We start from the raw sequence: 235,689 nt of genomic DNA on the forward strand, positions 1-235,689 counted from the left end.
GCATTATTTCTGTTTAAAACATCATATCTTTCATAAGAAATTTGACATTACATAACAGGATAGCATTTACAGAAAAGACAAATCAAAATATTTGACAATGTGGACGGTCAAACATACATTAAGATTTCATAAAACTAAATATAAGTAGGCGGTACACACTCTAAAATCAAACTGATATGAAGTGATTCCCAGTACAGAGGTATACTGATTCTCGTGTTCAAATTCGATGAGGTCGGTAATCTCTTGACTCGTCACTACTTCCCGCAGCATACTTAATATATGTTATTCAAAAGATACAAAGGAATTCTAGATTATAGAAAGGCATACTTAAACATTGTCCAATAAAAAATAGGGCAGTTATGTAGAAAATTATTCAAAATTGAAATAATAAACCACTAGTTTTTCTGTTGTTTTTTTTTTTGTCAGTCAATTTGATACAATCACAACCCTTAAATGCTATGCATATCCATAGAGTAGACATTTACAAAATTCCTTTGTCAATTTAATTAAGAAATGACTGTAATATGTTTTCTGTCTCTGAAGAAATAACATCAAAAATGTGGTGAACACTGATTAAACCGCGTAGTGTGTTATTTTTAAAGCGGGACGAACGATACGAGAGGGAATGTCAAACTCATAAATCGAAAATATACTGACAACACCATGGCAACAAATAAACTGACAACATTAAAGTGTGCACCACATTTTTTATGTTATTCCGAATAGACAGAAAACATATTACAGTCATTCCTTATAATTTATTTCTAAATTTCATCTTAAGACGAGTTACATCATGAAAAAACGTTAATGACATCACGGGTCACATGACATAATTATGTTTATGAGTTGATAGATAGACAAAACAATGTCAGCTAATCAAAAGACGCTCACATTCAAAATCAAATTATTCCAGAATACTTTTTTTTAATCGAAATACAAATGTTTCTGGACTTATATACCAAATTATTATTAATCAGTCATGTTCGCCGATATGTTTGAATCTTTTGTAATACATGTTTCTTGATTATTTTCCGACCATCATACTGTGTCGAAAGACAGAAGAAATGGGAATACATTCAGATAAGGACATTTCAAAATTAAACTGCTCTAACACTTATTTAGCAATAATGTCAAAACCGATTTCAATTTCTTTGTAATATAACAACCCCTTTCCCCGACCCCCTTACAAAATCAACAAAAAAAACAATCATATATTTATCATCAGCACGATATTTATATCCCACCCCTAATACACCTATGGAGGTAATATAAGTTAAGCTTTAACATAACCCTGATTGAGCTGGAAATATAATTGATGACCCATTTACATGTACATGTACCAGTTATGTCTTATGTTTTTCTTGCATCTTTGGGGGAGTCTCTGTAGTGGACACACACACTTGAAAAGTGGCATCCAAATCTTATAAACGTACATTGATACCCAAAATATTGACACCCAAAACATTGATACCCAAAATATTGAAACCCAAAACATTGATACCCAAAATATTGAAACCCAAAACATTGATAACCAAAATATTGAAACCCAAAACATTGATACCCAAAATATTGATACCCAAAACATTGATACCCATAATATTGATACCCAAAATATTGATACCCAAAAATTTTAAAACGCCAAAACATTGAAACCCAAAACATTGATATCCAACACGTTGAATCCCAAACTTTATAACCCAACACATCAATACCCAAAATATTGATACCCAAAACATTACATGCATTATCACCCAAAACATTGATACCCAAACATTGTAACCCAAAAACATACATTTTGTATAAATGAAAGGATTTTCACTGTGTGAAAACTAAAATCATGAAGTTTCTAATTTGTCGTAAAGTTTTGTTATTGTATTTCCTCTAGTTTCTGTTGATAGATGCATGTGAAGTTATTATAATTTGAGTTCATTTGGATTGATGGATATGAACACACTATTGTAATAAAGTGTGTATACTCTTTAAAAAAAACGTATCTATATATTGAAGGTGAATATCTAAATTACTAGACTAGCAATCGTTTTCGGTGATTAATTATTCCACTGACAATCATACCACGTCAGCATAATTATACACTTTGCTAATTAGTATATTGGAGTAGCGAGAAACATTATAACAATAAGTCCTACCGATTTAATGCATGATTCCAAATTTAACTTTTTTTCAAATCCTAAAATTATTTTTTATATATATTCCCCTCTTCGATAAATATCTATACATGTTGTGATAAAACGATAGGCTAATGTTATGTCACTTTATGAAATGCTCCTCAGTCGGTTTCATTTGATGAAACAATTCATACCTGAATTAGAAAATTCTTCAAAGGATCTGAACGGATGGTAGAATATATATAGTAATTAGATATGCAACGAATTATATAGTGTGACCATCTCATTTAGAAAAACATAAAAGACAAAAAAATAATTCAAGGTTGCTTTATTTTTAACCATGTATGGATTACCCCTCTTTCGTCGACTTAACATGTTTAATAATATATAATTATCAAATTTCAATATATTTCCGTTATCATAAGATACTTTTAGTTTGTGTACTTGAAAAGGCATCCATGTATACGATTACAGTATACAATTTAAATCTATTATCGGATTTTTAATGTGACATTGTCAACATGATTTGTGCTACTATTTTAAAATAAATACCAAAGACTCCTAAAGAATAGCCGAGCCTCAATTAACCTCCTTCCTTCAAGTTGGATGGGTTTTTATTGCTAAATGTTAATTTCTGACACAATAGTGTTTTGTTGACCGTTGTGTGTCTCTTCGTGTTTATCTTATTTTTTGCCATTAAGTTAATTGTCTTACTATGTATCTCCGATTTGATTTTACCTTGGTGTCTATTTCTGACTTTTTATATACATTTGGGATTATGTTTTTGAAGAATACATGTATATATCCGATACATGTTACAAATGTAATAAAAATAAATTATAGATCAGATCATCTTGGGTTCAGTTAAACATCGCCTATCGGACCGCGTCTGCTTTAAAGATGAAATATTTTAACACTTAAATTACCCGGGAACTGTATTGTTATAACAACATCTACATCTACAATTGTAACAAAATCACTACACGGAAATAATCATTTCATTCAATTCAAAGAAGGCTTTAAAAAAGAACATAACAAATTAATCAATTAAGTAGTTTCTGCAAAGTGGAAAGATAAAAAAGGCTTCAAATCAATGAATTTACAAAATTAAGCTTTCAATTCTTAAATAAAACTCCAGAATGTTCTATATGTATATGTTACAGGCATTTTCTAAATTTAGGCATTTTGTAAAATGACTGAAATTTTTAGGCATTTTCTAAAATGCCTGGATGATTTAGGCATTTTACAAATAGACTATTTTTTTCAGGCATTTTATAAAATGCCTGAAAAAATTGTAAGGCATTTTGTAAAATGCCTAAAAGACTAAAACTGAATGGAATGTACTCAAAATTTAAAGATTAGAAATGTCAAATAGATAATTTTATTATTTCATTAAATATTGCATAACATTTAAACAGTAAAAGTTTTATAATTGTAATTAGATCATTTACATTAACATTGAAGATGACAATTATTTGTTGCTACATGTAATGTTTGGATGACAGCGACTGTTACACATTTCTCCTGACTTTTTGCAAAGACAACGTTTAGTGTTACATCTAGTCCTACCACTAGTGCTACAGCCACACTTTGTGTAACCTTGACCATCACACAAAGAAACTTTACTGACAGCTTTTCTAAAAGATATTTCATTATAATGATTTACACATTGAATAGCAATAAAGTTACTGTCACATGTGTCAGATAATTCAAACTGATTCCTGGTGTAAAGTCCACGTAGTATTCCATCTTTAATTGCAAGTTTATAACCATGCTCTTCCTTTCCAGTAACAACAGCCATAAGGTTACGCGGGTCTCCTTTCCCTCGCTCCACATGGGGAATTGCAACTAATACATTTGCTCCTGTTTCCTGAGTTTCGGATAGATTCAATGCTGCATTAAGCTGGCTTACCTCGTCAAGTTCGTTTGGCTTATCAGAGCTTAACTGATTTGGCTTGTCATTACTTATCTCATCTGGCTTATCAGAGCTTGAAAATTCTGAATCAGATCTTCCTCAGTCTGTAAAGAACCATGAATCTCTTGAGGTAGTGATGATGACGATAGTCCTATCTTAGTATCGCAGCCAAACCTTGCCTTGTATGGTGATCTGTTAATACCAGAATGATGACTGTTGTTTTTTTCAAACTGAACAAATTTCAACCCTATATTCCACTTTTTACTGTTGTTCTCTCTCATCCAAATAACCAGCATGTCTTTGATATCTGCATTTCCTCTTTCGACACTACTTTGTGATTGAGGATGTTAATTTGTAATTTTTCAATAGTGGCTTAAAAGAATAATTTAGTAGCAGAAAAAAAGAAAGAAAACAAAAAGTCTCAATGTTTTGTCAATGAACTGGTGCATGCTAAATTTCCAGTGGCAAATATTTCATTCATATTTAATAGGCCTATGAGGCAACCTAATGAGAGTTGTCTCATTGGCAATCATACCACATCTTCTTATTTATAATAAATGTTATTAGAAGTTTTCATATGTGATCATGTACTTTTTTTACTTTTTTAAGTTATAGCTCAACAGAAGAAATGCACCTACCTTTGCATATGATAATAATCAGAAGAATGTCCTTTTAATCTAATTTTGTTCAAAATAGTTTCATATTTTTCTCTGTTCCATATAATACTTTTCTGATTAGAATCAGAATTTTCAATAAATTGGTTTGTAAATCTTTTGTTCTGGTGTAAGAACAACATACCCTTCTGCCATGATGAAAAGTAGATCATCAATGAAATACAAAGTGAGTACTTACGCAAAGTTGTTGCTCTATAGAGTTTCTAATTATAGACACTAAAACTAGTAGACATAAAAACTTAACCTGCAGGCTACATTTTTAAAGAATAATCTTAAATTTATTTAAATCAACATTTTTTTGTAGCTTTACAATATATTTTTATCATCTAATTCATGTATTGCATATTTACACAATTTGCCTAAAACAGACCAGGCATTTTGTGAAATTTTCATTAAAAATTTCAGGCATTTTACAAAATGACTAGGTTTTTTTAGGCATTTTACAAAATGCCTGTCAACTATAGGCATTTTAGAAAATGCCTAAAAATTCAGTCATTTTACAAAATGCCTAAATTTAGAAAATGCCTGTAACATATACACAAGATTGTTGAAAATATTAGAAGATGAGAATCATTTTTTACTCTATTGTGATTATAACAAAACTCTAAGAAATGCCCTTTTCAACACAGTCATATGAGCTGGAAATAATAACTTTAATAATTTAGTCTACATATAATGGGCATTTTAAAATGACATGAAGATGAAGTTCATCTTCAATACTAGAGTTACAACACACGTCATCTCGTAAACTTCTTTTCTTTCATACTTTCCAGTTTCTATTTTTTTAGTGGAGCTAACCCACATATAAATTTTGCAAAAACACTTTTGTTTTTAATTGACAGCATATTTTTAACAAATTACAGTTGGCAAACAGTATATTTCTAAGCCCATCTCGCTCAGTTGAATAGAAATTCCAATTGTAACTGTTCTGTCGTAGAAATGTCATTATCATGTTATTGTTTGTACGTATCATTATATCAAAATGTGTCAGTCCCAGCCAAGATTCACTGAACAACCACAAAATGTTTACAGATGATAAAAATTGTACACAAAAAGTCATGGATCTGTATTAACGTTATGTAGGATGAAGGTAATTAAGTGTTCACAAGGATTCAAGTATGAATTCAATTCTTAAATAAAACTCCAGAATGTTCTATATGTACACACAATATTGTTGAAAATATTAGAAGATGAGAAACATTTTTTACTCTATTGTGATTATAACAAAACTCTAAGAAATGCCCTTTTCAACACAGTCATATGAGCTGGAAATAATAACTTTAATAATTTAGTCTACATATAATGGGCATTTTAAAATGACATGAAGATGAAGTTCATCTTCAATACTAGAGTTACAACACACGTCATCTCGTAAACTTCTTTTCTTTCATACTTTCCAGTTTCTATTTTTTTAGTGGAGCTAACCCACATATAAATTTTGCAAAAACACTTTTGTTTTTAATTGACAGCATATTTTTAACAAATTACAGTTGGCAAACAGTATATTTCTAAGCCCATCTCGCTCAGTTGAATAGAAATTCCAATTGTAACTGTTCTGTCGTAGAAATGTCATTATCATGTTATTGTTTGTACGTATCATTATATCAAAATGTGTCAGTCCCAGCCAAGATTCACTGAACAACCACAAAATGTTTACAGATGATAAAAATTGTACACAAAAAGTCATGGATCTGTATTAACGTTATGTAGGATGAAGGTAATTAAGTGTTCACAAGGATTCAAGTATGAATTCAATTCTTAAATAAAACTCCAGAATGTTCTATATGTACACACAATATTGTTGAAAATATTAGAAGATGAGAAACATTTTTTACTCTATTGTGATTATAACAAAACTCTAAGAAATGCCCTTTTCAACACAGTCATATGAGCTGAAAATAATAACTTTAATAATTTAGTCTACATATAATGGGCATTTCAAAATGACATGAAGATGAAGTTCATCTTCAATACTAGAGTTACAACACACGTCATCTCGTAAACTTCTTTTCTTTCATACTTTCCAGTTTCTATTTTTTTAGTGGAGCTAACCCACATATAAATTTTGCAAAAAACACTTTTGTTTTTAATTGACAGCATATTTTTAACAAATTACAGTTGGCAAACAGTATATTTCTAAGCCCATCTCGCTCAGTTGAATAGAAATTCCAATTGTAACTGTTCTGTCGTAGAAATGTCATTATCATGTTATTGTTTGTACGTATCATTATATCAAAATGTGTCAGTCCCAGCCAAGATTCACTGAACAACCACAAAATGTTTACAGATGATAAAAATTGTACACAAAAAGTCATGGATCTGTATTAACGTTATGTAGGATGAAGGTAATTAAGTGTTCACAAGGATTCAAGTATGAATTCAATTCTTAAATAAAACTCCAGAATGTTCTATATGTACACACAATATTGTTGAAAATATTAGAAGATGAGAAACATTTTTTACTCTATTGTGATTATAACAAAACTCTAAGAAATGCCCTTTTCAACACAGTCATATGAGCTGAAAATAATAACTTTAATAATTTAGTCTACATATAATGGGCATTTCAAAATGACATGAAGATGAAGTTCATCTTCAATACTAGAGTTACAACACACGTCATCTCGTAAACTTCTTTTCTTTCATACTTTCCAGTTTCTATTTTTTTAGTGGAGCTAACCCACATATAAATTTTGCAAAAACACTTTTGTTTTTAATTGACAGCATATTTTTAACAAATTACAGATGGCAAACAGTATATTTCTAAGCCCATCTCGCTCAGTTGAATAGAAATTCCAATTGTAACTGTTCTGTCGTAGAAATGTCATTATGATTATCATGTTATTGTTTGTACGTATCATTATATCAAAATGTGTCAGTCCCAGCCAAGATTCACTGAACAACCACAAAATGTTTACAGATGATAAAAATTGTACACAAAAAGTCATGGATCTGTATTAACGTTATGTAGGATGAAGGTAATTAAGTGTTCACAAGGATTCAAGTATGAATTCAATTCTTAAATAAAACTCCAGAATGTTCTATATGTACACACAATATTGTTGAAAATATTAGAAGATGAGAAACATTTTTTACTCTATTGTGATTATATCAAAACTCTAAGAAATGCCCTTTTCAACACAGTCATATGAGCTGAAAATAATAACTTTAATAATTTAACTGAGAAACAAAAATCATTATTTACTAAATGCATCAACGCCTTTACAAACAAATAAGTTAGAACCCAGCTTGTTTGTTGTTATACATTTTGATGCTGTTTTTATTCTCAGACTGTATGTTTGATATGTATGCATACATAGAATATGTATATTGTGTTAATACATGTTGGTCACAAACTTTAAAATTTCTACGACGATACAATATTTGATTTGTTGATGTTTCTTTTTCTCTGATATTTTAGGGTATATTTTTATGAGATTGTGTTGACATATTTACAAGGTTAGGAAACTAACTGTGTTGTCCAGATCGGTAAATACCGTTTATAAATACTAGCTTCGCTCGAATCCCCATATGGAATTTACTGACCCCATATATACCGTATTAGGTCACTAGCACGCTATGTAACGAATTTATCTTACCGACTATCTGAACGAGTGATATTTAGACTAGTGACCTATCAAAATGAGTAACTCTTCAATACTGTTAGCATTAAGAAACTATATACTTCCATTGATCCCACAAAAACAGATACCAACAATAACAACTTGTTAGGTTTAAATGTGTTTATGAATTTGTTACAATCTTAATCATCAATTTCTTCGTCTGTTGAAACTTTTAGGATTTTTTCTCAGTACCGTTTTGTTTTTATAAAGGGACGTAACACCACTACTAACCGTGTATGAAATAAGCCCCGCCTCCCTACTACCTTATATGGTATATACAGGGACGTTACACCACTACTAACCGTGTATGAGTTAAGCCCCACCTCCCTACTAGCCTAATATGAAAAAATATTAAGAAGATTAATGAGAGATTTTTAAGACATAATATATTTACTTATTTACATTTAAAATTTACGGTGTCCACCTGCATGTACTAAATGAAAATAAAACATTTTTTTCTTTGAGAACTAGGAAATAAAATTCCGTTTCTTTTCAATAAAATATTGTTTGTGTTTTTGGCAACTGTAGCAGCAACATTGCCGTTATTAAATGAAAATATAAAATTTTCGCTATCTGATAATTATAGGTTAAAATGTTCATTAAAATGTATAATACTTGTCTTAAATCTACATATAATGGGCATTTCAAAATGACATGAAGATGAAGTTCATCTTCAATACTAGAGTTACAACACACGTCATCTCGTAAACTTCTTTTCTTTCATACTTTCCAGTTCTATTTTTTTTAGTGGAGCTAACCCACATATAAATTTTGCAAAAACACTTTTGTGTTTAATTGACAGCATATTTTTAACAAATTACAGTTGGCCAACAGTATGTTTCTAAGACCATTTCGCTCAGTTGAATAGAAATTCCAAGTGTAACTGTTCTGTCGTAGAAATGTCATTATCATGTTATTGTTTGTACGTATCATTATATCAAAATGTGTCAGTCCCAGCCAAGATTCACTGAATAACCACAAAATGTTTACAGATGATAAGAATTGTACACAAAAAGTCATGAATCTGTATTAACGTTATGTACGATGAAGGTAATTAAGTGTTCACAAGGATTCAAGTATGAATGTAAATTCTATTTAAAGTCGGAACATATAATATATATACACTTTAACAGTGAGAAATATAAGCTTTGATGAGCTCAATAACCGACTATCATATAAAAACCGCAATGTATGAACATTACACGATTAGAGATGAACGTTTGACAAATGCACTTTATCTGATGTACACAGTTATACACGATTGACGAACGCACGATACACGGTTAAGAACGAATGATTGATGAATGCACGATACACGCACGATACACGGTTAAGAATCATTATGAATGATTGATGAGCGCACGATACACGATTAAGAATTAACGATGCACGCACGTTCCACGGAAAATACACGGAACGATGAATGATGAGCGCATGATTGGTACACGCACGATGCACGCACACAACCCGCACGATACACGATGAACGCACGGAATAATGGTCAGTTTGAATTTTAGAAGGTCTGTACACGGTCTCCACGAGGGCGCTTTTAACCAATCACATTCCTAGAAATGTATAGGAGGTAAGATAATGGCTAATACTCGACACTTTGAATTTGTATATGCCATTACTTTATTGTTTTACAGTCTTCAAACAGAACTTTTATGATATTTTCCCCTGTTATATGAAATTTATTATTCCTTATTTATTTACACGTGATTATTAATTGTTGTCAATTGCCAATTAAATGTATGTCAACATGGTCAACGACTTTAAAACCTATTTGTTCAAAGAACAGGCCAGGTTGCTATTTAATTTCTTGACATCTATTCTTCAGTAGTAATTATAATTAATTAGTAAGATATTTAAGGAATGGCTGTTATATTGTTTTTCTGCGGATGGAGATATATCATAAAATGTGTTGCACTAGGAATAACCAGTGCAGTAGGTTATGTAACAGTTTGCATTATTTTGGAGGTTATTTTCGAAGAGACAGAAACACACTATTAGTCATTCCTTATAATAAATCCGAAATTCCACTTCGTGTGCATCAATAGTGTCGATCGTTGTGTCGCCCATAAATATATAAACATTTAGATTATAAGTATGTAGACGAACTGGAATAAGTCTACGACAAATGGGACACAGTCATCCATGTTAACATGTAACACATATACATGTATACAATAATTAAATAATGACTGGATCCTTCAAACTTACCAAAAGTTACTTTTTTATTACTTTCTGAAAAGAATGAAACATATTTCATTCATCCTACAAATAGACAAACATATAGGAAAACAAGGTACATGTTATTCCATCATTCTTTTAACGTTGCTGATATTTTATGAGGATTGCGCATGTTTTCATATATAGGATTCATTCTAATGAAAACTACATGTAGAGCCTAATTCTGTATTGAAGTACATTCCTATAGGCATATTTCTTAAAACATAATTATCTCTATAGTAGTACATGTACTAAGAGTAAAACGTAATGTTTAAAGAAAACTATTCCAGAAAGGATAAGTTATGAACAGATGCCAGTTCAGGGCACATTCAGAAACAATATGTTTAAATTTCGACAAACTTTTTTTTATCGATATGGTCATAACCGTCTTTTTTAGTTGAGCAAATGACATGAATTTTACATCAACATTTGTTCAACTAGTAGGTAAAAGATTTGAGAGGGAAATTTTGTACTATTACCATGGTTAGTAACGGAGAGACAAATCATGCCATTTTAACATGACATCTGAAAATCTGCCTTATGTTTGCTTCAAATATACTTCTATGACATGCAACATTTGACCAAACTAATTACCTGTATATGATTGATGAGTATATATACCTCTTAAAAGTTGTATTTTTAACGGAAGGAATGTAACTCAATAGAAACGACATTTTGTTTTCCTTATAAAAACTGCCTAAAATATAAGATACCGTCTTTTGTCTGTTTTGTATATGGGTCTCTAGTTGCCATGGTGATAATTGAGATACCCTAGCCTGACTAATATAATTTGTTTTACCTTAATCTTTGAACGCCACTGCAGATAATCCCTGTAACGATCTTTATTTCCCGGAGATGTTCTTTTCCATAAGAGAAATGCAACAATTGTGTAAGTCACAGCTAAAATCACTAGTGGTATAATATAAGTAAATAACAAAATAAAAATAGTATACACTCTTCTCGAATACGGCGAAGACCAGACCTCGTCACATTTCAATAATCCGGAATTCATTTGAGTAGTCCTTGCTACAATAAGTTGAACCGACCCGAAACAGACGGAACTTACCCAAATAGCAATCATCACATACTTGTATCGTTGAAGCGTAAACCGATGATGAAGAGGGTACATAACAACCAAGAATCGGTCGATTCCGATCGCCATATTTGTAAAAACACTTGCCGCCACAGACATCATTTGAACAAATAGAACTACCGGGCATAATTCCTTTAAAAATATCCATGTACCGAAAACAGCATCGGCAAATGTAAAGGGCATGCAAAACAGAGCCATCATAAGATCAGCTGTAGCTAAGTTAATCAGAAAAGGCCGCAAATCCGTCCGGGACCGGTTTCCATTTTTAAAAACTATGATGACGAATATATTCCCTATTATTGACAAAAGAGTTGTAAGCGAGTATAACATTATCAGTGCGGTCAAAGCGTCGATGTCAAGTTTTGGATTTGATATCCGACTAGAAAGACTGGTTGAATTTTTAGTTGAGTTTTCATCCATTTTGGTTTGGATACCTAATAATAAACTTGCATATATATAGTATTTATTAATTTACATTTTGCGTGTAACTGGAATATCAAAGTGATCCATTGCCATCGTTAGCGAACTTTTAAATGCATTATTTGCTTCAAGCATTATTTACTTTGTTCTCAGAAGTGCTGAAACTACACGTATTATTAAACAAAATATAAAGTATTCCCATGACACGTACAATCGCGACAAATATAAAGACTAAAATCCTACTCTGAACTTCTAAACATTTTAAGAAATCTGCATTTATAGGAATAGATTATTCACTTTGTTACCAGAAACCATTTGATTTACATATATAAACGCAATTGTATTTGAGATACTTAACTGATTGATATGATAGCTTGTTTCATCATGTTCATGTATATTTAAATAGACTATTATAGACAATGTCACCATGCATGATGACGAATACGTATGGGAATTTATTGGATAAAATCTCGGTACTTTATTACGGTATCCATTGAAAAAGTACGAAAACCAATTAAATAAACTCAGTATTATCATAAAACATTCGATAGAAGATAATTAGTAGCAGTAGGAACCACAGAGTGGTCAATTAAACGATAAAATCTTCCTGACATCGGATGGGACTTGACGTGGCCATAATAGTTACATTATAGCACTTTCTTTTACCGGAATTGTCTCCGTTTTCTGCCAATTGCATTTGTTTGTCGTGCAAAAGGTTTTGTTCTTCTGTACAATGGTTTTTATTCTCAGAACACATAAAGTGAAAGTACTGATTAGTTTGCTTAATTTCCAGTAGCAAATATTTCATGAATATTTAGGGGGAAAATAGTACCTTGGGCAATATTGAAATAATAATTAATGTCATCAAAGAGAATTGATAGCGATGAAGGTGAAACTGAAATCATCTCTATGAAATAGAGGATGATAGTGTGTACAGTAATAGCTGCACCTTTTAAAACGTCGTTATAAAGGTTATTCATTAGGGAACGACCATTTAACTTCCAGGGGGGGGGGGGGGGGGGGAGGGCTTATGTTTTTTATTCTAAAAAAATTTATCTGATCCCCAATTTGATGAAAAAAATTATTCTGGTCAAGCAGATGACCAAAAAAAATATTCTGAATGCTAATTCACCCCATACCTTATAGTGTTAAATTTTGAAGAAAAAAAATAATCTGATTGATCACGTCAAAATACTAAATAAATTTGTTCGCGCGAATTTTTTTTTTATAAAAATAAGGATCGATTAAAGGTAAAAATTGTATATACATGTACACTGTACATAACAGACTGACATAAGCTCAAAACATTATATTTTTAAAATGGACAAAACTTTAATTACTGTGTTAAAAGTGTCCAATTATAGATTAAAAATAATTAATGTGATATGGACTATTTATGTCAATAACGATAACACGCTGGATTAAAATATTGTTAAAATTAGAAATCTTGTCAAGGACCCGAGTTATTGGTTTCTATTAGTAAATGCTGTTATGTATGTCTAAAATAGAATGCAGGGGTCATATAGTTTATATATTAACTAACCAACAATATGCCTAAGTCTCATATGGTATTCAGCTATTTAAAATAATTGTTTCCATTATTGACCCTCTTGTTTTAATTTTAGTATAACTGATTGCACAATATCGCATCTGTTCCGATACAAATATTTTTTTTTCTTTTCTTTTCGAGGGGGTGGGGTGGGGTGGATGGGGGAGGGGTTGGGGTTGAAAAGGCTTACTGTCTGAGTCTACCCCTTTTTCGTTTTGACAAGAAGAACAACTTGTTTTTCGTGGACTTGAGAAAAGTGCCGTCCTTAAAAAAAAAGGACAAGATTAATAATAGAAAAAAGGACAAGATTAATGATAGAATTATTCAAAGTCATTTGAAGGTTACATTGGACAAAATAAAATACATGTATGTAAATATAGTTTCCAAAAGGGAAAAAAGGTACATGTACTGTATGATGAATTAGATGAATGAAAACTCAATTAAAATAAAAAATCAATCAGTAGAACGAAGTACATTGTATGTAAATTATTTACCAGTATCCATCTAAAATTATTGATAGAAATATCTCAATTAACATTGATAATTGGAAATATATTTTTAAGGGATTTATGAAATTTCCACTGAATTCGTAAGCAACTGAAGTATAACATGTACATGTCTATCCTAACTCACAGATATATAGTAATGGCCTTCAGTGTAATATATTAGATACAGCACATCGTACAAACGTTTTTTTTTCTTACGCTCTAATGAAGTGATGCATAAAAAGATTAACTCGATAAAGTACTTTTGTAGGTTTGAAAGAAAGAGATTTAAAATATTTTTTCATTCTATTTTGTTTCTTATTGGCCAATTCGGAAATGGAGTCGCATTAGGTTAAGGTCAATGTTTTGGAAGTTCAGTTTCTCTTTTACAAAATGGATCTTACAAATTTTGTAATTACCCGGCATTTTATACAAATTAATATTTGACAAAAAGTTACTATGTGTATTTAATTTCAAATTGATATTTCAGATAGACAAACGAACGGACGGCCGCATACATCGGGAAAAAAAATGTCGCTCTATTATCATAAGCGGTGTTTACAAATCTGCTAGACTAGAAGAGGGCGCCATAGAATGCATCCTCTTGGAATTTGGACTGTACACTCCGTTTTTTTTTTACTTTGTGTGTTGCTGGTTATGAATTATCAAAATGTTGATAACGCGTTATCCGTTTTAAAATTGTTTTGATTTTTAAAAGAATATGTTTAGTCACACTTTTGTTTTATCTAGTTATTGGTGTCAAAGTGTGATTCCCATTAGAGTGTGAACAGTTCTACGACACGAGACTTATTTCTGACAAGGACATCCATATTTCGCTAAGGAATATCAAATAAATTCATTTAAAATGAATTCGTAGGAAGTGTATTTAAGTACAATCAACATATTTATATAAACACTTGACTTGTGCACCTAAATTAAACAGACATCATGGAGAACGGCGTTTATACGTGTCTTTATTAAGAGTGAGAGATGTTTTTTTTATATGAAACACAGCTTTAATTTTTATACATTTGCTTTACGTAGAGACTGATTTTTCTGTAAATAATAAATAGTAATGCAATGCTTGAGACATCAACAGATTAGAACAACACAGAAAGAAACATAATACATCCTGTATATGAAAGGAAATGTACAATTACATAAAGCGACATGATTTTTCTGAACTCTAGTATTGAAGCTGTCTAGACAGAATTGTCATTCCTTGTCTTGTGTTGTGATTCAAACGAAAAGTTTTCAAGATTCATTAATCTTCATTGGGCTGAAACAAAATCAACTTTTCATATCAATATTACGGTTTCATGTCTAGCTTCGATAACATGACAAAAGAAAACAAAAGATCTCGACACAAGTTGTTTGTACAATTTTTCTGTAAGTGTTAGTGTTAATGTAATGACGTTTTAATGGATTGAAGTGTTAATTGTGCTCTGTTTTATTAATGCTTTCGTTCACACATGCTAATGGCTCTTGTCTGGCTGTTTTATTATGTTTATCATCATAAAATAAGGTGATATTTATGATTTTCAAAATTATAAGTGTCTTAGCTTTTAATTATACAAAAAAGCATTGTAAAAAAATATTTTGCTCATCATTGGCCCTTCAGTTAAAAAGATATCTTTATCTTGAAAACATTATCTGTTAATGAGTTTGCGTGTTAATGAATTGACGTGTTCGACATTTTAAATTTACAAAATATTGATTGATTGGTGTTAAACACAACTGTCATTAATCTTGTGCTATTTCGTGGCGGTCAGTTTTTATTGGTGGATGAATACAGAGTGCCCGGAGAAAACCACATACCTTCGGTAGGAGAACTGACAATCCTAGTCAATTAAGATTGGAGTCGAGTGGACCTGCCACGTGCTGGATTTAAACGTTTTGACAGTCTAGTGATACAGTAGTTGGACTACTTAGACCACTCGGCCACCGAGATGCCATATTTATATGATATTATAATTATATTGATAAAGAAATTAAAAACAATCTGGTTCAACAGTTCTCACTTGACTTGATTTTTCTTCTTTTTTATTGTGTGTTATTTTAGTTGATGAAATAACCAGTGTCACACCAGATGCGCAATTTGAAAATTAACATCTCTTTAGTTATGCTCGAGACATATGGATGTTTGAAAATCCAACCTTATTCAAATGATGATAGCCTGAAAATCCAAAGAGGACCAAAACGTAAAGCAAAATTTATATTGAGGGGACCTAAAGGTAAAGCCAAATTCAGACTAAACTTAACATGACACCATTTTTTAACATGAATTTATTCTTTTTAAGAAAATGTTTGTACGAAACTAGACGCTAGTATATAATGTTTGTTTTTTTCTTTTGAAACAATTAACGATTGAGCCTAAGAACTGAAGTCCTAATTGTCCCCTACAAATCCTAGTTTTTTTTTTGTATTTTCAAGATATACAATGTCTGAATATTTAGTGTTCATAGAAATAAGAAGATGTGGTATGATATGAAGTGAGAAAAGTTTCCACTAAAGAAAAAAATGACCTTGAAATTAACAACTACAGGTCACCGTACGACCATCAATGATGAGTAAAACCCATACTGCATAGTCAGTTGTAAAAGACCCTGAAATGAGAAACGTAAAACCATTCAAACAATTCAAACTAATGGCCTGATTTGTGTACAAAATAATGAACCAAAAACAAATATGATATACAGCAACAAACGACAACCACTGAATTACAGGCTCCTGACTTGGGACAGGCACATAAAGAGGCGGGGTAGAACTAATTTGGAGACGTAAACCTGGGACAGTGGTGTAACAGTACAACAAAAGAATAAACTAAAAAATCAATTGAAAAGAGCTTATCTCATCAGATCGATACAAAGCAGAATTGCATCTACCAAAAAACACAGACCGGACGTGGCAGGATACTTATACATCCCCACAACAACAACAAAACAAAACAAAAAAAACCAACATCAACACTAAGTACAGATCCGTGTGTTATTGCAGTTACTTACAGCTAGTTCTAATCCAATAACAAAAAATAATAAAACATGCATCTTAGGCTGAAATTTTAATCTGTACATATTCAACATCCAATGTATGTAGTGTAAAGACTTCATTAACAGTCAGAGAAAAACACGACCTTGTACAATGCCAATATACAAGTATCGGCAGATTATAGAGTCACGAATGTGCATATGTATATAACAATTATGTTTAGTTTGATTCTAATTTACTGATAACATAAATCAATATTAATACCAATATAAACAATATTCAAAGATCGAAAGGTGATGAAATGGTAACCTTTTTAATAAGTTTATTTAAAGGATCAATAAGTTTACCCGGAATGTATCCTAATATCCGGTCTCGGTAAACAACATCTCTGTAAAAATTAGGATGTGCTATCTCGTTTGAATAACGTTTTCTACAGGTTCAACCAAACTTCCAAACCAAATATTTGTATCTATGGAAGAGTTTAGTAAAGGTTTCAAGTAATTTGTGGTAACGAAATCCCTGACTTAATAATTTACTAGTAATATATAAAATACTTTCATTGAAATCCAAAACGTCACAACAGACAAGGGCATAGCGAACGAGTTGTGATATGTAAACACAGCAGGATAACGCCAAAGGATCATCACCTTAAAAAAGGAAAATTAGCAATAGGGAACGAAACATCAAACCATTTGTCGTAATTTTTGTGTAGAGTTTATAAATAAATCTAGGAAAGAACAGTTATTAACTTGTAAGTTGTCAGTTTTTTTCTGTTTTGTTTTTCGTTTATTGTTTTGTATAGTTTGTTCTTATGTTGTGACAATACACCACTGTCCCAGGTTAGGGGGAGGGTTTGGCGTTAACAAACTAGTCTAACCCCACCACATTCTGTATGTGCCTTTCCCAAATCAGGAGCCTGTAATTGTTCAGTGGTTGTCGTGTGTTACTGTGTTACATGTTTGTTTTTCGGACATTGTTGGAAAAATATTATGCTTTTAGTGTTCTCGTTTGAATTGTTTTACATTTGTAATTTTGGGGACTTTTATAGCCGACTATGCGGTATGGGGTTTGTTCATTGTTGAAGGCCGTATGGTGACCTATAGTTGTTAATTTCTGTGTCATTTGGTTTCTTGTGGAGAGTTGTCTTATTGGCGACCATACACCATCTTCTTTTTTGTATTAACGTTTATATTTGATTTATTAGTTCATTTGGGTAAATTCCGGTTGTATATTTAGAAAATTCTTGATTATTTAACGAAAAATGTCATCAAGATAACGGTAAGTGTTGTTGAATTTATCAATTACATGCAATTTAGACGGAACTGAGTTTGGTTATGAACTATTATTCACAACAGTACAAGAACAAGCCTGCTATCAAAAGGGCGCAAAAGTGTTTTTTTATTTATTTAAATTTAATCCTACAATAAAGCGGGCGCAAAAAAAAACACAACATTTGTGACAGATTGTTTCTGCTGAGGTTAGATTTTACTGTTTAATATAATGATATTTTGTTTTATCTTTATTGCATAAGAGTCTAGCAATAAAAACACAAAACTACATACATGTACAGCAGTACGACAAATCAACATTAAATACTAACACACAATTTTAATGTAAGATGACATTTTCTTTATTACATTAGTGTGAATATTATGAACCAGTTCGACAAAAGTCTGACGTCCTCAGTTCCAAAGACTATACAAGACCTCAACATGACAAACAAGTTCAAGGGGAGGCAAAGGCGTAATATAAACTCCTAATTGCAATACAAGTTGTGGGGGAGGGGGCAATCAATCTATATAATTTATTATGTGACTCCATCTCTTGAAATTGTGGCATGCTGTCTCTTCAGCCAAAAAATATAAACGTGAAACATGTAATACATTACCATCACCAAAAAGAGGAAATGATATTTATCATCTGGGACTCTACATTTCTTACATTATAGTGTTATGTACTTCGAATTATTTCCTCGTGGAGTGTTTCGAGCTTTTAGATTAAATTTCCTGTCGCAAAACAACAATATATTACAAAAATAAGTAAATTACAGCATTAATAAACTAGTATTAAACATGTTAATTTTGATTAAGATCAATATCACATAACATTTTCCAATACAAGTATATAAAAATCCACATATATGTTAACACCGTTTCATAAATCACTCGTGTGTGTAAATTGATCACATTATTGTTATAAACAGGATTTTAATCAAACATTTTCTATCAATAAATTAATAAATAAGTAATATCATGGCGAATAAGGTTTTAGCTGCCATTAGATATAATATTTATACATGTAATAGTTTTTCGTTATGTTTCCCATCTGACAGGGTAATAACGATTTCTCTCTGTATGAATCAAATTATGTCATTTAAATCACACTTGCAATATTGCCACATGTGCATATAACTAAAATCAAATAAATTATTAGTTGAGAGAAGTCTAGGCGTACATGTAATATAATCATTGTTTCGTAGCGATAATGGCATTAGTTCCGTCCGCATGAAGCAGGGTCTACTAAATTTGATTTCCCACAAAGAAGAAGTTATTATAGACTGTTTTGCATGATGAATTTACTCGAGATTGTTGTTTTATATTATTCGTGAGGTATTATCCGATAAAGCCAATATTAAAGGGTCACATACACAATAATAGTATAAAATGAAATTAAATTTCGGATAGTGACTTGATTCGTCTGTATGTTTGAAAAAAAATAACTTTGGTCTAGACTTGATACTGTCATCAACTGGCTTATAGGAGGATGAAACAATTTATCAAATTATATAGTTACATTTGTATAACATGATTCATCCACAGGCGTGACAATAACCTAGTATGTGTAAGATTCAGTCAGAACAACATGTCGAAATATTTTCACTGCTTGTATACACAAGGGGTAATTTTGAATTATGCTTACAGTACCTGTACGAACAATTGTCTATTACGGAAGACCTATGTTAACATCTGTAGAAGTTTAGAAATTTTTGAGTTGTTAGGTTATTGTCCTATTGACATTCCATATTGTAACCTATAATATATTAGGTTGTTGTCCTGTTTCATTCCATATTCTATCATCAGGCCTGGGGGTAATGGTAATTTGTAATTGTAATGCATTGTAATATTACATCTTTTTGATGTAATGCAAAGTAATTTGTAATGTACATTTTCTGCATTACAATTACATGTAATGTAATGATTACTTTAGTTAAAAAATCAATGTAATGCCTCCATTACTGTTTATAATTTAAAATAAAATATTAACAAAAACCAAAAGAAAGTTTTGAATAAAATTATTGTCAGAGTTAATTATTGTATTAAATCATTATAGATAGTTTGCCCTTAAAACTTTTCTTCAAGGATCCATAACTAAATCCCCTTGGCCAACTAAACCTTAATCCAGCAAATGAAAACAAGTGAGGTGTTTTTAGTAAAAATGTTATTCTTAATTTGCATTTTCTTGTCATTGTTGAATAAGATTTTGCAAGGACAAAATGGAAAATATTATATTAGACCAATTTGATTTACCACCTGACACTGATGGAACATTTAAGGTAAAATGCAGACATTGTCTAGCCTTGATATCTGGAAGTTTGAAAATTGCATCAAACTATGGTTAGAAATATTAAACTTCTTTAATTGGCAAAGGAGGGGGGGGGGATGAAAAATATCAAGTCTTGATCTTGGTTTCTGATATTTGTATAAAATGATATTTGGAATGTTTAAAATTCTAAAATTATTAACAAAATTAGATAGATGAATGGAAAAAATATAAAGATGAAATTTTCATAATCCTATACACACCTTACATGTATATCAATGAAAGATTGAATATGTCCATCAACATTTTTACACCATACTGTGGTTTGAGTCTTGTCTGTTAATTCACCTAATTAATATCAAAATGTTTTTATTGCAATTCTCAACTAATGTTTGTCCTCACAGAGCCTTTATGCATTTAACTAGATAATCCTAAAGTTTAATTACAATTTATTACAATCCTTTTGAAATCAGTGTATGATGTCTTAATGATTAAATGATCAATGTTAGAAACAAAATTACATGATAATTTATTTATTGTTCAGAGAAAACACAGAGAAGTGCTAGAAATTAAAGAAACCCAACAGAAAACATTATCAGCTAAAGTAACAAAATTTTACCAACCCACATCCAACAACAAATACCATACTAATGATGTGAAGCAGAACATGTCAACTGATGCGCTAATAATGTTTATTGCCGGTGATATTTTACCATTGTTAATTGCGGACAGTTAACACTTTTAAATTAGGCATTTTGTTGAGAAATTAGAGCCAAAATACAAAGTGCCAAGCAGAAAACATCTATCAACAAAAGTCTTAAATGAAAAGGCCAGTGAAGTCCAGAATAATTTGAAGTGAAAAATCAGCTGAAAGTGTAAATTTGACAATTGACCTTTGGTCAAACAGCAGACAGGCAAATGAGAGCATTTATCGGGATAACAGGATATTTCATTCAAGACTGGACTATGGAACGCCGGAACTGTCTCATAGTATAAATATTTAATGTGTTTTGTCGTTTTGCCTTTACGTCCAGTCATTTCTTCTTTATGTTATATGCAGATGCCTTTATTTCCTGACACTGCCCGCATCTGTGTGTTATGTCAAATGAATTAATTGTTTAGTTAAACAATTGTATGATATGTCATTGTTAAACTTTGTTGTGTGCAACATGCATTACATTATGCTGTTACTAATATATATTCTGTTAATACCTCAAAACTTTATAATCCACCGCCTTTACATACTTTCATATTTTCTCTATGTTGTGTCTATTCTTCCTATAAGTAAGTCAGGTAAACATTTCGTCCTGTCACAAATGTAATTGTTATTCTGAATGTTCCTAACTTTTTTGTTTTGATACATCTTTGTTCTATGAAAAACTCATGATGCTATAGACTAACGGCTTGATGTTGTGTTTATAGATATGTATCTCCAGTGAAAAACATAATACATAATGGTATAGTTCATATGCGTTTTGCCGAACAATATATACTTTCTATTATCATTCATTACGTCATGTGCAAATGCCTTTTACATTATGTTTTAGCACCTAATACATTGCAAACACATATATATATATATAACGTTATGTGCAAACAACTTATACGTTTTGTGCAGACATCGTTTACGTTATGTGCAAACACCTATTTCGTTATGTGCCAATGCCTATTACATTTTGTGCAAACACCTATCACATTATTTATAAAACCTTTTTCATTATGTGCAAACACCTATTATGTTATGTGCAAATACCTATTACATTATGTGCAAACACATATTACGTTATGTGCAAACACCTTTTACATTATGTCCAAACATCTATTTCGTTATGTGCAAACATCAATTACGTTATGTGCAAACACCTATTACATTCTGGTAAACGTTTTTATGGCACAGATTAAAACAAAACGCATCAATGATATGCATTTTGAAAATTAAGAAAATTACAAGTTTCAGCTTTAAAGCTGTGGACTGCTTCGCTGTATCTGAATTGAAGGTAATATGTGTGCATCGGATTGTTGAATAGTATTGGAAATGTGGAATTATTATATATGATTGATGTGAAAATACTACATAAATGTTTCGTTTTCAGGGGAAATTATGTTGTTCTACTTTCATACTTTAAGAGTGTGAGTTATACACCAATGCTTTTAATTATTTTTAACTTTACTTGTTGTAAATTACATCATTTACAAAATACAGACACGACTCTAGTTTTCAAGAAGTGCAACCGAAAGATACACTACAATATAAAAAAGAACATGTGGTATAAATGCCAATGTGACAACTCTTCACAACAAACCACATGACGCATAAATTAAAAACGATAGGTGTACGACCTTCACCAAAGAACAAAGCCCGTTCCGCACAGTAAGCTATTAAAAGGCCCCAAAATGACAAAGGTTTAACAATTCAAACTAAAAAACTAGCAGTCTTATTTATGTACCAAAATTAAAATTAAACAAATAAGTAAAACAACAACAAACGATTACCACTGAATTACGGGCTCCCGACTTGGGACAGGTACTCACAGCATGTGGCGGGGTGTAACATTTTAATGGGAGCCGAACCCTCTTCTTAACATGGGACAGTGGTGTAACAGTACAACATAAGAACAAAATATAAAAATTAGTCGAAAAAGGCTCAACTCACGAGTTGGATGAACTTGCACGTCCCCACATAAAAAAAACACACACAAAGTACAGATCTGAAAGTAGTCGCAATTACAAAACGCTAGTTCAAAGTTCCGATTGTTTCTCCCGACTTCAACCTCGAACTAGAAATAACGGGTGTCAAAATGATTTGTGATTATTCGCCCATTAGGCTATTCTAGCGAGAAACGTGAACCAGTTTAATGCTATAAATGCAATGAAGTCTCCCACGATTCATGTAGCAGCTAAGGAATCCTGCAAAATGTTTTAGATTTTATTTTCGTTCATTTTCCATTACAGTCGTGTATATTGTTTTGAATAGCCTTCCTAAGATTTACTTTTTCCTCCGTCCCTGACAAGTCCTGCTGAGACGGGTATATGTCCTGAGGAGGTGGGGATGTCAGGTGGCTCGTCCCTTTCATCTGAAATTTTGTTTAAACTAACAAGGATTTTGGAAAAAGAGGTAGGCCATTTTCTCGTGATTTATTTTTCGTTTGATTAGCTAAATTGCCCGATAGATGTTATTATAGAACATGCAAATATGTCACATGATTATCTATTTTCAAACCTCGAACAGGTACTGCTACAATAATCAAGGCCAAGACTATTGTTTGTTTTTTGTTTACCAAAACCAATATTTATTGTTTGTTAACGCCCCTGAGGAGCATTGAAATATGAAATATCAACTAGTCATAGATATTCAAAATTAGTTTTGTATTAAAAAAGCGCGTAAATTTTAATAGATGATTTGTAGCGTACATGTGTTTAAGTTAAAGCTAACAAAATATTAACAAGAATGTGTCCATAGTACACCGATGCCCCACTCGCACTATCATTTTCTATGTTCAATGAACCGTGAAATTGAAGTAAAATCTGTAATTTGGCATTAACATTAGAAAGATCATATCATAGGGATCATGTGAACTAAGTTTAAAATTGGTCGAACTTCAACTTCATTGAGTCTGTCTGCTGCTACTTGTTGTGCTTCTCCCAATTTTCTCCATCCAAATTCTGTTCTTTTCTTAGCTACCATTCGTCTCCAAGTTTCTTATGGTCTTTCCTCGTGGCGTCCATGTCAAGGCTATTCTACCATTATTCCGTAGGTCCACCTCAGGATGTGACCTATCCAACTCCATCTCCTATTCTTAATGGTTTAAGTTATGCTGCACTTGTTGGCTTTTTGTAGCAGTTCTGCGTTGGATATCATAGTTGGCCAAAATATCTTAAAGATTCTACGCAAGTTCCTGGTGTTAAAGGTGTTAAGTCTATCTCCATCTCTCTTGCTTATCTTCTAACATTCTGCCCCATATAGCAACACTGATATTACATTGCTTTTATAAATTTTCATTTTGGTGTTTCTACTGTATTGGTTTGATGTCCATGTTTTTCTAAGCTTATAGTATGCTGCTCTAGCTTTTTTAATTCTATTCCTTATGTCGGCTGTTGCATTGTCGTTGGTATCTATGACCGATCCAGGGTATGTAAAGCTGTCTACCATCTCTATTTCATTGTTGTCCAATGTGATAGGCTGGATGTTGTTTGCCTTTACACACATTATTTTACTTTTTCTCTTGTTTATTTCTATGCCAGTTGTTTTAGCTATCTTTTGTATATCATCTGTTTTAGCTTGCAGTTGTGTTCTTGTTGCTGACAGGAGAGCAATATCATCTGCAAAATCAAGGTCTTCTAATACCTGTAGTCTTCCCCAGTTGATACCACGCTTTTTCTGTGTTGTTTGCTTCATTGTCCAATCCATAACCAGTAAGAAAAGGAAACCAGACATTACACACCCTTGCCTGACTCCTGATTTAATGTGGAACCATTCCGAATGTTTACCCTCATGTTCGACTACACAACTGAAGTGATCATACGATGCTTGTACCATCCTGATTATTTTACCTGGATTCCATAGTTTGCCATGATCTTTTTTAAGGTTTCTCGACGGATAGTGTCAAATGCCCTTCAGAAGTCGATGACGTTGATAAGTAGGGAGCTGTTCCATTCAACGCATTGTTCGATAATATTTCTAAGGATGAATATTTGGTTGAAACAGCCTCGACCTCTTCGGAACCCAGCTTGTTCTTTACGTAGTATGTTGTCAATAGCATCTCTATTTCTGTTGATGATGATTCTGCAGAGGACCTTCCCAGGTACAGATAGTAAGGTTATTCCTCTCACACTCTTCTTTATTTCCTTATTTTGAGAGTTTAATTATAATTCCCTTTTGCCAGTCTGTTGGTATTTCTTCCCTGTTCCAAATCTTTGTAAATAAATGTCAAAAGACTTTTGCTATTGTGCCTACATCAGTTTTCAATAGTTCAGCTTGTATGTTGTCAATGCCTGGAGCCTCCTAACCATTACTGAGTGCCCTTGTACTATTTATTATCTCTTCTATGGTGGGTGGTTCAATATTCATATCGACAACATTTGAAGGCTGAATATCGGCTAGTACTGGTGGATCTTTCGCATTTAAAATCTCTTCGAAGTGTTCTTTCCATCTCTCTAACAGTTCCTTCTCGCTGGTTATTACATCCCAGCAAACACAAAAACATCCTTAAAATGTTATTAAAATGTTGTGTCTAATGTCATGAAAATATCACGAAAAAATGTGAGAAAAACATGAATTGTATGGCTGAATATATATCGTTAAAACGTGTTCTAAAATATTTTCTAAAATATTTGCACAATATTGTGATTATTAAAATGTTATCAAGAAATATCATGATCATGTGAAAACCAATGGCGTATAAAACATTTTGATAATCTTTTAAAAAATATTTTCTAAAAATATTTCTGAACGTTTGAAAAACATCATGAACATCAAATAACATTATAAAAAATGTTTTTGGGATGTTTTCTATTAAGTGAGACTGTGCCTAAAAAATGTTTTAAAAATGTTTTCAAAATGTTTTAAGAAAATGTTTTTGGTTGATATCTTGATCATATCAGTATTAAAATTTCTGTACTTTTGAATGAGTTTCCTGCTTTTTTAAGCAACAAATCAATAGTTTAATTGATATACAGTGATTCATTCATTATACATACAAGAAAACATCGGTTGTTTTGCTAAACGTATGAAATTTCACAATTCAAAGTTTGACACATCCAAAATGGCAGACAAAGCTCGTCATGGTCAAGCCACTTACCAAATATGAAGTCATTCTGTTCAGCAGCATTTCTTATAAAAGTAATGAAAAATTTGAGAACATTCAACATTTTGAAAAAAATATATAAGCAAACGTGAAACAGGTGTCAGATACAAAAATGGTCCCACTTCACAGTTCATCACTATCAAGCAGCTCATCAAATATGAACTAATTTTAGCAGTTTTGGGAAATCCGACAAATTTAGGTGGACAGACGACAGACAGTGCAAGACAGCTTACATTCCTACCTCAATGGTATAATGTTTAGTTATTCACTCCCAACTCAACAAAAGAAACTAAGCAAAATGACAAGGATACATAAATTAATACAGTACTACTTGTAATTACTGACATGCCAGTTCCAGACCTCAATTAAACTGATTGGAAAATTATGTCTTCATAATATGAATGCTTACTTTTATTATCATATTGCATTAGTTTGATTGGCAAAAAAATGATGGTTATCTTTGAATGCTGTCTCTCGCTCTCACCCACTAACAGTCACTGTTATTTTTTCCACTGAATCTTTTCCCGTGTGGCCCTTACCAGATTCCACTCTTAGCTATGACAGTTTCGGACCGTCAGAGCTGTGAATACCACGACGATTGAGGAGGGTGTCGATATATGGGAAACATTTGTATTCTTTCCTTCGGTGTCCTTTAACTGTAATCAAAATTAGTTTAGAAGTACAATAGACCAATTTCATTATGAACTAAAACTTTTTTAAGTCAATATATAATTAGTTCTAATGCAATTATGTTATGTCAATGGTTATTAGATACAAGAAGATGTGGTATGAGTGCCAATGAGACAACTCTCCATCCAAGTCACAATTTATAAACGTAAACCATTATAGATCAAAGTACGGTCTCCAACACGGAGCCTTGGCTCACACCGAACAGCAAGCTATAAAGGGCCCCAAAAATTACTAGTGTAAAACCATTCAAACGGGAAAACCAACGGTCTAATCTATATAAAAACGAGAAATGAGAAACACTTATCAACCACATCAAGAAACGACAACGATTGGACATCAGATTCCTGACTTAGGACAGGTGCAAACAATTGCAGCGGGTTTACACGTTTTAATGGTACCAAATAAATGGATGACAATAAAGGTACAATTCTACATCTCCCTGCTAGTCCAGCGGCTACAAGAATATTTCAGACGAATCGTGCACATCTTGCTACAAGCATGAAATTTGGCATAGATCTTTCTCAACTATTACTCTTTAAATTCAGATAGGGAGGCATTTTAGAAATGTCTCACTTCCGGTAAAATCCAAAATGGCGGACATCATACTTAAATCGGCCCAATATCGAAGGCTAGTATGTGAAAAGGCATAATAATGATGCTACTGTAGTAATAGTTTGTACAAACCTTCGTTATGTACTACTTTTGGATAAATTGTACAGATAAGATGTGTTCGAAACCCCTAGTTCCGGTAAAATTCATTATGGCATTGTATAAAAATAAGCTTATTTTTTAGGGAGGGTAGTTGAAATGTGTTTAAACGTATTGCTGCTATCATTATATTGTACAGGAACCTTTCGTTGGTGCTTTTCACGGATAAAATTTAAAGGAAATAGTCTTTAAAACCCCTACTTCCGGTAATGTCAAATATGGCGGACATAGAAATATAAACTTTTTATTTAAATACATATTTTTCAAAATGTACAATCAAAACAAAATCACTTATTCTCTTTTATTTTTGGAATATTTTAATACCAAGTTAACACTTCCGGTTAAAAAAACAATATGGCGTAAATTTCAAAGATGTGTCCTCAATCCATCTCTATATCCTCGATGTAGAGTTTTGGATAGATTGATTAAAACAAAATAAAGTCGCTAAAGTACTAAACCCTTTTTAAAATTACTACTATTCGGCCACAAACACATGTTTTAGACACAATCAGCGCCACAAGCACACACAAGCAGTGCACGGAAGACCCGATTTTCCAAATTTACAATGACCGCGGCATCCTTTCTTACATCCTTTATGTACAAGCTCCTCACAAGATGATGAGACATCAGAAAAAGTTTTTTTTAAAGGGTTCACATTGATCCTACTTGTTCCTTCGCCATCCATTAGGGCTTAGACTGGGTAGAATGAGAACCAATTCCAAGCTCGTCCCCCAAAAAAATCCGCCTTTAGTATATTGCACGTTTCATCAAAAACGAGATGATTTTCAGCGTCCCAATTGTGAACTTTCCATTTCTATGTAGCAACATACCAGCAGCACCTGCATACAGAGTATATTTATCCCAACTGATATGATATTTCCGAGCTTGTATTTCCTATCATGATTTCCTACGTCGTAACTACTATCCCCTTCCCTTTTCATGAATGAGACCTATTAGACTATTTACCGGGTGTGTATTAACATGAGCAACACGACGGGTGCCAAATACGGAGCAGGATCTGCTTACCCTTCCGGAGCACCTGAGATCACCCCCAGTTTTTTGTGGTGTTCGTGTTGCTGTGTCTTTAGTTTTCTATGTTGTTTTTGTGTACTTTTATTTGTCTGTTTATCTTTTTCATTTTTAGCCATGTCGTTGACAGTTTTGTTTGACTGTTCCTCTGGTATCTTTCGCCACTCTTTAACATGCAGACTAGACCAAGTTGAGGGAATAGCCTCGATTAGCATTTCCTTTTCTGCAAATAATTATTTTCTTGCTTCATTACCCCATCTAATAAGTTTGTGCGATCTTACAGTAAAAGTACGATGATTTAGGCTGATCAATCATATTTCTTAATGTTAGAGTCACATCAATGTCACCGACGCAGCCTTTTTTCCTTTTCAACCAAAAGAGAACCGTATAACAAGCGGTAAAGCCATAGATGACAGGAAGTGTGTGTGATCACTCATTTTTTTTTATTGCATTTGAAAGGTCATGGATAGACATTTATCTAAAGCGTTTTGCCCTCCCAAACACAAGCCATAGTTCGTATACCCCTATATCACGGAACATTAATTACAGCATCATCGATATCGTTAACGACTGTTCGAATCAGGACTCGTTTTAATCCATGTTTCACTGCATCAGACACATGCACCATGATTATAGTGTCAGCCTCTTAATGTGAACATGGTGCTAAACTTGAAACATCATCATGTGGTGGATAAGATAGAACATTCTAGGCATTTGTTGCTGATGCATCTGATGCAAATGAGTCATGCTTCGAATACTATAGTCGATACTGATGTTGCTGTCATTGCTGTTTCGCTATTCCGTGACTTAGGGGCAGACGAAATTTGGCTTGCGTTTGGGAGTTGGTAAAACTTTTGATATGTATCTATCCATAACCGTTCAAATGCACTGTAAAGTCCTATAATCTATAAAATATATCAAAAGTAGCACATAACAAAGGTGTGTACCGAATATAATGATAGTAGCCTTCGATATTGGGCTGATTTAAGTATATAATGTCCGCCATATTAAATTTTTCCGGAAGTGGTGCATTTTTTCAAATGCCTCCCTATCTGAAATCAAAGAGTTATACTGGATGAAGCTTGTAGCAGGATGTGCACAATTTGTCAGGAGGCCGCCGTACTATGCAGTCTGTAACTAATACTTAGTATCAGGGTAGCCGACATTTTGAAAACCGGTATGTCTTGACATGTAATTTCTCAAATAATAAGAAAAACCACTCACATTTTTGCAAGTTTTAATACATTTTGAAGCGGACATAAGGCAGAAAACGCCCGGTGTTTACGTTTGAAGCTGAACGCATACATATAACGTCACTTATTTTAGGCGCCGAAGAAGATAACATTATATCACTGAATTATCGTTAATTAATATTTTACACTTAAATTATGACTCCAATTGAATGATTTGCTTATTTTGCATTAGAATAGAGATAACTGTATTTATTTGAAGGTTTGTGGACGTCGCCCGGTAAACTTAATTTGCGACAGTAAAAATGCCGATAGGCGTTCAGTAAGCTTCAAATACAATCCAGTTATCTGTGAAATGTTTGGCGTGTTCTTTTTTTTTTTTTAATAATTAACGAGATTAGATAAAGGATGCCTCGCAGCAAAATCTTTTCTTATATGATTATGATGTTTTGAAAAACGTTGAACCAAGGAATGTATATATATGAAACTTCTTTGTTCGCATTTTTATTACGATATGTATAAGTAACAAAAATTACTCCATTTGATTATCGAAAACATTGACTGCTAGTTTTTGGTGCTGACCTTTTCATCTTGTGACTTTGATAAACAATCAGCAAAGAATCATAGAGAGAACTACATGCATGTAGACAAATACAAAACACAAATATATTACTAAATACACTAGTGTAAGATAATCTTTACTACATTGAACTTGTATGAATACCATCTGAGACATAATTTACTGTCAGTATACCCTCCCAGGTATTATGCACCTGTCTAACGGGGGTCTGACGACCTCAGTTCTAAAGACTGAATTAAGAAAACTGTGGCAAACAATGTGTATAAATTAACTAGATTAATCTAGACTTGCAATGAAGGCATGTTGTCTACAAAATAAGTTAACACATTAACATCACTATAAAAAAGGAAATGAAATTCATCATCTGGGACTCTACATTTCTTATATAATAGTGTGATGTAATTCGAATTATTTCCTCGGTGAGTGTTACATGCTAATAAATTAAAATTAAATGTCGCAAAATAACAATATATCACAAAAGAGGTAAATTATAGCTTTTATGAACTAGTATTAGACAATATATTTTAATTTAATATCGATGTTATATAACAGAACCAACATCTAACATTCCAGATTCACGTAAATGTGGTTTCACAAATCACTCCTTTGTGTAAATTGATCCATTTAAAATGAATAAATAAGCAATATGATGGTTAATACCATTTTATCTGCTAATAGAGTAAACTGTTATGCATGTGATTGTTGTGCGTAAAGTTACCAATCTGACAACGAAATAATTATTTTTCACTGGATTGATCAAATTACAACATATACATCACACTTGTAGGAAACGCAGTTCTACCACTACGGCATGCAACTGAAATACATATAAATTATCTGTTATTCAAAGCAAAAAATACCCACCAGACATCTAGGCGTAATAAAATCATGGTTTCCTAGCATTAAAGGCGTTAATTCACAAATTTAACGGAGATTTATAGAATTGCTTTTTACACATTATAAATTATATATAGACGATTTTGCATGGTGCATTATTTCGAGGTGTCTGTGAAATATTATGCATGAGCATTATCTGATTAAACCAATATATACGGATATTGATGGTTTATTAAAAAAGTAATTGCATAAAACTATCCTGAAAATTCAGATAAGGACCTACTAGTTATTTTTATGAAAGTGCTTTTAAATATCCTTTTTCACTCTACTGATCGAGATTTAAAGCAGCATCCTGTCCACCATAACCTATGGTTTTAGTGCTTTCTAAGCATAATTTGATCCTGTCAGTCATATCCTTAACAGGGTTATATTAAGGAAAATAATCATTTCACACCAAACCAAATACTCCAGATTCCTGAAGCAAAGTTAGTATGTACTGCCCAATTTAGCAAACGAACATTAAAAGCGGTAAAAACAATCATTGCAAAACTAGAGATTTCTTGTAATACGTAAGCTTCATTGAATTCGTCTATGTATTTGAAGAATAATTTTGGTCTAGACCTTATATTATAATCTAATGTCTTATGTGAGGATAAAACAGTATAGTAAAGTATATAGTAATTACATGATTCATCTACATACGATCAGTGACAATATAATATTTCCAAGAACCAGTCGTAACGATAAAACGAAATGTTTTCACTACATGTTCCACAAGAGGTAATTTAGACCTTTGGTATATGTACTAACAATTGACTATTGCTTAAGGCTTATGTTAACATCGGTAGAAGTTAAGGAATTTGTGTGCTGTTGGTTGTTGTCATGTTGACATTGCATTTCCCGTTTGTATCTTTGTCTTTTTTAATAAGGATTACAAACATTTATTGGACAAATAAAAGTTTTCATATTTCACAAACGAGGGGACATATATTGTGGCTAGAAGGCTACTTTCGTAGAATACAAATACGTAAATAAATATATGAAAAATAATAGTCTGTTTTCAAGTTCTGTTTTATGAATGAGTTACGCTGGTTGACGTTATTGAGCAATCAGCTCTTACAGTGACGTAACACCAGAAGCGTTATAACATTGTAAACGTACGGTGCAAAATACGAAATTAAAATGTGAAAGTCGTATATTATATTCTAAACACACAACATGAACAACGTGTTGATTTTTTTTTAGTAAATTTAGAATTCGACACTAGAATTTTACCCGAAATAAGTATCTAATATAAACACGACAATATAAGATTAAGTCAACGTCAGACCAAAATTGTATACATGAAATCCAAGTCACCTTTGAGACGAATCTCATTCTGCAATCATTAGGTAATGCTTAATTCTAATTAAAACCAATTGAACGAGATTGTAAGTGTAAATACGAATTAAGTCCTCAGATGACCCCGATGAGGTTTTTGAGTTTGGTTAATTTGCCCACCTTGAATGTAGTGATTTCATATTTGACGCAAGAATTTTAAATGAGGTAACTGTGAAATGTGCTCGAACAACAGTTGTTTGGTGAAAATCAAAAAAGTTTATTTTTTCAAACTTTTAATTTTATAATGAAGAACTATTTTAAGTTTATCAGATATGTCTTTACTGAGAGTTGGTGGCTATTTCGACAGCTGCATCATTTTAATGGAACTTTATCGTTCTACTTTTAACACCAGGAAAAAATCTACGATTGCCAAAACATGTCAATATTGAACTGAAACACAGAGACATCTTATCAGGAAACCATCTCAAAACTAACAAAGTGTTGATTATTTTCGTTAGCTTGGAGGGATAGTTCTTGCTTTAAAACTAATGACCCTATGGGAGAACCGAACGTTTTTGGTGCTCATCACTTTTTTTTTCTGTTTAGTTTTTGTTTTGTTTTCTTTTGTCTGTTTTTTTTTCTTTTTCTTTTTTCTTTCAGTTATGGTGCTGTATGTTTGCTTTCACTTATAGATTTTAATTGGACCATCGGTACTTAGTATCTTCGTCTCTGTATAACAACAATTTTGTACTCTTATCTACTTACAAAATGCAATGTAACTCCTTCACATCTCTGTTAAGTTACTTATTAAATTATATATAACTATAAATACTACAATATGAAATGTGTTTTATATTTCTTTCCTACAAAACAGTTAATTTAAATCAATGATATATTATTTAGAACAGTAACCATTGTTAACGGTTTAAGCTGAACTGCTCCAGATGTGCATTTCGACAAACGATTATATAATCGGGCCTATGAATTATTTCGTGTAAACTAAATTTTCATTTAAAAAAACGAAACAAGAAGGTATCAAATAGATAAAAAGACAACACCATCACCAACGAAAAAGAGACAAAAAGTAAATAAAGTCGAACAAAATACTTCATACCTAAATAAAGACCATAAAACTCGAACCCAATCAAAATACTGTGACGAAAGCCATGTGCACTAGCTATATATAGAAGGTAATATTTCTACTTATGTAAATAAACTCATCATAGATACCAGGAAAAAAAAATTGTATATACGCCAGACGCGCGTTTCGTCTACAAAAGAACCTAAGACTCATCAGTGACGCTCGAATCCGAAAAAAGTTAAAAAGGCCAAATAAAGTACGAAGTTGAAGAGCATTGAACCAACTCATTGCGTTGCTGATGTTTAGAAGTAACAGTATTCTAACAATTGCACCTTACATTTTTAACATGAGAGTGAAGGTTATTAAAGATAACTGGTTTATATATTTATTTCAGGAACGATGCAACTCACTCCAAATATTTTTGAAAAGCTGATCCTCATCATTTTGACTTGTAATGTTAAAATTTTAAAGTAACAAAACTGAAGAACAAAATACTATGTCTTAATTCATATACGAACAATACATATATTCATCTTTTAATTTAGTAATTTGATATGTAAAGTTACTTTATTTGAACAACTGTTCTGGTTAACTAAGGGCAAACATAGTTAACAACTTTGAAAACTCATTAATCGATTGAGAATAACAAAGGTACTAATGAAAATAACACACAAGGACTGGGGGACTACATGAACTGTAAATTACCAATCAAACGACTTATCTTGTATAGTGTACCTAAAGTTCTACGATCGGTAAAACATGTCACCATTGAGTTGAAACACATACACATCTTATAAGTCAACCAATTCGCGATACTAATTTCAAAACTTACATAGTGTTGATATGAGTCAATGTTTTAACTCTTAGCTCAGTTGGAGAAGTTCCTGCTTCAAAACTGATTACCATTCGTGAGAACCAGAATTCTTCCCCGGTTTTTGACCAGTATGTGTGGTGCTCAAACACTTTTTTTCTGTTTAGTGTTTTTGTGAACTGTCGCTTGTCTGTTATTTTTTTTTCTTATAGTCATACTACTTAAGCTTTGTTTTCGACTTTAGTGTTTGATAACCCTTCGGTATTTTCTAGGTTTTTAAACAACATTTTGTACTCTTATCTTCTTATATACTGTATTTTAACTCCTTCCAATCCCTGTAAAATTACTTATTAAATAATAATTATAAATACTACAATAATTTGTATTGGCATTTTTCATATTTTACATTTCTTTTCAACAAACCCAATGAAAAAAATTAAGAGCATTAACGGTGCATATTGTATTGCACCAGATGTGCATTTCGACAAACGCTTACATAATAGTATCTACGCATTATTTCGTGTAAAAATTACAAAATTGTTTAAAAAAGAAATAAAAGGCGAAGATACCACTTGGGTAGTAGAAAATGAATATACAACATCGACATAAAAAAATGGACAACAAGCAAATAACAACAGACAAAATACTACCTAGAAAAAACAAAAGACCATAACACATGAACTCCTCCAAAATACGTTGGCTGAAGCCAAATGCTCTGAGGGGTCACTAGTTCTACTGATGTTACCCGCACATGTTTTCAATGAATTGTCTTCTTACAATGGCGGAATAATTGTTTTTTTTCTTCCAAATATATAACAAATTACAAAATTATCGAAAATATTTTTTACAGGTTATTCGAACATACAAGTGATAGTTATTTTAAAAGATAGTTTTCAAAATTATACTTACTTCTCGAATAATATAAAACACACGAAATAGTCTTGAAACTCTGGTTCTCGTTGTGTTGACTATGTTTAACGTGATATTCTTGGTTTTATCTTCTCAGGATGAACTATTTTATCAAATGCAATGTATTTTGTTTATATGCCGATCCAAATTCAAGGTAAAGAAACAAATAACATAGTAAAGTATCCTTTTTCGCACATTAAATATATCTTTCGTAGTTGCACACGTAAAATTATTCTATTCAGCTAAAGACAAATATACTTTGCAAAAATTCAAATCTCAGTTATACATGTTATACATGCTCTTCAACTTCGTTATTTATTTGGCCTTTTAAACAATTTTTTATTCGAGCGTCACTGATGAGTCTTTTGTAAATTCTCTAGCTTAACTCACTTCTGGTAAAACGATAATTACATTTTGACAATAAATTAACGGAATTTCATACAGTGATAACGAATGCATCATACTGTCATATCTGCTTCGGCATTACTGAATGTGTTTTAGCAAACCAACTGAACTTATGATGAAGACATATTGGACTTGTTATCATGGCCGAAGTAACAACAGTAGGTATGTTAACTGTGAGGAATATTTCTACCAATCTAAGATCATTCACAGTTATCGATATCTACGTCATCAACAGTCTACAATAAACATAACCTTGTGTCATGCAATACTATGAATACCAATCATGATGCATGACCGTTGGTTTGCATAACGCGTACGGTATAGGAAAGACATGTAACACGACAGGTGCATCATGTGCAGCGGGATATGCTTGCCCTTCTAGAGCATCTGCGTTTTTGGTGGGGTTTGTGTTGCTTAGTCTTTAGTTTTTTATGTTGTTTTCTGTTACTGTTATTTGTCTGTTTGTCTGTTTGTCTTTTCTTTTTAGCCATGACATTGTCTGTTTATTTTCGACTAATCAATTTGAAAACCGATTTAGGCAATTTTCAAATATCTATATTTCAGTGTTAAATTGAACAATTTTGAATGGTTATTTTTAGAAAAAAAAGTTTCTTTAGAGGATCGATACATGTACATACGTTCATCTAAATGTAGGGGGCTCTATAAACAACATGACCAAAAACAGGTTTTGAATAAGTTTTCTATAGTCAAATATCCTTTCAAAATGTTGTATCCATGAAAAAATTTAGCACAGATTTACATTATTTGTAGTAAGGAAATCCCGGACTTTATAATTTACAAGTGGTACACAGATTTTGTTCATTGAAAGATTTATAGTCACTTCAGACATGAGCAATGCACGATTTGAAAAGTATATAAACCGTAAGATTGGACCAACGATTCTAAGTTCATACTATTGTTCTTACAAGTTTGTTAACACATCGGTATTTACATAACAACATTTGGCATATACGGATTTTGTGAAGAACATCTCTGCCAGTTCGTGTTGCTTAGTCTTTAGTTTTCTATGATGTATCTTGTGTACTATTATTTTTCTGTTTGTCTTTTTCTTTTTTATCCATGGCGTTGTCAGTTTATTTTCGATCTATGAGTTTGAATGTCCCTCTGTGCCTTTCGCCCCACTTTTGTATGTTTTACTCTTTCTGAATAATGTTTCCTAAATGGACGACCAAATTAGATATGCTAAAAGACGGACGCCTGACGACGGGCTAATAACAAATGAATAATGTTGACAAAAACATTCTGAATAATTAGCTAAAAAGACATTTGGGCGATAATTCATATACAAACGAACTATGTGGCTTAAAGTAAATAGGATAACGATCAATTCGAGGGTTTTACATTTTTGTTGAAAAGAAATTCAATTGATTTAATGTTTAAATTTTTATATTTGGACTTCCGTGTTATTGTTAAAATGTTTTTGATTCTTGTCGGATAAAATAAAATTAACATTTCATTAGAAGAAGAAAGAAAGTATTTCAAATTGCAACACACGGTATTTGAGTCCAGCAATCTACTTTTTACACCTCCAAAACGAATGATGTAATACCTTATAAGTGGGAGAAAATGTCAATCTGTTACACAGACTACCTAGTATATAATTACTTGGTTGTCGGCATTGTGGTGCATTTCTATTCAATGGTTTTAAATCAACATATACCAAAATCCTGGTAAGAATACTCAACTTGTTAATATTTACTTATTCTAGGTCAATACAGTCATTTTGGTAAAAAGTATCACGGCCTTAGCTTGATTCAACGCTAGTGTGTTTTTCGTGCATTTTATTAAGTAAGATAAGTATTGGTCATTTCTGATAGAATTGATCGCAAATGAGAGTTTTTCTCACTAAGGCTTAGAACTAATCATCAGACTGAGTGTTCTATGTTGTCTTCTTTTTCTCTGAGTTTTTCCTACTTTCTAGGAGCATCTGTGTAAACCCGAGACAGAATTCAGCTAATGATAAGACATTTAAACTCCTATGGAAGAAGAACTAATAAATTTATAAAAACATATTAACTTAATGCACCAGTGCGTAAGTTTGAGAAACACGAACCCAAGTTGTGTGTCCCCATAAACATGTCAAGTAGTCTTCAAGTCGCGGTCGTGTGGGTTTCCTATTATACATATATATATATAAGTACGTCTAAACAAGTGACAACTCTGTGACAGATCCATCCACTGTTTCATCCGTGAAGGTGATACACGGATGAAAACACATATTACATTTATAATTACTCTAAATTTCAGCACAACAATATTAAATCTGATAATTTGCGGAAACAAATTGTTGTTCTTCCCTCGACGGGATTCGAATTTATGCTATTGAGATATCGAGACAACACCGCCTACACTGTGTTCAGTGCTCTCGACCATCTAGACTGAAAAAACATTCAGTTTTTAATTAACTAGTGTTACCTTTCCCCGTCAGTAGAATCTAGAGTTATAACACAGTACATGACAAATTAGGTATAAAGATGGAATATTGATTGCAGAGTAGCTAAATTATCTATCGTAATGGATCGTAAAATGCAGTCAGAGAAATAATCAAGTTAAATATGTTAATGAGTAAGACGTGGCTTTGCATGATTTGTACCGAATAAGACTATTTACCAGATTCGTAATAACATGAGCAACACGACGGTAGCCGGATCTGCTTACCCTTCCGGAGCACCTGAGATCACTCACAGTTTTTGGTGGGGTTCGTGTTGCTCAGTCTTTAGTTTTCTATATTGTATCTTGTATTCTATTATTTGTCTGTTTGTCTTTTTCTTTGTTATCCATTGCTTTGTCGGTTTATTTTTGATTTATGACTTTGACTGTCTTTCTGGTATCTTTCGCCCCTCTTTTGTAACATTAATTGGCGATGACCCATGTCAAAGGTTTAACTGTTTTGAATTAAATATGTCAAATAAATATTAGATCTATGGCAAAACGTCTCTTTTTTTATAAAATAAAGGCATGAATCAGATTTTGTTAGTAGGATTAAATTCTATGCTTCATTGCATGTAAATGAATTGTTGCCGTGATACATTCATCAAGATTTAAAGACTAGTGAGCAATGTGTGTGATATTGAAGTGTCATACTTATTAAATAATGTTTGGATAAGAATTTTGTTTTTGGAATTCCTAAGGTTTCTGCCTTTCCCAACAGCATGCCAATGATCGATTAATAGATGGGCTTTAGATATTATAAGCATGCTTAGTTCATAGAGATATACATTTTAAAAGTGGAGGAAATGAAACGCCCGAAAACGTAGCGTCATTTTTCGTAATATTTATTTTGACACAAGTATCTACCAATTTATAAATATTGCCTCTTTGATAATAAATTACCTTTTTACTTTTTGTAGCTCTCCTCAAGCTCTTGCGTTTATTTGCTTAAACATGACCTATATTTGTTAATGTCTGTGTCATTTTGGTCTTTTGTGGATAGTTGTCTCATTGGCAATCATACCACATCTTCTTTTTTATATAAAGTGTTTTGAACCATATTTAATATAGGGTTTTGTTTACAATTTGGCTTGTTAAAGGGTAAGTCCCTACTCTCTTATTTCCCGAATTTTGTTTTCAGTGATAAATCGTTGTGTTAACATTTTATTTAAGTTTCTTATGACATTTTATGGTTATTGATTTCATTGTTTACTAGGCTCAGGAGACGGAGCTAGACAGAAGAATAACAACTTTTGAGATAGAAGTTAGATCACAGGTCTAAGCTCATCTCATTGTTTGCTTTTCCTATGACTAACGACCAACTGAAGACTGCATTAACTAAATTAACTAAAAACTCATAACAGACGTTACCTCGATCACCTGTAGATCAACAGAAAGATCACCATCCATGTAACAATTATATGTTAATGAATGGTCATTTGATATCCTTGGAAAGGAAAGGGAAATGTATTAGCTAAATTAATATCATCTAGATAGTACCATCAGCCTTTTGTGTACTTCTATTGATTTTTTATTCTATGTGAATGTTAAGTATACTTTAATTTCAGATTTACACCATGAAAACAAGTGTTGCTTTTGTAATTTTACTCGTTTGTCTTTCTGGTAAGTCTTGATATGGCTCGTGTTTTTTTAATATAAATTAGATATACAAAAAAAGAAGATGTGGTATGATAGTTATGAGACAACTCTCCACAAGAGACCAAAATGACACAGAAATTAACAACTATAGGTTACCATACGGCCTTCAACAATAAGCAAAGCCCATACCGCATAGTCAGCTACAAAAGACCCGAAATGACAATATAAAACAATTCAAACGAGAAAATTAACGGCCTTATTCATGTCCAAAAAATGAACGAAAAACAAATATGTAACACATAAACAAACGACAACCACTGAATTACAGGATCCTTACATGGGACAGGCACATACATACAGAATTTGGCGGGGTTAAACATGTCAACGGGATCCCAATCCTCCCCTAACATGGGACAGTGGTATAACAGTACACCATTAGAACGAACTATATAAATGTGTTGAAAAAGGCTCAACTCATCAGATGGACAAAAATACAATTGGACGTGGCCGGGTACTTGTACATCCTAACAACAAAAAGGCACTAGGTACATATCTGAGAGCACTTGCAGTTAACTGACAGCTAATTCAAAGCCACTTACAACAAATAAAAAAATCATGCATCTAAGACTAAATTATCAATCCGTACAGATCCAACATCCGATGGATTTGGTGTAAAGACGTCATAAACAGTCAGAGAAAAACATGACTTTGTGCAATGCCAAGATACAGGTATCGACAGATTATAGATCCATGAATGTGTATATGTATAAAACATACTAGTGATATTTAGTTTGCTTTTAATTTATTGATAACAAAATCAATATTTATACCAATAAAAACAATATTCAATGATCTTATTACAGTGTTGAATTGGTAACCTTTTAGAATAAGTTTTATTAAAGGATCGATAAGTTTACCAGGATCGTTTCTAAATTTCCGGGCACAGTTAACAACATTTCCGTAAAAATTAGGATGTGCTATCCCGTTTGAAATAAGTTTTCTACAGGTACAACCAAACTTCAAAACCAAACCTTTATATCTATGGAAAAATTTAGTGAAGGTTTGAAGTAATTTATAGTAACAAAATCCCTGGCTTAATAATTTACCAGTTATACATATAGTAATATTACGTTCGTTAAAATCAAAAATGTCACAATAGACACGGGCATAGCGAACGAGCTGTGAAATATAAACACCTTAAGATGGTAGCAAAGGAACACCACCATCTAAAAATGGATAATTAACAATAGGGAACGAAAAATCGTCCCTTTTGTCGTAAATTTTATTTATTCAAAGTAAGTTCCTTTGGGTAAATTTCAGCAGTATATTGAGAAAATTCTTGATTATTTAACGAAAAAATATCACCAAGATAACTGTAAGTGTTGTTGAATTTATCAATTAAACGCAATTTGGACGAGTCTTTACTGAGTTTGGTCATACACTATGATTCATAACAGTACAAAAACAAGGTCTGTTATTAAAGGGGCGCAATTAGTGCCCATAGGGATACCTACAACCTGTCGATAAACTTTGTTGCCGAAACGTACATAAATATTATCAAGGAGAAAATTAACAGCTTCAATCATCTCATCACACCTCCAGTAAGTATATCTATATATAGGAAGATGTGGTGTGAGTGCCAATGAGACAACTCTCCATACAAATAACAATTTAAAAAGTAAACCATTATAGGTTAAAGTACGGCTTTCAACACAGAGCCTTGCATATTTACCTTTCTCATTAGAGAAGAAGGCTTTAAATGAGTTGCAGCAAATATATTTGCATTCAGATTTACCAAACAATCATTTAATTAAATAAGAAAACTTTTGTTTGATAAGTGTCGAAGTGTATTGTAAAGAGTAGACAAATCCAAACTGTCAACAGAATCAAAAGGACCATCAAAAGCACGTAATTTATCTAAAACATCCAAAGAATGTTTTACACTCCAAAAATAGTCAATTCCACTATGTTCATATATCTTATTACAATAGTTTATGATAAGCTCTTTGATAGTAGTTAGGGAACTTGTTAAAAGCACTGAAAGATTAGTTGTAGAACACTTTGCATTCAGATTTACCAAACAATCATTTAATTAAATAGGAAAACTTTTGTTTGATAAGATAAGTGTGGAAGTGTATTGTAAAGAGTAGACAAATCCAAACTGTCAACAGAATCAAAAGGACCATCAAAAGCACGTAATTTATCTAAAACATCAAAAGAATGTTTTACACTCCAAAAATAGTCAATTCCACTATGTGTATATATTTTATTACAATAGTTTATGATAAGCTCTTTGATAGTAGTTAGGGAAATTGTTAAAATCACTGAAAGATTAGTTGTAGAGGTAGAGGCCGAGATGAAACGATATTTAAAAGTTTTTTTGTGTAGTTTAGGTAACCAATACATAGTAGGGACCTTCAAATGTTCAGAAGAAGCTTTAAGCTTTGATGTGGTTATGATATGTTACTATATGACTCTCTGTGGAGTGCATGGACTTGAATGTAGATGAATTTAAAATTTCATTCTTAAGAACGTCTGTGTAGTATTTACGGCATACCACCACCACATTGTTGGCTGCTTTGTCGGCCGGTACAAACACAAACCACTTTGAAAGTATCTGAAGTTTTTTTCTTATTCTGGATATAGGCGTATTATGTACTTTATTGTTTACTGATAAATTATTTTCAAAATGTGATATTCATTATCTACAACATTCATACATTTATTTAAATAAGAATCAAGAGATTTTTTATCCGATTTTCCCCGTTTACACCAATTCTTACAAAACGAGGAAAGAGCATCTTTTAATGACTTGACGACATTCTTTCCAATCTAGTTAAGATTGAGGACGATATTTTGTTTTTTTTCAAAAAGTTTTCAACCTCACTTTCCTGGACGATATTGAGGTCCCCTATAATAACATTGCCACAGGAAACATATCTAAACTTGGATTATTCACAGTTTCAAGTTAAAGGAGTATTATTTTCTACTTTGAAGTCTGATGTTACCGACGTATAATTAAAAATTAAACTTCTGCTGTTTTTTTTGTATGTGTATGAAATTATAGGTGGTTATATGTTATCAAAATAGGCAGATATGAAGTTTTGAACGGTAGAGTCATTAAATATACTAGATAAGTTGATAAAATCAATACCTCTGCTAATATATTTAATTTTCAGAAAATGACGTTTATGGTCTTTAGGTTTGTCGATACGTGGAATCAGCCTTTGGTAGCAAAAAACTGTAATTATACGCGAATATTCATACAGTGGGCTGAAGAGAGAGATGGTGTCACAATATTTGAAAATATTGAATTCTTAGGTTTTCGGAAGCGGTATATATGTTCCTGTGTTCGTTTGAAAAAAACTCCCGTCCTGTTTGTCCTACATACTGTATACCACACTTTGGCTTTATTTATGTAACCAGATAAATGAGGCTTTGGGTTTTTCATTTAATGTCACAGGAAAAGGAAAGCGAAAAAGCTCTCCCGTTCACTGTTGACCTTACAGTATTATCAGAAGATAATCTAGACCAGGTTTGTCATTTTCTGTCATTGCACGGAAATATTTGTGGATATCTACGTGCATTTTAATTGAATAATCTGGCTGCAGCAGCATTACCACCTTTAACAGAATTATAAAAAGTTCTAAATTTAGATGGGGAATTTCGATTGACGGCGGTTGAATTAATATGTTTAAGTCACTAAGAAAATGCTTTAAATTTTACATGATACATGCATAGCAGATGAAATTAACACTTTAAAAATTATGTGCGTCTTAAAAGCTCTCCTAGATTAACCAGCATCAAGAGTGCTAAAACCTGAACACTCGAAAGTCAGATCAATACGAAAAATTGTCAGGGGCCACATGAACAATAATAAAATACAACAAATGCAAAGATCTGTAGGATTTAGAACCATAATCTCACATGAATTTCTTAAGTTATAATGTAAAAGATCCTGTGGGGACTGAATCACTAAGTATAGATCTGATAAGACCATCATATCTAGCAGTTCAAAATCAGTTGTCGTGAGCCGGTTCTATAGTAACGGACAATAACACCTGATAAAGGAATGTACTGGCCAATTGTTTCACTAAAAAACAGATTTTCACTAATAGCGTCAGCAGTGATGTATTTGTGATGTTATAAATGTAGTCGAATTTCATTTAAACTTGATTTATGGTTTTCTGAAGTATATATACTGGCGCCATCCCTCGCTCACCACATTTTTTGCTGAAATATACTTTATATACTATGTTTTGTCCTTTATAACAATAAATTTAATGGGTGAGGAGTGGCGCAACACATACCAAACACTTATGAGTCAGTAATTTCGATAAAGTTCTTGTTGTAAAAAAAATACCTACAAAACATTAAATCAGAAAACCAGGGAAAAAGGAACTCATAAATGTTTGTTTTCTTTCTGATTGTTATTTTATTATGGTAATCACCTAATTTTAAAGTTCTCGTTCCAAAAACTTCCGTGAAAGTTGAACTAAGTTATTGGTGTCAAAAACTAAAACAGTCTTACAATATGTATCATAACTTAAATCATGACGACACCGACGTCACGACTACGCCGTCAACTAACTATTAGATAGTCGTTAAACCACTCTTGCTATTCGTTATTACATAGATCTGCTTTTTAATTTATCCCTAGTACATTCTTGATAGTAATTCTATAGTATTGAAATCTTTCCGTTTTGTTTCCAATGAAAACCTTGAGTTCTCATTTTATAATTTAAGGAATGATGATAAATCTAACAGAAGGAGGAATTAAGATAACATGTAAATGGGGAGGATGTCCGAGTAGCAAACTTTGTAACTTATGTTGTGATCACTTGAAAAAGGGATGTACTGGTGGGAAATGTGTTAAGAGAAAGAAATGGCCTCGGTGGAGAGTGAAATGTCAATGCAATTGTCCAAAACCATGGTATGTAAAAACTTTTAAATAGATATAAGATGTGGTATGAGTGCCAAATGAGACAACTCTCCATCCAAGTTACAACATATAAACGTAAACCATTATAGGTCAAATCACGGTCTTCATCGCGGAGCCTTTGAGATGAGCATGTTGCATAGACATATGTATAACATATATAACATTGTTGGGCTGATTTTAAGAGTAATTATGATTATAATTTGTGTCTTTATTCGTGTATCAAAAGATCTGTCGTTGTCACTTGTTTAGATGTACTTATATAAAGGTTATACGTCAATGAGACATCGACCAAACATCACAACATCCAGAAAAACATATGCAGATGTCGACACAACACAAATTACAAAAAAAAAATATTGAAATGGAAAAATATACATATTTCTATACAATATGCTCATCATTTATAATTATTCGTCACAAATTCAAGAAGTTGGGAATAAATATAATAAGAGAATTAATAATCTGCTTTTTACACTATACACATCGTTTTTTTTTCTGCAATGTGATTATAAAATGAGTAGGTTAAATTTTCACTGTGTAAAATGTTTGCTGAATGCTTAAATACAGCGAATAATTAAGTGTATTGTACCGTTCAAAATGTAAACAACGTGCAATTGAATTTTTCAAAGTCTGTTTGATTTCATGTGAAAGGCTAAAAAAATAAGTTAAATTATGTTTTTACCTGTATAGGAATGATTTTGTTGTGAATCGAATCATTCGATGCAATGGGTCACCTTTATTTCATTTTAAATGTTGACATTGTTTTTCTTTTATTGGCCGAACGCGATTTATATATGCGTAACCAATATATATAGCTAAGAGGTTAAGTAGCAGGTCACATGAATACGGATTCAATGAGGTCAACTTATTCACTTGCAAGGGAATAATCCACCAGTGATGTTTCTTTGCCAATTTCAACAAAAATTAACCAATTTGGCTGTTATAAACGAATTATTATTTCATCATTTCACTTTTATTATTGATTGAGCCAAACAAAATTATATTCTAATATGGTTCATGTTGTTTTATATCTCGTAGCAATTGCCCATTTAATTGACTGACAGGTATTCGATTGCAAAAAAAATATGAGTTCTTCAAACGACAACACAATATTCAGTGAATTTATTTGGAAATATAAAATACATACATTGAGGTATGGTAAAAATTATAGGATTTGATCGTTACAGATATAACATTTGTTAACCCGCCAATGGTTGATGGCGTGCTATATATGAATAGTTTTTTTAATTATTATATAAACAAAAACCTTGATTATATAAACACTCAACAATCAACAGTATAATGTTCGAAACTTTCAAATAACGATAGATTTGGGAATATGCAGTGAAATTTACAGGTGGTAAATTATTTTGCGTTTCTTTGTTTGACACGAACAAAAGAAAAATTAAACAAATGCTAAGTATACTCGATATATAGTATTATCTAGATTAAATTTTATAAAATTATCAATAAAAACAAATGTTGAAGTTTCTGACCTTGATCCTAATAATGAAAAAAACTTCGAATCATTCGTATATACTTGACATGGGCGCTTTGTATTTTCAATATTGTAATTATGTGCCGCTATGTAACCAAATGTACATTTTTAAATGATGAATACTTTCTTTTGTAGATACAAAATGTTAAATGGCACTTTTGTATAGGAATTTCAACTGTTACATATATCAACAGAAAATATTTATTTAGTGAATAAAGATTGTTGTTTGACCTCTTTGTTTCATTGAGCAATCAAAACGGATGTTGTTCTCTTTCTTCACTAATACTCGATGTAATGGAAGTGTAGATGAAATTATTATGTAATGAAATATAAAAGTACAGCTTTTGATTTACACATTTTATCTAAAATTATAATAAAGGCTGGACTGAGTTGATACGTTTTTCCTATAATTCTGTGAAGATCCACTTGGTATTGTTTTAATCAATTTTCGAACGTTTTACGTTCAATGCTCTTCAACTTTTTACTTGTTTGGCTTTCTAACTTTTTTTATCAGACCGTCACTGATGAGTCTTTTTGTAAACGATACGCTCGTCTGGCGTATTAAAATTATAAGCCTGGTACCTTCGATGTCTATTTACACCACTTGGTCGAGGACACTTCTATTTGGCACAACTTTTGGAATTTTCGATCCTCAATGCTCTTCAACTTTGTACTTGTTTGGCTTTATAAATATTTTGATATTCATGAGCGTCACTGATGAGTCTCATGTAGACGAAATGCGCGTCTGGCGTACTGAATTATAATTCTGGTACCTTTGATAACTATTTACACCACTGGGTCGATGCCACTGCTGGTGGACGTTTCGTCCCCGAGGGTATCACCAGCCCAGTAGTCAACACTTCGGTGTTGACATGAATATCAATAATGTGGTAATTTTTATAAAGTTCCTGTTTACAAACCGTTGAATTTTTCGAAAAACTAAGGATTTTCGAACCACAAGCATAGATTACCTTAGCCGTATTTGGCACAACTTTTTGGAATTTTGGATCCTCAATGCTCTTCAACTTTGTACTTGTTTGGCTTTATAAATATTTTGATATGAGCGTCACTGATGAGTCTTATGTAGACGAAACGCGCGTATGGCGTACTAAATTATAATCCTGATACATTTGATAACTAGTGACGTTTCGTCCCCGTTGGTATCACCAGCCCAGTAGTCAGCTCTTCAGTGTTGAGATGAATATCAATTATATGGTCATTTTTGTATTTTAACTGTTTTCAAAAGAATGAACTATTCGAAATACAAAATTCATTTCCCATCAAATTAAGGAATAGTACTTTACCAAATGACAAATGTAAAACAATTTAATCCCATCATTATACATGTTAAAGAAAACCTACAAAGTCGTTGCATAAAACAGAATTACAATGTCCGATAACTTGATTGATTCATCTGCATGTACATGATGTATGTATATAAAGAAATGTTTTGGTCTAGATAAACAAATGTGAGATGATGTTTACTAAATTACACAGTATGTTTATAATCTGGGACATATCATATTGTTAGCATGTTATTCCACTGTACGGTATCAGAAACCTGTCTAAAAACTGTCTGATAAAGTCTCCAATATGATAACTAAGTTCGGGGGAGGGGGCAAATAATGAGAACTATGTTTTAACAGATGCTTGTCTCTTATATGAGTGAGAGAATCTGCACGTAATGATAAAGTAATATCACAATAAAATAAAAAATGATGATCATCTTCGCAGAATCTTCATTTCTTTCATACAATAGTGGTATTCAATTCAGGTTGTTTCTTCGGAGATTTTCGGGCTTTTATTTTAAAATTTACTTTGCCAGTAACAATGTATTACATAAATATGTGAATAACAGATTTTATAAACAAGTATTTAACATTATATTTTGAATTAGATCAACATTACATAATAGCTCATATTTAACAACCTATATATATACGTAAACGCCATTTTATTAGAGTTTTCTTACAAATTGACGAAAGGAACGTATACTTGACGTATCATACGTATGACTCGTTTTGTGGATCCTTTATTTTGACATAATCACATAATCGTCATGAAACTTCGATGGCATTTCACCCTTAATGTTAGCCTACTAAGGACTGTTACTTTACATGCAACGACACTTATTAAATTAGATTTTGCGTGATATATAGGATTTCGGGACGTACGATAGGTAAAAATATAATAACACCAAGTGAAAGGAGATAACTCTACAAAATATACTAAATATAGGGACTACAGAAAAAAACATACTCCTAAAACAAACAAAAAGGCGTCCAATCCACCTCCCCCCAAAATGTTCAAAAAAAATATACAATATCGCATTATTTTACCAAAGAAAATACCAAAGCAAATACATAGTCCGATTCCCTGAGAAAAAAATTAAAAAAACCAAACAAACCCAAATACTTCATTAATTCAATACTTGTAACGCCCAAAATAATAAAATGGAAAAAAAGTTGACCCTCGTACTATTTCGTATATACTGGTGCTCATTTAATCATATCACCATATTTACCGGATTTGTATTCACATAAGCAACACGACGGGTGCCACATGTGGAGCAGGATCTGCTTACCCTTCCGGAGCACCTGAGATCACCCCTATTTTTTGGTGGGGTTCGTGTTGTTTGTTCTTTAGTTTTCTATGTTGTGTCATGTGTACTATTATTTTTCTGTTTGTCTTTTTCATTTTTAGCCATGGCGTTGTCAGTTTGTTTTAGATTTATGAGTTTGACTGTCCCTTTGGTATCTTTCGTCCCTCTTTTAATAACTTGTGAATTATCGCCTCTCCCCTAGTAATATTCAGTGTCAACTTGTAATGTGTCCATGCACCGGAGTTAGTCTTTTTTATGGAACCGTTTTGACTGTCTCTTTGGTATCTTTTGTCCCTCTTTTATAGCGTATGATTGTGTGTTCATACTGAATATTCATGAAATATTAGCCACTGGACGGCTAAACAGAAGTAATTGAAGTATTAGTTTCACATTTGTTTTCTGCGATTACAAGATTCACATTACTGTTCGTCATTTACTATAACATTATGTAAAAAGAAAATTATCACAAAATCTGTTTTCCTACATTTATTTCACATTGCTATTTCGAAACATTGTAGCATCCTTGTTATGCAAATGTCGTTGATCCATATAGAAAATTTGCTGAAACGGTACTCATAAAAAAACCTTGTCGTTAAACGATTAACCCACTACATAATGCCATTAAAATATTAATCGTGAAAATGTATGTAATCGTGGTTTGCGTAGATAACGTAATGCACCTAAGTGTATTGACACTATTTTTCTTTATTTTCTGATATTAAATGCGTGTATTATTTGCGATATGCTTATTTCATTGTATTTTTGAAAGATAAATTTGATTTTGAAATGAATGCTGTGTTACCGGATAAAGCAAAGACTATTCGAACTGTTATTGAGGAAATGTAATACGTGCTTCCTTTTTTGTTCGTTCGTACCTTTCGTCAATTTGTAAGAAAGCTCTTTCAAATAACTCATGTGTGTAAATTGGTCACATTTTAGTTATAAACAGAATTTTAATTAAAAAATTAATCAATGAGTTAATAAATAAGCATTATTATGGTGAATAACATATCATATTCTATCCAGTATGTAGCAGCTTTACCTGACCATATCGGAAAATAGGTATTAAGCCAGATCTTATCACATACTTGTGATTTGGTTAAAACCGGTTTTGATCAAACTATACGAAGAAATGTCGAAATGTTCAGGACTTAATTAAATCCGTATTTCTGTAGGATGGTGCAAGCATACGATTTTTATTGCGTCTTACGCTTTGAGAAGCGAATAATCTTCAACTACTTCATTCCAATATTGTGTAAAAACGTTAGTTTTGAGCTATGAAAGTCAAGTGGCTCGAGCATTTTTCTGAGGAAGTTTTAAAAAATTGCAAAGAAATATTTTTACAGTGGGTTAGCTTTCATTAGTCTTAACTATTTATAGATTAACAACTGTTGGTTATATTTATAATTTAGAATCAGCATTGAAGGTGGAGGACGATTGGACAGATAATTAATTATATTGATGTGCCATTTGTATGCAAGAGTGACATTCCGTTGTATTATGTGCCAATTCGAAAAAGTTATGCGAGTATTCTCTCCCCTAAACAGGTTCATTATTTTATAATTAAGTTTAGGTTTCTGGTATAATTTTGAATAATTACAAAATGTATCAATTCAATAAATTTCAGTTTTTGTTATTGGTGTATCAAAATCATTGATGTACGAATATAATTTCATAAATTTGAAACCTTTAAAATAATTACATACCAATATAAAGAACCGTTCATCATTTTTGAAAAAGACTATGAACGAAAGTCGAATTATTTATCTTCCCTTGATGATAGATTGATTGGGAAATGAACCAGCCTAATCTAATAGTAATCACAGAGAGGGACCAGCAAGCAATTTTTAATTGTACTATATTCAACGTTAAAACAATTTTCCACTATAAACGAAGGCTGCTTACTTGTATATTCTGATAACGATGGGATCTTCGTTTCTGTACTTTTTAATTGTCTCGGTATACAACTTTTTTCTATTCTTGATTTGTTTTGCCCATTATTCCCGCATTTTAATCTATTTTTTTGAGAATCACATTATTCTTTAATTCTTTATATGTTTTGCCTGTTTTCTCTATTCTATATTTGTTTGGTTTATTTTTCTTTTTCTATACTATATATTTTCATATTTTCTCTATTGTTTTTGTTTTGTTTTTGTCTATTTTCTCTACACACTATTTTTTTTAAATCTTTATTTTCTATTCTCCATGCTGTTAACCCAGACTTTCACATAGTTCCGTAAATCGTCATCAATTACCCAATAAAGTATTTATCGTTCTTGACAGGATGAATGACGCATTGATTTAGTATATCTTGAATGCACTTCATATACTCACTGACAAATCTGACAGTTGAAAAAAAACGGAAATTTTGTATTTAATTTAATATGAAGACATGGTATATTTTTACCACATATCTAAAAACGACCACTGAACTAGGATGACATTTTGAATACACTGCATCGAACAAATTAACAATGCATGTCGTACTGTATACATAAAGTCACGATGACCCAGTTGTGAGACATTTTAAACAACAACCAAACAAAAAGCCTGAAATAACAAAAGTTTTGTTAAGAATAAATTATGTAACAAAAAAGGAGTTTTTGGAAAGAACCTGGATTTTAAATGAATACTATACTTTTTGTAACGAAACAACACACTTATTTTGTCTAATGCTTACATTTCCATTATTAATATTACTGGATAAAACAATTAAATGGGGTTTTTGTTGCTTATTTTTTAGTTGTCTATGTTGTGTTGTCTGTTTGTATTTTTCATTTTTAGCCATAGCGTTGTCAGTTTATTTTCGATGTATGAGTTTGCCTGTCCTTCTGGTATCTTTCGCCCCTCTTTTTCAACATGCCCTTGATTTGATTGCAATCTTGTTATAAAATATAATGTTTATATGAAGTGTTATTAACATTGATACATGTACATAAAATGACACTCATGAGAATCGGAAACTTAAAACTTAACACTTCCCGTTTTCCATAAAGGTTATCTATGTTCAGCTGTAAATATTCAGTTTATGATTTCGTTTATATGATGCATTAAAACACAGACTAAGACGTGTAAGAGTGCATTTCTTTCTAAACCAAAGTTTCGTAAACGTTGTGTGTCGTTTGTAACATATTATTGAACGTAACAAAAGTAGAATGCATCATTTAATCAGTGATTATTAAATCTGTTTGAAATGCATGTACATGTTGTTGGTATTTAAACTTATTACGCGTGAAAATTGCATCTGTAGAAGATGTTACATTAATGCATATTTTAATTTATTGTCCGTTCATCGTCTTCATTATATGAATGTATGAAGATAGTGATGATAACGCCTATTTATTTGATTTGAACATCGGTATACTACTGTTGCCTTTTTTTATTGAAATGAAAGACAGGACGACAATACATAAATTTGAGTAATTGACACATTGTTTTGAGTTTTAACAATCATGAAAATATCTCTTTTAAGTGGGAAAAATATTTTCAGAAACTTATTTAAATGTTCAAGCTAGAATAAAATGCAGCGTTTGTACTTTCAAAAAACGAACTACAAACTGTAGATCCATTTTATGCAAACTTTGAAGACGTTTGTTAGAAACAAATGATCTAAACGTTTTTGCGCTGAAACGTTTGTATCGTGTGTGTTAAAATGAAATACACTCTAAATTCCGTATCTGATTTAAAAAGAGATTTCACATACTATTTGCTGTGGAAATAAGATATGCATGTAAATGTTTTGCCTTTTATATTAATAAGTTGATACGCAATAGTAAGAACTTTGAATTATGAACTTCATCGATACATGATGTACTGTTAAATTTTCAATAATTTCAGACAAAACCAACACGTAATTGCTTTCCAATTATCAACACTCATAGTCTTGCATCTAATCATTGTTTTATTAGAGCAGAGTATTGTTGATTTATCCCAAAAATAATAAACGTTTGAATGTTATGTGATAAAACTTTTTCTACCAGTAACCCACTAAACTTCCTTTTCTTACACTTCTGATGGACAGTAATTAAAGCTTCAGGTTTAAAATATATGGACCATTCAAACCGCAACATTTGAAAGTAATGAATAGATTGATGCTTTATTGAAAAGAAAAAAAAATGAACATACGAAATATCAAAAACCCATCTAAGATTGTTTTGATTGAAAGATTTCATTTTTTCTTATAATTTATTTACTTATCAAATACCGAGGGAAAATTGAGCCATTCCTTTGTATCTATTTTGTTTCCTCAAATTGTCGACTTTAATATTGAAAGAATCAACTTTCATCTTGGAATTGTCATTTTTAATCTTGGAATCAGTTTGGTAAAAAATACTGTTTATTCAACATGTTCAATGCGTTCTACCTCTTATAATAATCCCGACTATAAAAGAGACAACAAGTTGTTTTGTTCGGTGCTTTGTAACCTTTTTAACCTTCATCTGTAATAAAAATTTGCTCTGTCCTAAAATTTTCGAAATCATATATAAAACAATACATGATAGATCATTGAGTACACTATATGATACATATTTATTTCCGATCATCGTCCATTGCGGAACTGAAATTTTATACCATCCAAAAATTATGAATTCTCATTAATGATACAGACTCAATAATGATTCCTAAACCAATCACAAACTCTGGTCAATTCAGTAGGTTCATCATGCAAACGTCACTAGCTTTGTTTATACATTCAGTACGTCATGTTGAACATTACATTAATAATTGCAATCAATTTATTTGATCTTATTGTGTAAACTGATTTTTGTAAACAATTACAGGTCATGATCACAGTAATTGAACAATTCCATACCGTAAAGTTAGTTTCAAAGGACATGACTTTACAAAAGATGATATACAATGTAGTTCAAAAAACCAAAACCAATGAATTTGTGCATAACACAATAAATAATATTAAGGTCAACGATGTTTTAAATTGTTTTGTTATACTTTATATTGTCAATTTTCGGAAAAACATTAACGGAAATAATATGACACAAATATATATGTATGATACAAGTATTTGTTATCAATGAGAGAATGAAATATTTCCTTGTGAAGTTACACATATTATGATAGGAATGTTATTTAGCTAATAGTTTATCAACAATGGCTAAAACATCAACTTTAACATGTATTTTCATTTTCTACATCACGTTCGGTGAGCATTATATTGGTTGAATGATTTCACATTAAAAAGCAAAGATGTATTTATACTCATAAGCAATGTAATATTTGATATAAACTATAGAAGACCAGCGAAAAATAAACATTTGAAAATAAGGATAATTAAAATTCATGATAATAGTTATTTTAGAGAAAAGCACATGGATTGCATATTTTAAGTTGTCAAATTACTCACGGGACCAGTGAGCAGTGGATAATTTATAATAAAAATTCAAAGGCAGTAGTTATATAATGATGTATAATTTCTTTTTTCTCTTCAAAAAAGATACATTGATAAATAGCATAAGTATGATGACTCAAACAAGTGACGTTGTCTACAATTTCATAATCATCTAGTACCTTGACCAAACACTATACCGTGATATAGACCGGGGACAGACGAATTGATTAGCAGAGGAACAGAGGAACAAACAAATTACCTATGCTCCTTTACTATTGTAGACGGGACATACACAAATGTGCAGCACTTATATAATTAGTACATAAAAATATATATGTCATAACATCTTATTTACACACTGTTCCACATCACTTCTCATTTTTATCACAATTGATATTGAGATTGGATTAAACAAAATGTTTAACAATTATTTTGAAGGATATGCTATATTTTCAAATAAGGATTGCTTCTGTTTATTAATTGATATCAATATTTATTAGATTATAAGTTCTATTTTGTTCCAGATTTAGCAAAAGTACAACACATAGATTCACAGATATTTTTGAAAACCAAATGGATGACTCATTTAGGTAAATATGATAACACATTTTCTGTAACATGACATCTGGACTTTAATACACATACAATTTATAGTTCAACAAGATACGGTATATAATGTTATATTTGTTTTATTTCTTGAAATTATTTGTTCTTTCTGTGTTGTAAATATTATTCACAATGAATGTACCGATCCATACGTGGAGAATATTCTCAAAGAGAAAACAAGTTTTGACCATCCAAACGTTCCCTTCTAGATGTGTTCTTGGTTATTTTGATGTTAGTTCTTGTCTCATTGAAATGTACATGCACATTGTAGTCTCTTTTCCTTTTAATGATATTTATTCTAATGTTATTGATAAAAGAAAATTCAACACAATAGGAATGAATTTACAAGATAGAATGGAAAATAATTTGATTTATCAGTATACAATAAACTTACCTAAAGAAACCCAAATGTAGTGTTACCCAATTGTTTGATCTAGTAAACCTGCATTGCTATGAACTTCGCTTGAAAGAATTTCTTTTTCTTCTTTCCTTAAGAAATGTATGAGATGAATAATTGTATTCGTCTTTAATAAAAAAAAAAAAAAAAAAAAAAAAAATTCTTTTAATTACTTACAAAAAATATTCCTTTTTTTTTTTTTTTAACTTTCAATAGAATCAAAATTGCTATGAACTTCGCTTGAAAGAATTTCTTCTTCTTGTTTCTTTTAGAAATGCTTGGGATGACCTATTGCATTCGTCTTTAATCAAAAACAACCCATTCTTTTAATTACTAACAAAAAATATTCATTTTTTTTTAATTTTCAAAAGAATCAAAATATTTTTCCGTTTGCCTTGAATAACAAATTATTTTTTGACGATATTGGAAAGCAATAAATGTATTAGAAACCATGCACTGGAAAAAGATGCTGGTCCTCAAATATGTATTTATTTTCAACGTGTAATGATCCAAAAGTGCAATTTAGGTCAAAGGAGTAATGTGTTAGTCGTCAGATAACTAAAACATGTAAAACAAGAACATCTTTTTTTGTAAATACCCGAGCTAAATCAGGAATACGACAATTGTTCTCCACTCGTTTGTTGCTTTTCATCTTTTTTCTTGCTATACTATTAATGACTTTTCGTTTTGAATTCTCCCTGAAGTTCGGTATTTTTGGTTATTTTACTCTATACTATTTACATTATACATACTTTAATATTCAAATTATAATCTAGGTTGTTTCAAAGTAAATGGATTGGGAGATTCGAAAAACGTCGAAATGACAAATATGACCAACAATCAACCTAAAATATGTTCAAGACAGTGTAGAAATTGGAATTTCTTCGCGCTACTGGCAAGTATTTTAAATAGAAATATTTACATTCCGAATATCATCGAACAAACACTGCTGCACCATAGTGTATAAGTTTTATATGACTTTTAATCCCTGTAGTGAAGAGCACCAGATTGTTTACATTTGCATCAGTAATGACCTGCATCTGTTAAAGTGTACAATGGTGTAAGAACGATTAGACCATATCATATACACTATTAAATAAAAGGATGCGATATCATTACAAACGAGACAAATTTCTAGCAGAAACCAAAGGACACAAATTCAATTCTCAATTTGTATATTTAGGTCAATATGTTAATAATAATTTAATACGATATCTATAGATTAGTTCATGGTTCAAAATTACTTTCAAATAAGTTTTCAACTGGTTACATGTAATAGAATTGTTCATTCGAATAAGATAATAAAATACGACAATGCAGTTGATCGTAATTAACATCAGTATACACATACAGAAAGTTGTAAATTCGAACTGATGAAAACAAAGCACGTTCTTTGCGAAGTACATAACTGTTTGTATTTGATCCTACGATGTGAAAAATCAATCTGTGTATCGCGCGTCTGGGGTTTATACAAAATTTAGTCCTGGTACATGTATCTATGATGAGTTTATTGTCAATGACATACAGATGAATAATTCATTCCAACCTATAGAATTACATACTTCCTTGGAATTTGGAAGAAACGTTCTTCAACATTTTGCATTAAAATAGTAAACAAAGTGTATTTGTTGTTTAGAATTCCAGATGTTTCTGTTTTAATGACGAAAAATATAGGGACTTGGAGGAAAGCAAGTCTAACAAATGTCAAAGAAGATGTCCTGACTACACAGACATAATGTACTGTGGTTCCACTGATATGTATTATGTCAATATATATAGGCATGAACAAGGTAAATGCATAGAAGAAGTAAGCATCAAGTAAAATAGTTGTAAGTTCTGGTGTTCCTCTGATGTTGCTGTATACAGTTTAACGTTAATTTTTGCATCATTTATTTGAATAATCAGTGATTTGTACATGTACTGAAGACAGCTAGAAGAAAAATATTTTATACATCCCCCACAACAATACAAATACAGATTACAAGTCTAAGAGTATTCACATTTACTTAAAGCTAGTTCAAAGACGATTAAAGCAAATAAATAAATCATATGCACACTATTTGTTAAATCTTACTACAGCTAACTGTTAAAGCGTTGACACAAGGTTAAACCAGCAAGTTTATTCTTATTTAGCTTCAATCAGAATATAAATAAGAAGATGTGGTATAAATGTCAATGAGATAACTCTTCACAACAGACCAAATGAAAAAATATATCAATAACTGTAGGTCACCGTACGGCCTTCAACAAAGAGCAAAGTGCAAATTTCATAGTCAGCTATATAAGGCCACGAAATGGTTCACATATATACAGTATGTTTAAGTCACCAGTGAGGATTCCGTCGACTAATTTTCTACGTTTGAAACACAGATTTACCTCCCAATGTGAAAGATCAGAACTTTGAATGTCTAACTGTCAGTAGACACATAATGCATAAGGACATCAAACAAATGCCATGTAACAAGGCTGTCTCTTTCATATGCAGCGGACGAGGTATGTATCAATATATATTTACCACAATTCAAACAATTTGCAACACAAGTTACATGTACATCCGTTGATCTAAAGTGATATTGCTTTGTGAATTTTTTTAATTACATATTTCAATATTTAAAGTAATATTAAAATCAACTACATGTATCAAGCATGAGGAAAATGTTTGTCGTATACGCGAGAGAAAAAAAAACATGAAATCCATCATCATTTCAGAGTATACTTTATAAAAATAAGTAGATGTGGTATGATCGCAACAAGTATCAATCAAAATTCAAGTGACAAACATTCTTACTCGTGTCAATCAACATCTACAAAAGAAAACAAATATGATTGTGTATTTGTTCTATCATTTTTTTCAAATCTCATAATAATTTATGAAGCCGATCATCACGTCAATCCTGGTCGTGCGCAAGATGAACTATGTTTGCTTCTTGAGTTCATGAGATTATTTATTTTAGAAATACAATTGTATCTAAAAATTCCTCATTTTGGTCAAAAAATTTAGAACAATCTTCCAAAATAATAATACTAGTATATACATTTTTGCGCTTGTCCAAAGTAGTCTCTCGCTTTTGGTTGTTTTGTATGTTTTTTAAAATTATTTCAAACTATTTTTGGTAATTATATGTTTTTTGAGTTAAGTATGACGTCCATCTTCACTCAACTAGTTTACATGTTTGTTACGGTCCAGTTGTAGCATGCTTCCGGATGCAATTTTTATCGCTGATTTGAAGACACATTTGTGACTTTCTGTTGTATTATATTCCTTGGTCGGATAGTCTTCTTGGCACATTCCCAATTTCCATTAACTATTTCTTTTAACATCCCAAAGTATATTAGTATTAAATGATATAATTCACCATTCATGGATTTATTAATTAACAATTTTGGTAGTGCCTTTTTGACTAAATTTTTTATACTTTATTTTGTATAGAAAATCATTTACTGTTGCATAAATTGAATTTTAAAGCAATTGTTTAAATTTCAATAATCATTCATTTGAAATAACTTTCATCAACTAAACAAAGTATTATAGACTGATATCATCAATGTTTTGTATTACGTGTCAGTGTGCATCATTTTGTATAAATGATCCAGCAGTATGTACATTTTCTTGAAGATATCATCGTTTTCAGAGTTTATTTTCGTTCCTTTCGTTCGAAAAAAACGTTTAATAACAAAAATGGAGAATTCAAAGTATAATTCAAAACGGAAAGTCCCATAGCCAATGGAAAATCAAAAGCTCACAGACAACACATTAAACGAATAAAATCAATTATATTTAGTGACTTGGTACAGTTCGAAAATTTTATTTGGCCTTTGTTAACTTTTTGTTATTCGAGCGTCACTGATGGGTCTTATGAAGACGTAACGCTCGACTGGACATGGTTCAAATACAAAATGTTAAACTTGTATCTATGATGAGTTTATTTATACATATAACAACTCTAAATATTGAACAATGTTTAAGTTCCAGTAAATCAATGTCTTTTCTTGATTTTTTTTATATTGAATGTGTATTCCACGACAAATGATTTCCTCTTAGTTTGAAAATGATTTTCAAGCAATGACCTAAAAACTGCATGTTTTTTTTTAGATAAACCTGCTAACCAACAGTTTCCATTCAAACTGGCAAAGCTTTTTTGTGAAAATTTACACAGTAGATTGATAAACTCAAACGAAAGTCTACCTCAAACTGCAAAGGACAACACATATTATTGGGTTGGAACATTTAGGCAACTTGTTTACCATCACAGTAGGTAACATCTAGTCATTTCTTTTAAATAATTGTAAAAAGGCTAAAAAGTAAAATTAAACACTACTGGTTTTTTTTTATTATTCAGTTTCAACTGCATACTTTATAGACCATTCAATATAAGGGAGGTCGGTGTTTGTCATTATATAAAAAATAAGATATCATATGGTATATTTGCAATCGCGACAACTCTCCACAAGAGACCAAATGACACAGAAATCAACCGTTAAAGTAGAAATACAAGTCTACATACATTGTCCTTATCTATTATTAATTTAATGGTTACACTTTTATTTTCTTAACCAGAGGTACATGTATTGATGTTTCTATGTGTTGTTGTTATTCCACTGATCATATTTATACTGAACCATTTACATGTAACTTGTTTGTCATCGTCTATCGATAACAATGTTTTTACGCCCACTCAGTCTGTCAGAGGCCTTCCAGTGGGGATTAAGATAATCACTTGTTACACATTTCCATATATAAAATGAAACTCTTTTCTCAAGCTTTGAAGGAACTAATTTAAATATTCATATTATCAGCACACACAGTAATTTTACTCCTTCGGACTCGCATTGTTAACACATATAAGTCGATGGGTTTGATTCAACCTATTAAACCAAAAGTTCCCAATAGTGACATTTTTCCTCTCAAGGGAACTACCATTTGATTTTTTAGGGGGAAGGGAGGGGATGAAAAATTTTGTTTTGCTCTTTGTTTGATACATTATCTTGTCTTGTTTTTATATTTTTCAACATATTTGCTCCTGCCTTTCTTGTTTTCAAATTTCATCCTAACAAACCCTCCCCCCTTACATTATTACATAGATCGATTAAAATTTCACACCGTTATAAGAATGAGTATGGCATGTACAAATCAAAGCAGAAATTTGATCGAATGAATGAATTTAACGTAAAAGTGTCCATCTTTCTATACAAAAGTAGCGACAAAAATGCATATCGAGTAACAAAATGTACGTAGATTCAAAATTTTAAATTCCATAACTTCAAGGATTGAAGCTTGAAAACTACCTACAAATACGATTCTCGATTTCCCATGTACTTAAATCCGTACGTTAGACAGATGAATATTTTTATTTTTAGTAGATATGAGAATAAGAATAAGGATACGAATTCTTTATTAATCCAATTATTGAACCTTGCGGGGTTTTAAATTTCATACAATGATTACAATGATTTGTGTTATAACAATGAAATAATAAAATGAAATACATCACAATAGAACACTGAACAGTTATTGCATGCACATAACAGAGAAAGTAATATGGGAGACAATCAATTTATGTAAGGATTAATATTCTTTAACATATATTGTATTTTGAGCTGCATAAAAATGAAATGCAGCCCCAACTGATTAGATATAAGGGGATTTTCTCACATGTACACACAACAACCAATTACTAGATATTATGTATATAATTATATTTGTTTTACAATTGCAGGAATATGATAAGCATCTTAGAGATTTGACTGCAGTTTATTAATGCATATTTAAGCATTTACATATTAATAGATGAAATATGCATACACAAAGATAGAGAAATGTGTTTTTAAATTTAATTTATTGAATTTAAAATAAATATATGGATAAACTAAAAGAGATTTAGCCATTTACAGAACTTGTTGATCTCAATTCAAAACTCTGGATAAGAAAAATACTTAACCTTTTAAGTATATGTTTATCTTCATTGGTCATTAACCATAAAAATTTTGATTTGCAGTCTAAGCTACTAAAATTTTGACAGTGCTCATGAGCTTGTGCAAACAATGATTCCCGACATTTATTAAACAATGGACAGTTTATTAAAAAATGAAACTCATATTCTAAATCATAATGAGAACAAAAATGACAAGTCATCTTTGACCTTTCTATGGGTTTGTTCTTATGTGGCTTTGTTTTACTCGTAATTGGTGGGCACTTATGCGAAATTTACATAATATTTGTCTTGATTGAAAACTTTGAATATGAAGATATTTTTTCCATTTGGAAATTACTTTTAGGAGAAAAATATATATCTTGCTTTCCAGTAACATTTTTATCATTGAACCATGCTTTTAAAACAATGTCTTTAACTTTTTCATAATAAATTGTTTTAATCCATTAATTGAACAATCAATTCAATATGAAATACAAAATATTACAATTTTAATTTTACGTTCTCCTATTTATTTGTATTGTAGTCCTGTAATATTATTTTGTCATTTCAATGTTATATTTAACATTGCCATTAAAGTGCGAGGTTTGGCATCCCACAAAACCAGTTCAACCCACCATTTTTATCTTTATAAATGTCCTGTACCAAGTCAGGAAAATGGCCATTGTTATAGTATAGTTCGTTTCTGTGTGTGTAACATTTTAACGTTGTGTTTCCGTTGTGTCGTTTGCTTTCTCTTGTATTTGAGTATGAATTCACATTACTATAAGACGTGTCACGGTACTTTTCTATCCCATATTCATGTAATTGGTTTTGATGTTATATTTGTTATTATCATCGTGTTTTGTCAAATGCTTAGTCTGTTTCTGTGTGTGTTACATTTTAATGTTGTGTCGTTGTTCTCCTCTTATATTTAATGCGTTTCCCTCAGCTTTGGTTTGTTACCCTAATTTTGTTTTTTGTCCATAGATTTACAAGTTTTGAACAGCGGTATACTACTGTTGCCTTTATTAAACATAAACAGTCAATTAACATGTATGTGTATACCAACAAGCCTTTGGAGGCTTATGATGCACTGTCATTTATGTACGCAAAATTATATAAATAAATTTCAAATCCAGTATTCCTTATTATATCTCCGGCTCAATATATCAGTTGTGTTTAATAATTAAATGAGAAAATAAAGATGAAAGTAACTTAATATTTTTTTTGGTTAATAGTGTAAGGATTTATTGTACATGTACATGGAAATTAGTTAGATAAGAGTTGTCTCTCTTTGTACATATCCACATCATATTATATAAAAAATAGAAATTGAAATAAAAGATAGAAGATAATTTGTCACCTTGAATTGACTAACTTCCAATAGTTGATCTATATAATAATAATTTGTCCCATTTGCTTGAACAGCAAAATAGTATGTTAACACTATACTAGCTAATTTGAAGCTAATTTGTGAAAATGTAAATGAATACGTACGTATACAGATTTATCATGATTGTATCTTCAAATTACATTCCAACATACACATAATTAGTCTCCGCTCTGATCAAAGGTCGTTTATTGATCAATTACATGAAATAGTTTCAATCGAAAGAAAACAACAAATATGTTATGTGTAAAAAAAGAGTTTCGAAAAATTCAACATTTAAGTTATTTTTGGAAAACATCAGCATACATATTTTGATATATGAATATGACTTATGTACTTCATAGAACTAACTAGTCCTAATATTTAGTAATGGTAGCTTTCTATCCCCGAGGTTTTAATACATGGTTTAGAATATTAAAAACTAACTTAACTGGATGTTACAGTGCTCTTTCCAACAAGAGGTGTTAAGTTAGGAAAGAGGTTTAAGAACTGTCCAACAGGGAATAGCTGAATTAAAGCTCTTATTAACTATTGCATGCTAGGTCTTTAAACTTGTCCAGATGAACAAGTTTGTTGGAAATCGGGGTAAATTTTGAGGTGACATCGCACCCATTTTAGCCAAAGTGTCCACATGAACCTTACACTGTTATGCTATTGACTATTTTATACCTATACACATATATGGATAAACTGTTGTTCGAAATAGCAAGTAAAAGCCCAAAAACAGGAATAAATAATGTACTGTTTAATGTACATTATTCACAATAAAGCGAATATGTATGGGTTTATATTGTATTCACTAATTTCTAATTTTTAGAAGAGATCACTGTTCACCCATCAACCCCTAAAACATCATATGTGTGGAAATCAACTCAAGACATTTACACACAACAGTCTACAACAAAACGGGAGAGCACTTACACACAACAGTCTACAACAAAACGGGAGAGCACTTACACACAACAGTCTACAACAAAACGGGAGAGCACTTTTGATCTGGTAAATATGAGCATGATGAATACAAAGAGATCTACTTGGACAGCTAGTACTACTTCGAAATCAACAATGACCGAAGTTTACCCTGAAGACATCAACTGTGGCATATTTTGCGTAGGTCAGTATATTTCGGAATATCAAAGCAAAAATAAACAAATCATGAAATAAATGTTCTTTGGAAGTATCCAAATCAAGAGGAAAACGAACCAAATAAACCAAAGTATACTTCAAAAGGAAAGACAAAAAAAAACTTATATTTAAAACGAAGACCATCACAAACCGCACCATCTAACAAAACCAAATAAAGCAATATAAAAATGTCTTGCAATAATATTGGAGTTATAATTATTTAAAAGGAGACAAATATCAAAAAATCATTAAAAACGTTTTAGTCTCAATAAAGATGACAAACTGCATTTAAACGTAACAAATAACGGAAAGAATAGTCCACATACTAGTAATCAAAACTGGGGATGTTTCCAAGTGTTCCTAACGGTAAGACAGATAATTTTTTACAGATGGCATTAAAATTCAAAACCATACCTCTAAAGAAAAATATCTTTAAAATGAAAACATCACGATCAGTGCTGACGGCTGTACGATGGCTTATATTGCCTACATCAATTTCCTTTGAACACGTTCAACTCTGGTGGCTAATTTCATCGACAATCATACCATGTCGCCTATTCAATTCTGATAAGAAAAATGCCATTTCACCGTCGATAAGGTTAGAACTGATCCATGTATTGTCTTTGTTTTACTGTTATAATCAATCTACAAATAAAGATTGTTAGCGGTTTGAATAATAAGTCTTTCAAATAAAAAAAGTATTGTGAGTTTAATTATTTTACAGTTCTAGGTATATTTGCCTCTTGCGTTTTTATTTTGGTGCTATTGGTGTGTGTGTTCAAGAACCAAAAAAAATGGCAAGTAAACGATATTTTAAAACTATTCGTTTTATTGCTTAATTGAGTTTTAAATTCAAAGGTATGTAGTTTCACACATATGTTTATTTGGGTTTTATATTACCCAGTCAATATTTTTTTTAATTAAATAGAAATTTGAACATACTTTTAGAGTTGAAAAAAAACCCATTATTTTTGTATGTCAAAATTATTGACAATTTGTATTCGCCCGTTCACGATACGTATTACGATATACTGTTATCCGTTCAAATTTACAAACTTTTATAAAAAAAAATAACTTAAGAAGTACACATATCATTAAGCAGTCACTGCATGTAAACATGTATCAATAGAGCACATAATAATAATAATAATAATAATAATAATAATAATAATAATGCTATTTGGCACGTAAAACGTGTTCATTCCATAAATGGTTAGAAATGTTATTCATGAATATGTAAAACACAGTATTAAGACTAAAACTAGTCCATGTAAACTATTTGAACACAAAAGTCAAATAAGTTTAACTCCAATTTGATCCCTTTTTTTCTCAAACTGTCTGTATTAAATCAGGATTGTGGCATTTGCAGTAGTTTTGTGATACTTTTTTTTTTTATATTTTTCACAATGATTAACAGACATGAATCCAATATTTTTCTTGGTATACTTTTAATCACAATCGGAGACCTTTCAATAAACTTCACTTCAAAATGTTTTTCGATTTCATATTAAATAAATTTAGGGGTAAAATAGGCCTGTTATAGCTTGTTGTTTTAGTTTAGAGTTGTCTCATTTGCAATGCTTCTTCATTACATTTTTTTTAAATATGTTAATAGGAATGGTGCTCTAAACAGGAGTGAGCAACTATCAAATACACAAACAAATGAATTCAAAGAAAATCGACCTGTTTATCTAAACCCCTGGAATTAAAAAGATGGATTCCACAATCAACATTTGTCGATGATACGTTTTAAACCAACATCTCTAGTGATAAAGCAAGAAAATATTCGAAAACTAACCTACCTACAGCTTGACAAGCTTGTGTGTCAGGTAACCGACAACTTGACTACTTTAATGACAAGACAAAGGATCACAACATTGAAAACAGTCGATACGAAAGGGCAAAATATGATGATCCTATGGTAAATCGATTGATAACAGTAAAGAAGACTCACAACTGAACCCCAGTAAGAAAAAGAAGTTCGCATTCAGAGTTCGTCAAATTTACGTCATCAAAACACATCCCATGCAGAGACATACGATTAGACTGAGATCAGTCATTAACAGCATGTACATGTATATTATCAACGAATACTAACAAAGAAACAACAAAGACAATTATAAATACCGACCAAATTTGCCAGTTCGAATAACGGAATTTAAAATGTCAGGCGGCAAGGGGTTGAGTATTGCGGACACAAACCGTTCACCCGAGATAGAAACATGTAGAACAAAATACGAAAATCCTGCTGACATTTTCTTGCACAATATTGTTACAGGTGAAGACACAGGCCGTCTTTACATTGACCTTATGTTTATTGCTTTAAGGTACTACATTCCAGGGAATAGCTGATACCCATACGCTGTCGGTATATGTGTAACATACCGAATATTGCAAATGGGACCAGTCTACTTTGACCTAACCTCGATGTTGTGTTAATGTAATTCACACGTAAACTAAAAGTAATGACGTTCCCTTTGATAAAACTCAATTTTTACATGTAGTTAAAATCATGTTTTGTCTACATGTAGGTAAAATCATGTTTTGTCTACATGTAGGTAAAATCATGTTTTGTCTACATGTAGTTGAAATCATGTTTTGTCTACATGTAGTTGAAATCATGTTTTGTCTACATGTAGTTTAAATCATGTTTTGTCTACATGCCTTCAATAGTCAATGTAGGTCTGATGTGGGTCCAATTTACACAAAACAAGGTATGTCGAGCATATTTTAACAATGCATATTTAAAGAAGAAACATTTTTTTTAATAAAATTGATATTTAAAAAAATTATAAATAACTCTTTTTTACCGAATTATTTGTCTGAACTTGATATACAGCTTTGTTATAAAAAAAAACTGTTGGTAGCTTTATTAACCCCTGATCAACTCTCAAAGCATCATGATTGCTACACATCAAAACACACAATTCATTTGAAAATGTCTTCCCGGATCGACTGGCGGTACACAGAAATAATTGTCACTGGTCTTTACTCCATTAATGATTTTCTTGTAAATGCTTTACTATAAAAAGGATGCAGTAAATTGTAATGTTTGACTAGTATCTCAGATGCGGTCAAATTCAATTAGAAATATAAAAAAAACATTAATTTACAATGTACGAACATGTAGTTGTTAAGTTCAATATGATTTAATTCAAAAACACTCCGTCGCATTAGCATGTGAAACAAGAGGTAAAGACATGCCAAAAATACAATCGTATGCGATAATAGAAATAATTTACTTTATAATATATTGATTATCCTTGAAAATAATAAAGATACATTTTCAAGGACATTTATATTAACCATTGATAGTAATCCAGTCATTTTTGCTGCACTTGGATATTTGACATAGCAATCTGGAATGTGCTGATCTCGGATTTTTAAAAAAAAGATGGAATTACATTCCAATAGGTAAAAAGTATCCTGCATGGTTGTATATGGTTATTGATCTTGGTTGAAACTCGTGATAGTTATTTTCAAGCAGAACTAATGAATTGACAAAAGCTTAAATATGTTTTGCCAAATAATAAACTCGCAATTATATATATCTTTTTATACAACTCTTAAAACAGCTCAATGCTGCTTCGTCACACTCTGTTATCATGCCGCTGCAGCCTACGTTTTTCTGGCGTAATCAGTGGCGGACCAGGGAGACGATCAATGCATTTGAATAGAGGCATTCGGTTATGTGAAACCAGTGTGAATCACATTAAACTAATTAAACATGTATACTCTACATGAAGTTTGGTGTAAATAAAAGCGTAACTTTCAGATATATAAAAAAATTGAAAATCAACTTGTCTAAAATTTAATTTCAAGAGTTATTTTGAATACCTCTATTATAGACCTGTTTGTAAACAAAAAGTGCAATATTAAATATTCTTTAAAATGATATTATTTTTATAATTTGTGTACTGTTTCGTAGGGGACTTTAAAAATCTCATTTTTTCTGAGAATTGGAAAACCGTTTGTATCGATAAAGATTAGACAGTACTTCACATATGAAGGTACAACTCATGTTACGTAGTGTTTATTGCTCTGACAAAAGTGTTGAAACTGAGAAACATTTTTTATTGAACTGTTGTCTATATAATGACTTAAGATTTGACCTTTACTCAGAATGTTCACAACATATTAGTAGTTTTGAAAATTTGAATGACGATTTAAAATTTATACAAATCATGAATTGCTCCGAGATTCAGCCATTTTTATGTAAAAGTATTCATAAGTTTTTTATGCGACGTAAATTATTTACATAATTTTTAACTATTTTCATGCGACATAAATTTTTTACTTAAATTTTTAACCGTGGACAGTTATTTAAATTCATTGAGTTTATTTAAATTATGCATATCAGTTGATCCCCCCCGCAATATCTTAATGTAAATATTTTCACATATATGTGTGAAGTTTTAGATGTATGTATGTGTGAAGTTTTAGATGTATGTAAAGTAAATATTTTTTACGAAACATTTTTAAATAATTTTACTTAAGTTTTATTCATCATGTTGAAAATACTCTAAAATCATAGTTATTAGTTTTTAAAATACAGTATTTCAAGGTATCGTTGGATTTTTAAGAACATGTATATATATTTTGTGCAATGTGTCTCATAAGCCAAATGATATGGCTGAGTATTGATTGTTCTATGCATGTTTTAATATTGTTGTATGATATGTATGTCAATCAATATGTGACACAATAATAAAATAGATTATTATTATTATTTATTTTAGTGGACATTTTGATGCGTTTCGTAGTGGACTAAACCGTTTTGTAGTGGACGAAAAGTTTCGTAGTTGACATCAACCCTATTATATGTTAATAAAAACATAATAAAAAATTACATGGAACTAACCCTTGTTATTTGTTTTGCACGAATATAATTGAAAAAAGATTAAAACAAGAGTGTCCACTACGAAACGTTTTTCTCCCATACTTGTTTCGTAGGGAACGTATTCGCATTTTTTATTTTCCCCCCACAATCCCTATATTGCAATAGTAACAAGACTGATTGTATTCGTCAAAGCATTTATTAAGCTGTACACTGATATTTTTTTCATAATTTTAAAACCAGATACTGAAGAAGATTTGACCCGTTTTGTAGTGGACATTAACAAAAATACGGTATCACTCTGGTCCATTTGATGTGCTCAATTTTTCTTACCAACAATTTAATTGCCGTTATAAAAGCATCAATTCTTTTGTAAGACCTTAATGTTTATATCTCTTGCAAACAAAAATTATATTGATTTTATAAAACTGTTTATTGGCAAATTTTAATGACTTCGTTTCGTAGTGGACATTTTGTGAGGGACATACCTTCTGAAATTAAAAATCCTATATTGAAAGCTGTTTATTAAAATATGTTGGCTCTGAACATACTTTTGAATTATTAAAGAACTTATGTAAAGTAAAAATAACATTTATTTCTTCATTTTTTACGATATTTTAGAGTATGAATGTTGAACAGGCGGTCTAGGGACATGCCATTTTGGTTGTTTTGGACCATTCAGGAGTCAATATCTTATCAATCCCTCTAAAAATAAACTGTTTCTTTGCTTAAAAATGTTAAATCTAATTCAATGTACTGCTGACTGCACAAAAAAATGCTTGCAAAGATCAAACACATTTTGTTTAAAGTGGCTGGGACAAGAAAATACGTTTTTATTGAAAAACGCCCAAATACGACCACAGACACAGATAAAAATAATACTAATGCTACACATCAACTAAGATTTTCTAAAACAAAGAAAATGCAAAATGAAAAGAAATTCATTTTCATGACAATTAAAAGCATGGGTATTAAAACCATGATACTACGATTTCGAAATTAAGCAAAAAAAGATTTGACGACTGACAGTACCAACCACTGACGACGAATATACGCTAAATCCTGTCGGACGGCCAACAGTTAATCGTCAGCCCTTATTTACTGAATCCAATAATGAGCGTAATGGTCTTCCAATGCATTATCAATTCAGATCGTCACTTGCTTTTTCAAACAAGTGTAGCATCTTAGCATCGGAACGTACCATAGAAAGCACAGGATTGAAAAATAGAGAGAAAAAAAGAAAAAAAATTACTCTCCAAACTAATTGTTTAAATCATTTTTGAATCCACGAGAAACCATTAAAAGGAAAAGAATCATTTACTTTAACATGTAGCCTGATTAATAAGTGTTAAATTTGACTCCTATTTTTATTCACTGTGCAATCTAAAAACGTTTTACCGTTCAGTTGAAGAAATGACTTCACTTAATTTTTAAATTTACCAATGTAAAAAACTTATATTGCTGATTTTCCCGTCGCTAATTTAGATTTTAGGGAAACAATCGGATATTTGCAAATAGTCTGATTACAACATCGACAAGTAAAATCATGTTTCTCAGTTGCTCCTATTTTTGTGTAAACTGAAGTATGACAGTACTATTATCAAAATAAGCGTGGTTTTCCCATACACATGTGTAGTATAATGAATTGAATTATAACATGTATCATTATATTGTTATCACTGATAAGGGCTCTTGTGATTATTGTGTTGATCAGGGAAGGTCAAATATATACATGACTAGACAAAAACGGCGCGAGCGCGGATTTAAGACTACTTGACATTTTCTTGGTGACACACAAGCACCAAGAAAATGTCAAGTAGGATTCGTGTTTCTTAAACTGTGTAATGCACTGATTCATTATGCTAATTCTTTTCATTAGTCTATCTGTTCTTCTTCCATAGGAGTCTGAATTCAAATTAAAAGCTTCTGTCTCGGTGTTACGTCGGTGCTCCATGAATGGAGGAAATTAATCAGAAAAGAAAACGACAAACCAGATCACTGATGATAAATACATTTCTTAGTAATGCTAGTTAGAAGTACTGTATTTCTTCTTTTTTTCTAAAGGTGCAAGTAAAGTCTTTGTGTAAACGGGTGCTCTCATCATGGCGGAACTAAATAAAATAAGATAATCTATGTAATGATTGAAATCATTTCTACCGCGTTCTTTTTTTTATCGAGTGGTGCCAGTTCTGTCTTTGTTTGACTTGGGTGATTAAACAAAATTCATCGAGTTAGTTACATTTCCTTTTTTAATGTTGCTAGTTTGATCAGGAGATGAAAATTGTTATAATAAGTGATTGCTTTTGAGTGGTGCGAGTTGATCGTCGGCAGAGTTTGAAAACACAAACATCTGCCTTCAAAAACGAAGACGCTACGGAACCAGCTACGGGACATTTTTTTTTTGTATTATTGAGTAAACAACGCTAAGTAAAGCAATGTATCTAGTACATTACTAATATTAGCCATTTACTATTATATAATACTTCAGACGACCGTCGGTTTGGAATCAACCCGGCTGAAAATACTTAGGTCTATACATTTTATTGATATAAGAACAGATGTGGTATGTGTGCCAATGAGATAACTCGCCACCCAAGATACAATGTTTAAAGGTAAATCATTAAAGGTCAAAATACGGTCTTCGACACGGAGTCTTAGTCCGCAATAAACAGTAAGCTATAAAGTGCCCGATAAATGACTAGTGTAAAACCATTCAAACGGGAAAATCAACGGTCTTATCTTTATAAAACACGAAAAACGAGAAACACTAAGTCTCTTAAAAGAATCACATCAAGAAACGAAAACCACTGAACAGCAGTTTCCAGTCTTAGGGAAGTTGCAAACAAATGCAGCGTTTTTTAACTTCATTCTTACCTGAAACAATAATGTTACATCACAACACAAAATAACACGCTATGAAATATCAATCAAAATGACTCAACTCAATCAAAAGACATATTAACACAAGTGAACATACACCGACGGAATAAATTTCATCAATGACACAATGTAAATACAAAATCAATAAAATAAAAGTTATATGTTAAACGATTTCAGAAAGGAAACCACAACCTTGACAGTATAGATGTGTACAAGATTATTGTTATTGATTTTTCATTACTTTAATTTGTTTTGTTTCTATAAAATTACGTTTATTTCTATTTCATAATTACATGACATTGTATTTTAATTGCTTTTACAAATATAAGTGCATTAGAGAGAAAAAAAGTCTACGCAAAATGTTGTGAAAGTGTTTTGACAGATTCCTGTCTAAACGTGTTTGATAAGCTAGTTATTTCTTCATAAATCATGTTGTTCATTTTACATGAAATTTCTGCTTTGCTCATTTATCGTGTCGTTTACAGTGTAAAATATCATTTGAATCCAGTTTAGTTGAACTTCAAAGTAAAGGAAGAGTTGGAATAATTGTGTTACCTTATATTCAGTTATAGGAGTTAAGTGAATTGTCTGTAACGAAATGTAATTGTCAATGCTTGATCTTTTATCTTCTCGTACATTTTTTTAAGGATTGAAATCACAAAGTTTTGTGCTTTTCCTAATGTCCAGAAATTCAGTCTAACAGTGTGTGTAGTCCACCCAGTTGGACGTGCCCGTGTCTTTAATGATGTGATACATTTCAATAAACTTAATTCATCACAATGTGTGACTGGCAGATTATTAATTCATGAAGTATCATTACACTCACTTATTATTTAAAACTTTACATGCTTTATAGAAACACAGATTAAGTTTGGAAGTTTGATTGACCATTTAGAAAAAACGTAATGCCATGTATATGCATCAATCCTTTTATATGGTCGCATTTATAAATTAACTGTTAACAAAACTTTTAAGTTTTTTCTACCTCAGGAATAAATTACCTTAGCTGTATGTATTTGGCAAAACTATTAGGAATTTTGGTCCTCAATGCTCTTCAACTGCGTACTGTATTTTGCATTTTGCACTTTTTGGGATTCGAGCGTTACTGATGAGTCTTTTGTAGACGAAACGCGCGTCTGGCGTAAATATACATAGTAATCCTGGTATCTTTGATGAGTTTATTTGCATATATTTAATATACAGATTACAACAAAGTGTCAATATAACACGGTAGTAAAATCCTTGAATACTGTCTTTACCGTTACTAACATATTTGTTTGGTTTTTAATCAATCAAAATATTACTAAAGATGTTAATAAATACTGTTATGTACACCTAAGGGTGAACTTAGGTGAAATTTAATAAATCAAGAATTTAAATTGTTAATGTAAGTCTGAAGAGCATTAATCAAGCATCAACATAAGCTATAAATAATAATAGGTCATGAAGCTCCTTTTCGGGATATCTGATTTTTCAAATATGGTGGGACAAAGCTGACTCGGGCTTTCACCTTATGTTTGCATTGGTATTATTTGGGTCTCAAATCCTACAGAAAGAAAATCAAGAATCTGCTAAGTTTTAGTAAATGACCTTGCATTAGCTATTTTCAAAGTCTTATATGAAAAAATAAATGGGTGTTATAAGGCAATCTGTTTAACCTTGTATCGTACATTCGTAGGGGGAAACATCTGACACAAATTCCAAAACCTCACCTAAGTACATCCTTAAGGTCCTCAGATTGACACCTTGTCGACACTACTTTTTTCATATTTCGCAAGTTTTTGTTTTTATCACATTTTTACTACGTCCTACACTGAATCCGTTGGGTGTGTTCTTATAGATTATTTCATGGACTTTCTATATTTGTCCTGTAATCAGCCCAAGACTCCCATAATAAGCTAGAGGGCTGATACAATGTACAAAGACCAATAGGGAAAATACCATGCAATACTATTTAGTATTCGTTTTGTTTTTATTTCTGTTATTTTATGAACTTATAATTGCATACAACTTATCTGATCTTATTGATATTATTGCGTATATATAATGCTTTAAACAATTACTGGTTTACAGTACTTCAACAATGAGCAACATCCATACAGGAAAATAAGCTTCAATGGGGCCCGTCTTACAATATATAATAAATTTCAAAAAAGAAAATCAATGAATTTGTGCATAACACAATTAACAATTATAAACTCATTGACGTTAAAATTGTTTGCTCGACAAATAATACTTTTGTGAGAGTATGAAAATTTGCTCTTGTTCTACTTTATATTGTCCGATTTCGGAAAAAAACACTAACGGAAATAATGTGATACAAATATACGTGTATGATACAAGTACTTGATGTCAATGAGAGAATAAACAATATTTCCTTGTGAAGTTTCAAATATTATAATAGGAAAGTTATTTAAGTATTAGTTTATCAACGATGGATAAAACAGCAACTTTATCATTTGTTTTCATTTTCTACATCACGATCGGTAAGCATAATATTCTTTGAATGCTATCACTTTGACTCGCAAAAGTATATTTTTACTTATAATCAATGTTTCTATGTGATAAACTAAAGAAGAGAAGCGAAAACTATTGTTCAAAATAATGGATAAAGTACAATTCTTGATAATTGATAATTTAGAGAAAAGAACATGCCTTTTTAACATTACAAGCCGCATACAGTGGATAAGTTATAATAAATTGCCAACAGTAGTTTTATGATGATATATAATTTCTTTTCTTCTAGTCAATCAGATAAATTAATTAGTAGCATAATTATAATGCCTCAAACAGGTAACGTTGATGACAACATCATAATTATCTACCATGACCAAAAACTATAACGTAATACTGGCCGGGGACAGATGAAAGAACAACCGGAAAAAACAGAGGAACACACACATTAAATAATGTCTCTTTCCTTTTGTCGACGGGGCATATACAAATGTTAAGTGCTTAGTGACAAAAAGATAGATATGCCATAACATTTTTTTACACGATACGAAAAGAACAGTATACCGATTAACAAAATAAAATCTACTAATTGATATTCGAGATTAGATTGAAAAAATCTAACTATTGTCTTAAGGGATGTGCCTTTAGGGAAAATAACGACTGTGTATACAGTACTGTACATTTTATACAGTTGCTTTATATGTTTATATTGCATTTTTACCTTCTATCGTTGGCATTTAAATGTAGCTATCAAATCATTGGTATCCTGTCCTGCGCTCAATGGCACCATTATTTGATATCAAGATTTGTTAAGATTAGATAGTGCAATTGTACCTATTTTGTTCCAGATTTAGTAAAATTACAACATATAGATTCACAGAAATGTTTAAAAACCAAATGGATGACTCATTTAGGTAAATATGATAACACATTACCTGTAACATGACCTGTGGACTTAAATAAATATACAATTTATAGTTCAACAACATAAATTATATAATGTTATATCGGTTATATTTCATAAAATAATTCGTTCTGTCTGTGTTGTAAATATTACTCATAATGAATATTCCGTTCCATAGGTAATGCATATTATCAAAGAGAAAACAAGTTTTGACCATTAACCTATGCGTCTGTACATTTTACGTTGACTTCTACATGACATCGTGTTCTTGTTTTTTTTTACATTTAGTTCTTGTCACATTTAATAAAATTAACGGTACCAATTTTCTTGCACCAGATGCGCATTTCGACAATACACAATATAACAAAAAGGAAGTTTCCTAATGTAGATTTTTTAAACGTTCGCCTTTAAAAACAAATATTTTTTTACTAAATTAGGAGGCAAACTCATGCCCTGGACAAGCTGTTTGGTCTTCGAAAATAATAATAATAAATTTTCACGTTGTATAATCCGACACTGTAATTCATGTCGTGAGAGAAATGTATGATATGATGAGTTTAATTGGTAGCCAATTAAGTAGAACAACACATTCCTGAACCAAGTAAGGAATGAGATAGTTGTTTTCCCTTTGATGGGTGTTTGTGAGCTTTTGATTTTGTCAATTTATAAAGGATTTTCCGTTTTGTATTCTCTTTGGTTTGGTACTTTTGTTATTTTACTCTTTACCGTTGATATAATATATACTTTAAAATTCAAATTATCGTTAGGTTGTTTCGGTGTTAATGGATTGGGAGATTCGACAACTGTCAAAATGACAAACATAACCAACAATCAACCTAAAATATGTTATAGACAGTGTGGAAATTGGAATTTATTCGCACTACTGGCAAGTATAAGTATATGAAACAACAAAAGATTAAAATACATATACAATACATTAGAGGATGTGATATGATTGCAAACGAGAAAAAAATTCAACTGAGACCAAATGACCTGGATGTTGTTTTCAATTTGTGTATTAAAGTCATAATGGTAATAATATTTGACACATTATCTACAAATGAAGTTCATGGTTCATGCTAACATTTAAAAAAAATCAAATGATCCGTAGCACTGTTCGTTTAAAAATATATACATTACATTATTGTAAAGAAAATTGAAACCAAGAAATAATCATTGGACAGTACGTACCTATGATATCAAATTTATTTTTTTTGCGAACTGTAAAACTGTTCTTACGATAATAAAATCAACATTGTATTGATAAATACATGTAAGAACTGCAAATACTTCATTTCAACTCTATAAAGTAATGCTCTTCCCTGCCAATATGAAGAAATAATCTTCACCAATTTCCATTGTAATAATAGACAGTATGTATTCTTTGTTTAGGGATTCAAATGTTTTTGTTTTAACGAAGCAAAATTTAAGAACTTGAATGAAAAAATGTTGAACAATTGTCATAGAAAGTGTCCAGACTATACAGACAAAATGTACTGTGGTTCAGAGGATATGAATTATGTGAATATATATAGACTCGATAAAGGTAAATACATAGAAGAAATGTGTATCAAATAAAATAATTGTCTATTACAGCAAGCCTGTCGGTGATTTTTTTTTTCTTTTTGACAGAATTTTTTTTTACACATGACCTACAGTTTAAGTCATGTTAGCGATATATACTTAACTTAACATCTTTTAAAAACAAATTCATTTTTTTTAAAAGAGTAGGTCCGGTAAGGGCCGATTTTGGCCTCAAATTTCAAGTTCATCTGACTTAAAGATTTTATAGACACTTTTTTAAAACTTAAGTGTCTATTTAAATTGATTCAATTAGTTTATGTGAAAGATTTTAACTGATTTACTCATTTAAAACGCTCTGATTCTAGCTTAGATATGAAAAATTTATCAAATATGCCAAAATATGTCACTTTTAAGGATGTTTTTTGTCAAAATAGAAAGTGGCCTCATCCGTGTTCATCCTCAACCTTTATATATGTTATGTATTATCATCGAATACAACTTACATTTCAATATAAAGAATGAACACAAATGCGGCCATTTTCATTTAAGACGGAAACCGTCTAAAATTTAACTAAAATGCCAAAATTGTGAAGATTTCAGTAATTTACCATAACTTAATGATGCTAGTACCCGATATATGTACATTGTATTGGTAAAAACTGTCCATATGTATGTAGCAGAAGCATTCTACTCTCTAATAGATAAACCAAAGTTTACATTTTAACAATTTTGTAAAACTGCTATATTTTAGGGCCAAAACATGGTCTTACTGAACCTACTCCTTTGTCAAAAATTACGGTTGCTGTTTCTCTTGTGAAGTTCATTTATGTTTGTTCCGTATTTATCATTTTTACTATCCACTTTCTAAGGATTTAGTCAAAGCTCCTGATGATTGCCTTTTTATAAAATTCAACAGATGTATGAACCAGAAAATTAATTGTTATGTGTATAAAAATATGAGGAGAAGAAGTATGATTGCAAATGAGATAACTTTAAACCAAAGACCAAATGACGTAAAAAAATCAACAATATCTCACTGTACTACCTTCAACAATGAGCAACACCTACATGTATACCGCATAGTCAAATACAGGCTACTGACTTAGAACTGGAACATACAGAATGTGACGGAATGAAACTGATTTGCTCACGCCAAAACCTCGCCATAACTTGGTACAGTTATGTAACAGTTCAAAATAAAATAAGAACAAACTATTTAAACTAGTTGTAAAAGGCTTATTTCATCTGATCCATACATAGCAATAAAACAACAAAACGTACGTGACAAGGTGTTTTTACATCCCTACAACAAATAAGACAAAAAGTACAGATATTAGAGTACCCACAACTACTGACGGCTAATTTAAAGCTCATAAAAGCCACACAAAAAAATAATGTATCAAAGATTTTATGTTTTATGTCGTTTTATGAGAGGTTGTGCGGATCAACTCGAAATTGATGTGTCCGTAGCAGTATATACTATCTGTTAAATTGTACATGTCGCTAGCAGTAAAAGCATGAGAAAGTTTAATCCAGCAATTTTATTCTTATTTAGCTTCATTTAGAATTGTATTCCTCGGTTCACATACAGTATGTTCAAGTTAAACAAATACACCAAAACAATTAAAAATATGAAAAACTGTTCTAGATAAAGAATATTTGAATTATGTCGACTAATGTTTTCAATTTGACACACAGTTTTATCTCCCGATGTGAAAGAGGAAAACTTCGACTGTCTTACTGTCAGTCGACACAACAAGCATACAGGTATCAAACAAATGCCATGTGACCTGGCTGTCTCCTTTATATGCAGCGGAAAATGTAAGTATCAATATAACTTTACAAGAATACAAACATTTTGCAACAGAGGTTACATCCGTTCGTTTAATTTGAAAGTTTAATTGTGTTGTGGTTGAAAACAAAACAAAGCATCATTTTTCTGTTCCATAAAAATGCAGTATACACTTGAGAGAAAAATATAATCATTTAATGTGTATATTTGATGAACATATGAGATGTGGGATGATTGCCACAACTATCCACCAAAGGTCAAATGAAGTGGATGTTAATTATTATAACTTAACTTACGGCCTTGAACAACGAAGAAACCCATACCATATGGTCGGCATCCAAATGCCCCGACATTAAAATATGAAACAATCCAATTGAAAACTAACGGTTTTATTCATAACAAAACAACTTACGAAAAACACTATTTAAGTTCCAGTAAATCAATTCCTGTCGTTGGTTTCTTTTATATTAAATATGTTTTCATTCATACATTGGAGCCGTATTCCTCAACAAATTATCCTCTCTTTGAAAGGGATTTCCAAGCAACCATAAAAACATTTTATATGTTTAAAATAACATATTATATATACTGTATGGTTTTTAAGATAAACTTGCTGAACGAAAATTGGCATTTAAAGAGGCAAAGCAGTATTGTGAAAATGCACGGCAGAAATTGATGAACCTCAACGAAAGTCTTCCACAAACAACAGAAAACAATACATATTATTGGATCGGAACATTTAGGCAACATGTGTACTGTCACGGTATGTATATCTTTTTATCAATCTTTTAAATAGTTAAAAGAATTTTAACTGTATGTGTGATGACCCATTCAATTAATAAAAGTTGTTGTTTGTCATTATGTAAGAATACGAAATCATAGTAAAATTGCCAATGAGACAACTCTCCACAAGATTCAAAATGACACTGATATAACCTTTAGGCCATTGTCTGTTGAAGATGAAATAAAGGTTTCATTAAATTGTCATTTTATATTAAATCACTTTAAACGTTCTCCCTTAGATAAGGCAAGTTGAACGATGTTTCTATGTCATTTGTGTTGTCTTGTTATTCTTATCATCATCTTATATTAGAAGGATGAATGCTAAATGGGTAAGTTGATCCAGCAATAAATCTATGTGCTAGTCTTAAGTCTGAAACTTTGTCACTGATTGTGTGTATTTATATCAAAGCATGTGTTCATTATTGGTTGAAGTAAGATGCTGAAGTAAGGTACCCCATTGAAATAAAAATATTGAGATGTGGTATGATTTTCCTTTCGACAACTATCTACCAAAGATTAAATTCAGTTGATGTAAGCTATTAAAGGCTGCAGCTAGGACGTCAACAATAAGAACAATGCATACCGTATAGTTGGCTATGAAAGGCACCGACTATTTGCGTATGTCCATCATACCTCTCAATCGTTTATTCAGGACGAAAAATCAGTCCAAAGTGCGCACACAATAGTCTATGTAGCAACATGTTGCCTTAATCTTGATTACTTATCTCGCCTTAAGTAAGCTGGCTTGTCATGTTTTAGTTTTTTGTCAGTTTTTCGGAATCCTCTGGTTTTATTCATTTGAATGCCTTGAAAAAATTTGCCCGGTGACCCAAATTTTTCTTTTTGTAAATCCTTTACATGCATTATGATAAGCCATCTGTGAAAGTCTTATTAAATTTTAATTATTTTTTAACAGTTTTTGAGAACTTCAACTTGTCAATGATAAAGCTATGAAAAGTCAAGAGAGAATATTTTCCCGCCAAAATTTCAATGGCTTATATCTCGAAAACAAACACGGTGACCTATATATGTGTTTTGCTCTTTGGGTTCCTTTATTAATCCTCTATCAATATAAACTAGTAATCTGAAAAGTTATTTATTTTGAAACTGATAAGCGAAATCCCTTAAATACGTATGTGGAAAAATATTCCAAATACAGATGGATATTTAAAAAGTTATAAAAGTTTGACCAAAATTTTTGATTTCCCCGAGGGTATCACAAGCCCAGGAGTCAGCACTTTTTGTGCTGACATGAATTGTCATTGATTTGGTTATATTTATAAATTTACTGTTTACAAATATTTGATTTTTTTTAAATACTAAGGCTTTTCTCCCTCAGGCATATATCACCTTAGATGTATTTAGCAAAACTTTTAGGAATTTTGGTTCTCAATGCTCTTCAACTGCGTACTTTATTAGGCAATTTTAACTTTTTTTACATTCGAGCGTCACTGATTAGTCTTTTGTAGACGAAACGCGCGTCTGGCGTATATATTAAATTTAGTCCTGGTATCTATGATGAGTTTATTTCTATGGGTTTGTTCTAATGTCGCTTTGTTTTACTCGTAATTGGTGGGCACTTATGCGAAATTTACATAATATTTGTGTCTTGATTGAAAACTTTGAATATCAAGATATTTTTCCATTTGGAAATTACTTTTATGAGAAAAATATATATATAGCTTTCCAGTAACATTATCTTTATCATTGAACCATGCTTTTAAAACAATGTCTTTAACTTTTTCATAATAAGTTGTTTTAATCTATTAATTGAATAATCAATGCAATATATTTCGTTCAATTCAAGCTTTTGTAAAATAAATTAAACAGAGGAATACCATGTCATAATGTTATTTTCATGCATATTTTTGTTACATAAAATCGCTTCTTTCATTAAATTTGAGTTACAATGATATCATCTATACATGAAATACAAAATATAACAATTTTAAACATTAACAGTCAATTAACATGTATATTTATACCAACAAGCCTTTGGCTGCTAATGATGCACTGTCATTTATGTACGAAAAATTATATGAATAAATTTCAAATCCATTATTCCTTATTATATCCGGCTCAATTTATCAGTTGTGTTTAATAATTAAATGAGAAAATAAAGATAAAAGTAACTTAATATTTTATTTTGGTTAATAATGTAAGGATTAATTGTACATGTACATGGACAATTGGTTGGATAAGAGTTGTCTCTCTTTGTACATATCCACATTATATTATGAAAAAATAGAAATTGAAATAAAAGATAGAAGATAATTTGTCACCTTGAATTGACTAACTTCCAATAGTTGATCTATATAATAATAATTTGTCCCATTTGCTGGGTCAGCAAAAAAGTATGTTAACACTATACTAGATTTTTTTGAGCTAATTTGTGAAAATGTAAATGCATACGTACGTATACAGATTTATCATGGTTGTATCTGCAAATTACATTCCAAAATACACAGACTTAGTCTCCGCTCTGATCGTAGGTCGTTTATTGATCAATTACATGAAATAATATCAATCGAAAAAAAAATAACAAAGATGTTATGTGTAAAAAAAAGAGCATTCAAGTTATTTTTGGAAAACATCAGCATACATGTTTTGATGCATGAATATATTTTATGTACGTCATAGCACTAACTAGTCCTAAGAGTTAGTAATGGTAGCTTTCTATCCCCGAGGTTTTAATGCATTGCATGCTCAAGATAGATAAAATGCAAATACATGGTTTAGAATATTGAAAACTAACTAAACTGGATGTTACAGCGCTCTTTCCAACAAGAGGTGTTAAGTTAGGAAAGAGGTTTAAGAACTGTCCAACAGGGAATAGATGAATTAAAGCTCTTATCAACATATTGCATGCTAGGTCTTTAAACTTGTCCAGATGAACAAGTTTGTTGGAAATCGAGGTAAATTTTGAGGTGACATCGCACCCATTTTAGCCAAAGTGTCCACATGAACCTTACACTATTATACTATTGACTATTTTATACCTATAAACATATATGGATAAACTGTTGTTCGAAATAACAAGTAAAAGCCCCAAAACACGAATAAATAATGTACTGTTTAATTTACATTATTCACAATAAAGCATATATGTATGGGTTTATGTTGTATTCACTCATTTCTAATTTTTAGATGAGATCACTGTTCACCCATCAACCCTTAGAAAATCATATGTGTCGAAATCAACTCAAGACATTTACACACAACAGTCTACAACAAAACGGGAGAGCACTTTTGATCTGGTAACTATAAGCATGATGAATACAAAGAGATCTACTTGGACAGCTAGTACTACTTCGAAATCAACAAAGACCGAAGTTTACCCTGAAGACATAAACTGTGGCATATTTTGCATAGGTCAGTATATTTCGGAATATCAAAACATACAAAAAAAATAAACAAATCATGAAATAAATGTTCTTTGGAAGTATCCAAATCAAGAGGAAAACGAAACAAATAAACCAAAGTATACTTCAAAAGGAAAGACAAAAAAAACTTATATTTAAAACGAAGACCAACACAAACCGCACCATCTAACAAAACCAAATAAAGCAATATAAAAATGTCTTGCAATAATATTGGAGTTATAATTATCGAAAAGGAGACAAATATCAAAAAATCATTAAAAACTTTTAAGTCTCAGAAAAGATGACAAACTACATTTAAACGTAACAAATAACGGAAAGAATAGTCCACATACTAGTAATCAAAACTTGGGGTGTTTCCAAGTGTTCCTAACGGTTAGACAGATAATTTTTCACAGATGGCATTAAAACTCAAAACCGTACCTGTAAAGAAAAATATCTTTAAAATGAAAACATCACGATCAGTGCTGACGGCTGTACGATGGCTTATATTGCCTACATCAATTTCCTTTGAACACGTTCAACTCTGGTGGCTAATTTCATCGACAATCATACCATGTCGACTATTCAATTCTGATAAGAAAAATGCGATTTCACCGTCGATAAGGTTAGAACTGATCCACGTATTGTCTTTGTTTTACTGTTATAATCAATCTACAAATAAAGATTGCTAGCGGTTCGAATTATAAGTCTTTCAAATAAAAATATTATTGTAAGTTTAATTATTTTACAGTACTAGGTATATTTTCCTCTTGCGTTTTTATTTTGATGCTATTGGTGTGTGTGTTCAAGAACCAAACAAAAAGGCAAGTAAACGATATTTTAAAACTATTCGTTTTATTGCTTAATTGAGTTTTAAATTCAAAGGTATGTAGTTTCACACATATGTTTATTTGGGTTTTATATTACCCAGTCATTTTGAACATACTTTTTGAGTTGAAAAAAAAACCATTATTTTTGTATGTCAAAATTATTGACAATTTGTATTCGCCCGTTCACGATACGTATTACGATATACTGTTATCCGTTCAAGTTTAAAAACTTTTATAAAAAAAAATAACTTAAGAAGTACACATATCATTAAGCAGTCACTGCATGTGAATCTATCAATAGAGCACATAATAATAATAATAATAATAATAATAATAATAATAATAATAATGCTATTTGGCACGTACAACGTGTTCATTCCATAAATGGTTAGAAATGTTATTCATGAATATGTAAAACACAGTATTAAGACTAAAACCAGTCCATGTAAACTATTTGAACACAAAAGTCAAATAAGTTTAACTCCAATTTGATCCCTTTTTTTCTCAAACTGCCTGTATTAAATCAGGATTGTGGCACTTGTAGTATTTTTGTGATACTTTTTTTTTACATTATGCACAATGATTAACAGACATGTATCCTATATTTTTCTTGGTATACTTTTAATCACAATCGGAGACCTTCCAATAAACTTCACTTCAAAATGTTCTTCGATTTCATATTGAATAAATTTAGGGGTAAAATAGGCTTGTTATAGCTTGTTGTTTTAGTTTAGAATTGTCTCATTTGCAATGCTTCTTCATTACATTTTTGTTTAAATATGTTAATAGGAATGGTGCTCTAAACAGGAGTGAGCAACTATCAAATAGACAAACAAATGAATTCAAAGACAATCGACCTGTTTATCTAAACCCCTGGAATTAAAAAGCTGGATTCCACAATCAACATTTGTCGATGGTACGTTTTAAACCAACATCTTTAGTGATAAAGCAAAAAAATATTCGAAAACTAACCTATCTACAGCTTGACAAGCTTGTGTGTCAGGTAACCGACAACTTGACTACTTTAATGACAAGACAAAGGATCACAACATAAAAAACAGTCGATACGAAAGGGCAAAATATGATGATCCTATGGTAAATCGATTGATAACAGTAAAGAAGACTCACAACTGAACCCCAGTAAGAAAAAGAAGTTCGCATTCAGAGTTCGTCAAATTTACGTCATCAAAACACATCCCATGCAGAGACATACGATTAGACTGAGATCAGTCATAAACAGCATGTACATGTATATTATCAACGAATACTAACAAAGAAACAACAAAGACAAATTATAAATACCGACCAAATTTGCCAGTTCGAATAGCGGAATTTAAAATGTCAGGCGGCAAGGGGTTGAGTATTGCGGACACAAACCGTTCACCCAAGATAGAAACGTGTAGAACAAAATACGAAAATCATGCTGACATTTTCTTGCACAATATTGTTACAGGTGAAGACACAGGCCGTCTTTACATTGACCTTATGTTTATTGCTTTAAGGTACTACATTCCAGGGAATAGCTGATACCCATACGCTGTCGGTATATGTGTAACATACCGAATATTGCAAATGGGACCAGTCTACCTTGCCTTAACCTCTATGTTGTGTTAATGTAATTCACACGTAAACTAAAAGTAATGACGTTCCCTTTGATAAAACTCAATGTTTACATGTAGTTAAAATCATGTTTTGTCTACATGAAGGTAAAATCATGTTTTGTCTACATGTAGTTGAAATCATGTTTTGTCTACATGTAGTTGAAATCATGTTTTGTCTACATGCCTTCAATAGTCAATGAAGGTCTGGTGTGGGTCCAATTTACACAAAACAAGGTTTTTCGAGCATTTTTTAACAATGCATATTTAAAGAAGAAACATTTTTTTTTAATAAAATTGATATTTAAAAAAATTATAAATAACTTTTTTTTACCGAATTATTTGTCTGAACTTGATATACTGCTTTGTTATAAAAAAAAACCTGTTGTTAGCTTTATTAACCCCTGATCAACTCTCAAAGCATCATCATTGCTAAACAGCAAAACACAAAATTCATTTGAAAATGTCTTCCCGTGTCGACTGGCGGTACACAGAAATAATTGTCACTGGTCTTTACTCCATTAATGATTTTCTTGTAAATGCTTTACTATAAAAAGGATGCAGTACATTGTATTGTTTGACTAGTATCTCAGATGCGGTCAAATCCAATTAGAAATATAAAAAAGCATTAATTTGCAATGTACGAACATGTAGTTGTTAAGTTCAATATGATTTAATTTAAAAACACTCCGTCGCATTAGCATAAAATTACATAAGATGTATGTTTCATTACAATGCTTTATTCTGATTGGCTAACTGCACATCACGTGTTATTCCGTAAGCAGTTGCATTGCTCAATACAACTTTTCATTCATGATAACACGTGGTCCAACAATAAAGTGCACAGATGAATTAAATAAAAAGATATATATATGATCATAGCTAAAAAATGTAATTATAAGTATTGAATGCTTCTTTTTGTAACTTTATAGGGTTGTAAAAGCGTTGAACGTGCGTACATTTTTAGAATGAAGCGCTTCCGCGCTTCATACAGAATGTACTTCGGTCAACGCTTTTACACCCCAATAAATTTACAAAAAGAAGCATTCAATTCTTAAGTGAAACAAGAGGTAAAGACATGCCAAAAAAACAATCGTATGCGATAATAGAAATAAATAAAACATCTTTGAAATGGAATACATGAATAACTAATTTACTTTATAATATATTCATTATCCTTGAAAATAATAAAGATACATTTTAAGGACATTTTATTAACCATTGATAGTAATCCAGTCATTTTTGCTGCACTTGGATATTTGACATAGCAATCTGGAATGTGCTGATCTTGGATTAAAAAAAAAAAGATGGAATTACATTCTAATAGGTAAAAAGTATCCTGCATGGTTGTATATTGTTATTGATCTTGGTTCAAAGCTATTTTCAAGCAGAACTAATGAATTGACAAAAGCTTCAATATGTTTCCAAATAATAAACTCGCAATTACATATATATCTTTTAAACAACTTTTAAAACAGCTCAATGCTGCTTCGTCACACTCTTATCATGCCGCTGCAGCCTACGTTTTTCTGGCGTAATCAGTGGCGGAACCAGGGAGACGATCAATGCATTTGAATAGAGGCATTTGGCAATGTGAAACCAATGGGAATCACATTAAACTAATTAAAAATGTATACTCTACATGAAGTTTGGTGTAAATGGGTGTTTTTCAATAAAAGCGTAACTTTCAGAACTAAAAAAATGGAAAATCAACTTGTCTAAAATTTAATATCAAGAGTTATTTTGAATACCTCTATTATAGACCTGTTTGTAAACAAAAAGTGCAATCTTAAATATTCTTTAAAATGATATTATTTTCATAATTTGTGTACTGTTTTGTAGAGGACTTCTTTCTGAATTGGAAAACCATTTTATCGATAAAGATTAGACAGTACTTTACATATGAAGGTACAACTCATGTTACGTGGTGGACATTTTGATGCGTTTCGTAGTGGACTAAACCGTTTCGTAGTTGACATCAACCCTATTATATGTTAATAAAAACATAATAAAAAATTACATGGAACTAACCCTTGTTATTTGTTTTGCACGAATATAATTGAAAAAAGATTAAAAAAGACTGCATGGTAGTGGTAGTGTCCACTACGAAACGTTTTTCTCCCATACTTGTTTCGTAGGGGACCGTTTCGTAGGGAACGTATTCGCATGTTTTATTTTTCCCCTACAATCCCTATATTGCAATAGTAACAAGACTGATTGTATTCATCAAAGCATTTATAAAGCTGTACACTGATATTTTTTCATAATTTTAAAACCAGATACTGAAGGATATTTGACCCGTTTCGAAGTGGACATTTACAAAAATACACTGTCACTCTGGTCCATTTGATGTGCTCAATTTTTCTTACCAACAATTTAATTGCCGTTATAAAAGCATCAATTCTTTTGTTAGACCCTAATGTTTATATCTCTTGCAAACAAAAATTTCATTGATTTTATAAAACTGTTTATTGGCAATTTTAATGACTTCGTTTCGTAGTGGACATTTTGTGAGGGACATACCTTCTGAAATTAAAAATCCTATATTGAAAGCTGTTTATTAAAATATGTTCGCTCTAAACATACTTTTGAATTATTAAAGAACTTATGTAAAGTAAAAATAACATTTATTTCTTCATTTTTTACGATATTTTAGAGTATGAGTGTTGAACGGGCGGTCTAGGGACATGCCATTTTGGTTGTTTTGGACCATTCAGGAGTCAATATCTTATCAATCCCTCTAAAAATAAACTGTTTCTTTGCTTAAAAATGTTAAATCTAATTCAATGTACTGCTGACTGCACAAAAAATTACTTGCAAAGATCAAACACATTTTGTTTAAAGTGGCCGGGACAAGAAAATACGTTTTTATTGAAAAACGCCCAAATACGACCACAGACACAGATAAAAATAATACTAATGCTACACATCAACTATGATTTTCTAAAACAAAGAAAATGCAAAATGAAAAGAAATTCATTTTTATGACAATTAAAAGCATGGGTATTAAAACCATGATACTACAATTTCGAAATTAAGCAAAAAAAGATTTGACGACTTACAGTACCAACCACTGACGACGAATATGATACGCTAAATCCTGTCGGACGGCCAACAGTTAATCGTCAGCCCTTATTTACTGAATCCAATAATGAGCGTAATGATCTTCCAATGCATTATCAATTCACATCGTCACTTGCTTTTTCAAACAAGTGTAGCATCCTAGCATCGGAACGTACCATAGAAAGCACTGGATGGAAAAATAGAAACAAAAAAAAAGAAAACAAATTTGTCTCCAAACTAATTGTCTAAATCATTTTTGAATCTACGAGAAACCATTAAGGGGAAAAGAATCATTTACTTTAACATGTAGCCTGATTAATAAGTGTAAAATTTGACTCCTACTTTTATTCACTGTGAAATCTAAAAACGTTTTACCGTTCAGTTGAAGAAATGACTTCACTTAATTTTTAAATTTACCAATGTGAAAAAGTTAGATTGCTGATTTTCCCGCCACTTATTTAGATTTAAGGAAAACAATCGGATATTTGCAAATAGTCTGATTAAAACATCGACAAAAAAAGCATGTTTCTCGGTTGCTCTTATTCGTGTGTAAAATGATGTATGACAGTACTATTATCAAAATTAGCGTGGTTTTCCCATACACATGTTTAGTATAATGAATTGAATTATAACATGTATCATTATATTGGTATCACTGATAAGGGCTCTTGTGATTATTGTGTTGATCAGGGCAGGTGAAATATATACAGGACTAGAAAAAACCGGCGCGAGACGGGATTGAAGACTACTTGACATTTTCTTGGTGACACACAAGCACCAAGAAAATGTCAAGTAGGATTCGTGTTTCTTAAACTGCGTAATTCATTAGTCTATCCGTTCTTCTTCCATATGAGTTTGAATTCAAATTAAAAGCTTCTGTCTCGGTGTTACGTCGGTGCGCCATGAATGAAGGAAATTAATCAGAAAAGAAAACGACAAACTAGAACACTGATGCTAAAAACATTTCTCAGTAATGCTAGTTAGGAGTACTGATTTCCTCTTTTTGTCGAAAGGTGCAAGTAAAGTCTCTGTGTAAACGGGTGCTCTCAACATGGAGGAAATAAATAAAATAAGATAATCTACATCTATGTAATGAGTGAAATCATTTTTACCGCGTTCTTTTTTTTTTCGATTTGTGCCAGTTCTGTCTTTGTGTGACATGGGTGATTAAACAAAATTCATCGAGTTAGTTACATTTACTTTTTTTTAAAGTTGCTAGTTTGATCAAGTGATGAAAATTGTTATAATAAGTGATTGCTTTTGAGTGGTGCGAATTGATCGTGGACAGAGTTGTCATACATTCAAGACAAATTGAAAACACAAACATCTGCCTTTAAAAACGAAGACGCTACGGAACCAGCTACGGAACTTTATTTTTTGTATGATTGAGTAAACAACGCAAAGTAAAGCAATGTATCTAGTACATTACTAATATTAGCCATTTATTATTATACAGAACTTCAGACGACCGTCGGTTTGGAGACAACCCGGCTGAAAATATTTTGGTCTATACATTTTATTGATATAAGAACAGATGTGGTATGTGTGCCAATGAGATAACTCGCCATCCAAGTCACAATTTTTAAAAGTAAATCACTGTAGGTCAAAATACGGTCTTCGACACGGAGTATTGGCCCACAACGAACAGCAAGCTATAAAGTGCCCGATAAATGACTAGTGTAAAACCATTCAAACGGGAAAATCAACAGTCTAATCTTTATAAAACACGAGAAACGAGAAACACTAAGTCTTTTAAAATAACCACATCAAGAAACGAAAACCACTGAACAACAGGTTCCAGTCTTTGGGAAGTAGCAAACAAATGCAGCGTTTTTTAACTTCATTCTTACCTAAAACAATGATGTAACATCACAAAACAAAATGACACACTATAAAATATCAATTAAAATGACTCAACTCAATCAAAAGACATATTAACACAAGTGAACATACACCGAAGGAATGAATTTCATCTATGACACAATGTAAATACACAATCAATAAAATTGATATATACTGAGTTATATGTTAAACGATTTCAGAAATGAAACCACAACCTTGACAGTATAGATGTGAACAAGATTATTGTTATTGATTTTTCATTACTTTAATTTGTTTTGTTTCTATAAAATTATGTTTATTTCTATTTCATAATAACATGACATTGTATTTTAATTGCTTTTACAAATATAAGTGCATTAGAGAAAAAAGTCTACGCAAAATGTTGTGAAAGTGTTTTGTCAGATTCATGTCTAAACGTGTTTGATAAGCTTTTGTCGATAGTTATTTCTTCATAAATTATGTTTTTCATTTTACATGAAATTTCTGCTTTGCTCATTTATCGTGTCGTTTACAGTGTAAAATATCATTTGAATTCAGTTTAGTTAAACTTCAAAGTAAAGGAAGAGTTGGAATAATTGTGTTACCTTATATTCAGTTATAGGGGTTAAGTGAATTGTCTGTAACGAAATGTAATTGTCAATTCTTGATCTTTTATCTTTTCGTGCATTCTTTTAAAGATTGAAATCACAAAGTTTTGTGCTTTTCCTAATGTCCAGAAATTCAGTCTAACAGTGTGTGTAGTCCACCCAGTTGGACGTGCCCGTGTCTTTAATTATGTGATACATTTCAATAAACTTAATTCATCACAATGTGTGACTGGCAGATTATTAATTCATGAAGTATCATTACACTCACTTATCATTTAAAACTTTACATGCTTTATAGAAACACAGATTAAGTTTGGAAGTTTGATTGACCATTTAGAAAAATATTAATGCCATGTATATTCATCAATCCTTTTAAATGGTCGCATTCATAAATTAACTGTTAACAACACTTTTAAATTTTTTCTACCTCAGGAATAAATTACCCTAGCTGTATGTATTTGGCAAAACTATTAGGAATTTTGGTACTCAATGCTCTTCAACTTCGTACTTTTTTTGGCATTTTGCACTTTTTGGGATTCGAGCGTTACTGATGAGTCTTTTGTAGACGAAACGCGCGTCTGGCGTAAATATACATAGTAATCCTGGTATCTATGATGAGTTTATTTGCATATATTTAATATACAGATTACAACAAAGTGTCAATATAACACGGTAGTAAAATCCTTGAATATTGTCTTTACCGTTACTAACATATTTGTTTGGTTTTTAATCAATCAAAATATTACTAAAGATGATTTTGTTAATAAATACTGTAATGTACACCTAAGGGTGAACTTAGGTGAAATTTAATAAATCAAGAATTTAAATTGTTAATGTAAGTCTGAAGAGCATTAGTCAAGCATCAACATAAGCTATAAATAATAATAGGTCATGAAGCTCCTTTTCGGGATATCTGATTTTTCAAATATGGCGGGACAAAGCTGACTCGAGCTTTTACCTAATGTTTGCATTGGTATTATTTGGGTCTCCAATCCTACAGAAAGAAAATCAAGAATCTGCTAAAGTTTTAGTAAATGACCTTGCATTAGCTATTTTCAAAGTCGTATATGAAAAAATAAATGGGTGATATAGGGCAATTTGTTTTACCTTGTATCGTACATTTGTAGGGTGAAACATCTGACACAAATTCCAAAACCTCACCTAAGTACATCCTTAAGGTCCTCAGATTGACACCTTGTCGACACTACTTTTTTCATATTTCACAAGTTTTTGTTTTTATTACATTTTTATTACGTCCTACACTTAATCCATTGGGTGTGTTCTTATAGATTATTTCATGGACTTTCTATATTGGTCCTGTAATCAGCCCAAGACTCCCATAATAAGCTAGAGGGCTGATACAATGTACAAAGACCAATAGGGAAAATACCATGTAATACTGTTTAGTATTCGTTTTGTTTTTATTTCTGTTATTTTATGAACTTATAATTGCATACAACTTATCTGATCTTATTGATATTATTGCGTATATATAATGCTTTAAACAATTACTGGTTTATAGTTCTTCAACAATGAGCAACATCCATACACGAAAATAAGCTTCAAAGGGGCCCGTCTTACAATATATAATAAATTTCAAACAAGAAAACCAATGAATTTGTGCATAACACAATTAACAATTATAAACTCATTGACGTTCAAATTGTTTGTTCGACAAGTAATACTTTTGTGAGAGTATGAAAATTTGCTCTTGTTCTACTTCATATTGTCCGATTTCGGAAAAAAAACACTAACGGAAATAATGTGATACAAATATACGTGTATGATACAAGTACTTGATGTCAATGAGAGAATAAACAATATTTCCTTGTGAAGTTTCAAATATTATAATAGGAAAGTTATTTAAGTAATAGTTTATCAACGATGGATAAAACAGCAACTTTATCATTTGTTTTTATTTTCTACATCACGATCGGTAAGCATAATATTCTTTGAATGATATCACTTTGACTAGTTAAAGTGTACTTTTACTCATAATCGATGTTTCTATGTGATAATCTAAACATTGCTAAAGAAGAGAATCAAAAACTATTATTTAAAATAATGGATAAATTACAATTCTTGATGATTGATAATTTAGAGAAAAGACCATGCCTTTTTAACACTACAAGTCGTCAAATTACTGCCGATAAATTAATAAGTAGCATAACTATAACGCCTCAAACAGGTAACGTTGATCACAACATCATAATTATCTACCATGACCAAAGACTATAACGGAATACTGGCCTGAGACAGATGAAAGAACAGAGGAACACACATATTAAATAATGCCCCTTTCCTTTTGTAGACGGGGCATATACAAATGTTAAGTGCTTAGTGAATAAAAGATAGATATGCCATAACATGTTTTTTAGTGCAATAGTACCTAATTTGTTCCAGATTTTGTAAAAGTACAACATAAAGATTCACAGAAATTTTGGAAAACCAAATGGATGACTCATTTAGGTAAATATGATAAAATCTTTCCTGTAACATGACCTGTGGACTTAAAAAAAACATACATTTTATTGTTAAACATGACAAATTATATAATGTTATATCGGTTATATTTCATATAATAATTCGTTCGACGTGTTCTTGATTAGTAGGAAGTTTTAGTCTTGTTGCATTAAAATTTACACTCACTGTGTAGTTATTATGCCTTTCAATGAACAATATTCATATTTTTAGTGATAAAAGGAAATTCAACAAAAGAATTTTTTGATATTCAATATTGTAGAGAAATATTTTTCTTAATGAACCAGATAGAATGAAAAAAGATTTCATCCGTATAAAATAACCTTATCTAAAGAAAAAAATGTAGTGTTACCTAATGGTTTGATTTATATAAATTTGCATTGCTACGAACTTCGTTTGAGAAGATTTTGTGTCTCCTATTTTGTGGAAATGTTTGGAATGAACAGTTGTATTCGTAATTTTAATAAATTACAAAAAACACCAGAAAAAAATCTTTAAATAACTTACAAAAAGTATCCCAATTGTTTAAATTTTCAAAAGAATCAAAATGTTTTTCATGTTTGCCTTTAAAAACCAATCATTTTTTACAAAATTGAGAAGCAAAAAATGTATTCAAAACCATGCACTCGTAAAAGATGATTGGTCTTTTAAAATTCAATATTTTTTTTACTTTAAAGAATCATACACTGAAATTTAGGTAAACCATTGTGTTAGACGCCAGATAAGTAGAACAAGTTAATGCCTGTACCAAGTCAGGAATATGACACTTCGTTTCAACTCTATTGGTGTTTTCAGCTTTGATTTTTGACATTTTATTCCGCTTTGAATTTTTTTTGAAGTTCGTTTTTTTTGTAATTTCGCTTTTTACCATTGCCATGATAAAATACTTATATATTCAAATATATTCTTTTTCTAGGTTGTTTCGGTGTTAATGGATTGAGAGATTCTACATCCGTCAAAAGGACAAACATAACCAACAATCAACCTAAAATATGTTCAAGACAGTGTAGAAATTGGAATTTCTTCGCACTACTGGCAAGTGTTTTAAATAGAAATAATTACCTTCCGAATATTATCGAACAAAACCTGCTTGCACCTTAGTGATGCGATATCATTGCGAACGAGACAAATTTCTAGCAGAAACCGAAGGACCCAAATTCAATTCTCAATTTGTATATTTAAGTCAATATGTTAATAATGATTTAATACAATATCTATGAATTAGTTCATGGTTCAAAATTACTTTCAAATAAGTTTTTAACTGGTTACATGTTACAGAATTGTTTATTCGAATAAGATAATAAAATACGATAATGCAGTTGCTCGTAATTTACATCAGTATAATAATACAGAAAGTTGAAAATTCGAAATGATGAAAACAAAGCACGTTCTTTGCGAAGTATTTGTATTTGTATTTGATCCTTCGATGAGAAAAATTAATCTCTGTATCGGTATGCGCTTTCAACTTCGTACTTTATTTGGCCTTTTTAACTTTTTTGGATTCGAGCGTCACTGATGAGTCTTTTGTAGACGAAACGTGCGTCTGGCGTATATACAAAATTCAGTCCTGGTATATATCTATGATGAGCTTTTTTTCAATGACATGCAAAGGTATAATTCATTCCAACTAATAGAATTACATTATTCCTTGGAATTTGGAAGAAAATTTCTTCGACATTTTGCATTCAAATAGTAAACAGAGTACGTGTATTTGTTGTTTAGGATTCCGGATGTTTCTGTTTTAATGATGGAAAATTTAAGGACTTGGAGGAAAGCAAGTCGAACAAATGTCAAAGAAGATGTCCCGACTATACAGACAAAATGTACTGTGGTTCCACTGATATGCATTATGTCAATATATACAGGCGTGAAAAGGGTAAGTGAATAAGAAGTAAGCATCCAGTAAAATAGTTGCAAGTTCTGGTGTTTCTCTGATGTTGCTGTATACAGTTTAACGTTGATTTTTGCATCATTTATTTGAATAATCAGTGATTTGTATATGTACTACAGACAGAAGAAAAATATTTTATACATCCCCACAACAATACAAATACAGATTACAAGTCTAAGAGTAGTCACATTTACTTAAAGCTAGTTCAAAGACGATTAAAGCAAATAAATAAATCATGTATGCACACTATTTGTTAAATCCTACTACAGCTAACTGTTAAAGCGTTAACACAAGGTTGAACCAGCACGTTTATTCATTATTTAGCTTCAATCAGAATATAAATAAGAAGATGTGGTACAAATGTCAATGAGATAACTCTTCACAAGAGACCAAATGAAAAATATATATCAACAACTGTAGATCACCGTACGGCCTTCAACAAAGAGCAAAGTACAAACTGCATAGTCATATATAAAAGGCCCCGAAATGGTTCACATGTATATAGTATTTTTAAGTCACATGTGAGGATTTCGTCGATTAATTTTCTACGTTTGAAATACAGATTTACCTCCCAATGTGAAAGATCAGAACTTTGACTGTCTATCTGTCAGTCGACACATAATGCATAAGGACATCAAACAAATGCCATGTAACAAGGCTGTCCCTTTCATATGCAGCGGACGAGGTATGTATAAATATATCTTTCCCACAATTCAAACACTTGGCAACACAAGTTACATGTTCATCTGTTGATCTAAAGTGCTATTGCTTTGTGAATCTTTTTAATTACATATTTTGATATATAAAGTAATATTAAAATCAAATACATGTATCAAGCATAAGGAAAAGGTTTGTCGTATACGCGAGAGAAAAAAACATGAAATCCATCATCATTTCAGAGTATACTTTATAAGAATAAGGAGATGTGATATGATCGCAACAACTATCAACCAAAATTCAAGTGAAAACATTCTTAGTCGGGTCAATCAACATCTTCAAAAGAAAACAAATATGCTTGTCTATTTATTCTATCATTTTTGAAAATTCTCATAATAATTTATTGATCCGATTAACAAGTCAATCCCTGTCGTGCGCTAGACGAAATGTGTTTGCTTCTTGAGTTCATAAGATATCGTTTTTAGAAATACAATTGAATCTAAAAATTCCTCAATTTGGTCAAAAAATTATTTTTATAGTAATTATATATTTTTGAGTTTGGTATGACGTCCATTATTACTGAACTAGTTTATGTTTGTTACGGTCCATATTTACTGACTTGGTACAGTTCGAAACTTTTATTTGGCCTTTGTTAACTTTTATTTATCCGAGCGTCACTGATGAGTCTTATATAGACGAAACGCGCGTCTAGCCATGGCGCAAATACAAAATTTAAACCTTGTATCTATGATGAGTTTATCAAGTTAAATCACAACTCTCAATATTGAACAATGTTTAAGTTCCAGCAAATTAGTGTCTATTCTTGATTATCTTATATTGAATGTGTTTGTCTTTAAAACAATGGAGGCGTATTTCACAACAAATGATTCCTCCTTAGTTTGAAAATGATTTCCAAGCAACCACCTAAAATATGCATGTTTTTTTAGATAAACCTGCTGTACAGAAATTGCCATTCAAAAGTGCAAAGCATTTTTGTGAAAATTTACACAGTAGATTGATAAACTCAAACGAAAGTCTACCTCAAATGGCAACGAACAACACGTATTACTGGGCTGGAACATTTAGGCAACTTGTTTTCCATCACGGTATTTACATCTCTTTAATCATAAAAATATTATAAATAATTGTAAACAAGTTAACTAGTTAAACAAAAATACAATATAAAACAATGTACAGTGTAACCTGTGTTATTGTTTGGCATTATATAAAAATAAGAAAAAGTTGTATAATTGCCAACGAGACAGCTCTCCACAAAAATGATTTAGATATTAACAACTACAGGGCATTGTTTGTTGCATTAGAAATAAGAGTCTACATGCATTGTCTTTATTTTTAATCAATTAAAACGTAAAACCTTAAGTTTTCCTAAAATAAGGGAATGATGTTTCAATGTCGTATAGTGTGTTGTTGTTATTCCTGTGTTCATTGTTAAAATCGATGAATGATAAAAGGGTAAGATGTATGTAAAAGATAGGGATCCCCCGGAGATGTTGCATGATCGCAAATGAGACAACTATCGACCAAAATGTAAATAAACATGTTAGTAATTATAGTAAACCGTAAGGCTTTCAGCAATGACAAAAGCCCATATCATATATTTGCCAATGAAAGGCACCTATAAGACTAATATGAAACAATTTCATTCATACATTAAGGGTATGATTTAAAAAAGAAATTTACCAAATAAACAACAAGCACATAACAACTAAAATATATTATTCTGTTTCATTTTGTAGGGACATAGAGTAAAGTAGAATTTGACATTTTTTTAATCCTAATTTCAAAGATGGCTTGAATTGTCTTGGATGGTGTAATGCGAATATAGATCGTATCTGTCATTCGTTTATTAGGGAAGATATATCTGTCCAATATTGTGCGAAAACTGATAATAGTAAAAACTTAAATCAATATGTGGAAAAATGGTACCGAACTAATATAAGATGGATATTGTAATAAGTTGTAAAAGTTATTACTAATATTTAATAGTTAATATAATTTCACATTGTGTATATCTATAATTTAGAAGAGAGCACTGTTCATCAATCAACTACTACTGGACCTATTCCTGTGAAATCAACACAAGGCATTTACAAACAACAGTCCACAGCAATACGTGAGACAACTTTAGAACTGGACAAAATGACAACTGAAAGATCTACGCTAACAGCGACATCCGCAAATCTTCCCACAAAAATATCAACGCTTTTTGCGAAAGAAGAAATCGTCACACAATCTGATTCTTTGTCGAAATCAATGAAGAGTGAAAAACACAATGATGACCTAAGTTGTGGTATATTTTGCGTTGGTCAGTATGCTTCTGAACATCAACACATACAAATCAAAACTAATGAAGCTAACAGAAAAAAAAATTTGAAAGTATCCGTATAACGGACAAAAACTGAAACAAATGAACAAAAAATACAAGAAAAGGACAAAAAGCCTTACATGGACTTTGCTCATTGTTGAAGGCCGTATGGTGACCTATAGTTGTTAATTTCTGTGTCATTTTGGTCTATTGTGGACAGTTGTCTCATTGGCAATCACACCACATCTTCTTTTTATATATATATATAAATTAAAAAACAAACAATCACATCTTCACACCCAATAATCAAAATAAAACAAAATTAAAGGAAATGTAAAATGATCGCAATATTCTTGATGATGAATTAATCAAAAAATAAAAAAATATTCGAAGGGGTTATTCAAAACGTATAAGTCTAAGACAAGCTGACAACGTGATTGAACGAAACAAATATCGAAAAAGCAAGTCCATATGATGTCAAACACAAACTCAACAAAAATCAAAACCAGTGGTGACTTCAATTGCTCCTGCTCGATAAGCATATACTCTTTTATATATGACAGTAACAGGTGGTAACATATCTGTAAAGAAAAACTATTTAAAAAAATAAGAAAATACCCATTACTATCGTTGTTAAAGGCAGTATAGTTGCAAATAGTTGCGTACATTCACTTCATATGAACTCTAGTGTCTATTCCCATCGGCAGTTGTACCCATCTATTTATTTTTGCTAAAGAAAAAGATATAACTGCCATAATCTGTTCATTGGAAGATCTGGCATTATCAGTTCTTTATATAATTAGTAAATTTGTCTAAAATGTTCTAATGTAAACCAGCTTTTGTCAGAAATTGTTGAAATGTGTCATGAGAACTTCCTGAACAGTTTTAGAACGGTTCTTCTGACACCATTTGATACTAGTTATCAAAGGTACCAGGCCGATGATTTAATACGATATACTCGCGTTTTGTCTACATAAGATTCATCAGCGACGCTCAGATTAAAAATGTTAGATCTGATCCATGAATATATGTAAAACTGTAATAAATGTACATTAATTAAGGTTTGAAATATTATTATTTTGAAATTAAATGTACGTTCAATTGTTTTACAGTACTAGGTATTTTTTCGTCCTGCGTATCCATTTTGGTGCTTTTGGTGTGTTTGTTCAAGATAAGAGAAAAATGGCAAGTAAACTATTTCTTTAAAACTATTTACCATCCTGTTCAATTTAGTTATAGGTATTAATTTCACAAGTATTAATTTTTTTAAACAAAACTTTTTAAAATCATTAATTATTCTTTAATTAAATTGAAATATAACATCAGATTGGTACAAGAAAAAAATCTTGTGTCTTACATTGTACTTCGTTTTCGACGTAAAACGTATTGCTAATTATTTTTCTAATAAATTCTTATCAATACCAAGTGAATTGCAATAGTTTTCTAGTACTTATGCAGTATATAACTTTACAAAAAGGAGTAATACATACGTTTATTATCTCTTATTTCGAAATGAAAATATAATAAAACTGTTCAAATGGCAACAAAAACAACTTTTCGATGTTTTCAACAATTTACATTCATTTTTTACATCGTATCATGCAATCACTACATGTACGAATGTATAAATAGCGCACATGATATTAACAATATCAATAATATGGCAAGAGGAAATAATAACACTAACATGCAACTTGACACTTAAAGTGTAAAGGAATCACAAACATTGTTAAAAACCTTATTTATGAAAATGCAAAACACATTGTTGTGAGTAAAACAATCCATGTAAATAATTTTAACACACTTTTGCTGAGAATCCAGAAATCATGTACTGTCTAGAATAGAACAGTTGTTTTGCAGTTGTCATTTGGTCTCTGGTATCATACAACATCTCAATTTTATATGTTATGCTTAATAGGAATAGAGCTCTAAACAGGGATGGACAGCTATCAAATAAACAAAATGTAAAGCCAGAACATATGAGCGATGATACAGATAATTGCAAAGAAAATCGACCTGTATATCTAGACCCATCAAATCAAAAAGCTGTATTCCACAAAAACAATCTGTCGATGTTACATATAAATCAACACATTTATGATGAAGCAGGAATATATTCGAAGACAAACCTACCTACTGTTAGGCAAGCTTGTGTATCAGGTTATCAAGAACTGAACTTTTGTACTGACAAAACAATGGACCAGAACGTACAAGAAAGCAACGATGACGACAGTGTAAAATATGAAGACCCGTGGGGTAAATTAACTGAAAACAGTAAAGAAAACTCTAAACTCAAACCAAGTAAGAAAAAGAGATTTTCGTTCGGATTTCGTTCGACAAATTTTCGTCGTCATGACACATCAAACACAGAGGCATACGAAGAGACCGTGATCAATCATAAACAGTATGTCTATGATCAACCAACACTCGAGAAGAAACAAAAAAGAAAAACCGAACCGTGGATTAATTATAAATATCGACCAAGTTTGCCAGTTGGTATAGGGGGGTTTACAATGACAGGCGGCAGGGGGTTAAGTATTGCGGAAACAAACCGGTCACGTGATATTGAAACGTCTTTACGCAAGACTGAAAATCCACCTGACATTATTCTGCACAACAGTATTACAGGTGAAGATATGGACAACAACATTTATGCTACACCTCAAGTACCAACGTCCGAAAATGAAAAGGCAAAAGGAAGAGGAAGTAAGTTGCTAAGAAAACTGACAAGAAAGGGAATTAAATCAAAATTACTAAAAATTCCAAAATCTATCAAAAAGATTCGACGACAGACAGTAGCTACCACTGAGGACGAATACGACATACCAAATGCAGTCGGAAGGCCTGCAGCTAATACTCAGTCATTACTTATTGAATCCAATGAGCGTCATGGTCTTCCTGTTCATTACGAGTTTGCGTCTCTTCTTGTTAATACTAACAGGTGCAGCAACTTGGCATCTGAACATCTCATAGAAAGCAAAGGACTAAAAAGAACACACAGAATGAATACCAAATCGGCATTGATATCACCATATCAATTAGCCAAACCATTGCCGAATACAAGAAAAACTCCAAAAGAAAAGGAAATCGTCTACTTTGAACCTGTTGCCTGATAATCGCTAACGCGAATCTGACGACGTTTCTTGCCAATTTAGAACGAACTGTCTTACAGTTTCAGAATGACTATATTTAATATGCTAAGGTTCAATTTTAAAATATCGATTCTTCTGTCACAAATTGGGATTCTAAAAAAATGAATAGTTTTAATTCAGTTTATCATCGAGAAGTAAACTAGGTATACAAGGCCGTTTCTATTCATAAGAGTCTGGATGGATTTTACAGAATAGAAAACAATGGGCAAAAAGAACAGAATAAAGGGAATAAACAGTAGATAATAAACTTAAAAAGTGACTATAAAGGGAATAGGAAAAAATGGGGTGCTGAAAAATACCTAATAGAGAAGACAGGCAGAATGTATAAAGAATAGAGAAAATTGATCTAAAAAATTAATGAATAAAGAAATTAAATACCCCTACCAGACCAAAGAATATTCGTTGACCAGTTTTAGGTCATATAAAATGTGTACAGGATTTATTTTTATAAATTTATTTTATTTATTTTTTTCAATTCATTTGTGTTTTCTTTACCTTTTTTATCATGTTTATTATTATATGTATAATTGTGTATGTGCATTGGAAAAAATCTTTTCCTTCTTTACTGTTTTATGTATTATATTTCATATGCATTGGAAAATATCAATGTTTCTGCAAACTATTTAAGTTTTCAAACAATTTTCTGTCTGAAAGTGGTGAATAAACTTTTGTAGATAAATATTGTTTCTTAAATCATATACATGTAGTTATTTCTAGTTTCTGCTAAGATATTGTTTTTTTTTTTATTTTCCTGTCGTTTACCCTGTAAAATGTAATTAAAAGATTTGCAATAAATGTACAGCTAAATTGAATTTCAAAAAGCTTATGTAAATCTACAAATTCAATAAAGCAGAAAACGAACAATGCACGACCGCGCAATAATAATATGTTAAGTACACCAAAAGAGTGTAGAACCAAAACAGATGTGCATGATAGCAAAGTCACGAATGAACATAGGATCCTTTTACTGTTATGGCAAATTTCAAATGTAACAACTCGCAATTATTTTGTTTTTAACTTTTACAAGGACTGAACCACTGTTGACCTTACATTCAGTATAAAACTTAGATGAAGTTTTGCAATCTTATCAATACAGTAATGGAAGTTTGATAAAATACCGTGAACTAAGTGTTTTTAAGATGTTTAGACAATTTCACTGTATATTTTTACTGTCTTACTTTAGCTGAAATTTCGTCTTTATTCAGATAACTGATTATTGTCGTTTTTGTCTTTATTTATCATAACACATATTGTACTCAGCTGATGTATTATTGTTTTTGTTTAATTTTTTGTGATGAAAAAAGGTTTTGGTAAGATTGTTTTCACTCCTTTTGTAAATTTTGTGTATTTTTTTTTTTTTACCATTTGATGAGTCAAGTCCTTCCCAAAGGTTCTTTAGTGCGTTTTATATTGTTCTGTTACACCTGGTGAGGAACGGTTGAACGCTCAAAAACATATTCAACAATGAACCATTCGATAAGTGCAATATATAAGTCAATAACCTGTAATTAAAAGGTTAGCGTTGGTTGTTGACTAACGTTTTTTGTACCATTTTAATTTTCTTTAAACACGAATGAAGTCATTAGTTTTTTCATTTCATTTATTTCACATTTGTCAAGCTAGGGTGTTTTCTAGATTACTATACACAATGGTTGTGTGCCTTTTTCTGTTTACATAGTCGTCGTGCTGTCTCTTTTTGGCTATTTCTCGTTTGAAGTCGGCACTTCGGTGTTGACAGACACGAATTTCAATTATATGGTAATCTTTTTTTTTATTTTCCTGTTAACCAAACTTTGAACTTTTGGAAAAACTAAGGATTTTCTTATCCCAGGAGTAGATTACCTTAAGTTAGACGTATTCAACAGAACTTTTTGGAATTTTCGAACCTCAATGCTTTTTAACTTTGTACTTGTTTGGCTTTTTAATTATTTTGACCTGAGCGTCACTGATGAGTCTTATGTAGACGAAACGCACGTCTGGCGTATTAAATTAAAATCCTGGTGCCTTATCTTCAGTCTGATATTTTTTCATACAACAATTTTTTTTATCGTTTTTTGTTTTTTGTTTTGTTATTTTAAGACTTTGGTTTTGATAGCGGTTACAAACGTTTTGAACTTGTGGCAATATGGGCCATTTTTTCCATTGATATGATTTTCGTCGATGGAATTTCGTATTAATTATTTTTATAGCTGCATATTAATTATGGATTTTATGTAAAATGTTTTATTTACAAATTGTAATGTTTTGTATTTTATGATTCTGAATAAACTATATTGTTTTCTTGTTTTTATATATAGAGAGAAACAAGCTCTGACTATAACTATTAGTATGATTATGGTATCTGTCTGTCAGTCTAAAATTTCTTTTTATTTATTGTTTTGTTCTATCTTTGTTATTTTAAGACATTGGTACTGTCACAAATAATTTGAACTTGGAACAATATCGTCCAGGATAAAATACCGTATCAATGAATGCTCGCAAATCCTTTCGTTTGATGTTTTTTTGCATTTGATTTTGTCATTTGATTAGGGACTTTCCGATTAAATTTTCATCGGAGTTCAGTATTTGTGTGAGTTTACTTTTGTCTTCATAAACTTCTTAACTGCAAAATGAAATTACTCTTTTGTTGGTCAACAATTGGTAGCTGTTACTCGTATTCATAATTTTATCAGCCACTTTTATTGTGTTTGCACTGTATAATCTTGACCTTCACATAATCCAAGATTATTTTGTATGGTGGAATCTGACATTGTTATTACCGAAAATGTTGCCGTGGAGTTCCAAGCGCTCTCCATTTTCGTGTGTCTCTCGGAGCTTTTCATCATCTTTATGTAAAAAGCGCGGGAAAATGTATCATCAATGACAATGATATTACCGGAGAGTAACGAATGTTATGGAATAAGGGATCCTCATGTAAATACTCTTGAAAAATGTGAAGGCCAGGATTATACAGTGCAAACACAATAAAAGGTACAGACTGTATGACAGTAGAGGATATTTGGACAGGATTTTACTTCCGCTAAATGAAAAACATCATCTCGAATGAACGCGGCTGATATTTTTTTTTTTTTGACAAAAAACATGGGGTCAATTTTACGTGACGGCGACTTATTTTATAGAACTAAATTAAAGTTGCAGAATTTCATTGAAGAAAAATATTTCAAAGAACATTTTAGAGTCGTTTATATAGTCGTTTATATCCGAATATTGTTAACGCAAATGTTATATGTCGTATTGTTTTAAAAAATGACAATAAAAATATCTACAACATAACAATTTGATCATTCGAACGGAAATACGTGATGCTCTATATTTGTGTAAAACGTTCGTTCTATTTTCATGAAATATACTTCTGATTTTAGCTGTTTAACTGTAAAGGTTACTTATCTATGTAGTAACATTTCAACAGCGTTTCCATACATGGTAATACTATACTAATTATATAATTGTGTATGCAATTTCTCTGAGAATGACATTGTTACCATTTGAAGGACAAAGGCTAAATGCAGTTGTTATTTAGATCTTAGCCCCATTTTGTGTGTATCTTCTTTTCTCTTATTTTGACGTCCCCTTTTGAGATCTATTTTAAACTTTTACAACCTAACGGATGCCACAGGTTAAAAATTAACAGTTAACCCTTTCATGAGGAACGAGGTTCATTTACGTTTTTTTAATTTATTTTATTTTACCAATGTTTTTTCATCGCTTTGTCCTTTTAATAATACATCTGTTCATCTAAAAACTTTTTCTCGACATCTTTCGAAGCCATTATTCAGTTAATAAGAAGATGTGATATGAGTGCCAATGAGACAACTCTCTATCAAAGTCACAATTTGTAAAAGTAAACAAGTATAGGTCGAAGTATGGTCTTCAACACGGAGTCTTGGTTCCCACTAAACAGCAACCTATAAAGGGCTCCCAAAAATGACAAGTGTAAACGGTCTAATCTTTATAAAAAAAAAACGAGAAACGAGAAACACTTTTGAACCTTATCAACATACGACAACTACTGAACATCACATTCCTGTTAATCTTATTAAAAAGTCTAAATATCTGGTAAAAAGAATAAATCAGTAAATGTCATTCCATTTTCCTCAAAAAAAAAAGACGGAGTTTTGTCAAATTTGGTGAGTTCTCTTACTTTTTAAATGTTTTCCTACATTGTTCCTGATCAAGGCGAGTTGGTTGAGCAGGAAATATTGTCAAAACTCTCTGTTTATGGTAAAAATGTATTTTGAGTTTTGTAACGTTGGGTTGCTGTCTTATTGACGTATATATCCAACATCCCCTTTTCTACATAACACGAAGTTATGAACTGAATGTGAAGTTTTAATTTAAATTTTTCGGAACGTACTTGTAACTTAAAGGCTTTAATAAGAACAAAAAAAGAAAAATCTTACAATATATAATAATTTAATCATCTAAAAAAGAAGATTTTAACACAAAGTGTAATATTAAAAAAAAAAATTCTGAACAATTTAAAATAAATAAAAGTCAGTATATAAAACCTGGTGCTTGGTTAATTTACAGACGGAGAAATTTCTATAATCAATGTGATCGTTCAAATTATGTCCACCATCTTCCAGAGAAAAGGTTATAGCCCGACGACTTATGTATGCAGTTGCCCCATCTAAAACAAAAAAATCTATCATAAATTTAAAGTCCCCATTTTCTACAAAAGTATTTGTTCCAACAACACGAATATAACACATTCTTCAAAGGTTACAAATGTATCAGTTGCTGAAGACATTTTCCATATCTTGAAATCTCTAATCTTTTATTGTCATATTTGAAAAGTTTTTAATTGATAGTTGGGTTAATTTATTACCTTTAACATATATGATAACAAGTTTAATGCGCAACACACGTGTTTTGTAAATTATCACCATAACGTGCTCTACTAAATTGAGTCATATATTAGTTTCCGTTTAACATTTTAAAGAGAAAATCTAAATTACCTATGATGCAACAACAAGTAATATGTATTGCTATTCTTGCATGGCTCTTAGTGTAACGTCCCGACCTTTGCATCAATTACCCTTATTTTGATTTTATTACTTGACAGGTCAAAATGAATAAACTTGTATTGTATTCTTCTTTATAAAAAAAATGCATATAGATATTGTATGAGATGAAGAAATACCAAATAAAGAATTATAAAAAAAATTACCCTTATTTTCTAATAAAGAATACAACACTTTCAACAAACATTTCTATCTTCCCATATGTAATTTCATTCAAAACAACTGAAATTAGCTGTACAATTTCAATATAACAAGAATTAATGGTGTCACATTGATACTTACATTTTAAGCACACATTTCGTTTCCTTCTTTATGCATTTAGGATGCAGCACGTTGAAATAAGAAATGCCTACGGCAGTTGCATGGTTCTTTTGGCTTCCGTCTATTGCTCTAAGACACTCAAAAAGGACATCTTCACAATCACAATGGCTCCTATGGTAATTAAATGATTCGACAGTTTACTTTTTACGAAATAAATGAATAAACACATCATAAAGACTAGGTTAACAACTGTGTACACCAGACGCGCGTAATCTAAAAAAAATATATTAAAAAGGCAACATAAAGTACAAATTTGAAAAGCAATGAGGACCAACAATTCCAATAGGGTTTGCACAATTGCTAGAGGAATACCATTTTGATCATGTTTTAACAAAAAATAATTCCAACTCACAGTTTCTATGTTACCTAATGTAAAATTACTTTCTATGTTTACGCCAGTATTACGAGTTCTAAATTATGTAGTTTTGTTTTTAGATCCCCCCCCCCCCAATCAAGCTTAATTGGTTAAGTAGGTACCTCGCTGCCAAATAGCGCCTAAAGTATTCATGAATAGGTGTAATTATTGTTTTTGAGGGGTTAAAAACGTTAAGCATAGCTAATGAAGGTTAACAAGATAATTAAGCGCTCGGAAACATCAACCAATAACTTCAAAATTTTTCATCTAACATTTTGACAAATGCATTAAAACCTTATCTTGGTTGCTGTTGCAGCAATAGCATACAAAACAGTAAATAGAACTGTTTTAACACGTATCGTAGAATGCCTTTCCAACTTTTTTGCTCATTAAGGAACTTATCACTGTCAAATTAAATACTCTTCAAAGATATCAGGCATATGATTTTGTACGCCTAACTATTTAGTTGTGTTCTAAAAACGCATCAATGACGCTGGGATAAAAAAAAGGATAAATAGAGTACAAAGTTAAAAAGCATTGAGGACTCAGAATTTTCATTACATTTTGTTAAATGAATCTGTAATGGTTATATAAGAGGATAATTATCATGGTTTTACATTAACACTAGTCTATATTCTCACGTTATTTTTGTTCCCGCGAAAGTTGTTAAAATTGATCGGTCGTGACATTAATCTGTAAAAGTAATTCACTATGATACTTTATTTAATTTTAACACTTACACTGTAGAAGTTCCTATATTCAATATTCCATAATCCTTCTCAAACGCATTGATATTTATAGGACAATTATCATGAGTTCTACAGCAGCTGTCTAGCTGGTCCAAGCTTCCAAGATCGTCATAGTTATTGGCCGTGTTTCCTTTGCCACACCAATTAGTGTCTGAAAGACACCAACAAATGGTATTTTTTTTTTATATACATACAGTACATTAGAACAGCGAATAGAAAATATTTTTTCGTTATTTATTATTATGCTAAAGAACTTACTTTAACTAAATCTAAAATAAACAGCAGCAGTTGTCCTTTTCTAGATTTAGACATTTCAATTTCAAACGGGAACATTCATACTAAAATTTACGACAAAAGAGACGATTTTTCATTTCCTATTGTTAATTTTCCTTTTTAAGACGGCGATGTGCCTTTGGCTCCATCATACGGTGTTTATATGTCCAAACTCGTTCGTGTGTGTTCTGATGTCATAGATTTTAAGCAACGTAATCAATGCATCACTGGGAAATTGTTGTATCAGGGATTTCAATACCATAAATTACTTAAAACTTTTTTACTAAATTCTTAGATACTACGATTTGATTAGTAAATTTGGCTGTACCTGTAGAAAACTTATTAAAAATGGTATTTCACATCCTAAATTTTATGGTAATATTGTACTTAAAGCGAGGAAATTGACTATGTAAACTTATCGAACCTTTCAACAAACTTATAGATAAAGTTTATCGTACCAATATTGTAATTAAATCTCTTAATATAGTTTACATTGTCAATTTGGCACTAATATCGATTTTGTCATTAGCAAATTAAAACAACTAAATTGTATCTTCTTTTGAGGTGGGATGTATAGAGACACAGACACGTTAATTTTTATACTTTTTAATTATTTTTTGTCGCTCCTCACTATCCTACTAGCCGTCGATACATTTATTTTTGGCATTGCACAAGTCATGTCTTCTCTAACTGTATGACGTTAACATACTAAATCCCTGGGATGTGTTTTAGTTGATTTTAGTCTCTGATGCATGATTTTTTTATTTTTTAAATGTTTTTGGCTTATAACTAGCTGTCAGTAACTGTGAGTACTCTCAAATCGTATTTTCTTGTTAATTCGACCTGTTGATACTGTTTGTAATGTTTTTTTGTTATTTTATATTAATATGGAACTTGTCTATATACCAGCTTTGATTATTTGGAATATCTTCTAATTTTCACTTACTTCATTTGTATAAACTTCAAGATTTATCTGTATTATTAAAACCGGTTTTTTTTCAAAACTAATAATTAATTTTCGAAGGGTTAAATATTTCGCAGTGGTGTCTTGCGATGGCTTTGTTTGGGACTTGTTTGTTTGCTTTTTGACCTTGAATGTTTGTCCCTAATATTCTATTAATTGTGCATTTAGATTCAGATATCGCAAATCAAATTTATTCAAGGCTCCGTGTTGAAGGCCGTACATTGACCTTTAATGGTTCACTTTTTTAAATTGTTATTTGGATGAAGAGTTGTTTTATTGGCACTCACACCACATCTTCCTATATCTATCAACATTGATCACTGTTTTAGAAGATTTTCATTTATAACATACTTGGATATATTATGTCCCATGATGCCTTAGAACTAGTGAAGAGGTATACTATTAGAAGAGTTGGAAAAACGTCTACCATTTCTTTCAAAATTCTTTTATCAAAGTAAATTTGCTCTGGAAATCTGTAGAGAAAAATACAAAAATGTATACAAACTTATGTACGTCTATTAAAGTTGGCATGGTAGTATTTCTGTTTTTATCCCTCAATTTAGGAAATTATGTTCAGGTGATAGTATTACTGATTTTTTTTTTGTCCAATTACATTGTTTAGATACATTGACTCAAGTAGGATACATAAAAGAGCAACCTAAATTCCGGAATGCAAAAACTACTGTGCCGCTTTTCTGAAGACCAAGTTTATACACAAAAGAAATACATGAAAGTCAGGATAGAACAAGAAGACTGTTAGTTTTCTTTGCATAGATGTTTTTATTAATAAGAAGAATAACTGTTGCCGTAATTATGTTACAAATATAACCTCTTTGTACATGCATCATTCTATTTTATTATAACAAATATTACACACAACGACGGGTATGTAACATTTGTCTTAACAACAATCCCGTCCTCTTTCCATGGAATGTGACCTACCTAACAAGACATATCACCTGCTAATTCCTCTGGAGCACACGAAAACAATCCGGGGTTACGTGTTTCTAAGACTTTAGATTTCTACGTTGTGTTTCGTAAACTTTTGTTCGTATTTTGCTCTTATACGTATTTATTTTGCAATGGTTTTGTCAGTTTCTTTTGACTTATAATTTTGAATATTGACACAAAATCATTGCATGCACAGAAGAAAAAAAACACAAAAAGCAAAAGAACAGCGTGTTAAATATTGCGGAAATCTGTTTCCAAATAATTTAGATAGAATTTGTTATGAGTAATTGTTATAAAAAAACTCCGCTATCGAGTGATAAAAAAAAATATATATAAAAACCTACCTGCTTAACCGATCTCCTACATGTATATTGAAATATAATACGTGTATGTTCAAATATATAAGTTACAAATAATCATTATTGTATAATTAACCAGTCGTCCGTGATTCGTATAAAAATATTTTCTTAAAACTTTTGTCATGCATTCAAGATATGCGTGACTTAACTAATAGTGTATTTATATTAACTTATGATAATTTGATGTTAAAGTATAATATGTACTTTGAACATTTTAATATGTAATTAAAAAAAAACTTCTTATTTACTTCAATCAAAAAACATTAATCTGTTGAAAAAATATATCTTTTGGATCTTTTAACATATCTAAATTATGCATTTTAGTATAATAGAATGTGTAATGAAACGAAACGAGACAATATCGAGAGTACGAAATAATTCGGGATTGTTTTTCCTTTTTTTCCTTTTTTTTTTAGTAATTTATGGAGAAATATCAATGTGTATCAAATGACATGTTTAATTAAAAGTTTTTATATTTTGAAGTTACATTTTTCACGAGATTTGTTTTGGACAAATGACAAAGATCTGAAGGTGAACGATAAGCAGAACATTAACCTTGAATTGTTTGGTGTGTGTGTTGTTTAATTACTGTTTTTGGTTTACTTCCCTTTTTTGTTTATTTATTTGTCACAGCTTGAATCTCGATTATTCTGTTTTAATGTATTATGGGGTTTTCCATTAATCCTAATTACACCATTTACCTCATCCTGAACATACGTGAAATATTTGCGACTGGACATTCAGCAAAAACATGCATGAACCAACCCTTTACTATATTTTTATATGATGCTCGATACAAATATACATAGTTTCTACGCATTATCTCGTGCCACAACAGCCGTGTATACTAGTCCGATAGTCTAACTTCCCTAAGAGATGAAAATTCCCCGAAATGAAATTCAAATTGTGGAAGAAAGCAACACGTAGGTACATTGACGTGTGTTTTCAGTTACATCCTAACAAAAGACAAGATAGCGTATTTTCATCTATGCTTAAGCGTTAACTGACATGAAAACACATTCTTTGGAGTCTTTTTCTTACGTTTCTATTTTTTGTAATACTATGTGCAACAATCAGCCTGGCAGTCTCGGTGATCTACAGAATTATTAACTTCTATATTGTTACAGTCGTGTTTTCAGGTTTATATTTTTATTTATTTTTTTCATTTTGTTTGCTTTGACCTAACAAGAAATGTCACATCCACTGATTTAAAGTCTCAAACATAAAATTTATGCATCTCAAAACCTTTCATGGTCCTCTCATATAACAGAAATAGGAGATGCGATGTAGGAAAAAGGGAGGGGGCGTTAGTAACATAGCATTCTTCCAATATACCAATTACATATGAATATGGCTGTACTAAAAGTAGGCATTTTTACAGATCATGGTATTATAATTCTGTATGGTTCCTGTGCATCCTGTGCATTAAAAGCATCATGTGTTAGTTTTGATACTCACGAGGCATTTAAATTCTTAAGACCACAACTTAACTTTCAAATGATGGTATTGTCAATGAGGGGTTGAGACTGTATAGTGAACTACTTTGTAGAAGTTGGTTGTCCTATTAATACAGATATGTTAATTTATACCAGCTGACTGAACAATATTAATATATTTGAATGACTTATGGTACGTAAGTACGTTTAAATATGCCTAAGTACGCCATAAAAAAGTTCTGTGACAAATTATAATCATGATTATCCATTTTAACCTTGACTAAATAGTTATTTTTTCCATGTTAAAGATTTATATTTCAATATTTGAACACTATTTTCTCATTTATCATGCACAAACTATGTTAAGCCAACTAGTTAGTAGAAAATAAAGGGATATAATGATTTGAACTTACCATTATTACCAAACATTATGTGCGAATTTAGAGAATACATTTATACGTATTGAAACAAACACCGGATAAATAATGAGCTACATTTTTCAGGGAACTATTTGTTATTTAAAGACAATTCTATAGTTTATGACCCAATCTAAACGACATGGGTCCGAGGTCAACTTGGACCATACTGTTTAATACATTGGTGTACATTGTCTGTGTACTTCAATATACAGAGGTAAGTTACTTAAAAAGAAGTACTATGTTCGTGTGAAATTTATAATGATGCATTTCTCATTGTTCTAACGGATGGGCCATAATGTGAAGTTTAAAAGCGCATTTTCATAAATATTTGAGTGAGACAAGAAAAGTTGTATAAGAATCGGATTAACATACATGAAGAGTAACAATTACTCTTTGTTTAAATGTATCTAATCTCCGCTGGCCAAAACGGACCAAGCGAGCTTTTCTCATCACTTAGCTTCTGTCGTCCGTCTTCGTCGGTGAACGATTACAATTTTTTTCTCCTATGAAACTACCGGGCCAAAATATCATCATTGAGGTATCTACTTTAAAAATGTGTTCGATGACCCTGCCTGTCAACAAAAATGGTCAAGAATGCTAAAAATATAACATTGGGGTAAAATGCAAGTTCTGTCTATTATTTTGAAACCGTTTATAATAGAGAAAAATCTGACGAGAGCAGAAGTGTTCAAAATGTTGAGGTCGGCCAATTTTCCATGATCAGCAAAACTGCTAGACTGCTTTTTAAAGGAGTTACGCCCTTAAAAGAGAGATTTTCTCCTTTCCTTTTCATTATTGCGTTTTATCTTGAAAACTATAGAGAGAAAACGATCAGCAAGTTAAATTCTACAAATGAATTTACATTGTCCAGATCGTCAGTCGATTCTAATTTTTTTTTTTAGAGTTATTGCTCTTTGGTGACAGTTTTTACCAAGTTTTTTGTCATTTGTAGAATATGCATATACACTAAGTAAGATCATCTTCACTAGCCAATGGTTACGATCCACTCCCGCTCCCGCTCTCTTCAGCGGGAGTGGATTGTAACCCTTGGCTAGCGAAGATGAAGTAAGATACACAGGCAGGCTCTTTAAAGCATCTTGTTTTATAAACAAGCAACCCCTAACACTTAACTAAGAACAATGAATGTTATCGTTTTGAGAATGACCATAGATACATGTAATATGGATAATTTGGATAAATTGGTTTTATGTCTTTCTTGTCCGTCAATTATGCAGTATGCTGCTTCATTTGTTAAAAAGTCATGGTCACTGAGGAGGGTGGACTCAACAACTGCATAATAGATACATATATGTATATAATGTTTGGTTCTTTTGTTGTTTTTTTCTGTATGATGTATTGTAAAATTACTATGTTGATTTATGTATGCCTTCAACCCATATGGGTACAAATGTGCATTATATTCAATAAATTGATTTTTTCAATCTGTAAAATGCTAAATTCTGAACTGCGGGATCTGCAAAGAATTGCTTAGCCTCATATATAGATTGAGTTGAAATCAGTCAAACGATATAGACATTGTAATACGTAACTAATTTTGATAATATTTCTCAGCAAAAATACCAGAAAAATAGTGGAAGTACAACACTATAACACTATTTTTCTCTAAACTTACTAAATGAATAAGCTGTTTTAAATCAATAGGAGTATAGAAATAGAACAGTTTAGTTGTGTCAAAAACTGTAGAATGTAGAATTATCGTATAGTTATGGAGAGTTAACTTATTGATACTCATACAACATTTTATTTCTTTATATAATTAGCCAGTTCCATTTTATCAAAATTGGACGAAAAACTCATTCAACCGAGTTTGTTGAATACTCTATGCAAACACGTCTAGACTGAGTCTTTACTGACAATTACAATGTTTAAGCTGTGTATGCGTTTTATTAAAAATTTTCAACAAGGATCTATATAAATCCAACAAATCCATTGTAGACATTGTACTATACAAATCATTGTCCTCACCAAACAATTGGAATTGATGAAGTTAAATACGATGTATGGAGGAATTGTGCTTGATAACCATCAATATTGTAGGGTTATTTGCAGCACAGTATTTATCATATGAGTTTTAAAATGGAAATGCCAAATTCTAAACACGTGTATAATATATATAGTAGAAAAACTTTCATATATATATGTAGAACGATCGATTGGAATTTAGATCGTACATTTTTTTTACTTGTTTATGTAACCAACCGAACTAAAAGGGAAAATAACATTTAAATCAACATCATAAATTGAAATGAAAAAGAAAGCTTAGTACACTTATACAAACCTACGATTTTTAAAACAATAATAAACACTGTTACTGTTGTCTGTTTTTTTGGTCGGGTTGTTGACTCTTTGACACATTCCCCATTTCTATGCTCAATTTTACAAAATGTATATCATTTAAGGCATCTTATGGTAGAAGAAAGAGCAGATGTCCAGCCTTGAATCCAGAGGTCAGATGCATACATCATTTTAATCATTGCCAGCAAGATCAGGAATGTACAAATGGTAGGTTTAATTGATGAATATATACTATGTGATCATACATGTATTTAATATACTATTTGAAAAAAACAAGCATTATGATGATCTCTGCACGGAAATAAGATAGACCGGGACAAGTAGGACAACTCGTTATTTTTTTTCACGGCATATTCAAATATGTATTTATATTTTATTTTTGTCGTCTGGTAGCGGTCTTATTGACGTGTACCCATTTTAATCAAATTCATGTTGCAAAATCACCAGTGTAGACATATGAACAAAAATGACATGCGTGTACATGCTGTATACGATATTAGTATTATTCCCCATTTCCATTCTCAATTTTATCTTAGATTTGCCTTGCCGAATGATATTTTATTTAAGCTCTAAATAATTTGCTACTTTTTCTACGGAAAACTTACGAAAACTAATGTAATAAATGATGTGTGTACCGAAACACTACATATTTATCTGTGGATCTCCTCGGAAACTAACAGTCCACCAGCAGCAGTATCAACACAGTGTTAGGAAAGGAAAACAAAGTCAGGAGCGTGAATTAACCTCAAATCATAGATATAGGTATGAGTGCCAATGAGACAAGTGAACTCTCCATCCAAGTCACAATTATAGAAGCACCCCATTATAGATCAAAGTACAGTTTTCAACACGGAACCTTGCCTCAAACCCAACAGCAAGCTACAAAGGGACCCAAAAATGACGTGTAAAACCAGTACATATTTACCGCATTTAAATCACACGAAGAAAATGACGTGTCTAATAAAAATAATGAACACTTGAGTTTGTAAGTCTTCCAATAGTACGCTTTGTAATCACAAAATATGTTGTTCTAAACAGCAATGTAAACAGAGTATTATTCGATTTGTGTGCGACTAGTACATGCTTAAAGGATCCATTTGACGTTTTTATATTGTCAGAAACAAAAACAAACAAAACATGCTACATTTTAATGCTTTGTCTAATTTGGTATTTTTTTCTTTATATGTTTATTTTATCTTCAAGGTCAGATTTGCTGCACAAAAGAATGCGGAAATGAATGTGTTGACACAATTGTAAGTTTTTGTTTAATCGTAAAAATATGAAATGGTGAAATAAGTTCTGGGTTGGTGAAATTTGTTCCTTACTAAGTGAAATAAGTTCCGAATTTGTGAGATTTGTTCATTACCTTATTATGTTCAATGTCGGAAGAACAAATGTTTTATGTTGATGGACAGACATGTATAAAGAATGGTAAATAGAACTATTTTTGTCAACATGTTATTTTGAAGCGTTAATCTGTACATCCAAAATAGGTCATAAAAAAAGGGATTTTTTTCAAAACTTGACAAACGCGGCTGATTTTCAACCAAGTTAAAGCATCAGAAACGTCGACAGACTAAATATTAAAGTCAGTCGTGTAAAATATCATACAAAACACTGTTACATGTAAAACATGTAAAACATATTTCTTGTCGAAATATGTGCTCTGTGTTTCATGTCAAGAAATCAAAAGAATTACCCGTATTTATTGATTTTTCATGGAACATCGAAATAAGCTCTGTTGGTAACTCATGATTAGAAGTTATAAGAATGCAAGTACGTAAATATTTCAATAAATGATATACTTCCTATCTTCTCACTGTATTAACTTTGATTCATTGTGATATTGGTCAATGCATCTCAATTTTATTTTAAGCTACAAATATTGACCAATTTTTGGGCAATACCGGTACTATTTTTTTTAATGAAAAATCTTCTTTTTCACCCACAGAATAAGACACCTGAAGGAAACAATATTAAATCCGGTAGGTATAAAATTGTAACTAACAAGTATTTTGTATATATATCAAATATTAAAGAAACTTTTAAAGTGTTCTTGAATCATTTTCCATCTGAAAGCTTACAGGTAAAACTAATGTACATTTATCTGTGCATGTATGTGATCGCCATTTGTTATTGCAACTAGTTTGATAAGTCTATCTATGTGTTAAGGTTTTCTTTTACTTTTTTTTGTTATAATGCAAGAATATTAAATTTGCAATCTGTGAATTATCTATATGAAAAAGTCAGATTTTACCAAACTGACAACGCAATGGCAAAACAATAAAAGACGACGAAAAGGAATCAATAATTGGCTATAAAAAAATGATAAACTAAAACCAGAGAGTAGCAACACCCCAACCCCTTCCAACCCCCCTGGCAGTGATTCCAAGTGCCTTAGCCGTGGTATGAAGATCGTTATTAGAGTTGATCATGTGTCTTATATTTTTGTTTTTCGAATTTCTAAATACTATGATGTTTTAATTTGAATTCCATGTCGTCTTTGTATATGCTTTCATCTTCAGTATGTACCCTACCTAAAGATCCAGGACCTTGTAGGGGGATTTACGTTCGATATTATTATGATTTGAACGCAAAAACATGTTTAGAGTTTGAATATGGTGGCTGCCGTGGTAATGGAAATAGGTTCAATACGAAAGAAGAATGTCTTAGCACATGTACAAGTGGAGGTAATTCATGAACTTAATTATCTTAAAGATTATCAATCTTAAACACGTTTTAATTCTACGAATAATATCAAATTTTGAGGTGAAGAGTGAAGGTAATTATATCCATTAAAAAATGCGTTTAATGTTTTTAGTATTAAATATAATACAAACAAATCGTTAGGAAAGATATTGGGGCTTTGTGTAGTTTTCTACACAAGAGTCGATACTGCATGATATGTTTTTTTACTGGATGTATTTTTCAATTTGCTTGTTACTAATGTCGTAAATACAATCCCGTATTCCTTTTCATGAATATGACCTACCAAATTAGACTATTTACTTGGTCAGTAATAAAATGAGCAATACGACGGGTGTGACATGTGAAGCAGGATCTGCGTACACTCTTTTTGAACACCTGAAATCACTCCCAGTTTTTTGTGGAGTTCGTGTTGCTAATTCTTTAGTTTTCTATGTTGTGTCTTGTAAACTATTATTTTGTCTGTTTGTCTTTTTCATTTTTAGCCATGACGTTGTCAGCTTGTTTTCGATCTATGAGTTTGAATGTACCTCTTGTATCTTACGCTCCTCTTTTAAAATAATGCATTACTTGATATGATCAGATAATCATAGTCAAAGTGATAGATTTAATCCAATATTGTTGATGATGAAAATTCATTTTGTGTTTTCAATTTTCACTAAACAAATGCAATAATTATAGACATAAAAAATAAAGCGCACGATTTGTGTAATTATTAGGTCTGAAATGGTCGGTATATTACCATGATTATTAATCAAGACATTATCCTCTCTAACATGTATTTTTACAAATCAACCATTTACTTTATATCAATAAACGTAAAATGTAACGCAAATCTATCGTTCTGTGTTGGAAAAACAACAAATATCACAAAAAGAACGACATGTGTAATATTACAATGACACAACACCAAAGACTCGTGGACGTTAACCAGAGATATCACCAGATCAAATATTATACATGACGCGACAACAAGAGATATCATGAGGTCAAATACTCGTGACTTGTTAGACAGACATATTGCGAGATCAACATCGGAAGTTCTTTTTATAAGAAAATAACTATTATATAATAAAATTTCAATTGACACACATGTTCGTGTAATATGAAACAAAACCATGACAAAATATACGTTTACCAAAGAGACCACACGAGCTTACAAGAAATAGTTCTTAACAACAAATTGCCGAGCAATATGAAAATTCAAAGGTTGAACAAATTTAATAAATTTTGGAGTTCTTATGTTGTTTTCCATTGATTTCAGATAACATAATCATTGATTTATCTTTGTTAAGCATTGATTTTAAGTCTAATACTTAGTATTGGTCTTCTTTCCAGCGACTTCAACATCAAAGTGTCCTAGAGACATATTTCCGAATTGTTATGGGAAGTTGAACAGAAACTGCCAGAATGATTCATCATGTCGTGCAGGCAAAAAATGCTGCAAACTTGGCTGCTACTATGGTTGTGTTAGACCTGTAAAACAACAACATCAACAAAAAGTAAACTCTAGACAACAACAACAACCAAAAGCAACATATGGACAACAACAAAAAGCAAATTATGGACAACAACAACCAAAAGCAACATATGGATAACTTTACAGCTGAATAAATATTAATCTATCACATTTTGACTTTAACTTTTCTATTAAATGACATTTTTGGAAGTGCAATTTGAGGTTCATATTTAGCTATTTCCATTATGATGGATATACAAAAACATAACGGTTGTAAAAAGGGATATAACTCAATCTATTTATGTATAAAGTACGATAAACTGGCACTGACCTATCAGAACACAACAAATACAACTAAAGTAAAATATATATATATATCTAAAATGTATCAATCCAATTAAACTTAATCATAAAATTATACCAAATCTGGGTTAATCGCTACATTCTTTCTAATACTACATTTGTACAAGGCCAATCACTCAACGAGAGTGAACTATTTATGTTAACTTTACATCTTATGATGGACCTGCATCTACAGGTAATATATATTTAACAAGACACAAGCAGTAGAAGTACTGAACAAAAATAAAAAAGACAAACACAGACTATATAGTATGGAAGAATATAGATATACTAGAACACACCCGTGAAATCACGGGCACTAAGAGCTTGGTTGTTGTGTCAAGAATTTCAGTAAAAGATTTCATGTCTGGAGAATTTCAGAAAAGGTATCAAAATTCATAGGTACTTAGAAACAATTTAAGCCTCCTCCCTAGTTTCCAAAGTCCGTTATTTTTTTCCTTCTGTTAAATTCCATTTTTTCTTCTGTTAAATTCCACTATTTTCGCGTTTCTGTATATTATGAACATACGTATACTATAAATAAAGTATTTGGTATTAACTATCAATTTCAAGTTTTTTCTCATAGGCGATCACTGCTATATTATATAGAGTCTCTATCAAAGCAATAATTATTGTCCTTTCTCCGCGTACTCTTATGAAATGAATGTGGAAGTTTAAAACCGGAAGTTTTGTTTGGCTTAAAAGCGAAATCGCAGGCATTTTAAGCTTGGTTTAAAGTAAATTATGTTAATTATTTTCAGATTAATTTTTGTAAAAGATTTTATGTCTGGAGAAATTAACTTACTGAAATGATATCAAAAAGTAAAATCACAAAAATACTGAACTTAGAGGAAGATCAATTGGGAAAGTCCATAATCACATGGCAAAATCAAATAACAAAACGCATCAAAAACGAATGGACAAGAACTGTCATATTCCTGACTTGGTACAGGCATTTTCAAATGTAGAAAATGGTGGATTAAACCTGGTTCTATAGCGCTAACCCTAACCAAAAGTCATATAGGTATATAGAGACAGGACAATTTTTTAAGCTCTCTTTCCTTTTTTTCAAAGCCCGTTATTATTCTGTTTTCTGTTTTCTGTTATATTCCATTATTTTCGCTTTTCTGTATACTATGAAAATACGGATCTACAGAATATTAATTTAAAGTGTATTTAATTTTCTATAAACTATAATTAATTCTAAGTTTTCTCCTCCATGGCGATCACTGCTATATTATATAGACAGTCTCAATATAGTATAATAGTAGTATATTAATCATAGTATACATACAGTATGTATATTAATGAAATTTATCCTGTTGAACTTACTTTAAATAAAGCTAATACTAACAATGGCCACTGCCCTTTTCTCGATCTTGATATATATATCACTAATGGAAAGCTGAATACTAAAATTTATGATAAAAGGGATGATTTTTCATTTCCTATCGTTAATTATCCGTTTTTAGATGGTGACGTTCCCTTGTCACCATCTTACGGTGTTTATATATCTCAACTTGTACGATTCGCTCGTGTATGTAACAATGTTTTAGATTTTAACGAGAGAAATTTATGTATTACTGAAAAATTATTACACCAGGGTTTTCGATATCACAAACTAGTCAAAACATTTACTAAATTTTATCATCGGTATAAAGACATTATTCGTAAATATAGCTCAACATGCAGACTTTTAATACGTTCGGGTATTTCACATCCAATTTTTTATGGTAATATTCTTTATAAAGCACAAAGGTGTCAGTATTCACCTCAGAAACTTACAAAACCTTTGAATAGACTTATTAAGAAGGGATATAATTACGATACTGTTGTCAAGTCATTAAAGATTGCATATTTGGCGTTAATATTGAGTCATTGATAAGGTCTTTGCATCGGAACTAAACACATTTATTCTAAAAACATTTGTTGGCATGACACGGGTTATGTTCTTCTCATATATGTTATGATGGTATGATACTAAACCCCTAACGGGAAGGATTGTGCCTGATGTTCATATGATGAAATCGTAATCTTTCAGTCAGTTTAATTGAAGTCAGTTAACTGCTATTAGTCTGTTGTTATTTATGTATTATTGTCATTTTGTTTATTTTCTTTGGTTACATCTTCTGACATCAGACTCGGACTTCTCTTGAACTGAATTTTAATGTGCGTATTGTTATGCGTTTACTTTTCTACATTGGTTAGAGGTATAGGGGGAGGGTTGAGATCTCACAAATATGTTTAACCCCGCCGCATTTTTGCGCCTGTCCCAAGTCAGGAGCCTCTGGCCTTTGTTAGTCTTGTATTATTTTAATTTTAGTTTCTTGTGTACAATTTGAAAATTAGTATGGCGTTCATTATCACTGGCTTAGTAAATGTTTGTTTAGGGGCCAGCTGAGGGACGCCTCCGGGTGCGGGAATTTCTCGCTAAATTGAAGACCTGTTGGTGACCCTCTGCTGTTGTTTTTTATTTGGTCGGGTTGTTGTCTCTTTGACACATTCCCCATTTCCATTCTCAATTTTATACAGATAAACGCGAAAATAATTGTCCTGTCCCCGTCTGTGTACTTTATGTGAAAATTATGTGTAAGCTAAAACCGAGGTATTAGACCCCGTTCACACTAGCATTTTTTTATCGATCTAATTTGAATCGATCTAAATAAAACCAGTTAGCGTTCACATTATCTTTATTCATAATGATCTCCATAGGTCTAATCTGAACCACTGCAGTGGCGGATCCAGGGGGGGGGGGGGGGTCCGGGGGTTGGAACTCCCCCTTTTTTTTTGGCCGATCAATGCATTTGGATGGGAGCATATAGTTGGAACCCCTCCCCCCCTTTACTCTGGGTTGGGACCCCCCCCCCTTTTTTTTAAATGGCTGGATCCGCCACTGCACTGCGTTCACACTACAATTAAAAATGCAATCGATCTAACCTTTTTACCCGTAAAACTGTAAACATTGCGTATAAATAGAACTGATTTATCAAATTAATCTGTTGATACACTGATACACACACTTGAAACAAAATTGGATAAATTTGTTGATTCTCTTGAATCACAAGTTCAAATTTTGATACTGGTGTTATTGCACTTTTCTTTAATTTTGAAAAAAATAACTGGAGCAACGAAGTTACAACACGAAGCCGGAAATACTGCGGTTCCTGAAAAGAAAATAAATCAACATAAGGAAAGAAAACACAGATTTCGCAAATCTATGCTACGGCGAAGACAACATGTTTACAGTTTGTTTTAAAGGTCTTTTAACAGAGAAATATGGGTTAAACAACGAACCTTTGAGATATTATTGCCGCTATACATGTGCATACGTTATTTTCGATTTAATCGTACTAGTTTAAACCGATCTCTGCGTTCACATTTAAAGTAAGATCGGTTTACTTTAGATCGATTCAAACTAAACTACCTCGTTTGGTGTTTTAGTTTAGACCTATTGAAGATCGATTCAAAGCGTTCACATTAGCCCTTCAACCGATCTAAAGTGAACCGGTCTAGTTTAAATCGATAAAAATGTCCTAGTGTGAACGCGGTCTAATAGTAGTGGTACTTACGATCTAAAATACACGATATGAACAATACTCTGCGATTTTGCGATTTCTTTTTTAAACATGCAGAAGACGGTTAACAAATAGCTGCAATTATTTACACCTGTCATTAGTCAGGAATCTGATGTTCAGTGGTTGTCGTCTGTTTATGTGGTTCTCGTGTCTCGTTTTTATATAGATTAGACCGTTTGTTTTCCCGTTTGAATGGTTTTACACTAGTAATTTTTGGTGCCCTTTATAATAATAGCTTGCTGTTAGGTGTCAACCTTAAATGTTGGCTCCGTTTTAACGGCTGTACCTTGACCTATATTGGTTCACTTTTGCGTTTTGGTATTATTCGCCTCTCTTTTACAGATTATAAAGAAAAATATTGTCCGACAGATATAATGTCATTTGTTTTATGTGGCCTACATTATGATCTTTAGTCGAATCTATAAATCAGATTCAGGTATTTATACAAAGAAAATTATATTGAATTCACTCAGTTGAGAAGTGAAACAAATTATTAAACAGCCGTAAATCAAGCTTAAGATGTTGCAATATAAATGCATTAACTTTGAACGGATGTCCAACGGATAAAATATCCGTTGAACGTCCGTTAGGCGTCCGTTTTGTACGGTACTCGTCCGTTTCGTTTCCGTTTTGTATCCGTTACGTGTCCGTTATACATCCGTTGGAGGTCTGGAAGATAAATTCACCAACGGACTTCTACCGGACGTTTAACGGATGAAACGGATGTTGAACGAATGAGAAACGGACTTCTACAGGACGTATAACGGATAAAACGGATGATGAACGGATCTGAAACGGATAAATGCCAAATGAAAATTTCGCGTCAATAATGCCAGTTATTGGTATGTCAGATTTCTTAAGGTTCATGAATTCTTATTATTCATAATCGATTTTAGGGTAAAGGCACTTCTTCACAACCAAGCAGCTCTTATGCAGGCCAGACACTGCCCTTCGGCGGCATTTTGAAGTACAAACCAAAACCAGTAACACAGAAAAATTTTGAATATTTATGCGATTTCCATGGATTATAATTGTCGTCTTTAATTTTTCCGTATATCTTGTTCATCCGTTTTATCCGGTACGCTTCCGTTAGGTGTCCTTTTTATACGGTACTCGTCCGTTGGATGTACGTTCGACATCCGTTCCGTCCGGTACGTTTCCGTTTCTCGTACGTTGCATATCCGGTGTGTGTCCGTTATGCATTCGTTACACGTCCGTTTTATTCGGTCAGTACATCAACGGACTCCCAACGGATAAAATTTTTGTCAACGGTCAACTTTTATTTTCATCCGTTAGTCCGTTCGTGCTATCCGGTAAGGTGTGACCGAGGCTTTAGTAAGGAGTTACCTCCCTTTAAAAAAAAAGAAATATGAAAGGTTTCAATAGACGAAGAAATTGATAAAGAACGATTGAAATAACTTCATAAACATGATATACCAAATCACTTTAACAAATAGTGACTAGGATGGAGAGTTGTCCCATTGGCACGCATACCCGTCCACATCCTCTTACAAGTATTTTTAATGGCATTTGTTTTTGAATATTGATCTTCGCCAGCCAACTAGAGAAGGATTACGATCCAGTCCCGTTCTGTAGATATTTGATATTAGTAATACGCCTCCAATGAAAGAGGAAAAACTGTACAGTTTACATGACATGTACAAATGTATGACACAATTTTTTGTAACCACAAACGCTGAATCACGATTATTATACGCGGAAAATATAAATTTTAACACGAGTGTATGGTCAACATTACAAATCGTATTATGAAAATTAAATCATAAGATTAGAACTGAACAACCAACTTATTTCTACAAAACGCAGTGTTGTTTAATGTTTAATTTTACATTATGCTTTATTTGGTTTTATAATATGCATACACATGCAGCTGGTGCAATAAGTTCTATTCGAGGAAAATCTATAATAAAAAAAACCATGCCATGGCATATTTTAAAATCCGGTTACTGCGTTCCATTTTTCCTGAATAGTCGAATGGTGTTAAATTATAATATATGAGTACTTTGTACATATTCGGCTGCCTTAATTTATTTAATCTTCGTGTAGTTTTACATGTATCTTTACATTTGATCAAATACAAAATATGAATTATACAAATATTGTTTTTGCATCCGGAATTATTAGACATGGAATGTTGTACAAAATAAGATCGAATATACATTTGAATAACAGTTACTTTAAACGTCAGTTAACTAAAAAGTGGTAACTTTGCAACATTTGGAAAACAACTGTTGTTTGACCAAACAAAGCCATGTTGTCGTGTTTAGTTTTGTTGATTTCTTTGTTTACCGAAACACAGGTAAGTAATAAAAAGTTATTTTTTTCGAAATACATTCGATATTTAAATAGAAAACAAGGCTTTTACCTCTGTTCTCAATCTAAAAGACAAGGCTTTTTCTTTAGGTCAATTCGTTTGTTTTGTTTTGTTTTTAAATTTATTTTTTTTATAGTGCGGACCTAGGTAGAAGGGGGCTCTGTAAAAATAATGCTTACGAACTTCGTCAATCAGATGTCACTTTTGTTGCTGTTCTTCATCTCAAAGTCACAACGAGGACCTTCAACACGGAGCCAAAAAAAAAGCAATTTCAACGCAGTTTTTCAAATACGTTATACACGTAACGCAACAAATTCTTTCAATGTCCCCATTATTAATATTTGTAATTCAACCAAGTATAGTAAAGTATAATCTAAACCACCTCATGAATGATATTTTTTGACAATCTGATTGTTAATTAATCCTCTGATATCTTCAATGTATTAATGTAGCGTGATAGATATGAAGATTCCACTCAATTATTATTATAAACCTTGGATGTGTTAAAACATCTAATGGCAGTCTTACATTGTATTAGTTGTAGTTCAGATCTTGCAAAAAAGGCAAGAAACGTTTTATTTCCTATTAATTTTTTACTCAGCAGGCTTAGAAACTTCCTGTGAGAGTGTCTTGCAACCTTTTTGAAACATTGGTTAAACCTATTCTAACATATTATAGTGAAATATGTTATATGGACATTTATATTCAATTTGATAGAGCTAAACTGCGAGCTAACAAAAATGGCCCAACAACAGATGTTATTCTTTATATTGATAAAACTATCTAAGAAAAACCCAGCTGCATTTTGTTAAAAAAGTACATGTACTGAAGACAAAAAGAAGCTCAACAAATCTAACTGCAAGAAATGAACTAGAACTTCTGCCATTAGAAAACCCAAACTATGATGTACAATGTACCTATCAAGATTAAATAATTAAAATCTAAACCCACCTCTTAATGATGCCTTTAGATAAAATTTAGATACTAAAGGGACATATTATTGGTACAATGTATACGGTTGCAAAAAATGTCACAAGAAATAAATATGGACATCAAACTTATTGAAGAAACTTAAACTTTAAACAGTCTAAAAATTTAAAACCCCAATTAAAAAACGGTTATATAAAAACTATTATCAAACTCTTGTTGAAAATGAAATAAATGACTTGAATGAAAATAATAAAATAATATATAAATTTCTTAAATCTAATATAAATGACCAATTCAAATGGAATACTACCTATCACAACCAAATAAAGAAACAAGAAAAATGATAACCAAATTTAGAATAAATAAACTCAACATACAATGTAGATACCAGGATTAAAATTTGTATTCAAGCCAGCCGCGCGTTTCGTCTACAAAAGACTCATCAGTGACACTCGAATCCAAAAAAGTTTAAAAGGCCAAATAAAGTACGAAGTGGAAGATTATTGAGGACCAAAATTCATAAAAGTTTTGCCAAATACAGCTGAGGTAATCTATTCCTGAGGTTGAAAAGCCTTAGTATTCAAAAATTCAAAGTTTTGTAAACTATTTATTTATAAATATGACCATAACGTGACAATGATAATTCATGTCAGCACAGGTACAGAAGTGCTGACTACTGGGTCTTTAAATAGAAACTCAGTCTGGATGATATACAAAAATACTAAGAAACGAAAGAAAATGTAAAATATGTAATATCTTCGAAGATGAATTCCATTTTTTCTATAACTGTAAAATTACAAAAAATAAAAGAGAAATCTTTCTAAAATAGTATATACAAAAACATGTAAATCTTAATACACTTAATAAGCCCCCAAGGGTGACTGGGGAATAGAAAAAAGGGTCAACTGGTTTTCTTCCGAGCGACAGTAAAACGCTTGCCAAAGTGAAGCGTCCGTTTGGCTGTACGGGATATATCAAGTTTTCAGCCACGTCCGGTAAGAATGGAGACGTTACATCCAATGCCTCGTGTAAAGAGAGTGCCACGCTCTTTATACGTTAAGAGCCCTTGTAAAAACTTAATGAGGGGTCCGTAGATGGCCTGTTGGAAGGCACAATTTTTGTCCCTATCCAATATACCCTCATTTTCCTGTGGCAGTCCACATTTTCTCTACCGTCATCCCGGATGGCCTCTATCACAAGACCTACCTATTGTATTTATTGTTAACTTGTTCTCGTTCAGAACATGCATGAAATATTTGCCACTGGACGTTAAATAACCAACAATTAATCAATCAATAATACTTAACTTGACTGATTTATACTAAATCCATCAACACCAAATTATATAAAGACAGTAAGTTGTTTCTATTATTAACGAGTTAACTGAGGAAGGGAGACCAATGACTGTTTTTAACATGTATACCGTTACTGTCGAGTTATTCTTATGTTTGCTTTGTCTATGTATTTGCTACATGTATGACCAAAATTGTTTATTTTTTGTTTTGCAAAATAAAATTATTATTATTATTATTATTATTATTATTATTATTATTATTATTATTATTATTATTATTATTATTATTATTATTATTATTATTATTATTATTATTATTATTATTATTATTATTATTACAGCAAAGTCATGTACATTTGATTTGTCCAGCAGCTCCTGATCCAATTGTGTGTTCACAACCCAGGTTTTCAAACTGCATAATGGACGCTGATTGTTTTGGTGGTAAGCTATTATGGGGAAAGTAGTTTGAGGTGGCACGGTAGTATTACCTGGCCCATAAGGGATAATGATAGCCTTTTTAAAATATTCACCACTTTCTAACACAGTACATTTTGTAACTGTGAATGTAGAATTTTAAGCAGTGACACTGCTTAAAATTCTACATTCACAGTTAACTGAAGTACTTTCATTTTACTACTCAGAAATGAATTTGAATATGTATCATGACCGTTTACTTTTTTTTTTTTTTTTGCTATTTTCAAAAACCTTAGGCCACCAGTGCTTTTAGGTCTTTTATCATGCAGTGAATACACAATTAAAAAAAAATCTCAAAAAATCATTTTCATCTGTATAAAAAATTATTTCACATTTTTCTACACCTCGGTTTGGGAAAGTACATGTATGTACAGTTGATACTGTATTTATTGTCCAATCACACCGTTCAGATACATTGACTTTGGTAGGGTACACAAAAGAGCAACCAAAATTCTGGAATGCAAATACTACCGTGCCACCTTGAACGCTCTGTTAGATGTCATTTGTGTTCATTAATTCATTCAGATATAATAACTCTAGTTAGGTGTATTATTTTTAAAAGACATCATTTTATGACGTTTTATCTATCAAGTATATATAGAGTTGTATGATTTATCAAAATTATGCCTGAAATTTATCAACCTAGTATTGTTATCCTATGTCAGAATAGATAGAAAATAAATGAGGATATGTTGACAGATTGTCGAACAGACAATTATTGACTAGAGACCAAAGTGTGAAAATGTAAGCAAATTTGGACCGTACGGCCGCCACCAACACAGATGACAAAATACCATATAATGCATGTAGTAGTAAGCTCCAAAGGCATCAACATAGCAAAATGGGAAACGAATCGAAATGAAACGACTAGAACGATGTTTTTAATTATACTACGCCAACTGTAATGAAATCCTGGGAGAATCGGATAATAGTACAAGTGTTCTTAAACAGTTTAAAATATAGCTGTATATTTGCAAATGAGTATAATTATAATTGTATAACTGCTCTTGAAATAAAAATGACAGTGATATTATGGTGCGTATTTTTAGTGAAAGTCTAATTATAGTTCAGTAAAATGACATGAGTGTGTAGGTAAAGGTAATTTATTTGGTAAGCTTGCTTGCCTGCAAAACCATGGACTCATTTTTATATAAGGTACACTAAAGCCCTTTCGTGGTAGTCTAGTCCTACAGACAGGCAGATTGATGACTACTCTTAACAAATGAAAACTTACTTTCCGCTGATTTAAAAGGTATATGGTTTCTATAAACTTTTATTTGAAATGTAATATAATTTGTCACGACTTATCTAACAATTATCCTTTACGGTATTATCTGATAGTATATAGTTAACACTGATTTAAAAACAAGTTCTATATACTTTTACATTTCATAAGTAGAAAAAAAAGGTTACTTCCGGAAAACACGTTGACTTTCAAGACCGTACTGCAACTTAATGCAAAAAGTTCCATGGCTTTAAGATTTATAAATATAAAGTTAAAACAAAGGTCAGACCCTTGTACGTCATATTTACATTTAACCTTGATCTCAATTTAAATGTCACCAAGCAACGACCTAAGTCCTTATATAAAAAGACCTTATGTCTCTACTATGTTTTGTTAATAAGTTTTACTACGGTACCATGCATCTTATTTTTAACATGTCGGGTTGAAAACTCCTAGTAGATTGCATTTGTATCACACCATTTCTTATTATGAGAGATTGCAACATACATTTAGTGACGATTTTTACATGATTTATATTACGGTTGCGAAGTAGTACGCAGAAGGAAAAAAAATATATTCACGAAGATAATCTTCCAACCGAAAGTGTTCGGTTATGTGGTGTCAGTTTCAAAAGTGTATAAAATGTTTTATATCATATGTATACAAAATATATAAGCGACATCTTTTGAAATAACAATAGAGCACATGGAAATAATTAGCCAGATGAAGAAAACAAGTCATTATAATCAGAATAAAATGAAAAGTACTTCTACGGAAAAAAACGGAATAGACCTGATAAACAACAACATCAAAAACAACAACAAAAATAACATTAAAAAAAAGGACTTGCTATATTATAGTAGTTATGTGGTTTAACTTTGAATTGTATGTCTGGTAAAAAAAATCAACTTTGTTTAAATGTAAATGTAGGAATTGCAACGGTTCCAGATTAATCAGAAATGCATTTGTCAGAAATTTCTACAGCGTTTCAATATCTCTGTTTGAATATTCCACAGAGCACTCAAAATGCTGTCCTAGACGATGCAATGTCCTCCGATGTATTAACTTTACATTTGTAAGTATAATTTTATCTTAAAAAAAGTTTATGTTACACATTTTAATATGTACATAAATTATACGACTTTTAATTATGTATCTTATAAATTAAAAACGCTTGGCCTTCAATATTTAGTCTTTGGAACATCACACACGATAGAAGAAGTATCGTCACGGTGGTTACATAATAACACACGAAGATAACTGAAAAGAAAAGTTCTCTAAATGAAAAAAGAAAAAAAAAACACAAAACAAAACTTCATACACCTGTTTGGTCAGTAATGAATAATCTCAATGATTTAAAAAAACAAACACGAAAGTTAAAGGTGCATGTACCATCATGTGAAGATCTAAAAGATGATCATGAGGAAATATAAGAAAAAATACATATCCATATTGTGTAAGAGATATGGGTTAAAGATGTAAATACCGTAAGACACTACTGATTAGACATTTTGTTTGTCTACCATTTGTTTTTCTACCAATTGTTTTAAAATGAGTTGGCAAGTATGATCTTCGATGGTCTCAGCCATATTTTGCGTATTAATGCTTTTTAATGTACATGTTTTGCTTCAATGCATGAATTCCCCTTAAACCAAAACTAATGGGTTTGGAAAAGATGTGCATACAATACGGGAATGAAACTGCTTAGTACTATACATTGTATGTACCTTTTATAGGAACCAGGAGTTGGAGTTACAGGGCCGCCTGGGGTTTGTAACTTTGATCATATGTAGACTATCTCATGTTATTTCATATCACATTATACCACGTTTGTGCTTTAAATTTAAAGTTTGATTAATTCACATACAATTTATTTATTCTGAATCCTATTTGATAGCATCAAACGACAGAATGAATGGATGTTTTTTTGTTGTTGTATCTACAGAAATGCTGAACTATTATTTTAACTTTACGTCATAATAGGAAGTAGACCACTAATTCATGGACCCATTGCTTTCTATGTAAAATTCCTCATCTTTAAGCAGACACAGCTCTTTCATTTTAAGTTCAAATAACGTGACATTCAGTGCATGTTAAAGCTACACTGTAGGTTGTCTTGTACTGAAAAAAAGCAACATAGCTTTAATAGGGGTGAAGTTGAAATCATCCCTTCGTAAATTTTACGGACGCCATCATGGGTTGGTTGACCGTTATGGAATAACCGTTTCACAAATGATATCGGATATGTTCCTTACGTCGTAACTACAATCCCCTTCCCTTTCATGAATCTGACCTACCGAATTAGACTTTTTACCGGATTTGTTATCACATAAGCAACACAACGGTTGCCGCATGTGGAACAGGATCTGCTTACCCTTCCGGAGCACCTAAGATCACCCCTAGTTTTTTGGTGGGGTTCGTGTTGTTTATTCTTTAGTTTTCTATGTTGTGTCGTGTGTGCTGTTGTTTATTTGTCTTTTTCATTTTTAGCCATGGCGTTGTCAGTTTGTTTTATATTTATGAGTTTGACTGTCCCTTTGGTATCTTTCGTCCCTCTTTTAATGGCATATAAGAAAAAAAACTGGCTCCCGGAACTTCGGATATACCAAAACAGGTACTTCATATCTGACAAACAGGCAAAATGTACCCTCTTTATAAAATTTGGTGTAGTTTTTTAAACATACAAAGTTATAAGTCAAAAAGTGTTCTACAATGATCACCAGTCATTCAACTTTCATTTGATACCAAAAATACATTAATATTCTTCATATTTAGAAAGTTACACTTTTTTGTGTTAAATATGTACTACTTTCTGGTATGTGCTTTCTGGCCGGGCCTGAATTAGTGGTGTTACACCAATACATTGCATTGTTTCTTAATTACAGAATGATACTCTTTTGGGGGTTTATATCAAACATGACTTATTACATTATTGAAGTATAACGGTTTTATAACTTTTTTAAATATTTGTAATTCATTGATGCCACAACATGTTCCTTATTAGTTTCTCGTGAGTTACTCAGATTATGTGCATCATTGTATTATTTCAGGATCCAGCGCCTGCACCACCACCACCCCAGGTATATCATTATATTATTGTCTTGTACATTTCATCACAGGAAATACATTAGCTTGTTAAAAATATTTTTTGCTATATGGCCCACTGAAAATATGTTTGCCTTATCTGGATGACATCATTCTAAACGCCGAGGTTTTTTTTCGTACATTTGTTGAAAACAACAAAAAACTAGAAATAGGAAAGTTGTGTTGGCAATTATTTAGATTGCATATTGCATACAAAATTTTTAGGACCTTGAATTGTAATATGACGAATTCAGTATTGAATAAAAGACAACACCAATAACGCTATACAATGTTGTACTAACACTTTTCTAAATTATGAAATGGATAGTGTTATAATTGTGCATTTTTACGACGGTTTGAACCATATTTTCGGGTAAAACCAATATGTGTTCGACTGTTTGTATATACGGTGAACGCTTTTATTTCAATAACGACAGTTTTGTTCAGAACATTGTATGTGAAATAATAATTCAAGCCTATCATTTATCTGTTTATTTCGCTTTTGTGTTCTTATTTGTAGTTCAGTGCTATTTATATCAAAATCACTGCACTCAATATTAGCCCAATACGACATAGTTGCTTACTGTTGATAGTAGTTATTTCATCACTTGTGGAAAATCGTCTCATTGGCAATTATATATAAAAAAGAAGATGTGGTATGATTGCCAATGAGACAACTGTCCACAAGAGACCAAAATGACACAGACATAAATAACAACTATATATAGATCACCGTACGCCTTCAACAATGAGCAAAACCCACACCGCATAGTCAGCTATAAAAGGCCCCGATATGACAATGTAAAACAATTCAAACGAGAAAACTAATCCACACTTTCTTTTTCATACTTAAGTTATAGAATAAGAATAACCGACATAACATAACCTTCTCATTGGTAAAGTGCACAACTTGTTTTATGTCTTTATATCATTATGTCATTATGTCATTCATGTAAAAGGAAAACAACTCACTGTATGAGGTAAACATGCTTTCTATATATGTTTTTTTTCTATTTAAGAATGGAGGTCCAACGCCACTAGGTGAGTGATATTTTTTGTTGTTGTATTCCAAATATCTTATTTGCACAAAGAAAATATTGAAAAAAGTCCTTCTCAATATATGTTGGAAAGCTTATCTTTATGAGTAGCTTCCGTTCCTGTAATCATTGGACAAATTTAAAGATCTATATGCTTTGTAGTATTTTCAAAGACGATTGAATGTCAAGATTGTATAGATAAGTAAATATTGTATGTTTTTATTTTGAAAAAAAAATATCATTTTTGATATAGCAAATTACATTCTTCAGATGTTTACAAAATATCGGTCTGTCAGCTATTTGTGTACAAATATGCTCATGCTATTGTTAATTAAACTATTTATAAAATACGCCAACTTTAACATTTTAAATGTAACCTAAGAGTGGCCTAACTCACTGGGGTAAAGCTGATGACCGTAACTGCATTCACGGTCATCCCAAGATGTCGGGTGAAAAATTAAGTCAGTTTCTGTATTGTCTGTTAAAGTGTTTCTATATCATTTTCTTTACAAATCATACATTGAAACGATGTAAATTTATAAAAGAATCACTCGAAAATCACTAATTACTTCCGAGAAATGTGCATGAAACGGGAAATTCGATTTGAAAAAATCGTTAAGATGACCGTAAATCATAATCAAAATATTTTCAAGATGACCGTAACATAAAACAAGATTGATCGTGATTGGTAAAAAGATGATCGTAACTTGTAAAGGATGACCGTAATTTGTAAAGACTGACTGTAATTTATATAGGACAACCGTAACTTTTATAGGATGATTATCAATTCTAAGAAATATCTGTATTGTATTCAAAGCTTTTTTGTTGAGTTTGTCGATCTCAATAAGGGCTCGGTTAGCGGATATAAATATGTTTCATAAATTTCTTTTTAACCGGATTTTTGTGACAAAAATGTCGGTTATTGATTTGGGGATGTACGGCGGGCGGGCGGGCGGCAATCAAATGTTGTCCGTGCATTAACTCATGAACCGTTCGACCAAAGCTTTTACAATTTTAATACTAGTATGTTGTTACTAACAACTAAATGAAGGTCAAGTTCAATAATGGCGATTTTGACTTTTACCGTTCAGGAGTTATGGTTCTTGAAAGATTGAAAAATGGAGTTTCCAGTCGTGTCCGTGCATTTACGCATGAAATGTTCTACCTAAGCTTCCCAAATTTTAATATGTTGTTACTGATGACAAAATGGAGGTCAAGTTCAATAATGACGATTTTGACTTTTACCGTTCAGGAGTTATGGTTCTTGAAAGATTGAAAAAATGGTGTTTCCAGTCGTGTCCGTGCATTTTCTCATGAACCATTCTACCAAAGCTTTTGAGATTTTTATATGTTGTTACTGATGGCAAATTAGAGGTCATTGACAAGTTCAATAATGTCGATTTTTACTTTTACCGTTCATCAGTAATGGTTCTTGAAAGATTGAAAAATGGTGTTTCCAGTCGTGTCCGTGCATTTTCTCATGAACCATTCAACCAAAGCTTTTGAAATTTTTATATGTTGTTACTGATGGCAAATTAGAGGTCAAGTTCAATAAGGACGATTTTGACTTTTACCGTTCAGGAGTTATGGTTCTTGAAAGATTGTGAAATGGCGTTTCCATTCACGTTGTTGCATTTACTCATGAACCATTCTATCTAAGCTTTTCAAATTTTAAGATGTTGATACTGATGACAAAATGGAGGTCAAATTTGATATTGACGATTTTCACTTTCACCATTCATCAGTAATGGTTCTTGTGATATTGCCAGGACACAAATAAATATTAATAAATCCGGTTTGCTGTCGTTGTGACAGCCTCTTGTTTTGAACTATAATATAATTGGCCATATTTAGGATTTATAACAATGATAGTAAATTGCATATTTCTCGTAAACAATGAAATATTTATTGATATCGACGTTAAAATTTTAACACAAATTGACAGCGATACGACGAAAATTTGAAGAAACATGAATGTGTCTCTAGTACACGGATGCCTCATCTACACTATCATTTTCTATGTTTAGTGGACTATGAAAATGGGATAAAACTGTAAAATTTCATTAACTTGAAGCTGGACAAACGGACAAACAAACAGACGAACGGACGAACGTACGTACAGACCAGAAAAACATAATGCCAATAAATGGAGCATTAAAAACATTAATAATACATACGAATATTTGGTAATCGAGCCCATGTGTATTGTTCCAGAGGAAGCAGATTAAAATCTTAATTTGTCTTTATATATGCAGGCGGAAACACTTTTGAAATAGAACAAAAGAATCGAAGCTCTGTGTTTATCGAGAAAGCGATAAATGTTAACTGTAATGTTTGATATAGTAACACAATTTTTAAAAGTTAATAGAAACAAATAAAACGACAATTTTTTTATTTTAAAAACACCATTTGCATAAGTTTTCAATGTAGCTATTACATAGTAATGCAAAACAATAAGATATCAAGTCGACGACATGGTCCTTATCGGGGCCTTTTATAGCTGACTATGCGGTATGGGCTTTGCTCATTGTTGAAGGCCTTACGGTTACCTATAGTTGTTAATGTTTGTGTCATTTTGGTCTTTTCTGGATAGTTGTCTCATTGGCAATAATACCACATCTTCTTTTTTTTATATAGTATCTATAAAAGTTGGATGTAGAAAATGCATAACCTCCGATTTTTTTTTATCAGGGACGGAGAACATATCAATCTTTTAGTTCAGAAATTTTCGTGTCTGCCCTTCCATTATGTGAATCAAGAAAAAAATTCCCTAAAACAGGTAACGATTGTATCGAAAAGAGAAAAATCGAGTGCACCTTTTTATGTTAGGGCATGTTTGGGGTGTATATTTTGTCTTTAAAACGTACAAAGCAAGAGTATTTTATATAGCATCTCGCTTCAGATTCTATCATTATTATATATCAAAGCTACAGGTTGACTTTATAACGTAAAAAAATGACAGTACGAAAAGATGAAATATATGGGTCAAGTGAGATACCTATCTAATGAATCACAAAAACAGAGTAGGTGTGTTCGAATTGCTATTTTTTCTAAAAGTACTTGATGACAGTCTTTTAATTTGGATGATGAAAATGGATATCTTCGAAAAAATATGATTTTCTTGTGTGTGAACAGTGATAACTAGGGTTTATAATCTTTAACCACTGAAAATGTTTAGTCTGCCCTTCCACGAAATATTTAATTAGAATTTTTTTAAATGCTTAAGAATTTTCAAAAAATCCATCTGACATCCGAACAGAACATATTTTTAAGTTGAATCAATGCAGACAAGATCATTAACTAATGCTCATTAGCTAGTAGATACATTTGTCTTTTAAAATATAACTGACATATAACGATCGATCGTAATGGTGCTATGTGGATAAATTTATCAGTTTTCAAGAGCAAAATTGGCAGAGCGTCATCCCTACAATGGCTTCCATTTCTACGATTGTGAGCATGAACTGGCGTAATGGGGAGATAATTTTGAAGAAGTAGAATCCTGACTGTATGAATAACATTTCTGTATATATACAAATTGACAACGTTCCGCCTTGTGATACGCTTTTCGTACAATAATATTTTAAGGATCTACTTTGCTGGAGCTCACCTTCACTAGTTTATTCGAATGATATTTTCAAAATATTTCTGTTATTTTATTTGCACGACAAAATGAAAGACGATATAATATCAATGGGTGTACATGCAATTTTTTGGCATTTTTAAAAATGTGTATTTATTCTTTGTCATTAAAAGGAATCCCAGAAACAAACAAAAATCTTTTGTCGAACAGTTGAAGGCTGTGCACCCCATTTTTTTTTATTATGCTTGTAAGGTGTCATTTTATCGCGCTTTTGTGGCATGTTTTCCCTTCCTGTTCATTTGCATGTCTTTTGGCAATCATTTGATACAAAAAGATAGTTATATAATTACGGATATTTCTTAGAATTGCGGGTCATCCTTTAAAAGTTACGGTCATCATTTACAAATTACGGTCATCTTAATAGCAGTTACGGTCAGCCTTGTTATGAATCGCTGATTCTGTTACGGTCATCTCGATTGCGATTTACGGTCATCTTGGCGATTTTTTCAAATCGAATTTCCCGTTTCATGCACATTTCTCAGAAGTAATTAGTGATTTCCGAGTGATTCTTTTATAAATTTACATCGTTTCGATGTATCATTTGTAAAGAAAATGATATAGAAACACTTTAACAGACAATACAGAAACTGACCTAATTTTTCATCCGACATCTTGGGATGACCGTGAATGCAGTTACGGTCATCAGCTTTAACCCAGTGTAACTGTTACAATTTCCTGTTTACAACACTATGAATTTTTTAATAAACTAAGGATTTTCTTATCCCAGGAATAGATTACCTTTAGTTAGCGGTATTTGGCACAACGTTTTGGAATTTTGGGTCCTCAATGCTCTTCAACTTTGTACCTGTTTGGCTTTATAACTTTATTTTATCTGAGCGTACTGATGAGTCGTATTTATACGAAACGCGCGTCTGGCGTATTAAATTATAATTCTGGTACCTTTCATAACTTTTTACAATTTTAAAAATAATGGATTTTCAAAGATTAGACAGCTTAGTTATTATCTTTTTTTTTTTTAGCTTGCCCCAGTTTAAACTGTCGAAATAGTAGATGCTTGTTCGGCTTTGAAACAGATAAAAATGGTTGTGATACATGCATTTGTAAAAATAGTAAGCGTTAATTTATGTATTAACCATTAAAGCAATACTATTAAGATAAAAATAATGGCAATTTTAGATGAAATTATCAATTTAGCAGATGTCTGCATTGTATTTTAAGTTTGATCATCGCAAAACGTAGATTTTACTGTCGCAAATTTGGTTTACCAAGCGACACGTATCTGAACAAGGTTTACAGATATTTGCGACAGTATAATCAAGTTATAAGAAGGCATAATAGCTTCAAATCAGTTATCTCCATTCGAATGCAACATATTAGAAAAAAACCTTTTGCATATTAAGATTTTGACAACGTTAAAGCATCACTAAGTGGATTCGGTTCAGCTATCAGCAGGAAAATGATGTCAGCATTTAAAGTTAAACACTGGTATATACGATTTTTTAATGGAGGAGACAGACCTAGCGAAATCCAATGGCATTTATTCGATGTACATGTAACTATATTTATGTTTATGGTTATATGACCGTCTGCAGTCTTCGTAGATCAATGATATGGATAAAACATGGCGTCTAGCCTAAAATACACATGAATTGTTGATACATATTATCGAGTCCATGCATCGTAAAATCGTGTATATCGGATTATAATTGGATATATTTTTAGTATGTAATAGAAAAGTAAGATAATTTGAGTCAACTACAAATGTATATGAATACTTATTTGGCAGTTAATTCAATTTTTATGTTTTTATTCACATTTCAATGAAATGTTAAGTTAGTCACATACATCTAATTTGTCTTAATATTTAATAATAATTTTTACATTATTAGGTCCCTGTCCTCAGTATGGACCACCTCCACCAGGGTTTTGTTCTAGACCAGGTGAAATATACATAAAAGATGGAGTTAAATGTAACAGACCTCCAATACAATTTCCTTGTAATCGAGGTAATTTGTGAGTTATGTGCAATCCATTTTTTTTTCAGAATAAAAAAAAATCTTTATAACAAGTTACTTTACATTAAAAAAAAAGAAGGTTTCGCGTATCATTTGGTAGTATGAGTTCAAAAAGTGATTAATTGTATCAAAAAAGAAAGATTATATTAAGAAAATATTATGTAGTTGATACAGGAATACCCGAGTTAATAAACGTAGAAGTAATTAAACAGTTGTTCTACAAATGCATCGAGTACGATACTTTTTTTTTCCACGCGAGAATATCAGATTTTTATAAATTAAAAACAAACGCGATACATGCTGATTTTTTAGTTTAAGACTTTACCATTTGATTAGGGTCTTTCCCTTCTTTTTTTCTTTTAATTATTCAGTATTTTTGTGATTTATATTTGATTTTTTTAATGTGTTAATGAATTAACTTTCGATAGCATTAGACTCGGTGATGATATCTATTTCTTTAAGTTTTTTGTATACGTACCTCATGTTTCTTACTCCATACTCTGCTTATAGATGTTTGTAAAAAAAAAGATTGGGTATTAATGCCAGTGATACAACTATCCACCAAAGTTCAAATAAAGTAGTTATAAATAATCATAGTAAACCATATTACCTTTAACATTAAAAGATAACAAAAAAATAGTATAGTTGGCTATAACAGATTCAAGTTATTAGATAAAATCGTATGGTTGCCCTTTTTTGTGACGTTGCAAATGTGTTAATATAACGCAGATGCATCAAACATGTCACATATGTATAAAGAAAAAAAATGGTATTAGTTCTGTATGAATATAGGTTATCTTTCGTAAAGTTGTCACATATTTTGACCTAGTTAGTTAGACTGAGTAGTTACAGTAACATGAGTAATAAGGTAATTGAAAGAAATACCAAACTCCACGGTAACATTTCAAACGGAAATTTCTTTGTCAAATGAGAAAATATAATGCTTAAAACAAATGGATTCTAGTATTTATTTCGACTTTGCTGGTATCTTTAGATCTTAAATTCTAATTCGTAAACTCAAAAGAATATTAAATATTTATCAAATAACCACAAACTCTCACATGGGAGACGACACTTTCAGAGACAAGTGCACATTTAATTATTCGTATATGTATAATGAAATAATTTTTTTGTGTAAATACACCGACCATTCTCAGCTGGTACTGGTTACCGCATACTAAAGGTCAACAAATCTGCAAATAAATAATATAAAATTATTATATTATCTTTTTGGAAAAGTGCTACTGGTCACTTTAACTGCAATGGCTCGAATGACTTTAACTACCTGAATTCACTCGTGCATGAAACTTTAAACCCCATTCAAACCGACCTTACTATAAATAACTAAACCCGTGTTAACTATAAACAACAACATTCTTACATGTTCGACTTTTGTACAACTTTGATAAATACATTTAAATTCTAATTCGTAAACTCAAACGCATATAAAATATTTATCAAATAACCACAAACTCTCACATGGGAGGTGCCACTTGCAGAGACAAGTGCAAATTTTCGACACACAAAGAACGAGAAAACATAAGGAAAAAGACTAAATTCCTAAATTTTGTGAAACAGACAACTGTGTTTAAAGGTCCTCTTTTACGTAACCATATTTTGCTCTGTCTGATTTTCACCTTCTATGTTTCTTGAAAATTCTATCCTAAATCCCAGCGTTAGCGGCTGAAGTAGCACCACCAGATCCTAACGAGCTCGAGTGTAATCCAAACTTAATTTTATCAAGTCATAAAGATTGTAATTTTTCTAGTAATAATTCTCTGGCTCTAGTATATGAGATGTGTCTTGAATCATTACGAAGCTTATGAGTATTCGTTTTCTTAAAGAATGTTATTTGCCGAAAAATGAATTTATCATCTTCAAGATTTATGTCCGCATCTTTAATATAGCTCTCTAAACAAGTAATTGGACATGTTATATTACTACTTTACGTCGACCTTATCTTCTTTTCGTCCTCCGAATCTGAAGCAAGGTCATCGGACATATATTCCTTCACGGTATCCCACCCTGCTGGCGACTTATCGGCAATCTTAATGCATTTGATTCTCTTGTGAATCTTATCTCTGATGTCGGAACAAATGTCACGATTTTTGGAATAGTCCTCACGATCTGCTGCGCGTTTAATCCTGGATACCTCGTAGTCAATGTCCGAGTTGAATTCATGTTGGACCTGATTACTATTAAACTTAAACTTGTACGAATGTTCTGATTTAAGTTGTTTTACAGTATCTCGATCTGTAACACTAATGGTGGACTTTCTTTTCTTTCGGAACTTGCCATACTAACACACGAGTTATTTGAAGCGGGTATAATATGTGCTACTGGTAACTTTAACCGCAATGGCTCGAATGACTTTAAACTACCTGAATTCACTCGTGCATGAAACTTTAAACCCCATTAAAACCGACCTTACTATAAATAACTAAACACGTGTTATATATAAACAACAACAACATTCTTACATGTTCGACTTTTGCACAACTTTGATAAATACATGTAATTTGCGACCATATGTCTTTTGTGAGTGGAGACGCTTACACATAATATCATTAAATAAGTGATATTGAGGTCATAAAAGAGACATGCTATAGTTTCATCTTTTGCTTTGTTAAGACGTCTTATTGAAAAAAAAGTGTTTTAAATTGAGCTTCTCGCTCAATATAACAAAATGTGCAACTTGTTTCACCTAATATAGTTAAATGTTTACACAAACAATAAATGTTTTTTTTAAATACAGGAAATCCTCACAAAACTGGAAAGTGTCCACCAGTCAATCTAGCTGCTTTATTCTGCCCAGCAGAACTGCCAAGAAAATGCAAAACTGATCTCAATTGTCCAGGAAAACAGAAATGCTGCAGAAGATTATGTGAATTTGTTTGTTATAATCCTGCTCCAGTTAAGAAACCTGGCAAATGTCCCTTTGTTAATTTGGCTCTTGTAGATTGTTTCTCTGGTCACTTGCATAGGCGATGTAATGATGATGGAAGTTGCCCTGGCACGCAGAAGTGCTGCAGACGAGGATGTGCATTCATTTGTAGAGATCCAGGTAGGTATTTTTTTTAAAGTTAGATGCAATCAACATGATCTTTGTTTGACCCAAAAGATGAATGTAACAAAAACATTTTTTAAACAGTCTTATCCCCTTGCATATCTTATTTTTCTTCATATAAATGCACATATGAGTTCTCTGATCAATCTCAAGACTTGCAGATTTAAGCAAAGAACTTGACCGACTGTGAAATACTATTTCATTAGCAAAGATTGAGGACTAAATCTACCTTAAATAAGTTGAGACTTGAATTCAGTTGATATGAACATTTGAACAAAATGCAAAATAATTATGAAAGTTTCAGCCTTTTAAATGTGTTATTATTGAATTGTAGGAAATCCTTGTCCCCCAGAACCAGTTTGTCCTACGTCACCCGCAAGCCCAAGTCAATGTAAACCTATGTGTAATTTTGAGTACGAGACTTATGATGGAGTCAGATGTAAAATAAGATGTAGGCGGGGTCCACGGGGCCCGCGAACCCGACCAGGACATCCTTGTCCACCAACTGGAGTAAGTTGATACAGTCACAAAATTAATTTATTGAAATATATATTGTTGATTGCACATCCCCCCCCCCCCAAATCAATATACAATTGACAGAAGTTTGGAAGACAAACAAATAATACGTTATAGGAATTAAAGGCCTAATTGACTGAAAACGAGGAAAAATCTGTCGTATATTTTGTGGATAAGCATGAAATCCTATGAATATGACATTTGTTTTCATTGTTGGTAAAAAGTAAAATCACAAACCTACTGACCTTTAATCGGAAAGTCTCTAATCACATGGCAAAATCAAATGACAAAACACATCAAACGAATGGACAACAGCAATTCATATTCTTGACTTTGTACAAATATTTTCAAATGTAGAAAATGGTGAATGGTAAATTTACTCGTATTAAGAATGTTGATGTAGCCTTAACTTACGCAGCTATGCTAAACTTGATGTTTCCTTTTATTTACCTTACTTTTTGGACCTTTTGAATTAAATCTCTCCATCTTTTATATAAGCTTTGGATTTCAAATATTTTGGCCACGAGCATCACTGAAGAGACATGTATTGTCGAAATGCGCATCTGGTGCAGGAAAATTGGTACCGTTAATGTTATTAACATGATCATGTTTCTCTCTGTCCTCACTACATTTTATATTCATATTTTATTTAGAACCAAAGAACATAAATTAAAGTATATACACTATTTGAGAAGAACGTTTCTGAGTCCGGATACTATTTGACTCTATAAAACTAAATAAATACATCCGATCTACTCAAACATCCAATTGTTCAAATATATTTTTAAATATGACAAAATTAAATGAAAAGCTGAAAAAAAATATATGTATACTTGCTTTTCAAATTGAATTTAGATGAATTGGAAAACTTGCAAGCAAATGTTTGATGATTAAACTTATAAAAAGCTTGTTATTGAATGTATACTTTTTTTAGTGTCCGTTGGTTGGTCCTCCGACTAAACCCGAACCTACAGAAGAAGAACCTCCTGCACCTGCACCGCCACCACGTAAGTCATGTATAACAATGAATATCTTACATGTATCACTTCTTAGTTAATCAAAGTTCATAAAAGGTTTAGCATATTTCATTTTATTAGAGAGAAAATATTTTAAAATGTATTGCAATGATTTGTATTGACTGAAGTAAAATTGAATACTTTCTCTTGATTGAAATTCTACAAATTACACTTTGACTAAATAAAAAACAATTTTGCAATAGTTATCTCGCATATTCTTTGATGAGTTGTGATATTTACTTACAGACTGTAAGTTTAAACATTGAAACACATAAAGGCTACCTTGAGATTGAACTGCTCTTTTGGATATAGATTGGCCGTAACTAACATTTTTCGTCCAAATTAAAAAAATAATATATATGACATTGTACATACGTTCTAACAAGATATCTGTATTGTACTGTTAAAGCTCCTTCAGATTTGATTAACTATGTTTCTTTATAGATCATCATGTAACATCCTTTTCAGTTTTATATTAATCGTTTATATACATGTATAGATATACTAAAACGTTAGGAGGTATATGACAAAAGGGAACAATTGAACTCAACTTTGCCTACGGAGATGGGAATATAGTGCCCTATCAATTTATTCAACAATCATTGTCGAATCATGAGCTGATATATCGTATGGGACTAACGGTCAAGCAAATGTGATATCTACCAAGTCCAAAATAACAGAAAATTATAACTGTTGATCAAGTTTTTTGCGCTTTTCTGTTAAAATCGATATTTACAAGGATTTCAATATATTATCATTGTTATGACTTATACATCCTGGTCCCAGCATTAGCCACATGATCAGTATTTAATAATGAATCGGATTGGATGCGAAAATATAAATAATAAGAAAAATTAAATAAAGACAGACTTAATGACTTAGTGTACAATTTGGAAATTAGTATGGCGTTCATTATCACTTAACTAGCATATATTTGTTTAGGGGCCAGCTGAAGGACGCCTCCGGGTGCGGGAATTTCTCGCTACATTGAAGACCTGTTGGTGACCTTCTGCTGTTGTGTTTTGTTTTTTTTTATGGTCGGGTTGTTGTCTCTTTGGCATATTCCCCATTTCCATTCTCAATTTTAGACTTAATGACTACATGAGACTGACAAAAAAAAATCTTTAATAGTCGTATGTAATTTTCGATTTTTCGAATTCAAATTCATGAGTAAAAGCAACGGTGGTTTATCTAGATTAAATCTCATAAACATAATCAAAGAATAATGCAAGCCAAAAAAACGCATACAATAATGCACGAATGCACGAATTATGTAAATTGATTTACTCATGTATTCGGCAATCTTCTGCTCATTGGTCGGGTTGGTGTGTTTTTGAAAAATTCCCCATTTTCATTTTCAATTTTATTCTGTTGTTTCAATATTCATTTTAAGTTATATTTACATATGTATGGTATCAATTGCCTTAGCTCAAGTTGAGAAACCTGGCGAATGTCCATATTTTCAACCAGCGTCTACAACGTGTTTCTTTCCAAAGAATTTAACTCAACTGACGCCTTTATGTGGGAATGATGAAGATTGTCCAGGAGAAAAGAAGTGCTGCCAGCATTGTACAATCGCCTGCTTAGATCCAGGTATTTAAAAGAAGAAGAACACATACATCTACCTCAATTTGTTCCAGGGTAATATTTTCATAATGAACATACAAAAAACAATTATGTCTAAGTTGTATGGTACAACGTGATGTTTTTTGGGGTCAAGACAATGATTTTATAATAATCACGTCGATTTATGCTGTATCAATTGGTCAAATGCGCACCTATTTCTTTTATGTATAACAAATTACAGAGTAAACTACTACTGCTATACACGCCTCACCCAGCATGCGAATTCGTGCTCAGTCTTAATATAACAAATTGAAAATACCAGATCAAACGACTGCACTTATATATTAAGATGTAATTCCTGGAAACTTAATTCACTACTAAGTATAAAACGTCTCGTATATTAACCAATCTATCACTCCAAAATATTGAATTCAGGTATTCTTAGTTTTAATGGAAAGTTTAAGGGGTTGTTTATAAGATTTATTAATATAGACTTGGAAATTTAATAAAGTACATACATTTTGTATTTTAGGAAATCCGTGTCCACCGGATCCAGTATGTCCACCCTCAACTGTCAGGCCAGGGCAATGTGAACCGAAGTGCATCTTTCGGTATTTTACAACTGTAAATGGAGCTAGTTGTAAATTTGAATGCACCCGGGGTCCACGAGGCACTACATCTTTACCAGGACAAAAGTGTCCACCAACAGGGGTAATTAAACGTGTTAAATAAAGTCACAATAATACTAAAACTTAAAAAAGAAAGGCGAATAAAACCAAAGGAACATTCAAACTCATAGATCTAAAATAAAGTGACAACTCCATGACACCATAGAAAACTTAAGACTTAGCAACACGAAATTCACCAAAAATGGAGGTGCTCTCAGGTTTTCCGGGCGAGTAAGCAGATTCTGGTTCACGTCTTGTTGCTCATATTTAATACCAGTTAGATAGTCTAATTTGGTAGGTTACATTTGTCATGTTCGTGAAAAGGGAACGGCTTAGTTACGACATAAGGAACATACAAATGTATCCGATATCATCTGTGAAACGGATATTCAATAACGGTCAACCAACTCGTGATGTCGGCGTAAAATTTACGGAGGGATGATTGCAACTTCACCATTTGGAACTCTTGGTTTAATAGCTTCTTTGTGAGCAGCAATCGTCTAACGTTAATCAATGAAATCATGAGGGGAAATAGAAGCCCGGGAATTTCGTATTAATTGGGATATATATACTCCGTATGCAGGCGATGCTGGAATATTGCTACATAGAAATGAAAAGTTAAAAATTGGGACGCTGATATCATCACTTTTGTCGTAAAATTTTTTTTTCATTGAATGCACATTATTATAACATTCTGTGTTTCAACTATGGGAAGACAAATCTAACTTTTTGTAGAGGATATATCTGTCTTGTTCATGTTGTTAAGTGAAATGTAAAATCACATCAATACCAACCATCGAGTAAAGATCCACAAGGAAAGTATCTAATCAAATGAAAAGATCAAAAGCTCAAACGCATTAAACGAATGGAAAACAACTTTTATGTTCCTAACTTGGATTATCATTGATATGGTTATATTTATAAATTAACTGTTTACAAAATGTTGATTTTTTTAAAATACTTAGGCTTTCTATCTCAGGCATAGATAACCTTAGCTGTATTTGGCAAAACGTTTAGCAATTTTGGTTCTCAATGCTCTTCAACTTCGTACTTTATTTGGCCTTTTTAACTTTTTTGGATTCGAGCGTCACTGATGAGTCTTTTGTAGACAAAACGCGCGTCTGGCGTGAATACAAAATTTAGTCCTTGTATCTATGATGAGTTTATTTGGCACAGACATTTTCTTATGTAGAAAATGGTAGATTAAACCTGGTTTATATCTAGGTGAAACTCACACTTGTATGACCGTCGCATAACATATCGTTTTATTGAAAACGAAGTATGAAGAAAACAAACAGGCATAATAGGTAAATATGTCAAAATAGGGGTACAACATTAACATTGTGTTATCATCTTATACACTATATAAACAAACAAATATGAAACAAAAAAACTCAAAAAGGCATATAGATAAAGCACATACTAGGCAAAAATGAAAGACAAGAATACAAAAATGTTATCATAGGACATTGACTCAATGACGGGATGTCAAAGTAACGAGTCACGTCAAATGGATATCACAAAAAACAGAAAAAAACAGTCAAAGTTATATTCAAAAAGACAAATAAAAGAATACTATAAAACGTTATTAACGTGATCAAAATGATGAATAACGTCCGTTACAAGAATTTATACTTGAAGACCGTCAACTATGATTGTTTTAAGTTCATACAGAATATTTATCATCAAGACATTTTTGCCGTCCGACCTAAGTTTTACGAAGAAGACCGAGACGTTCTTTGACACACCCTTTGAGTATCGCTCGGTAGTACCGAGTATGGATTAAAAATGGTAATCGAATTATATGTTCCCTGTAATAATGTTTTAACTTTCTTCAGCCTAAACAGAAAAAAAAACTTTTATTGAGATCGCCTCCCGGGAAATTAAAGATCAATCTAAATTAATAAAGAAATAAAATTCGATTCCAATGTTTGCGTTTTAACTGCCATTTGAAATGTCACCAAACAGAGGTAGGATAATATATGAACAAGGGAACTTCTCCAAGGCTTATAAATGGATCCACAATACATAAAATGTGTATTATTTTGTGCATTCATTTTTTTAATGTTTTACCGGGCGATACTCGAGTACTCGCTCGGTTAACTCAAAGAGTACTCGATTAGTAAATCTTTACCAAGCTGACATCCTTTAGATAGAAAAAAAAAGAATACGGGGTATATATTTATGACACAACATCAGTACATGCACAACAACAAAAAAATGTATTATTGAAAACAATTATCTAACAAATTTCTACTGTTTGATTATTTTCCTTGATATTCAATTACTTCTCAAGGTACATTGTTGCTTCTGTTTAGCAAGTTAATTCTTGGCAACAAAGGTGCAATTGTATATGAAAATTTGAGATAAAAAGATTGCAAAATGCGATTTTGATAAATAAAAGTCACCACTTTTGAATAACAAATTTCACTTTAAGGATGTAAACCTCTGAGGAGCCAAAAATTTCTAAAATTAAACTTTTTGTTCTAAACCTGATTTTTTGGTTTATATGACTGTAAAAATAAAATTGGTGAAGAAAAATTCATATATGTGCTTCCTTTTTTGCTATAGTTCGTGTCATTCGTGTCAAATTTATCATGTCAATTTTGGTAATTTGTGATTTTTCTCTGTTTAAAGAATAAAATGCATATTATTTCAACTTCCTTGTTATAAATTGATGAGTGAAAAATACCTATCTGGAAAATTTGAAAAGACAAAGTAATATGGGATGTTTATGTTTCTGGTAATATCATTTTTTGTTCCCCTCACCCGTTTCTCTCAAAATTTCAGCTAAAAAGACTGACTTGGTTAGTACTAAGATTTGAAAATATCATTACTCAAAAACTACTCATTGGAAATACACAATTCTTTCACAGAGTTAAGTTTGATTATGATAATTATCAAATTCATTGCTGTTTTCCACTTGTATCACATATTTTGGAAGAAATTCCAGAACGAGATTTCAATGAGACTGCATGATACTGAAACGTCAGAGGAATACATCATTAACAAACTTATCTGTTAAATAGTTTAAGATTTACACCTGTACAAATGTATGTAGAAACTATTTTGGTTTGAGTTATTCCATCAACGATGCAGGGACGTCAAAATCATATTATTTATTTAAAACCAAATGAAGCCTATGACGTTTGTTATGGTTATTTATCTCTTTGATTTTTAGTGTCCCTTGATTGGCCCAACATCTGAGGACCCAACACTGCCTGCACCTACACCGGCACATCGTAAGTAAAGATCAAACATAGATCGTTATATAGTCTTGTTAATTATAATTTAATGATTGTAGAATGTTAAAAGTCAATACAAAACCAGTTCTTACAAATATAATGCATTCATTATTACTATGTGTTTAAAAAATCTTTTGTATACTTATATAAATTAGGAACAACCTTTCATTGAAATTATTTATCGACAATTCTGATAATTTTCAAAGTGATATTTGCAGATCAAAATGATCTGTTTACGCATCCGGTCTCCTACGTTTGTATTTCAGCACTCTATCTCTTTTGTTTTGTGTGTATTAACTTGATTTTATAAGAGTAAGACATCGGTAAACAAATATTAACTTAATTTCATATGAAATTAACTGCATTATTCAGAAATACACTTATTATGTTTAACATGCCTGCCGTAAGAGAAATGTAAAAAAATAGTTAGCTTATATTATTTAAGGAATATGTCCTCAGTATGCACCTCCAGCACCAGGTGTCTGCACTAAACCAGGTCAACCTAAAATCGTTAATGGTAAAAAGTGTCCTGGTCCACCAGAAGTTATTCCGTGTAATAAAGGTAATCAATATTTTTTAAGAAACAAAAGAAAATAAAAACAAATATTTATAAAATCGATCGTCCCAAAAACAGGAACAGTACATTATAATTTTAACATGAACATATCGTGACGTGATATGTTTGCATTGCCAATAAGACACATATCCACCACGGTTCAGTTAAACTGAATGATATCAATTATAGGCAATATAATGGCCGAATCAATAAAAAGAACACAAAGTCATACTGATAGTCGGCTTCAAAATGACCGGACATTTCAAGTATGAAATAATTCAAGTGAATAAAACTAATGGTCTAATCCATACCAAAACAATTTATCAAAAACAAAATGACAGATATAACCAGCACCAACCATTACACTATAGTCTCCTACCTACACACAGGCACATTTAACATATGGCTGGGTTAAATAAGTTTTCAGGCGCCAAACCCTCCCTTTAGCTGGGAAGGTGGTGCTACAAGACAACTTAAAAACTATAAATATCAGTTTAAGAGGGGCTTTACTCATCAGATCGATACAAAGGAGACAAAATATAAAAAAAAACACAGACCGGATGTGGCAGAATATTTATACAACCTACAAGATAAATAAACTCACTATAGGTACCAGAACTAAAATTTGTATATAGGCCAGACGCGCGTTTCCTCTAGAAAAGAATTATCAGTGACGCTCGAATCTCAATAAAAGATCATTAGAACAGATCTGCAGGTACTCACTAACTGCTTTATCAAAACTGAACAACTAGCAAAAAAAATCTTCCATTTACTACGTTAAACATGACACATGAAAAAAGGCCAGACATGTGTAATGCTATGCCTTAGAAGGTATGTATAACAAGTGTTGTTTTATTCTCCTCGATTTCAGTTTACTAATAGTTATCAAGTACAAGGATTATAATTTAATACGCCAGACGCGCGTTTCTTCTACATGCACATAAGACTCATCAGTGACGCTCAGATAAAAAAAAAAGTTATAAAGCCAAACAAGTACAAGGAAGAAGAGCATTGAGGACCCAAATTCCACAAAATTTGTGCCAAATACGGCTGAGTTAATCTATTTTCTGGGATAAGAAAATCCTGCAAAGTTTTGTAACAGGAAAATAAAAATGACCACATAATTGATACATGATACATGATCGATGCTTTCAAAATAGATATTCTCGGTGAAAAAACATCAGAAGTACACTGTTTGGTGAAAATCATAAATACTGCAATGTTTTCAATTATTTTTTCAATTCAGGCATTAAGTTTTGTCTATTTATCATGTTTATGATATTCTTATCTCCCGAATAATTTAAAAGAAAAGTTATTAAAGAACTAACCCACCTCAACCATGTCAACTTTTAAATTCATATATTTAAAACCAAACTGTTCAATTTTATCAGCACTTGACATATTTCAGCCTGATTTTTACAATTTTCCAGATTGTCTTTTGCAAAAAGAAGCAGGACCTTGTATATCAGGAATTACTCGATACTACTACGATATCAAAACGATAAAATGTCGACCATTTGTATATGGTGGATGCCAAGGAAATGCAAACAATTACCTTACGCGAGAACAATGTCAGGACAAATGCAAACTTCGACAAGGTAAAACGTAATTACAATGATGTCCATATTATACGTTCGTCTATACATAGAACTCAGCGTTTAATTGCATTTTATTCGTTCATTTTATAATAGTTTAATGCTGACAGAGACAAAGTATTGTTTGAATGTTTGCTTTATTCGGAAGATTCAAAGAAACATCTAAATAATACGGCTGACTCATGATCAAAATGTTTTGCGTATTTGAACGTTCAAACAGCTCTATCAAATATCTACATCAGTATTTGAATACTTAAGCCATATCTATCTTTTATTGTAAGGCTTTGGTCGATCGATCATAATGACGAATCCTGGCTGAAATCTTGAATTTTAAATTTAAGGAATATCATTATTATTCATACTTAAGGTCTTGTCAAACTAAAACACATTAGTTATGGTAGAGTATGTGTATAAATATTTGTATGTGTCTGAATATAATTTCAATACAGCTGCAGACGAAAAACCCGGTAAATGCCCTTATGTGAACCGTGCTGCTAAAAGTTATCCAAGGCAGAAATTGATAAGTCATAAATGTAGTGGTGATAGAAGCTGTTCTAGAGTGCTTCTCATTTCCAATTATCTATTTCAGCTCAAAATTAATTTAATAACTTCTTTCGCGGATAACTTTATTACTACAGAAAATCAAATTTCAATTTGTATGCCATAAATGTCAAAATAGCAATACCAAAAGAAAAATAACAAAAACCGTCCTTCTCTGTCTTAAGTTTGTGTACAACATCGTATTGAGATATTCGCGGGAAAAACGTTTCAATGAATTGCATACATGTTGGGTTTCTTTTTTTGTGTGTACAATTATTATGCCCTAAGTGTTTTCAAGATCAAAGTACTTTAATACCGTGCTTTCGCATCGTCTCTCTTGGTTTTATCTTAAACAGGAATGATAAAAGTTGGCCGACTATTAGAATAATATGTATATCCTTGTCATATCTCCTAACCTCGTATAATATTCAATACTATGTTTGCTAAAATCACAAAATGTAAATAAGTCGAATACATTATCGAAAATCAATCAATAAAAACATGGATAAATGACACCTAACAAAATAAACTTTTTCCACCTGAAAACTCTTCTTTTTTTTTTGCTTGTACTTGTTCTCAAAAAGACATGTATTTTATACACATAAGTATATGCTGAAATGACAGATGGAATCAAATCGTTACAGAATAGGATAAACGAAAATATCATACACGAAGATAAATTGAAAAAAGTAAGCCCGTTAAAGCATAAGAAATATCGACGAACGGAAAGAATCGAAGACAAATTTCATATTCCTTACTTGATGTAGAATTCAAACTTAGAAAATGGGGGGTTATCAAGTTCATGCCTTGTCTTATTTCAATACTAGCATAAATAATAAATCACGTTTACATGCGTATCTTTTTTATTTTCATATAGTTCCTGTTGAGAAACCTGGTTATTGTCCATATTTTAACTTAGCAGCTTCGAAGTGTGCATCTGTATCGAATCAAAGATCTGTTTGTTCTTATGATGCACATTGTCCTGGAAAACAGAAGTGCTGTCGGGAATGTTCTATGGCCTGCAAAGATCCAGGTATTTATGTTTATCTCGTTGAATAAGTTTTACATGTGAAAGGTATAGAACATGAATTAGTGCTTGGTTGGAAAGATCATACAAGAAAGTAGTACATATTTTAATAAAAATAAAATCTTATGAATTTCTCAATTGGTGCGATATATGGGTAGTTTTGGTATCAAATGAAATATTTCTTATAGTTTTGTTATCAAATGAAATCTTGGGGACTTAGGGTCACTGTAAAAACCTTGTTAAAAGGGTTTTTTTTTAAATTAAAAATGTATATGAAATTATGATAGATCACATTTACCCTGTTGTTCAGATCAGAAGTACCTATTTTCGTACCAACATAATTTCGGGACCCAGTACGCTATTCAATGAAAGGTATAGTAATATGTTCAGCACAAGGATACAGTATAATGTTGACATTAAATGACTGCTTCATAATTTGACATTTAAACATAAGACCAAAGAGCTCTGAATACTTGAAATTTCATCATTTAACATAAAAAGCAATGGGGCTATTTATTAGTGATTGTATAACTTAAATGATCAAACTGTACAGCATATCATTAAAACTATTATGTTTTAACTTGTGTGTATTTGTTTTCATGTCTACCCGATTATTTATATAGCAGAGCAAATTTCGCGGAATGTCGCTCATGTTGCTATTTAAAACTTATCATTGTTTGTTTTTTAAGTAATCTCGACACCTATCTTTCATTTGAAAATGTATCTCTTGTGTTGTATTTACAATAGATCAAACGATCAGATCTATGATGAATAAGACACTTACAATTTATTTCAACAGGAAAGTGAGTGTCATTGCTGTAATCGACTTCCTGTTAACTTTATTGAGTTAACAGAAGCTCCCCTATGTTAACAAATGTTCACAAAAAGCTGTATAATGAATGACAATTCATTGCAAATAATTACTTAATTACAATAAAGAGTATCACTCTTCGAAAAAGACAAGGTATGATAAGAGGCGTTGTTGACCCCCTTCCCAAATAAGTTTATATATACATCATTGATAGCCTTAGTATAGAAACTATTCAAAACTATGATTTTTTTATGTTCCGGTGAAGGGAAGGTTGCCTAGCAACGGTTTAAATAAATAGCCAAATTATCACATATGCATTGCTTTCTCATTACAAATTAGCATAATTCAAAATAATATTGTTTATTTAACACTAACTTGTGTTTGCAAATGAAAAGCCACTTCAATTTCAGTTTAAAAAATGCTTAGCAACAACCTAACAACAAAACATTTGTAATTTCAGCCATATGAGGTATAAATATAGCAATATTTAAAGATTTAGCTACTGTAAATGATTTTTCTTTCATATATATGATGTCTGAGTCATCATTATTTTTTCAAGAAAATGAAATTGACCATAGCAACCTAAAAGTTGCTTAGCAACAGCCCAAAAAGATAGAAATGAAATTGAACTACAAAAAACACCTTTTGATTTTTAATTGTACAAATTAGAGTAAAATCAGGTTAGATTGGTTAATACATGCAAGAATAACTAGCAGTAAGAAATGAAAGCAAGTCAATTGTATATCATGCTGATAAAAAGATTAGCAACAATTAAATAATGTTGGTTTTTTTTTGTAAACCGAAGTATGTTTTTGACATTATTATTATATCTTGATGATGTAAATATTAAATCATATGCTGTTACCAAAAACAGGGTTGAGATCTAAAAAAAAAAAGTTTAACTCCGCCGCTTTTTTGCGCATGTCCCAAGTCAGGAGCCTCTGACCTTTGTTAGTGTTGTTTCATTGTTAATTTTAGTTTATTGTGTATAATTCGGAGTTTAATATGACGTCAATTATTACTGAACTAGTATACATATTTGTTTGGGGGCCAGCTGAAAGATGCTTCAGGGTGCGTCAGTTTCTCGCAGCATTGAAGACCCATTGGTGGCCTTCGGTTGTTGTCTGCTCTATGGTCGGGTTGTTGTTGTCTCTTTGACACATTCCTCATTTCATTCTCAATTTTAGTATTAAATAAAAGATAGCTATCAAGGAAATGGTCGGTTTATTAAAAAAAAAGGATAAATACAAATCATATTGTCACATGATAATTAGTAAGTATAAACATTAACAAGTTTATAGGTAAAATAAACAAGAATGTGTTCCCAGTGTAGTATACCGTGAAAATGGGGCAACATTCCTAATTTGGCATTAAAATTAGAAATATCATATCATAGGTGTACTAAATTTCAAGCTGATTGGACTTCAGCATATAAAAAACAACCTCGACCAAAAACTTTAACATGAAGCGGGACAGATGGACGAACAGACGGACGGGCGGACGAATTAATGGACGAACAAGCAGACGGACGCACAGACCAGAAAACATAATGCCCATTAATGGGGCATAAAAAAGCTTTAAGTTATATAAAAAGTGGCACACTTATAATTCATCAATAATAGTCGAAGTTATGAATATAGCATTTCACATTTACACGATGATTACCGGTATACATTAAAAAACGCAAATGGATCAAAACTACTATTGGAGGAGATTCAGTATCAGATTTATACAGTATGTATAGCAAATATGCATAGCCTGTACAATGTCGACGTCATTGTTTGTCACTTAAAGAATCGCACAATATTTTAAAGACTAAAATGCTTAAAACAAAGTTCAAAGTTTTCGATTAGGTCAGGGTTTAAGACGTTTAAAACTCATTAAGATATGTAGACGAAAGAGGCATGAACATCTTCCAGCTTCTCTAAACAATTATTATTTCTTCAATATAAATCCTGAAATTAGCACATTGATCGCAGGTGTAAAGTATCATGTGCAATCATACCACATCTCCTTATCTTATCCAAAATGTTATGGTTTTATTTTAAATGAAACAGTACTAGTTGTTGGTAAGTAGTATTTCATGAAACCCCAAAAAATTCGAATTTGATTAGAAACGTAGACATACTTCATTAAAGGGTCTCGGTGGTCGAGTGGTCCAAGAAGTTACTTCTGTAATCACTAGCCAGTCAACACTGATGTTGTGAGTTCGATCTCCGCTCGTGCGGTGCACTCGTTTTTAACCTTAATTTCTCCTTTCAATGTTGATCTATTTATTATTTTCATTCTGAATGTGTTCACTTGCAGGACTGAATGTCCAGCCAAAAGGTTTCAACTTTCAAGATTTACAGCCGATTTCATTGAGTGTGAAACCAAAGGTAAAATCTTTGGTAAGCTTGCTTGTTAGCTGAACCGTGAAGTCATTATTATGTAATGTTTACTACCCTCCTTTCGAAGTAGCATAGTCCATCAGACTGGTAATCTGCTGGACTAGTATATTTTTAAAGGAGGGTAATTAACCTGACCTAACAATGACTTTATGGTTCATCTAACAAGCAAGCTAACTAAAAATATTATCTTTGACTTCACACTCAATGAAATCGGCTGTAGTGGTCACCAAGTTCAACCTTTCCGGTATTGATTAAATATTTGAAGTTACTAAAAAAATCTTATTTGTTGCATTAGGGACATTAAACTGTAGTACGAGTAGTACAAATTGTGCCTTCAATAGCAAGTGAGAGGGAAAACAAGTTCAACTACCGTTTTTGGTGAATATTCATCAACTACCCAAATTGTTTTTTAAGTAGCAAGAAATATTGACTAAGTCAAAAAATCTGACATTTTATGAATATTTGAAGAATAATAAAAATCCGATGGCAATACATGCTTCAATTATGTGTACAATAAACCTATTAGGTATTAAAGCTGTATCTCAAAAACTGTAGGAGGATAACCGACTCTTCAGATATATATATTATATATATAGTTTGTACCAAAAATACCGGACATAAATTAAGGAAAATTTTATAAACAAATCAAAACCCTGTAGACATACACACCTCTTGTATAAATAAAAAGCTTTTTAGGTCAAAAACTGAAGGAGATAGCTAGACGTATATGTCCGGACAGAAACAGACGAACGGACGGATGGATCGACGGACAGATCTAAATTAACGAACGTGCTCGACATTTTGTCCCGTGAGGGGAGGGGGAATGTGAAATAGTATTAAGAGGACATAGTTTACATGTACATTAAACAGCTAGGTAAGAAGTACCAGTGCACTCCAGGAATCGGTAAAGGTTTGGCATGAAATTTTGTCACTTACATAGAACTCCAGACAAAACAAAATACACATTCGAAATGGCAAACAAATACACATGTTTTTTTTATGCATACTTCATAAGTTTGTTTGCCATGGGTCTTATCCAATTTGTATTTATGCAGGTAAAATATGTTAAAAGTAATTTCGCTATAGCATGTTTTATTTGATAATCCATATAGGATCTGAGTCAATTGAATGCTACATGTGTACTTTTATTTTATGATTACATCTTGTCAAAAGAGTGCTCTGACACATATATAAGAAAAATCATTATTGTACCGATATATGAATAGGCTGGATATACATCATTTACAGTATAGTATAACTGTATTAAACTTAATTTTAGTATCGACTGCTCTTCACCTGGAATTATTTTTATAGTTACATTTCATACTTTGGATTTAATACTGACTGCATTTGTCTATCAACAAGTGATTCTAATATTCGCAATTAAAATTATGAACTTGCACATGAGAAGTGGTAACAGAATTGTGCACGAAATGGATATGGTAGATGAATCTATTTTTCTGTAGATGGTTAAATTGAAAACTTCAAAGTGCAAAATATATACGTTTTGATGAAATGATTTTCTTCAGAACTACAAAAAGAATTTATTATAAAATTCATTTGTAAGATTTCGTTGAATATTGGAAAATTATAATGAATAAAAATTCATTCACCATATTTCAAGGGACACAACTCTGTGTTTGGCTGCACAGTGTTAGAGTATTTTAATCATTATGGTCACGTACAACATATTTCTTTAAGAGAGTGACATGTCTTGATGACTGGATACGACATAAAACAATCCGTACGCGATATTCTGATCAACTATGGGTCCCGGAATAATTTCGTATCCGTGCCGTTTACTTTGACGTTTTATAATGATTTGTCAAAATATGTAAACAATCGGAATATTTTTCAAATTTTTTACGCCAACGTAGACCACCATGATATTTTATTATGTGAATGATACATAAGAGTACAGTTGATGGTTGACAATTTCAAGATGGTCTACGTTGGCGCTGATGTCTAATTTTGTCTACGAACATGACGAAATTGTAGATTTTTTACACTTTTTGTCGTTTAGGGCTTTTCAAGGTCTCAGTTTGAACATATTTGAGTACATAACACCTTAAAATAAGGTTCTACATGTACGATCAGATACTGCAGTCCATTACACAGGCGTGATGGGTTTCAACTTCAAAGTTTAAAAATTCTGGAAAAAGGGGGGGCAGAAACGGCCCTTATCATACCTTGTCCTTAATACATAATGTAGAACCTATGAAATAATTTTGTAGACATTCAACGCAAACAGATAACATTCGTATTTCATAAATCTAGGTCAGATGGCAAACATATTCCAAAAGAGTTTAAAATAAACGTTTTGGTGTAGACAGTTCATACATGCGGTAAAATTATAGTCTTGTTGGGAAAAACTACAATGACACAAGCTGACAATATTATAGCTTAGTATTAGAACTGTTGTTTCGAATATAAATTCTCATGATTTAACATACTGCGAAAATGACTTCACCAGTTAGATTTTACCATCATTAACTTCCGAATGCTTGACAAAGATGTCCACCATTATATTTTCGATGATTTTTTAATTTATTGGCTCCGTGATAAGGAGGTATTGAACAATATGAAATTGGAGTTTTATGTAAAAATTTGTTGTTATCACTTTTTTTTTAGTTCTACTTCACAAACTATAAGAGCTGCGTCGGATAGAAATCGACATTATGCAAGTGCACGTATACATGTACATGCATACTACTTTGATTGAACAATCATTTAAAAACAAAAAGTCTGCATGCAATGAGTGTTGTTCTGTTTTGTAGTATTCTAATAACAACCGAACTCAATTTTTAACCGGATTTTTGTGACAAAAATGTCGGTTATTGATTTGGGAATGTTCGGCCGTCGGGCAGCCAAATATTGTCCGTGCATTTACTCAAGAACCGTTCAACCAAAGCTTTTAAAGTTTTAATATGTTGTTACTGACAACAAAATGAAGGTCAAACTCAATCATGATGATTTTGATTTTTACCGCTCAGGAGTTATGGTTCTTGAAAGATTGAAAAATGGCGTTTCCAGTCGAATTCGTACATGTACTAATGAACTGTTCAACCACAGCTGTTTAAATTCTAATTTGTTGTTACTGGCAACACAGTGGAGGTCAAGTTTAATAATGACGAGTTTGACTGTTACCGTTCAGGAGTTATGGTTCTTAAAAGATTGAAAAATGGCGTTTCCAGTCGTGTCCGTGCATTTACTCATTAACTGTCCAATCAAAGCTTTTAAAATTGTAATATGTTGTTACTGATGAGAAAATGGAAGTCAAGTTCATTAATGACGATTTTGACTTTTACCGTTCAGGAGTAATGGTTCTTAAAAGAATGAAAAATTGTGGTACCAGTCATGTCCATGTATTTACTCACGAACCATTAAACCAAAGTTCTTCAAATTTGAATATGTTGTTATTGATGACAAAATTGAGGTCAAGTTCAATAATGGCGATTTTGACTGTTACCGTTCAGGAGTTATGGTTTCTTGATATATTGACAATTTGTGTTACATGTACCAGTCAACTTGTTGCATTTACCCATGAACCATTCAACAACCAAAGCTTTTCAAATTTTAATATGTTTTTACTGATGACAAAATAAGGATCAAATTTGATGTTGACGATTTTCACTTTCACCGTTCAGCAGTTATGGTTCTTGTGATATTGAAAAATGGCAGGACACAAATAAATATTAATAAATCCGGTTTGCTGTCGTTCTGACAGTCTCTTGTGAAACAGTAAGATGCTTTTAAGAGCGATTTAAAAAAAAATCGAAATAGGTTAACAGACGTATTGTTATTCATTAGCTAAGATCGGTGTATATTTGACGCAGCTTATATTATATTTAAGGCAATCCTTGTCCACCAGAACCTCGATGTCGATCCTCACCTGTAGGTCCTGGAGAATGCGAACCAAAGTGTGTCTTTGAATACTATACATTTGAAAATGGAGCCAGATGTAAGATAAGATGTAATCGAGTATCTGGCCCTAAACATGAAAGAGGACAACCATGTCCAGCAACAAATGTAACTATAAACATACTTTATTCATACTATTGAATGCATTGATTGTGCTCAAAACTAAAAATGAGAAAAACTGAATTGCATAAAGAGTATAAAATACCAAAATACAAGACAAAACATGCGCATTCAGTGCATAACCAACTAATTAAAAAGATTAAACATCGGTAGACTTCGAGAACTAAACAAAGTGTAGGAAAAAGTGTCATCTTTTGCCTTTTTAGGTCTTGACATAATTTTTATGATCGGCAATAATTGAAACCGGTCAAAGTAGATCTCATTTCACATTATTAATTGATTCTTAGGAAGGTATATATAAGCTATTTTTAGTTATGATGGATTAGTTTCTTGTTTTTGTCTTTCGTAATGATTTTTTTCTTGTTGTTTTTCAGAACAAATTCGAAATAATTTGATATGTATAAGAATATAATAGTTAAAGAATACCAAATCAAAGAATTTAAAAAGAGAAAAATATTCAGCAAGAGACATTTATTCACGAATGCTCGACGCATTCTTTTTCTACGCATTTACAATTTGTTTTGATCCGACGTTATAGACAACGTCTTGACAACTTCTTGACAACGTCTTTTGGTGTATGACGTCAGAGAATGAACACTTTTATTTCGCACGGGAAATTATTGGTTTTTATTTCACTGGGACATCAATATAATTAATTGCAACCAATGTAATAACTGAAATTACACATTTGTGGAAGTGAAAACTTGTGTAATATATGTACGTTGAGTAGATTGGAAAGTTTATTCATGGTTATTTGATAATTTATATATCATGTATATGTGTCTAATTTTGGATATCATTTAACAATAAATATGTGTTCCTGTGACTGTTGCCAGATACTTCATCTAATATGCAGATATATTCCCCTGATTTTACGTTCGGTGTAAAGAATACCAACAGTCATTAATTTATTCTGAGTTTCATCGCCAAGGAACTAATTGAACAATGCCACATCTACGTTCCAGATCATGTACCTTAAAAAATTTAAATTGATTCTTGTTCAAAAGACATTAAGAAATTATTGGTATTTATAATTAACTTTTAATTCGTTGGAATATAATATGACCGGAAATCTAAAAAAAAACAAAACTTGATAAAACCATTAAAATTATTATATATTGTTCTTGATATATGTGTTATACAGTGTCCTTTGATTGGCCCTGTTGAACCAATAGGACCGCCTGCTCCAGCACCAGTTCCACGTAAGTCTTCAAAAAAAATTCATTTTCAGTCTTAATTCGAATTCACTCGACATTTTGGAAAACTTATCGATACTGATACTTTCACCCAAACCTATGACGACATGTAAGTTGTTGGTCTCCAGGTGTACACAGCGATTTATAAAAAATGTATTTTTTTCAAAATCCTATTGTATATACTGTATAAACATGATAAACAAATACTTTTAATGATTTTTTAAATTATTGGCACTTTTGACAAGTAGAGATTGATCGATGACATGATTACAATCCTAACATGTTTGGTTTTTTTTTTAAACAAAAGTGTACCAACCAGCTGTATGGCAAATGTCATTGTACTTTTAGACATTTTATTAATTACACACCCTCTCCTCAATCTTATTTTCCTACTTCTTTAAATTGATAATAATGCATGTGCACGTTATATTTAACTTGCTGTTTCAGCTCCATCACAGTGTCCGCATGTATGTGCCATATTTTGTCAATTTGGTAACGTTCTAGATGAGAATAACTGTCCAACATGTGAATGTAAAACAGGTAAAACCATCAAATTGTGGTATTCTTTTTCACAACGTTTGTTTTGTCAATTGGTTTGTTTAAGTCTTCGATGATTTCCATACCATTAGTCAGTTATAATTGATATCTGGGTTCTGGTAGAAAATTCTATATCATTTGAATGTAATGCAAGTAGGAGGTTTGGCTAGTTATAAACAAGGTCAAATCAACTATTTTCCATGCAAAATGTATGTTTCAAGTTAAGATTATAATAGTTCTTTTTCATTGAGTTGGTTTCTTTAAATGTTTGAGTAAGTAAAATCATTGACTTGATACTATATTAAGATTGTCTTTTTTTTTATATACCCTAAAATTCAGTATGTTTGTTAAATTTTTCTAATTGAATGCTCTCTTATCTTTTTAACAATTTACGAATAAAAATATCATAACGGTTTAATGCTCATGTACAAATTGCCATTTATATTTATCTTATTGTATTTAGAACCGAAGGTGTGTGCAAGATGTTGTGGACCTCCACCTTGCTGTAGCTTCTGTTTAGGTAATAACGTGCTTTATAAAATTAAATCAACGAACTTTTACAATTTCCATCAACATTGAAAATTAAACAATTTGATGTGTATCCCTAGCTAGACTCGATATGGATGCATGGTACCACCCATGATAATCTAAAATTTCTCCCGTTTTTATGTTTTTTCGACTCACTTTTTTATTATTTATAGGAAAAAAATGACATCCTAGAAAACAACATTTTAAAGGTACACTTGTAAACATGACATGTCTTCACCGTCAATATTGTTTACTTCTTTCAATCATGTTTGTAAACTAAGAAATATGTATAAAAGCGTCATATTGGGTCAATCACAGTATATGCATATCAATTTAACACGTTTGCATCGTCTGTACTTGTTGATATGTTTAACATTCATCACTTTATAGATTGCGAAATAGGATATCCTTTGCCAAATCTATATTGTGGATCGAGTGATAGAGTCTGTCCAAAAGGTTACTACTGCAAGACTAATCCACAGATCGGCAGATTGGGAGTTTGCTGTAAAGGTAGGACGTACAATGTATATTCCATTGATAGAGCTAATATAGTAACTACGATTATCTGCGACATGGATAACTGATGTTGAGCTATCAAATCCTGATGACATCCGAAACACTATCAGACCATAAGTTGTGTACTGACATGCTAGTCTTAGATGCAAGTTTATTTTCCGTTAAAAATAGTCATGGTTTTGATTTATCTTTATGAAACTGTACTCTTAAATATATTATTTGTGTCTTTTTGGTCTATTTAGTGGGTTTGGCTGCTCTGTATCCATCTGATGATTTAAACTTCTGAACTGATTTTTTTAGTTTAAAATTATGTTGTACTGTACCAGATTAGGGAAAAGGTTCGTCACCTGCGAATATATATGACCCTGACACGTTCTGTTTATACCTGTCCAAAGTTAGGAGCCTACAATTTACTTCTTAGTGCTCATTAATTTTTAAATGGAAAACAAACAATAAAAAAACCAATGGTACCATATTGTTGCTAATTTCTACGTCATTTGGTCACTAGTAAAAAATTGCCTCAATGACAATCATAGTATATTTATTTTTTTTAACAACATCAAAAATAAATAAAACATTTGTTTTCTACAAATTTATCCTTTATCATTTCAGGTACAAGACCCCAGAAATGTCCTGCAGACCATTTTCAATATAGGAATTGTTATGGAAAGTCTATACGATTATGTAAAAGCGATGATAACTGTGCGCCAAACAAAAAATGTTGTAAACAGGGTTGCTTTCACTATTGTATAGATCCTGTGTTGTATGAATGGTATATGTGGTAACCGTCATGAAAGTACTTTATATCTAAATAAATATTTAGCTTTTGCATAGCCTGTTTGTATTGAATTTATTTTTGACAGTAAAAGTAATTGCTAAGATCGAATATATGGTTTCATATGAGAAACGAATGGTTTATACATTTGAATGGTGCCGTTCCATTGGTTTAATTTGTTCAAAATGTTTTCAAACATTGGTGTCATTTTGCTGGTTTTACCTCAATTTACTTCTAGGTGCTCATTAATTTTTAAATGGAAAACAAACAATAAAAACAATGTTATTTTGGTGTTTTTTGTTTCATAGGTCTTCTTAGTGGAGCGGCGAAGAGGACAATTTTAGAAATTTAAATTACCTAAATACCTCATGGGATTTTAATACCCCATTGGAAAGCTGAAATCCTGTACTTTTTGAAAATATGTGTCGTCAATATTTAATCTGGTACAATAATATCGAAAATCAAGGTCAAAGGTCATCACTTAAAAAAATCCTATTTTCATCTAGAGAAACAATACCATTGATATTTTTCAAAATTAATAATCTATTCGATAAATTATACGAGTAGTATTATGTAGAAAAACGTTAGTTCATACAAAATCTTTTTCATATTTGCACATGACGTCAGAACCACGTTTTTATTTAACTTTTTTGAAGGTAGTCCATGGTACATATGAAAAATGAAAAACAGGAACATATTAACATTGATAATTGACATAAAAAAATAGCATTTCTTGAATACTTTGATAGTTAAAAAGTTTTCAAAGAGTATCTGAAATGCATAGCTAATAAATCAAACCAAATATGCAGCCATGAAAAAATTCGTTTCAGTTTTCAAGGATTCGACGTGTCACTGAGTTTTCTTAAAATGAATTCAAACTATCTCAACACAAGATACCTTTTTATTTAATATAGTTATTGGAGTTTGATATATTACTCAATTAGTACAAGCGTGTTGTAGAAACAAATTCCTAAAATTGAGACATGACCGTTATCATGGTTATGGTATCTATGATGAGTTTATTTTCATACCAAATGAAACGTCGAAAACATTATAGCAAAAAACATAAATCAGTGCAAGAAAGACCCTGCTCCCTCAAACACGTGCTGCCTAGCATGTTTTCCCCCTTACATGAACTAATTAGATAGATCTTGTAGAAAGTCCGATGCCATTTGTCCCTCAAAGAAAACTGGCTCTAACTTGTCATGTTGCGCAGTTTTCCAACAAAGGCACATGGGGAGCCATTACTTCGGTTGGCTTGATTTGCCGACAACCAAACTTTGCTTTGCCACATTGTACGTAGTACGTGATGCTTAAATACGAATTCACATGCCGAAAGCTTTTCGTTTGAATTGTTTTACACTGTCTTATCGGGGCCTTTTATAGCTGACTGCGGTATGGCCATTTGGGCTTTGCTCATTGTTGAAGGCCGTAAGGTGACCTAAGGCTACAAGATTACCAAAACGGCTTGGTTATTTTGTCCTAAAGAGGTTGAATACTGATTTTTAACAGATTCCAAAAAAAAACTTGAAGTGAAGTCACACCCACCCAGAGCATAAACGACCGGCATAATAAGACTTTAAAAGGAGTAATTATGTTATTACAATTTGACACCAAGCACTCTGCGAGAGTAGCACATTTTCTCCGAATGTCATGCGAAATATTCATTGATACTGAAGAAAATGTTTCAAAAGACTTTGTCAAGAGACAAGTAACAAAACTTATCAAACAGGTTGACAACATTGCTTCTGATATTTCCAACGATATGCATTTGTACTTGGTTATTTGCACGATAATAATCCCTAGATATATAAATATTTTCCATTGTTTGTCATAAAATTGAGGCTGCTTCATAAAGTACATGCATACCGATTTGTCGTTGCTTTTGGTGGAGCTACATGTACTTAAGTTGGCTTTATCTCAACCATTTTTAATTATGCTTTGATGTTATTCGCTGTCGTAACAGCGTCTCCAATGGAAATATTGCTAGCAAATACAATGCTAGATTTATATTGTCCTTGTTGAGCAAAAAAGGCAATGGCATCCCTGTAGCACCTCTCAAGTTTAGCCTTATGTTTAGAGGAATTACAGTATGTCTTACTTATTTTATCAGGTAAAAAAGACTAATACCTTGTCAAAAGTGATGATAAAACAAGAATCTTTTTGTCAAGAATAAGGTATCTGTATGCCAAATCATACGCAGATTGATCAGTGGATTTTGGTCTATATGCCAAGTTTGCGGTCAGACATGCTGCGTGATACACTGCATTATTGAGCAAATTATCTTGCTCTATTCGATTAATCATTTCAGCGTCGCATGCTCTAACAGCAGCATCTTTAAGATTGACTAACCTTTCAGCAGATGAAATTGTATGTAATGTTTTCACCCTTTTATGAGATATTTTTTGCAAATAATACACTTTTATGTATTGTGATCATTTTTTCAGGCACCAAACAATTTATAGATAAATCGGAATCTATATCTGGTGATTCCTTTTCAGCTGATACTGATTTTAAATTCTGCTTACTTGTGTAGCTTTTATAACATAACCTATGATACCTAAATACGGATAATTCACTTGCTGTTTTATTGCAGAATTCGTTCGAATAACTGAAAAAATCATCATCACGTCTCTTTGCTGCAGCAGTAATCAGACTTTTTCTTCCAGATTCTGTTGATGTTATTAATATTTCATCAACAACAGAATCGCAGATAATGCATTTGTCAACACAAACTTCCACTTTCCTTTTTTTTGGCATCTAGCGGGACCAGTTTTAACGAGATTGTTAAATTGTCCATGTGATTGAATAAAAAAACATATCAAACACACCTGAAAACCAAACGAACCCTAAAATGAAATTCACTTTCCCAGTTCAATTCAATAAAAACGAGTATACAACAATACCAAACAACATAAATTAATCACAAGGCTTTGGAAATTATAAAATGAACAAGAAATATGCTTAAAAATGACTACACATGACCTTCGCTAAATCGCTGAATGTGTGACATAACTAGAAACCACAACAATGTCGGTAAATCTGTGACAAATATTCGGACTTGAAATCTGGATAAAAAGCAGATATTTAGTCAAATATTTGTATTATTAGGAATTAACTTCAAAAAGTAAATCGGGTCGATTGAAGTATTATACGGCGGCTTCATTGTTGTGCCTTTAAAATACACCTATACTGCACGTGCAAATAATGCTAGATGAAGAACGATGATTTTTACAATGTTATTTTCAACCATTTTCAGATGCATTAAGCATTAAATATAGGACTATTTGGAAATGCCCTTACATTGTATGAAGTTCACGAATAACTATATTTACCAATTTCATTCAAAAATTATTTTTTAGAACGGGTTTGTTGTGAAATTTGACTACCGAATCGGCAGTGGGATATTCGATGCAAGTTGGGTAACGTCAGTTAAGGCTATTTTTAACGTCATTTGTACCACATTTGATATTGACGACAAATATTTTTCTAAAGTTGAATAATCGATAAACATTTTAGGACCTTAAAATTCCATGAGGTATTTAGGTAATTTAAAATCGTTAACCAAGCGACTTTTTCAACATTCGCCGCTCCACTATCTACTGTTTTTGGTTCTTAAACATCATTGGCTTTCAGATATTTACGGCTTCGAGCATTCCTGGTGAAGGTAAATCAGGCAAAGCGCCAAAGACACCTACATTTTATAACGTGTCGTGATTATTTTTTTATGAATACATTTAGAAAAACTAGCATTATCTTTTCAGGGAAAATGATAACTTTTATAAAGATATTTAACACATCAGTTGACTGTGATAGGTGTTTTAACGTTAGTGGGAAATATTGGTTGGGACATAAACTATTCTGTATTATGCTGTTCAAACGAGTCAGCAGTGACGCTTGAACGATAATAAAAATAATCAGAAGGTCACGTAAAGCTCAAAATTGAAGAGCATTGTGAACCCACAATATCGAACGGTTTTGTAAAATAAAGCTGTTTACGTTCTTAATGATTTCTTTTTAGCATTTATATCATATATAGAACCAAACCAGGAGCCTGTATTCCAGTTTGTTCTTTGTTGCTGTGTTACATATTTGTCATTCATTATTTTGAACATGAATAAGGCGTTTAGTTCTCAAATTTGAATTGTTTAACATTTGTCATTTCGGTGCCATTTATAGCTGACTATGCAGCATAGACTTTGCTCATTTCTGAAAGGCATATGATGACTTATAGGTGATTTTCTGTGTCATCTGCTCGCTTGTGAAGATGTGTCGCATCTGCAATCATAGCTCATTTTCTTTTTTTATATATCAAGTGTACATTTCTACTACGCTGTAGGATAATGTTATTTAAAACGTGTATCATGCGTAGATTTACGAGGAAAGGCGATAATCATATTATGTTAAAAAGTGAAAGCTATAGACGTGATAGATACGATGTTCTATATAATTCTTTTAACTGGATGAAAAATACCCAATTTAGGGTTAAAAAGACACTAAAAATTCATAAAGTGATTACAGAGAGAACAAAAATTGAGCCATCAAAAAACGACGGACTCCGAAAAATTGTGTAGTTACTGTCCACTGGTGTGTTTATCATGCAAGTACACATTCGGTGACCAATCTCACGTGGAGGAAATTTTTAAGTTGTTTGTCGTCGATAGATGACATGCTTGAAGTCCCCTGCGACTAGGATTTCCAATAAAGACATTATCGCGTTTCTAAATATCGACAATTTACTGAATATAAAAAAAGAATAGACTCTAAATTCAACAAAGATGTTTCTAAAAACATAACTGAAGCACACTGATCACTTGTTCTTCTGTGAGGCATGTTTTATCCTTTTCTTTACTAAAACGATACTTGAGCGGATAGTATATATAAAAAAAACTTTGCACAGCACTGATGATAATTTCTTCAAGACAGGTTTTTAGTTTCAAATTTGAAATAGTTGTATACAGTGTTGAAAGGTAAAAGTAAAAGATCGACATTTAGATTAATCAAGTTTGTTTTAGTTCATTATATGGTTTATCATGATAATAACACAGCATGAGTAAATAGCGCATAGTGAAAACTATCGTCAACTTCGGACAGAGTTACTGTCAATCGAATGGACAATCTCTTTGTAGAACCTGCAGATGAGTCGGCATGAACCTTTGTACGGACTTTTTGGATACAAACAAGGAAATATCTCATATTTGAAAAAAACAAACTGATGGGTGGAACCTGGTTTTGCGGCTGGCCAAACCTGGCGATTTCATGGCAATGTTAAAAATAACACTAAAATGACAACATTACATGACAGGACTACAGTACACAGAAATGCAAGAACATTTAAGACAGATAAATACACAAATAAACATTGCAATAGGACATTTCGACATGCTAATAGTTATCAAAGTTACCAGGCGTGTTATTTAATACACCGTAGGTGCTTATAACAGAAGTTTTGATCCCCATTGTCGACATAAGGAAATGCTTGTACAATGTCAAAAAGTTAAAGTAGTGTGTAGTTATTTTCCATTCTTTGGCTGTCTTTGAGTGTATGATTTTGTCATTTTACAAAAGAATTATGGTTTTTGATTACCTTTGGAGAATGGTATTTTTGTTGTTTTACTTTTCCACGCAGTTGTTCACCTTATTAATCGACGTTATATCAGATACCCGATTATTTTGATCGATGGTCTTCATTGTGGCACATTACAAGAAGTATGCGTTTAAATCATGACATAGAAATGCAATGAAATCATGACTGCTTCCGAAATTTAGCTGGAATGTCTCTAAAAGAATTTAAAAAAATGCACAATTGGAACATTTAAATCATTTGTAGTAAAGTTAAGTTTTCAACTGACTCATTTATTAGTTGCATGTTGCGATATGAAGTACATCTAAGTCATATTACATTGGATGACCTATAATATAACATACTAATAGTGTATGTACTTTTGAATGTTAAACTAACCACAATGAACCTATTATGAAAAATCTACATTTCCTAATGCAGTAAGCTCAAATGGTTACTGACAATTTTCTTTTATGGTAATATGTAATTGATATTTGAAACGCAACAACTACGTTCATGCAGTTCCAAGTTCAGATTTAAAATATTAATTATTGTGCATATTCAACAATGCATTTCTTCTTGTTTCAAACGTAAAGAATTAGGTCAATCGAAAGCACAGACAATCGTATTTCATCTTAAAACGAATAATATTATACAACAATAAGTTTGCCCTATGCTTAATTCTTTCAAACGAGACAGCTGGTGTCATATGTATTATATACGGTATTCCACTATACGGAAAATATATGTTGATCAAATTATTGTTCATGGTTAATTTCAAAATCCGCTTACTTTTTCTGCATTGTCAATTTGTATAAAATTAAACCAATTGTATCTAATTATTGTGTGCACAATATGCTGCTTAAATTTATATGTTATTATAATGTTTGAAATGTACTTTTACGTTTGATTAACTGCAAATTATAAACATTTTACTTCATGTTTAACCTTATAAATAAAACCGTAACAAAATGAGGATATAGTATTATATATATTCTTCGAACGTTAGTTGCATCTAATGATAAAAGTGTCGTCATCGGAAAATTGTCTATTGAGTAACCTTTCACAGCCATGTTGTCGGTCTTAATATTACTGACTGTTTTCTTCACTAGAACACAGGTAAGGAATATTAATTTTTAAATTCTATATTTTTTGGTAAAAAAATTGTACAATTGCTCGCTCTGATGTAAAAGCTGCTTCATAGAAATGATTTTTTTTTTTAGATTTTACAATAAGAAAGCTTACTTTTCCACTTTTTGTGCGTAAAATTTCTCAACAAAACCCTATTTTCAACTTTCAGATATAAGTCAAGATTTGGGGTTGATTTTATATATTTTAGAAACAAAAAGAAAGATAAAAAAATAATGCTTGTCGTTTTAACTATTACTTTATATGATAAGCAGTATACTTTTACAGCAAAATCATACAATTAGTGGTTGTGGAGCAGCTCCTGGTCCGGTGGATCCTATTGTATGTTTGCAAAAGTCACTGGTTTCAAATTGCAAAGTCGATGCCGATTGTCCAGGTGGTAAGTTATGATACAGTGTAGAATATGCGTCATACTTAATTTCACATTTTAATAAGATTGCAAATTGATTTAGAGGTATAACTGATCTTGTAGAAAAGATAAATTTCAATGTTACTTCAAGATGTTGTGTTTATCATGAATGACATAAGCAGCTAAGAAGGTTAATATAGCCATTTCAGATATAAAACATATTTAAAACAATGATGTATTAGACAAAAATAGACACGAATTAATTTCAAGTTTAAGTTAATGAGTGGCATAATTTGCATGTTCCAAAGAGATAAAACAAACGTATTTGTCAAAACAATTCGATGATGAATTGAGCACAACAAAAGAAAAAAAAACATATTCAAAAAACGGCAAATAATACAGAATATCAAATATATATACGAACACTACGAACAGAAATAGAGCTGATCTCGGTGCTGCTTCACAAGAGTGAGCAGATCCTGATCCAAATATAACATTCCTCGTGTTTACATGAAACAATCCAAATTACATAAGCAAAACTTGCTGAAATAGACACACGCTGTAATTGAGCTCTATGTATATATATTCTGGACGTCTTGGTTGCATGAACGTTTTTTTTTCTTCTCTTTTTTATATCACTGTATCGATACCGCTGCAGGTTTTGTTTTATCAATTTGTTCCTGCATGTCCGATTATCAATTCGAAATTAGTGAATTAATATGGTGCCACCCCAAGGAAAGATTGGCATTAGATTAATTGTGCTGTTTTTTTTTCTATTTGTTTTCTTTGATCCTATAGCTATTCTAATGGAACCGGTCTATACATGTATATATAACTTTTAAATAAAATGAACGTTTTTTGAAAGTTATAACCATAAAAGCACAACGGATGTATAAAATTTAAAACGTATTTTGTTCATTTTTATAGCTATGCGTCGATAGTGGACTATCATTCCTTGTGGGTACAATCCCTTCGGTAGTTAGTACTGCGGTGCTGACATGATATAAAACCAACCTTTCCGAATTTGCTCGAAGGTGAAATTAGAATGACCAAAAACTAAGGGTTCAAATCTGAATTAACCTTAAAAGGATTTCGTATTATTTCGGTGCTATAACTCTTTAAGTCGTTTAGTTCTTATACATCCTTGTCTTTTCAATATATCTTTTTGAATTAATATACACATTGTATAATTATTTATCCAAGCGAAGTCACATTTATGTCTGTCCTACGCACATTAGTCCCACATATTTTGTTCTAATACTTTTTTTTTGTTATTTTTTAAATATCTAAAAGAACACGACAAATGCTGCCTTAGAGAGTGTAATGTCTTTCAATGTAGAGATTTGTCAAATGTAAGTATTTGCATACTAAATACATCAATAGTAGATTGATTCGAATACAAAAGTGTACTAATAACATTCTATCCATTACCCAGTCACTATGCTACAAGTCAGGCTCATAACGTTTAACAATAGTTGTACATTTTTAATTTGTTCTTCCTGCCAAATATTTTTAAGATCATCGACAGGAAAAAATTAAGCAATGACGTCAATAACATGTATAAGTGCAGCAACATCGCGTGCTCAGGTCGATCTGTATCAATAAATCAATGCCAAGCACGCGAATTCATACAACCGAAAACTATTACAACTTTTTGTACTCATACATGATACATTTTACTAACTATTTCTTCGTTCTTAGTAATCTCAACCAAACAAAACCCAGACAATTGTCGAGAACAAGGCATTTTATTTCTTGATACTAACTTCATCAGTTCGAATCTAACATCGCAAAGTCAGTATTAAAAACAAGTATTTCATGTAACAATGTCTAAAGATATGATGATGCTGGCAATATCATGTAAATAACAAAAAATTTACATCTTCCAAATTGTACCTTCCCCATCATATCATTATTAGCATTTCTCAAATCAGGATGCGCCAAACGGCTTGGAAGTCAATTGAAAAACCATGGTAATCTTTTTAACTTTAAACTCTATTTCCTATAGTTAATTTTGTTTGAAAACATAAATGCAATAAACTATTATCGGTATACCGAAATGTATATCATAACTGCTATATATATACCGCTAGAACACTCATGAAACTCAATAAATGATTAGCTTTGTGATTCGATTTTTTTTCAATGTGATAAAAAGAGTCGATTTGACAAGTTGACATTCAACTGTTATAAGTCGACTATAAGGTAAGGGTTTATTTCATTGTGGAAGGCCGTTCGATGGTCTTTGTTTTACTTACAACAATTTCATTTGAACTTTGGTGTGTTGCAGTTTCATTGGCAATTATACAATATTTCCTTATTATCATATAACGTAACATCCAGTTTAATTGTGTTTTGTTTTATTATCAGTGTCATAAGCAATCTTCTATAATATTTTAATTGTAAAATATATATTCAATGTACTTTATTCAGTTACCAGGAGGCCCAGGAGATGTAGGACCAGGACCAGGTAAATATACAGTATATTGAATGAAAATTGAAAACAGAAAGTCTCTACTCAACTGGCGAAATCTTAAGTTAAAATCATCAAATGAGTGGATAAACCTGACTCTGTATAGGTTTTTTCTTATGTTGAAAATGGTGGAAAAAACCTGGTTTCTCAGATAGCTAAACCTCTTACTTGTTTGACAGTCAAAAAAAAATATATATATATAGGCTGTTTCAATGTCAGTAAAATGGAAAAGCATAGAACCAACGTGTTCCTTTCATTAGTTATACCACGATGAAATCATTGAGGAAAACTCATGTGTATATTTTGATTCACTATCTTAAATATAATTTGTAATCCAAAACTATTTGATCTGGTAAGTTCCTTGGATTTTTTTGGTAAATCACTCTTACATGATTTGTTTGCTGACCTACTTGAGATAACAATTTATTTTTTGTTATAAATTAACTTTCACATGTACAGGAACAGTAAAGTGTTTGTTTATATCGTTAAACCTGTATTGTTATCTTGTCTTCGTTTTACTGATACAATGATGAATTGAACGCTGGTGAATATATGTTATATCTAGAAGGTGATTTATAAAGGACACCCATATATCATCTAAAGGGTTATTAGTACAAACATGATTTATCAATAAAAATCATTGTTCTGTGAAATTGTAAAAATTTTACATTTTTTTTAAAAACCCAATTTAACAACTTGATCTGAATAAACTACATGTAAGTGTATGACACCTATAATATACATATTATACATATATCAAAAAATTTTACATACAAATTTGGATCGTTCAACTATTCAAAGTTCAAAACATCGATTTACATGTAGGCTTGGTAAAATTATGTTAAATCAAAATCCTTGACGTATATAAGTGCAAATACAATCTATGAATCCTTTTGAGACACAATGTACATACACATGATACAAAATTATGTTGTAAATATAAATTATGTTGCCAGATGTAACTGAGATAAGATAATGATTGTTGAGTACTAATAAACAAACATTAAGGTGACATATCTAAAGAGTGGTTAAGACATCAAAAACGAAGTTGATGACCAATGACTACTTTTTGTAACTCATGCATCACTTTGATTATAAGGACACTAATATATTATTGCTTTATCGTCTATGGATATTTAATGAAGTACATGTTGACGAAATTTTAGAAAAAATCTAGAGAAAAGGCAAGTGTTATATTTTACCTTCGACGAGCATGTTGTCTACTTAAGCCATAATGCAGTGATGGTTTTTATCACACAAAATTGGATTGTCCATCCTTGATCTATACAAAATCTGAGATTATTGCACAACCTGTAGCGTGAAAAAAAGTCCTGTGACCCATGATAAAAAAATCATTTTGGCAAATCATTAAAAACACATATATATATATATATATATGTATGGATTTTAATTAAGACGACACAGTCACCTTAAAAGAGGTTTAATACAAGTTTGATACATCATTTGAATATGTTTCTTATGTCAGTCAAGAATAGAGCTAAATTAAAACAAAGGCTTTCGTTTGATAAACTAAAATCCATGCAAATACGTTAAACAATGATTCAATATGTAACATGAGTCTTTTTACAATAGAATAACTAGGTAAAGTTTTATTATCATGTACTTTTCAGCTTGTCCCCATATAAATTGTGACACTGCCAAATGCGAGTTTGGCTTCGAAGTAGATCGCAATGGTTGTGAGACATGTTTGTGTAAAAATAGTAAGTGAATCTTTTTTTTAATAACGATAAACCACATACAACAATTGATTCTTATTTAAAAGCATATGTAACTTCAAAGTAAAAAAAATAAAAAAAAGTATGGTTTTTATTATAAAACTGATACACATATACTTTTTTTCTATAATTTCCCTAAATTTAGAAGAAGTTTGTCCAGCAAACAATTCGCCGACAAGATTTTAGCATGCAGTTACCTCAGCGTGAACTTTCTCGTAAAAATACGGTGATCGCAATACGAAAGTGCGAATGGAAAACTAAGGGTAAACATCGCTCCATCATCAATATAATCTATATCTTTATTGTGTCTGTTATACACGTGCTTACCTGAATATCCATGCTTCTTTGTTGATTATTTACAATCGAGCGACAATCGTAAAACTTCGGCGTCAAAACACGATCATTATTTACTTGCCATATTTTCACAACACTGACCCATTGAAATATTTCAAAATATATGAGAACAAAAATGATAAAATCGTGCACAGAAGACTAAGTCTATGATATATGTATGCATTGGTTCACTAATTAGATTAACATTATTTTCACAAGTCACTCGTATTATATATGACTTTAAATTTCAATTCAGTATTAATTGTTCATATATACCTACAGGCAAATCCGTTAATCTGGTACAAGGATTAAGCGTTTTTCTTCAGTTCCTTCCGGAGCCCAAAATATCACCACACGTTTTTGTTGAAGTTCGTGCTGCTTAGTCCTTAGCTTTCTATATTGTTTGTTGTGTACTATTATTTGTCTGTTTGTCGTTTTCTTTTTTTAGCCTTAGCGTTGTCAGCTTGTTTTCGATCTACCAGTTTGACTTTCCCTCTTGTATCTTTCGCCCCTCTTTTATAATGATGTAGTAACCATTATTTGTTTTAAATGTTAAGCTCTTTTACTGAGTATTATAAAATGTAAAACAAATTTAAATTAGTAAAAAAGTGTTAACTTTAAGGAACTATAGAATTAGCATAATGTACAAATATTAATTTTGCTATCGAAGGCATACATTTAGCTGTGAGTTCATAATTCCGTCACGGTACATATCATGCATATAGTGTGTTAAGCCCTCTTATGTTTATTGCAATGAAAAAAAAAATTATCACCGTATCTCAGGCATGTAACATATATCCGATCAACGAGCAGGAAACACCCCAAGGCCATCAACAGATCTTTCTCAAAACCGTGAGAAGATCCCCCAACCGAAGGCGGATTAACCTGTTTCTAAACACAAATGTGTGAATGTTTAGAGAAAATGGACGCTACACTAAACAATGAAACATATAAATGAACAACAATACAAAACAAACATACAAAACAAGACTATGCAAGATGCCCCAGACTTGGTCAAACGCAAAAAAAAACTGCATTGTTATTTTTTAGGTCCTTGTCCACAGTATGGACCGAATCCTCCAGGTGTTTGCACAAGACCAGGCGATCCCATATTTATACGGGGAATTAAATGTGACGGACCACCTGTAACAATCCCCTGTGAACCAGGTAAAGTAAATTATACAATTAGATCACAGACACAATTGTCATTTCTGATTAAAGGTTAAGAAATACTAGCAATAACACATTTCAATTTATTTCTGAATATTTTAACGTTAATGCATAGCCATTACTTATTTGATACATACAAGAAGTGTCTTCGCATGTGAATGATATGTATAATGAGTCACATGTATATAGCACAAAACAAAACGGGAGGAGAAAAGAGTTAGGCTTAAAAACAATATTTTGTTTGGCAAAATCTTATAGTATTACATGATTATCAACATCATTCTGAATTAGAACATAATAAATTAACAACAAGTAAGAATTAGCAAACTTTTTAGAAAAAGAACAAATTCAATTGACCAGAACTTTGCCAAATAGTTGCCCAATTGGTACCGTACCACATCTCCTACTTTTTATTAACATGAAAAACGTTTGCACATTCTCTATACCATGTTAAATACAAATATAGACTATAATATGTTTCTCTCTCTGTCATAAAAGCCTACGTGTTTTATTGCATGTTATTGTATGATATATTTAAGGTCGAAAAATACTTCTAGTGATAATCAACTGAAGCTTAATATGTAATATATGTCATAGCAAAACAAGTACAATAAACTATTATTATTAGCATATATTTTTCAGCATGTCCTACCGTATCTTGTGACAATATCAATTGCCAGTTTGGCTTCCAAAATGATAGAAATGGTTGTAAGACATGTTTATGTGAAAATAGTACGTGATCTAAAATGACATGATAATAAATGTTAATAACATGTAACATAATGATTCCAATTTCAAGAACATTGAATGATGCTTATAATCTGACACGAAAATCTCTTTCATGTGACATCTATTTATTATTTATCTATACATTAACAAAATTTAAAAAAAAACTAAATCATTCTAATCTTTAAGTCTTATATCTGGATGCCATTTCCTTTTTAAGCTTGTATACATGATTAAGCCGCATTAACTCATTGCAAAATCTTTAAACTTCTTATTATTCATAGATATAAGAAGGACTGACATGTAGACATAAAACAGTTTCTACATTAAAAGGAAAACTTGAAGTTTCAATGTCATAACCGTTAACGTTTGCATATGTTATGCAATTAATTTATTCCTATATCAATGACGATTGTTTGTTATCTGTGTTTTAACTTGCTTTTTAATATTTATGTTATCCCAAGATTACTGTTTATTTACAAACATCTCGATATATCTTGTTGAAACTACACTACCTTATTTTTTTCAAAGCCAGTGATAACCATAATTAACACTTTTAGGTCCTTGTCCCCAGTATGGACCTCCTGGACCAGGTGTTTGCACAAGACCAGGTGATCCCATCATTGTACGCGGAGTTACATGTAACGGACCACCTGTAGAAATTCCTTGTAAACCAGGTAATAAGTTAGACCTATATTAAGCATTTGTTGTCAGACCATTCCAGTTGTTCCTTTATCACATTTCAAATAATGACTAAAGACTGATTCCTAACTAGGTTCTTCATTCAGGAATTTTGAAAATATACTCAGTGTAGATTTTTTTAGTAAAATGTATACACACCTGACGCACCCATTTTATGAAGGCCAAGATTCAAATACAATATATTTATCTCTATTCTATAGCAAAATAAACAAGCCAGTCCATTTCAATTTATTTTTCATGGTAAAATTTTTCATAAAATGAAAATTCCGCGAAATGATGTTAATGTCTCAGCATGGCAACGAAACAAGGTGACGTCACAAATATGTTTCCGTAAACAAAAATTCAAATGTAAATAAACGCCTTAGAACGAATAAAATTACATTAGATGAAAATATATAGGTGAACAATGTGATTTAAAAAAAAATCATTGAATTATATGATATTACTAATTTTATCAAAATTGGGTATAACGGAACAGCCAAAACAGTATCGTGTTTATAGGGCTTTCACGGTTGACAAAATTACCGAATTTGTCCTATATGAATCGAAACAATTCCACATGTTTCGGATTTAGTTCCATAATTTTATCCATCAAATCTAAGAATAACTGAAATAACAGACATGGCTTGTTCTGCCTTACTGTTATACTTATATCTTTAATTTTACCCAAGTGTTCATCTCAGAACATAAATCTATCACTTACGAGACGGTTATAAACTAAAAATAACCCGATCATAGCAGAATATACAAATTTCACTTGCATATTTATGGTATATACATTTCAAAACTGATTCGATATTCTAGAGCTTGCAGCTGCAAAACATAATTTAGAAAAAATCATCAGTGTCTGAGCAGAAAGTTAATGAGCCAAATTGCTATGTCATGTCAGCTAACGTCTCTACTTTTGTTTTTTTTTTTTTTCAAGTTCATTGGAAGATATCTCTTTTTGATGAATATTTGTGCCAACTTCACAAAGATATGCAGTAGTCTTAAAGTAAAGAGGCTATGTTTTTCCCTTGTTTATCATCTTAATTGTGTGTATTTTACTGTTGTTCTTGTTCGTCCCTGTTCATTTTTAACCGTTATCGTTCATTACCAGTTATACACTTTTAACTTGTTTGGAGTGGCTTGGTATTTATGCATCCCGCTATTGTGTTATTCTGCTATGGCCTTTGTTTGTATTACTGTCTTTCTTTCTTGTCTATATGTCATTTTGTTTTACTTTGTAAAATATTCTTTTAATAGTGATTAAGATTTTATTACAATGAAGTCTTTTATTACACAATTTTTTACATATTTACCTAGTAATTGTGTTTGAATTGTTCACATATTGTTGTCGTTATCATGCAGTTTTATTTCATACAAGTAAAAGCTTAGGCTACAAAAGTTTAATAAAGTCAGCTTTAAAACATCATTTTATACATAATCAGATAATGAAATATCTATATAAACTCAGTATTATGACAGAAGTTTTTTGGTCGTGTTTGAGTTTTAGATTTTGTCATTTTAGAAATATATCTTGGAGTCCAGTATTTTGTTAATCAACCTTTTTTTTCAGTTCAAAAACCTGATAAATGTCCATTTGTCAACCTACCTGCTTTGTCTTGCCCTGGTGGTCCATTACCTAGAAAATGTAGTAATGACAGAGGTTGTCCTGGATATAAGAAATGTTGCAGGAGTGGATGTGAATTCCGATGTAGAAATCCAGGTATTTCAAGGCTCAATCAATTTATGTACTCGATTGATGCCTATTTCTGTTTTGATGTTAGGGGTCATCCATAATTGTCAACCATTTTCCAAAGTGTACAAAACGTACACTTGGGGGGGAGGGGGTTAAAAAATCAACATTTTTACCGTACGCTTTTTTTTTATTTCCAGAATTTATTTCGTTTCCGTAGGGAAGGTCGATGTATAAAATCGAGGATTGGCTTGGGTGTGTTTCTCTTCTTATTTCTTCTTTATTATTTTCACTTGATGATATTTATTTCGATATCATAATTCTCCTCAATCCGGATTGAACGATTAAAAGATCAAAACATATGAAAACTAAATCTTTCAAAAATGTAAACTTGTAAAACAATTTAAACAAAAAGTTTGCAAGCATTTCTTAGTACCCCCGATTGTCAATTTCGCGTGCTTTATTATAGATCGTTATCGTTTCACTCTGTTTAATAAACAAAACTGATGGAAACACTAAATTCTTTGAATGTTTTGATTTTGACAAGACAAAAGATTTTAAACTGGTACTTCGATTAATTTCCTTGTAATGTATTCCAAAACAGTAAACCAGTAAACCGGAAGTAAACTTATTTTTCTTAGTATAAGCCTCCTTTAATTAGGAGCACCTCAATATGAAGTTTAACCTTAACCTTAAAAATTATCCAATATCTGTACACGTTACAGTATATATACATAAACTATAATAGTGCCATGAATGGCATATTTGCAGGGACCTTTTAAATAGAAATACAGGCGGGAAATTTAAAAACTTAAAATGTTTTAAAACATTACACTTTTATTGATTGCTGTCTTGAGCTCTGATTCCATCAACAGCTGTCAGTCCATACTTTACCAATGCAAAATAACCATGCATTTCCCTTTCTTTAATTCTTAGCATAGTTTATGTGCCCTTTTGTTAATCTTTTGCATGCTCTAGGTGCCCTTTTTCATTGGAGTTCCCACTGACCTGTGTGATAGGGGAAACACTAATCTTTGAACTCTTTATTCTAACAAAACACAAGCATCACAGATAGATGTCATCAAATAAAACAGTCAGATATGTTTTAGTTTATTTTCAAAGCAAATTTCTATATTAAACTAAAATATAATAAACAGGATCTTCTTTTATTAAGAATGATTGATTCCTCTCTTGAAATCTGAAAATGGTTGATGTACACTTTTTGAGGGAGGGTGGGGTGTCTGAAAAAGTGTACGTTTTGTACACTTTGGAAAATGGTTGACAATTATGGATGACCCCTTATATTCATGGCTGATTCAAGTGTAAAAATAGTTTGCGACGGTACGTGTGAAAAACTGCTTCATTGTTATAATGAATTACAAAAGTTTTACAGATTTGATCATTGAAATTAAAAACAATTCAATACTTTAAATGAATATCATGATGTTAAATAAGCTGTAAATAGAAAGAGCACGTTTATAAGTCTACCTCAAGAATTGTAATAATCTACAAGTAATTACGAACCGATCAGCTTGTGTTCTGCAGGATTTAAAATGTATATTTGTTAATTAGCTGTTTCATTATTTGACGTAAGGCAACATATTATCATTTACATGTAACATGCGCTTTTAACACTTTCTGCAAAGTTTGAACACTGCCGCAATATGACATTCCTGTGTCATGTGTGTTCTTTACAGTTGAGTAATCTTCTATGGTCTTATAAATCAGAAAATTAAAATAAAACATAATTCTATTAATGTTTGATTGCATATGCACATTCGTGGCTCTACAAGCGATTTACATTTGCTTTTTACAATTTCGTGATTTATTTCTGACTTTTTCTTAGTTCTTTATCTTTAATCCATTGTAATTGTTGATCATTAGTTGCTTTGTGGTTTGAATTAGTTGTCAGTAACTGCAAGTACTCTCAGATCATTATTTGAGGTCTTTTATGTTGTGGTGACATATGGATACATGTTCCATACCATGTCCAGTTCATGATTTTGTTAGATGTGTTCGTGTTTTGTATCGATCTGACGCGATAAGCTGTTTCAGTCTGATTTGCAGTTTGTTCTTATTTTGTACCATTGGTTGTCGTTCGTATGTCGTACATCATATATAATTTTTGTTCAATGTTTTGTTCATAAATCAGACCGTGAATTGGCTTATGTAAATTGTTTAACGTTTGTAATTTTGTGGCCATTTTTAGCTGACATTACGGTATGTGTATTTCGCAATGTTAAAGGCCGTATAATGACCTATAAGTGTAAATTTGTGTGTCATATGTCTCCAGTAGAAAGTTGCCTTATTGGTAATCATACCATATTACTTCCGTATACATGACATAGAAAAAAAATGAAATAACAAAAATACCTAAATCCAATTAAAGTTAATATAAAAAATAACATACCATCTTTGAATATATAAATTATTTAATGTTACATTAGCATGAACAGGTTTATATAAACATGACTTTTCTTCATAAAGACATCGTTTATTTACTGTAGGTCATTTAAAAAACAAATGATGTACATCTATATTTTATTATTTCAATTGCAAATTAAGCTTCACCTGATAACAAGGATGAATGTCCATATGTGAACATTGCTGCTGTATCATGTCCAGTGCAGAAACTCAGAAGTGATAAATGTAGTGGTGATGGAAGTTGTCTTGGAGAACAAAAGTGCTGTAACAACGGTTGTTACAAGGAATGCACAGATCCAGGTAGGCAAATGAAAATATATCGTCAGATATGGCGTGATAATTTTGAGTTTAAGTATGAAATGTGTATTGAAAAGGATAAAGTGTTTGATAAAACTAAAAGATACAATAGACTTGTAGTAACATCTAAATTGTTATTAAAATTTCCTTTTTCCCAACTAACATCCGAGCATTTTTAGAAACAATAATGATAAGATCAACCTAAAAGTCAAAGATTATGTCAAAATGTTAATTCGAAAATTTAACAACACTCTTTTATTCTTTATAGAACTTGTAAATTCCGAGACAATGTGGATAAAAATTGTGTATCCAAATCTGTATTTTGACACGATGGTCTTGAAGTATTGATTCGGCTTCTGACGTTGTTTATTCTCTTAATAACATGTTATATTAATATTCTTTTATTTGTCTTAATAGGTATTACTGATATTGTTTAGTCTGTTTTGGTGATAAACACTAGACGGGGCTCTGTACTTATGCATCAGTCATTGTGTTATTGTTCTATGATATTTTTTTGTATTCTCGTCTTTCCGTTTTGCTTTTGTACTTTGTCTATCTGCGTGTTTGTGTTTCTTCGTTAAATATAATGTAACAATATTCTTATACATCCCGCCATTGTCTTATTATACTATACTAAATTTTTGTATTCGTGTCTTTCTAAGTACTTACGTTAGGGTATGTATTTGGTGTGGTAGAACGGAAATACAATATAGATAATTAAACAGAACAATGGTAAGGAAACCAACAAATATTGACACATCGAGACAATTTGCAGTATTTGTTGATAATTTCTGTTTCCTATATTAGCTTTGGTGTGACGTCTGATTGCTTTTGCAAGTTTGAAAAAAATACTTCAAAGTACTCTTACATTTTTGTAAACCAAGGGATAGCATATATGTATAATCCAAGACTGAGTAATTTAAAGTCGCTTAGGCATGAAAGAGGAGTTATTTATAGAGCAAACAGGTATATATTGAAAAGATATAATCAGAAGGTGATTTCGAATTCATTACTAAAAGATGTAATTATTTCACATCCAACATAAAAATCAAAAAACGGAAAAATGCACTTGTCTGAGAGATACAAATCCATAAATATTTATGTATAAAACAATTCCGAGTAATCTAAAACTAAGGTATATGTATGTATATAATGCACGTCTGAGTAATTTTAAAATCTTACATGTATAGGCACGAAAGAGGACTTATCAATGGGGCAAACAGATTTGTAGTGGAAACCTATAATCATTACTAAAAGATGTAATGATTTTCACATACAAACATAAGATTTTAAACATGGAATAATGCATTTGTCTGAGAAATTCAAATCCTTAAATATTTACAATGGACATGTAAGAACTAAATGTAATTATGACAGGTTACGGATATTAGTATGTATAAAAGTTATTTTACCGGGTAATTTTGAATGCACATAACTGTTAAATATATATCCAGTAAAGCACTGTTTTTTTTTATATTAAAAACTTTAGCACGAATGAAGCTGTCCCATTTTTCTTAGCTTACACTAAAACAATGTCATATTTTGTGAAGATGATACCGTTATCATTACCGTATTATTGAATAAATGTATTGCTTATCAAGTTATATTGTAGGTAGCTCACTTAACATTATATTGTTCACTCTTTGTTTTTGCATTTTAGGAAATCCTTGCCCACCTGAACCGCGATGTCCACGCTCACGTGGAGGTCCTGGTCCTGGAAGATGTCCAGCGAAGTGTATCTATGAGTATATAACAACTGTAAATGGGGCAAAATGTAAGATAAAATGTACTCGGTCATTCGGCCCTCGAGGGCAAAGAGGACAACGCTGTCCACCGACAAATGTAAGTAATTCATGTTGTATATGTGATGAATAATAAATTGTGCTAATAACCTAAATTGGAAAGAGAGATAAGTACATTGTATATTGTAAAGTATTAAAACAAAGGAAACACGTGTGGGTAACCGACTAATTAATAAAATTTAGGATCGTCAGAACTGTAGAATTAAAAACACGTAAATATTAGAACCATGTTTTTCCTGCTTTTGTCTAACTATATTTCTTATGATAAGAAAATTACTTAAACAAGAAATCTTATCAAATTGCAAAATTAAAAAACCCAAACATATCAAACGAATGGACTAAACAATCATATTCCTGACTTACATTTTCGTGGTACAGGTATCTATAGTTGTTCTAGATTGTTTTTTAACTCTTTGAATTCTCATATGTGTATGTTCCGGACCATATGAGTATTTGAATATACGCGTATGGTCATGACCGTATGGGTATTATTAGTTACATCGTGTGATAGTGACCTAATCTGATATATATGGGGTCAGTAAATTCCATATGGCATGAGAGCGTATGTTTCAAATACTAATATGGCCCTGAACATGTATATATGCATATTGTTCATGTTGTTTATATTTTAGTAATTACTTGATCATGTTGTGTTATGTGCACTGTTGTTTGATTTTGGATTTATTTTTGCGGGTGGGGGTGAGGGGGGGGGGTAGCCATGATATCTTTGTTTATTTTCGTTTCACGAGTAAGAATAACTGATTTAAGGCATGGCGTAAAGACATAAACAATTCAATTTTGTTTTAATTAAAAGATATGATCGATTGTACATAAACTTATCAATGTCCAATTTACGCACCAGATCATATGTCTTTAAGAATCCAAATAAAACTAACTGATTTGTGTCATATTCAAAATGACTTGTAATAATTAAAGGTGTCTATAATTAAGTGAGATATCAAAACATTCAAATTGTATTTATTGTTCTGGATCTATCCTTTTAGTGTCCTCGGATTGGTCCTGTTGAACCTATAGGTAGACCAATAGGACCGCCTGCCCCCGCACCAGCTCCACGTAAGTCAGGATCTTAACAATGTTTATCGGCATGCATCTTTTGAATTTAATAAAAGATCTTCTTATCGTAAACATAACTTAACTAAAAGAGTAAAAAAGAATTACATCTTTAGTTAAATTAAAAGCATCTTTATTTGATAATCAAACTGTATCGTACTGTTTTTAAATGTAAATCATCCAAGGCCAAAGAAAGGTAAACATTTTCCCGTATGTGATACTTGTCTTGTTTCCATTCAGGGGAGATGTTTTTTTTTAAATAACTGGAAAGGTAAGTTTTCCATGTAAATTTTGACCTCTTCTGACGGACTCTTTATTCGAATTTTTGAATGTCAAAAATCTTGATACATTTCTCCACTTTTACCTTTTGAAAACTCCTTATTGGTTAATTATTTATGAATAAAATGTATTTGATAATGAATAAATTGCATTTGATCCTTTTAAACATTTTTAAAATGAGTTTTTCTATGTGACTGTTTGTTTACGATGGTATTTTCAGAAATTTGGCCATTTTAATTAGAAATTACATCCCCTATGTACAAAGCTACGATAGATTGTTAAAATTTGGCTACACTTTTATTTTTAGGTTTGATCCGATCTTTAGCATTAGTTCAAGTCAAGGATTTATAATAAACTATTGTGTTCGTCTCGAGCAAAACTATGAGACATTTACAAGTCTGTATACAAAACTGTTGGATGTTTAATATCATTTTATCTTTCCTGTTTTAGCTCCAGCAAAGTGTCCGCCTGTCTGTGCCATATTTTGTAATTTTGGAAACGTTCTGGATGAAAACAACTGTCCAACATGCAAATGTAAAACAGGTAAAGCAAAACAATTCTATTTCAATTTTTATAATATGTTATCGTTGTCTTTTAAGCAATTGGTTTTTTTTTTGTTCATATTTATTTTCATTAATGCCCTTTTTAGCTCACCTGGCCCGAAGGGCCTAGTGAGCTTTACTCATTACTTTGCGTCCGTCGTCCGTCGTCGTCGTCGTCGTCATCCGGCGTCGTCTGTTAACTTTTACAGATTGTCAGATGAATCGGACAACCCGTTGTTAAGTTGCTGCCCCAGAACAAAACAAAATTTTCAAATTCAGAGGCAGCAACCCAACAACCAGTTGTTGGATTCATCTGAAAATGTCAGGGCAGATAGATCTTGACTTGCAAAACAATTTAACCCCCGTCTGAATTGCTCTTAAAGGTTTGGTATCAGAGTTATAAGCCAAAATCTACATTTTACCCCTATTTTCTATTTTTAGCCATGGCGGTCATCTTGGTTTGTTGGCAGGGTCACTGTACACATTTTAAAACTAGATACCTCAATGATAATTATGGCCCAGTATGGTTAAATTTGGACCAGTAGTTTTAGAGGAGAAGACTTTTGTAAAAGATTAGAAAAAATTACGAAAAATTGGTAATAAATGACTATAAAGGGCAATAACTCCTTAAGGGGTCAACTGACCGTTTTAGTCATTTACCTTATTTGTGGATCTTACTTTGCTGAACATTATTGCTGTTTACAGTGTATCTCTATCTATAATAATATTCAAGATAATAACCGGTATAATTTCAATGAAATTGCCAATTCAGGGGCAGCAAGGCAACAACTGGTTGTCCGATTCTTCTGAAAATTTCAGGGCAGATAGATCTATACCTGATAAACAATTTTACCCATGTCAGATTTGCTCTAAATGCTTTGGTTTCAGAGTTATAAGCCAAAATCTACATTTCACCCCTTTGTTCTATTTTTAGCGACGACGACGACGACGGACGACGGACGCAAAGTGATGAGAAAAGCTCACTTGCGAAGGGCCAGGTGAGCTTAAAATGAACATAGAACCATAATAAAACATGGCAAAGTATGTTAGCTACCTCGAGAAACACTGAAGAGATATTTAAGTCGAAATACGGATCTAGGGCATCGTTCATGTTTTAATATGTTAATTTGTTTTAGGTCCACATAAGTGTCCACCTGTCTGTGCCATATTTTGTCCTTTTGGTAATGTTCTGGATGAAAATAAATGTCCAACATGCAAATGTAAACCAGGTAAGCAAACATATAATGTTTAAATACTTGTTATTTTTTATGGAAGTCTTTTTAACAACTTTTATGGTATATTTAGCGGAAAAAACCTATTTACTGGTCTGTCCGACAGTCTCTCAATCTTGTGTATAGATAGATACATGTATAGCTATTTAAAAAAAAACATCCATTTGTAATTGAAGATTTTGAAATAAGAACGTCTAATGCAAATCATTAATAAAATATAGAAACAGCAATGTTTACAGAAATGAAAAATCTGTATCATTGTTAAAATGAAAAGAGGAAATTTAAACTACGCAAAACGAAACAAAAACAGTCACAAATGATCAAAAATGGCAAACAACAATTACAAAACTTATGACTGTAACCGTTCATGGGATTGAAAGCAGAACTGCGCCTATGGTGGCCTAAACTGAGCAGAATATCATTACTGGATCGATAGTCCATAAGTAGGTGTTAATTAATTGAAGCAAATGGATGCACAAATATACCTTTTATAGTTATCAAATGTACCAGGATAATAATTTATTATCCCAGACGCGCCTTTCTTCTTTAATAGAACAACTCATATAGCCCTGGTCGGAAAGAAGTACAAGAAAGTAATACATATTTAAAACAAAACAGTTTCTACGCATAGCTGTATATTTGTCAATAGTGGGAATATTTGGGTAATTTGGTATCAAATGAAAGCTTGGGGATTCGGGAACACTTTAAAACCCTTGTTTATTTGGATAATAAAGAAGTATATGCAATTTGAATTTGAGGACTCATTTGGCCTTTATTTCAGATCAAACGTTTCTGTTTTTGTACTATCAAATTTCCGAGAAACAGTACGCTCTAATATGCAATTAAAGGTATGCTGATTTTTCGCAGCACAGGTCAAGATTAAGTATAGTTTTGACATGAAATAACTGCCACTTTGAACTTAAGATAAAGTAGCCACTAATGCTATATGAATTAGAGGTTTTATACCTTCTACATAAGACTCATTGGTGATGCTCAGATCAAAATAAATAATAAAACTCCACGATTTCGCATTTGTTTAGTACAAATTTGAAAACATAAATTATTTTAGGTCAATATATCGAAGATGTTTAAATTGAGTTAAATAATTAATGTCACCGGACTGGAGCTCCCTCTTTTTATTTGGTTACATTTATTTCTTTAATTATAATTGCATTACTTGCTCTCTTAGAATTTACACAGACAAAAAATGCCCTCAAGACTTTATAACTACTTCAACTGTATGTGGGTAGAAATGCTCACCGCTGTTCTTTAATGCAAATGTTTGCAACTTTACATTTCACAATAAACTATATTTATCAACCTCAAGGAGCATTTCGATACGTGGACATACGCTTATACGTGATCACGAAATGCATGTATTTTGCTGATCAATGGTTTATGTTTTGGCTTAGTACAACATTTTCACAAATATAGTTACTGTTTCAATTGTAGACGAAACACAGGGTTCGTATGGTCACGTTAGTGGTCAAAAGGTCCGATATCAATTGTGGTATGGATTCTAAAGTCTTTCAGATGTATGTGAGGTCTACACACAACATCATGCATATTTTTGTTCTTAAATCTTGCAGTTTATACATATTTTAGTTCTCGACACAAAAATGGACAAAAGCAGCACTCCTTTGCCATTTACATCATGTACATTTGTTTTATTATTTGATCGTAGCTCCTGTTGACAAACCTGGTGAATGTCCATATGTTAACCTTGCTGCTATATCATGTCCAGCGAACTCATTTACTACCAGATGTTCAAATGATAAAAGTTGTCCAGGTAACCAGAAATGCTGCCACCAAGGATGTTCAATAGATTGCACAGATCCAGGTAATAAGTACAGATATAAAGCACGAATAAACTAAAAACGGTCGGTTATGCAATTTTGTCAGTAAGTCTTTTATCTGTGTACATGTATCTTTTTTCCCCAACAAAGCATGACGGGCGTCCGATAGTTAAAGAAACTGTGCTTTTGAAGCCCGGCTGGTTCACAACTGGTTCTGCTCGGAGTAAGAATAGTGTGCCCGGGAAGGGTGACATGTCTAGAAGCGGATTTTAGGTGCAAGAGCCCGACCACATAAACAGAGTATGTAAAAATACCTCAAGGGACTACATAATGCACTGGAAACAACATTTTAAACGGTGTTTAAAGAGCTAAGAACATCGATATATATGAAGATATAAGTAAATCAGCCATAAATATAAATTTGTGTATCAAAAGATATTACAATTTAGAAGTTAATTTGCTTTTTAATCGGCAGATGCTTCTCGACACGTGACCACAAATTACTTAACATTATGTTCAATCAATATTCTCCAATAGACAATTGTCTTTTGATCGTTGCTAATTGATAATTAATGGTGTGGAACGTTTTTTTTTCAACTTGATGAACGAACAATTAATTTTTTTATATAACATACTTTCAGCTTGTTTTACTATAACAAGAGATATTGTTAAATTATCCAAAACTCCAATGTCAATGACGCAAATTGTAGAATTATAATTTTATAAAATCGGACTTGAAAGTAATTAATCAATTATAGTGACTTGAGAATATTTATAAATACATATAACAAGTGTTTGTGTTGTCTATTTTATACCCGGCCCGTTGTACCTATAAATCACAAATTGAGTAAGTTTTTACAATATCACGGGCAACATGTAAATTTATTTTTTCTCAATTAACATTCAATCAAAATTAAAGTCCAAATATTAAGATTTAATATGCAAATGATTCAAATGGTATGGATTATACAGCAACTGAATTCTATATTGTAGCTGCGAACTATATATTTACTGCTATTGTACTAGTGTTTCATTGGCCTAGAACAATGTTCACTTTTCAGCAGAATCCCATATCTGAGAAATTTATTCCAGTTAAGACTGAACCAAAAGTATGAATGCGACAATTTAATATACAAATGGCAGTCAAATAAAGAAGTTGGTCTCAATTTCTGTTTTTCGATTGTTACAAAATAACCATAGACTATCTTCTGAAATTTCATATGAATACCTTCCTGTTTCCACTTTTAGTTGTTTTTTTTTGTATGTTTTTATTTTATGTAAACAAAGTTTCATATAACAAATCTGATAAATGTTATTCGGCGTCTAAAATAACAAAAAAAATGAAATGTACAATAATTGCAGTTATGGGATCAATTTTATATACAATAGTCAATATACTAGAACTAATAATATTACAAGTCAAAGATTAAGGTGGGTTGTTTTTTTCTTTTATAACTGTCGTGTATTGTTTTTTAGTTTGAGTATTGTTGGTTGTTTGATTTGTTTTTTGCAGTTACTTTAACAAAAGTGAACTATTTTATGGAAATGTATGTACATTTTAGTTTATGACCTTAGACAGATGCTATTCAAATGATCCAAAAATTGTGTTAATTTAGGAATATGTATTGTTGTTATAAAATTTAAAAAAAAAAAAAAAAAATAATGTAAACATTATAATTAGTACATGTAGTATGCAAATCAAAACTGTTTATGAGTCTTTATTCGTTATCTTTTTTCAAAGTTTTTTGTATTTTAGGAAATCCTTGTCCACCAGAACCCCGATGTCCACTCCAAGGTGCAGGTCCTCCAGGTCGTCCGGGTGTTAGACATTGTGAATCGCAGTGTATCTATGAGTATATAACAACTGTTAATGGAGCCAGATGTAAGATAAGATGCACTCTGGCAAACGGCCCTCCCGGTCCACCAGGAAAACCATGTCCACCAACAAATGTAATTTAATACAAATATTGTTGTTGTGTAATACATGAAGGATGTTTGCTCCTCTATTTTTGAATTTTAGCTAGATTTTCAGAATCCTCTGGTTTTATCTATATATTACCATTAAAAAAAATTGCCCACTAACCCCTACTTTTCTTTTCATAATTTTATTACATGAAGTTCAAAAAGACATATTTCAAAATCTTATAAAATCCTTGTTACTTTTTCATAGTTTTTGAAACCAAAAAAATGTCAATGTTAACTTGAAATGTAAGAAAAATCTAAAGAGAATTAGTTCCCGCCAAATTTTCTATGGCTTATATCTCGAAAACAAGCACACAGACCCTCCATTTTTTTCTGCTTTTATTTTTTCTTCATTTATTTACTTTCAATTCATAACAGTCTTTTAAACAGAATAGCGAACATCCTTAAGTGTACTCAAAACTATAAAGCATGAAATACAGAATAGTACATTGTTGAGTATACAAACCATAACGGCTACGAAACACGTGTGCATAAAGTGGATAACCAACTGATTAAGAAAACAAACAGTCGTTATTTTAAAAAAGGGCATTTTCCATGATACACTCACTTAACGGAACCTTATTGACGTAGCCAATTATTGTATTAAAAAAATGAAAAGACAGACTAATAATTATATGGCTTGTAGTATTTAAACATATATTTATATTCAACTCAAACATAGATACGTCTGAATAACTATTTATTGTTTTGTTCTCTTTTAGTGTCCTAGACATAGACCAATAGGACCGCCTTCCCCAGCACCAGCTCCACGTAAGTCTTTATATAAACAGTGTTTATCTACATGCAACTTATCATCTTATACATGTAATATATGTACTCAGCGTAATTTGATAGCACATATTTCTAAAAATAAAATGTGACCCCTTCCAACAACTTCAGCTAAATCAAATGCATCTTATTCAGATAGTCAAATGTTATCTTACTGTTAAATGTGCTTGTTTCAAAGACGAAGTAATACATTTTTCACCAGTAATCAAGTCTTTTGACGGCCATTTTAATCAAGTTTTCGTGCGTAAAATCATGATACAAAACTGCACGTATAGATCATGTTTTTTTCATAATTGTATTGATTCATGAGTAGCATAACTTTGACAATGAAAATAGTTTTTGATCCTTGCAGGTGTGATTGTATTTTTCACAATGAACACAGCAACAACTGGCGAAATAATTTGATGTCAGAATCTAACAGACCTACACCTTGTCAAAAACACAGCAGCTCGTTTGATTACACATGTTACAAGAAAAAGTAAATTTGACGCCTGTTTAAACATCGTTACACTGGCTACCCATTCTTTACCGTTATTTATATGAACTTCTCTGATATGTATACAAAATACAGCATATAACATGTATAAGGATTCTAGCTACCTTTAAGATTTAGATACGACATGCAAGCACAATACAATGCAAAAGATAACTCAGGTCGGAAAACAGTATGCTTTTACATCTACCGAATGAATCCGAACGAAAATCTTAGGCGAAAGAAGTTTTGACAATTCTGTGCCTTCTCTTTGGAATAGTTTACCACCGTCCTTGTGGAGTGTACATTGTTTAGATGTTTAAAAAAATAACTCAAGACTCACTTCGTTCAAACAGCTTTTAAGGATTTCTTGTAGATTTAATTTCAATTGACTGCATTTAATTTAGAATGTTTTGAATTTTAAGGGTACATTTTTTTTTATCTTTATCTGCTTTAATTAGTAGTATAATTGGTGGTTTGTATATTTTTGAACAGCAGTATACATGTTGTACTACTGCTGCCTTTATTTTTTATCTTTTTTTTGTATTTCATTCATTTTAATTGTAAAAGCCCTTTGAGTAATTATTGCCACATATGTAATGCGCTTTTTAAATAATGTATTATTATTTATAAAAAATACATTTCTCATGTAAAAAGCTCTGGTAATTGTCAGGGTAATGTTACACTGTTTTTTTACAAATGTTTGCATTGAGCTACACTAAAGAAGTATATAAGTCAAATGACGGATCTAGTGCAATGTTAAGGATGTACTTAGGTGAGAATTTGGAATTTATGTCCAATGTTCAGACTTCATGGTGTTTTCCCTACGATATAATGTAACATATTTTGCCCCATAACACACATTTATCTTTTCATATAAGACTTCAAAGTTCATAAAAGGTCATTTACCAAAATTTTGGCATTTTCTTGATTTTCGTTCTTTTGATTTGAGACCCAAATAAAACCAATGCAAATATAAAGTCCGTGTCAGCCTTTTCCGCCATAATATAATGTCATATATTTTGAAAGGAGCTCTTTGACCTATATTGAAATCAATATTTTGAGCTTATTTTGATCCTTATCTAATGCTTCTCTTGGTTGTACAAGTTGTATCAATTTTAAATTCTTGATCTATCTAAAATCACCTAAGTACGTCCTTAAAGTCATTATACATTGCATGTTTATTTCTTCGCACTCCTCTAAAGTTTCCGCCTGTTTGTGTCATATTTGGTAACGTTCTGGATAAATGTACAACATGCAGGTTTCCCCATGGTCACATTAGTGGTCAAAAGGACAGATATCAATTGTTGTATGAATTTCTAAATTTCTGAGGTATGTCAGATTAATGTATTGTCAAAACACAATAAATAGGATACATTCACGCTTTACATATGCATTATAAAAGCACAAGTCAACTTGAGTTCCCTCTAATATCTTTCGCCTCTCTTATATACATATATTTGTTTTTATTACAACTATCTGTTTAAAAATATAAACAGTATACTCTCATTAAACTGGCAAATTTTCGTTATTGCAACAAAAATGGACAAAAGCAACACTTCTTTACCGTACACGTCCTGTATATTTGTCATGTTTGTTTTATTATTGTATTTAGCTCCTGTTGACAAACCTGGTGAATGTCCATATGTGAATCTTGCTGCTATATCATGTCCAGCGAATTCTTTTCCTTCTAAATGTTTAAATGATAAAAGCTGTCCTGGAAACCAGAAATGCTGTAATCAAGGATGTTTAATCGATTGCACAAATCCAGGTATAAGGATACAGATACATCTAACTTAATTTATAAGCAAAACACTTCATTCAAATCAACAATAAAAGTAAATTTTCACCTGTGTATGTGCATTAAAAGAAATGTGTTCTTTATGCAACACTAGCTGGAGCTGATTATTAGAACCAACGGCTGAAACCAAAAGTTTCCAGTCACCATCATTAATTGGATTACATTCGTACATGTGTGTCTCACCTAGGACAGTTCATGGTTTTTGCAAGCCAACATTTGTAGAAACTAGTATTAAAATAGTCGCATAATCTATATATTTTTAATAACAGGTTGTGTTCTATTGTATTGTGACTGTTGACTTAGAAATAGCTGCTAACGTCGTGAAGGTGTTCCTATTCTCAATCAATTAACAGTTTATTCGTTCATCATGCGTGCTGTATCGTACCTGTTTTGCTGATTTGTATGCTGTAGATGGATTTGTGACGTTTTCTGTTGTGTTCTGATCGGTTAATCATTTATGGTTGTTTTGCAATACTATCTGTATGGCCTGTTAATTTAATTGATCATCTCTCACAAATTATCGTATTTTAGGGAATCCATGTCCACCAGAACCAGTATGTCCGTCATCTCCTGTGGGTCCAGGGGATTGTGAACCGAAGTGTATCTTTGAGTATGTGACAAGTACAAATGGAGTCAGATGTAAGGTTGCTTGTACTAGGGGTCCACTTGGTCCTCGACCTGGTCCTGATCACCCTTGTCCACCGGCAGAGGTTAGTAAGGCTGTTACAATATGCCAACCAACAGCACTTGTATGCATCATATCCGCAAACAAAATTGACTAGAATACTAAAATAAAAACGAAAAAAATGTCAAAATAAACGTAAACGGGAACAAAATCAAGTTGAAGTTTTACGCAAAACCAGTTAAGCATCAAGATAGTAAAGGATATTTGTCATTTATGAGTTTGAATTTATAGAAAATAACATATAAATTAATTTTAAGAAAGACTTACATTAGTCAACATTCCAGCAGCACCTGCATACGGTGTATATATCTCCCAATTGATCAGATATTCCCGTGCTTCCTTTCCCTATCATGATTTTCTTGATAGAGGGTTGTTGCTCACAAGGAAGCTATTAAATCAAGAGTTCCAAAGATATTGAAGTTGAAATCATCTTCTCGTAAATAACCGTTTCACAAATGATATAAGATATGTTCCTTACGTCGTAACTACAATCCCCTTCCCTTTCATAAATGTGACCTACCGAATTAGACTATTAACATGATTTACCAGATTTGTTATCTCATAAGCAACACGACGGGTGCCACATGTGGAGTAGGATCTGCTTACTTTTCCGGAGCACCTACAATCACCCCTAGTTTTTGGTGTTGTTTGTATTGTTTGTTCTTTAGTTTTCTATCGTATCTCTCGTCCCTCTTTTACATTAAAATACACTTCATCATGTTTATATCGTTTTTAGATAACTCTCATTTTAAATTTTTTTTAACTTGCTTGTTTGGAAACAATTATCCTGCTTGACGGTAACCATTATCAAATATGAAATTACTATTATCCATTGCACGAATTATACAGATATATTTATACGTATTTAGTTACACATTTGTGTTAAATATCTACATGTATGTATGCTCTGCTTCCACGAGGAGAAGATAGCAGTTTGTAATAAATTTTCTGTTATCAATATATTTTGACATTTTGGTATCTTCAGTGTGTTAATTTTAAAATACTTTTTGGTGAAAATCTGTTTATTCCGGGTTGTTTCAAATAAATTGTATTTCCAATAATGCAGCGACTTCAGAAATCTTCAACATCTTCAATTACATATTAAAATCATATTTTATCATTAATCAACAAATTTTATCATTACTTTGCACCGTAAAACAAAATATGTCAACAAACCCTCATCCGTTCATACTCCATTTAACATGAGATATATAGATAATAGTTAGTTATCAAAGGGACCAGGACTATAATTTAGTACGTCAGATGCGCGTTTCGTCTACATAAGACTCATCAGTGACGTTCATATCAAAATATTTATAAAGCCAAACAAGTACAAAGTTTAAGAGCATTGAGGATCCAAAATAAATAAATGTCAAGATTATTTATTTCTTGTAAATATTTCTTAATAAAAAAGCTAAGATGAATAAAATCAAGACAATGTGAAATAACCAGAGCAATTATTTAGTATGTGACTGATTTTTGTTCTATAGTGTCCTTTAATTGGTCAAGGAGATGACCAGGAAGAAACAGCTCCGCCACCACCTGTCCCAATTCAACGTAAGTTTAACATATAGATATTGTATATCTTAAACATATATGTCATTAAAGATTTTATGGACGCAAATATTTCTCAATTTTTTTATTTTAATTTTAAAACAACAACATTTTTCATATTGAACAATACAGAAAATAGATGTGTCCTTTTTGTAAGTAGTGATTATTTTACAATTTTATAAATTTCTATATCCTTTTCCATATTGACTCCTATCAATTGGTAATATCCGCATCACAAACTTTTAAACATGCTTTAAATGTAGTTTGCCCTTAAACTGTCGGAGGTAAGCCACAATGTACTTTATACCATTTTCGAATGTTTTCTATTTGTGACGTTAACGCGGTGTTTTTTTAATGAAGAAAAATGAGGAGAAACATGCTTTTTAATGTCGAATCAGATAACAGAAGTATGTTTTTTTTAAACATTAAAACCACTAAGAACGTATTTAAGACTCAAATTGATATTGTCATTCAAGCGATAAAGTAAAAACTATTACATTACCTGTAGTATGGCATTGTAACGGGTTATTGCCCCCTTACATTGATATTGACCGAGGACAAGTTCAGTTTTCATTCATTCTATATCTTACGTTTAAACAGAAAATGTGGAATAATAAAATTTACGTTAAAAGCAGATGTATCTGAATAAGATATACACAATAAGGTATACACACTGTATTTGTATCTCCCTCGTTAATTAAAAACCATCAAAAATCATTTGCCAGGTTAGATTTCAATATTTTTTTTGTCATTTTATAAATATCTACCTTTTTTTTAATTTCAGCACCGCCACTCTGCGCAAATTGTTGTGGACCTCCACCTTGCTGTAGTTTTTGTTTAGGTAATTTAGCACTTCATTATTCGTTATGTTCAACACTGAAATCTTAATAACATAACATAAAACTTGATCGTGATCGAATCCTCCTTTTAGTTTCATTTACTCTTTGTTGATTTCAAAGTTCAAAGTGTTTAATGATCTTAATACTTTTTCTTGTTTATTTTGATTTTGACCCGATCGAGTATTGTTTAAAATGCTATTATTCATAGTTCGTGTAACATTGTCTTCCAGCTCTTTTTGATGACTCATTCACGAGAATACATATTTGGTTTAGACAAAGCCAATACACAAATGCTATATCATAAGATAACCAAAAAAAAAAAACCCAACGTATTTAAAAGTGCAAAACAAGTAATGGAAAGATGGAGGCCAACCAATTATATATCATGAACAACCACTCTATTTCATGAAAAACATTATTTAAACTAAGTGTAGCAATGTATATGATGAAGTGTTATTAGATTTTCAAAATCATGATTCGGCTTTTCTATTGACATTGCTCAAAGACGTCAAACATGTATATCGAATAGATAGGGATAAAATAATTCATACGGATGAGAACATGTAGAAAATGAATAAGTGTTCATTTGCATTACAGATTGCAACATTGGAAACCCTTTGCCAAATAATTTCTGTGGAACAACTGATAGAAAGTGTCCTCAAGGTTACTATTGCAAGACTAATCCACAAATTGGCAAACTAGGAGTTTGCTGTAAAGGTACAATAACGTATTGGTTACCAGTTTTTGTGTATGCTTAATCTTAATATGACATCTGATTGAACAGCGATATATTTAATGTTAGGCTGACGTATATCATTAAACAAAAAGTACAAAATTGAAACAATTCTCATGCAACCGATAATTTCAACGCTATGTTAATTATGACGAATTTACTTCCTAAGAGAGAGGCGAATTATAAAGGGACATAAAAACTTATATAAACTTTATAATAAATGGCTGAAAAGAAAGCAGACGAACTCGCAAATAACAGTACACATAAAACAACGAAGAAAGCTATTTAATGGGCACTACACGGTACAAACCATATCAAAACTAGAGTTGATCGGATACTTCAGAAGAGTAAGCAGATTCTCAATACTTTTAATGTCAATCAGATGTTCAATAAGATGAATGAATGTACTTCCAAAGATAGTGGCAAATATTCTAAATAGACATTCAAACTTGTAAGTGACGAATGAACTGAAAAAGCATGGCTAAAAAGGAAACAGACAAACAAACAAACACGATTACACAAAACACAACATAAAAAGCTAATAACTGGGCAACACGAACGTTATCAAAAACAAGAGTTGATCTCTTGGATTATCAGGAAGGGTAAATAGGTCCTGCTCAACATGTGGCAACCTTTGTGTTATAAAGTATAAGTACTATATACTATACATCTATATAAGAGTAAATTCATGTCAAGTAATAAACAGTATTAAGTGTAGTGTACAACTTTTTTTAAGGATAAGCTTCAAACAAAACCACAAAACCAAACAGAATAAACAAAAATCAAACAAAAAGACAAAAAAATTTATGCTTTAATTTATAATTGTTTGCAGGTACCAGACCTCAGAAATGTCCTGTAGACCATTTTAAGTATATGAAATGTTATGGAAAATTTATACGATTATGTAAAAGCGATGATAACTGTTCGCCAAACAAGAAATGTTGTAAACAGGGTTGCTTCCAGTATTGTATAGATCCTGTTTTGTACGAATGGTATAAGTGGTAATCAACTTATAACATGTAAACAAAACTTAACACAGATTAAAATATATAAATTGACACTGTTTGCATGTATATTTTTTTGGACCAATTAGTATTTTGCAATGGTTTAAAAAGCAACTTATATAGTGTCACACCATTTATGTGATTTCTTTATTGCCTGCGGTAGTCCGTCCTCACTGTTTATCAACTTGCATTGAATTAGTAAGAAATATGTTATTGTTGAGACGGTTCTAGATCTAGAATGAACTTCCTTTTCGGAAAATATAAGTTGCTTTCATATTGCTAAGAGGCCAAATATGTCAAAAGAGCATGCATTCAAACACATCGAAAATAACAACAACACCATGGCTTTTTAATTCATTATCTGCAATATAATTTGGTCTCAGTGTGAAATTGTTACATTGGCAATCAAACTACATCTTTATCAATTTATAAATATTATTTTGGTTCCTTATATATTTTGTTTATATTTATATATCGATAGCCAATAATATAATTGCATGCATATAGTCAAACATCAAATGTAAACAAAACGTTACGCAGTTAAATTACAAACATTGTGAAAGAAACAAATTATCAACCCAGTTAACAATAAATGTCAATCCTGGTATCTATGATTAATGTATTTACAAAGTTAACAACTCCTTGCTTTCAATGCAGTTTAACTTATCAATAATGATTGAAATTGTTTTGATATTAAGACATTTTAAAAATGTTAGTCCAATCTCAATAACATTATTGAGTGTTAATATTGCGAGCTTTGCGATGAATATCCGTTTAGTATTGAAGAAACCACTTACATCACATGTATGTTGACTGTTATTAAAATATGTTTCCCAAATAACAACGGGTATGTTCCCAATCTTGTAACTATATCCTGGTCCTCCTTTCTTAAATAAAAACTGCCGAATAAGGCTTATCATCGGGTTTGTACTTACACACGACGGGAGACACATGTGGCGCAATTTCCTCTTATCTTTGCAGAGCACCTGATATTAGCCTCGTTTTTTTTTGGTAGGGTTCAAGGTCTTATGTCTGTAGTTTACTATGTTGTGTTTTGTATACTGTTTTTGTCTGTTGATAGCCACGGCATTATCCGTTTGTTTTCGATTTCTGAGATGGAATGTCCCTTAGGTATCATTCGATTCTCTTTAATTATAAAAAGATTGAATAATACAGTTAATAATTATACAATTTGTACATGATGTATGAATACATAAGTTCTCCACATTAAATCTTAAACATCAGCATCATGTGCCTTTAAAGATTTAGACGATCTATTTATAATATATTCCAATACACTTATCAAGTATTCGATGTTATATGGACGATAAAAATCTAAAACGTGTCTAATAAAAGTTCCACATACTGCATGCGGAAGTTTCGTACCGTTGTTATCAAGTATACAAGTGCATAAAACATTATTATAACTATAAACTACGTGCAGTGTGTCTTTTAGTTGTTCAATTTTCATCCAGTAAGAAAGTTTTGATTTTTAATCCAGTTTTGTTAGGTCCGTTGTGCAGGTTCTTTTGTCCTTTCGTATCTTCTTTGGAAGACATCAAACACAAACACAAACATGACAACGAATGTAAGATCTTTTGACATGGTTAATATATATATTCACTTTACCACGGTTAGATAAGCTGAAATACTATTACAAATATTTATCTTAACTATTTATACATCACTAAATTTGAAATTGTCCCTTTGAGCTAAGATTGTCCGTTCTCTATTCAAATGCTTGCTTGAAGAGAATTTAATTGTCTCATTATCTATTGACGTTCCACAAAATTCATCTTTATTTTTTCTGACGGTGTTGTAAAAATCTTCAATGTTGTCTTGATGTCTTTTACATCAGGTGGCATAGAAACACTGAAATTCTTCACAATCTGCATTAAGAAATCAAAACGTTGATTAGCCATATTAAAGGCTTGTTTTTTATATGTCAAATGCGAGATATACTTCAAAGAGCAGCCAAGCCAACAATATGTCATATCAAACCACTTAATCTAGAGGTTAAAGTAATATCGTCAAACATGTCAACTTCGGAATATCGAGTTGTCTCAAAATATATCAGTAAAATGATACCAAAGGGACGTTCTAACTCATATGTCAAAATAAACTGACGCCAAATGGCAAGAAAAAGAGAAAACAAAACAGTACACAAAATACATTATTAAAAACTAAAGAGTGAGCCACGAACCACATCAAAATTCGACGATGGTCCCAGTATAAATCAGGTGCCATGAAAAGATAAGCAGATTCATCTATAAATGTGGCACGTGTTGCTCGTTTTAGGTCAATCCTTGTATTATATCAAATTATAAAGGTCATGTTCGGCAAAAAAACAGAATTTGTTGTTACTATAAATGAATTGTCATCTTAAAAAAAAAGATATTCCATAACAGTCAACCAACTTGAGATGAAGTAAAATTAAAAAAATAATGATCTGAACAATCCTACTTTTAACCCTTAGTTCAGAATCTTTCTTGTAAGCAGAGACCCAGGAAGTCATTAAAGGAAATATAAGTCCACTAAGACATACATTTTTCATATGCAGAAGCTACTTTTAAAAATGTTTCTATATAGAAAATGGAAATATCACAATTGTAGAAACAAACCTATCTTAGACATGTCATTAATATTGTGATTAGATTAAAGAAGGAGTGACTGAGGGCCAATGAGACAACTCTCCATTCAAGTCAGAATTTGTAAAGGGAAACCATTATAGGTCAAACGGTTTTATCTATAAAATCGAGAAACGAGAAACACTTATGAACCACATCAACAAACGACAATCACTGAACATTAGGTTCCTGACTAAGGAGAATTGCAAACAAATGCAGCGGGTTAATACGTTTTGGTAGCTACCAACCTTTACACGTACCTGAAACAATAGTGTAACATAACAACATAGAAAGACACACTATAACATGTCCTATGAAATAGACTCAATCAAAATACATATAAACAAGTGAATATACACTGAACGAATAAATTTGTTCTTTTACACAATGTAAATACAAAATCAATAAACATGATAATTAAAGGGGTGAAACAATTTCAGGAAGGAAGACAACGTTCACCTTAGAAACAATGCTGCCAAATAGAATAATGTACACAGGTAAATGAAACATTTTTTTGTATGAGGCATACAGTTATTTAGAACGGAAATATGTTTGTGTGCATGGTAAGAGAACAGAAGTGAAAATTTATAGTTATTCTAAACGCTTATCAAAATTGTTATATATTAGAAATAGAGTGACGAGATTTAATACTAATAAATAAGTTATTATAGGATTAAACACATTTTTTCTAGAGGTTATTGATGTGTAAACCGGGGCGATTAACTCACAAAGTCAAACTGAATAAAAGTCCGACTTTTATGTAAAGTTTGTTAGTAAGAGCCCCGGTTTACACATCAATAACCTCTAGAAAAAATGTGCTTAATCCTTATAATTCTGGAGCTAAATTTTGATTAACATTTTCTGTGTGACTGTTACTGTAATCGCCATCACATGCAAAACTGACAGGTCGTAACTAAGGAGTTGGCCACCATATTGACTTTCTAAAATCCATAAATGTTCGATAAATGCAAAGGAATCTAAAATAAAATTACACCTGCCTTTAAAACTTCATTTGAATGAGATATTATTCGAATTTGAAGCGCACACGTCACGCAATAATATTTCCCTTAGAAGGTTTCGTATGACGTCGTGTTTTGCCATGACGTAAATTCGCCAAATCCTTCATGAAATTTCGCGGAATTTATTTAAATTTTATTTTATACATTTTTGAAGCTATAGTGCATTTTTTATTTTATTTCTATTTTTTTTTATATGCATTAGAATAGAAACAACTGTTATATGCATTTGGTTTTTTTTTTAATATCAATTTGCAGCAAATCAAGTATCTCTGCAAGGATGTGTATCACGCATGAATAGATTACGAAAGTAGTTTCGAAAACATGGTTTATCAAAGTGTAAACCAAGAGAAAATTTCTAATTTACCAATCCAATTCAAGTATTTATAGATATGCAAATAATATAAGAATTATAAACAACATACAAAGCATTATAAATTGTATCAACAAGTACAATCAACACGGAATTCGATTTTAGAAAACTCGCAGTTACTGAAAACCATAAACATTAATAAATAAATCATGCATCAGGCTAATACCCAGATAACAGACACAGAAACATATAATCAAATCATGTCCATATGAACGAATTATAATGTACTCTCCAAATAATAAATGCATGTTCAAGAAATATAACATGTGAAACAGTATATTTAACTACAATATACCGTATACTATCGACACCTTAAATTCGTTTTTAAAGATATAGTTTCAGCACAATGTACATATGTAACAGTTCCCACAATGTAATACACAGTATCCTCGTCGATTGAGCAAGTCAATATAATTGTACATAGAAAAAAAGGAGAAAATAGGTATACTAAAGCTTAGATACAGATGGGTGTTACATACTTGGTTTCACAATACACATACAACTTTAGTTATATGACAACAAGAACATATGTGATGCTGAATTTCAATGTCCATTTGCGTAAATGTCAGAACGAGTAATTTTAAAACATTTAGCATTGTTAGACAGATTATACGCTGATATATATAAACACGTTGCTTTGCACAATTACGATCACAAAACGTACACTTATAAGTCAAAATGAAATACAGGTTGTGTTTGAACATTATACTTCTATTATCTATAACATTTTTAAATACCTTTGTTGCGGCAATGAAAATTTCATTTTCAGCAAACCTTTGTCCAATGCAGGCTCTTGGTCCAAATCCGAAGGGTTTGTGCGCAAACGGAAACTCTTTGCTTTTTGCTATCTCACCAGTTGTTTCTCGTAGCCATCTTTCAGGAAGGAACTCAGTTGGTCGGTAATAAAATCTATCATCCATTGCCATCGATCTATTATTAATCGCAAACATTGTCTAGAAAATATTCAAAGCCATATAAAAACGAGAAACCTGTAACATTAATGTTATAGAATTCAGTGATTCAATGCATGTATATATATCTTATTACGAATAAATAATTAACAACCCATACATTTTTAATTCATTTGCCTAGTCCTCAATCAAAAGAAGTGAGATGAAATGTTTAATATAGCGATGTTTATACTTTTTTTATATTAACCATGTGCATGTGTTTCTATTGGTTAATTAAACTTAGTCATACAGTCGTTTAATGATTTTTTATCTGTTGTTCCTTTGTTTTCCTCCTCTAGCTGATGTGTTTCCCTCAGTTTAAGTTTGTAACCATGATTTGTTTTCTCTCAATCTATGTATGACTTTTGACCACCGGTATACTACAGTTGCCTTTATTTCGTTTCCAAAATCAACCTTCTGGACCACGTTTGTTTACTTTTCCATTAATCGTATATACGCAATGCGACGGTTTCCGAAATTCTACCGAGAGGTCTCGTGAGTGAGGTCAATGCATACAGAATAGGAGCACAGCAAAACAATTATTTATTCCATAGTATTACATTTCTAAAACGTTTTCATAAGTTAAATGATGTCAAGAGAACGCACAGACATAAATATAATGAAAGATCGTGGATTAGTAGTGTAAGTGGAAAGAAGGATACAAGAGGGGCGTGCAAACTAATAAGACAAAAATTAACCGACAATTCCATGAATACAAATTAAAAAGACTAACAGACAAACAGACAAATAGACAAACAATAGTACACGAAACAAAACATACAAATCGAACCGTACCAAAACCTTTCAGGTGGCCTCATGTTCTCCGTAAATGCCAGCCGATTCTGCTTGATACGTGGCACTTTCTGCATGGTAAAGGCGAATACCTTAATAATTCATGTCGGTGTAAGTGTCTTGTGATAAGTGATTTTTGTGTTTGTTTAAGGGAGGTATTAACATATCTAGCTGTTGGATTATGAATTTACTATTGTATCATTCAAATTTATTTCTTCGTTTAAATTGTCATCAGAATCATTCTTTTTTTTAAATTGCAGTTAAATGGGATTTCATAATGATATTTGCGAACTTTGAATACATGTTTACAAAATGAGATAAATAATTAGTGGATTCGTATTTTTTGTGTACACACGTTTTGCATATTTATTATATTATATTGTGTAGTGAATGTATTATTATTTCTTTTTAATCACAGGCTCTATTGTGTTCTCCAACTTACGTTTTTAGGCATCTGGTATCCTCCAACGACAAGATCAGACTCTAATATTCGCAATACTCCAAATGATATCGGGAAAATTTTCCTATGAGAAATTTACATTTAACAACACAGTTTACTTTTATATTTACAAACATTTTTTTACATTAGGAAGTGGAACTACAAGCAAAGCTTACAAATATATCTTTATATATCTATATATCAAATATTTTTCAGCTTTTATTTGAAACCAATTTCTGAAATCTGTTTGTTGTACTTAATGACAATCAAACCTCATGCTAGTAGGTATATATAGATATATTAAAAAGATACTGCTGAGAGTCTAACTATGACAGGTTATATATGGGTACAACACTATTTATGATGGTGCTTGTATATGTAGTAATTAGGATACGTTGTATGATTGCCGAAGATATTTCCATTAAACTGCGATCAAAACCATGAACCTAGAAATCAATATTCTTATATGTATAACATTTTATGATGGTATTGGTTAGTCTTTAAAGTCCATCCATATCCCTTCGTACATAGTCCAGTCGTCATATTGAATCGATGCTGTTGTAGTTTTCTACAACTATCGTTATTCAAAATACTGTACAAATAATTGTATGGTAACTTTACATATGTAATATAAAAAGATGTTTTGATAATATACATTTTTGTAATTAATTTAAATAAAACTTATTTTATACATTTTATGCACACGTATGTTGATATTTATCATGTTTATGTAGGCATGCAAGAGATTCATATACAAAACTTGTGCCGGTATTAATCAAGTAGCCTGTATATAATCAAATTAAAAAAGACCAGTTCATTTTCGAATTCTGTAGAATTAAAACACTCTGATTTCAACGAATTGAAAAACTTATATGGGTTTAGCATTGGCATTCATACAACATCTTCTTATGAATACTAACAGATGATTTTTCTAAATTAAAAACAAATCAATACCACTCATTTTAAAAAAGGCGTACCTTTGGGATTCTTTCAAACACGCTTTCAAATAAGACATCTTTGCTAAATGTTCTTTGGTCAGATGCTGATTGTCTCCCACTACTTCTTGGATTTCATCATGTAACTTAGCTTGCTTATCTGGATTTAGAGCTAGTTGGGCTAATAGGAAGACTAATGTATTTGCAGTCTAAAATAACAGAAAACTGCGTCATGTATATTGGAAACAATAAATTTTCCACACACTAGGTCCGACAAATTAATATTATGATGTTTTTTTTCTTTAAAGGCGAACATTCCTCCATTCATTTGTTCATGACTGGTATGCGTGTTTTGAAATAAAATGGAACTCTTTTTAAGCAATTTTTTGCATGCGAGTACACGTATGGAAAGGGTTGAAATTGTGTAAGTATTTGTGTTTTAATGTTAATACAAAGTAACCTTACTTCCTTGGTTTACTCCGTTCAAGATAGTTTTAGTACAGTAGACCCCCCCCCCCCCCCCCCCGGGCCTACATGAACCTTGAACCTTGGATGTGGTCATAGTTAACCCATGATATATGGCTACATCAGGATATGTTTACTAATGCTCTTCAACTTTTTTGGCCTTTTTATCTTTTTCTTTTAATTCAAGCATCTCTGATTCTGTATCAATGATAAGTTTATATGCTCAAGTAGAAGTGTTACTTTTCCAATGGTTAGACAATACATACTTATGAGGGTGTCTTAGTAAGTTAACATTTAATGTGCTGAATAAACCAAACAATGCTTGTAAAAAAAAAAGAACGTCACTCTTATCAAGTAAAATTTTCGAAAGGACTTGACGAATCGTTTTACTTCAATATAAAAATTAAGCACAATTATAATAAAATGGAATTAGGATCATTAATGAATATTATAAATAAGTTATAAAGATGATGAAAAGGGTAAATAAGCGATTCTCAAACAGACAATTGAAAGTATAGTTTATATTACTATTGATTTAAGACGTGACTTACTGAGTCTATACCTGCACCAAACAAATCACTGACAACACTGCTTATCTGGTCCTCTGATAATCTCCCGTCAGCCAATAACGAGTACATGAAATTTGGTTCTTTTTCAAGATATTCCTGCAGTTTACCTTCTTTTTTAAGCTTTGTTAAAAATGCATTCTGATTTGCTGTTTCTGTAGAAACAACTCTGAAAATTGAATAAACTGAAGACTTGAATTTTATCACAAACAATTGAAATATTTACCATTCATCAATAATTTAATTTCGGATGTAACGCTAATTGGCTGACAGTATTTTATTTATCAGCTTATAGACATAATTGTGTCAAGTGACCGTGACGTCGTTAACGTTTTTTCACGATTTACTCCGGTTTAAATCGAATTAAATTATAAGGAATGACTGTAATATTTTGTCTGTCTATTGGAATAAAATCAATAAATGGTTGTGCACACTTCAAAAAAAAAATACTCTACGCGAGTTATTCAGTGTGCACCACATGTTTGATGTTCTTTTTCATAGACAGAACAAATATTTCGTGAATATCAATAATGTTGTCATTTTTATAAATTTCCTGTTTACAAAACTTTGAATTTTGAAATTTAAAAAAAACTAAGGCATAGATTATCTTAGCCGTATTTGGCACCACTTTTTGGAATTTTGGATCCTCAATGCTTCTCAACTTTGTACTTGTTTGGCTTTATAAATATTTTGATGTGAGCGTCACTGGTGCGTCTTATATAGACGAAACGCTCGTCTGGCGTACTAAATTATAATCCTGGTACCTTTGATAACTATTTACAGTCATTTTTTTTAACAATTTCAAAACAAACAATTTCAAAGTTTGAAGTCAGTAAAAATTAAGTATTGATTGTTTGATTAAGTATTGTTTTAACAAGTTTGTAAATGTATAACAAAAATAGTTTTACCACAATTAAATTTCTGAGGCATTTTTGTACCAGTTTACCATGTTTACCTAATCCAAGACATCGAACATAATATTTGTAATTAATTTTGGGGGTTTTGGTCCAAACTGAGATGGAGAAATTAACACTTATTGTTATCCTATCAGAAATAATTGTATTATAATACAGGATTGCTAAATAACTATTCAAAGCTTTCTTAATTATGGCAAGATAAGAACTAAATATAAATGAAAAATACTAGACGTTTTTAGTTTTAGAACTTGCAGATGATATGTAGATCAAACTTACCGTTAAAACCCAAAAATATTTTGCTTTTGAAACAGAAACTGATCAAATCGCATTAATTCCAAAAGTAGCAAAGCAGGGTAAGAGTCATATTGCATGTGTCACATCCAAATTCTTGGTAATGACCGTCTCAATTATATAGTATTGATTTTAGTCACTATATTTAATACAATGTAAGTCTGATGGAGCAGTGCGTGTGTAAACACTGCTAATGAAGTAAGTTAAGCATGATCATACACCAGCGTTACGTATTAACTGATAATATGATAGAGCAGATTCTATTTTACAGCTGAGAAATGAAAAGATGATACTTGTAAAGTTGAAATAATTATGCTAGTAGATATTCTAATTCAAAGTGGTCTATGTGTTTCAATATCAACTTATGAAGAAGACATTCTATATTCGATAGTTTTCTTAGTTACAAATTCACTTGGTTATATCTGTTAGTAAAATAATATATAAACTGCAGCTGTGCTATTTGAGCAGTCAAATTGCATTGACTGTATATTCATATGTGATATACAGTCACTGACCGTATATCACCTTGTTTATGACGTTGACAATATGTTTCCGTAGAGTTTTATTTATAACGTCAATAAAACATACAGGTTCGCGAAAATTTTACGTCTTCCGTTGAGAATTAAAAAATGATGTTTTTTACCCTAAATATTTCATTTTGAACAGTTATAAGAGTTGCAGTATATAAAGAATAACCATACATTGTCTCGAAATATCAATCTGTTATTTGTACTCGGCTCGAAACAGGTAGAAATGCTCGGCACAGCCTCGCATTCTACCTGTTTCTAAGCCTTGTACAAATAACATTGATATTTCGAGACAATGTATGGTTATTCTATATAGATAAAGACCTTCGCGAGTTGTTTTTACGTTATGTATTTGAGAAAGTTCTGTATGAATTCTGCTTCATATGAACACAAACATGTTAGTAAGTAATATTATACTATAAGCACGTATTGGAATACTGTCTATCTGCTCCAAACCATTCCATCAACCGTAACAAATACGCTGTCGATCAAAAACAAAAAATATAAACATGGAATTTTCTTCTACGTTTTTGTTATGAAACTTACTCCATAAATGTTCTGGCTTCCTTATGATATCGTTTATAAAATGGTGTCTCGAAGTACAAGTACATTTTTAGAGGCAAGAAAAATGACTTTTGTAACATGTCAAATATATTTCTCATTACCACTGCTACTTCAGCTGGACTATCTTTGCCTGCATCTAAACATCCAAGTCGTTTGTTGAAACACAACATACCAACACCTAAAAAATATTTAGACAAATGACATAAAGTCATCCGACATATGTTTTTGTTCAAAACCCTTATGTAAACATGATATACAACCCTCTTAAATATTCAAACGCACACAAATCTTAGAGAAATACATTTTTGTGGAGATATTTCAACATCTGGGCGTATCGCTTTTCTTTTTTATTGAAGGCGACCATTTTACAGACACAAAAAAAATACTGTATCAGTAACATCATGAACATCAGACTTGTGTTAATCAAGTGTAATTACTTCAGAATTTATTTCTTATTTTTATAGTACAAAATATTGCCTAAGCATTACATGCATTATAAAATATTACATAATAAAAAAAACATATTCAATAGTTAATAAATAACTTAGTCGATTTGGAGAGTCGATTGAAGAGCTCCTGTATAATATGGGAAAAAGGGCATATGCATGGTCTGAAATAATATCATAAATGTCACTGTTCAAAAATAAAGCACACATACGAAACATCATTGATCATGGCTTTGTCTAATTTATTATTGAACATTTCGAAAGTGATATATTGCTTGAACATCGAGGTATCATCATTAAATCTGGCTGAACAATAACTGTTTTATTCATTTAAGAATGTTATTCATTGACCGCGATTGTTCTTCCATTTAGGGACTTTGCTTGAGTTACTGTTGTTCCATCGTAATCTTAATATCTCTATTGTTTTTTTGGATTTATTTTCATTGATGACTTCGAGTTTAGAACTTTTCTTTTGGTATCTACTGGTGCAATTTTCGTTATAATAATTACTAAACATTATTGTATAGTTCACTGGTTTGTATAGAATTTGCACGTGTTGAGCGATAAATAAATCATGTAAAATTGCTTCTCCATTCCATGGGAAAGTTTAACACTTCACTGGTTAACTAAACAAAAATAAGCTAGATAAGTTCTTCCTCATTTACATTGTATCTAACTTTTCCTCAAAGTTTGTGATATACCTGATTCATTATTAGTTTTGCTCTATCTTAAAGAGCGATACAAAATTGAGCAGTATGATATTGACGCAACTATATATCGAGTATTCCATCTTAAAGAGCGTTACAAAATTGAGCAGTATGATATTGACGCAACTGTATTTCTTTAATTTTATTTTACAGTGGGGTCTGTCAAACGTTTTTAGTGATATATTTTCAATCTACATGTATATGCAGTCATTAGGTTTTTTTTCCTGTAAGTTTATTTAAATGGCTTACTTTCAGTAGTGTAATTATTCAATTCCCATAACAGGTCATCCACTTGTTTTTTCTTCTTTAAGTTGTCAACAAAGTCATTTGTAACTTTTTCAATCAAAGGGACATAACTTGCTACAACAGCTGGTCGTAACATTTTTTCCTGTGTCGGTTTTCTCAGATCCGCCCATTCTTTTCCATTTCTGTGGATCATATTCAAATTGCGATTACTGATTAAAAGTATTAATGCAATAAGCTATACATGATACATTTAAAACAAATGTTTTGCTCCGAACAAAAATCTATTTTAGAGACGTTGGTACAATAAAAATGTTGTTTTTCGGTTTGCATGTTGTGTCGACTATTATATTATTTGTTTGTGTGTGTTTAATCGTGTGTTTGTGCTGTATTCTGTCACGTAGAGTTGTCATTTCAGCGAAAGTTAAACATTGTCATAAAAGCGGGAGGTTGACTAGCCGTACAACCAGGTTTAACCCACATTTTTTTCTTAAAATGTCCTGTACTAGCTCTGGATTATGGAAGTTCTTATCAAATAGTTTAATTAATTTATGCTAGCGTTTGTTCTTAATGCACTTCAGTATTCCTGTTGTTTCTTTGTTTTCCTCTTTTTAATGATGTGCTTCCTTAGGTTCTAGTAAGTCACCCGGATTTTTTTTCTCTCAGTCGTTTAACGACTTTGGAACACCTGTATATAACTGTTGCCTTTATTAAAAAATATATTCAAAATATGTTATATGTGTTTTATATGAACATTGTATTCTGTATCATTGGTAATTCTTTTTCGTTTGCTTTTTGTTTGTCAATATCTTCTTTCGTCATGTTCTTATATTGTATATAACCTGTTTTTCAAAATACATAATTAAAACATGTGTTACCAAATTAGGAATATGATAGATGTTATCCATTCGTTTGGTGTGTTTTAGCTTTCGATTTTGGCATTTGATTACGGACTTTCCGATTTTAATTTTTGTTCTGTACTTTTGTCATTTTATATTTTTACTCACAATAAAACTAATCCTTTGTTTACTTTTTCTCTTTCAGCCCAGGTTTCACTCAGATCAAATGATATTCTTTTGTGTACTTCGTAGTGTGCTTGTAATATTGTTTTTGCATCATCTGGGTGGTTAATGTAGACCATATTTTCTTTTCCGAACTTCATTTTGAATATGTCTCCATATTTTTTTCTCATGTCAGTTAATAGGTCGTTTATTTCATTTGCCGAAAACTTTGCTAAAATCATGAAAAAAAAATATAAATAAAAAAAAATAAAAAAGACAGGGACAATAGTAATGGAAAAAAAGCTTAAATAAAATTAGATTTACTTGCCTTAAGCTTCTAATAAATAAAACGAGTAAATTAAACATTGCAAATAGAACTGAATGTTAGCAATTTGAGCCTTGATCAACACTTAAGAAGGCATTTGTTATTGAAATGTGCATCTGGGGCAGTAAACTTTGGACCGTGAATTAATTTTCTTCGTGGTTGCTGTTTTGTATAAGTAACGATTCGACAAAAGTCGTTTGAAATGATAACATTGCTTTAAATTGTTGAATAATTATAAATCAAATTTAATGAATTTTAATCAAACTTCAATTTTATACCTTTCAATGTTTTTAGTGTTCTTATGAGTGCCTTTTGTCATTCACTTATCAAGACTAATTAAAAAAAAAGGTTGTGAGAAAACAAACAACTATTTTTCCGCCATATATTCGTGTGTTTATGTCTTAACCAATATGCCATGTTGAAAAGGATTGGTATGTTCATGGTTTGTTTTCTGTTGGTACTGTTCTCTTTTTTATTATTCCTAACTGATTTAAATTATATACGATTTAGAGTTTGGTATTTTCAGAATTTTGATGAAAAACCTTTTTTTAATTATACATGATTGAATATATGTTCAACAAATCTCATTAAACAATCTTATTACCTACCAAATATACAAAGGTATCAACTTACTGAAAGGTTTGAAATGCAGAGCAGCTCCAATGTACGGAACACTGTACAGTCCTTTTGGTCCAGGCACTGCGCTGAACGGTTTGATCTCGCTTGGTGATGGGTCATCTCTAACAACAGTTGATGTTGATGCTCTGTGACTTGACCAGGTATTAAAAACCTTTACGTCTTTGTTTATCAAACCCGGGTATGGTCTGCACAACCGAACGAAAGACATTGCTGTAAACCATTTTCCCATATTAAAGTATATACAAAAGAATTATAGCAAAATTACCGAACTCAAATTGATTTTGTCAATCTTTACAGACTTCCCCTATTTAGTTCCATATTTTTGTTCTACTAAGTAAATAATACATGCAAGTCATGATCGATGTGTTTCAAATTTTTACATAGCATTGGCGTTTTATTAGAATATTAATCTCAGCGTTAGCGATAGGCTAACAGAAAAGAATATTTTAGTCAAGATGTACAAGTACCCTGCCACGTCCACTCTGTGCATTTGTTATAATATAGATGTCTATTCGTTCCCATCTGATGTAATCATTTTTTTCAAATTATTTTATAGTTTGTTCTGTTATACCAGCTTAGGGGGGAGTTTTTGGCTACCCGCAGTGTTAATATATTGTTTTTGGTCATTACTTTGCACATACATTAGGCCGTTATAGTTTTTACGTTTGTTATTTCGGGGCTTTTTTAATATATACTAGGCAACAAAAGAAACGATACAAGACCTTTTTTCAAATTAAAGATAAAGTTTTCCGTTCATTGGACCAATATTGAAGGTAGTAATACTTAATCTTTATGGAAATATAAATCCGTTTAAAAATAATATTTTTTTGCTTTCGTGACGTTTTTTCGCGATTTATTTTTTTTTTTACAAAATTTACATAAAACGACCATTTTAAAAATAGAAGTTCCAATTAATGATGCCAACCTCTCATTTAAAAGTAAAGACAATGTTTGCCATCAATTTGTTTTTAAAAATCATACAGTTTCTTAGTTTATTTGTTAAGCAAAGTTCGGCCCCGCGAGAAATCGTTAAAATGTATACATTATCAACTGATTTACCATAGACAGTATGTGTAAAGTGATATTCAAAAAGCGGTAAAAATCTTAAAACTACTCCGAAAGGTTCCAAATTTACTGTGTGTTGTTTTCATATCTAAAGCATTGTTTTGAGACGAAAATAAAAAAAACATTTTTTTGCATTTTTTGAGATTTCAAAAAACACTTTTTTCCTAAAAATTTGAAAAAAAAACAATATTTCAACCCTTTAATTACACATGTACAACATGAACATAATTTGATTAGCATATTGAATATTTTTAAACAAAATTGAAATTTTATTTAGTACTTAGAAAATTATCTATCGATTTTTTATTCAACTTTCCGCAAAACTAATTTGCACCCTATGCTCGTTTACACGGAATTTAGATACTTTCCGACAAGTTTTGATTTTCATTATCACAAGTGCATACATTGCAAATGAAAGCTTTTTAAAATAGTATATCTCATTTTGTTTTATATTTAATTCTTTTTGATAAATTTTATTTCAAAGTCGTGTATCGTTTCTTTTGTTGACTAGTATAGCTGACTATGCGCAGAGGCGGATCCAGTCATTTTAAAAAGGAGTGGTTCCCAACCCTGGACAAAGGGGGGGGGGCGGTTCCAACGATATGTCCCCATTCAAATGCATTGTTCGTCCAAAAAAAGGGGGGTTCCAACCCCCGAAACCCTCCCCCTAGATCCGCCACTGATGCGGTCTGGGCTTTGCTCGTTGTTGAAGACAGTACGATGACCTATATATCATGTATGTGTCACATTTGCTCTCTTGTGAAATCATACTACATCTCCTTTTTTTAAATTCAATCGTAGGACGTTGGATAAGATGATAATGCGCCACGATCATTTCCTAAATTTCGCGTTATTCAAATATCTTTTATTTATATACTTTCTAAAATCTTTTGCATAAATTTTTTGTGTTATGCTTTAATATAGGAAAAACGAGTTTATAGTTTGTAGTTCAATTTTGAATTATCACAAAATTAAATCAACAAAGTGTTTGCATAAAGTTTACGTTACATGTTGATTTACGTGGAAGGTAAATAGCTATAAATAGTAACTGTTACAGTCGCTTATTTGCCCGTTATACTAGAATCTTTTTTTTTACTATCTTTCAGAAATCCTCTGTTGACCGAATCAGATGTACGTAGTACTACATATAATGCATTACATATCACTGTCTTGTTTTGGTTACATGTAAGCAGGAAGTGAAATGAGAGTGCACTGCAAAGGTATTATTTGTTTTGTGCAACACGTGCTTTTTAAGCTTTTATTTTAGGCATGTTAGGGGATAACTTGAAACTGCAAAACTGTTTGCAAACCAACATCAGATCATGTGATATTTCCATAACATATTTTCAATATTAAATTTGTTTCATTGAAATAAATGTCATGTTAGTCATTCCATGATATCGCAATTTAAGTCGATTTTACAAAAAATGTCTGTACTATGTATTTAAAATATGATTTTTTTTAAATTAAACACTCACCACACAGATAGTGTCTTTAATATCCGGTTGTATTCACTTGGATCTATTTGAATAGATTATTATTTACACAGTTGGCGTTATGTACTGTTATCATTGATCTATTTATATCGATGTATTGCATTATTGAAATGATGAAATAAATTTGTAAATTGTAATCATATTCTTTTCTTTTTTTGTAAACAAGGTCATAAGGTCACAAAGTCATTTACCTGTATATACATTATATATATGTATACTTATTCGAGTGAAGAGGATATTAATGTAAAAACTTTAAAAGATCAGTACTTTCGTTCACCTTTGAAAAAAACATTATGAAAAGTTCTCTTCTTATTCGTCTTTTTTTTTAGAATCAAACGCAGAATTTATACTTATATGTTTTGTTTATACCGCAGTCCCACTAGGCCACGATCGCACTACGATCTGTAAAAAAAAATGCAAATGTTGATGATCGTAGTCATTGGTAGTACGATAGTGTAGATCGTAGTAAGGTCGTATCATGGTCGTGGTGAGGTCTTCAAGATCGTGATGAGCGTGAACAACTTTGAACATGTTCAAAACAATCGTGGTGCCAAGGCTCCGTGTTGAAGGCCGTACCTTGGCCTATAATGGTTTACTTTTATAAATTGTTACTTGGATGGAGAGTTGCCTCATTGGAACTCATACCACATCTTCCTATATCTATTGATATCTATTGACGCATCTGTGCCATCTCTGCTATCGTTCACTGAAATATCGTCATTTGAGCTTCATGGACCAGCAAAAGGTTGTAATTTAGGTTGGATTGGTCGGTCCGAAATCTCTGCTTGATCAGGATTCGTTACTATCAGAGCTCCCTCTACCTCTACATCAACCCCTACCTCCACCCCCACGTGTTCTAGTAGATTTTGGTGGCATGACTGTATTGTTTCCGAGAAATCTACGTATTAATCAGAAATAGAAGGAATGGAACTGTATTGATATGGAACACGGTATTTACATTATTGCTGAGAACGTAGTTAGATCTCGATATGAACGTAGTATAATCGTGGTAAGAACGTGCTTTAATAGCAGAAGAAGCGTGGTAAGATCGTGTTGCAATCGGATAACTCGTGGTATGGTCGTAGTGAGAACGTGATGAGCGTAGAAAGATCTTGATAAGCGTAGTGAGGTCGCAAAATACGCGCGGTGAGAACGTGGTATGGGATTATTGTAGAAGCGTAAACTAATGAGAACGCAGTAGCATCGTGAAAGCAACGAAAATTTACATTTGCATGCTGTTCATACCGCGACCTCACCACGATCTGAGTTTAGTTTAGATCGCGGTTAGGGTGGTGCGATCGTGGTCTAGTGGGACTGGGGCTTATATTATCAATGATTGCAAAACATTCAGCAGATGTAATAGATTTTTCAAATTTTTATGCACATTTAATTGATAAATTGATTGATTGATTTTTATTGTTTTACGCTGCATCAACGATAAAAGGGATACATTGCTGCAGGAGCCATGATAAAAATTTAAATAAAAAGCAGTTTAAGAAACTTACGATCGTTAAATATATAAAATCTTCATGTTTAAGGCAATAGTATTTATACATGTAAATATATTATAATGCATGCAATTGATCAATAACGTGATATAAACTTGGTATTATGTTTGTGCCTGTCCCAAGTCAGGAGCCTGTAGTTCAGTGGTTGTCGTTTGTTTATGTGTTACATATTTTTGTTTTTCGTTCATTTTTTGTACATGGACAAGGCAGTTAGTTTTCTCGTTTGAATGGCTTTATTTTTACATTGTCATTTCGGGGCCTTTTATAGGGGTGTATGACATTTGCGCCGATTTTGGAAATATTCATTCTTTCATTTGCGCCGATTTCATTTTTTCATTTGCGCCGATTCTATATTTGCTCCTAATTAGATTTACAGGTAAGTTTATACTTGTACATGTACTATACCATTGGTAATATCTGGTTATAAATGTTGTTCACTTATGTTTAATTAGTTAATTTTGATTCATATTGTTCCGGAACTTCATTGTACATTGTAACATGATGGACATGTTGCACATTAAAACTAAGCTGAGGAGTCAATTCTTTAATCAGCGACGATCATACATATAGGAAGGTCAGTGTCCTAAAACATATCTTACTAATAAACCATACAATCTTTAGGTCTTGAAATATATTCTAAATTCATTATAAACGAAATGATTGATTGAACTAGAATGTTATCCTTCGTATTATTTGCATTTAAATGTTTTTATCCGATTATCGACTTTCGGCAAAATAACAAATATTCGCATCTAAAACGTGTTTGATGGTAAACAGTTCAATCCATTATTCCACTACTAAACTGTCTATTTTTACTTACTAGTAGATTTGGTTCAATCAGAAACCTGGTCATGCATTGTTCAAATAAAGCCTTCGAAAATAGTGGAATCTGTTCAATGTTTTAATTCTTTACCACCGCTTTACCTAATAATCTCATTAAGAAAAAAAATCGCACATCAAATTAAATGGCCATTTGAAAAAAAAATGGAATACGAATGTATATAGTATGTTCAAAATAATTCGCTGTAGTGTTGACACATTATAACACCTGGGTTGTCGATAGCACAAACTTGTCAAAACGTTTTCTAAATTTTAGCAATGGTACAAGGACATCATTCGTAAATAAAAATTAACACGCAGGAATTGGATACGTTCAGTAATTATGTTTTAAAGTATACTTTTATTCCACATCTTAAGCCAACAGGAATCACCAAAAGCATTAAATTATCGATAATTTAAAGTTACTTTGGAGTTTGAGAAATATTTATTTTGGATGAATGGCAGATATCCTTATTTTTTAAGTTTTATGACTTAATGAATTCCCCAAAATGTACAGAACTGAACGAACTTTGTAACTTATAAAGGAGATCAATAACAAATTGAACTTTTCTGGGTGAACAATTGTGAATGCCTCTATCTACTTTCGTACATTATATATTTATGTAATTGTATTGAAATATGTAAAATTATCTCTATACCTTTCTGTTATTTGGTTTGTTAGAATAAAGATTTATATATATATAAGATTATACTTGGTTATAATATTATTTATATCATGATTTATTAGTAAAGCAGACAATTTTTTAAAGTTACAAATTCAAAAATTTAAAAATAAATCTGACTCCAATCTATTTATCATAATTTTTCTCTATTTTTAATAGATATAGGAAGATGTGGTGTGAGTGCCAATGAGACAACTCTCCATACAAATAACAATTTAAAAAGTAAACCATTATAGGTTAAAGTACGGCCTTCAACACGGAGCCTTAGCTCACACCGAACAACAAGCTATAAAGGGCCCCAAAATTACTAGTGTAAAACCATTCAAACGGGAAAACCAACGGTCTAATCTATATATTTATTTGATGAAAAAAGAAACATATTACAAATAAACAAGGTATTATACCTAAACAGTGTACCAAATATGTTATGCTTTTAAAAAAAATACAGGTAAATCTTAGGTGAAATTCTAATTAACCCTGATTGTTATAAAAACAAATTATTTATCAAAACATCTATTGTTATTTGCAAGTGGGAATAGAAGGAATAGTATTTTTAAAAAGTGGAAATAGGAGGAAGACACCGTTCAGGCCTTTTATTGTAATATTATTATACAGAGCACGAAAATGTTGAGAGTTTTAATTTACAACCTTTAAACAGACTTATTTTAAGTAGGAAAATAGTAATGATAATCGCAAGATGTACTTTTTTGTTTTGAAGTATTCTACGTTCTGACCTATAATAGCTGTTAGTTTCTGTGTCATTTTGGTCTCTTGTGGAAAGTTGTGTCATTGGCGATCATGCCACATATTCTTTTTTATATTCTAGTATTACTGACATAATTAGTACATGTAAGTCATATAGTCAGACTTGGTGAGTCTTTTGTAAATGAGGCGCGGTTTGGCGTTTAGAATATCAAGTCTGGTATCTGTGACGATTTTTGCATAAATTGTCAAAACTACATACATTTGTACATAAAATAAACAGAAACCTCCAAAAAATATATAACAGTATTACATTTACAACCAGCAACTGACTCCCCGAACATAATCCAGATATATTGACTAGCTACAGCCACAAAAGTGGTTTTGGTTTATGCAATTTTACATTCACAGAAACATCCTATATTTTCCATATAGATGGTACCATTTACTCCATTCAAATGATCGTACTTATTGTAAAACATTTCACTTTTTGGACTGCAAAAATATAATCGTACTGTGATAAACGATAAACGATAAAAACAATTAAAAACTATAAAATTAATATTTCTTATGATCTATATGGGGAAAAAATATTTAAAGTTTAAAGTTGGAAATAAGTTTTTCTTTATTGAATAAACAATACATGTAATAGCAAAAACTTGAACATTCGATAAAGCTTCTGTTTAAGTTAGGTTCATCAATTTTAATGTTTCGGGGACTATTCAGATGAACTTTAAGGATGTACTCAGGTCAAGTTTTTGATATTTTGTCGGATGTTCGGACTCCTTGTGTCTTTTCCTAAAACACAATAATCTACATTGTATCAATCATTATGGTTCAGCTTATATCGTATTTTAACTTAAATGCTCTTCGGACTCGTAGCATCAGTTTGTTTAATTCTAGATTTTTTTTAATTTCACCAAAGTATTATCCTCAAACAAACAATATTTACGGAATTAAAATTCAAGCAATTTAAATATGTACCATATAATTGTATATTTGTACCTATGTAAATAACAGTCTAGAATCATTTATAGATAAATTCGTGAAATAGAGTAGAGCAATCGATATACATCTAATATTTGTATACTCTTAATAAAACATTGAACATTTTTGTTTAAAGAATGAGAACAACTCGTTAAGTTTCTTGATTTATCTTCATCATGACGCTCAAAGCCGAACATTTGAAAGCCGATGACGACAGTTGAATAACTGAATGACAAAAAGATATAATTACTTACACTTATACTATCAATTTTACTGATTGATAGGTATTATACAGCTACGAGTTAATGATAAGATAAGGCAAAGTATGCATAATCACGAATCATTATTTGAAGATGAACTGGCTTTAACATAATCATGAATCGTAAATTATGAAGAAAATATGATTGTAAGATATAAGAGAAAAAGTCATGATGAATAATTCAAATAATAATGCTAAAAAACTTATTGCCTATATGGCGGGAAAATGCCATGAAATCAGAGAAAACAAACATTTAATTTACACCAAATCCATTTTATGTTGAATATGTTCTGGTTGATATTTTAGTCTTAGAAACATGACTTTTTTTCATAGGTTGTTATTGTGTTATTGGCTTTAAACAAGCAGTCAGTAACTACGGGTACTCTCAGATCTGTACTCCATGTCTCTTTGATATTGGGATTTTTAAGTACCCATCCACGTCCACTCTTTGTTTTTGATATATGTTTTTTTATTTGTATCCATCTGAGGAGTTAATCATTTTTTTAAAGATTGCAATCATTTCATATTGATATAGCATGCAAACAACAAAAAGGCATGTTCTTCAGTTCAAATTCCTTCTTGGTGAATTGAGATACTCTAAGACTTGGTGATTTTTTTGGTTTTGCATCATTTACTGAATATGTAAGAGTACGGGCGAACCTATTGTCTGTTAGTGTTAACAATATTTATTGTCATAATATTTACTTTAATGTTACAATGTGACAGTTTTATTAGTATTCCACAACGAGAGAACTTTCACTTTAACAAAATTGTCTCCTTGATTTGCTTTCTTGTAGAATAATACCACGTGGTATACAGGGCTGGAAGTCTAACTCCAGCATAATGAAGGATATTATCGTATTTGAAATCGGTTTTTACCATTGATTTGACATACAAATATGTATAAGCATCTTACATGTAATATGCGTATAAAATAGGTCATCATATGGTACCATTCTTTAAAATTTGTACACATTTCTCGTTAGATTTTGTGAAACCATTTGCTATATAAAACCATTAAGCGTTTTGATTCATTATTTAAAAACAGCATACCTTTTGTATACAAAACAGTTTCATAACTGTTCATACATGTGTTATAACTTAATCAAAAATCCAATAGTTACTGTATAATTATGAAACACTGTCAAGCAAACGATGTCCGCAACAAAAGTTTGGAAACATGCGGTATATGTACTTTAATCATGTAAAGTGATTTGTTTAGGTAGTAAAAACTACTTTTATTTCAATATTTGTCAAGAACTTGTGATTTTTTCCATTTATACCAGAACAATAACTATTCACTGAGCAATCAAATTAACAAATATTTCTTCAAATATCAACAGAGCTTGATTTAGTTGTTAAAATAAAGAGTATGCTTTTAAATTCCAATATTTTCACTTAGTCAAGTACTGTCGTGTACATTGTATAAACAAATGTATAAAAAGAGCCAGTTGTATAACATCTAATTTGTTGTCTAAACAAATGTATCAAACAATAGTTCAATTATTCAGTAGATAGAAGCACCTATTTTACCGATACTGTCATTGAATAACCAACTAGGTTAAAATATAGGTACAAATGTATATATGTTAGGACTTAGAGATGAGAGGACCTAGTAGTTGCTCATTTGTTTATTCTTGCTAACGTTATGGTGCAGAAAAATATAATCATTTTCATCATATTATTTGGAACTTTTAAAAGTGAGTATTGTTGCGGCGGAACATTGTTTTTTTCTACCATTATTTTGTACAATTTAATTAGGCCGTTAGTTCTTTCGTTTGCATTGTGTTACATGTGTCATTTCGGTGCTTATTAAAGCTGACTGTGTGAATGAACTTTGTTCATTGTTAAAGGCGTACGATGACCTAGTTGGTACTTTCTGTGTCATTTGGTCTCTCGTGAAGAATTGTCTCAATGACAATCATGCCATATTTTTTTATTTTTATATGTCATCTTATTTAATATCTTTATGGATATATTTTGATAGTATGTAAACGTCATGTGCGGACCCAACAACAAAATAAAACAACCAAAATGACACTCAGAGATCAGTTACTCTGACCTTATTTGTGTATATACAAGAGATACAGAACATACTCAAGAAATAATCAAGCTCACAAGTTGAAAACTAACTGACTGTGTCATGACTTGTGAAACACATCATAGAAAGCTAAAGACTTAGCCACATGAACTCACAAACAACATCTTCGGTGATCTCATTTGCCCTTAGATTCAGCAGATCCTGCTCCACATGTCATATGTCTCTCTTTTTAACCTATGATCCATTTCATACACACAAAAACAAGGGGGAATTATCTTGCTTTTAATTCTAAATATCACTCCATATTGATTATCGGAGATAGAGAAAGGAGTAGTTGTAGCTTTACATACGTAAAATGTTAATTAGGTCTTTCCACTTTTCTGTGGAAATACCTATTGTTTTTCTTCTGATTTTTTTTTTTCTTCCGCCAAATTTTGTTCTTGCGATAAACATTTGTTTCGCAATATGTCGCTTAGATATTTGGTATATGATATCGAACAGTTTATGCGCTTTTGAAATTTACCCTGCGTAACCGAATACTTTTCTTTGTAGGAGTTATCTTCCCAAACACTGTTTTCCTTGTGTCCACAACTCCTTCGAAACCGTAAAAGATTACAACAAATGCATTTTATAAAATTGCTCGTTATATCCCTCGCATGATTTGTCCAATTTCGACCGAAGCAATATGAACGCTCCATATGAGAGTTATTTCCCTTTTTGTATTTGAAATTTTGAAATGTATTTTAAACTGGAACACCATAAGTGATAGAGACCTAGGATCTTTTGATTTGAGTTTCTTGGTCCAAAAAAAATGAAAAATAGGTCAAGGTCAAAGGTCAAGGTCATATTCTAATTTTTGAATTTGTCTTATTTTCACTCATTTTCATTAACCTTATAAGATATCGACAAATTATTTTGTATAAATTGTTAGTTGTGACATGTGGTAACTAAATAATTTTAGTTGAAAGGGTGCGTAAACAATGAATGGGAGTTTTAGCCCCTATCATACATGTATCTTAAATTATGTTTAAAGTGATATAACTTATTAACCATACATATTAGAGACTAGGGTCTTTTGATTTGAAATCCTCAGTTTGTGACCTTGAAATTGAGGTCAAGGTCATAGGTTAATTTGACGTTCTAGATTTTGACCTTTGCTTTAAATTCATATCTATACACCATAAAGCCATATGAACTGACATTTTAGACTGATGTTTTATATTTTAATATCAAAATAGATATTAACTGGTGGAAAGACCTTCAATCGTTCTCTGAACAATTGGTTTTTAATTATCTTTTGTATTCTTTAAAGAGCTTATCCGTCTGCTTAATACTTATAGATATATATTGCAATGTTAAATAATATATTCAATTTATAATTCAGTTTCATTACAGTTTCATGACATACACATATCTGAATAATTTGTATTAACGAAATACATGATATAAAATAAAGCAGAGAGATTAGAAGGTAGTGCCCGTGGGTTTCTTTTCCTTTTTTCATCCCATGATTGTTTTTATTTATTTATATATATTCAATCCTATAATATGTATTTGATTATTTAACAAATACACATAAATAATAAATATGAAACATAATAATTGTATTGTTTTCCATTGTAGGTGGAACTATTGGTCATAATTTCACTGTGTGCACTTGGCCCAACAATGTTTATAAAATAATGAATACTATACCAATAACACACACCAACTACACGTCCTTCATTTTTTCTGTCAGATCATGTGACGAAGTCAGACTAATTTTCTCAACCAATACCACTACACTACGTCCAAGTTATCATATTGTTATCGGACGCGTACTATGGGATGGATCCGTAGTTTCTCGTATAACAAGATGTTACACTTTAGTCTGGTCAGAATGTGAAAAAACCGAAATCAGTTCTACTAACATCTTAAGTTGTAACGAAGAAAGAATTTTCTGGATTTCATGGAATAACATTGTAATGGTTGGAACAGGAGAGATTGAAGGCACTGGTGTTTTGATGACAGCAGAGTACAAAAGCGACATACCTATAGATTTAATAGGATTTGAATCGGAGTCTGCGAACAACATAACGTGGAGTATAAAACTAGGTAAAGATGTCTTTCAATGGTGTGATGTTTCAGGATGGTTGAAGGTTGGCGCCTATTTAAACATCTAAACCCGCAGCATTTGTTTGCACCTGTCCTAAGTCAGGAACCTGATGTTCAGTGGTTGTTGTTTGTTGATGTGGTTCATAAATGTTTTTTATTTTTATATGTTTCATAAGTGTTTCTTATTTTTATATGGTTCATAAGTGTTTCTTGTTTAATATAGATTAGACTGTTGGTTTTCCTGTCTGAATGGTTTTCCACTAGTCATAATTGGTGGACGTTATAACTTGTAGTTCTGTGTGAGCCAAGGCTCCGTATTGAAGACAGTAAATGTTATATCTAAGTATAAAACTCTGATCATTTCTGTTCGTCTGATTTGTAATTTCCATATTGTGTTCTATTGAGAATTGTACTTGATGCACATAATTGTTTCTTTTTAACGATTGTGTCCAATTCACGATTGTATCCTATTCATGAGTGTATTCGATACACTATTTTATCCTATTCACGATTGTATCCTAGTCATGAGTGTATTCGATTCACGATTTTATCATATTCACGATTGTATCCTATGACACGATTGCATCTTATTCACGATTGTATCCTATTAACGATTGTAATCGATTCACGATTTTATCCTATTCACGATTATATCCTATTCACGATTGTATCCTATTCATGAGTGTATTCGATTCACGGTATTATCTGATTCACGATTGTATCATCTTCACGATTGCATCCTATTCATGAGTGTATTCGATTCACGGTTTTATCTGATTCACGATTGTATCATCTTCACGATTGCATCCTATTCATGATTTTACCCGATTCACGATTGTATCATATTCATGATTGTATCCTATTCACGATTGTTTTCTTTTCATGATTGTGTCTTCTATTCATGATTGTATCCTATTAACGATTGTATTCGATTCACGATTTTAACCTATTCACGATTATATCCTATTCACAATTGTATCCTATTCGTGAGTGTATTCGATTCTCGATTTTATCCAATTCATGATTGTATCATATTCACGATTGCATCCTATTCATGATTGTATCCGATTCACGATTGTTTCCTATTCACGATTTTATCATATTCATGATTGCATTCTATTCATGAGTGTTTTCGATTCACGATTTTATCTTATTCACGATTATATCCTATTCACGATTGTATCCTATTCATGAGTGTATTCGATTTACGAATTTTTCCTATTCACTATTATATCCTATTCACGGTTATATTCTATTCACGATTGTTTCCTTTTCATGATTGTATTCTATTCACGATTGTATTATATTCACGATTGCATCCTATTCATGATTGTATCCTATTCATGATTGCATCCTATTCATGATTGTATCCGATTCACGATTGTGTCCTTTTCATGATTGTATCCTATTCACGAATGTTTCATATTCACGATTGTTCCCTTTTCACGAATGTATCATATTCACGATTGTTTCCGATATATATCATATATTACATATAAATGTATATGTATTTCGTTTTTATATAGATTAGACCGTTGGTTTTCCTGTTTGAATGGTTTTATATTACTAATTGTTTTGGGCCCTTTATAGCTTGCTGTTCGGTGTGAGCCAAGGCTATGTGTTGAAGGCTGTACTTTAACCTATTATAATGGTTTACTTTTATAAATTGTTATTTGGATGGAGAGTTGTCTCATTGGCACTCATTCCACATCTTCCTATATCTATATAATATTTTAAAAAATATAATGCTTTAAAGACGTTTACAGAAAATGTAACCGTAAAGTAAAATGAGATTCAGTACATACAAGCAATATCATAAGCTGAAATATCTATCCCTTTAATGGAGAAAGAATAAAATATATCCTTTAACTTTACATTCCGCTATATTGATGGTTTTCTCTGCCATAATAAACTAGGTTGAACACTGCTTCATTTATTTACTTAATTGTTGCACATATAGGTAGATATTTCACTTAGGTTTGTCACTAAAACCATTTTCTCTCATATGGAAAACCAAAACCTTTTTCAAACATTATCTATAGAAATAAATATTATATATAACTGGTCCTTGCTTTACACGTAGGATACTGCGAAAATATAAAACACCATGTAATACATAAAAAAACCTAAAATGGATCTAGTTTTAATGTAGATTACTCTGAAACTCTTGAATGAGATTTCTTACACTTCAAAAAAGATCACGTAAAACTTAAACCAATGCCGATATTTAAATCCTTTTGATATGATTTGTATTTTTAGATCAATGTCAGGTCGGTGTGTCGGAAGAGGTGATGTGTCATCCGCGAGATGATTATGCATCAACATGTAGTCAACTAACAACTGACTCCTCATCAACAAAACAAGGTACAACTGAGGCCTCCACAACAGACACCAACTTCAATTCTCCATCAACTTCGATTCAAACAACAACAAAAGAAACAACACCTGAATCCTTCACAACAGACACCAGCTTCAATGCTCCATCAACTTCGATTCAGACAACAACAAAAGGAACGACAACTGAGGCTTCCGCAACGGACACCAGCTTCAATACTCCATCAACTTCGATTCAAACAACAACAAAAGGAACGACAACTGAGGCCTCCACAACAGACACCAGCTTCAATGCTCTATCAACTTCGATTCAAACAACAGCAAAAGGAACGACAACTGAGGCCTCCACAACAGACACCAGCTTCAATACTCCATCAACTTCGATTCAAACAACAACAAAAGGAAAGACAACTGAGGCCTCCACAACAGACACCAGCTTCAATACTCAATCAACTTCGATTCAAACAACAACAAAAGGAACGACAACTGAGGCCCCAACAACAGACACCAGCTTCAATACTCCATCAACTTCGATTCAAAAAACAACAAAAGGAACGACAACTGAGGCATCTACAACAGACACCAGCTTCAATACTCCATCAACTTTGATTCAATCAACAACAAAAGGAACGACAACTGAGGCCTCCACAACAGACTCAAGCATCGATACTCCATCAACTTCGATTCAAACAACTACAAAAGGAACGACAACTGAGGCCTCCACAACAGACACCAGCTTCAATACTCCATCAACTTCGATTCAAACAACGACAAAAGAATCATCGCCTGAACCCTCTACAACGGACACAAGCCTCTATACGCAATCAACTTCGACTCAATCAACAAAAGAAACCACAATTCAACCCTTTACAACAGACACAAGCTTTGAAACTCAATCAACTCCTGTTCAATCAACAACAAACGAAGGCACAGCACTACCATTCACAACGGACACAAGCTTAAATACTCAATCAACTACTATTCAGACATCAACAAAAGATATCACAACTGAAGCCTCCACAACGGACACAAACTTCAATATTCATTCAACTTCTATTCAGACAACTACAAAAGGAACTACAACTGAAGCCTCTACAACGGACACAAGCTTATATACTCAGTCAACTCCTATTCAGACAACAACAAAAGAGATCACAACTGAAGCCTCTACAACGGACACAAGCTTAAATACTCAATCAACTCCTATTCAGACAACAACAAAAGAGATCACAACTGAACTCTCCACAACGGACACAAACTTCAATACTCAATCAACATCTTTTCAAACAACAACAAAAGGAACTACATATGTCCTCTCTTCAACAGACACAAGTTTAAATACTCTATCAACTCCTATTCAGACAACAACAAAAGAGATCACAACTGAAGCCTCCACAACAGATACAAACTTCAATACTCATTCAACTCCTATTCAGACAACAACAAAAGGAACTACAACTGAAGCCTCCACAACGGACACAAGCTTAAATATTCAATCAACATCTTTTCAAACAACAACAAAAGGAACAACAACTGAGGCCCCAACAACAGACACCAGCTTCAATACTCAATCAACTTCGATTCAAACAACAACAAAAGGAACGACAACTGAGGCCTCCACAACAGACACAAGCATCAATACTCCATCAACTTCGATTCAAACAACTACAAAAGGAACGACAACTGAGGCCTCCACAACAGACACCAGCTTCAATACTCCATCACCTTCGATTCAAACAACAACAAAAGGAACATTGCCTGAACCCTCTACAACGGACACAAGCCTCTATACGCAATCAACTTCGATTCAATCAACAAAAGAAACCACAATTCAACCCTTTACAACAGACACAAGCTTTGAAACTCAATCAACTCCTGTTCAATCAACAACAAACGAAGGCACAGCACTACCATCCACAACGGACACAAGCTTAAATACTCAATCAACTCCTATTCAGACATCAACAAAAGATATCACGACTGAAGCCTCCACAACGGACACAAACTCCAATACTCATTCAACTTCTATTCAGACAACAATAAAAGGAACTACAACTGAAGCCTCTACAACGGACACAAGCTTAAATACTCAGTCAACTCCTATTCAGACAACAACAAAAGAGATCACAACTGAAGCCTCTACAACGGACACAAGCTTAAATACTCAATCAACTCCTATTCAGACAACAACAAAAGAGATCACAACTGAAGCCTCTACAACGGACACAAGCTTAAATACTCAATCAACTCCTATTCAGACAACAACAAAAGAGATCACAACTGAACTCTCCACAACGGACACAAACTTCAATACTCAATCAACTCCCATTCAGACAACAACAAAAGAGATCACAACTGAACTCTCCACAACGGACACAAACTTCAATACCCAATCAACATCTTTTCAAACAACAACAAAAGGAACTACATATGTACTCTCTACAACGGACACAAGTTTAAATACTCAATCAACTCCTATTCAGACAACAACAAAAGATATCACAACTGAAGCCTCCACAACGGACACAAACTTCAATACTCATTCAACTCCTATTCAGACAATAACAAAAGGAACTACAACTGAAGCCTCCACAACGGACACAAGTTTAAATACTCAATCAACTCCTATTCAGACAACAACAAAAGAAATCACAACTGAAGCTTTCACAACGGACACAAGCTTCAATACTCATTCAACTCCTATTCAGACAATAACAAAAGGAACTACAACTGAAGCCTCCACAACGGACACAAGTTTAAATATTCAATCAACTCCTATTCAGACAACAACAAAAGAGATCACAACTGAAGCTTCCACAACGGAAACAAACTTCAATACTCAATCAACATATTTTCAAACAACAACAAAAGGAACTACTTATGTACTCTCTACAACGGACACAAGTTTAAATACTCAATCAACTCCTATTCAGACAACAACAAAAGAGATCACAACTGAAGCTTCCACAACGGAAACAAACTTCAATACTCAATCAACATCTTTTCAAACAACAACAAAAGGAACTACTTATGTACTCTCTACAACGGACACAAGTTTAAATACTCAATCAACTCCTATTCAGACAACAACAAAAGAGATCACAACTGAAGCCTCCACAACGGACACAAGCTTCAATACTCAATCAACATCTTTTCAAACAACAACAAAACAAGGCACAACTAAAACCTACACTTCAAAGACCGACTTGAAAACGCAATCAACTCATTTTCAGACAACGACAATTGATTCTGCAACAAAACAAGACACAACCGAAGCATCAACACCATACACAAGCTTTATTAGTCAACCAATACCAGGTGTGCTCTCAACGAGTCATTATAACGCAGGTAGTAGTAATATAACGACAGGCTCTAGCTGTTGGTGTCCTTGTATCCCATATAACTCAACACACGCAAATCTCGATTCTATGCAGGAATATTTGAACATTTTGAATGAAGCAATTGCTATCGATCCAAAAGAGACCAGTATGTTCAGGGCCAGGAAAGTATCAGCAGATGACGATAGAACATCTTCTAAATACATTGGGTTTGTTGGAGTTTTCGTTATGTGTTTGGTACTCGGATGTCTTTTACTTTCGGATATCTCAGGCCATTTCATTCCAACAAAGGCATCCCATTCAAAAAGTTGAAATTGACAATTGTTTTTTTTTTTAATCTAGATAGTTGATACATTTTATATGTATTTAGACTTCAAATAAAAATAATGTTATGAAAAGTTTTAAGTTTCAACATTATGCAGTTTGCAATGACACGTTTTGTAAGTTCGACCTATCCAAGGAGACATAAGACAGTATATATAATTCTGTGCATGACAAAACCAGTTTGCAATGACACGTTTTGTAAGGTCGAACTATCCTAGGAGACATAAGACAGTATAATTCTGTGCATGACACAATTTACATCATGAGGGCTCTTATGGATTGATTATTACTGGACATTCTTTTTATACAGTTTAGTCTTTTGTTGACGAAACGAGCGTCTAACGGGCAAAATTTAATCGTCCCCGAGGGTATCACCAGCCCAGTAGTCAGCACTCCGGTGTTGACATGAATATCAATAATGTGGTCATTTTTATAAATTTCCTGTTTACCAAATTTTGAATTTTTCGAAAAACTAAGGATTTTCTTATCCCAGGCATAGATTACCTTAGCCGTATTTGGCACAACTTTTTGGAATTTTGGATCCTCAATGCTCTTCAACTTTGTACTTGTTTGGCTTTATGAATAGTTTGATATGAGCGTCACTTATGAGTCTTATGTAGACGAAACTCGCGTCTGGCGTACTAAATTATAATCCTGGTACCTTTGGTAACTAACTAATCCTGATATCTATGATGAGGTAAATCATAAATTTTCTAAATCTATTTGTAATTATCTTAAGTATGTCATCCGTAAACGATTTTACATTATGTTACAAACAATTTAGTATGTGTATTCGAAAGTGGCAAAAATAACAACTATATTTTATTAATTCAGAATTTTTAACAATTATGATTATAATTAGTAAAAAGTAAAATAACAAAAAAAAAACGAACTCCGAGGGAAATTCAAAACAGAATGTCCCTAATTATATAATATAATCAATTGGCAAATTTTATATACATGTACGAACCTACAAAAAACAAGTTTTGAACTAGATGCCTCTGATGTCTGTCCCTTATATCAATGTATATATTTATAAGGATATGTGATAATATAATTACATATGAGACAGTTACACAACAGATTCCATTGGCGTTGATATAACCAATTAAAGGTATAATTAAGTATGATGCTCCTGTCTTGGCTTTGACAACACCACACCGATTGTGATTTTTTAAGTAGAGACAGTAGTAGTGCCAGTATACCGCTGTTCAAACTTGTTTTGGAGCGCTTAAGCCTCTCTTAACCCTGGACAGTGGTTCAATTGCACAACATAAGAATGAACTGTACATACCTTTTGAAGTGGCATTACACATCAGATTTGCAAAAAAAAACTAAAAAACTTTATACACAAAGCCAACAGACTAATCATTATGCATATAGGTTCTCCTGGGGAACTCGTGTATTTGACACTTTTTAGCTTATTCTGTATACTATAATTTATGAAATATGCCTCTGTCTTGCTTTCGTATAGCTATACTTTGTATGTCTATGCATATACATGATGTTTTATTTGTTGTGTATATCTCTATACCTATGTAATTTGGTCTCTTCAGAAATAAAGATGTATAAAAGAGGGACGAAAGATACCAAAGGGACAGTCAAACTCATAAATCTAAAACAAACTGACAACGCCATGGCTAAAAATGAAAAAGACAAACAGAAAAACAATAGTACACATGACACAACATAGAAAACTAAAGAATAAACAACACGAACCCCACCAAAAACTAGGGGTGATCTCAGGTGCTCCGGAAGGGTAAGCAGATCCTGCTCCACATGTGGCACCCTTCGTGTTGCTTATGTGATTACAAATCCGGTAAATAGTCTAATTCGGTAGGTCACATTCATGAAAGGGAAGGGAATTGTAGTTACGACGTAAGGAACATATCCGATATCATTTGTGAAATGGTTATTCCATAACGGTCAACCAACTCGTGATGGCATCCGTAAAATTTACGAAGGGATGATTTCAACTTCACCATTTGGAACTCTTGGTTTAATAACTTCCTTGTGAGCAGCAACCCTCTATCAAGAAAATCATGATAGGAAATGCAAGCACATTTTGGTTATAAGACATACTGTTATTGTTAATGGATTGTACATAAGTTAGACCGTTAGTTTTCTCGTTTTGATTGTTTTACATTTGTCATTTCGGGACTTGTTTAAGCTGACTATGCGGTATAGGCTTCGCTGATTGACGAAGGCCGTACGTATGCTGACAAAAAGTTGTTAATTTCTGTATCGTTTCTTCTCTTGAGGAGAGTTATCTCATTGGGATTCATACCACATCTTCTTTTTTATATTGTCTAACAAGGGCGGTAGAAGAAAGGTAAATTACATTTAGGAAAAAACTAGACTAATTCCTTGAGAGGCAAAGGATACCGAAGGGACATTCACACTCATTAGTCGAAAATAAATTGACAATGATATGGCTAAACAAGAAAAAGACAAACAGAAAAACAGAATAACAACAAACACAAAACACAAAACAGAACATAGAAAACAATCTTAACAACATTGCATCTAGATTGATCCAATTCATTTTAAACTGTAACCTTCAGTACTTTGGGTGCCTCGCTAGCCGGATAGACACAGTAAATTGAAAGGAGCGACCATTTGATATTCTGGTAGGGAAAGGATGATTCTTTTCTGGCTTGATCATTGTTTTCATGTGTTGCTTTAATTTGCATTCTACTTTTATTCTCGACATTTATTGAAAAAAAATATAAATTGAAGTTTTCTTGTCGAAGATCGTGGATTTCTCCAGACACTCGAATGTCAAAAACTGGCCGATATGAGAAAACCAAAGCCCGTCAACATTGGGGTTAATATCAACAGATGGCATGATAAGAATGTGAATAACTGCAATCAGCGTACGACCTTTATTAATGAACAATAATCGAAATGTTATCTATAAAAGGCCCATGTTATAAAGTAATGAATCTTTATTATACACGTTACTGTGTAAATTCCTGAACTTATGAATCTCCATAAAACAAATGTTCAGTGATACTCCAACTATCAGGAACAAAATTGGTGTAATAGGACTGATTGTTTTTAATTTTTAAATATCTGTAAAAAAAATCAATAAAGATTTTTCATTTAGTAAAAGATTTGAAACTGTCATGTAGATATATATGATAGTCGAAATTGAGAGAAGTGGGTATGTCGCTGCGACTAATTGCCTATATTGTTGGTCATCACCATTCCACTATAAGTCGTTTTGTGAATAAAAATCAGGCAACAAATGATGATATGGACCTACCGAGATCAAGAAGACTCCCTTTAACATGAACTAGGGAAAACCAAGCTTTTTGAATGTTGGTCAGTAGGAAACCCTTTGCCAACAGTAAGAGAGTAGTTGACTTGCATGAGACTTTACACACATACTGTTCGAAATCGACTCATAGCTACTGGTTAATTTGCGAGAAGACCATCACAGAGACCTTTGCTTACGGCCACCCATACAGTGGCCTGTATATAATTGTGCAGACCTCGCCAACGATGAAAATAAGCATATTGGAGGAAGATCATTTGGTCCAATGAAAATCGGTTTATCTTCCTTGTCCAGATTGTAGCTCAGATTTGAATCATATCGAGCATATATTAAACATTATTGGGGTGATTAATAAACAATGTCCATTATATTTACATGAACTTATTGAAATTAAAAAATGTAATTACTCTTTTAGAAATAACAACATAGCAGATGTTCCCAGGGTAAGGACAACTACCCATGGGCTACACTCATTTAGATATGCGGGAGCCAAACTCTGGAACGAACTGCCAAATAAAATGAGGGACGAAATGCCATTGGGTCAGTTTAAAAGTTTGGTTTATAAATTGGGAGGGCAGTTCGTGTCAGTGTTCCTCCTGCAGATCTCAATGAGCTGTAGATCAGTTTATTTATTTATCATGTAATACTATACTCTGGCTTTTAAATTATTTGGCATAATTTTTTTATTTGTGTTCTTAATGCTTGAATTACTTTTAGTGCTTTATAATTGATATTGCATGAATGTTAGTTTATCTGCATTTTATGTTTGCTTATATGCTTTAATTGTGCTAATTAATTGTTGTGCTTGATAACATTATTTATTTTGCATGTTTTATGTGTTTTATGTATTGTGCTTGTCTTATATGTATGTCGGATAAAAGCTCTACAGAGCTTATGTTGTATTGTTATATGTATAACCGACTTTAAATAAATTTTTTATGCTTTATTTATGCTTATGGGTGAAGTACGCGAAAGGACACCTCATGAATTGAAAAGATATGCCCTTCTTCAGGAACAGTTGCGGTTACCTCAGCAACATATTATTATACAAATAATTTATCATATCTTATCCAAAAAAGGAGGCTGATTTTCTAAGGTTTAAAAAATCAAAATGTTGCAATACTTTTTCCATGTGCATAGTTTGTTTATACAGAACTGATTATAGAGTACATGTAACTAATGCGAGCGTACTGATATTCAATGTAAGTGTACTAATTGTAAGTTTATTACTTCATAACTGAAGTCTGTTGCATAATATAACTAATGGATAGAAGAGGTTATGTTATGCATATTTTTCATTGGTCAATCAATTTAGTTTACAAATGTAATTCATGATTATATAAAAAGTCATACTAATGTACCCAAAGAAACAGGTTATACATGTAAGTGATCAGTACTTACCTTTTTTAAAGCAACAGTTTTTTCTAACTTAAAACGCTTTAGAAATGTTCATGGAGAGGTTTGGCGAGTGTCAACTTTTAAATGGTTCAGATAGATGTAAAAGAGTTAGAATGTACAAAAGTATTATTGCCTACATGACATGTTTCCACCAGAGAACTTTGACATGGCTCTTGGTGTCTTGCTTTCTGTTTATCGTTGTGTTGCCGTCTCAGGAGCATATTCTCTGTTAATACAAAAATAAGAAAACTCTAAACCAGAGAACTCTAAACCAGAGACCAAGTGACACAGAAATTAACAACTATATGTCACCATAGGGCTTTCAACAAGGACCAAAGTTCAAAGCGTATAGTCGGCAACATATTTATAAAAGGTACCCGAAATGACAAACGTAAAACAATTTAAATGAAAAAACTAACGGCCTAATGTATGTACAACAAGGAATGAAAAACAAATTTGTTTCACAGCAATAAGTGATAACCACTGAATTACATTTACAGGCTCCTGTCTTGGGACAGGCACCTACATAAAGTGGCGGGGTTACACTCGTTTTTAGGTGCGTACCCTCCCCTAACCTGGGACAGCGCTGTAACAGTCAAAAATGATAACTATTGAAATCAGTTTTTAAAAAGAAAAAGACTTTAATCACCAGATGGTTATAAATAAATAACATATAACAAAACACAGTGTGGTTTGGGACGGGAACTTCTACATCCCCACAACAAAATGACACTCAGTACAGAAATGAGACTCGCAGTTACTGACAACTAGTTCAAAGCCGTCGCATTTTGATTGTTTAATCGAACGTTGCTAATCCGTCCAGTTTGGAATATTTAATAAGTATTCATAAAGAAAACAAGTTAAAACATAATTGCAACAGACGTGCAAGTTCTCAAGGGAAGGTTAATCGAGACAATAGAAATTAAATTTTAGTTGACCTAAAAAAATCTTTCGTCATTTATTTCAACACCACTACTGAACAGACGTTCTTCATATTTATTTTGCAACTGTGATAAATTGTAACGTACGTGAGTTTTTCTGATCTTTGATGCACCAATAACTTTGGCTCTTTTGATAAAAATCACTTCCATTAGTATATCTTTGAAAAATATATGTTATTATATCAAATTTATGGATACTCCAGACTGAGTCTTTTTTTTTACTATTTGCTGACCAAAGAGCTACATGTACGGATTTTTCCCATTTCAAAAGTTCAGAATTGCGACTCAGCTTCAAAAACAATGTATTGTTTATAGCCCATGCATGCAAGGCTTGCCAATAAATATAGTCCTTTTCGTTAGATATTTTTCTAGGATATGACGTACCTATTTCTGTTTGAATATTCACTTCCTAAACACTATCATCTAATTATTTCCACTTGTATACCAAGGGCGGATCTAGCCATTTTAAAAAAGGGGGGGTTCCAATCCAGGGTAAAGGGGGTTGGGTTTCCAACCATATGTCCCCATTCAAATGCATTGATCGGCCAAAAAAAGGGGGTCCACCCCCGGAACCCTACCCCTGGATCCGCCACTGTATACATTATCCATTTTGTTCAGCCATATTGACTTCACAAAAAAGAAGAAAAGATAACTCTAATATCATTGATTTCATAGAAGATTAAGATATTTCGACTGAATGATCCTCGTTACTTCTCTTTGCGAAAACTTGCATCAAAATTGCTACCGATTCCCAGCTGTGT

General features: G+C 31.7%; 8 protein-coding genes and 2 long non-coding RNA genes across 14 annotated transcripts; 7 read left to right on the top strand and 3 right to left on the bottom strand.

The window, feature by feature from the left end:
• Positions 1-3,597: 3,597 nt before the first annotated feature.
• Positions 3,598-12,156, bottom strand: LOC139490196 (RYamide receptor-like). Its single transcript, XM_071277046.1, has 3 exons — positions 11,430-12,156; positions 7,921-8,008; positions 3,598-4,124 (listed from the first exon to the last, which is right to left on the bottom strand). Exons 1-3 carry the CDS (start codon positions 12,078-12,080, stop codon positions 3,598-3,600), a joined length of 1,266 nt encoding a protein of 421 aa, XP_071133147.1. The 5' UTR covers positions 12,081-12,156.
• Positions 12,157-37,617: 25,461 nt separating this feature from the next.
• On the top strand, positions 37,618-46,726 carry LOC139490448 (uncharacterized). Its single transcript, XR_011656333.1, has 4 exons — positions 37,618-37,697; positions 40,026-40,080; positions 44,803-44,989; positions 46,632-46,726. It is a non-coding gene; the product is annotated as an uncharacterized lncRNA (long non-coding RNA).
• A 27,168-nt stretch (positions 46,727-73,894) lies between these two features.
• On the top strand, positions 73,895-104,111 carry LOC139489127 (uncharacterized). 2 transcript variants are annotated; one of them, XM_071275259.1, is made up of 9 exons: positions 73,895-74,078; positions 74,895-74,960; positions 75,718-75,836; positions 76,343-76,496; positions 95,266-95,388; positions 96,308-96,466; positions 97,408-97,686; positions 98,799-98,875; positions 99,611-104,111. In XM_071275259.1, exons 1-9 carry the CDS (start codon positions 74,027-74,029, stop codon positions 99,641-99,643), a joined length of 1,062 nt encoding a protein of 353 aa, XP_071131360.1. In that variant the 5' UTR covers positions 73,895-74,026; the 3' UTR covers positions 99,644-104,111. The 2 variants fall into 2 exon arrangements, with proteins under 2 accessions (XP_071131360.1, XP_071131359.1); XM_071275258.1 differs by lacking the exons at positions 95,266-95,388; positions 96,308-96,466 and adding exons at positions 78,173-78,295; positions 78,871-79,029 and having other exon boundaries at positions 73,926-74,078.
• Positions 104,112-105,280: 1,169 nt separating this feature from the next.
• On the bottom strand, positions 105,281-110,540 carry LOC139490198 (phospholipase A2-like). The gene is made up of 5 exons (XM_071277047.1): positions 110,536-110,540; positions 108,876-108,997; positions 107,279-107,438; positions 106,145-106,294; positions 105,281-105,468 (listed from the first exon to the last, which is right to left on the bottom strand). Exons 1-5 carry the CDS (start codon positions 110,538-110,540, stop codon positions 105,405-105,407), a joined length of 501 nt encoding a protein of 166 aa, XP_071133148.1. The 3' UTR covers positions 105,281-105,404.
• Positions 110,541-111,283: 743 nt separating this feature from the next.
• On the top strand, positions 111,284-115,258 carry LOC139490449 (uncharacterized). Its single transcript, XR_011656334.1, has 3 exons — positions 111,284-111,903; positions 114,110-114,212; positions 115,209-115,258. It is a non-coding gene; the product is annotated as an uncharacterized lncRNA (long non-coding RNA).
• A 626-nt stretch (positions 115,259-115,884) lies between these two features.
• On the top strand, positions 115,885-118,582 carry LOC139490450 (chelonianin-like). Its single transcript, XM_071277236.1, has 3 exons — positions 115,885-115,990; positions 116,531-116,695; positions 118,050-118,582. The coding sequence occupies exons 1-3, from the start codon at positions 115,930-115,932 to the stop codon at positions 118,307-118,309; spliced, it is 486 nt and encodes a 161-aa protein (XP_071133337.1). The 5' UTR covers positions 115,885-115,929; the 3' UTR covers positions 118,310-118,582.
• A 5,649-nt stretch (positions 118,583-124,231) lies between these two features.
• On the top strand, positions 124,232-162,736 carry LOC139489128 (uncharacterized). The gene is made up of 22 exons (XM_071275260.1): positions 124,232-124,407; positions 126,988-127,087; positions 129,362-129,420; positions 130,082-130,114; positions 131,396-131,425; positions 132,449-132,470; positions 137,090-137,179; positions 137,960-138,076; positions 140,841-141,149; positions 141,487-141,662; positions 142,603-142,675; positions 144,113-144,277; positions 144,783-144,961; positions 148,100-148,160; positions 148,609-148,725; positions 150,150-150,317; positions 151,732-151,887; positions 158,936-159,111; positions 160,767-160,859; positions 161,320-161,376; positions 161,775-161,894; positions 162,513-162,736. Exons 1-19 carry the CDS (start codon positions 124,360-124,362, stop codon positions 160,821-160,823), a joined length of 2,136 nt encoding a protein of 711 aa, XP_071131361.1. The 5' UTR covers positions 124,232-124,359; the 3' UTR covers positions 160,824-160,859; positions 161,320-161,376; positions 161,775-161,894; positions 162,513-162,736.
• Positions 162,737-169,242: 6,506 nt separating this feature from the next.
• Positions 169,243-197,890, top strand: LOC139489129 (basic proline-rich protein-like). 3 transcript variants are annotated; one of them, XM_071275261.1, is made up of 23 exons: positions 169,243-169,357; positions 169,655-169,766; positions 171,030-171,088; positions 172,170-172,206; positions 173,841-173,930; positions 175,329-175,445; positions 176,091-176,180; positions 176,735-176,851; positions 178,435-178,584; positions 181,120-181,278; positions 182,936-183,117; positions 184,082-184,151; positions 184,878-184,970; positions 186,106-186,198; positions 187,886-188,041; positions 189,754-189,947; positions 190,682-190,730; positions 192,836-192,991; positions 193,553-193,731; positions 195,197-195,263; positions 196,045-196,101; positions 196,697-196,816; positions 197,665-197,890. In XM_071275261.1, exons 1-23 carry the CDS (start codon positions 169,310-169,312, stop codon positions 197,835-197,837), a joined length of 2,568 nt encoding a protein of 855 aa, XP_071131362.1. In that variant the 5' UTR covers positions 169,243-169,309; the 3' UTR covers positions 197,838-197,890. The 3 variants fall into 3 exon arrangements, with proteins under 3 accessions (XP_071131362.1, XP_071131364.1, XP_071131363.1); XM_071275263.1 differs by lacking the exon at positions 192,836-192,991; XM_071275262.1 differs by lacking the exon at positions 186,106-186,198.
• A 1,154-nt stretch (positions 197,891-199,044) lies between these two features.
• On the bottom strand, positions 199,045-214,377 carry LOC139489130 (1,25-dihydroxyvitamin D(3) 24-hydroxylase, mitochondrial-like). Of its 2 annotated transcripts, XM_071275266.1 has the most exons (10): positions 214,203-214,377; positions 211,654-211,869; positions 210,702-210,927; positions 209,701-209,879; positions 208,281-208,476; positions 205,985-206,168; positions 205,011-205,177; positions 204,037-204,118; positions 202,590-202,805; positions 199,045-199,725 (listed from the first exon to the last, which is right to left on the bottom strand). In XM_071275266.1, the coding sequence occupies exons 2-10, from the start codon at positions 211,865-211,867 to the stop codon at positions 199,609-199,611; spliced, it is 1,581 nt and encodes a 526-aa protein (XP_071131367.1). In that variant the 5' UTR covers positions 211,868-211,869; positions 214,203-214,377; the 3' UTR covers positions 199,045-199,608. The 2 variants fall into 2 exon arrangements, with proteins under 2 accessions (XP_071131367.1, XP_071131365.1); XM_071275264.1 differs by lacking the exon at positions 214,203-214,377 and having other exon boundaries at positions 211,654-212,353.
• An 11,411-nt stretch (positions 214,378-225,788) lies between these two features.
• LOC139490199 (uncharacterized) lies at positions 225,789-229,404 on the top strand. Its single transcript, XM_071277048.1, has 2 exons — positions 225,789-226,213; positions 226,531-229,404. Exons 1-2 carry the CDS (start codon positions 225,789-225,791, stop codon positions 229,295-229,297), a joined length of 3,192 nt encoding a protein of 1,063 aa, XP_071133149.1. The 3' UTR covers positions 229,298-229,404.
• The last annotated feature ends 6,285 nt before the right edge of the window (positions 229,405-235,689 follow it).

The sequence above is a fragment of the Mytilus edulis genome, chromosome 9, assembly GCF_963676685.1.
Source record: "Mytilus edulis chromosome 9, xbMytEdul2.2, whole genome shotgun sequence".
Taxonomy (NCBI): Eukaryota; Metazoa; Mollusca; class Bivalvia; order Mytilida; family Mytilidae; genus Mytilus; species Mytilus edulis.

Bases quoted from the DNA above. Each gene is read 5' to 3' on its own strand.
- LOC139490196 (XM_071277046.1), bottom strand. From the start codon at position 12,080: ATGGATGAAAACTCAACTAAAAATTCAACCAGTCTTTCTAGTCGGATA. The intron at 8,009-11,429 runs AGAACATCTCCG...TATCAAACATAC, and splicing joins TTGCATTTCTCTTATGGAAA to AGTCTGAGAATAAAAACAGC. The intron at 4,125-7,920 runs GTAAATAATGAT...GATCTGATTCAG, and splicing joins TAAAGGCGTTGATGCATTTA to AATTTTCAAGCTCTGATAAG.
- LOC139489127 (XM_071275259.1), top strand. From the start codon at position 74,027: ATGGATAAAACAGCAACTTTATCATTTGTTTTCATTTTCTACATCACG. The intron at 75,837-76,342 runs GCAAGTATAAGT...TTCTTTGTTTAG, and splicing joins GGAATTTATTCGCACTACTG to GGATTCAAATGTTTTTGTTT. The intron at 95,389-96,307 runs GTATGTATAAAT...ATGTTTTTTTAG, and splicing joins TTTCATATGCAGCGGACGAG to ATAAACCTGCTGTACAGAAA.
- LOC139490198 (XM_071277047.1), bottom strand. The intron at 107,439-108,875 runs GTATGTTATAAA...GGTGTCTTTCAG, and splicing joins ATGGGACATAATATATCCAA to ACACTAATTGGTGTGGCAAA. The intron at 105,469-106,144 runs GTAAGTATCAAT...TTTTTGTTTTAG, and splicing joins ACGAAATGTGTGCTTAAAAT to ATGGGGCAACTGCATACATA.
- LOC139490450 (XM_071277236.1), top strand. From the start codon at position 115,930: ATGAAAAATCTTCTTTTTCACCCACAGAATAAGACACCTGAAGGAAAC. The intron at 115,991-116,530 runs GTAGGTATAAAA...TTTCATCTTCAG, and splicing joins AGGAAACAATATTAAATCCG to TATGTACCCTACCTAAAGAT. The intron at 116,696-118,049 runs GTAATTCATGAA...TCTTCTTTCCAG, and splicing joins TAGCACATGTACAAGTGGAG to CGACTTCAACATCAAAGTGT.
- LOC139489128 (XM_071275260.1), top strand. From the start codon at position 124,360: ATGTTGTCGTGTTTAGTTTTGTTGATTTCTTTGTTTACCGAAACACAG. The intron at 148,726-150,149 runs GTAATCAATATT...ACAATTTTCCAG, and splicing joins AGTTATTCCGTGTAATAAAG to ATTGTCTTTTGCAAAAAGAA. The intron at 159,112-160,766 runs GTAACTATAAAC...TTGCTGTTTCAG, and splicing joins AACCATGTCCAGCAACAAAT to CTCCATCACAGTGTCCGCAT.
- LOC139489129 (XM_071275261.1), top strand. From the start codon at position 169,310: ATGTTGTCGGTCTTAATATTACTGACTGTTTTCTTCACTAGAACACAG. The intron at 175,446-176,090 runs GTAAAGTAAATT...TATATTTTTCAG, and splicing joins AACAATCCCCTGTGAACCAG to CATGTCCTACCGTATCTTGT. The intron at 196,817-197,664 runs GTACAATAACGT...AATTGTTTGCAG, and splicing joins ACTAGGAGTTTGCTGTAAAG to GTACCAGACCTCAGAAATGT.
- LOC139489130 (XM_071275264.1), bottom strand. From the start codon at position 211,888: ATGGGAAAATGGTTTACAGCAATGTCTTTCGTTCGGTTGTGCAGACCA. The intron at 208,477-209,700 runs GTAAGCCATTTA...AATATTTTTTAG, and splicing joins GAATAATTACACTACTGAAA to GTGTTGGTATGTTGTGTTTC. The intron at 202,806-204,036 runs GTAAGTTGGAGA...AATATTTTCTAG, and splicing joins GATACCAGATGCCTAAAAAC to ACAATGTTTGCGATTAATAA.
- LOC139490199 (XM_071277048.1), top strand. From the start codon at position 225,789: ATGCTCCATCAACTTCGATTCAGACAACAACAAAAGGAACGACAACTG. The intron at 226,214-226,530 runs GCATCTACAACA...AACAGACACAAG, and splicing joins CAAAAGGAACGACAACTGAG to CTTTGAAACTCAATCAACTC.